The 288,358-nt window shown below is 34.9% G+C and overlaps 5 protein-coding genes and 1 non-coding gene across 14 annotated transcripts; 4 read left to right on the top strand and 2 right to left on the bottom strand.

Moving 5' to 3' along the window:
- The first annotated feature begins 17,794 nt into the window (after nt 1-17,794).
- LOC128557287 (uncharacterized) lies at nt 17,795-30,371 on the top strand. The gene is made up of 2 exons (XM_053544521.1): nt 17,795-17,873; nt 29,314-30,371. Exons 1-2 carry the CDS (start codon nt 17,795-17,797, stop codon nt 30,369-30,371), a joined length of 1,137 nt encoding a protein of 378 aa, XP_053400496.1.
- An 8,554-nt stretch (nt 30,372-38,925) lies between these two features.
- Nucleotides 38,926-57,027, top strand: LOC123558278 (uncharacterized). Its single transcript, XM_053544520.1, has 9 exons — nt 38,926-38,931; nt 39,381-39,514; nt 47,876-48,119; nt 48,593-48,709; nt 51,196-51,832; nt 52,127-52,292; nt 52,514-52,742; nt 53,679-53,856; nt 54,340-57,027. Exons 1-9 carry the CDS (start codon nt 38,926-38,928, stop codon nt 54,981-54,983), a joined length of 2,355 nt encoding a protein of 784 aa, XP_053400495.1. The 3' UTR covers nt 54,984-57,027.
- A 24,981-nt stretch (nt 57,028-82,008) lies between these two features.
- On the top strand, nt 82,009-142,272 carry LOC123556811 (cyclin-dependent kinase-like 5). 6 transcript variants are annotated; one of them, XM_053543145.1, is made up of 19 exons: nt 82,009-82,426; nt 91,749-91,825; nt 93,084-93,118; nt 97,181-97,226; nt 106,154-106,290; nt 110,659-110,779; nt 111,374-111,524; nt 112,348-112,537; nt 113,849-113,929; nt 114,912-115,081; nt 115,853-116,630; nt 118,812-118,955; nt 124,503-124,626; nt 126,618-126,743; nt 128,367-128,408; nt 133,603-133,759; nt 134,483-134,561; nt 134,998-135,246; nt 135,610-142,272. In XM_053543145.1, exons 2-19 carry the CDS (start codon nt 91,789-91,791, stop codon nt 135,910-135,912), a joined length of 2,970 nt encoding a protein of 989 aa, XP_053399120.1. In that variant the 5' UTR covers nt 82,009-82,426; nt 91,749-91,788; the 3' UTR covers nt 135,913-142,272. The 6 variants fall into 6 exon arrangements, with proteins under 6 accessions (XP_053399120.1, XP_045203733.2, XP_053399123.1 ...); XM_045347798.2 differs by having other exon boundaries at nt 82,033-82,085; XM_053543148.1 differs by lacking the exon at nt 126,618-126,743 and having other exon boundaries at nt 82,062-82,085.
- A 1,641-nt stretch (nt 142,273-143,913) lies between these two features.
- On the bottom strand, nt 143,914-219,276 carry LOC123556812 (la-related protein 1B-like). Of its 3 annotated transcripts, none has more exons than XM_045347805.2 (19): nt 218,319-219,276; nt 200,257-200,357; nt 195,572-195,800; nt 192,932-193,084; nt 183,003-183,155; nt 173,708-173,852; nt 170,339-170,483; nt 169,707-169,935; nt 168,687-168,835; nt 166,350-166,456; nt 164,930-165,185; nt 161,603-161,729; nt 160,094-160,284; nt 159,504-159,625; nt 158,557-158,711; nt 156,875-157,019; nt 154,519-154,628; nt 153,919-154,043; nt 143,914-150,856 (listed from the first exon to the last, which is right to left on the bottom strand). In XM_045347805.2, the coding sequence occupies exons 1-19, from the start codon at nt 218,794-218,796 to the stop codon at nt 150,365-150,367; spliced, it is 3,612 nt and encodes a 1,203-aa protein (XP_045203740.2). In that variant the 5' UTR covers nt 218,797-219,276; the 3' UTR covers nt 143,914-150,364. The 3 variants fall into 3 exon arrangements, with proteins under 3 accessions (XP_045203740.2, XP_053399118.1, XP_053399119.1); XM_053543143.1 differs by having other exon boundaries at nt 164,969-165,185; XM_053543144.1 differs by lacking the exon at nt 218,319-219,276 and adding an exon at nt 204,258-204,393.
- Nucleotides 157,953-158,232, bottom strand: LOC123559272 (small nucleolar RNA U85). Its single transcript, XR_006687929.2, has one exon. It is a non-coding gene; the product is annotated as a small nucleolar RNA U85 (small nucleolar RNA).
- Nucleotides 219,277-244,665: 25,389 nt separating the features above from the next.
- Nucleotides 244,666-279,376, top strand: LOC123556813 (B-box type zinc finger protein ncl-1-like). Of its 2 annotated transcripts, none has more exons than XM_045347808.2 (2): nt 244,666-244,777; nt 265,699-279,376. In XM_045347808.2, the coding sequence occupies exon 2, from the start codon at nt 265,731-265,733 to the stop codon at nt 268,077-268,079; it is 2,349 nt and encodes a 782-aa protein (XP_045203743.1). In that variant the 5' UTR covers nt 244,666-244,777; nt 265,699-265,730; the 3' UTR covers nt 268,080-279,376. The 2 variants fall into 2 exon arrangements, with proteins under 2 accessions (XP_045203743.1, XP_045203742.1); XM_045347807.2 differs by lacking the exon at nt 244,666-244,777 and adding an exon at nt 245,179-245,528.
- The last annotated feature ends 8,982 nt before the right edge of the window (nt 279,377-288,358 follow it).

The raw sequence follows: 288,358 nt of genomic DNA, 5'->3' as shown, positions 1-288,358 counted from the left end.
TAGCTTTAATATTTATTTTGTACTTGCGAATCATCAATCATTATTTACCAATAACAAATTTATTGAAAAATAGTAGACATTAACTAAAAGTTAATAACTGAAAACGGTTCAACCGTCCTCTCCGAGGAGATGTTGAACCTTAAAGATAAAACGCTACAGAAAACGTTCCTGTTACTATGTGGATTTACTTGTTTACTCGTATACGGCGGAAATCAGTTACTCAAAATCGAACATTTGAAAACGCACATCGGTGAGAATTTAAACTATTTCAACATGTACCTATTTGTACATTCACTGCTAAATTGTAAAACATGAGTTTATATTAACTAATACTTGTTCCTTGCTCTTGACGTTTAAAGAAACATGCCTGGACAAGTATTGTGTGATCACATTTTTAATATTCATTCCATACTAATTTCAGAAGAAATCAACGAGATAAAGGTAGAAGAAACATATCAGTTAACAAAATACAACAATACAGAGCTAATGCGGGCAGACTTGCTTAGAATAAAATACCCGCTGTTTCAGTCACACTTGCCTGCTGAATTTCCGCACATTCTAAATGGTACCCCGAGAATTCCTCATATCATACACCAGATAGGGGACAGCACAAAAATACCTGACAACTTTCTAGAGGGCATGAGGTCATTTGTTAAACAAAATCCAACGTGGGTATACAGGTTTTGGACCTACGACTCTGGACACAGGTTTTTGAAGAAATATCATTCTGATTTAGTAAAAGTGTATCATAACTACGGAGAAAACAATGTTAAAAAGTCTGATCTATTACGATATGCTGTGATTTATACATATGGCGGCATTTATGCTGATCTTGATGTAAAGAATTTAAGGTCACTTAATATAACAACCACTAAATACGCCTGCATTATACCAACGGAACCTTTTGAACATGCTGCTATCCTTTTTAGAGAAAACTTTATGCTGAGCAGTTCTGTATTGCTGTGTCGTCCAAAACATCCGTTTTTTGAAAAGTTACTTAAGTATTGGCAGCATGTTAACACAGGAGGACATCCTGTCGCTACTACAGGACCAGTGTATCTGACACAAATGTACATGATACATAATATTTTAACCTACCAAGACGTCTCAATATCTGTACTGAATGACAGCAGGTCTAATTCGCCATATTTCTACAAAGGAACAAGAGATGAAGAGAGTGACGAAGGAATATATATACCCAACTCTCAATACTTCGGAGATAAGGTTGACCCTGATCTGATAAATGAAAAAGGTGAGCTAAAGGATTGTGCCAAAGAGCTAGCTGTCAATGCACCGGTACTGAAACAACGTGCATGTAAAGAGTTTGAAAATCGAAAAGTGTTAAGGAAAGATAAAACGTTTACATTTACTTTACACTACTGGTTTCATTTGTGGACAAAAGGGAATCAAGCTTTGGACTTTATGCAAAGATATGATATAAGAGAGGTTATTCCTAACGCTGTTCTGTTTGCAGGTTAACTACTATATTTATATGCCATGAGAGCGGTTTCGTTCATTATCAGTTGCGCATATTTGTATTGTTCTTATATGCATTTAATTTTGTACGTAATTGTTTGAATATATTTTTTTTCAATTACGTTGAGGAGAAACGAATATATATCAACATATCAATATATATTTTTACTATATTCTAGATCCATCTGTTACCTTAACTTACTCTTGGGGAAGGGCCGTCGCTAAGTAAGTAAGTTTTATTTGGCACAAGTGTACATGACATGGCAATATAGCGATAAAACAAATGACAAATCAATGCATAATAAATATTAAATAGTGACAAACCAACAAATCATTAGACAAGTATATCATATTACTCAGCAAAGCCATGCTCACCAATACCAGGGATAACACAAAAAAGATGAAATGATTCTTCTTATTTCCATTGTTGTCCCTGTTATTGGCGGCATGACACAGAAAGTCATGTTTACCTATTATATTTACCTATTATATTTTTGAGTAATAAAGCAAGATACATAATCTGAAATACTAAATAATTTATGAAAGCTAATTGAGATCACATATATGTATCACAGTAAAGATTTATCACATAATATTTCATGAGGAATGATCAATGAATGATAAAATGATCACAAAGTTGTCAGCCAAAATAGAAAACTCACTACTTCTGACGAGAATAAAAATATTTATACTTTAAAAATGTAAGTATAGCTACATTTAAATGAAATCAGTACAGCAGCCAGAATAAAAAATATAAATGACTGAGATAAGAATTATATTTCTAAGACTTGTCTGTTTAAATCAATTAAAATATTTTAATATACTACAACTGAAAGACTATTAAAATCAATTAGGCATTAAATAGGATTTGATGGCATGCTTAAATGAATGAGAAGATTCAATACCCCTAAGATGTTGAGGGAGACCATTCCACAAAACAATCCCATTGTAAGCAAAAGACTTTCTGCCAAAGCTACCCATCCTCTCTGGCAAAGAAAACCGACCAGTATCAACAAAGGAATAATTAGAATCAAAAGAATTTGATGATGGAAGTGCAGACACTCTAGATCTGGTAAAATGGTCATGGGCTGGAAAATGGGATGTAAAATGCTCCTTAAGTTATTCCGGTGCAGTGCCTGACTTTATTCTATGGACATGACAGAGAGTTATCTGATCTACTCTCTTTGAGACAGGCAACCAATTTAGAGACTTGAATTGCTCTGACCCAACATGAGACCTACTATCCATGTTCAAAACAAATCTGATCATTTTGTTTTGAGTAGTTTGAAGCCTATTTTTCCAATACTTGGTCAAACTTGGATACCAACTAGAGCATACATAATCAAAATGACACTGTATCAGAGATATTACTAAAAGCTTCTTAGTATGAAGATCCAAGAACTGATTCTTTCTATGAAGGAATTTTAATCGGGCATTAGACTTTGTGACCACTGAACGTGCAATTTCATCACCTGAAAGATTTTGGTCTAATGTAGCACCCAGATACTTCTCTGAACTGGTTGCTTGAATGTTTGTACCATTACAAGAAACATTTAAAACATTTTGTGCCTTTAACCTAGGCTTAGACCCAAAGAGAATAGACTCTGTTTTACCAAGATAGAGTGAAAGCTTGTTATCAACAAGCCATTCACTTACATTTTCCATTTCCATAGATAAAATAGACTCAATATGAGCTATATTTTTCCCATATACAAGAATTCCAGAGTCATCAGCATACAGTAATAACTTATTTTTGACCACAGCTGACATATCATTGACATAGATTAAAAATAAAAGGGGACCAAGGATTGAACCTTGGGGAACCCCGCAGGTTACAGGGGCACGATTGGAATGGACACCTGAAACAGCAACTAACTGGTGTCTATCAGAAAGATATGATTGGAACCAGAGAACAGCATCTGAACTAAGGCCAATTGCATTCAGTTTCATTAACAAAATACTATGATTAACTGTATCGAACGCCTTCTGTAAATCCAACAGAACCATTCCAACCATGTTACCTTTATCCATTTGAAACTTGACAAAATCTGAAAGATGGATAAGACAGGTATCCGTGGAAAATCCACGTCTGAACCCCGACTGAAAACTATAAAAAAATTTTCTCAATCAAGTAACCTTCCATTTGATCATAAATGACCCTTTCAAAAATCTTGGAAAGTATACATAAAATAGACACAGGACGATAGTTACCAACATCGGTTTTATCGTTCTTCTTATAAAGAGGGATAACCCGGGCATTCTTAAGATCATCGGGAACAGAACCCCGGATAATTGAAAGATTAATAATATGAGTCAAAGGACTGGCTATAACTGAAGCACTGTCCCTTAGAAACCTACAGGGGATGCCATCTAAACCAGTAGCCTTATTAGCACTGAGTCTATTAATATACTTCAGAATCTTGTTTTCAGAAACAATTGAAAATGAAAAACTATTTGGAAAAATACTTTTAGATAAATAAAATTTATTTACAAATGATTTACCATATTTAAAACTACTTGGCAGTTTTTCAACTAATTTTGATGCAACGGTTGTATAAAACCATTGAATTTTTCAACATTTAAAAAATCAAAGCTGACTTCTCCATCAATTTTCAAACCAATGTTGCTAGAAGAACTAACACCTTTCTAAGATGGCAAACCAAGCTGTTTTAAGCATTTCCAGAGAGATTTAGAGGCTGATTTATTGCTTTCTACACTCTCTTTGAAATAATTTTTCTTTGCATTATGAATAAGAGTTTGAGTACTATTTCTGTGTTGTTTAAAACATTCATAATGTTCAGTTGTTTTATTTTTTTTGTACATATTAAAAGCTTTGTCTCTAATATTGATACTTTGTAGAATGTCATCACTGATCCACGGCTCTCTTCGCTGTTTAATGCGAACTTCCTTTACAGGGGCATGCATGTCCAAAACAGACAGACAAATGTTTTTGAAATTACACCATGCTTCACTAACATTATCACTAAGTATAACAGATGACCAGTCAGATGAAAGTAATGACTGTTGAAAATCTTCTCTATTATAGTTTTTCTGAAATCTGATTTTAACTTTGTTGTGTTTACCAATTGAAGAACGAGTAATTTTCCTGGTACAAAATATCATAGAATGGTCACTCAAAGATACATCAACAACACCACTATTTGAAATTTTGTCTTTGTCTGAAACAAGTATGAAGTCAATTGTTGTAGATGATGATTGTGAGATTCTGGTAGGATCCTTTATTAACTGCTTAAAATTGAAAAGCTCACAAAAAAATGATAAGTTGTTAAGAAGTGAACATTTAATACCACTAACATTTGTGTTAAAATCACCGAAAATTAAGGTCTCACGTGTAATAAAATCATCACAAGAATGGCACAATGTTTCCAGGATGTTATAAAAGTTAAGCTGTTTTGGTGGTCTGTAGATGACTCCACAAAGTATGGGTTTGGATTTGGGCAGAAGAAGCCTCCAGATCCGGGATGGTTAAATCATGACTGGGGTTAAACGCCTGGTCATTCCTTATGTAAGCACAAACGCCACCTCCTCGACCGTCCGGCCTGTCTCTTCTTTGAACATTTTAATTAGAAATATGAGTTTCAGAGTCTGGCACAGATGTATCCAGCAAAGTTTCAGATATGAATATAGATGCAGGATTGTATTTTCTGGCTAGAATACGAATTTCCTCCAACTTTTGTATCAAACTACGTGTATTTAGATGAATGAAATGCAAACCACGCTTTCGATGAAAGTTAATGCCAGATGTTTCACTATTGTCTCTATGGACGGGACCGGGGCATGAATGAACGTCACCACACTGTAGAAGCCACACTGGGATAGTTTTCTGATTTTTAGAAATGCGAATGTGTGAAATTCTTTTAGAAACATCAGTAAATGAATTGACAAAGTTCTGGTATAACGTATTTTGTCCATATGAAATGATCAGATCACTCGCTGTTACAAAAAAGTGGGTGGGGTACAGCTCATTCTCAGGTTTTTCAGTAAATATAAAGTCACCAGTTTTTCTTCCAATAACTATGATGAATATAATTGATCTCAGCACGTCCATATTGTTTTCTCCAATATCAAAAAGTTGTAAAATAGAGTCTAAAATCGTTTAAAAATCAATGACTAAAAAACACGACTTTAGGTATCACACCACCAAATTCAATCATGTTGGGAAAACTTGTGGCCTTACCTTTATGCTTCTGATTTCAATATATATATTACTTAACATGCTTTTCTAATTTTCATTAATTTATGTTAAAATAACGTATGTGTTTATTTGTACTATAAACATGTATCGATTCGTTTGCAATGAAATATGTTTAAACTAGGAGAAACGAATTTCGCATGAATTCCGTCTGATATGATGTCGGTCTTAATAAAGAACAAGGGCTCGTAGAAAACGAAATGCCCCCATAATGCATGCAGAAACTCCACAAGGAACAGGAATTATTTCTCACTTTGCACTTGAAGTTTGACGTACTGACCTCAAATCAATAATTATGGGTCATTTACCTCTGTATGAAATGTGATTTTAGACCGAAGCAATCTCTTGATATCTTTTTTTTTAAATCTAATGTATGAATTTATATGACCTTGGTTTTTAGCCTACTGATCTCAAAATCAGTAGGGATCATCTGCTGATCATAATCAATTTCCCTATCAAGATATGTGATCCTAGGTCCAAGCGTTCTCAAGTTACCGTCCGGAAATCGTTTAAATGTACCAGGTCACCGTGCTCTTTACCTTTGGCCTACTGATCTAAAAATAAACAGGAATTATCTGCAGGTCATAATTAATCTCCCTATTAACTTTTGGTACCCTAGGCTCAAACGTTCTCAAGTTATCGTCTGAAAACGGTTCAACTGTTCCGTGTCACTGTGACCTCCATTTAATGATCTCAAAATCACATACTGAAGAATTGGGCAAAAATCGATTCTATTATCTTTCCTTGTTTATTGAGATCAACGCAATACCTTGTTGTCTCCCTTCGACCGTCTAGCTAAATATCGATCACTATCGGATATTTTTAGCGAGTGTTGCGGATCGTTATGGTTCGGCTATCTCCGCTTATCGTATCACGGGAGGTGCCGATCATAAAAAACAAGGATTATAGATTAGAGATCTACTGTAAAAACGTAGTGGGAAGGGTGATTTATTTTACACCAATTTTAAGTACCGGTAAAACAACAACAGCAAATATAGTCATCAACTTGGTTTAATTCTGTTTTTCAATAATGTAAAATACGAAACGGAAAAAAGAAGACACTATGTTATTTATTCTTTTATTTTGCATAGTATATGAAAATATGATCAACACTATAATTTATTATCTTCTTTATATTTTACATTAAAGAAACTGAGACATAAAAACAAATATAAATACACAAAATCATGTATATTAGGCGAGCATAACATACATGTACATGAAACTACTATTATCTTAAAAAATAGAAAGCAGGAAAAAGTCAGTTATAATTTTTAAAAGTGCTTACAAACTTGACAATTTCATTTTCAGTTATTATAAATAGATGTGAAATGCGTTTTATTATTATTATTATTACATTCAATGGAGTAAAAAGTTAAGTAATTAATCAATTTATTGCGGAGTGCAAAATTTAAGTAATAAATCAATTGATTGCATTTAATCATATTTAACTTGTCAAAATTAATTTTGCTATGTAATGAACATTTGAAAAACACATGTCACACACTAATTTTTGGGCCAATATAAACAGGTCAGAACTTTAATATGCCAACTCCAATGTTTTATAGTAATAACAATCCATATGTGCAAATGAATTCAGCGTCGCCACCCGCAGTTATGAATAATGTCCCATCAACTCCGGTGAACAGTTCTCAGCAGGTAGATATTTGGACAATGATTATACAACGCCTAGATTCAATGGACAGTAAACTGTCCCAGTTAGACCAAATACAATCGAGTATTACTGCTGTAACGGTACGCATGGATAATGTAGAGCAAAAGGTCATAAAATTGGAGCAAAAAATCAATGAAATAGAACATAGCGGCCAGTTTGATAGTGATAATATGAGAGACTTAGAGAAAAAACAAAAGGATATTGACCTATCGCTATCGAAATTTCGAAAACTTGAGTCAGAACAACGCAGCCGTGAAGAGCAATTACAGCGTGAAATTATCGATTTGAAATGCCGAAGTATGCGGGACAATTTACTTTTCTATAGAATTCCAGAGGAAAAAGATGAAAAATGTGAAGAAAAAATCTTGGACTTTATAGAATCAAAGCTCAAAATTGAAAATGCTAAAACGGACATCAAAATACAAAGAGCACATAGGGTTGGTACCTATAACGCGTCTAAAGTACGTCCGATAGTAGCCAAATTCTCCGATTTCCCAGACAGAGAGAGAGTTAGAAAGGCATCGAAAAATCTAAGTGGTACACAGTATGGAGTTGGGGAGCAGTTCCCAAAGGAAATCGTCGAAACACGGCAGCGACTAATCCCAGTTATGAAGAAAGCCCGGAGTGAAGGCAAAGAGGCATATTTAAGCGTGGACAAATTGTACATAGATAAACGTCTATACAGAGGAGAAGCTTAGGACAGTTATGAGAGTGTTATAAAATGTGTGTCTTGGAATGTAGAAGGACTTACCTTAGCAAAAAGGTCATCTGACGATTTTTTAAATATTCTTAGCCAGTATGATGTAGTATGTTTAAGTGAAACTTGGACAAACAGTAAATCAATTATATCCTTAAAAGGATACAGTAATCCGTTTCATTCGTATCGCAAATTTCAGCATAGAAGAGCAAAACGCTGTAGTGGCGGAATAATAATATATTAAGAGATAATGTAAGAAAAGGAATAAATTAGTTAAAAATACTGTAGATTGCATTGTATGGTTAAAGTTTGATAAAACATTTTTTCAAATAGAAAATGATATTTATCTGGCCGTTACATATATTGCGCCTGAAAACTCCACTTCTCATGATATGTACGATATCGACATTTTCCGACAGATGGAAATTGATATAAATTATTTTCGGAATAAAGGCAAAGTTTTTGTCACTGGTGATATGAACTCTAGAGTTGGCCGTAAAAGAGATTTTGTCGATAATGATTATAATTTAGCCCGGAATACTTTTCAGATAATTGATACACCAATACCGCGTTATTCACGTGATCAGAGATCAAATCGTTTTGGGGATTATTTACTTGACCTGTGCAAATCTACCAATATTAGAATTGTTAACGGTAGATTGTATGATGATAGTACGAATGGAAATTTCACGTGCATGACCCATAACGGGGAAAGCACTGTCGACTATCTATTGACTTCATCATCTAATTTTGATGATATAGCCCATTTCAAAGTTCATAAATTCAATGAATTTTCCAATCATGCGCCTGTTTCGTTTAACTTCAAAACTCATTGTAATACAAATATGAATAAAACAAAGTCAAGGATTTTTTATAAATGGTTACCAGAACATAAAGAATCTTTTATTGCAGAAATTAGAGAAAATATTACAAATATAGAGGAGAGGCTGGCAGAGGGAATAGAAAACGGCGAGAATACCGATTACCTTACAAATATTTTAGGTGAATTTCTCAGTTCAAAAGGTCAAAAATACTTTGAGAAAAATGTTAGAAATTGCGAAGTTGTATTTTCTTCTATAGATAGAAACAGACAAAAATGGTTTAATCAAATGTGTAGAGATAAGCGCGAATTATATATAAACGCTATATATAAATACAATTTGGAGAAAAACAATATAACAAGACAGGCTGTAATGAGTGCAAAGCGAGATTATAAATACTGTTGTAGAAAAAGTAAAAATGAATACAATAGAAAGCTTGGAAGTAAGATGAATGAAATGAAACATAAGAGCCCGCGCGAATTCTGGAAAATGTTTAAATCTAACAAAAACCAACCTGCAGGTGATAACATAGATATTCAAGATTTTTTAAATCATTTTCAACAATTATCGCAAACCACTGAAATAAACAATAATAAAGATGTTGACGATTTTTTAAGTCAATATTTAAACGATAATGCTGGAGAATGTACGTTTGAAGAACTTGATATGCCAATTTCAATGGCTGAAATTTTTGCAGCGGTCAAAGGTTTAGGGTTAAATAAAGCGTGCTCACATGATAATATTCTATACGAATATTTGAAAGAGAGCATTGAGGTAACAGCACATTCTATTGAAATGTTATTCAACTATATTTGGCGAAATAAAGTCTTTCCACGTAGTTGGTCAAAGGGAATTATCATTCCGTTATATAAGAAAGGCGATCCATGCGACCCGAACAATTACAGGGGAATAACGCTTATCAGTTGTTTTGCAAAGCTTTTTACAACTATCTTAAATAATAGACTTAAAAAGTGGTCTGAGGAATTTGATATTCTAACAGATGCCCAATTTGGTTTTAGGGCAAATTTCAGCACAGTAGACGCAGTTTTTATTTTAAACGCTTTAATTCAGAAACAATTTCAAGATAAGTTAAGCCTCATGTGCTGTTTCGTGGACTACAAAAAGGCATATGATTTGATCGATAGAAATTGTCTATGGTACAAGTTATTTAAGTGCGGCGTTGATGGAAATATGTTTGCGATAATCAGATCTATGTATGACGAGGTTAAATTATGTGTTCGTCATATGAATTCACTTTCAGATTTGTTTGAATGCAACCTAGGTTTATTTCAAGGGGAGATAACCTCGCCAATACTATTTTCATTGTTTTTAAATGATATAGAAATGCAATTGCAAAATAATTTAGATGCAGGCATTACGCTTGATCAATTATCTATATATTTGTTATTATTTGCCGATGACGCTGTGTTATTCTCAGAAACGAAAGAAGGTTTACAAAAATCTTTAAATGAGTTAGAATTATATTGTAAAAAATGGAACCTTACTGTAAATGTAGATAAAACGAAAATTGTTGTTTTTAAGAAAGGAGGTAGAATAAACCAAAATTACAGATGGACATACGACGGGAAAGAAATTGAAATTGTTAACAGTTTTAACTATCTAGGTGTTGTATTTTCCAGCGGTGGCTCTTTTATTAAGGCAACTCAAATGTTAGCTGGTAAGGGATTAAAAGCAATGCACTCACTGTTTAGTGTTACAAAAGGATCTTATGTATCTGTGGATATCATGTTTAATTTATTTGATGCTTATGTTTTATCTATTTTAAATTACAACTGTGAGGTATGGGGCTTTTCTGAAGCTGAAAATATAGAAAGAATCCATAGAAAATTCTGTAAATGGCTTTAAATGTAAAGACGTCTACAAATTCTCTCTCGTTATATGCAGAATTAGGAAGATTTCCATTATATATTAATAGGTACGTTAGAATTGTTAAATATTGGTTAAAGCTTTTCTCAAGTAAAGACTGTAATTGTATTTTATCTACTGTCGTAAGATCTCAAATAGAACAATTAATCAGCAATCAAAATGTAAAAAACTGGGCAGCTAATGTACGTAACTTGTTGCAAAATGCTGGTTTTAATGATGTTTGGTTATACCCAGAATCTGTTAATATTAATTCTTTTGTTCCACTTCTTACTACCCGTCTTCGGGATATATATATTTCAGAATGGCATACTAACGTTTCTTCTTGTTCCTCGTTATTTTTATATAAACAATTAAAGCTTGATTTTCAACGTGCTTGTTATTTGAGAATTATACAAAATCCTAAAATGAGAAATGCGCTGGCGAAAATAAGGTTAAATTCACATAATTTATTTATCGAAACAGGACGCCATAGAAATATAGAAAGAAATCAAAGGAAATGCTGCTTGTGTACTTTAAACGACATCGAAGATGAATATCATTTTATTTTAATTTGTCCATTATATAGCGATTTAAGAAAGACATTATACAAAGATATTTCTATACAGCTCCCAGTATGTACAAGTTTATTGTTTTACTCAACTCGGATAAAAAGTCAGTGTTAAATAAATTAGCTACGTTTTGTACTAAAGGTTTTAAACTTAGAAATGATGTACTTAACAATTGAGCATATCTTGTGTATTCCAAGTTAAACACTCTCATACATTGCATGTACGTTTTTGTTTACCTACATGTTCCTATTATAATATTCCATATATATCTGTAAAACTGTAAATGTATATTGTAAATGTATAAATGTATATTGTGATCATCATTTATGACGATGAGCTGTAAATGCTTAAGTCGAAATAAAGTTTCTGTTCTGTTCTGTTCTGTACTAATGAAAAATGCACAGAAAAACAAACTAGCAAACATACTTAACAATGTAAAAGGTATATTTTTATGACACCAGAGCCTGTTAATTGGAAGTGTGACCTATTTGCCCCCGAGCCAGTCATTGTGTATGTGCGAATTATGACTTCTTAAGGTTTCTCAAAGGGACTGACTGACTGATTTAATAAATGTCAGATTTTTAAAATAAAAAGTGGAAAACCTAAGAACAAAACAAGCTCATCATAACAAAAGTATTTTAGGAAAGATTTGGGATAATGTGACACTAATGTAGTGTAAAGGTTATTCATAATAATTATCACGAATATTTTTACTAAATGGACAAGGGATTACAGATTTTTCATATCTTTTAGCGCGTGCTATACCTTCTTGAGATTAGCTTTAAATTCAATTTCGATTTATTGCAAAAATATAATGCCTACAGCAAGTGAAAGCATTATATGATATGGAGCAGAGAGTATATAATTATTTTCAGGAGAGACAATAAACCAAAGAGCTATAAAAATGTATTTTATACTTCTTTGACTAAACTAGTAAATCAATAAACGACAAATTTTCACAATGTTGTCACAAAACTTTTATAGTATGATATTTTCACTCTAAGGCGAACCTTCGAACCTTTCACACGTGTTTTAACCTGTATTCAGGAAAAAATCTGTTAATCAAATACAAGTAAAAACTCAATCACTGTCACATTATCATATGTATCTAACAACATTTGTACTTGAAAATAAATAAATATATATAGATTTATTGTGTATTTAAGTCTCGTTCATTAAACATGCTCTTACGCAATCACCGAGAAGATTATTATCTGTGTAATAAAAAGACCTCGTCATGTCAGCGCAATAACTCAATAAGTGCTTATATAATATATATGCACTTATTGAGTTATTGCGCTGACATGACGACCTGATCGTCCCTAATCCCCTAATAAAAAGGTGTTGATAAGCAATAAACTTGCAAAAAGCTGTTAATTGGTAATAAGCAACTATCGAAAAGTGCTTTTATATGGCTGTTTCAGAGGCTCCGAAAACATTGTATTCAAAATGTTGCATCATATAAATTCTTTATATAACTTAAACTAAGGGGTATAAGTATAATTAAACGAATCTTTAAAATTCTATAAACAGTGGCAATATAATTTTTTAAAAGATATATATATATATATATAGTTGCAACGTGCATCATGTCTTATGATTTTTTTTATTTATTAACATGATACGTCAGCATCTTTCCCTGTTTAAACAATTATTTTGCGGAAAGCTAGTAATTCCCAAAAACTATGGTTTGCCTTAATATAACTGAAATTATTCCCAAATTGTTATTATCACTTCTATAATTATCTGCAATAATAAAACGTACTTTCCAAGTTGCACACCTGGTTAATTGATCACATACCGCCCCATTTGCACAATATCTTTGTCGTTAAACCAGATTAAAGAAATAATCATTTGAAATTATAGATAATTTACATACTCAAGCTTCTTTTCTAAATGTGTATAGCAAACAGTAAAATATAGACTATTTATATACTTTAGCTTGTTTTCTAATTGTGTAAATTTAACTCATAAAATTGTTATGACTCTCTCTCTCTCTCTCTCTCTCTCTCTCTCTCTCTCTCTACCTTTCTTTCTTTTATATTGATGCATGCAGTAAGAATTATCAATTGAAAATAATACTCTGTTGTAACAATCACCTCTCTCTGTATCATCGGCAGCTAAACATCGGGCGAGTTCGTGCGTTTCCGCACGCGTCCGGAAATACCACGGACACGTGCAAATAAAGAAATAATACAAAAATCACCAATATTTAAACGTCTAGGGAAGCAAGAAGACATTAAAATAATTTCAAAATAAAACCATATATAAAAAATTTATTGTCTGTAGAATACTTCGATAGGATAATAAATATTCTCAAACTATGAATAAAGTGGCTACAGGGGAAAGATTAAGATACGTATCACAGGTTTTTGCTTATTTATTCAGTAACTATATGCCGTAATCAGAGACTGATAGTGATGTTTTTTAATCGCCAAGAGAAGCATTAATTCTTCATTTTAGATAAATATTTTTTATATCTTTGTAAAGAGAAAAGAATGACAAACACTTCAATAGGATAATAAATATTGTGTGTTCATTCTAACTAAAACAATATTTGTTCAAACTTTTTTTCCTTCTTTGTTTCTATTGGAAAATATCAACCAGATAAAAATCGATATCGCACAGCCAGGTGATTTCAAGGGGGATAATTTTACCGATAAGACGGGAAATTTTACCTAATTGTTGATCATGATAGGGATCATCTGCGGATGATTCTAGGTCTAAGCGTTCTTGAGTTATCATCCGGAAACCGTTTAACTCTTTGGTCTACATACTGACCGACAGACAGACCAACCGACCGATATCTGCAAAACAATATCCCTCTCATTCTTCGAAGGGGGAGGGGAGGCATAAATATAAAAGATAATTTAGTAGTTATTTACTGAAGACGTTATTATTAAACTAATAAAGTCAGTGTAATTTCATACACATTTAGATACTACATGTACTTATTTCATATTGGAGTCGTCCGAATTAAGGTGGTATCACGTTTTGAATTTCGGGTGAAGATAAGGAAATATTCTTATATCTTGATATTGAGGTTTGGTACCTTTATTACAGACATTAAACTAAAACAATAGAAATTCTTACGTGACTTCAGTCAGCTCAACAAAGGAATTTCAAACACAAATATCAATATGGAATATAAAGTAAGTTACAAACTATAATGTCCTACCAACAATGCATATGCAGAATGGAGAGATAAAAATAATTTTGACATCTCGTGAAAACTAAAAACAAATTTTGACAGGTGTATGATGAATCATGACCTTATCATTATTTCTACCTTCCAGTTTGATTTTCTTAAAATGGATCTCCTATATCATAGCTTACAAGTCATAAATCAAAACGTCTAAAAAGAATATATTGTTACCTTACTGTCGTTTTCTCTATCCAAATCACGTAAGAATTCCTATTGTTTCAGTCCTTTGTCACTAATTGAGCAATTCGTAGTGTTGCAAGCAGACAAAACAGATCCCTTATTTTCACATACTAGATATTGAGGATTTATTTAATGAGCACATGTATTGGAAACCCAATTTTAATACCAATTGTGTATTGCAATGAAGCTAAAATATCTCAGTCATGACATGCCCTAAATGAGGAAAATAAATGAAATATTAAGGCAATTTTCATCAATTTATTTCTCAGTTATTACCTTACATTTATGTTGATATGATTAGAAATTTATGAAAGGTGGTCTCCTCAAATTGCAACCATCAACTTCTGAAAATTGAAATCTATTTTTCATACATTATCCTACATATTTCGCAATTGGCTTGCAAAACCGTGTTTACTGTTATAAAGTATTAACATATTTTTAGATTCAAAAAACGTCATTAAACGGAAAACAAATATAACGTTTCGCTGCAGATGATAAAACAAAAGTGGAATTAGTACGTTGTTTTCGTCTTAACGTACTTCCTGTATACGGACGTAAAGATCCCAGGCTTTTTCAAAATGTTACTATAAGAAAAAGTGCTATAAGAAAAACATTTGTTTGAATTTATTAGTCCCCTACTGTTTGGAAACCAGTTTTGGGGACTATAGGAATGCGCTTTTCCATCTTTCTGTCCGTTCGCAATTTCGTGTCCGGATCATAACTCTGTCATCAATGAAGTGATTTTAATATTACTTGGCACAAATGTTTTACATGATGAGACTATGTGTCATGTGCAAAATCCCGGACTCCTAGTCACAATCGGAGGTCAAAGGTCAACCTTTTTTTTCCTGCCCGGTCAATTACTCTGTCATCCATTAAGGGATTGTTATATTACTTGGCACAAGTGTTCCCCATGATGAGACAACATGTCCTGCGCAAAACCCGGAACCCTAGCGTTGAGGTCAAGGTCACACTTGGAGATCAAAGTTCAATGGGACTTGTTTCCTGTCCGGTCTATAACTTTGTCATACAAATAAAGGATTTAAATATTGCTTGGCACACATATTTCCCTGGATGAGACAATGTGTCATACGCAAAACACGGGCCCTAAGCTGCAAGGCTAAAGTCTTGGCACAAATGTACCTCATAATAAGACGATTTGTCATGCACAACTTTCAGACCCCTAGCTCAAATGCCAACGTCACACTCGGCATTCAAATGTTAACATGGCATGAACAGGGTCTGTTTCGTGTCCGTCCATACCTCTGTCATTTATTAAGGAATTTGAATATCAATTGGCACAAATCTTCCCTATGATGAGACGACGTGGCATACGCAAATTCCGGATCCCTGGCTCAAAGGTTAACGTCTCAATTTGAGGTCAAAGGTCAACATGGATTTTTGTTCCTGTCCGGTCCATAACTCTGTCATCTATCAAGGGATTTTAATGTTACTTACATAAATGTTCCCCATGATGAGACAATGTGTCAAAATCCGGAACCCTAGCATCAAGGTCAAGGTCACACTTGGAGATCAAAGTTCAATGGGACTTTTTTCCTGTCCGGCCTATAACTTTGTCATGCAAAAAAAGGATTTAAATATTGCTTGGCACACGTATTTCCGTGGATGAGACAATGTGTCATACGCAAAGCAGTGGCCCTAAGCTGCAAGGCTAAAGTCTTGGCAAAAATGTACCTCATAATAAGACGATTTGTCATGCACATCTTTCAGACCCCTACCTCAAATGCCAACGTCACACTCGGCATTCAAATGTTAACATGTCATGAACAGGGTCTGTTTCGTGTCCGTCCATAACTCTGTCATTTATTAAGGAATTTGAATATCACTTGGCACAAATTTTCCCTATGATGGGACGACGTGTCATACGCAAATTCCGGATCCCTGGATCAAAGGTTAACGTCAAAATTTGAGGTCAAAGGTCAACAGGGGTTGTTTTTTTCCTGTCCGGTCCATAACTCTGTCATCCATCAAGGGATTTTAATGTTAATAACATAAATGTTCCCCATGATGAGACGATGTGTCATGCGCAAAATCCGGAACCCTAGCGTCAAGGTCAAGGTCACACTTCGGCATGAAAGGTCAATAGGACTTGTTTCCTGTCCGGTCTATAACTTTGTCATGCAAAACAGAACTTTAATATTACCTGGCACACATATTTCCCTGGATGAGACAATGTGTCAAACGCTAAATCCGGGCCCTTAGCTGCAATGTCAAGGCCACACTTGGAAGTCAAATGCCGAAAGGACTTTTTTTCCTGTCAAGTCTGTAACTCTACAATGCTTAAAGGGATTTTAATATTACTGGTCAGAAATGTTCACCAGTTTGACATGGACTGTCATGTGCAAGAAGCTGGTCCCTAGGTCTAAGGTCAAGGTCACACATAGGTCAGATACAAAAATGACTTTGTCCAGAACATTTCTTCTTCGTGCATGTAGGATTTTGACGTAACTTGTAATAAATGTTCACTACTAAGAGACAGATTATTATGCGCAAGAACCACGTCCCTAGGTCTAAGGTCAAGGTCACACTTAGAGATCAAATGTCAAACTCAAGAATGACTTTGTCCGGAGCATTTCTTTTTCATGCATGGATGGATTTTGAAGTAACTTGGCAAAAATGTTCACAACCTTGAGGCTCCCTTTTTAGAATTACGTCCATTTGTTGTTACTTTAAATATATTGTATTGTAACCTATTTGTTACTGGCCATAGGAAAAAATCGAAACTAGTTTTCTGTGGTACAACATGCATGTTATATCCAATTTTTATGTGTATTTTGACCTATCTCTACCTGGTAAAGAATTTCTTGTGGATTATAGTATTAATTTCCCTTTGTTGTTATTATAAATAACTTATATGATATCTTTTTTGAAAATCGGCTAAAAAATGCCATATGAAAACAACTGTAAGTTTTCATATATACAAACGTTAATCCAACTGTTTTTACAAAATTGTTTATACATCATTGACAGATATCAGTTCATCATGTTATACTGCAGTGGAGAAAATCAGTAAGAGACTTTGTATTGCATGGCAATACTGCATTCACTTATTTTACTATAATTTATCAAATATGGCATGCAAGAAAAAGATTCGATCACTGATTGAGGGAACAGATGGAAATTTCCAGCTCTTGTGTAACTGTGTAAGCGGTAAGTCGGAAGAGTCTCGTTACCGCCAATAACAGTTATCCTCGAGCTAGATATTCACATCTTTACCTACAACCAGTATAGTAGTATATTAGAATGAAAATAAACAAGCCTGATTGCTTAATATTGCATATCAGACGCTTGGTTATTTAAACATACAGGTTAATGGCTGCTTCAGTTCCTGGTTCGTATCTGAACACTGAACCGTGGTAAATAAGGCAATAAATCACACAAATGCATTGAGTATTTTCAGACAAATAATGATACTCTCATGCATGTAAACGTCAGTTTTATGACAACGTTTACAAACCTTTCTATTAAAGGTCAAAATACATGAAACAATTTTTTTTTCTGTACTTGTAAACATGCAATGTGAAAGTTTAAAAGTACTTTTACTATAGGTTATAGTAATATTCTCATATAGTAACAACAGTGTTCCTTCATACAGTTGGATTACATATACTTACTTAAATCTTGCGGTTGTTGCACTTTCGATGTGTAACGCTTTTGAAAGTCAAGACCGAAGTGCAAGCCAAGATTTCTTACCGGCATTCATAAACTTTTGGATTTGAAATCCACCAATTAAAACAGTAAAATTCAGAAATCCACAAAGATCCACCAATCAAATGATAGAAGATTTTCCGAGGCTGAAATCAGGAATTCAGCAGCCGGCATATTGAAATGCAGCACGAAAAATAAAAAAGAAAATGATCGATAAATTGCATATAACAATGGTAGTTGCTGGATGTCTGGTGTTAAACACAATAAATTACAAATAAATACAGATCATGACTTGATCCTAGGCAGAAACTTTGACTATCAAATGGAAAGCTTTTAAGAAAATATTGAAGTGGGCGGATTTCAAATATTTCCGCCAGTGAAAGTTTTGGTAAGAATGAAATCTGAGAAGACAAATTTCTGTCAAAAAGGTAAGTATTTCACAATGTTATTGTAGTTTTCATATAAACAATGTTTAGTTCTAATCAGATCACATAAGTATGGCAGGTTCATACGGTAAAGGTATCTATACTTAATAAAGATCAGTTCATGACACAGGATGTCACAATGTCACCTCAATTTCCATGTAAAGTTCCATTGTCAGTAAGCCTTTCCTCCATTATTCATTAAAAGTGCAATGTGTTAATGATGTAACAGTAACTTAGATAAATATAACAGACCCGTACAGTGCGTTTTACGATTAAATTTAGTGACACAGGTAACATGCTTTTTGATAAGCGCGATTATTGCATTTGAATCGTTTCATTTCACACTTCACAATTCACAAACATCGGGTTGGTAATAATAGGGAACTACGTGGCCAAGTGGTAGTTCGCAGACTTCGAGTATCTTGCCGCTTAATACTGAGGGTTCAAATCCCCGTTCGAAATTAAATATCTTTTCCATACAAGGTCATCTAAATCGAACATGTTTGACAGGTCTCGTTGCTTCATCAATTGAAATTCAATATATCATATGAAAATATGATTGATAGTTTAGTATTGTAACACTATTGTTAATAATCTATTGTTTATATCTAACTATCTCTTGCTTTGAATGTGTCGCTCCCGGAAAATGCCTGACAACATACATTTTTTTTTTTTTGGGTATTTTTACATTAAATTGTACATCCAATTCATAGTCGATAACTTAAGTTCCAAGTTCAAAGTATGAAGAGTGAGAAATTTTCCCAGAGAAATATAGTATGTATTATCAGTCATATCTAAACAATAGAGACGACTATGGATTAGAAAAAAACGCTATTTAGTGGGAGTGCGGAGCAAAACCACAATAATTAGCGGGCCGCGGGGCGAAATGTCGAGATTTAGTAACTGGAATGTCGGGTGTTAGGTGCGAAAACTCGACGTTTAAGCAGTGTTAATTATCATGTTTTCTGCCCGTGCACCCGCCATTTTAACCATTTAAATCTCGTGTTTTCCTTCGGCGAGGGCGAAAAGTTGAAATGGCACAAATTAGCCACATAAATAATTGTAACATTTACAAAACGAAAATGCAAAAGTCTAAATTAGAGAACGGCGGGATCAGGGTGCGACAGCCTGCTACTTAGCGAGGGCATGAGGCGAAAATCGAAATTTAAGCATTACAGTGGCGGGGGTACGGGGCGCAAATTATTAGTAACTAAAACTAAAGTATGTCGCGTATCGTATGTTGTTATATGTTATTTGGTCCTATGAGTGATACTATTGGTACTGCGATACTTGATAGTGTTGTAAATTGTGAAATTGATATTTAAAGTAACGTATCCATTGTAGTAGAATGTAAACTCAATAAAAGAGCTTCATGATATTACAGTTTTCAGAAATATGTCATATAAACATCAATGCATCGCTCGCTCGTTCAAAACAAATAAATGTTGAAGACTTTGTAAGAATGTACATATGCATCATTGCTTGCATGATGAATTTGGCCTGTTTCCAAAGAGTGATTTCTTGCAGCATCTCTTACATCAAATGTTAGAGTTTATTTCTGTCATATGTTGTACATTGATGTTATAATGTGTCGGTGTCTGTTTGTGAAAGTTCTGAAACATACGTTACCGAAATTAAATAAAGGTAGTTACTAGACTAGATGTTTTTTAAGAGGTTAACTATTTGTAGCAGTTGATAATACAACTTTTCTTTTCAAAAATTCAGTTTTTTATACTTATTAACATTTTTAAAAGACACATATAAATATTTTAGTAAGAAATCAGTACTGAAAACAATGATACCACAATATCAACAAGGGGTATCCGCTATGCTTTCCACTAAGGAAATATAATATCATTGTACAGATCAGTGTCTAACAGTATAAGTGGTATCCAAAAATCAATATAAAATGTAGTCAAAGAAACTGAGGACTATTTAAAAAAAACTGTAGCATCTGTTTATCATGTGATATGTATGACGTGCTATAAGAACAAAATGTGCAGTGTTTATTTACATCAGGATTAAATCAACCATTTTGAACACGTAATACGTATAAACCGATAATTCCAGTAAAGTGTACAATCTTACTTTCCATTAAATATCAAAACACAAATACATTGAAAATATAAAAGGCACTGTATTCAAGTCGCCACAGTGCAAAGAAACCCATACACTACCCTAGGTTGAGTATTACCTAACGTTCTGTGTAATTTCGTAATATATGTTTCATTTCCTCTTCGTTATACTCTTATTTAATGACCCAGTACTCGGTGCTTTGCAATGCCAATAAGCATGATTTATGTATTAGCCAGCCTGAATAATATACAAGAAATGAAACTGAATAGGTGACCTTTAATCTCATGTTCTGTCTTTCTCATATATGAAAGTCGAAAATATTCATACTACGCACACACTGTAACAAATCTACAGTTGATTACCAACATCTTAATTTTGTTCGAAGCAGAGGCCATGAACAGTTGGTAATCTATTCTATCTTTACAGTGATGTTGAAAGAGGCATCATTGCTTACTGTACTTTGTCGACATCCAATAATTCAGAATAGTATCATGGTTAAGTCCAAAAAAAACTATAACGATCATACTTGCATGTTCAGTAAACATGGTTTATTCAAACTGAAAGCATATAAATTGCAATCATTGGTAAAGTTAGTGTGTTTTCAATGTTGCTGGTAGCGGCAGTTATGTATGTTATATTGTAAGTACCTTTATTCAATTAAAGTCAAAATTGTTTTAGTTAGCTTAATTTGACCTTATAATAAAGGAAAATATTGGTACCCCAAACTTTTCTGAATGGAACATGAACTGGCTCGATTTATTGCGTAATTGCTTGTGATTTATATATATATTACATTTGTGTGCACGTTGTCTATACTCTAAACTGATTACAAAATATTTTTTCTCATTAAAATATATAAAATGTTCTGTATTTTATTTCGAAATATTACTTCGTTATATTAAACAGTTTAAGGTATCTAATGCCCTTCTTTTACTTAAATATTTTATCTTTACATATTTACCTAGAATGTAGTAAATAGGTCTATAATGCTTTTGTTTGAAATGTGGTAGCCGTATTTTCTGTTATGAGCATAAAATATCCAAAAATATATATCATAATAATATTAATTTCTTCTCAGATATTTAACAAAGGTTTGAATATTAATTAACATAGTAGAAAGATTTACTAAATCCATTATTTTTTATTACCCCCCCCCCCCCCCCCCCCTCTATAACTCTGGCTGCAACAGTTCATATGCAGTATTAAAAGTAGAGTTGTTCTAACAATGTAATTATGCATAACATCTATTTGGACAGTTGCATCATCTCTTTTTAACAATAGATTTAAAGCCTTGTTGAACTTTAATGTGTATGTACAGCTATATTCATAACTAAATGTCAAACGGTAACTTTTTTTGCTTTTGTTGGGCTTAACGTCGCACCGACACAATTATTGGGCATATAATGACTTGCCAGCTTTGATTGTAGGGGACGACCTTAAATACCCTCCGAGCATTGAATCATCAAGGGCGGTCACCTGGGTAGAACTATCGACCTTCCGTAAGCCAGCTGGATGATTTTCTCACATGAAGAAATCAACGCCGCGAGTGAGGCTCGAACCCACATTGAGGGGCAAATGATTCAAAGTCATCGACCTTAACCACTCGGCCACGTAGGTCCCCACAAACGGTATCAGTTACTTATTAAACAAAAATCCAGTTTTTAATTGTAGTACATTTTTTTACTTTGTTTGACTTAACTTGTATTATTTTGTACTATTTTAACTCTAATACATAGTGCTACTTATACACATAGATGTTTACATAAACCATATTTTGGTAAGTGTTCATACTTCTAAATATGAAAGATGAGTCTAGTATACCTTTAACGCATCCGTATATCTGATTAATAGTGATGGTTTTCCAAAATTAAAATTGACCAGTTGGGACAGTGAAGCAAGTCTGTGCATTATTTCATCACAGGCGGGCACATGGGTAGACCTTCCGCAAGCCAGCTGGATGGCTTCCTTACAGGAAGAATTCAACGCCCCGCACCGGGTGAGGCTCGAACCTACATCGGTGAGGGGCGAGTGATTTGAAATTCAAATATGCACAACAAGATTGAAAAGAAATATAGTTAGCAGCGTCATGGTTACTTCAATGCTTGTTGAAATATAACAAAGAAATGTCGTCTTTTTTCCTTTTTTTTCCTTGCCTTTTTAACTTAACACATACACCAAAGTATTTACACGTTATTGCAGGGGTTGTAACATATGCGTTTTTGCTTTGGCCTATTCCTACCCTCCCGCTTAGCTGAACACGGAGAGCGCTTATCTACAAATCCGGGGCCTTTAGTTCGAACCGTGGGCGGGACGTATATTCCCCGTGACAATTTGATAAAAGGCATTCTGTCTAAAATCTTTCGTCCCTCTTACTCTGATACATGTGGGGAAGTTGAGAGTTACTTGCGGAGAACAGGTTTGTACATTGGTTAGGTGAACTGCCCGTCGTTAACAGAAATACTGTTGAGAAACGGCGTTAAACCCGAACAAACAAAATAACTATTCAATAACGATTGCTACACTAACAGATATCTCATTATAATCATTTTAAAACATACCCCCTTTCGATGAATTTAGGGGGACCTCCACTGACGTCAAATTACATGTCTCTGAATGTTAGTACGAAACCTCGCTTGTTATTGTTTTTTTTTATTATTATTTGTTTGTTTGTCGTTTTATTTTGTTTTGTTTTGTTTTGTTTGTTTGTTTGTTGTTTTGTTTTGTTTTTTCGTGTAAGGAAGCCATCTACCTGGCCGGCGGAAAATCGGTATTTAGGTGCTCGACCGTGATGAAATAATTTATATATGATGAAAATATTATTTACATCTGTTATATTATTTACAGAAGGAAAAGGCTATATTACGGGAGATATACTTTGATTATCGAAGAAATGTCATTAAATGATTTTTTTCAATCTATTATGTATTTTCATCATTTAACAAGAGAGTCATGGTGACCCTATATCTTTCACCTGATAGACATGTCCTTGATTAATCAATATATACATTCGGGCCAAGTTTCGTAAAGATAGGGTCATGAATGTGGCCTCAAGAGTGTTAACAAGGTTTTCCCTTGATTTGCGTGTGAGCTAGATTTTGACCCCATATGAACCAGTTTCGAACTTGGCCTAGAAATCTCAAGATAAACATTCTTACCAAGTTTCATGAAGGCAGAATCATAAATATGCTTAGAACAGCCAAAACCAAAAATTCGACTCACTTACATTTTGAAAAATCTTAAAAATGTGAATGTTAAATAACAGTTCTTAATTTGTATTATTTAAAAGTCCAACATCTCCTGGTTGTCTCTGAAAAATTTCTACCACAGCATTGATAGCGTTTAAACAATATCGAATGTTGATACATATGCACATTTACTCATGCTACGGAGGGTAGAATTTAGTGACCATCTATATTTGTGGACACTAAGAAATTAAACAATAACGCAAATACTTATTCAAAAGAAACAATTTAATGCAACACAATTGAAAAACACGTCCGACACACTATCCAATCAATATGACATTTTCTACCGTCAATACCGAGAGAGAATTAAGGTATATGACTGACAATTTTAAGCTGTATTTCTTAAAACAAAAATTTGAATATTTACACTCCTAATAATTGTTAAATTGAGCATCGTATAGAAGAAAATTGGCAACCCTCTGTCAATTTAGAATGTCCTTAACACCACACAAAAACTTGCGGATGTGCTACGTATATCACAGTGTTGGAATGGCGATTCTAAAAACATACAACTCCGTTACGGAAGTGATAAAATTTACAACGAAATGAAAACATAAGCCTAAAAAAATATATATTGTTGTTGCTTTTTTTTCTACCATGGGAACATGGTTTTAGAACTTTATCAAATGCTTTAAAGAATTGGTTAAAACACAACACAATAAGTTGACATATTACAGTTCCGGCAGTGCGTAAGTATTAGAAACCTGTCACTTAACATAAATTAAAAACAATACATTTCATTAAAGAGACAGCCATTGAAACAGTACATTTTCAAACAATAACCTGCCAAAGACTAAACAGCAACTAAACTAAACTACCATGTGTGGCATTTATACAAAATCTGTATATACAGCAAATATTGGAGCATCTAGTAACGGAAGTGATAATGCATTACGGAAATTGTGTTACATGTATAGTTAAGCCTATAATCAAACTGCTGTGTGTAAAAGATTAATGAGCATAATATAAAATGTCAGGGCTCTTTAGATAAAGTTCAAATGATAAAGCCCTCTCATGATGCTGGCTTTCTATCCATCTACGATCTCCGTCAAAGAACATCGAACATTTCTTGATGTTTCTGTCTTTTCTAAATAATCAGCTATTTTGTATACGTCTGATTTCTTTTATTCATTTTACATCTTGGACGAATGGGACTTTGCATTTGTTACAATATTTTCAGGATTCAGGAAGAAAATTAATCAGAAATTTATCAGGAGCCATGTCTTAAATTACGCAGCCATCCAGATGTGTCTCCTCGCACACAAATTTCTGTGATTTGACAGCAACAGTTAAATTTGCATTTTTCGGTTACCTTTCTGATATTAGTGTGTTTGTCTACCATTCTCTGAACACTTCCAACTCACTAAATAATGTTAATTAACGTTTCCTTACTAACATTTTCTGTTTTTCATTCTGCCACATCGATGTTTCGGACGTTCAACATACAACTGTTTCTACTGGATAATAAATTCTGTAAAGATTCTTTGAAAGCAAAGAATGCAGTCAACTAAAATAATAGCAGATTCGGTTTGAATAAGTCCGTTCAAATCATTGTAAGTCATATGTGCCACTACATCTTCTTTGCACATGGAAGAAAAATAGTCAAATTTGTCAGAAAAGGAAATTCAGAGAAACCTAATTACAATAAAACAAGTCTAAGAATACCTTATTTCAACAACATAAATAACAAAATTTCTATGTAACCTCCGTAACATAATATCTTCTCGGAAACAATATAAAACATGTGGTCGCCGAAGTCACATTTCTTTTCAAAAAAGTTAGTAAGATATTAAATATTACATAATGACGAGAACATTACTGAAACCAGATCATATTGGGTGCAGTAACTAAACAAGGACAAGTTCAATGCAATCAGACAAACTATCTCATCTCCATAACGCTATTATAAGAAAAATCAAGCTCTATATCACTTTTCTTCAGATAAAATAGTCAGAAAAAATATATATTTCTTGATTCTGAGTCCGTTTTGATATATCTCTTTGGCCGAATGTTCATGTATGGAATTTGAATGTCGCACTGGAATTTATGAACACGTTATCGCCTCCGTAACGGACATGTTTAAAGAGGCATATTTATTTCAGCGCTATATTTTATGTATAGTTTTACGTTCAAACCCAATTGGAAAAGCAGAGAAAATCCATTCAAACACCTTAAAACATAATCTCATAAACATTATGTAGTATAATGGGTTTTTTTTGTATATAACTATGAACTTATCTCATTTACTGGAAATACTGTTCCATAAATAATTTAAAATTACACTTAAAAGCCTTTGCAGATCAGCCTCTGCTTCCTTCGAGTGATGCATGAGAAAAACTTAATTGTGCTTTCCGCATTTCAGTAGGCAGCTAGAAGAGCTAAGATGTTATGTTACGGAAGTGATACGTTACGGAAGAGATAAAATTTCAATATTTGATAACTGTTCGATACCTTGATGGCATATACTGAAAACAAGCCTTCTTACTGATGCAATCAAGGTAAATAATACAGACACAGAGGGAAAACACCATTGTTATCACGTACATTTGAAGAAGTCCCCGTTACGATGGAGAGATTTTAAATCGCGACAAAATAAAAATGAACTGGAAACAATAATATCAGAAATATTTACTTATCAGATAGTAACAAGGGTGTTATTTTAATATAGTTATATCATTTGACGACAGTTTGTGTCACTTTTGTCACATGTATACCTTTTTTCAAAATACTTTGTTAATATATTAGATATTGTTACGGTAGATGAGAACTGTTTTAGGCGACATTAATAATTATGACCGGGATGAATGCATTTTGTGTTTATGCTATTGAGAATGTCCTTCCGCAATTGTAATGAACCCTCTTTCATAATACTACATGTAGTTTTGGCGCACGGATGTACTCCAGTGCTATCAACAGAGTTATTATTTGTCTCAGTATACTTGGCGACATGGCTGAAACGAGCAGAAAGCTTTTATTTCAATCCTGCTGCACATAGAAAGTAGAAAAAAGATCGACTAAAAGTATTAAAAAAGAAAGAATATGTCCTGGCTAAAGTAAAAAACTCTTTCCAATGTAATTTATTCATCATGTGTTTGTAAAAGATGAACTAGAATGAAGGCGACAAGGAATTTTCTAAAGTGGGTCAACTTTTTGGTTTTGACTGAGAAATTATCAAGATAAACATTCTGACCAAGCTTCATGAAGATAGGCTCATAAGTGTGGCCTCAAATGTGTTAAGCTTTACATTTGATTTGACCAGGTGACCTAATGTTTGACCCCATATGACCCATTTTTTAACTTGGCATAGGAATCATTAAGATAGATATTCTGACCAAGTTTCATGAAGATAAGGTCATAAATGTGCCCCTAAGGTGTTAACAAGCTGTACCTTTGATTTGACCTGGTGGTTTCTTAGTTTTTGACCCAATATGACCCAGTTTCGAACTTGGCCTAGGGACTATTAAGATAAATATTCTGTGAAATTTTGTATAAAATCAAAGCATAAATGAAACCTCTACATGGCTGAAAGAGCCAAAATAGAAAATTTTACACTTTACTCTAGAACATATGACGCAATCTAGCCGGTTTTCGAAAGGAACCGAGATCTTAATGTGACTTAAGTGTGGTTAAAATCAAATGTAAAATGTCACTTCTTTCGTGTTCAAAAGGTTAAAATTACCACATTTTGGCTCTTTCAGGGGTCAATAATCGGCCTTAACTCCGGAACTGACCAGTTTTCGAAAGGAACCGAGATATTATGTCAATACAAGTTGTGTGCAAGTTTTATTAAAATCTATTGCAAAATGTGGTCTCTTTCGTGACCACAAGAAATTCTGAACGGACGACGGACAAAGGGCGATCACAAAAGTTCAGGTGACAGGTGAGCTAAAAACTATTAAACATTTTTGTATTTATATGATGATTCTACACGGAAATAGCTTTAATAATTTATAGTGTAGTTGCGGTTCATCAATAATTATTTTACAATAACAAATTAATTCAAAATAGTAGACATTAACGAAAAGTTTATAAATTACAAACGGTTCAACCTTCCTCTCCGTTGAAGAGATGTTGAATCTTAAAGATAAAACGCCACAGAAGACGTTCCTGTTACTATGTGGGATTACTTGTATACTCGTATTCTGCGGAAATCAATTATTCAAGATTGAACATTTGAAAACGCACATCGGTGAGAATTTTAACTATTTTTAGATGTACCTGTTTGTAAACTCACTGCTGAATTGTAAAACGTGGGTTTATTGTTCCTTCTCAAGAGAAGGAACACTTATGGTGAACATGTCACACTTGACTGAGCATGTTATGGATGCAAGGGTATCATCAAAGGAATCCGATTTCCCGTAGGGCGCCGCCATCTTGGACTCATGCATATTCATTACAAATAGCCTCTAGCCCAATATGTGTTTACGCATAATCAATCTTTATTTCAGTCTTTATAGTGCAATACAACTACTAAAATAACAGAACAACAAGACACAATAATAAAGTTTAATCATGTAACTCCTCAATTGAATATATTATAGCAAAGAATCGAGATTAATGAAATGAATATATATATGAATATGGATCATCTATAAATAGACTCCCGCCAAAAAAAAATTACGTAATGAAATTGTCCCTGGTCACGTGATTTTTTTAGCTTCTAACGTTTCGGATTTGCAGGTGCTTTCTTTTGCGTACTTTTTTTACTCTTCCTGATTTGTTTTTCGAATCGTAAATGCATGTATTAAATTTCTTTGTATTAAGTGTGCAGGTACTCGCTGGTGTAGTCGCGTGATGAAAATATCCGGAACACAGACTGCAAGACAAATGCTTCCAAATAGCAGAATATGTACTGCACTTGCTTATTTTTTAAAAAAAAAACAATTTTGGGTTATGATAAAACTGTTAATACTTAGATTAGTTCTTAATAAAGTTTGCACCAATAATGACAGCACCTATTTTTCTCATTGCATTATTAAACATTTTGTAACATTATGCTAAAACAAGTTCCCTTAAAAAGAATATTTTATATGCGCTAGAAGGAACCTTTTGGTAAGCTAAATCTTGTATTTACTAATGTTTGGTGGTTAATGTAACTGAGTGAAGATAAATCATGTATCCTGCACTAAAGACACATTTATGGACAAGTACTGTGTGTTAATTTTTAATTCAAATTTCATTCCATAATAATTTCAGAAGAAATCAACGAGATAAAGGTAGAAGATGCATATCAGTTAACAGAAGACAACACAACAGAACTGATTCGGACTGACTTGCTTAGAATAAAATACCCGCTGTTTCAGTCAAACGTACCTGCTGAATTTCCGCACATTGTAAATGGTACACCGAGAATTCCTCATATCATACACCAGATAGGTGACAGCACAAAAATATCTGACAACTTTCTAGAGGGCATGAGGTCATTTGTAAAACAAAATCCAACGTGGGTATACAGGTTTTGGACTTATGACTCTGGATACAGGTTTCTAAAGAAATATCATCCTTATTTGGTAGATATATATCACAACTTTGGAGAAAAAGATGTTAAAAAGGCTGATCTGTTACGGTATGCTGTGATTTATACATACGGTGGCATTTATGCTGATCTTGACGTAAAGAATTTACGGTCACTTAATATAACAACGACCAAATACGCCTGCATTATACCAACGGAACCTTTTGAACATGCTGGTATCATTTATAGAGAAAACTTTATACTGAGCAGTTCTGTATTGTTGTGTCGTCCAAATCACCCGTTTTTTGAAATGTTACTTAAGTATTTACAGCTTGCTAACCCTAGAGGGCATCCTGTCGCTACTACAGGACCAGTATATTTGACAAGAATATACATGAAATATAATAACTTAAGCTATCAAGACGTCTCAATGTCTGTATTGAATGACAGCAGGTCAAATTCGCCATATTTCTACAAAGGAACAATAGATGAAGAGAGCGACGAAGGAATATATATACCCAACTCTCAATACTTTGGAGATAAGGTTGAACCTGATCGGATAAATAAAAAAGGTGACCTAAAGGACTGTGCCAAAGAGCTACTTGTCAATGCACCGGTACTCAAACAACGAGCATGTAAAGAGTTTGAAAGTCGAAAAGTGTTAAGGAAAGATAAAACGTTTACATTTACTTTACACTACTGGTTTCATTTGTGGTCACAAGGGAAAGAAACTTTGGACTTTATGCAAAGATATGATATAACAGAGGTTATTCCTAACGCTGTTCTGTTTCAAGGTTAACTACTACTATTATATTTATATGTCATGAGTGTGGTTTTACTTATTTTCAATTGCACAGGTTTGTATTGTTCTTATATACCTTTACTTTTGTACGTAATGGTGTAAATATAATAATTTTTCAATGACTTTGTGGAGAAACGAATTCCCTATGAACTCTGTCTGAAATGAAATTTGAATCTATTTTTTTTTCATACATTATCCTACAGAATTCACAACTGGCTTGCAGAACTGTGTTTACTGTTATGAAATATTTGTGAAGCTTGAAATGCAAAGTGCACTGGTTGGGACTGAATAAAGATCTACTGGTTGGGACTGAATAAGGATCTTACATGAATGGCTTTCTACGCTGTCCTGAGAGTCTCGCAAAGGCAGATGTGTTGGATTATTTTACTTGCTTATTTACTGATAAGTATACTGTAAAAGTTTATGAATTCATTAAATGATGCCACTGCATGTTCACCTGAGGGAAAAAAAGGTGAACTATGACTCTATCAACCGTATCTTTCCAGCCGGAAAGTAAGAAAAATGAAAATGTGTTACATCTTAACAATCATTTGAAGGTGGTTCATCAGTCTTTAGTCAAGTAGCGTGTTTGTTTCAAACTTTAACATTTGCTAATTTACAATTACTGTGTTTATATAGCGCTTAACACAATTAAGTTACAATTTCATTGGATGTATTTTTTAAATTTAATTTCCTATCCTGGTTTCCCAGCCAATGTAGTGTTTTTATGCATAAGTGTAAATCTGATAAACATACCTTGCCCTAGGAATGACAATAATTAAACATAAGACTTCCCGTATAATATCTGTTAAAAGGATTCCATTAACAATTGTATATTTAGCTGAAATTCATTAGAAATGCATGTCTGGAAAATTATTATTGACTCCTGCGTGTCTTGCCTGTACAGATTTGGGGAAATGATTTCAGAATCGCTGAACAGTTTTTTGTGCAGTTTCTTGAAACATCCTGATATCTTCCGAATCCAAGTGTAAAACTAGAAACTGTATTGTAATAAAATGAAATACTCGGCTTTTTAAAGGAGATATTTACCACAGTTTATGAATATCCATTAATATGCATTTCTAGTGGGGAGTTAACTCTGTAAAATGGGTATTAACAAAATACACGAAAATCATTTGTCATTTAAAGTTTTCCCACGTTTTGCCCCATGGGCTTAGTAGATTTCTGTCAAATTAATTATTTTAATATTAAAATGATAGTTGCACAGGAGAGTATGAGTAATTCATGTATAACACTATTTAAAAATTATTAATGAAATGTAATATTAAAAATATATAACAAATAAAATGTGAACGTTATTTTGCAAATTAAATAATATATAATACATTCTATTCAGAACATTCAGAACTCAATCCTTAACACTTAGTTGAACTGAAACAAAAGCTGCAATAAGCAACGGTTACCGTACGGACCTTTGAGAAAAATTCATGCCGCTTAGACGTCAGACTGCCGCATGACGTCCAGTTCCTTGCAACTTGAATGAATAAAGTTCAGCATAATCGTATCAAAATGTTTCAATGAGCATATTAGAATGAAAGTAGACACGGTTTTCGCGTGGTGTATCGTATGATTTACATGGTAAATCGTTCAGACTCATGGAGGGTAATGCATGGTTCAGTTCTTGCGTATCTGAGCTCTGAACAGCGATAAACTAAACAATAAACCACACGTATAGATGCAAACGTCACTTTTATGATAAGTTTACAAACATTTCTGTTGAAATTCAAATCACATGTCAATTTACATGAAGCAGAATTTATCTCTATTATTTTGTTATTCATTTTATTTAAAACTACTTGCTGGAAACATCGCATATTCATACATACATCAATGTTCAGTCCAATGATCATTATGACCTTGACCTACTGACCCCAAAAAACATTAGGGTCATCTAATTCATAAGCCCAGTCAAGTTATCAAGCTTGAAGGTTCTGGGTCAAATTATTCTCAAGATACCATGCAGAAATAGTTTTCAATGCCCAGGTGCCTTTGACCTTGGCCTTTGATCTATTGGCCTCAAAAGCAGTCGGATCATTTACGTCAAAAGCCCAGTCATGCTACCACGTTTGTAGGTTCTATGTCAAGTGAACCTCAAGTTATTGAGTGGAAACCATTTTCAATGTTCAGGATCGTGTGACCTTGACCTTTGTCTTTCTGTTTTCCTAACTCCACCTTTTTATAAGCCTAGTCACGCTATTAAGTTTGAAAGGTCTGGGTCACTCAAGTGATTCTCAAGTTACCGCGCAGAAAGATTTTTCAATGGTCAGGTCTCGGTGACCTTGACCTTTAACTTACTGACCAAAAAAATAACAGAGGTCATCTACATTATAAGCCCAGTCCTGCTATCCAGTTTGAATGTTCTAGGTCAAGTGGTTCTTAAGTTAGTGGCCGGAAGCCATTCGTTCTACCTGCAAACGGACCGAAGCGACCGACAAGAGCAAAACGCTTCTTTGAAGGGAGCATAATTACAATGTAGTGACAAAGATAACACATGTGTTTTACATTCGCAATTATTGTACATGTATCATTTCACACTTTATAAAATTCACACAAATATAACAGACCGGATGCTAAATAAGGTTGCTGACTTGAGTCACTTTCCCTTCTTTGCAGCGAGTTCAAATCCCAGATTGAGTTGTAGAGTTCTTTCATGTGATGAAGCAATCAAACTGCCTTGCGGAAGGTCCATTCATCTATCCAGGTGCTCTCCTATGCCTGAAAATCTGTACGGAGAAGCACCTGGTATCTTTTTCTATCACAAAACCCGGGAAGTCTCCTTAAAACGTGTAATTGTGATAACTGTGTCGATGTAAAGATCAACAAAACAAGAAACAAAACCAAAAAAGAACTAAATAAAGGTTTACAAAATAAGTCAAAGCTCCTAACTAATAAGAAAGAGCAGTCTGTGTGATTTAGCACTAACATGCTTCATTACAAGTAAAAATTGATGCTTGAAGTGTGTCTGCGTGGTCAGTGTAGTAGTGTGCACTGGGGTGGCGTGTAACCGTGTAAACAAAGTTTAAATGTGAACGCTCCGGGTTGTTAGTGTCGGTGTAATTAATGAGTACTTGTGCGACCTCGATGTAATGTGTAACTGCGTGATCAATGATGCGACCTTGTATACACTCGATGAGATGCGTAACTGCGTGATCGATGATGCGTACTTGTATACACTCGATGAGGTGTGTAACTGCGTGATCAATGATGCGTACTTGTATACACTCGATGTAGTGTGTAACTGCGTGATCAATGATGCGTACTTGTATACACTCGATGAGATACGTAACTGCGTGATCCATGATGCGTACTTGTATACACTCGATGAGGTGTGTAACTGCGTGATCAATGTGTAGCTGTTGTGCACGCTTGGCAAGCTTTACAGCTGTGTGATTTGATCAATGTGTAATTGTGCACACTCGATACGGTTGATACTTTCGTGAACAATTTTTAATTGTGCACACACGATGTGGTGTGTAACTGTGTGATCAATTTGGCATTGTTCACCTATAACTGCGTGGTCAATGTGTTACTGTGTGCGCTGGAAGAGATACGTGACTGTTATCAATGTGCAGGTGACTGCGTGATCAATGTGTGCTTTTTGCACATGACAGGTTTTTTTTCAGTTAGGCTAAACATTGCTTCTTAAAGAAAGTTGAACACGAAAACGGTTATATATAAATTGTTTTCTACTTTTATTTCTCGTAAATCTATATATGTTATAATCTATACTGTTTACTGGGAGAGGTTGTCTAATGGTTAAGGTGTCTGCCGCACAACCCGGGGGTTGCTGGTTCGAGCCCCACTTAGGCCACGGGCACACCTTCAGATTTGAATAAAGCACTTTTTTTGTTGTTTTTTTTTTATCAGGAAGCTGACTTGAGAGTGGTTCTGATAAGCTTGAATTTTCATCGAATTCGTGTGAAAACTAGTATAAACTAAATTTGTGTATTGCTGATCACTTAACAATAACAATTCACACATTACTGTTTAAAATAAAAGGCATATTTTGTCAAACGTTTATTTACAATATAGCTTAAGGACATATCTTTATTTTGGTTAAGTTTATCCTTTTACATGTGTTTTTGCAATCAGTTAAACAGTTTGTGGTTTAAACATATCGATATAGCTGTCTGTATGTATGATAAGGAAAAACATGAAATACCAAATATACAATTAGTTTTTCTTTTTTTATTATTTATAACATATCGGCAAGTACATTTTGATAATGTTTTTGAATGCCAATTTGATGTCAAATGAGAAATAAAAAGAGGACACCGACATGAGACACTAATAAGTCGCCGCTAACGTTGTTCGACATCCTAGCGATTTATAGATATTTTTTATATTGTGTTTAGACAGTAAAATGCTTAAATAAACCTGCAGACTATCCTTTGGAAGTATAGAAAGAAACCAATATTGTTTTGCAGATATTTTATTTGACACCATAAGTATAAAAAGTCTTAAATGTTTATGACCTGCAGATGCATTAATAGCCGTGAGACCTTGAGGCATACACCAACGGTCACTTACCTTTTTATTTAACTGTTCGTTTTAATACATATTCAAAGGCCTTTAATGAATATCAGCATCGTTCACTATCTTACCAAGTTACGAGATAGAAAATAATACATGAAACAAACCACACGCCTCTAGGTTAATTACAAGTTTTACGTTCAGAATGGTGGTGTCATTAAGAATGTTTTTTAGTTTACGATATACAGAAAAACTCTCTACTGCGTGTATCCCGCAGGTCATATCAATGTTACATTTAATTAAATTTGCTGCTGTTGATATACACATAAAATATAAAATTACTTTTTATTATATTTTACAAACGTTACTATCCTTTTCCTATATTTGTTGTAGTCGGAGGACCATATACCTCTATTTCAAACCAATGTCATAAATATCTTTACAGCCATTTTGATGGAATAATTAATTTTGAGAAAATGTTTCGATTAGCAAAAAGCACCCATTTTATCCGTTTAATATAGAAAAAAAGTGGAAACTCTATTGTATAATGTGCTTTATGGTAAGCTGACTACTTTTAGCATTGCATTTCATGCCTTTTGTGAAAATTGTAAATGTTGATGCCCATATGGGCCAAACATAAGAAAATAAACTTGAAACTTGAAACACAGGTCGCTCAACAGGACAAAAATGAAAATGTTGCAGTTTCGGTTTGATTGAGCCTGTTCATGAACGGTAGTGGAAATGCATGCCACCGTCCACTGTTCTTACTATTGTATAGAAAGTGAAAAGAAAGAAGACACTTTATTTTCATTGTCGCCTATTTCATGCATACATTTTTTGCAGTGCCACGTGGAGTTTACATATGCTCGCAGGTAATGCTTATAAATCTGTTAAAATGGTTAGTAGATCTAAACAAAATCCCTATTGATGAGCACATTTCATATTAACACTTACCCTGCTAAATTTCTAATTTAAAAATGGACTCGTCCATCAATCCGTTTCGGCAATACCACTTAATAATTTAAAGGGGTGTTCACTGAAAATTTACTGACTGAATAGCGAACAGTGCCGACCATGATCAGCCTGCACGGAAGTAAGTGCAGGCTGATCTTGGTCTGCACTGGTCGCAAAGGCTGAGCCACCTGCCGACAGCAGGCTAAAGGTTAGATGTTTCTTATATGTCTTGTTGCGTTATAAAGATCACTAATGGCTAATGGTGATATTTTAATACAATTTAGGTTAAAAAACTTTTAAAGTTTAAATTAGAGTAGATACCGTTTTTATAAAATATTGAACGCTTTGCATCCGTTCTTTCGCGGATTCATATCGCGCAATATATCCGCTGCAGAACTCGAGCATATTTTTCTATGCAAAAATAATAACCTATAAAAACAAGAGCTGTCAGAGGACAGCAACGCTCGACTATTCAACAGCCTTGTCAACTGAATGAATACAAAAGACGAAAAAGGGGCATGATTTTGTAAAAATGGGAAAAGAGTTATGGAACTTTCACAGTGCTAATCAGCTCATGACAGTGAACAAGCAGTCGTTTCAATCCTTTCCCATTAGTGGATACTTAAATACCAGCTTACATACAAAAACTTAACCAAAAACTGCTAAGTCAGAAAAAGGGAAATAATTTTGACAAAATGCAAAGCAGAGTTATGAGACCTACACAGTTCATGTTAACACTTACCCTGCTAAATTTCTAATTTAAAAATGGACTCGTCCATCAATCCGTTTGGGCAATACCACTTAATAATTTAAAGGGGTGTTCACTGAAAATTTACTGACTGAATAGCGAACAGTGCCGACCATGATCAGCCTGCACGGAAGTAAGTGCAGGCGGATCTTGGTCTGCACTGGTCGCAAAGGCTGAGCCACCTGCCGACAGCAGGCTAAAGGTTAGATGTTTCTTATATGTCTTGTTGCGTTATAAAGATCACTAATGGCTAATGGTGATATTTTAATACAATTTAGGTTAAAAAACTTTTAAAGTTTAAATTAGAGTAGATACCGTTTTTATAAAATATTGAACGCTTTGCATCCGTTCTTTCGCGGATTCATATCGCGCAATATATCCGCTGCAGAACTCGAGCATATTTCTTATGCAAAATAATAACCTATAAAAACAAGAGCTGTCAGAGGACAGCAACGCTCGACTATTCAACAGCCTTGTCAACTGAATGAATACAAAAGACGAAAAAGGGGCATGATTTTGTAAAAAATGGGAAAAGAGTTATGGAACCTTCACAGTGCTAATCAGCTCATGACAGAGAACAAGTAGTCGTTTCAATCCTTTCCCATTAGTGGATACTTAAATACCAGCTTACATACAAAACTTAACCAAAAATGCTAAGTCAGAAAAAGGGAAATAATTTTGACAAAATGCAAAGCAGAGTTATGAGACCTGCACAGTTCATCATATCAGACAGTGACAAGTGTGTGAAGTTTAATCATGTCGTGGGTACGAGATACCACTTACATACAAAACCTTACAAGAATTTCTAAGTGAAAAAGGCATAATTTGTAAAAGAGCAAAATAGATTATGGAAACTGTGCAGTGTAGGTCATTTATGACAGTGAATAAGTGTGTGAAGTTCAATCCATTCCAAGTGGTTACTGAATACCACTTAATACAAAACCTTAACCAAGAATTTCTAAGTCGAAAAAGGGGCATAATTTTGTAAAAGAGCAAAACAGAGTTATGGAACCTGTGCAGTGTAAGTCAGTTTATGACAGTGAATAAGTGTGTGAAGTTTCAATCCATTCCCACAAGTGGTTACTGAGATACCAGCTTACATACAAAACCTTAACCAAGAATTTCTAAGTCGAAAAAGGGGCAAAATTTTGTAAAGAAGCAATATAGAGTTATAGAACCTGTGCAATGTGGGTCAGTGTATGACAGTGAATAAGTGTGTGAAATTTCAATCCATTCCCACAAGTGGTTACTGAGATACCAGCTTACATACAAAACCTTAACCAAGAATTTCTAAGTTGAAAAAGGGACATAATTTTGTAAAAAGAGCAAAATAGAGTTTTGGAGCCTGTGCAATGTAGGTCATTTTATGATAGTGAATAAGTGTGTGAAGATTCAATCCATTCCCACAAGTGGTTACTGAGATACCAGCTTACATACAAAACCTTAACCAAGTATTTCTAAGTCGAAAAAGGGGCATAATTTTGTAAAAAAGCAAAATAGAGTTATGGAACCTGTGCAGTGTAGGTCATTTTATGACAGTGAATAAGTGTGTGAAGTTTCAATCCATTCCCATAAGTGGTTACTGAGATACCAGCTTACATACACAACCTTAACCAAGAATTTCTAAGTCGAAAAAGGGGCATAATTTTGTAAAAAAGCAAAATAGAGTTATGGAACCTGTGCAATATAGGTCATTTTATGACAGTGAATAAGTGTGTGAAGTTTCAATCCATTCCCACAAGTGGTTACTGATATACCAGCTTACATACAAAACCTTAACCAAGAATTTCTAAGTCGAAAAAGGGGCATAATTTTGTAAAAAAAGCAAAATAGAGTTATGGAACCTGTGCAGTGTAGGTCATTTTATGACAGTGAATAAGTGTGTGAAGTTTCAATCCATTCCCATAAGTGGTTACTGAGATACCAGCTTACATACAAAACCTTAACCAAATCGGGACGCCGACGCGGACGCCGACGCCGACGCATGGGTGAGTCCAGTAGCTCTACTTTTCTTTGAATAGTCGAGCTAATGACAGCACATATGTCGTTAAATACCCTGTATGAAATTTAGCCGTCAATATAAAACATGTTGCTGTTCAAATTTCTATTGCATTTAAACGGAGTTTAAAAATGAGTATGTAGTAATTTGTGACATACAATCTAGAATGAGCTGGGCTGGTGACCGGAGTATTTCTGAATGTGTTCTGTACAAAGTAATCATGTTATAACATAATTAGTTCGCATTTGTGTTTTAGGATAAGACAAAGTGTACCTACTGACGCGTTTCATCGTACTGTAATTTCTTTGTATAAAGACAGTATTATGATTTTATAAACTGGATCAATTAACTTCAAAATGCAGGTAAATATTTTAGATATTTCAAGCAAAAATGTAAGAGATATGTTATTTTAAATGGTGTAATTGCACCAAAACTTGCTACTTCTATTTACCAGTCATAATATGTTATTAGGCAATCGATCCTACCGATTTTCGGGATGATCCCTCTACGGTAACATGCGATATATACCGAGTGAGATATACTATCGAATAAAAAAAATGTGTCCTTCCGGCACGTGCACAGAGCGTCTGACTTCGGATATTTTGGAAGAATACGCCTTTTCCTTGTGCATAATAATTGTCCACATAACTTGTCTGAACCGCAACGTCTTGCACATCAGTACAAATATGGGCAGTATTGTTTTTTTATTCCAAAATCTACCTTTAAATTGATACAAACGCATATTTCTTGGCAAGCTGATGGACTGTAATGATTCACGATTGAGGCAGTGCCTTATTTCATATTATTTCAGCTACTCGCAACATCACTGCTCTGTATTTTATGCGTTGCGGCAGGAGAAACAACGTCAGTGTCTGATACCAGTGATGTAACAACGACTGAACCAGTTTGCAAGGTTACACTAGGCAAACATTCGGGACCGACCAGGTAATAGTTATACATTTCTTTGACATAATCTTATGTTCATACAAATAGCGTTCTTACAGATGTATTCACCCACTGCGCATAAAAAACGTAGTAAGATGTGGGCCAGAGTAACGAACCCTCCCTAGTAGAGAATGTTCTTTACTATGATGTTTTGAAAGCCCAATATCACTAAATGTTAGAGACCACCAATTGTTTTCCCATAGACTTACATTGTAACATTATGGCGTGTACGGCCTTCCATACATCGAAACATGTATATCTAATTACAAGTTTGTCAAGAACTATCTTAGTTCTACCAAAATATGGGACGAAAAACATATGAACAGTGATACTTTATTTAAGTAATTTTCGTGTGAATGAGATGACCCCCCTGTTTACATCATTAACATGGCGGGAGAAATTCGTTTTGATAAAACTTTTTTTCAATACATATAAAATGTATAATAAAATACTATAAATGCAGTGAAAAAAATATCAATTTTGAAAAAATAATCACTTCCTGGGTGTGTTTACATGACTGACCAATCAGACCGCACCGACGTTACCTTATTCCCAGGTATACACTTACCTCATTCCCAGTAAGTTCCCTGTTCTTTTTTGAATTGGTGGTCTCTGACCTAAAGCAAATTCCTGTTTTCTGCCATTTTGACTTTGGGGCGTTACGGAATTACAGCTGTTACATTACGTTACCTGCAAAAGGTTTATAAATTTTATTCTTTTATGAGAACATATTTCATCAGTTTAAGTGGCATTTATTGTTAACATTTTATCATGATATCAGAATTGTTTGACCTGTCAGCTATATTTAAGTGTTATTTTAGCCTCTAATGCTTGTTCTAGAACATAACCTTACATTTTATGTTGCTCCCATTTTAGATTTTAAACAGTTATTGGCTTAAACTATTCATTATGAATGCAAAAAGTTAAATAATTAAATAAAAACACTCGTTGGAAACTAACAAACTGAGATATCATTCACTTCCCATGATAGTGCATCTATATATAATAATACGTTTTGTATATACGTTACCTTGAGTAATATTTAGAATATTTATTAATAACTATGTGTATTTGATTGAATCTTACTGTTTGACAACTGTATACTAGTATATCATGATCAACCTAAGTACAAAATATGTCCGACGAGGTTTCAATACGTTTACGCTAGTACACGGGTACTAAACAGTGCCTGCAATACTGACTGTGCCGACGAGGATTGAAGGCACTTCGCTTCCTGTACCGCAGATACTTCGTCAATGTTTACAAAACGAGCGAGATCGGTGAGTGATTTTTGTCATTTTTGTCATTTTGTTACTGCATGAAACATTTTTTTCAAAAAAAATCGGGGAATGTAGCTGGGTGTAGATATATCTTAACTACATACCCATGCTAAAATTTGTGGCAAATGATCAATTTCCTAGAAACGTAAGGACAAATAAGTTGGGAATGAAACGTGATTTTTTCACATCAATGACTGTTTAGACTCATTTCTTTTCGCTGACCCAAACGATGTCGTCTCTGCCGTCGTAAATTATATTTATAAATGACATGTGATCTGCTAAAACATAAAATATGTCCAGAAAATTCCGAATTTGAACGTTATGCCAATTTTGGAAAAGTGCCGCAGGCATTTCGACGATGCCGCAGCCACTTCGGGGTGCCGCAGGCACTTCGAAAAGGTTCATGAATTTGGCCCATAACTAACCAAATCTCCAATAACTCGCATTCGTACGATTATATTTTATATTCACAAATATGAAACAAATTAGCAATCGGTTTATCTTCGCGGGTAATCTTAAACTCTAGTACGCGATTGTTCCGGTCAGTTGAATCAAACTGTATTTCCCAAACATTATGCTTTTTAAAAATTGCCTTCTCTGTCCGTCCTATGCTGCTCGATATGTTTGGTTTTTTTTTTCAAAGTTTTGTTTGCAGGAAAAAAAATAGGTTTTTACGTACATGTAAAAACTATTAAAATTCTCCTGTTTGATCGTTTATGAGCTATACTTATTAAGTTCTCCATTTCTCTGATTGAAACAGTTTTACAATAATTTTTTGTAGATAAACTTAATATTTCCAGGAAACGTAAGGCTATTAAAATAACTACAGAAAATTTCAAACATCAATCTAGTTTCTGATTTTATACCGAAATAACTGTCTAGCTAGTAAATGTCAGCTGTCCACAATGGGCTCTTACACAAATGGTATCGAGATTATAATGTGAATCATCGCAATAATATTTACAAGAAGTTTTTGACTATTGAGACTCTTATTAGCGAGCTCGAAGAGAATCGAGAATCGAGCTTTACGCTAACGCAAGTATACTTCCACACTTGGTGATGGATTTGAAAAGTTTCGTCGGAAGTTCTTAAAAAGCGCACCCTAACGGACATGTGCTACAGGAAGTACTTCTTTCCGGAGCGAATACAGAACTTCATTCAATTGCTAAAAAATATTCACCACTCAACAATAATGAAAGAATGTTTTCCAGTTGTTTGAAAAAAAAATATTATTTTCATTCAAAAGATCAAGCATCGGCCAGAAAATGGAAAAAATGTCATTAATAAGCAGAAAGAAACGGGAACGCGGTAATGACGTCACCGTGACACCGGCTTCCCATAATTTTTGCAACGTATGATATTTACTGTTACAGGTATGGTGACACTAAATGTAGACTTTTTCTCCTGAATTCTTGTGAGTAGGGAATATTTTCTTTGTGACAAATAAATGATGCATAATATTTTTAGCTAAATCCGATTTCTCTGAGCTCGCTTTGAGGCTTTGCCTTATTTCATATTAGAAAACTTCGCTTTATCACGATAATTTCTTGAAATATCGCGACAGCTACCTACCTATCTCGTGGCAGAGGTTATAATGCAGTAATTCGGTCAAAAATGTGCTTCCGTGGTCGAAAGAAGTCCCTAATAAATAGATCCTATTTTTCCCCATTTTTCGCGCATTTGCGCGTAAATCGGGAGCCAAATGGGCATTATTTCACTCGTGGAATGAATTTTACATAAAATAGGACACTTTTCATGCTAATATTCGCATGTTTTCGAGTTGTTTTATGTGAAAACGAAAGTAGGGTTTTTATTCTGCGGACCGCTTTCTGAAATGCGGCAATATGAGGGTACCTGACTTCAGTTGACTTGCATTTCACTGCATACGATTCAACACCCCTTTTTCTTTTCGTTTTCTTGAAGGAAATGTATGGATATCTTGTGGAAAATAGGTCAACGATGGAGTGAAAATCAAGAAACTGCAACAAAATTGCTCTGAAGTAGCTGAATTTTATATGAATTTTTTATTGGTATATAGCCTATACCACCATAATGGATGGATATTTAAAGCGTAACAAAGGTTTGGTCCCTTTTATTTTACAACTATAAAGTCAATTTATTACAGTATCATGGGGCATTTAGTTTCTGCCCTTCTGTTTCACTGTTCTTCCATTTGTCTGTTTGTCTAGTTTCAGCCGAATTTATGTCCAAATACTTTTTGAAAGTGTCTGCGCACCTCGAAAGGGCTGCGGCATCGTCGAAATGCCTGCGGCACTTTTCCAAAATTGACATAACGTTCAAATTCGGAATTTTCTGGACACATTTTATGTTTTAGCAGATCACATGTCATTTATAAATATAATTTACGACGGCAGAGACGACATCGTTTGGGTCAGCGAAAAGAAATGAGTCTAAACAGTCATTGATGTGAAAAAATCACGTTTCATTCCCAACTTATTTGTCCTTACGTTTCTAGGAAATTGATCATTTGCCACAAATTTTAGCATGGGTATGTAGATAAGATACATCTACACCCCGCTACATTCCCCGATTTTTGAAAAAATGCTTCATGCAGTAACAAAATGACAAAAATGGCAAAAATCACTCACCGATCTCGCTCGTTTTGACGAAGTACCTGCGGTACAGGAAGCGAAGTGCCTTCAATCCTCGTCGGCACAGTCAGTACCGCAGGCACTGTTTAGTACCCGTGTAGTAGGTAACTAAATTTCAAATTTCAAAAAAAGAACACTTATATGTTTAATTTCAAAGTTTATCAAAATGGTTGGTAATCGTAGTTAATGAAACCGACTAACATGTAACATATTTTCAACAAAATGTTTCAGAGGTTTTTACTGAGCTTTCAATAATCTTTCTCAAATTAAGATAATAGATCATTCTTTTAAAACGTCCAAAGTAAATGCTTGCATTGTAACAACATTTTATTGATAAACAAACATTAGTTGATGAATGAGTACATTAGGTTGGTATTTATTCCTTACCTTTTGAATATTATTTAAAGTTTTTCATATAATATTATAATTTAAATAATGGTGTAATTTATGTCAGTGTTTAAGTATTTAAGAATTTAATTTAGTCTGTGTGGGTTTTCATGATTTTTAAGAATATATGTAGTTAAATGCTCCTTAAAATGTGCACAGTATATATTGTAAGGTAGTTGCCTTGTAGTATATAAAAAAGATTGAGATGAAGTTGTAAAATATCTGTATCATTTAGAATGGGAAAAAAACAACAAGCTATTTCTTATTTACTCTGTTTGAATATTTTGGAATGCTGCAGTTCCTTTTTTAATCATACGAAGGTAAATAATACTTGAATAAAACATTTGGCATATCCATCTACCTAAAACTGTTTTGAAGGTTGACAGTTGTTGATCTAAAGTGAATAGAAATTAGAGCTTATCCTACCTTGAGCTACGAACATCTAAATGACTGGCCTAATGTAGATTTTGAGGAAAAGGGTCATACACACTTCTCCACACTTCTGAATGACGTGTTGTTATTATTAGTCATCCATTTATTTTGCACTCTTTCACTCTTGCTAATAATAATAAAATCTTTAAAATTGTAAATGTTGCTTCCGTAACGTCTCTCGAGCAAACCGAGTCTGCTAACATTTTGCTAAGTTTAGATGTTATTTTGAACAATACCCTTATTCAGTAAAAACATTTTTGTAGCACCATGCCCTCAGTTTCAGATTTAGATGTATTATTCAATTATATTTTTTTATTTCATGTTATCAACTTAATCATCATTCATTTTTATACTTTGTTTCAAATTAAAAGTTTAAAATTGCATGATAAACATTTAAAGTGATTTCTATAGCATTAGCATCAGTTTTAGTACAAATTTTAACAACTTCATGATACTTGTAAATTTATCGTACAGTATGTTACCTGTGATTTTATATTTGAGCAGCGCCATGAGAAAACCAACATAGTGCGTTTTCGACCAGCATGGATCCAGACCAGCCTGCGCATCCGCGCAGTCTGGTCAGGATCCATGCTGTTCGCTTTCAAAGCCTATTGCAATTAGAGAAACCGTTAGCGAACAGCATGGATCCTGACCAGACTGCGCGGATGCGCAGGCTCGTCTCGATCCATGCTGGTCGCAAACGCACTACGTTGGTTTTATCAAGGCACGGCATTTATTTATTACCATCCAGTTTAAGTTCCATTTCTCTTTCTAACTTACATCTTTTTTTTCAGATATTTCGTATATTTATCAGACTAAATTATAAAGTAAAATTATCGGCCGGCGTCAAATACCTCATATATTCATTTTGCGAAAAATTCTTTTTCAGTCGTTTAGAATTTAATTTGAATGCCGCATGTTCTGCGAAAATCTGGATAACCTATCCAGTTAGAAAGCTGCAAATTTGCCATGTGACAAGTTCGTATAAATTCAATGAACCATCCTTTTTTTACTTCTAAAACCTGACAAAGGTCGGATCATAATAAAAGGGGAAAATAGTATTGAAGTAGACAACAATAAAAATATCCACCGTGTACCAGTTGGAAGATCTGTAATTTTCTTGACGAGAAAAAAAGCGACTTGTATTTTTTTTCTTTGATATTTAAAGCTTTCGACGAGTTTGACATACATATAGTAGTCGCAACTTGACCGCGATGGTTGACCTCAGGCTGATTATTCATACCGATTATTTCATTGTAGAAATCAAGGGTGCATAGGGTAGCCATGTATATTTATATGGAATTAGTTTGCATACAGTGCAGTATCAAAGACTATATACTTACATTTGATCAGTTAAAACTTTCCAATACACTAACTTATAATTACACAAATTTATATTTCCCTTTTCTCGTGCAGCTTGTGTTTTACGTACCCTCCTTTTCAATAAAGGTTGTGCCTCATTATTTATTATAATACAAAGGTTAACCATCGGGGTCAAGTTGCGTCCACTATAATTATGTTTGTTTGTTTTTGGGTTTAATGCCGTTTTTCAGCAGGACGGCGGGCAGTTAACCTAACCAGTGTTTCTGGATTCTACACCAGTTTAACACTGTTCTCCACATGGGCGAATGATATAAGACACAATGTTCCTTATCAAATTGTCACGATTGAGCTAAGCGGGCAGGCAGGAGAGATCGTGTTTGTATACAAATTCTATTTTTAGAACTGATAAGACAGTGATCGGGTGGGCAGAAGCCGACCGTCCATGTTTTTTGTAAACAGTGATGTTTTTCTAACGGTCTAAACTTTCTTAAAACACAAATTACATAAATAATTTTTTGATCAATGGAAAGGTTATAAAACAAGCAATTTATTGATTACTTTTAATTGTTATTTCGAAATAAAATGGATTAATTATGAACGCTTAACTTACACTGTTTTTCTAAAGGTTGTGATAATCACTACGCCGCTTTTAAAATTATATGTCATTTAAAACGGTTATTCATTGAAAAAAGATATTTGGATACAAAAATATGAAGATTGTTAGTATTTCAAATCTTTTTGAATTTTGAAAATCCATAAATGAGCAAAAAAGTTATTAAAAATTAAAAATTCTGATTCAATACGCAAACGGTGTTAAAATCATTTGTTTTGCCAACCACCAGATAAACAGATGTAAACGCGTGACGTCACGGCGATCTCTCCTATAGTTTGGCAAAAAGGCCGTTTAGCATAAATGCCATATATCTAAACTGATACAGTATGGCGTTTCTGGAAATTTGATCAACTGTATAACAAATTACCTTGAAAATAGATCTCGAAAAAAAAACAATTTTGCAGGACAGTCGTTTTCAAAATGTAGATCATTAATTCCGGGCGTGCGTCAAGGATTGGTATTGTGTCCGCTTTTGTTGTATATGAAAATGATATTGCTGATCATGGTGTAAGTACCGCAGACTCTTTGCTCGCTTGCTGTATCTTCTTCGGACTCCACTTGCATAGAAACTATTTTAAATTCAGATCTAAAAAAATATCTAATCGGGCGAAGCAATGGCGTGTAAAATTTGAACCCTCTAAAACAGAAGTCGTGGTTTTCTAGTTCAAAGATGTAGTCCAGCCTTCTTTACCTTTTGATAATACCCCTTTGAACTTCATAGACGATCACAAACAGCTAGGTCTTACAATAAGCTGTGATGGCTCTTGGCACACCCATATAAACAATGTCACTACTTCAGCTTCTAAAGTACTAACCTCGATGAGAATGTTAAAATTCAAAGTTAAAATACATACTCTTAACCGTATCTATATATCGTATCTAAGACCTCTGCTTGAATATGCGTCAGTTGTATGGGACAGTTGAGGACACTCTAGAAAAACTTCAACACGAAGCTGCTCGTATATATTTACTGGTTTGGCACATTCCGTCTCCGTTCAATACTGAATAATTGCTTTATGAAAGTTCTGCGAAAACCTTGTTCTTCAATAATTGATATTTCACGTATTTCACGTATATTTTAACTTAGGATTATGTCATTCTAAAGTCTTTTATTTGTCTAATAATTGAAGAAACTAGAAATGTTGAATTCTTTATGTGAAGAATCCTTAAAGATGGCTTACAGACGGTCGTTGGTCTTACCCAGGCGTCTGCCCATGCATAAAACAATGTTCGGAGAATTCAAAAATAAATATTCAAAACTAAATAACCTTTTGAATTATAACTGCACTTCTATTTTCAAGACATTATATACAGTGTTTATTTTTCGTTACTTAAAATGTCTCCCGCCGTTACATAACTGAAATACTGTTGAAAAACGGTGTTAAACCCAAAACAAACAAACAAGTAAAGTGATAAATGTCTAAATGTCCAACTGTCATAAAACAATAATAAACTCCACAGACAACGGGCTTTATGTACAATATATGTTGGGGGTGTAGTTTATTGGCGATAGGCCTATAGTATTTCATATAAGCAATGTTGCTAACGTTTCGTTTCGTATTTTAAATTTTCCCCATGAAAATCGGTTTATTTGATTGCGTTCTCTATTATATCACATTTATTAGAACTAAATGCTTCACTTGCAGTTGCCATGTGGTTGTTAGACCGGCACAATAATTCATTTATATTTAGACGTGATATGTTCCCTCCACAGGATTGCTCCTTCTATTGAGAAAAGTAATATAGCACTTCTTCTATTACTTGGCTTTGGTGGATTTTCGCTGCTTATTGCTGGCGTGTATAAATCACTGAGGAAATACATATTTCATGATGAACACAGTCTGGACACAGTTTTTGATGCCGGTGGTCGCGTGAGTCTCAGTCTAACAGCTGTCACGGTTACGTCACAGCTACTCTGGCCTGCAGATTTCTTGCAAATGTCAACCATAACAAGCAAGGTTATATTTTGGTTACGATACCAAATTTCATTCCACATATTATCTACTACCTATATCGAAAATGAAGAGTAGTATTTGTTATCACTTAAAGAGTTTTGATTTCTATAATATGTACAGTTCTAACATTTTTAAGATTTTCTTTTATATAAACAAAGAATGATTATACCGTGTAATGTCTTGTCGATTAAAACACGTTTCGCAAAATGACATACTTTTTAAGTAATGCGTCCATTTACGCCAAAAACGGATTTCAGATTAGTATCCCTTCCCGGTGTAATTCGAACTGTTAAAATGGAAATAGATTTTAGTTTTGCGTGCTTTGTTGGCAAATAAAACACGGTTTTGAGCTCAGATGCGTCGCAATCTAATCACGAAGGCCGAACGAAAATCTGTTTCAAAAATAACACATTACTCGATTATCGTAATTAAACGCTTAAAACACTTATTGTATTCTTAACATATTGTATCTGCAGTCTGGTATGGGTGGGAGTTTATGGACAGCTGTTGCCGTCGTCATGGACATATTATTATTTCCAGCACTGTCATTGTACCTGAAAACACGTGCACCTGGTGCCAAAACTTTCCCACAGGTAATTTAATATGTATTCTAGTAATTTACAGTTGTATCTATTTATAACACGTTTATTTCGCCTGAGCACGATGTACTCGGGGTGAAGTGTTGTAATGACTCGCCGTCCGTCGTGCGTCGAGCTTACATTTGCATACTTAGGCGGCTATAGGAACAATAGGTAACTGTACTTTTTCTTTGATGTTATTTATTCCGTAAGCTTTTATGTGGCTATTTTTCTTCTACGTGGCTGAAAGAACAATAGAGAGAGCTAAAGAGTAGCCATATAAATACCCATATGTAGGAACGTCTGTTTGTCCGTCGTCCGTCCGTCTACAGACACCTTCGATGATCTATATATAACAGGGTTGTTAAAATAATTTCGACATGTCGAAAAACACGGATGTTGAAGGGCAAGGTAACCTTTCCTATACGTAAACAGTGATACGAAACTGCTGGCCCGATGTCATGATTTCACAGAAATCAGTAAAGAAACATGGCCGCCAGGGAGAGTGGTGACTTTACCCTATATGTATACCATGTGAACTTCTCAGAAACGACCGGACTAATTTCGAAATAATTTCAATGTTTCTTGAGTAACCCTTTATTGCGAAGTTTTCGCGAACTTTTTCGATCTTTTCTCAAAACATGACCGCTTTTGCTAAATAATAACAAAAATAAACTCTCATTGTCATACTCTCCTTAACCACTGGTCCTCAACGCAAACCTGATTTTGAAATAATTTCGACTAGATGTTTCTTGGGCGAGCCTGTAAAAAGAGTTTAGTTATTAAGATTTGTTAATCTATATGGCCTAGTCATTTTTCTGTAAACGTTTATAGTGGGGGTGGGGGTGGGGGTCGATTAAAAGCCGCCTTGTCAGAAAAATTTCATGATTTCGAAAAAGAAATTAAACAAATGTTCATTTTTTGTCCTCCTAACTAGACTGTTCTAATTATTTTGACTGGTCAAAAACCATGGCCGCCAGAGAGCAGAGTCACTTTCCCTATATGTATATATAGTGAATTTCTTCTTGCCATAAACTACTAACTCAATTCTAAAATTATTATATAAAAATATTACTTGAGTGACCCTTTTAGTTCAAATTATTTTGATTCTAATAAAACATAGTCAAAGCTAAAATAGAAAAAATCTTCAAATATCTAAACCACTGGTTCAGTTTTTCACAAAAACGTATCTAACATAACCGCCTACCAAAACAAAAAATCCAAATAATTCCGATGTGGCAAGAGTTTTGGAGTTTAAGGGAGATCAATCAGGGCATTTTTTTTTTAAAAAAAAAACTTATGAAAGAGAAACATAAAACTTTTAAAAAGACACATGAGCAATTACAATCTTACTATAAAATACCAAGCAATTTCAATAATACTAGTAAAGTTTACACCATTTATCAGTATCAACACAAATATTATATGCTCACCAATGGGCTTATAATCCGAACAATAGGAAATGTAACCTTTCTAGAATGTTTTTATTGTTCGTGTCTAACTATCATCAGTTACTCAGATTTCTCAAGTTATGGTCATTTTTATTAAAAGAATTCAAGTATCAATACACTGACAAATCATTTGACCTTGTTCCATTTAAACAGTAATTCAGTATATTCATTAAAAAGATTGTGAAAAATTATACATTTTCTGTATATATTAATATGTTTATTGTATATAAATTTTGTTTTCAATTTGGTTACCAGGATAAAAGCATATGTATTACAGACTTATTGTGACACTATTTACATTAGACTGTGTATTTATTCTGTTTTGGGGACACATTTATATCACTATTGCTTTATGTCATAACTGATTATGAAATCGCCATTTTTGTAAATTAAATTAATTTGACGTAGTTTTCCTGTACGTATATAATGGGAAATTTTAAAGTATCTCCTTGTCAAAAAATGTTAGTCCAATTTCATTGAAACATTCCTTTGATGACTGTCTATGAGGAGAGTTCATAATAATTCCATTTGTTGTTTCACCAGAACACAATATAGAAAAATATTCAAATTCCATTTTCTTCTGAACTACTGGTCTGATTTGAAATTATTTCAGAGAAACGTTCTTTGGATGATCATCAACCACAAGTTATCTTGAGTTGTCCAAAACACTTCGCCACTAAGAGCTAGTAAAAAAAATTCTATATGGCTATATGAAAAACTTGAGAGATTCTTCTACGCTGAATCTGCAGTCCAGTTTTCAAAAATATCTAGCAGAGACTGGTTTAGGTGTGATACTCTGGTGAACGATATATGGCTTTTATGTCCCTCTTCTAACATTTCCTACTTATTAACATCATTTAACTTTGTCTGAAAAGTAACTTAAGAAAATTTCAATTAAGAAGCGCCACTGATAATACTAGAAAACAAACTCTCATTTTAAATTACATCTTTATTTTCCTAAGCTTTAAATAGTTCAAAACAATGTTTAAACTTCACCTGTACAAAATAAAAAGGCAGCAAACATCTGTTGTTTTTTTTTCTATCATACAGATTGCATATGCACGGTTTGGGAAGTTGGCACACATTATATTCTGCATTTTGGCTCTGATTACCAATATCATTGTGAGTACCAGTGTAATGTTGGCTGGAAAAACCGCCATTGAGGTTCTGAGCAAGAATTCCAACAATGAATTTATTTTTCTAATTCTTGCTGTGCTATTCGGATCCTACTGCATGATCGGAGGCCTAGGAACAACATTCTACATTTCATACTTTAACACGGCTTTAACCTTCATTTCAATTTCCATATATATGATATATACGAGTTTCTTTCCATCGCCGGAAATAGAGCATGTATCAACGATTGAGTCCATGTATAACGCTGTAGTTTGTCTTCAGGGACCCGATGGAAACTTTGAAAATTCTTATTTGACATTTAGAACCAAGAGTGGTCTCATTTATGGCGTTGTAATTATTTTCATGGCAACCTCGATAAGTTTCTGCGATCAAGCAAACTGGCAGAGTAGGATCGCAGCTAAACCATCACAGGGCGTCGTCGGATTCTTTTTTGCTGCTTACATGTGGTTTGTTGTACCTACAGCAATGTCGTTTACAGCTACGATGACCTATTTTACAATGAGTTACGAGAACGGGACTCATCTTCTCACTGAAGCTGAAATAGACAACGGTAAGAAATTATATAAAAGACATCTACAGTGCATTCATAACGTGTAGTTAGTACAATAGCATAATCATTATACTTATACGAGTATTTCACAAAATTATGACCAAGACCAAATAGAAATAGCTACAATTCAACAGGGTAAGGGTGTGTAAAAATGACATTTACATAGAAATACACATTTAGCAATTTAAAATCAAAAGTCTTGCACAAACTGCATAACAAAACATTACATTGTATATATTAGGAACATTTGCTACCTACAGTTACATAAATTCCAACATCTTGAATATATTTTAGGCTACATTAATCCATTTGTGATGAACCATCTACTTGGAGAGATGGGTGGTTATTTGTTACTTACCATGCTGATGATGGCACTGATGTCTACAGGTTCCGGTGAAGTCATGGCTGTATCATCCATTATTGTTTATGATATTTACAAAACGTACATTAATCCATTCCGGTAGGTATACAATATACAATGTATAAAACTTTGCCGTACATTCGCAAATGAAACTGAATCCTAAGCTTGTTTGCTATTAACATAGACAACATATTTACAATTGAAAGTTTCTTCCAATTTTGTATATATCTATTTTTTGTTTGTTTGTTCAATGTAAAATTTTAAATTCTAAGTATACAAAATTAATCAAGTGAAGAGCATGGACTGTTTCTTTCTTACAGTGCAAATTTAACGCCAACTTCGTGCATTTTGTGTGGCTGTGAGAAGCTAATTGATCATACATCTGATAAAAGCACAACATACTGTGAGTGTCCGTCTTCTATCGGCTGTAAGGCGTGTGAGGAGGATATACAAGCTCGCGCGCTAGAGAGTGGGAAGTTTGGAAAGCAGTACAAATGCAAAGTGCATGGAGCATACAGACACTATGAAGACGGGCTTTGGCAGTACAAGGTAAAGGTCACATAAAATAAGAGCGATCGTTGATACAAAATTATCAAATATACATATTAAGCAAAACGTGCACTACATTTTTACCACTTATCAGCTATTAATATATGTTATTATATACTTGTCTCCCTCTGTTAAGATACAACGGAACCGGAAACGCCAAACATTCTCCATATTTGACGTCTGATTTTCATATCTGGTGCGTCACCTCATTTTAATATGAGCCGTTGCGTTATTTGTTTTACATAGTATTTACGTCAGATTTATTAATTTTATTCAGTCTATGGAACAAATTTCATAATATCTATATAATATTAATATGTGTAGATATGTGTGTAATAAAACGATTATATTAGCTTTCCATCGAGTAATGTGCTCTCGTTCTTTAGCGGAATAATATTTAGCTCTAAAAATTGTGCGACATTTCCACTGCAGAACTCGTGCATATTTCTCGAGCTATACAGATCATTATTATATATCGGTTATAACAATATACACTTCAGAAAATTGTAAGTCAGTTGCTTGCATTTTTTGTTTTTGTTTTTATTGAGTTTAATGTCGCTGCCACACACATACTAGTAGGTTATAAAGAGATTTTCCAGCTTTTCATCTTGGTAGAAAGATCCCTTGTTTCTCTCTGGACACTATCTGATGCATGAGCGGTCATCGCCGACCTACTGTAAGCAAGCTGGATGGGATCCTCACGTGAAAGATCCTCGAGCGAGATTTTGAACCCACAGCGGTGAGTAGCAAGTGTTTCGAAGTCAGCGACCTTAACCACTCGTAAGCTTAAAAGTTCTCTGTATTTTGACTGTGTCATCAGTATTTCTTTCACTTTAATTTCTGCAAAGATCCTCGTTCCTCGTAAATGCTGTAACAACTTTTTACGTAGTTCATTTGTAATATTCTAAGGCAAAATTGACTGTTACTTTTTTTCAGACATGGTGTATGGTTTGGGTGGTTGTCATGATTGTTCCATACGGACTGCTCATTTCCGAAACTGGCATAAATGTAAACTGGGCAACTCTTGGAATACCTGTCATAACAAGTCCATTCCTTTGGCCCTTATTCCTGACCATAACATGGTCTAAAGCAACTTCACAAGGCGTCGTAGCTGGTAAGTTTAATTAATTTCTCGGAAATGTTCCTTGGGCTTTGCTCAACCATAAGCAATCTTGATTTGTCGAAAAACTAACTTTGCTGCTAGGAGCGGGTCTAGTTTTTTTCTATATGTGGCTATTTGAAAAACTCTTAGAAAACTTTGAAAATCTTCTCATCTGAATCTGCCGGCAAGATTTCAAAGTGATTTGGCAGAAACTGGTGAACGATAGAAGAAACATCGCGTCCGTCTTGTAACATTTCATATATATTCACATCATTTAATGTAATCTAAACATTAAGTAAAATCAATTGTGAAACCATTTATAGTACTAGAAGACAGGGTCTCATTTTGCATCTTTATTTTCCTAAGCTTTAGATAATTCAAAACAGATTATTAAAACCTCAGCTGTGCCAAAAACAGCAAACATTGGTATCTTACTGACCAAGTTTTATTTCTTTCTCTGAATTACTTTTACGCAGCTCGAAGACTTTGTTTCAGGAGGAGTTGTTGGGTTGTTTTGTTCGATAGCTGGAATGTTGATTATGGGTTCTACATACGAAGGCGGTTTAGCTGACTTTTACACAAACACAGCACAGGATTACAGCTTGCTCGTGGCAATGGTCAGCGGGTTTTTTATCAGTGGGATTATTTGTTTCTGTGTATCACTGTGTACCCATAAGATAAAATGTAAAGAGGACAGGCAAAGGGAATGGGCGAAGACTATAAATATAGATAACCCGCTTAATCCATTTAGACTTGTCTATGAAGAAGAACTGCGTGATATTGATGCTGGACCCGTAATAACTGCCGAGACAATGGACCGAATCTTTCGTAAAGCAAAGCTGGTTGCCTGTATTGGTGCAGGTGTTAGCCTTGCATTGTTTGCAGTTGTGGTACCAGCTGTTGCCCTTTCATATGAAACGCTATCTCTGGACGAGTTTAAAACCTGGATAAGAGTTTTCCAGTACTGGGTGTTCGTCGGAACAATTCTTGTTGTTTTTGTACCTCCGGTAGAAGAAGGTATCCAAATATGGAGAAAATATAAAGACAATGCCGCCAAGAATATCCTTAAACCTTACCCGGCCGGAACGAAAACCACTGACAGAATTACCTTGGAAAATATAAATGGAGAAAGGCTATGATCTGGAAATTTAACTCTCGTAGACAAAATAGCATGATAAGCATTTGAGTCGTTAGCCTAAGTGTTCTAACAACCTGATGAACTCTTTACAATTTGGTAAAACTTTTGATTTGAATTATGACTGTAACAAAACATAAAACAGTATAGAAATATGCAAAATTATATTAATTTAAGTGGAATTCTGTAATTGTAATATTGAATAGACTCCAGTGAATCCATGTACGGGGAGGGGAGAATTTTACAGTCACATGGCACTTAAACACTACTGTTGTGATAGGTAATAAAATAAGAGGATCCTTTGGAAGCATAGAACGCAACCAAGCCAGATAATAGCAGACATTTTGAGTCCGCTCATGCCAGGTAATGAAATGTGCGACACCCCTCACGACCTCTAGCGCTGGTAGAGGCGGAATTCTATTATAGTGATATTAAATAGACTCAATAATCAGAAAGAACATGTAAATATAACAATTAGAGTAGTTAAAAATTTTCCAATGATAGTAGTTATATATATGGGGGTGCGAGCCCGATTTTGACCCCCCTGACCCCTTGACCCTATTCTAAAAAATCCAATGCCGGACAATTTAAAACCAAAAAATAAACAACTTTTCATAGTACTTTATGAAAACCTATAGTAAAATATGATTAAAGATAATTTTAAACACTTCCACCAAATATTTGCCAAAATCCTGCCAAGTGGCAGCAATGTGGCAGTCGCTGCCAACTTGACAAACTTTTGGCAGAACGTTGGCAAACACAAATTCAACCAATCAAAAGCCTGTCATTTTTCTGCCAAGTGGCAGCAATGTGACAATGTCTGCCAACTTGGCAAACTTTTGGCAGATTATTTTTATTGATAAAATGTAAAGGTATTTGATTTTATTTTCAATTAATAACTACATTATTAGTCTTTAAATAATTTTAAATACATTTGATATAGATGAGTTTACAAAATAAAATATATTGTTTGAAAGAAAGAAGATTTACTGATAATATAAACCCCCATTATATTATAACAAAAAATGGGAGAAAAATGATAAGGGCTACTTGTTCATCTTGTGGAAAGATGAAATCAAAGTTTGTTAAAAGTACAGGGGGTAATTTAGATATTCACAAAGCAATGTTACCTTTATTACCTAAGAAAGGTTTAACACTTCCAGGATATAATTATTGTGGGCCAGGAAATCCCCTAGATAATGGACCCCCTGTCAATGAACTGGATGCAGTATGTATGGACCATGATTTTTGCTATGACAGCGATGTGAAAAAGGGTACATGTGATAAGCAAATACTTTCCAATTTAAATAAAACTAAATCAAAAACATTTGGAGAAAAGATTGCAAAACATTTAGTTGTGAAACCTATAATTAAAACGAAATACAAACTTGGGTTGGGACAGGAACAAAAATCAAAAAACGGGAAAATGGGGTAGAGTATACCCCCGAAATAAATTGGAGCGATGAATTAGCAGAAGAATTACACAAACCAATTAAAAGAAAATTTAGGAAACGAAGAGTGATAGTTAATGATATTGATGATACTTGGTCAGCTGATTTAGTTGACATGCAAGCTTTTTCAAAATATAATAAAGGAGTAAAGTACTTGTTAACCGTTATTGATATATTTAGTAAATATGCTTGGGTTATTCCATTAAAGAATAAAACCGGAGAATCTGTTACAGAAGCATTTGAAAAAATAATTTCTGAAGATAGAATACAGGGACAAAAGTCCCCGAAGACTGCAAGGATTCCACAAAATTTATGGGTAGATGAAGGAAAAGAATTTTATAATAAAAAGTTTGAATCATTTTTGAATAAAAATAAGATTAATATGTATCATACATTTAATGAAGGAAAGGCTGTAGTAATAGAAAGATTTAATAGAAGTTTAAAAAGAATAATGTGGAAATATTTTACAGCAAATAATACTTATACTTATTTAGATAATTTGCAGGATATGGTTGATAAATATAACAAAACAAAACATTCTAGTATAAAAATGACACCAACCGAAGCTAGTAAAAACTTAAATAAAGGTACTGTTTACTTTAATTTATATGGTGATTTAAAGATACCAAAGAGCAAAGCAAAATTTAAAATTGGTGATCGAGTTCGTTTAAGCAAACTTAAAAGACATTTTGAAAAAGGATATACACCAAACTGGACAGAGGAAATATTTATAATTTATAAAATTAATAATACAAATCCCAGAACATACACTATTAAAGATTTAAATGATGAAATAATTCAAGGTTCATTTTATGAACAAGAACTTTTACCTACTACACAAGAAGTTTTTAGAATTGAAAAAGTTATTAGACGAGACTATAAGAAAAAACAAGCTTTAGTAAAATGGAAAGGTTACAATGAAAAATTTAATAGTTGGGTACCATTTAGCGATCTTGAACAAATTTAATTTAGAAATAAAAAGTTTAATTATATAAATGAGCAATAAAAATCTAATTTCTAATAATAATGGAATAGAAACAATATATCAATTAATTACTCACTTAACTAAACTAGCTGCTGCTTACAGAAAAAGTTATAAATTTTGTGGGAGAGTAAATACTGGATTATATATTACAGCAGGTATTTTGGTTGTTCAGCTGCATTAGTACTTGTTCCAGCTATTCCTATATTTGTAGCAGTTGCTGGCGCTGTTCCATCAGTAATTACCATATTTACTAACAGACTAAAACTTGACGACAAGAAATTTATTTTAAAATCACATCATCACAAAATAAAACAACTTATAACAAAAGCACGGATTGGAAAAGTAAATAAAGAAGATCCAAATAAAGTTATTCAGGATATTTTTACAATACTATTAGAAATGCAGAAAGAAAAAAATTATTCAACACCCCTTGAAATGCACATGAAGGAATTTAAACTTAACGGATATAAAAGTAAAAAAGAAGAAGAGCTGTATTAAATTTTACGTGTGTTTTTTAAAGATTTTTTTCTATAAATATATTATATATAGATGGTTAATAGAAAGATAGATAGAATGATTATACCAAAATTATCTAGCACTTTAGGAGAAATAATGAATCCAGGCAAAAATTCATATAAAAAAGTTCTTAAAAGAAGAAATGTTATTAAATCAAAACTTAATCAAATAGTTAGCGATGAATATAAAAATCATGTCATTGATAAATTACAAAATGTTATAGATCCTTATCTTTTAAAAAATAATTTATTTGAATGGAACTGCGGTTGTCTATTAACTGAAGAAGAAAATGCTGAAAGATTATGTGATTGTCCCAGACCAAATAATATTCGAAACAATCCTAAAAAAGTTATTGCAACCGATTGTGACACTAATGAAGGAAAAACATATAAAAGCACTTATGCAGCATCCAAAGACCTTAATATTAATTCAGGGTTAATAACAATGTGCTGCAAAGGAAAAAACCAAGTTAAAAGTGGAATATCAAAAACCAGCGGAAAAAGATATAAATTTAAATATTTTAATTCATCTTAAAGATAATTTAAAACTTTATTTATTTTATTATTTTTTTTAATTATTTTTTAATCCTTTTTTCCTTAGTGATTTTTTTTTTCTAAATATAATATATAGATGGAAATCGAGAGATCTACAAAACAATATTATAAGAAATTTGAAATTAAAATTACATATAGACAAGATCCAAAAAATCAACTATATTTAACTATAAACGACTCTTATGAAATACTTAAATCTGAACTTAAAACTTTAAAAGGTATAAAAATAAACGTTGTTTTAAAAATAACTTTTGCAAAAATGGATAAAACTGATACAATATATAAATCAGCTTATTTTCAATCAAAGGCTTTAGAAATTATTAACACAAACGAATAAAAAAAACTTTACATCAAGCTTTTGATGAAAAATAAATAGAATTGGTAATTGGATTTCTGAAGGAAGTGGCTGGAGAATAGAATCAGTTGATGCTCATTATATAAATAGATATAAGTATAGTCCATTGGCTGCTTCAAGTTATTTAGAATTACCAAAACCATTACAAAATTCAATGAAAGGATTAATAAATATAAAGAATGATGATAACGAATGTTTTAGATGGTGTCATTTAGCTTACAAATTTCCTGTTGAAAAAAATCCTCAAAATATTTCAAATATAAAAAACATATAAACGATCTTGATTATACTGGAATTAAATTTCCTGTTACATTAAATCAAATACCTAAAATAGAAGTTTTAAATGAAATATCATTTAATATATTTGGATATGAAGAAAATAGTATTTATCCATTGTACATATCAAAATATCAATACGAAGAACACTGTGACATGTTGCTAATTACTAATGATAAAATAAATGATAAAAAATGATAAAATAAATGATAAAATAACTGACGATGACTGTAAGCCCTCAAGAACTGTAGTCCAACATTATGTTTGGATAAAAGACTTTAATAGATTAATGTTTCAAAAAACCAAACATAAAGAAAAAAAACATTTTTGTAAATCATGTCTACAGAATTTTTCACAAGAAAGAATATTAAATGAACATATTCCAAATTGTTTAGCTATTAATGGTACCCAAGGTGTAAAAATGCCAAAAGAGGGAAGTAAAGTACAATTTAAAAATTATCATAAAGGTTTAGCAGTACCTTTTGTAATTTATGCTGATTTTGAATCAATAACTAAAAAAGTTTTAACTGCTTTACCATCAACTGAATCTTCATTTACTGAACCATATCAAAATCATATAGATTGTGGTTACGGCTATAAAGTTGTTTGTTGTTATGACGATAAATATACTAAACCAACCCAGATTTATAGAGGTCCTAATGCAGTTTATAAGTTTATTGAAAAAATGCTTGAGGAAGAGGAATATTGTAAAGAAATATTTAAAGAACATTTTAACAAAGAACTAAGAATGTCTAAAAATGATTCAACCGAATTTAAAAAACAAAAGTTTTGTCATATCTGTGAAAAAGAATATATAGAAGGTGAAGTGCCAGTACGGGATCATTGTCATATAACAGGAAAATTCAGAGGAAGTGCTCACTCAGAATGTAATATTAATTTTAGACTAACACACAAAATTCCTGTTATTTTTCATAATTTAAGAGGTTATGACGGTCATTTTATTATGCAACAAATAGGGAAATTTAAAAAAGAAATTAATGTTATTCCTAACAATATGGAAAGATATATGGCATTTATGATTTCTGACTTGGTCTTTATTGATTCATTCCAATTTATGTCTCAATCATTGGATAACTTAGTAAAAAATATTCCAGAATTTAAATACACATCAACTGAATTTAATTGTGAAAGTGTTGAATTATTAAAAACAAAAGGTGTTTATCCATATGATTACATGGATTCATTTAAAAAATTCAAAGAAACAGAATTACCTTCTAAAGAAGAGTTTTATTCAATTTTAAATGAAACTAATATTTCTGATAATGAATACGAACATGCTAAAAATATCTGGAAAAAATTTAAAATTAAAACAATGGGAGAATATCATGATCTATATTTAAAAACTGACGTATTACTTTTAGCTGATGTATTCGAAAATTTTAGAAAACTATGTTTAGAGTACTACAAATTAGATCCTTGTCATTATTTTAGTAGTCCTGGGTTAGCTTGGGATGCAATGTTAAAAATGACTGGAATTAAGTTAGATTTAATAACTGATATTGATATGTATCTTTTTATTGAAAAGGGACTGAGAGGAGGAATAAGTTATATTTCAAACAGATACAGTAAAGCAAACAATAAATATATGAAGGATTATAATTCAAAAGAAGAAAGCAAATACATTATGTACCTTGACGCCAATAACCTTTACGGTTGGGCTATGTGTCAACCTTTACCCTCTGGAAACTTTAAATTTATATCCGAAAAACAATTTAAGAAATTAATTGCAAAAGGTAAAACAAACTTTATAGTTGAATGTGATCTTGAATATCCAAAAGAATTACATAAAACCCACAACGATTATCCTTTAGCTCCTGAAAAAATTAAAATACCAGATCAATGGCTTTCTGATTATAGTAAAAATATTAAAACAGAATTTGAAATAGGAAAAAGTAATGTAAAGAAGTTGGTTCCAACTTTAATGAAAAAATAAAATTATGTAGTTCATTATAAAAATCTTGAACTATATACACAATTAGGGTTAAAAGTAACAAAAATACATAAAATATTAACTTTTGACGAAAGTCCTTGGTTAAAAAAGTATATTGATTTTAATACTCAAAAAAGATCTAAAGCAAAAAATTCATTTGAAAAGGACTTTTTTAAGTTAATGAACAATTCTGTATTCGGTAAGACGATGGAGAATTTACGTAAGAGGGTTAATATTAAATTAACACATGATGAAAATATTTTATTAAAATACATAGCCAAACCTTCATTTGTTAGTTCAACGATGTTTAACTCTAACCTGTTTGGTATTCATAGAATAAAAGAAAGTTTGTTATTAAACAGACCTTGTTATGTTGGAATGTGCATTCTAGATTTATCAAAATATTTAATGTATGATTTTCATTATAATTATATTAAGGAAAAGTACGAGGGTAATTGTAAATTATTGTTTACTGACACTGATTCATTATGTTATGAAATAAAAACCAAAGATGCATATAAAGACTTTTATAAGGACAAAGATTTATTTGATAATAGTGATTACGATAACAACTCAAAATTTTATTTCGATAATAATAAAAAAGTAATTGGAAAATTTAAAGATGAAGCTGCTGGTGTAGTAATTGTTGAATTTGTTGGATTAAGAAGTAAAATGTATTCATATTTATTAGAAAATGAAGTTAACATTAAAAAATGTAAAGGAATTAAAAAACTTATTGTTAAGAAAACAATAGTTCATAAAAATTACAAAGATACTTTGTTTAATTCAACCCAAAGTAATCACACCTTTAAAGTTATTCGTTCTGATAAACACAATCTTTCCAGTTATGTTATAAATAAAACATCTTTATCATGTTATGACGATAAAAGATATATTCTTGATAATGGTATTGATACATTAGCTTATTCTTAAATTAATTAAAGTTTTTATTAAAGTTTTTATTAAAGTTTTTATTAAATTATAGAACCATAAATTGTTAACTGAATATTTTTAACGTTTAAAGAATTAATATAAATAACATCATTTATTTTAAATTTATTAGCATAATTAATAGAAATAGATTCATTTTTTCTGTTATTTTTTACATCGTAACTTTGAAGAATTACATTTTCTTTATTTTTTAATTGTAATTTAGCTTCTCCTTTATCTAATTTAATTGCATCAACAAGAATAATTAAAATGCAATTAAAATTAATTCTTACATTATTACCTTTTTGAACTAAACCAGGACTAGCATTTACAGTTTTCCATTGAAATAATCCACCATCAGTATCTTGAGTATAACATGTTAAAAACAATGGAGGTTTTCTTATTAATTGTCTTTCTATTTGTTTTTCTATTTTATTTACTTTTTCATTTATATTATTGAATATTCCCATTATATTAATTATTCCAGTTAAATAAATGTCCTTTTTTATTAAAATAATTTATAATAGTTTGTTCATTTACTCTTTGATTATGAATTTTTAGTATTTTATACAATAAATCATACAACGGTACTTTATCTTGTAACATTTTAATAAAAAATAAACAATAATATCCGCAAAGCATACTTGTTTTGTCTTGATATTGAACATTGTTGTATTTTACATTTGGTATATACTGAATTACTTCTTTTGGTGGAGGAAGTCCAAACGGATCAAAGTATATATTATTAAAGTAACAAACCCAATGTGTTCCAGGACCAACAGAGTCGTCCAAATTTATAATTCCACATTCAACCTTTTCTTTTAATTTTAGTAAATTATTTCTACTAAATACACCCCTAAAGTTTTTAATTTTTAATTGTTTTACCCATTGTTCAATTTCAAAGTTAGAAATAGGTTTGTTTATAAATTTTATTTTTTTTTTACTATAGGAATTCGTCTGTAAGGTCTCCGTTGTGAATCAATCTGTAATCCTTTCCCACTTAACAAAGATGTAATCAAAGGTATCCCTAGACTAGCAGCCAACATACCTAAAAACCCACCGTCTTGTTTTTGTTTTTGTGTTAATTTAATCACTCCAGATCCTACTAGTTGCTTTCTTTGATTAGGTGTAAGATATGGTGATATCATATTTCTCTTATCATTAGCTACTGAAATCATACCATTTCCAAGTATTTTACTAACACCAGTACTGGCCAGTCCAGACAAAGCGCCAATGCCTAGAGGGGCTAATATTTTTGGAGCTATTTTTGCTGCCATTGGAAGAATTGTTTTTCCTAACAAACCAGCTAAAGCTCCTAAAAATCCACCATTTTGACCTTGACTGGACATTTGTTTCTTTGAAATTGTAATTTCTAATCCCTTCTTATTTGCAACAGCTTTTTTAATTTGATTAATTTGTGTTTTTGTTAAAAGTAAAGGGAAGTTTCCACGTAATTGTTCATGTTTTAATCTAAAAGTATGTGGAATTTTGTTGTTGTAGGCTCGGGCTAAATTTTTCTTTTGTCCATCTGTAAGGTTAACTTTATATTCAATATAATTTGATGACATTATATACTTTATATTTATTTTAATTTATATTTATTTTATTTAAACAATAACAAGTTCATTTAAACAATAACAAGTTCATTTCCAATAGTATTTATTTCAACTGTTTCCTCATACAATACAATTGCGTAAACACGAATATTAGCTGCTGGTGGAATATTTAATTTAGCTGTTAATGTAATATGCTTAGGATCTTCTGTAGTTACTTCCTTTTTATATTCCAAGTTAAAATGAATAAATCCAAAATATTCATAAAAATTTGATCTATTTAAGAGACTTCCAGTAGTTTTGTTATTTTGTTTATAATAATAATTAATTACATCATCATATTTTTGACATAAAGGTGACCTTTGACTTTGAATTTGACATTGACCTTGAATATTTTTATTATGTATGGATATGATTGTCAAGCGATGTTCGATATACACACATTTAAAACAAATTTATTTACAATATTTAGACAAATAAATAACCAGTTACAACACGTATATTTGACTACTTTCCTCATACTTTGGCGGCCATCTTGGACGCCATCTTGAATTTCTGGATTATCCGACCATTTTGATTAAAATGAAATTTTGTTTCTTATTTTGCAGACCCTGACAAACATTTTGGTATATAAAAGTTACTGTTTACAGACGTAGACCAGTTGACCCCCAAAATAAGCATGATATGCTGGTTCATTTCCTACACTAGTAGTGTATTAAAGTCAGATGATATCAGTCATCAATATTGTTAATGTGACCAATTTGATTTATTCTATTCTGCTTTTGCTATTCATTATTGCTTTTCTTTTTCTATTCTAATTTGTAGCTGTTTTCTGTCTTCATTCAAAATGTGTTAGATTTTATTAATTTAATTTGAAGTATATGCTTTGTTATTCGACTCAATAAATTCCGAAAATACTGAATTATGTTGGACATATATAAAGTAAGTAAAGCATCTTTAACTATTTACTATCAATGCAAGATACTTAAGGAGCGATAAATCAATTAATACCATCACGTTCGTTCATTTTGTCAAATTCATGAAACCAGTAAGTTATATCGTTGCATTCTTGCAGTTAGAACAACACATTCCAATGCAATTATAAATACTTATCGAATGGCATGCGAATTGCAAAGAATAGTTTCATATGAACATATTGTAAACAACAGTGTTAATGCGGTAAAATATTTTTTACGGGGTGGGGGGCTGGGGAAGGGGGTGTTGTTTGTTTTGTCGGTGTTTTCTGTTTCAATTTTTTGCTTCTTTAAATTTGTTAGAGGATCAGCATACTTAAAAATTCATTCTAAAAGATACGAGTTTAAGAGTTTAAGACATGATGGTTCAAAATGATAGAATGTGTTTATGATCCTGCTCAAAGACTGATAAAATTACTTTTGGCAACAGTCTATTATCATGTGTCCATCTAATTAATTGATCACGGAAGATCTTCCGTACTTTGGCATAGAATACCATACGAAATATTTCAGTTATTTCGAGTAGACATGGCACGAACTGTAAAAATATTGATATCCACCAGTTTCCATCGACCAGTTTTGCTATACTTTAACTATAAAAGACAAAACATTCTCACTGGGTTATTTGTGTAAACTACCACTTACGATTTTGATAGCTAATTTCAGATAAGTATTGATGAGGCTTAACCATATATAAGTAGAGAAAATAACATCTAGCAAAGTAGTGAATTTTTATTTAAGAACTATTAGTCCACAAGTGATTACTATATTTTTGTTTAAAAAATGTTGTTTTTTTTTTTTGCTAGCACATGGAATATAGTACGATATATTACTCGTTCGTTGTAATCAACTGTCCATCAAATCAGGTAGCAACTATGTTATGCATAGGAAACCTGTGACAACACGGAAAATGACGTCAGAGGACCTTCAGCAATGATAGGCTAAACTTGAAAACGAAAGACATTTATTCATTTATTTATTTATTTGCTAACGGGGAGCCATTGTATAGCCCATTGTAATTATTTAAATCATTTGGGATTGAGCACGACATTACGACAGCAAAAACACAAACAGCACAGGGGTCCGTAAACGGATATTTTTGGAAACTCGTCAATTGGTTCTAAAGGTCTTTTTTGGTGTTATCTAAAAGTGGCAGTATATGTCTCAGGTGTCAGATATTTCTGTATTTGAGAGCTGCCGACCCGGACATTTCAGCCATAATTTCAAAATGACTTTCGTGCAGTGTTGATTCTACGGATGCATGAAATTGCCATCAGCCGCTTAATACGCTATTTACGTGACAGTTGTGGAAAGGAACTACGGGATTAATTCATTCTGTTGCTATATGCATTTTCCGTTCTAAACACACTGTATTGTACAGCATTTCTTTCCGACTTCTTTCAGAGTTACCTTTCCATTTTTTTTGTTCGCCGCTTGAAACGCAAATAAAGTAAAAATATCATGATGATAATTTGTTAAGTGTTTGTAGTTTAACATTGTGTCTGATTTATGACAAAATGATACTTTTATAAAAATGAGAGTTGCTATTATCGCCTGTACACTTAGACTCCTTTGTACCATGATTTGAATCTTTGCACGATGAAAAGTTTCCCTCTCAACAAAATGTTAGAAAATTACAGACAAATTTTATATCTCATTTCTTAGTGCATTTCGCCTTCAGATTTCAGGTTTAATACTGATCAGAGGTTTCAACATCCATTAATCTTCTGTTTGTGCTAATGTTTTGCGACAAGAACATATAACATTCGTACGCTTTCCCATAAATCATACCCCTGGTGTAATGTTTGACACTTAAAAGTGTAATGATCTTGATATAGGTAATGTTCTGTATCAAACTATGATGCACAGAAACGATGGAAGAAATATGTCATTAGAACGTGTAATGCAAACATCATTGGCACTGGCGATTAACCAAAATGAAAAAAAATGGTACATGTATTTGATATTGAGGAACATGGATGATACATGCAGTGTTCTTATAAGTCTCACGATATTTGAATACATGCTCGATATGGCCATGCTATGTTAAACTCGACGCTTTTAATGAAATAAATGATTGAATGATAGTGATAATATAAGGCTACTGAAATATCAGTACCATTGTCACCTGTCACCAGAATACATTATCATTTACCCAGTGTAAACATTTTAATGACGCATATGAAATTTGGACGTCAATATGTTTGTTGTTCAGTTGCAATTTAACGGAGTTGAAAAATTTGTATATCAAAGCCACAATGTCAGCTTTCTTTGCTTTATAACAGAACAAATAGGGTCAAAAAAGATTTAAAACAAATCTGGTCGTATTAGAAAACATCAGTAATCACGACTATGTGTAGACCAATATGAAGGACTATACTATTACAAATTTATATCAATACTTAAATTATGCCAGCATATCTGTTTAATTAATGTCCATGTACTTCCTGACCATGTTATTCGCATACATGTTTCTTTATTCTGTTAAACGGTCATGGAAAAATCGCGGTTTATTAGCTTACTGTACTGTACTGTTTATTGTATCGTATGATTGTATGTTCGGTGTATATTATCTGTACCAGGGCCGGTGGCCATATAGTAGAAAAAATGTTTGAGTTTGAGTTTAGTTTACATTTAGGTATGAAACACATGGTCTTTTTAAAATGTACCAAACTCTGTATGATCGGGGTGTTCATAGGGCGTCATGAAATATGCAACACCTGCGTGACACTTGTACCGGTTTACTAGTTATGATGGTGCATTTTCATATTATCCATTTACTTCAAAAAACAAAAAACAAAGAAAAATATCAAACAGGGAGTGCCACGCACCAAAAGCGCAGCCTCCTCAAAACGAACCCCCCAGCACGCAAACGCGTGCACCACACACACACTCAAAGCTTACACATCAGGACAAAACGAACAACACACACACACACACACACACACACACACACACACACACACACACTCAAAGTCAACACATAAGGACAAGACGAACAATAAGCATACACACACGCGCGCACACAAAGTCAACACACAAGGACAAAACGAACAAACAAAGGAACACAGTGGGGCACCGCCTTGGAACGGTCAGTGGCAAAAACACCACTGGGGAGCTTAAACCGGTTTATGGTGCGCACCCAACCTCACTCTTACCCCCACCATGTTCCAAAGACATGGGACAGTGTAAATAAAAGTAATCCCCTCCAGGTGAATCTCTAACACGCGTAATGGAAACAAAAAGGCATGGCGTGTAAAACACAAAAATGCTCGTGTATAAATATATAAAAAGCAAACCTTAAGAACCAAAAACGTATGTACTCAATGCCTTTTCAGAAGACAGAGCAACAAGAGAAACACCCTTAAGGGCCCGACGAAACAGGCCAGAAGACAAATATCAAAACAGTTCATCCCTGGTAGGATTTAAAAACTGCTCATCATAGAGTCCTCCCCCTCTTCCGTCAGACGCAATAAAAGAAAATTTTCATGTAATAACTGTTTTAAAGAGTGCTGTTCCTTATGTAAACTGTTACATCTTGTCTGTAAAATGCAAATATAGTTTGTATTAGTATTATGTTTGTAATAAAAGAGACAGCTTATTCATATTATAAAGGTACATGATAGTTTTCTACTGGACTGTTTCAGTATAATTATGAAGATAAGCTAATATTGCAAGCTGGTCATATATTTATCCGTTTTCTTTTAAAACACTGCGAGGCTCTTACGTTTTCCAGTAGAAATGCTGATGGTTTTAATGAAGATGTAATTAACCCCACTGTGATTATATCTCTGTATGAAAGCAAGGAAACTCTGGTGCACAAGGAATGATAATATTTAAAGATTATAGATATATGTTATCACCTGCGATCGGAAAATGTTGTGCAAACATACCCAGCACGTGCAGCACCATATTGTCTACAATAGGTTTATGGTATTGTACGTTGGTGACTGAATGCCTATACATCATGTACGTCGTAATTGTTTTTTCTTTCTTAGAAATATGTTTAATGCGAAAAATGTGAATGTATGCTTTGTTCATTCATGTTTTCCTCAGATATTTGGAAATACCTTTAAATATATTCCGATTGTATATTAAGCAAAACACATTTACTCTCTGATTTAACCATACAGCCGGTCGAGCCAGTTTTTACAGGTAAACAGGGAAATTAATTATAATTAGTAATTATAAAGTGATTTTGTACAACAAGGTTAGGGTATATACATAATTATGTTTTAGGAACTTATGAAGTGTCAGTTTTCTGAAGAATCCTATTTGAAAAATATAATTAAGAATTGATAAAATTATATATGTAAGCCTACTTGCCCAAGTGCGAAATCTACATTTTCAAATGGTTTATTTTCGTCTCGTATGTAAAACACAATAAAACATAATAAAATCTTATAAAAAGTTAATGAATAAATAAAGCTCTTGTATAATTTTATACAGGTCATTATTATTTAAAGAAGTAAAAAGATATTGTGAATTAATCCTTATCTAAACAACTAGAAAATGGCCCAACGCACAGTAAAGAAAACCCAGAATAAATGTTGTTTTATGTGGGTCGATTTCGAAGAATCGCAACACAATTTAGCTACCATAACTCATTTTGACTTCTTCAAATATATGTGCAGAAATGTTTATGATGTCATGTGATAAAGCACTTAATGAATTGCTTTCCTGTTTGTATCGAGGTGAAATATTTTCGACTGTTGACCGGAAAGCATTTCAGTAAGTTTCAGTAAGTATGAAAACGTACATGAAAAAAAAAATCAAATTACATAAGCGCAAATATTGATAATATTCTCACCAGGCTATCTGTAAATTCTATGTTTTAATATAAGTTTGAAAAATATTCAAACAAGTACTGACCATTCCATAATATGACAATGCGATCTCTAGTACCCCAGTAAGTTATTTTGTTCTAATGTTTCCGACGATATAGCTTTGAGGTTTTTCTTTCTAAGTGGAAAATGAATAGAGAGAACAACAATTCAGACAAGAATGTTTGTTAGATTTGCAACATCGAGGAATTCACTTGAAGGAGAAAAAAACAGGTAATTGGTTGATCCTCGGCGTTAAGCCAAATTGGCACACGCTGGGTCGCAGATCGCGCATTGATTTAGTGTATTGTATAGGTACATCATGTAATTATACACTGAATAGATAAGGAAAACTGTAGCTGGGATGATCAAAAATCCTATATTGTGTAGAGTACATTACAAAACGTATACCTTCTTAAAATTGAGGAAAACCCTTTTCCACACGACAGATAGGTAGATATACATGTTAATCTAACAATGAATACCTCAAAAAATATTCTAATCCGAGAATTTTAAAACTGATATAAGAAACTTAAACACTGCACGTACATCCTTTTGCATGCGAGATATCAATGTCTTCCAGGGCACGTACATCATTCTGCATGCGAGATATCAATGTCTTCCAGGGCACGTACATCATTCTGCATGCGAGATATCAATGTCTTCCAGGGCACGTACATCATTCTGCATGCGAGATATCAATGTCTTCCAGGGCACGTACATCATTCTGCATGCGAGATATCAATGTCTTCCAGGAAACATAAGCTTGTTTAGTCCATTCTCAAATACCAGATGCCTACCTAGACACTAACGTCTCTCTGACGGCTGAGAATGATTATAGCCGTTGCCCAATTAATCGTTTGAAGCAGAAAAGAACAACACAATGAAAACATACAAGGATGAGACTTTCTCCTCCTAAAAGCAAATCTTTGAAATTATTGTTTACATTTTTTTTTTCTTGTTCATGTAAATATTCACTGTCTACAGAAATTGCAACTTTGCAAAAATGTTAAACTCTACCCATGTTTATAAGAATAGCCAATGTCATAATAATTGGACTTGTCAATCTATGAATCCTGAGATGAGGATTTTATAACAATAAAATGTCTGTGTTATACAAAAGCCATTGGATTAACATGTGGAACCTTACTAGATATAAACTTTTTCATTCATAATGTATAATCTTTGTAATTCGTTTATGGAAGCTTTATCTTTCATATTGCTCCGGTGTTTAACTGGACGAAGGTCGATATTAGCTCTATCCCTCTTATTGTCCCGGTGATTGACACGAGTCGTCTAAATGTAAATAAGTACCATTTACAGAGTGATATTTGTGGTTCTAATAGAATTTGAGGTTCGGTTTGAAAAACATTTCATGTCTCCATTTTGTTTGCTTTGTAAAGTTGAATTTCTGTCCCTTTTGTGTATGTTTACCTACATTATTATTGTTATATTATCATTGTTGCATTATCATGATGTTACTGTAGTAACTTTACAGAAATAGAATACTGTCTGATTTGTAAAATGCTAGGTTAATAACAAGAACATTCTATATTGTTTTGAAAGGTGTTACATTACGACGCTAATCTTTGTCTCTCCTCATTGTTAAGCAATCATTGTCCTGATATATATATCAAGTATCCATTACTGTCGCCATATATGTATATGTATGTATTTGAAACATGGGTCATGACCTACTGGTGTTTATGGATAAAATCTTTGAAATCTTGAATATCCCTTTTGTTTTAATGTTTTAACAACATAACACATTTATTTTTTAAAATTCTATTGTTACATTAAAATAGTAATAATAATAATTCATTATTAACAAGAGCTGTCAGTATTGGTGACAAATGCCCCCAAAGCGAGCCCAAGAACACGGACACGAAACAGACAATTTCTAAGTGTGACATTGACCTTGGAGCTAAGGGTCTGGGTCTTGTGCATGACACGTCGTCTTATTATGGTTAACATTTATGACAAGTTATTTCAAAATCCCTTCATGGATGGCAGAGTTATGGACCAGAAACGAAACAGACCTTGTTTTAACATTTGACCTCTTAGTGTGGCATTGACCTTGGAGCTAGGGATCTGGGTCTTGCGCCTGACACGTCGTCTCATTATGGTGAACATTTATGCCTAGTTACTTTAAAATCCTTTTATGGATGGCAGAGTTACCGTCCGGAAGAGAATTTAAACGGAGGCACATACGCACGCAGGCACGGACTGACGGACGGACAGTGCGGTTTTGATATGCCCACCTGTGGGGGCATAAAAAGAGAAAAAGTTTTCACTAGACATTACATTTTGGTAAACCCTCACTGATCTGACGGGACTGATATCCTTGTTATAAAGAGATGCTGATTAGACGTATATAAACATATCACTAACATGATCAGTAACGGAGACGTTCCTATGCAGTTCTTGGTTTCATATTTGATTTACTAAAGAAGTTTGATTAAGTGATAAAATTATAGGTTCTATCGAACATTTTATTTTTATCGAACGAGTTCTAGATACTACATGTTAGTTTTTTCTGCTCAAACATAGAATTTTCTTCTTTCCTCGAGTCAATTCGAACATCTTATATATTTCAAACGTCAAAATGTTATTATACTAGTGCAATACAAAAAAAAATATGACATGGTTTTATTTCACTCCCACGTCAAACATGTGATATCATGAAAATATTTCTATGAAAACAATACGTTTTTGTACTGAATAGAATAGACTTTATTAAAAACTCGTTCTTTTTATTCTCAAGTAAGTAACAACGAACCTGAAACGTCAATATTTTTCATATAAATTAACGTCTGAATTTCATATCCGGTGTTGGCGTCATCTTATGACGTCATTTTATTGTGTAATGTTGCATTTTTTTTATTTACCCCAATATTTTTCAATTATCAAGATAAAGAAAAAAACTCCGATATTTATATAAAATACGTATGTAATCAAAAGATTATCTTTCCATTGAGAAATATGCTCTACATGCAAAGAAACTGATCTATAGATATAATAAACGAATGGGAACTGCTTCTTCATCGAATTATAATGTTAACAGACGTTTGATAACAGTTTACTAGATAATAATGACACAAAGCAATAGAAGAAATACATTTACTGTATTCAAGTTTTCTACAGTGCTCATAGAGTACTACATAATAATGAATTGGTTTCAATAACGACTGCCAAAGAGCTCTTGCAAGAAAGGACATAATATATAACATGTCATAGCAAACTCTATGATGGGTCTTATCGTAGGGATCCAGTTTTGCACAATGATTACCCTTTGAACTATCTATTAATGCTTTCGTAGCACAACAACGCACATTAAGGACCAGAATACAAAAGGCGGCGCCTTTAATCAGTGACAAATTGTGTGATATGTTTTAGCTCCATTCGTTGTATACACTGAGTTCCCTTTGTTATTTACCTGTGTTTATTCATAACTGACACTTTTCCAACACTATGGAAACATATTATTACCATGACGTCATTGCACGCTGAAAATGATTCGTAAGAAAATTATTTGATGGCAATAGCAGACGACAGCTTCCATTCTAATTTTTCATCGATTGGAATGCGTTCATGACTGCTAAGCAAATAGAGTATACTTGACAAAACTGGACATAAATCATGCAATGGTATGGAGATAGGTCGATATCAGATTGTCCGGTGGAAAGGGCATGTAGTTGTTTGAATCTATCAAAGTTTAGAATATTGTTGTAAACTGTGCACGTTTTCTGGTTTCTTCGTGAAACCACCAAAAACAAGAAGATGAATACCTGATGTCGTTTTGTATTAAACACGAATTCTATCATGCCAGACGATTTTTATAAGTGCATCATTTGAAACAATATTTAATAAAATAAACGTTAAGGAGTCTCTTCATTCTTTCTGCTGATTTATCAGCGTTTATTTGTTTTACATATGAAATCACTTGTCAGCACAATACGTTTTCAAGCCAAGTAGATTTCAATCGTACTTGCACATGTGCCAAGAAACAAAAATCACCCATTATATACAAAACATCTTATGTACTAAAACTGATGAAGATGTTAAAATACAAATGAACGCAACGCAAGTATTAACTTAATATCATTTTGGTATAAACAGTAATATCTGAGAACGAGTCAAAACTGCACTAAATGTTAGTCGTTAATATCAGTTCTGTTACCTGAAATCTTCTCTAAATGTTTGTTCCATTTTTACTATGTATAGAATATGTGAACTTTACATTTTTGAAATGCTTTTTTAAATTATTAAACAAATAAAACGAAACCAGTCATTGTGCAGCGGCTCATTATTACAGAGACGCATAGGGCAATAAAAATAATAGAATGACTTTACATTTGACTTTAGAGGATTGCCCTTCCAAAACAGTAGTTATATATATGGGGGTGCGAGCCCGATTTTGACCCCCCTGACCCCTTGACCCTATTCTAAAAAATCCAATGCCGGACAATTTAAAACCAAAAAATAAACAACTTTTCATAGTACTTTATGAAAACCTATAGTAAAATATGATTAAAGATAATTTTAAACACTTCCACCAAATATTTGCCAAAATCCTGCCAAGTGGCAGCAATGTGGCAGTCGCTGCCAACTTGACAAACTTTTGGCAAATATTTGGTGGAAGTGTTTAAAATTATCTTTAATCATATTTTACTATAGGTTTTCATAAAGTACTATGAAAACTTGTTTCTTTTTTGGTTTTAAATTGTCCGGCATTGGATTTTTTAGAATAGGGTCAAGGGGTCAGGGGGGTCAAAATCGGGCTCGCACCCCCATATATATAACTACTAATGATTAACGTTTCAGATGAAATTATGTTATTATAAAACTTTGTTAAAAAAGCATTAGTCCTTTTGTATTTGTACAAATAGAAAAGGAACGGGCTTAAAATGTACCGTAATGTCCCGACGCCTGTAACCGCCTTACAGATTGACAGGTAGTGGACGTATCATTAAAGACATTTTCAAAAGCCGACTAAGACTGAGCTGCTTTGATTTTTTTCTTTTGTTCTGTACTGTACGACAGAGAGAGCTGTCTACCTCTTTTCTGTACTTACGACAGGGGGAGCTATCTACATCAGTTCTGTACTGTATGACAGGGAGAGCTATCTATCTCTGTTCTGTACTGTACGACAGGGAGAGCTATCTATTTCAGTTCTGTACTGTACGACAGGGAGAGCTATCTACACATTTATACTTTGTTTAAGGTAGTTTTGCACTTTTTGATCAAACTCTTGAATGTGCGTGAAGAATTTGACTTAATTCTGAGTTTTCAAGACATCAAAATAAATATGTTATCATAATGACACCAATATAAATGTGTTGACAATACATCGCATAACATATCACACATTCTTGATATAATAATAAATCTAAAGCATATAATGAGGAATGCACAGCATATAAAGTTATATATTATATATTATACCAGATTTCTACATATGGAAATGAAGGAAGCACGTAATATAAAGGATAATATACGCAAAGTATCAAAATATGAAGCACAGAAGAAAGTTCCATTTGAAATGATAACTACTTATAGTGACTGAACTCTTGAACTTTCTTGGACGTGCTAAACAAGTCTCAAGTGCTTCTTTATCTGTATGCACTTAAACCTAATTCGCATTCACCCCTCGAAATGTCCTTTGGAATCCGCGCACCAAAACCCTAAAACTCTTATATGAGAAATTTATTTATTTTGTTGGTGACTTTCCAGCTTTGATGGTGAAGGAGGACCACAGGTGCCCCTCCATGCATTATTTCATCACGAGCGGGCACCTGGGTAGAACCTAGACCTTCCTAGCCAGCTGGATGGCTTAATCACATGAAGAATTCAACGCCCCGAGTGAGGCTCGAATCCACATGGATGAGGGGCAAGTGATTTGAAATCAGCGACCTTAATCACTCGGCCAGGGAGGCCCCTCTTATATGAGAAAATTACAGGCAAGTGTTGAATTATTTGTTAAAAGCAATTATATTGTTTTTATGTCTGTATGAAAGTAAATTTTTTGAAGAAATTGGACTAAAAAGAAAACATTACAAACAGTTATATAAAAATGTGAACACTGCTAAGAAAATATTACATTTAGTGAAATAAAGAGGAATCAACTGAAGAAAACAAAATATGTGTAGCCATAATTTCCATATGTATTGGGCACACCAAGATAGATATAAGACGAGTATAATACGAAAGAATTTACAATTTAGTAATAAACAATAGAAAGAAATGTGCTGATAATAATGGATACATTATTTTAAAACTAATTTTATGGAACTAACAAGAAGAATGAACAGCATATACAAATGCAAAGTATCGTTGATGATATTGTGGATGATGGTGGTCAGAAAGAATTAAATGAACAAATCAGGAAATAATGGAAATGAACAGGCATAACGGCACACTTCCCATTGAGGCTATCTTACCATATTGCCATATACCAGTGCCCCTTTTTTCACTACTATGCTTTTTTATAAAAAAAAAAAAAAAACACAAAGCATCTGCCAACAGTACTTTTCTCAAACACTTCGTCCAAATGTTTTTCGTGGACGAACTGTGTAGATAACGTACACACTTGTGCAGTTGAGAAAAGTGTGAGTAGAAGAGAAAACTACAGACATTTTGTGCCGATGAAAGCACACATTTTGCTGCCATCAACCCTCTTTATTTAATGAGAATCCACCAAGTGATAAGGAAAATAGAGGCAAAATGTTACCTGAAGCGAGACGTTTTGTCCGTGTGTACGGTATCTTTATGTCACTTGGGTTGGCCACCCTGGTTGTTGGACAGCTCGAAAACCCTTAGAGACTGTTTGATCTGTTGGACCGATGGGGAGTTTCTAACATTTTATAAATAAAGTTCAATAGGACCAAGAACTGTGCCCAGGGGTACACAAGGGTTACAGACACCTTCTTTGACATTTCTCCTTCCAGGACATCTACATCTACATCTTTCACCCAACCGTCGATTTCCAACTGTCACTGGGCGGCGCTGTCAGAGAAACAGTTGTTAAAGAAATGACATGTTACAAATGTTAAGAGAATAAAAGCTAAAAAGACAGTATGCTACAATTAAAATAGGACAGAAGCAATGCAATTACATATTGACCACCGCCAGCCTCTCTCTAAAGATACTGGGACTGGGGCTAGATTTGACATAGGTTGGTAGGGAGTTCCAGAGTCGGGTGGTCCTTGGGAAGTAGGAGTTAGAAAAGTACTGAGTGTGAGACATAGGGATTAAGTAATTTAGGTTTCTAGTTGGGATAAGATGAGATTGGTCGACTGCAACTGTCTGGGCCCTTATTTTGTAAAACATTACTAATGAGTTGTATGGCCTTCTGTATTGGAGTGTATTCCATTCTAAGGTGTTCAACATTTGGGTAACGCTACTGGTGTAACTGTAGTCGTACATGACGTACTTGGCAGCTGACCTTTGAACATTTTCGACTTTACTTGTGGGGTTTTGTTTAGCCATGGATGCCAGACGCTTGAACAGTATTCCTATTGTGTACGAACATAGGTGTTGTAGGCAGCAATTTTGACCTTTTTATTGTCAGTTTTGACATTTCTTTGTATGAAGCGAAGAGCGGAAGTTGCTTTGGAAGTAATATTGTCAATGTGTTTAGACCAGTTTAAATCTTTGTAGATGTTTATGCCTAGGCATATAGCTGCACCATATGTTTTAGCTCTATGTTATAAAGTTTGTAGGGGTAGACCTCAAGATTTTTCTATCTAAAGATTCTAAGGATTTCATAGTTGTCAGGGTTGAACTCCATGGACCATGTCTTCTCCCAGGTTTCTAAACTAATGAGATCTTGTTGCAAAGATATACTATCTGAAATGGAGTTGATGGTAAGGTATATTACGGTATCATCTGCAAATAATAGATAAAACGAAGAACTAACTCCAGTTATATACTTTTTACTTTAAAACTAATATGTTTCGTCCATTGGACTTCATCAGAGTAAAATAACAAAACCAAAACAGTATGACGTCATAGGAAAGTACGACGTCAAAAGACGTTACCCATTTTGGCGTAATATTCACATTTAGTATAGGATCAAAAATAGATACTTATTCCCTGCAAAAATTGCAAAACAAAAATGATATTAATACAGGCAAGGAAAACAACTAATATGCAAAAATACATTAGGAAGAATCTTTGTGAAAAAATGAAAGACTAAAATAATATTTTAGCATTCATGCCATAAGGCCAGGCTGTATTCAATGTATGAATCCAACGAGTCTCTTTTAAGAGACTAAACCAGTCATTTTTTTACCAAGTCGATTGGCATGAAAGAAAAATCACTAACAGAGTGATTTTCAGAATTGAAATGTTCTGATACATTTGTAGGAGTATCAGGAAAATGTCTAATATCAAATTTATGGCTATTCATTCTTTGTGAACATTTCTGTGTTTGTCCCACATATTGTAACTTACACTTTTTGCATGTGATAAAATAAATAACATTTTCAGACATGCAGTTAAGATTTTGTTTAACATCGTAAGTTTTTAAATTTTGAGAGCTTGTAAACTGTGCAGCTTCAGTGATATTAGCACAATGAGAACACCGTGTTCTATTGCATTTCAGAACACCACCATTTACATCCGAAGACATCAGGCTACTGTGAACCAACATATCACTAAGATTTGTATGTCGCTTGTTTGCATTTGGCCAGGTTGCGTACACTGCTTTTCTCAGATATTTCAAAAAGCCTCAGATATTTATTAAGGATCTGACCAATGTTTGTAGGGATGATTTTACACAAACAAAGAGGATAATATCATTTGTATTCTGCCTGTGATTGATCATTGCTTCTTCGGCTGACAATACTGATGCCTTAGCTAAAGCATCATCAAGGATATGACTTGGATAATTACAATTTTGGAAATACATTCGCAATTTCTCCAATTCATTTGTGATCAAATTATCATTAGAAGTGAGACGCCTGTACCGCTTAGCTTGGCTGAACGGGACTCTTTTCTTGCATGAAAGTGGGTGACAGGATCTACTGTTCTACCAATATTAACATCAAGAAATGTAGCTGTATCTCTTGAATAACTGTGGGTGAATTTTATATTGGGATGGACATCGTTTAAACTGTCAATAAATTTAAGTAGGGCCGCTTCACTGTGTTACCATATAAAGAAAATGTCATCAAGGAAGCGTAACCAAAGCGATGGCTTAACAGTAGTATTAGCTAGGAAATAGCTTTCCAGTTTACCCATAAAAGGGGAAGCATAAGTAGGAGCCATACGTGTGCCCATAGCAGTACCTAAAATTTGAACATAATGTTCATTATTGAACTGAAAATGGTTTTTGTTCAAGACTAGTTCAATAAGCTGACAAATATCATTGACTGACTGGTATGACAAGTATGAATGAGCTTTGTTCAAATAATCAAGACAAGCCTCTATCCCGTCATCATGTGGAATTTTAGTGTATAAGGATGAAACATCCATAGTAACCAAAAATGCATTAGGGGAGATATTAGGCATAGACCCTAGCTTTTTAATGAAGTCAGTAGAGTATTTAACATATGAGGGCAGGGTTTCCATGTGTGGCTTCAAGATATTATCAATGTATTCATATATGCCTTCAGTAACAAAGTTATACCCAGATACAATTGGCCGTCCTGGGTAACCAAGTATCATCTGCAAACAGTCTTGCATTACATTTGACTGAGTCTGGTAAACATTGATATATACCAAAAAATAGATAAGGTCCAAGAACAGACCCCTGGGGAACTCCAGACAGTACAGGAAAAGATAATAGGTAAGGGTAGATTTCTCGGAAGCACAGAGCACCACAAACACAGCCTCAGAGCCACGCATTTGCAAAGTAGGCCAAAAAAAAATAGTTCACTGGAAAAATAAATGACCATTAACAGCGACTTTCTGAGATCGGTTAGACAGGAAGGATTTGACCCATTTGGTGATTTGTGGGTTGCCTCCAAGGCGTTGTAGCTTATAAATTAACCTAATATGATCGACCTTATCAAACGCCTTGGAAAAGTCCATGACTACTGTCTGTGTTCTATCCTCCAGAAAATCAGAAATCCAATTGAGAGCATTACAAGATAGTCTGTAGTATTTTAATTTATACAGTAGATGTTTAAGTGGCACTTTGTCAAATTTGTCAAAATCCATTATGATAATATCCGTCTGGACGTTGTTGTCATGAGACTTACTAATGTTTTGGATGAAAGAAATGAGCTGAGTTTCACAAGATCGAAAGCCATGTTGCAGATCATATAAAATGTTGTTACTTTCCAAAAAAAAGATATAACATTGCTCTCACAAGATTGATTGTTATATAAAAGCATTTATACTTCGTGTGCCATTACATAAATTTGATAATACACTAGTGTAATAAAGCTTTGACGTTGACGTCGTTTATTTATAGGAGACATTGGTCGAATTAATTTGATCTATAATAGGTAAAGAAAGAAGAAATTTTGATGTTTCAACAGGAAAAGCTTACATGTGATAAAAAGAATATTACATTTGTGTCTTTCCACATTGAATTTAGTAAACTCGTTGAATAAAATTGATCGACAGAGCCTTGCATTTTATTATTTTATTCAACTCGTTTAATAAATTCAATATGAAAAGACATCCATGAAATTCCCAATCACTTTTATTATAAACATGTCTATCTACGATGGTGTAGTTCCTTCTGATTTTAAACAAGCTAGAGTCAAACCTTTACACAAGAAAGGTAGTACATTGGACGTAGGTAATTATAGACCTGTCAGTATCTTAAGTATTGTTTCAAAAGTTTTAGAAAGGGCTGTCTACACTCAATTAGAATCTTTTTGACAAAGCACAATATCATCTCTGATTATCAGTCAGGTTTTAGAAAGTCTTATTCTACGGTTAGTTGTTTCATTCATCTGTTCGATACTATTAAGTGAAATACCTCAAAAAATCATTATACAGGTATGATAATTTTAGACCTTCAGAAAGTTTTCGATACAGTAAATCATGATATCCTGTTTAGAAAATTAGAACTGATGGGCATTAGGTCAATTCCATGGTTTAAGTCCTATCTATCAGGTATAAGTCAGGCCTTTAGTCTAGGGAAAAACAATGTCAAATACTAATCCGGTAACCTGTGGTGTGCCTCAAGGCAGCATATTAGGGCCCCTCCTGTTCCTGTGCTATGTTAATGACATGATTACTAGCATAGATAAAGACTGCAGACTTATTTTATATGCTGATGACAGCACAATTTTGTTTAGTCATAAAAATCCAGATTTTATTTCTGTCAAACTTGGTCAAGTACTGGAAAGTTGCTCAGACTGGCTAATAGACAATAAGTTATCCCTTCACCTAGGTAAAACAGAATACATTCTCTTTGGCCCAAAGCGCAAGCTAAGTAAGCTTGGATCAGCGTCTGTAAATTGCAATGGTCATAGTATAAATAGTTCTAGTCAAGTAAATTACCTTGGTTTATTAATAGACAATTTTTTATCAGGTGACTCAGTTGTAAACAATATTATAACTAAAATCAACGGAAAACTTAAGTTCTTATATAGACAAAATAGATGTCTGGATTTTAACACAAGGAAACTTATGTTCTGCACTTTTACAATGTCATTTTGATTATTCTTCTTCGTCCTGGTATGAAGGTCTGAATAAACGTTTAAAACACAAATATAACAGGTAATGCAAAACAAAATTATTAGATTCATAAAGGGTTACTCTCCTAGGGATTCTGTTACTTGGCAAGATTATGTGCATTTAAATATGTTAAATGTAGAAAATAGAGTGAAGCAACTACGACTCAATCATATGCATAGCGTGTCCATCATACTTGAGTGATAATTTTGTTAAAAGTTCCAGATCCATTCAAAAGAATTTTATGTTACCTAGTATTAATAATAACACTAGTAAACAGACATTTTGTTATACTGGATGTAAGGAATGGAATTTTCTTCCTGAAAACATAAAAAATGTTAAAAATATTAAAACTTTCAAATGGTTAGTTAAGAAATTTCTTTTGGATAAGCAAACTTCAGAAAGTAAAAGTGATTTTGTATATTACTGATTCAATATGTGATAAGTGTATCTGTGATAAATAAGTTAAACACACATGTGATAAGTTGATAACAAAAAAAATGTATTAATTGCGATACATTTTATGTAGTATGTTATGCATACTTTCAGTAATCCGGTGTTGTACCAAAATCTGGGTATTTCTTATATTATTTTTCCTTTCTTACACTGTATCTTTTATTAGATTAGCATGGACCCCATTGGAAATAAGCTTTTAGCTTAATGTTCTTAGATCTTTAGCTTTCTCTAAAGTATAACACCTTGGCTTAGAATTTTCTGTTTTGTTAAAAGTATGCATCTTATCCTAGTCTTAAATATAGATTTGTTTTTATAACTATGTAAAGAAATTGTTTTTTATATGCTGTGATATTTATATTTATTGCCATGTGTTGTGTTTTATGCTACTGATCTTAAATGTCAATAAATAAATAAATAAATAAATAAATACCCTCTATTTAGTACATTTATTTGCTTCTTTCTTACTTTGCACCGTACAAACCGATTGTTCCCGATGAACGGTACGGGTTTAGTACGGGGATTAGGAACAAGCGCAGTTCTTCACTTGAAGATAGAAAAAGTATTTCATATTGCATTGTGGGTATGTTGGCAAGGAAATTCCCGATGGCGTCGTAAGAGATCAAATTGCATCGAAAGTTTACAAATGTTTGTGTCTGGATTTTTTTTATGCGAAAATTTTGAACTTAAGTTACATATTTGGATTTTCTTGGTGTGTAAAACCATAAATTACAGAATGTAATTTTTCAGAAGGATAAGTTGTAATTTACTGTAGACTCGGATATCGGTCATCCATACTTCATCTTGTTCAGCTGTAAACAATTACTTTCACTGCTTAACAGCTGTTTCGGAAAAATCACAGATGAAAGGATGTGTAGCACAAACTTCTAGTCGTTGTTTGAAATGAAAAACAAATACAGAATTTATTGCATTATGTAGGATAGTGAACATATTTTCACAGTACCGGGCACCAATAATTTTCAGTTTAGGTAAGTTTGTATGAACCAGAATTGATTTAGATAAAACTGCAATGATTATGAGAAAAATCCTATATGGACTGTAGGAACAGGAATATATACAAAAAAAAAGTAGCGAGATATCTAACAACCAAACCAGGGTTGTAAAATATATTCCCACCACTAGCCCTGCAGGACTAATATGTTTCCTTTTTGTTCAATTGTATTCATTTTTCTTGAATTCCCCTTCTCATCAAGACGTTTTTCTTTCTTCCATTTTTTGTCATCTCCACCATGCTGTCCCTTTCCAAATAAACTACTCAGGGGTGTGGAATTCCTATGTCCGACTCGGGACTTTTTGACTGCGGACAAGTGGGTTTTCGCATTCTGTTTGTCTGCGGACAAGCACAAATTTTCTGGTTTGAAATGAAAAAAGGAAAGAATAATTTAGTAACGCTGAACAGTACTTCAAGTTTATGGAGTTTATAAAAGAATTTGATGTACGAAATGGATGATTCACCCGCCAAGGGCCTCTCAATTTCTCCAGTTTTGGGAAAACCATACTGTGTCTAAATTTAGCAGCTCTTTCTCTGCGTCCTGATTGGTTCCCTATCATGATCTCGCGTGATTTTTGCACACAGTAACTTGTCAAATAGAAACCGGAAACGTAAACTATTATCACAATGTTTTGGACAAATTTGTTCAACGGTTACAACTTCGTCTGCCAACAAAAATTGAAGTAAATAGTCAAAGCACAAAGAGCTCACTAGTACGAGTCAGGAAGTTTCATGTTTGTTTTCTAACAGTCAGAAAGTGCCATGCTTTCTCACATGGGTTCACATGGCATGATGAGCAGTCTTTAGGTATTACTGTTGAATGTTCGACGGCCTCGCGGACAAACACAAGCTAAAGTGTCAAAAGCTTATTTTTTGAAACAGCTACAGTATTACACTTTGTTATGTTCACTTTTGTTACTACTTGTAGATTATTGTCCAAAATAAAGAATTATTTGCATGCTTAAATGTTGAAAATCCGGGCAAGTAAGTTTTGACTGTGGACAAGTAGATTTTTAAGTCTCATTTGTCCGTGGACAAGTGAAAAATATTGGGATTTCCACACCTCTGAACTACTGATGTTTGTTTGTTTGGACGTTGAAGTCGTGATTTGACAAAGTACGGGAAAATATTTAAAATAAATGGTGATAATAATAATATTAACTCGGGTAAAATATATTTTATCTTGACTGGCTTGCTAAGCCTATACATGATTTTACTGTAATAACTGCATTGATAATAATGATAATCACAGTCTAGTACGCACCTGTTAATAATTACCTTTGTGCTATTGAAGTTTAAAGCATCTTATAGCTCAAAGATTGTTGGGTTTTTTTTCGCATGGTCATTTTAGAACAATTTCTGTTGAATTTTGATAAAGTAAAAAGCAGAAACTGCCCCACCTAACTCAAAAACAGTTAGCAAAACTTTAAATTAGGCTGATAATGCCGGCTATGTTGCAAAGCTTTGTACAAAAAAAATTGTAGACCATACACAGATTATGCCCATACAGCTGGCCAAGTAAGATAAAAGTAACAAAAATCTTTACATTAGGAATACCTACCAAACCACAGGATATACTGTTATCACAAAAAACTACAGTTTATTAGTGATCTTGTTACACACTATTAGTATTATTAAAGATTTAGCAATTTCAGTTGATTAAAGTACATTTTCAACCTTTAAAACTGGAGGGATTCCAAGTTTTGGTGGGAGACACCAAGTTCTACAGGTAGGTCCCAGGTCCTTTATCACCACTGAAAAAAAGTTAGTGTCAAGGTCTAGGAAGGTTAGCATTTGATAAGGGGCAACTTCTTAATTAAACACTTTACAATAGCTAGCTAGAAGAGCAATGTTCATACTTATAATAAATATACTTTAACTATATATATAAATTGCATGTTTATATTGGTCCACTTTAATAACATATTTGTTTGAACTCTGATAAAAATATTCATTAAAAGATAGATAAGAAAGTGTGAGTGTTACAAAACAGTATGCAAACTTGCCAGTTTGCTCGTCAGCTAAACGTCTTGCATTTAAGTCTGTAGATATTTATTTTTCCACATGTAATGAAGCTTATAGTGTCTTGTACAATTATGTTTAATACAATGCAGGTGTCACAAAATGTTTTCAGAAATGTTTTAGATAAGGCATGAAAACTAGAACTTTGTTAAGGGGAAGTTATACAGATACTTGATCTGAAAGTGATAGGATTAAAATGTAGTCTGTATTTGGTTAGAACTACTTTCTTAACTAGTACCAAAGTACAATCCTTGACTTGACAAGGAAAAGGAGGTTAGCCTAAGGATAGTCATTTCTGATGGTCAGTTGGTTAGTCCCTCAGTTACTTGGTCAGTTCACTCTTTAGAAAAGGACAAATCGAGGGTTCAACGCAATAAGGGCGTAACTACATTTTTGAAAACTTTACAAGAGAAGAAAAAAACTACTTTGTTTTCTTCTGTGTTCAGTCACATACAAATTTACCAAAGTTTTCACTTAATATTAGACATGTTATATGAAACATTAAACAACATGAATGAAATTTGACAAAATAACAGTATATTTTAAAATATTTGACTTAAGCCCTTATTGCATGATTTTTCATGTAAATCTGGAGTAATTTTATATGCAAGATGGGCGTAAGTGGACTTACGCCTTTATTGCAGGAAATTTTCTGTTGAAGTTGGTAAAATTGTGTCATGCAACAAGGTAGTATGTACAAAAAAGTAAATACAACTAAAGCATACTAGCACTTCTTTACTCATTTTAAATGAAACATGTAAGAACATAATTGAAATTGAAGAATGTAACAGCCTATTTTAAAGTATCAGACTTAACAGCAAGATTTTTTTATGTAAATCCGGAGAGATTGTATTTGCAAAATGGGCAAAAGTATTCTTTTGCAGTAAAATTTCAATTAAACTTTCTGATGAATTTAATATTTTTTTCACGTAAAATGGTATTACTATACAACAGAATAGAATCATAATAAACTAATTTATGTCTGCATTTTCTTTAATTAAACTTAATATTACACATCTCATTTTTTTTCCTCCAGACCTGAATGAATATCTTTCTATTTGGCACTATAATAAAGGGAAAACAACAAAACAAAAGACTAAAATAGCAAAGCGGTATACAGGGAGTCTATCAAATATCAAATAGGACAAATGAAATCTGTCAGTCACTCTATTTCTTAAATTTAAGTCTTGCAAGCTTTATCAAAGACAAATGACATTAATTGTATATCTGACAAAATGAAAACACTACAAAATACAGGACATGACACACAGGAGATGGCCTGAGTTACCACAGCACAGTAACAGCATCTTTGCTGCATGTTATAACATGGCAATTTTCCTTGCCTATTAATTAATAAACTGAAACGGGGAGCGGTAGTCTAGTGGATAAGGTGTCAACCGCTCATTCATGGGGTCGTGGGTTTGAGCCCCACTGGGGTCACAACCATGACCTCACATATGACACCAGTATTGGATTTTCCAGAAGCAGACACAAGAGTGGTTCCAAACTGAAAACTAGATGTGTGTATAAAGGACACAGGTGCCCCCACCTCCTGTCACTGTACATAATTATTATTATTATACCAGATTTATATAGCGCCCTTTTAATGATCAATTTCACGTTCAAAGGCGCTTTTCATACTTCAAATGCAGCCACACAGGGCGCATAATTCATCCTCTACTAGTACAGACACAGAGCAATCTGACCAGAGGGACAGAGTGAGACAAAGCCCCCACGACAGAGAGATTTGAAATCAGATACAGGCTTGTCCGGCTAACTTAGCCTAGCTCGTTGCGAATAGACAGCCTGGTTCTTTAACGTGCCCAGTGTATGGCACTGATACTTGCAAGCATGCCTGGGTTCCTGACCAGTACACCTCTAGTTGGGTGGGAAACACTGAAAAGCATTTCTGAAAATTCCAGAGTAGCTCGAACCCCCGACCTCAGGATTGGAAGGCCAGTGTGCAAACCACTGAGCTATCCGTCCACCTATACATCATGGTTTCATGACTCTGGGTGAAATATCTTAGATACATGCAACACAATTATGATAAATATTTCACCACTTTAGTGTGTATTTTTCACTAAGTCAAAGACCATAACTTCTGACTAGCTGAATGAAATCCCAAACAGAACACCCAAATGTACAAGTTCACATGTTATAACAATCCCCTGATGTTTTCTGACTCTAATTCAAATACTTCTTGAGATACAGGCAACACAAACTTGTTTGCACCTATGCATTTTTTTACTTAATCAAGGCCCATAACACTAGTATGACCAAAAGAAATCCTGAATGAAACCTTAGGTGCACAAATTTACATGCTGAATAATATTCATCCTCTTTGACCCGTGGTCAAATACGTTTTAAGATAAAGTGTGACACAAACTTTTATATTCATTTTATGCATATTTTTTATTAAGTGAAGGGCCATAACTATGGTCTGGCTGAATAAAATCACAAACAAAACCCAAGGGGGCAGGCACAGAACTTCTGAATAATAATCCTGTAATGTTTCATAATCTCTAATGTCAAATACTTTCTGAGTTACTGTTATATGACACAGACTTAAAATAAAATGTTAGTCAGCTGTGAGAGATTCAAATTAAAATACTAGCTAGGTGCACAATTTCACTTAATGGAGCTTGATGACACTTTGTAAAATACCTTTTTTGAGATATGCACAACATAAATTTGGACGAAAATACAAGGGCAACTCAAAGTGCCTCCATCCAACCCTTGCTCACGAAACTTTGGATGGCTCAAAAATCACACAGTGACTGTAACAATGTTAATACCAAAAGAATCTGTATAGCTGCAGATTTAGCATGCCTATCATTTGACATATTCCATCTGAGCACAATGCAAGAACCACAAATTGGTTTATAAGTAAATATAAGAAGATAAAAACGCCCAGGAAATTTGCTGAAATGGCATAGAAAATATGCAGTATACAAAACAAGAGCACAGCCTTGCGGGTGCAGACGCTCATCTGATTTTATTGTCTCTGTATAATAGAAATATTGTCTACCCATGATTTTCTTAGTTCAAAAAGGGCCATAATTCTTGCAAAAACAATTTAAAATTACGGTACTTGCTTTGCAGGGTCAGCGAATACCTTCACCAAGAATTAAAGCAGTGGCTTTGACCTTTAAGGAGAAAAGTTGACCTAAATGCAAAATTTAACTAAAAAAAACAAACAAAAAAACTGATATTTTCCTATTCCAAAAGGGGCCATGATTCTTGCAAAAAGCAGGATGGAGTTATGTTTCTTGCTGTACATAGTCAGTTACTGATGTTGAACAAGTGTTGCAAGTTTTAAAGCATGCGGACACTGACGCAGACGTTGACACCTATCAAGCGATGACAATAACTCATCAATTTAAAAAATCAAAAAAATCAAATAAGCTAAAAAGCTTCGAAAATTACCAAACTGGCTTCATGTATTATTATGTTACTGAATAATACAGTCACACTTACATTTCAAAGAATGTAAACTATGCTGTATGTCTTAGGCTGTGGCTGTTCACTGTAAACTATAGCCTGAAGTACTGGCTTTTGATGTATGGCACCTTTTTGATTTTCATTTTATTATTAAAGTAACTAAATTTTTTAAAAAATTGCACATTTCTACCTCATTTTGAATATTTTGTTTCTTTTGGTGCCATACAACTAAAATTTTGGTACAGATTATTGAGGAGTTCTTCCTAGGCCAGACGCCTTTCATGTATTATCACATTTCATTGCTGGACTTCCCCTTTTATATGTATATGGAGTTTCACCTACAGTTTTCATGGACTATAATCCTTTTGCAATACTGTACCGAGTAAGCAGGCACAAGACAGTGTAAAAATCTTCAAGTAATTGGTACTGCAATTTATTTGTTTTCAAGAAAATAATTTTTTAACTCCCTTACATTTTTCAAGGGCAAAAAAATATTTTTAAACCATGATACATCTTAAAAAGCCTGCAAGGATATAGAACATGGACTTACTTCGACCATGGTACAACTTTACAAAATTCAAGGAAATTGAAATACCGGTATTTCCTACCATGATACATCTTTAAATATCTTTAAGAACAAGGATACACCTTTAAAAATCTTTAAGAATACAGAATATAGACTTACTTTAATCATGATACACCTTCTGAAGTCTTCAAGAATAGAGTATAGCCTTTTTATAACCTAGCCCAATTAATATTTTTAAACTGTTAATTTTGGATAAAATGTTAATATATTCATTTTATTTTATAAGTATAGAAATCTTTCTATTTGGCAATAATTATTGTGGGGGCAAGTATGACTTTCACTTTGAAAGTATTGGGCTATTAGTGTATTAAGTAGCAGTAAGATGAATGGGGGTCTATCATTTAACTGTAGCTAAATTTGATATTAACATATCCATGCACACAGGATGAATCTACCATTTCTAAGTACTGACTCTCATAAGCATAAAAAAGCTTTTCTTGACTTCAATGTCATAAAATGTGACAATACTACATTTACTTTAAGGGTCATGCATCAGGATAATGCCCTTGATACCTTATGATGTCATCATTATGACATCACAGAAATTATCTGTTTACACAAGCCTGTATTGCAGGATAGATATTAAGACTACTAGATACTTTTTTGCATGCAATAAGGCAGTAAGTCAACTTACTTCCATATTGCGCATAAAAATCAAGGCAATCTGAGATACGCCCTTATTGCAATATCAAAATAATGATATAAATAACTGAAACATCTGGTTTAAATTTTCACAGTATATAAATTAGGTCAAAATAAAGTGAAAAATCAAAAAAAGTGATTTTTGGTAAAATATGTAGATACGCCCCTATTGCGTTGAACCCTCGAAATATAATACAGGAAATTATATCCCATCCTGAAAGGTTTGCTAAAAAATATGTTTACATGTTTAAAGGCACTGACCTCCAGATATTGGCTTAGGAAATTGAAGTTAATGGTCATATTATGAACATTAGTACATGAGTTTTTGTTTCTAAACTATCTAATATTCTTAAAAAAAATTTTTTTTTAAATGCCAAATAAAGAACAAAAACATGCATGAGTCGAGAATTGAACCCAAATTGTCAGCAATAAAAAAAATTCTGCATTTTGACAAGTACACCACAGAGGAATATGTACATAACAGTCGTTAATATAAAGCTTTACAATTAAGGTAGTTAACCTCCGTTAAATACCCAGATACAAACTCTTTTCAATTTTGAATGGAAAAATTATAAGTACAGCACAGCATTATGGTGTTTCTATTTTAAGCAGAAAGTAAATAAACAAAAAGTAGGCTAGCAGTCTTGTTTAAAACACAAATTATGATTATAAGAACATTAATCAATAGCTGGCTTGTTGGCACAGGATATGAGTGGATGGAACTGTAATCATTTTGAGTGATAATTTTGACGGTTCGAATCTTACATCAGTCCAGAGATTTTATTTATTTTGCATTACATACTAAATTACGTAGGAATGTTCTTCAGCAGTTTCTTATTCATTGTTTTGTTCTCATTTTCATATAAAGTCGGCCGCAGTATCTTTAAATTAATCAATACTGAAATTAAGGCCAGGCAATACTTTTTAAAGTGAGGTATAAGATTGTCATAAAATTTATAAAACCATCCCATTGTGCTTTAAAATATCACAGGTGAGCTTCAAAAACATTACATCATTATCATATCATTTAAAGCGAAGTGTATTTAAACATAATAATTGTTACATGTAAGTATATTATAATGACATATTTCAGAAATTTTCAGTCAACCAAATTTACTAACTTGAGAGATCTTAGTTGATTTTATTGAACAATAAAAAATTATACAAATTTTCAAATTAAAAAGTATACGGGTCAGGGAATCGAACTCATGACAAAAAAGTATGAGACGGAGCGTGTTACCACTCAGCCAACAAGGAATTAGTGTTTCTTTTGGAAGCGTTATACGTATAGACTCAAACTTACGTTATTCTTTTGTTTGTTTACATTTCAAAACGCCATAATACTGTGCTATACCTATAGTAAAAACAACTGATTGTTATGTGTTTCCATAAGATATAGTCTGTCAGTATCTTTTTTCTTTTTGTTGTCGTATGATCTCTATGGTCTGGAGGTCAGTGTCTTTAATAAAATGACCTCGAACCATTTTAATTCCTGACCTTTTTTGTTTGGTTAATTAGTTATATACATTAAACCAATTTTATAAAATCTCCTAAAAATTAAAATGGTTCTTTCCTGATTTTAAAATAACTTGATTTTCTGTAGCAGTCAAGTGTCTGGCTAGAGTACAGTTACAGCTATAGGTCTGATAAATGTTCCTTTCAACCAGTTTCTTATCAAACAAAACACACACAAATTTATCTTAAAATGTTGATTCCATTTATAGTTATCTTGTACAAATAATTGAATTTGTTGATCTCAAGTTCATAAGTTAATAAAACAAAGCACCCTGTTTTATCATGTTTAATGTTGAAAATTCCAAAATCTACATGTATTACCTTGATTAATACTTGACTTACATGTATTATGTAATCTAATGGTGTAAGTTTACTGTGTTCAAGGCAGGTGTGCTTGAAGCAGACTTTGCCTCACAGGCCTCTTTTGACTATGATCTTTGCATCCAACCTGGAACTCACATCAGTCTTGTCTACCCAGTACATGCAAATAAATATTTCAAATAATACTTAAGACAATATGCATAAAATTCTGTTTTATTTTCTATGCTTAGAGTATTGAAAAAAAAGTAATTTGAACTACAATAGCAGCAGCCTCTTCTTTTTTAACCCTTAGACTGCTGGCGGCAGTAATTCTGCCTTTGCGACCAGTGCAGACCAAGATCAGCCTGCACATCCGTGCAGTCTGATCATGGTCTGCACTGTTCGCTATTCAGTCAGTAAATTTTCAGTAAACACCCCTTCGAATAATAAATGGTATTGCCCAAATTGAATGATGGACCAGTCCATTATAGAAATTTAGCAGGCTAAGGGTTAATGGTGCTTCACTGTGCTCTTCTTTCATTAAGGTAGTGGACCTACATTTCTGTATAATTATGTATTCTCTCTGTGATTTTTAGGCATTTTACAGTTGTTATAAAAAGCAATTTTCTGTTACGGTCGAGGATGGCGAAACAGCTTGCAAGAATGTGTATCCCACGGATATTGCCGATCGACATTGCAGGTCCACTATAATGCTTAAAATAATGTCTTGTTCTCTTTCGTCTTCACTCTTCAGACTAGGCCACAGGTAGTAGTATGGTCTATATTTCAGGTTTGATACAGAGTGGCCTGTGACCCCCAGGTGTGATGTGATGAACAAGTACGAAATAGTAGGGGTAGTAGGTGAAGGTAAGAATCATTTTTCAATATCTCCATCAAACCATTATCGTATTTAAAATAGACTGAAATCAGAATTAAATATTTACATTGCTTTCATTTTATGATGTCTAACTCACGTTGCCTAGAGTCATTAGATAACAAATACTTTAGTTATAAGATTTCTGTAAATTCTCAAGTGGCATTGATTGTAAGTACTTAGTGAGGTCAGTGTCACTAGTAGTAGTCTAAGCTATTAACCAGGTAACTGTAATAAAGATGTTATAGGTATCTGCATATTTTACAGGTTACCAAAATTATGCATATGCAGTTGTATGATTTTAGTTTAATGTCTTTGAATATATAATATACATTTTCCAGTTTGCCATTGCAGTTTGGCTCACTATTATCTCTTGCCAAAGGTAGATGGATGTGGTTTTTGAGCTGTTCTTCTGTTTGAAGTCTTTGCTAAGAAATATTTTACTTGAACTTGATAGAAATGCTTTAAAACTACTACAGGGAAATTAATACGGTTGTGCAAGTTTCAGTCAGATTGTTTAGGAAACACAAGATTACTTACCTAGTGTGGTATATCTTTAACCTTAATAAAATGAAAGTATTAAGACTGTTGAAACATTTTTCTTTCTATAATTAGTATTAGTATTAATGAAAAGTATGATGGTCACTTTGTGGTGTCTGGGACTTTTTATGCCAATGCTTATCTGCTAATATGTTTTCCCATGGACTGTTTTGAAAAATACAAAAGAATATACATTTCCATTAGAAACAGTAACAATGTTTGGAAGTAGACATCTTAAATAGGCAATATACTGACATGTGATACAATATTTATGAGAAGATCTGATTTCACAATGTTGCTATTGACTTTTCTCAAACAAGACATTTCCCTGATACATAGTACAATCTGATATCTGGTATACATAGTCTGGTATCATCTGGTTATTGCACTTATATAATTATATTACTACTTAAGGACAAAAACATGAAACATGTAAACTCAGCACAACAATGTATGAAAAAAATCATCATTTTTGAGTGTATGTCTTGTAATTGCAGTGAGCTGAAAGCTCAACAGGAAAACAATGAACAAAAAGGAGTTACGACAGTTTGAAGTAAAGCCATGTTTGAGTTATATATTAAATAAATCACTGTTGTTAAGACTAGAAGTATAATTATATTGATATCCTCCTCCTTCGAATATTTTTTGTATAAATTCCATTCTCATGTCCCCTTACAAGTGTTAACCTGAGTATAATGTTCTGTATTTCAGGTGCCTACGGTGTCGTATTGAAATGCAAACATAAGGTAAGTACATCTTCTGCAGTCTTTATAAAAGGTATGCACAGTTGAACTTGTAACACTGGTACCAGAGTCAGTTGATAATTATAAAGATGGTGCAGTGATCAGAGAAAGTGGTAAGATTGTGAGGTTTTTTGTGGCATTACATTTATAGAGCAGAAATTACACAGTTCCATTTAACTATGATATTTTATGCCCTTTAGACATAAAGTCAATTATACACACATAAACTTTGGTGTGGGGGTGCTCTGACTGTGTGGTTAAGGCTGCTGACTTCAAATCACTTGCCTCTAACCTCTGCAGGTTTGAAACCTCACTTAGGCTGTAGAATTCTTTCCTATTAGAAAACCATCCAGCTGGCTTATTGAAGGGCTGTTGTTCTACCAATGTTCCTGCTCTTGCCTGAAATAATGCCTGCAGGGGCAGGGCTCCAGGGGTCTTCCTGCACCATCAAAAGCTGGGAAGTCGCCATTTGACCTGTAATTGCATCTGTGTGACATTACACCCAACTGAAAAAAAGAATGATAGAAAGGATGGTTAGTAATTCTGACAAGGATAATATTTTCGTAATTGTCACAAATTCCATATATGAAATGAATAGACTTCTTCATCAGAATGACAAACCTTAGAAATTAATGCATTTGAATTTAAAAAAATAACACTCATTCTCTCCCCTTCAAACATTCTGGAAACATTGTGAAGAAATTTTGTTGCAGACATAATGTAATCAGGCGACAACCACTCAATGCAAAAAAACAAGATCTTCAGCAGCTATAGAATGACATACACTTATACAACATACAATATAAATGAAGTCCACTGGATCCATTCTGGGCAATAAATTGGGCACTTGTTCTTAACTGGTTGTGTCTGCTACCCTATCATGATGATTCTCTGTGTGTAACCAGTGATGTTCCCTGTATTTTCTTTATGCGTTGTGAATGGGTGATGGAGAATTTCATAAAAAAGAGTTTAATAATAATGCTTCATCAGAATTTTGAAAAGAATACCAATAATTGTAAACAACAAATTTCAGAAATTCACCTTTATTTTGATTTTTTTTCTAATTGTCCGTCATACCAATCTGTAATAGATTGTCTTAGCACAGAAACTATTTGTATATGAATGTAAACCAATATTGTGAATATCTGTTTCAACTGTTCAATTGAGATAAACTCTACAATCTTCCATACTGATAAATATTGGAGCTTTATAACAAAAGGTACAAGTATTCAATAAGATAAAACGATTCACCATACAGAGATGTTTGATAGGGTAAAATAAATCTTTTGATACCATATTGTACGAAATCCTTATTGAGATATTTATGGTGAAATAAGAGTAAACGTAATAAAAGAAGTAAATTAAGACAAACTCGGAGCTTTTCAGTTGAAATTAGCACACAGAAAACACTTTAGTTGGGTGCTTTTGGGATTTAGTAGCAAATGTTATCTTAACAAACTTCCTAAAACATGCTTTTGATAAAATAGTTTTTCAAAGACAAATTTAGATATATAGCTTATGAGACAAAAGGGTTTTGTAACAACATGACCTTGTCACAAGCTTTCCATTCTACTTGCATTTAACTGCGCGTTACATTTTAAATAATTTATAAGAAGAAAACAAAGCCGGTTGTAAGTGTGAAAGTTTTCTTTCATCTTGAGTGTTTTTGTATCATCTTCAGTTAAATTCGAATCATGTGTTGCAGGCATTCAGCACAGGTATTCAGCATTTTACAGTTTTTAAAATAGTAGTAGTAGTACTCTACATACTAGTCAGAAGGTGGGTTGGTCTAGACTCATTTAACCTCTGTAAATGGTTTTAACAAGCATGACGTCAATGGACAGAAAGTCATTTAAGACGACACTAAAACAAATGAAGCATAGAATTTTTTTTGAGGTTTGGTTTAGAATTTCTGCTTTCATATGGTCATATAAGTTAAAGCTTTTGTTTTTTTTCTGTAAGCAGAAATTTGTTTACTGAAGGAATCAATATACTATAATAGAATGTTTATCATTTTGTTTAAACATGCCCAGGAATGAATGCATGAACAAAGTCGGTTATGTTAACGTTGCAATCTAAACACTTTATAATGTTCTGGTTTTAATGTACAGTTACTTACTTTACGTGAATCAAATAGAAAAAAAAAAGCAGAAATGAAGCAATAATTATGTTTGTATATTACTATCGTATAAATATCTTTTTTGTTAATTATAATTTATGAAATCATGCCGCAATCATCTTGCATCAGTAAAAACTACTTTGTTATTGTTATATCTCGCTGAAACTTATATTTCTTAATTGTTTCACAAAAAAATCATTATTTATCATTTTATTAAAAAATGCAATATTTAATATTCGGTACCTTTAAAAGTTATTATTAATGAGACAGATATTTATTGTAGAATTTTGGGCCAATATAACTATTCATTGTACATGTGACTGGTATAATAGCAAAAAAGGAGCCGTGATTTTAAGGCATAACAGGTATTAGCCAACATTGAAAAATTAATCTGTTTGCATATTATTCTGGTGATTTTCATTTTCCTAATGCTGATACACATTCAATGCAAGATTAACTTTAGACGTTTATTGGTTTTAAAACTTAAATGGGTTTGCAAAAGAATTAGCACCGTTAGAGTTATTGATAGGAAGTATAAACATACGCTGTTACTACAAAGATATAAACTAAATACGGTAATAATGTTTTCATTGATGGTTCAAATACTTAAAGCATGTTTTAATGTAAACTTGGTATTTGTTTTCGTGTCTTCAAGTGTTGTCATATTATGTTAAGTGTTTTGAAGAGCAAGGTTTTTTTGTGTCGAATTTAAAAAAACCTTCAATTTTGGCAATTATAGTCACACTGTGCTGCTCCCTTTTTATTATTTGAGCAGTCTGGTTTGAAATGTCAAAGAAAAAAACAACTTGATTATTAATATATCCGTATTTGTTGAAAATGCTTCAGTCATTTTGTCTGACATTGCAAAATGATAACCATATCTCAATAATTTCAGTTTTGGGTGAATATGACGGTATCAATCCTATACTAACTTTGTTGTAAGGCATTTTCTTTCAAGGTATAGAACAGAATGATGTCCACAGTAAAATATAAGATTATACAGTGATTGACATTTAGTGAAGTTGATATACAGATTTACTGACCTGGGAAAATTGATATTGACTGAGGGCATAGCGCATGGTTGATATCACATTTCCCTGGTTGATAAATCCTCCTATCAACCAAACTTTAAAGGTAACATTTATTTAAATATAAACAAAGTGAAGGTTACATTAAAAAAGAATTGAAAGGGTTGCAAACATTTGCAATGGTTGGTAATCTTTTCTAGTTTTGTTGTATTTTATTATGTACGAAGTAATTTTTTATGCCACCACAACAATGACATCACTGCTGAAGGACAATTGTATAATTATGTTTTTGGCTTCGAACCCTCGAGTCAGTATGAAGTTATTTTAATATTTAGTTCTTTACTTTTTATGATTGAACATATTGCTCGGAATAATTGAAATAAACAGTCATTGTCAAGGAAAAAAAATAAAAACACAAAATTATACTTAAGTACCACAATGGTTATGTTTGGCTGATGTAATCAGAAAAGTGCAGTGGAGGGAAAGTTGTTAGAGAGCACATAATCAATGACATCTTGATTATTTGATCATTTACATATCTGCTACATCGGAGAAATTCAGTCACATGGGAGAAACCAGTTTTAAAAGCAACATTCATATTATTCTTATCAAATCTTACCAAGCAGGTTGGCCTACAGTGCTAGCAGTCCGGGTTCCAATCTTGGTTGAGACTATTTCCTGACAAGTGTATGGGGTTATTACCTGTACTTAATTTTGTACTGTTTCCAGCAGTATCAGCCTAGACTTGATCCTGGGGAAGTAAATATATATAACACTGCCTTAGGTTTGACTGGAAACAAGTTGTTTCATCCACACCAGGGTGGAAGTTTCATCAGCTATCCATTTTACAGTGTAAAAAGAGACTTCTACATTTCATCAGTTTTCTGATTTTCCTGTATGTTGCTTTTATGTTTTCAGGAAACTGGTGAACTTGTTGCTGTTAAGAAATTCAAAGATGGAGAAGGTGAGTTTTCATGCTTACACTGTTTCCATATTCATAGATTTTATGTTGAGTAAGCAGTTATTGTACTCTCATGGTTGAGTATTTTGGCAAACTTTGATTTATTGTTACATTTCTTTAATGTGCAATTAATCATAACATATTTCAAATAAGTTTTTATGCCCCCAAAGGGAGGCATATAGTTTTTGAACCGTCTGTCATTCTGTCAGTCTGTCCGCAATTTTCTTGTCCGGTCCATATCTTTTTCATCGATGGATGGATTTTCAAATAACTTGGCATGAATGTGTACCACAGTAAGACGACTTGTGACGCGCAAGACCCAGGTCCGTAGCTCAAAGGTCAAGGTCACACTTAGACGTTAAAGGTCATTTTTCATGATAGTGCATTCGTGTCCGGTCCATATCTTTGTCATCGATGGATGGATTTTCAAATAACTTGGCATAAATGTGTACCACAGTAAGACGACGTGTCGCGCGCAAGACCCAGGTCCGTAGCTCAAAGGTCAAGGTCACACTTAGACGTTAAAGGTCATTTTTCATGATAGTGCATTCGTGTCCGGTCCATATCTTTGTCATCGATGGATGGATTTTCAAATAACTTGGCATGAATGTGTACCACAGTAAGACGACGTGTCGCGCGCAAGATCTAGGTCCGTAGCTCAAAGGTCAAGGTCACACTTAGACGTTAAAGGTCATATTTCATGATAGTGCATTGATGGGCGTGTCCGGTCCATATCTTTGTCATTCATGCATGGATTTTAAAATTATTGTGCATGAATGTGTACCAGAGTAAGACGACGTGTCGCGCGCAAGACCCAGGTCCGTAGGTCAAAGGTCCTAAACTCTAACATTGGCCATAACTATTCATTCAAAGTGCCATCGGAGGCATGTGTCATCCTGTGGAGACAGCTCTTGTTGACATTGCTATTTAATTGAAGTTAGATTTGAAACTTTCAGTTTTGCCTCTGCAACTTCTAAACTAGGTATAAATAGAGGCAAACTATCTTTCATATAATCCTTATAGGAAAATTAGTGAAACAAGTACATCTTAATATTTAAACTGAGACACAAGAATCTTTTTAATTGTAATCTATTTAGATATATTTACAGCATAAAATTGTTTTGTTACATCACTCTGTGGCCTGTGAACATGGGTTTGACTGTATATTGATCATGAAAAACTTAGAATGTTTATTCAGAAAATTGATCAGTTTTTGCCCTGATTAAGTAATGCTATAAACTGGTGTTATGAAAGAAAATAATGTTATAGTTTGATGGTCAATAAACTATTTGATGTAATCATGTTGTAGCGTCAAACCACCCGCAAAGAACATGGCTGCACTTCCTCTTCTTAATACAGTAATTATAATGCATGAGTTGTGAACAGTTTCGAGTCCGGTTAAAGCCATAAGGAAACAAAAAAATATGATTCCCTAGTTTCAATACAGTTTTGCTATATCTTGGTATATATACATATATTGATACAGCTGGATACTGATTTCTTTTCATATATATATACATTTTAGAGGTTAGTTTCAATCAATCATTTTGACCATTGTTCCTTGTTGCCCGCCCCCTCCCCCACCACCCACCTTAAAAAAAGCCCAAAAAGCTTACATGATTTATAATGAGAAAGATATATACCTGTGAGTCAAGCTATATATATGATTGTATTGAAGTTTTATCACTTTAACCTTTTAAGTTTTCGGGGCCTCCTTGGCCCAGTGGTAAAGGTTGCTGACTTCAGATCACTTGCCCCTCATCAGTGTGGGTTTGAGCCTCACTCGGGGCATTGAATTCTTCATGTGAGGAAGCCATCCAGCTGGCTTACGTAAGGTCGGTGGTTCTACCCAGGTGCCCGCTCGTGATGAAATAATGCACGGAGGGGCACCTGGGATCTTCCTCCACTATCAAAGCTGGAAAGTCGCCATATGACCTAAAATTGTGTCGGTGCGACGCTAAACCCAACAAAATAAATAACACTAATTTTCAAAGAGGGTAAACAGGGTAATACACAGATCTACAAGACTTATTTAACAAAAAAGATGGATTTTTATTACACCACACATATTTTATTGATATTTGTCTAAAAGCTGGCACTTGTACTACTTTTTCAACATGAATTTGTTGATTAGAAAACTTGGAGAATTCCTTTCTTGTCTTTTTTAAGAATTAAATGTTCTTTTTACCTCATGCTACATAGAATATAATTATAAATAAGCAAAATGAAACCTTGAAAAAAGATCTTATTTGCCTAGCTGCACTAATTTTTATGTGACAGCTTTTAAATATAATATCTGAGGGTTTTTGTTTTTTTCAGACTATTTGCTATCAGAAATATAATTTGATATTTTCTGTTTTAAAGGAGTTGATCATATTTAGTTTATTGCTTGTTTGGATCAAGTTTTATATATATAAATTCTGCAGACTTGGACTGTAAATCAATGTGTATTGTAAGAGGACATTCTTCATTAAACATTCATAGATTAGCAGTTAATTACAGATGAAGAGTTGTGTTTGCTGAAGATTGATTTCTCTAGGGTATTCATATTTATTCAGTCAATTACAAGTGAAGGTATATTGTCCTGAAATGCTTTCATTGTAACCATAGAAGTAGTCATAATGTCTTATTTATCTAAACAAATAAAGGACTGCAACAAGAGAGGTTACTGCTGTATTTGCAATACAATGCTGTTCTCAGTTTACAGTCGGAATAAACAACATGGAAACAGCCAGAAATTAAGAAATACGGAGGCAGGACTTGAGGTGCTAACCCAGGAGTACTCACACAATATAAATTGTAAATATTTGCAGAATGGGGAAGGCATTATTGTTGTTTAAAAGTTTATTTACACTAAAACAGATATGAAGAAAATTACAATTATTATGCCCCCCGCCCCACCTCCCTTCGAAGAAAGGAGGGGTATATTGTTTTGCAGATGTTGGTTGGTCGGTATGTAGACCAATCCATTTCTGGATGATAACTCAAGAACGCTTGGGCCTAGGATCATGAAAGTTGATAGGGTTGTTGTTCATAACCAGCAGATGACCCTTATTGATTTTTAGATCAGTAGGTCAAAGGTCAAGGTCTCAGTGACCCAAAACAGTTAACGGTTTCCGGATGATAACTCAGGAATGCTTTGGCCTAGGGTCATGAAAGTTGATAGGATGGTTGGTCATGACCAGCAGATGACCCCTATAGATTTTGAGATCAGTAGGTCAAAGGTCAAGGTCACAGAGACCAGATACAGTTTAACGGTTTCAGGATAATAACTCAAGAACGCGAAAGCCTAGGGTCACGAAAGTTGATAGGGAGGTTGGTCATGACCAGCAGATGACCCCTATTGATATTGAGGTCAGTAAGTCAGAGGTCAAGGTAACAGTGACCTGAAACAGTTAAAATGTGTCCGGACGATAACTTGAGAATGCTTTGGCCTAGGATCACAAAACTTACTAGGGAGGTTTATCGTGACCTGCAGATGACCCCTTTTGATTTTGAGGTCAATAGGTCAAACATCAAGGTTGCTTTGACCAAGAACACTAGAATTTTCGTACACATTGTACAAATAATTTATGTTCCTTGTGCAATTACTGAATGCGTCAAGGGGGGCATTTCGTGATCGACAAGCTCTTGTTTCTCACAAGGTTAAAGCTGATGTTTACATAGGTTAGGCATTCACAATTTATAAACCACACAAATGTTTACAATTTCCAGTCAGCTCATTAACTCACATTGCTATGACATCACATAAAGGCGGAACTTTCCAGAGTAACCACACTTGAATGGTTGTGATTGTTTACATACATTGCATCATCATATATTATGATGCTTGCATTGCCCACGGAAAGTGAGCATTGCGATATGATGTACATTAGAGTGTTTACTGTACCAACAACTGCCGTAAGTTGACAGTTTTGGAGATACAGAAATTTTGAAAAGAATTCAACGTTAGAGATCAATTAAAACAATCTGAAGCTTATAGAAAACAAAACTGTTAAGATAAGGTATTAACCATGGTGTACTAATTTCCATACCCATGTATTTCGTACCCACACAGTGATTTAGTTCTTAAACGATTATACACCGCAGTATTTTCTGGCATAAACAAAAAAATACTGGAAGTAAAAGTCTCGTATTACAGACATCAAAGGTTTAGTCTGTACTATGACAGAAAATTTTTGTCAAACATCTTTTAAAAGTACTAGAAATTGTCCATTGGTCAGTCATATGCAAATCAATATATGATCTGGAGGTCAAGGAATCTAAGATAAACCTAGTTAGTGGGATCCTACTAAGAAATCAGGTTATGTAACGAGAGAACAGGTTTAAGCAATGGGGACCAGGATGTTGTAAACTTGGGCTGTTTATATTCAGAGTCATTAAAATGTGTCGAAAGTGGAACTTTGTTAAAACATGATACGAATTTCACATTTGTAGAGATAAGGTCATACGAAAATATTCTCACTGGCCTTCCAGGTTGTACAACAATTTACTTAGGCTTTTTATTAACATCATAAAACATATTGATTTGGTTGAGGAATGTTGACCCTTGTTTATATGAAGACTTTAAATCAATCTAACTAATGGGACTTTTATTGAATGTTTTCTATACAAGGAAAATTAAACACAGGATAATCTACCCATGTTTATTCATTTCCTATTAACTGCACCATTGATTAATTAGTTACGCAAAACCTTTGCTGTTAATGATACTGTTGGTGTGACTTCAAGTAAAATTTATGATGTTCTAGTAGAATTGCTCCTTTGAAGGTAGCTTTCAAAGTGATGGTGTTTTTATCTATTCTTGTACATGTTCTTTAAAAGTCTTTGTACTTATTTGAAGTTGTTACTGTGTCAATGGCACTACTGCTATCAAATTTACTGCCATGTTATCAGTTTTCTGAATAAATGTGTAATGTGGCTTTGATGAATTTCAAAGTTGAAACTTGAATTCATAACACTTCATTATACCTTGTCACATTATTTTGGTCTCCTTTCAATACAGAGTTAATCTCGTTACAACTTTTGAAGTTTTTCAATTTTAGGATACTTGTAAATCGGTGGACCTCAAGCTGCTACATGCTGTAAAACTGTTTAGTCGCTCAGTAATACCTGGTTAAACTGTGACAATATTTATATAAGCTTTCAGGTAGAGACCTTACCGGTTAAACGGTACTTAAATTCTCCTACTAAATATATAAACTGTGAACAACAGAATATTTGTGTAAAGCGTAAAGAATATTTCATGCTTTTATAGTAAATGAACAATCAGTTAGTTTAGTGTAACACTGAATTAATTTGAATGCAGCTGAAAATCAGTGAAATCATATCATTTTGCAGTTAATAGAAAGGAGATCCTCCTTAAAAAATAGAATTATTAAAATGGCAAGGAGGCTGAACATTGTCATCCATAAAATAGTAACAGTACGTACATTACGACCCTTGTGCATGATTTTTAAGATATTGGCACATTAATTAAATTTTGTATCCCAAAAAATCAAATGCATGGAATCCAAAACTGTAACTTAGCAAGAAGTGCAAAAATTTGCACAGCAGTTCTTTTACGAAAAGGAAAGTTAACTGTAATTAAGTTACATGCAAATTTATTAAAAATGGATAAAAAAACGGCTTCAAATTATTTTAGGCAGATCCTGGAATACATTTGAAATATTTATTAATTGATTTATTTTGTTCATGTCATAAAATCTCTTTAGATAGCTTATATTGTAAAATAACATAGATATCATTTGAGCCGCGCCATGAGAAAACCAACATAGTGGCTTTGTGACCAGCATGGATCCAGACCAGCCTGCGCAACCGCGCAGTCTGGTCAGGATCCATGCTGTTCACCAACGGTTTCTCTAATTGCAGTAGGCTTTAAAAGCGAACAGCATGGATCCTGACCAGACTGCGCGGATGCGCAGGCTGGTCTGGATCCATGCTGGTCGCAAACCCACTATGTTGGTTTTCTCATGGCACGGCTCATTTATTTACCCGAACAAGAGTTGACAATTATAACAATTATAATAGTTTTTGTAATCACAGAAAAAAAATTGTACATCTAAATTGATTGAATATTGAGATTGTAACAAGATATAATAAATGCAAGGTGGGGTAATTTACACACCAATTATTGTATTTTGACCTTATTAGGTAGTTGAAAATCAATTGCACTAAAACCTTTAAGCATTTTGTCAAACACGAAATTTCTATCATTTTATATTCTGTCAAACTTGCATCAGAATTGATTTGGATAGCCAGCAGTTATAAGTTGGAAGCATGGCTCTGTGGCAAAGTGGTTAAACTGGTTTACTTTGAATCACTCAAGCACACCAGGTTCAAACTTTTCTTAGGTGCTTTCTAATGTACCTGAAATAATGAGAATTGCCTCCATCTTCCTTTACCATAAAAAGCTATAGAAAGTTTCAGATTTTTTAATAACATTTTCTTTTCCTGGGAATAAACTAATATTTCTTTTTATGCTCCCTGAATGTCGAAGACAAGGGAGGCATATACTCCTCTTACAGTCTAGAAACTTCTACAAACTCCTCCCACAGTTTCCAACTAATTCAAATGAAACTTTGTATACATCATCAACATGAAGTGGACATACCCATGTTGTCAGTACTTTTATGTTTGAGTTATATTGTTAGCTCGACTATTCGAAGAATAGTCTAGCTATTCTACTCACCCTGGCGTCGGCGTCACACCTTGGTTAAGTTTTTGCATGCAAGTACATACAGCCATCAATTAAAGGCATATAGCTTTGAAACTTATTTTTTCTTTTTCTAGGTCAATAACCAACCTCTCTGGGACAAGTCCCATAACTCTGACATGTATTTTGAGCAAATTATGCCCCCTTTTGGACTTCGAAAATTCTGGTTAAAGTTTTACATGCAAGTTACTATCTCCAAAACTAATGCAGATATTGATTTGAAACTTCACATGTGTCTTCGGGGTTATAAAACTAGTTGATAGCAGCAAGTCCCATAACTCTGACTTTCATTTTGGCCAAATTATGCCCCCTTTTGGACTTAGAAAATTCTGGTTAAAGTTTTGCATGCAAGTACATACAGCTATTTCTAAAAGGCATATAGATTTGAAACTTATTTTTTCTTTTTCTAGATCAATTACCAACCTCACTGGGTTAAGACCCATAACTCTGACATGTATTTTTAGCAAATTATGTCCCCTTTTAGACTTAGAAAATTTTGGTTAAAGTTTTACATGCAAGTTATTATCTCCAAAACTAATGCAGATATTGATTTGAAACTTCACATGTGTCTTCGGGGTTATAAAACTAGTTGATAGCAGCAAGTCCCATAACTCTGACCTTCATTTTGGCCAAATTATGCCCCCTTTTGGACTTAGAAAATTCTGGTTAAAGTTTTGCGTGCAAGTACATACAGCTATTTCTAAAAGGCATATAGATTTGAAACTTATTTTTTCTTTTTCTAGATCAATTACCAACCTCACTGGATCAAGTTCCATAACTCTGACATGTTTTTTGAGCAAAGTATGCCCCCTTTTGGACTTAGAAAATTTTGGTTAAAGTTTTACATGCAAGTTATTATCTCCAAAACTAATGCAGATATTGATTTGAAACTTCACATGTGTCTTCGGGGTTATAAAACTAGTTGATAGCAGCAAGTCCCATAACTCTGACCTTCATTTTGGCCAAATTATGCCCCCTTTTGGACTTAGCAAATTCTGGTTAAAGTTTTGCGTGCAAGTACATACAGCTATTACTAAAAGGCATATAGATTTGAAACTTATTTTTTCTTTTTCTAGATCAATTACTAACCTCACTGGATCAAGTTCCATAACTCTGGCATGTATTTTGGGCAAATTATGCCCCCTTTTGGACTTCGAAAATTCTGGTTAAAGTTTTACATGCGAGTTTCTATCTCCAAAACTAATGCAGATATTGAATTGAAACTTCACATGTGCCTTAGGGGTTATAAAACTAGTTGATAGCAGCAAGTCCCATAACTGATATTCATTTTGGTCAAATTATTCCCCTTTTTGAACTTAAAACTCTTTTGATATTTAACCTTTTTAGGTAATATTTTCCTGCCTCTGGGACAATATTTCGAATAGTCGAGTTTGGCTGTCTTACGGACAGCTCTTGTTTTTTTTTTAGGGTAAGTCATATTACAACTACATCTGTACTCAACTTTCCATCCATTTCCAGTGAAACTAGGTATACATTATCAACAAAAAGTGGACATGTGCATATTATTTCATGTTGGATGACTATTTTTTAGTTATGTCATTTTTTTGGACTTTATTATATTATAATAAGGTCTGTAGTTTGTGTTCTCAACTCCCCATACAGGAGTTTCCCCTTTATGCCTATATATTTTATTCTATCAAGCATTTTCAGGGACATGCCACATGTTCATACAATGTTATCATTATTCTTGTTTCATCGAAGCCTTTATTATTAGTATAAATTAGTACCATATGAACTTTTTTTTTCTTTTTCCTAACAAAAATATTTAAAAATAAATACCTTTCTGTTTGGTCTTTTTATGCCACATCAGGCTAAAATACCTTGATCAAGCAACACAATCAAAAGATATACCCGATCTCTTTTAATAAATCCATAGAAACAAAACAACACTATAACTTTTGCACCCATTCTTTTTTTGGGGGGGATTATGACTCTTAAATCAAGATTGATATTCAGCATGCAAAGTTGTGCACCTAGGGTTTTGTTTGGGATTTGATTCTGTAACCCCCACCACCCACCCACCCAAAAGAAAAAAGAAAGAAAGGCAAAAAGACACTTTTTTTACTCATTTAGTTTCTTCAGTCTCATGTTTCTCGATAATTCTTTCTAGTATCTCTTGACTCACCCTTACCCTTTTACAAGGTTATATGAAAATGCCTCTAGTTGATAAATCTGTATCTGTATATAATTTCAGAAAATGATGATGTACGGAGGACAACATTACGAGAACTCAAGATGTTGCGTTCCCTCAAACAGGAGAATATTGTGGAACTTCGAGAAGCTTTCAGGAGGAAGGGAAAGCTCTATCTTGTCTTTGAATATGTTGAAAGGGTAAATTAACCATTATGTAACTTAATTGAAAAAACAAATTGAGCCGCGCCATGAGAAAATCAACATAGTGGCTTTGTGACCAGCATGGAATCTGACCAGACTGTGCGGATGCGCAGGCTGGTCAGGATCCTGATCCGCGCAGTCTGGTCAGGATCCATGCTGTTTGCTAACAGTTCCTCTAATTGCAATAGGCTTTGAAAGCGAACAGCATGGATCCTGACCTGACTGCGCAGATGCCCAGGCTGGTCTGGATCCATGCTGGTCACAAACCCACTATGTAATGGCTTTCTCATGGCACGGCTCAATTGTTTTGGCTTTAATGTTCAGTTTTCATAATTTTCTTTTGTAAAGCTTAGTTTACTTTTTATGCCCCCAACCCCCACACCTTCAAGAAATGGGGTATATTGTTTTGCTCATCGTCTGTCTGCCTGTCAGTTGTCCGTAAACCATTTGGTTTCCAATCAATAACTAGAGAATGCTTTGCCTCACAATGGTCATACTTTTTAGGATGATTGCCTGTTGTCAGTAGATGACTCTTATTGTTGTTTTTTTTATGTCAGTAAGTTAAAGATCAAGGTCACAATGACCTTGAGACTGAAATTTTCGGTTCAGTAACTAAAGAACGCTTTTGCTTACAGTCTTCAAACTTCATTGGTTGATTGCTAGTGATCAGTTAGGATAAAGGTTAAAGAAACAGTGACTTTGAGACTAAAAGCAGTTACCATTCAATAATTTTTTTTTTTTTTTTGGACTCGCCCACTTGGCTCAATAGGGAGACTGCAAATCTATGGATCATGGGGTCACGAGTTCGACACTCGTGCGAGGTGTATGTACTCCATGATGATTTGATGAAAGACATTGTGTCTGACATCATTTGTCCTCCACCTTTGATTCATGTGGGGAAGTTGACAGTTACTTTTTGAGAACAGGTTTGTACTGGTACAGAGTCCAGGAACACCGGTTAGGCTGACCACCCGCCGTTACATAACTGAAATACTGTTGAAAAATGGCGTTAAACCCAAAACGAACAAAATATTATTTTTGGGGTCATAAGATCAAGGTCAAGGGCACAGTGACCTCGGGACTGAAAACAGTTTCTGCTCAGTAACTGAAAGAACTTTGAGCTGCAGTCATCAGACTTTATCAGATGATTACCTCGGGTGTGTAGATGTCCCCTATTGTTTGGACATCATTAGGTCAAAGATAATGGTCACGGTGTCCTTGAGACTGAAAATGGTTTCCATTTGATAACTTGAGAACCCATGGGCCTACTGCCTTTACACTTCATAGGATGATTGCCTGTGGTCAGTAGATGGCCCCAAGCGTTTTTAGGTCAGAGTTCAAGGTCACTTTGACCTTTTCACTGAAAAACAGTTTCTGCTCACTAACTAAAGAGTACTGGCCTACAGTACACAAAGTTCATTTGATGATTCGCTGTGGTTAGAAGATTGCCCCTTTTGTCTTTGGGTCAGGAAATTATAGGTCAAGTTCATAGTGATTTCGGGACTGAAAATGAGACAGGCCATCATGGTGGGGGTGGGGGGTGAGGAAGGGGGAGGGCATACCTGTTTTACAAACAGCTGTTGTTTGTCTTAATACTCGTATTAAGTGAGTGGATATTTTAAAGATAGGGATATGAGATTTACATTCATAGGAGCATTATAAGATACAACAAATCTGTAGACCCCACTATGTGTAAGGATATCAGGTGATTCAAATTGGCTGCTGTAGAATCTCTGGGAGTCACTGATCAGCAATCCTTGCTTCGTCTTGTCCCTGGTACTCACTGTAACATGCTTACAGCATCAAACTGTTACCCAAACTAATGAAAAAATCTGTCAGCTTAATTGTCTGTATACTGAAATCGGAATTTAGTTCAGATCAATGAAAAAATGCTTTCAGTTATATATAATTATCGTCTAATCTAGGCCTTAACATTAAAATGCAATTTACTTGAAATATGAGCTTGTTCATAAGATACAGACCCGTATAAACAGTTTTATTACCGTTATCATGCAGTGGAGCTTGGCGTTTTACAGTTTACTATTACTTTATCAATTGATTAGTTATTGATTAGCACTTTTTTATATAGAAAGTATTTGATAGGAACTTGACATTTTTATTACCACACCCCTACATGAAGAGAAAATATTTTAATGACTAGCTTTGATACTGTGACAACATTGAGGGCAGGTGCTGTGGATGAATAGGTAGATTCAGTATCAGTTTCTGTTCCAATGATTCTCTTATTTGATTCTTACATCCAGCCTGTATTTTCACCTCAGGATAGAGAAGAACAAAATTCTGTAATATGTCTTGAATAAACGTGTTTTTGTTTACTTTCTGAAATAAATAATTCTGAATTTTAAGATTTCAACAAGACTGAATTGCAAAAGGAATGGTATAATATGCATTTATGGTAGGCTGTCTTAAATGAGTGACATTTTGTGGGAATGGTGCAGAAGGGATGTACCATCATGCTTTGATTTTTTAGCCTGACTTTTCGAAGAAAAAGTAGAGCTATTGAATTCGCCCCGGTGTCGGCGTCGCCGTTGGTTAAAGTTTTTGATAAAGTCAAATGTCTCTGTTACTACCAAAGCTATGGACTTGAAACTTAAAATACTTATTTACTATCAAAATCTACACCAGGAGAAACAATCCCCATAACTCTGATTGAATTTTAACAGAATTATGCCCCTTTTTAACTTAGAATTTTTGGTTAAAGTTTTTGATAAAGTCAGATATCTCTGTTACTATCAAAGCTATTGATTTGAAACTTAAAATACTTATTTACCATGAAAGTCTACACCTGGAGAAATAATCCCTATAATTCTGATTGAATTTTGACAGAAATATGCCCCTTTTTAACTTAGAATTTTTTGTTAAAATTTTTGATAAAGTCAAATATCTCTGTTACTATTAAAGCTTTTGACTTGAAACTCAAAATAGTTATTAACTATCAAAGTCTACACCAGGAAACACAATCTCCATAACTCTGATTTGAATTTTGACAGAATTATGCCCCTTTTTAACTTTGAATTTTTGGTTAAAGTTTTTGATAAAGTCAAATATCTCTGTTACTATCAAAGCTTTTGACTTGAAACTTAAAATACTTATTTACCATCAAAGTCTACTCCAGGAGAAACAATCTCCATAACTCGGATTGAATTTTGACAAAATTATGCCCCTTTTTAACTTATAATTTTTTGTTAAAATTTTTGATAAAGTCAGATATCTCTGTTACTATTAATGCTTTCGATTTGAAACTGAAACTGTTATTTACTATCAAAGTCTTCACCAGGAGACACAGTTTCCTTAACTCTGGTTTGAATTTTGACATATTTATGTCCCTTTTTAACTTGGATTTTTTTACTGGCAAAGCTCTAATTCAGAGTCAAGCACTGAGAAAAGCCGAGCACGCTGTCTTACGGACAGCTCTTGTTTTTTGTAGTTTTCCATTACAGTAAATGGTGATATTCTAGCTATATGTAAGTTTTTTTAAATGGAAGTAAGTGTACCTTTAAAACTTGTAACTTGTATTTTACTTTCCAAGAATTATTGAAGTAACAGGTGATTCTTTAGCGATTTTAGCTTTCTTTGAAGGTTCATAAAGAACAGTAAGAAACCATTGTAATAAATGTTTATCAAGTAGCAATCTGGACAGGTTCTATTCCTGATATAAGTCAATGACATGGAAACTTTTTCCTTTTAATTTTGCTAAAGAAAAACACTGGACCAAACAAACACTCATAATTTGTTATTTCTTACACAGATCTAATGATGATGAGCTGCAGTTCCAACTATGTTTGAAAAATCAAACATTTCATTGTTTAGCCAACTGTTTATTTTTCGAAAATAAAAGGATTAAAATTGATTATAAACAGTTGTAATTACAACAAAGCAGAACCTGTTTATTCCTAATCATTTGCTGGCTAATTGATTGCAAATTGCAACCCGCATTGTCATTTCAAGGTGTTTATTTAATACACTTGTTTACACAAGACTGCATATCAGTACCAATTTTGATCATGTCAGATTGAGAGGAAACTATTGGACCCTAAGTCAGAATTCCATAGATTTTGTCTTACAACAAAATTTTCTCTTTTTTCCACACATGATTTTTATATGCCATTTTGATAGCAAGTATGCCAGTTGGCTCAGGTGACAGCAAGGATCCCAATTTATTGAAACATAACCAACGTTGTTCAACTCCAAATTTTATACTAGACTTTGAATCATGTCTTAAAGACATGAACAACTTGGTTTCAGCTCTTATATCCAGTGTGTTGCAGTCTTGAATAATAAATCTTTAGTATTAGCTATTGTAATTTTTCAGTGTTTTCAAGTGTTTGAATGTTTTAATTTCAGAATATGTTAGAGCTGCTTGAGGAGCAGGCAAATGGTGTAGCTCCGGAGAAAGTTCGCAGCTATACATACCAGTTGTGTAAAGCTATACACTGGTGTCACAGCAATGATATCATACATAGAGGTACCTAATATACTGAGGATATTACAAGAGTGTCTATTCATATTGAATTTATTAAACAAACTGAATAAAATAATAAAATGCGAGGCTCTGCCGAGCATTTTATCAGTTTTATTTAATGAGTTTAATAAATTCAGTGTTGAAAGACAAAAAACTTGATATTCTTTTTATCACATATAAGTCTTTCCACATCCAAATTTCTTCTTTCTTTACCTATTACAGGCCAAGTAAATTCGGCCAACGTCTCCTATACTTAAAACAATGTTAACGTCAAACCTTTATAACACTAGTGCAAAACCAAATTTATGTTATGGCTTTTACCTCCCTAGATGTTAAATATGTGATAAATTATAATTTAACATTTATCCATCCATGACAAAATAAAGTCTACTGGATATGAGTCACTTTACTATAAGGAAAAAATCGTTTAAGAAAAATACATTAGATTTATATTTTCTTCTGTTTATAAGTTTCAGTTACACTCACTATATCTGTAACTATCATCAAAGTTTAGTGACAGTTTCTCACGCCTTAAGTCTGAATATCAGTATCATATGTGTTTGTTAATCAGTATAATCAGTATATACTTTTTTTCAGACATAAAACCAGAAAACTTACTGATTAGTAGTACAGACACACTGAAATTGTGTGATTTTGGTTTTGCTCGCACTATAAATGGAGGATCTACAGGGGTGTATACAGACTATGTGGCCACAAGATGGTACAGATCTCCAGAGCTTCTACTTGGGTATGCATAGATGACAAGTTTCTTAGTCTAAATTGTTTTGATTGAAATGAAAGTATTTGAGCAGTTTGTAGAATGAATAACTGTGAAATAATGTAATTTCATGGACTTAAAATATATACAAATTTTCTGTGTTATTTAGGATTTAATTTCATGGATTAACATAACCACAAGTTCTATGAAATTAAGACACTTATGAAAATTTATGATTTTACAGTTTCTGTAGTCCCTTCCACATACCTGTTAACTTTCCCATATAAATCAAAAGTTGCAGACAAACAGAGATATTGTTCCATTGACGGAATGTAATCTTAGGTTAGTTTTATCACAGAGAATTGATCCTTTATCTGTAACTAATGAATGATGCTCAGATGTCGAAACAAGTCGCAAATGAGCAAGAGGCTTCCTCCTAACACTGAAAATTCATGTAATCTTGTTGATGCATGTACTGCGGCCTACACCACCTTACTTGACTAATGTAAATGCGTAAGTATCTGTCACTATAAAAACATATGGCATAAATGATGATGATGTATCAGTCTAAAACTAGGGTTTTTTACTGGACAGACCTACTGCGCGTACAACCTTTGTAAGTAAGCAGCTATTTTCACACAAAACCTTTGGATGCAATGCTGGTAAATATCAAAGTGAGAAAAATATTAGCCCAAATGGAGATTAGTACCAAGGGCATCTTAAATATGTTTAAAAATTCTGTGCTGTGACAGGAAATGCATTGATTATTACTTTGACTGGTTTGTTGAAATTCACTACGACATCAGTTTCCTGCAAGAACAAGTTTTATATCTTTTTTATTTAACTATTTCAGAGCACCTTATGGAAAAGCTGTAGATATTTGGTCAATAGGTTGTATTCTTGGTGAACTAGCAGACGGTCAGCCATTGTTCCCAGGGGAAAGTGAGATAGATCAACTCTATGTCATACAGAAGATTGTCGGACCACTTCCTCCTGATCAGATGAATCTCTTCTATAATAATGCTAGATTCTCAGGGCTTAAAGTGAGTCTTGATTTCATTAGCATACTTTGGTGATTTTCATCAAGTATAAAGTTATGGACAAATGAAATATGAAAAATTAGAGAAGTGCTTTTTGTTGGGGGGGGGGGGGGGGGCACTTGTCAGTCCTTCCGAAATTGCGCTGTGCATATCACAAAGTACTTGACCTAGAGTCATCAAACTTCACAGGATTCACAGGATTGTTATTCAGCATGTCAAGTTGTGCACTTGAATGTTAAAGAATTGGGATCTCACAAAGCCAGACCAGAGTTATGGACCTTGACTTCATCAAAAATGTGCATAAAAAGGGCCTAAAAAATTGTGTTGTATATGTCTTAAAAAGTGTTAGACCTAGGATTATGAAACATTACAGTAATATTATTCAGTATGTGAAGTTTTGCATCAAGGGTTTTGTTTAATATTTCACAAAAGCCACTTGACTTAATTTAAAATATGCATAAAATGACATAAAAGTTTGTGTCACACATATCCTAAAACGTATTTAGCCTAGGGTCATGGAACATGATAGGAGTATTATTCAGCATGCAAAGTTGTGCATTTGGGATTTCTTTCAGTCAGACCAGAATTATGGCCCTTGATTACGTCAGAAATATGTGTAAAGGGCATACAGGTATGCTTGCATAAACCTCAAGAAGTATTTGATGTAGAGTCATAAAACAATAGGGTATTGTTTCATATCATGTGAAGTTGTGCAACTGGTGTTCTGTTTGGGAGTTCACTCAGCCAGACCAGAGTTATGGTCCTTGACTTAGTGTAAAATTCTTAATAAGTTCTTAAATGTTTGTGTTGTATTTATCTTAAAACATTTTTCACCTAGAGTCATAAAAACATGTACAGTGACACAAAGTGGGGACTAGCTTTTTGTTTTTTTTGTGTTTTTTTTTCAAAGGAAAAAGTGGTATTGAAACTGTTTTCTGTTTTCTCTTTGATGCTTTATTTTCTGAAGCAAATGTTTTCTTTATTCTTCTTGTTTCTTCTTTCTTTCTTCTGTCACATATCCTATTGCTATATATGTATAAATGTCACATATTTCTTTTTTTCTCTGTCTCTCCAGGAATTCACAGAGGTAAGTTCTCAGCCTTCTTTCTTTCTTTATTCTATATTCTATTTTCTTTTCTTTCTATCTGTTTTTTATGGGTCTCTCAAAAAAGGTTTCATTCGGATATAAACCACTTTTGTTTCCTTGTCTTGTTGAAATAATCACCTTTTGCCATAAACAGTATTTCGTTTGATATATATTGCCATGTCAGATTGTACAGAGCAATTTTAACTTCTAAAATTTTCTTTTTTCAGTTTCCCTCTGTATCGAAACCTCGCAGTATTGAGAAACGATACCACGGTATCCTTAGTAGTGTAATGATAGACTTCATGAATGTAAGTAACTAGTAATATTTATTTTGTTTCTTATTTACCAGAATATCTGTAGCTCAGCTCTCAAGCAGGAGTTTGTATAATACAAAGTAAGTAGAATTGAAACAACATGTTAAAATGATAATAAAACACAGACTTGCCAGTCTGACTGCCATCTGATGATGTAAAATGCAGCTAACAGCATGACTGTTCATATACTGTATCAAGATAAAATGGCTTGTTGTTTATTGACAAGTGTTGCAGTAAATTGCCCAGTTCAGGAAATAAATACAATGCATGGTAAAAGGCTTTTGTTTTTACATTCATTTTTACAGGGAATAATTTGCAACAAGTGTCAAATTAATTGAAGGTTTTACATTTCGTTCTTAATTATACCATCAGCTTCCCTTGTACCAGTCAGAGATTTAACTTGTTCTAGATTTGATGTCGTAAATGTTTTTATACACCACATGCTAATTCTGCCATGACAACTTCCTTGAGTTATTTTTGTTAAAATACCATAGATACTTAAAATCGTAAGAAAACATATGAGCCGTGCCATGAGAAAACCAACATAGTGGGTATGCGACCAGCATGGATCCAGACCAGCCTGCGCATCCGCGCAGTCTGGTCAGGCTCCATGCTGTTTGCTTTTAAAGCCTATTGGAATTGGAGAAACTATTAGCGAACAGCATGGATCCTGACCAGACTGCGCGGATGCGCAGGCTGGTCTGGATCCATGCTGGTCGCACACCCACTATGTTGGTTTTCTCATGGCGCGGCTCAATTATTTTCTGTGCAGGGTACACAGTTTTCTGCCATTCTTTGACCGTTGGACTTAAGAATATGTGGTTGTTATTTTTCTAGAGTTATGGCACTTTCAGGGACTTTATTTATTATTCTGTCAATTATTTTCAGGCAGCATGTGTTATTCATAATTGACATCATTCTTGTTCTTAATTGTTATTTTACAGTATAAACCTATATCTTGTCTGTTACATTGTAGCAAACTCTAAGACTGGAGCCAACAGACCGGTTTTCAATAGAGGAATGTTTAGATCATGTGGCATTCCAAACTGAACGTCTTCTGAATAGAAATCATGTACCAGTCAAACATATAGACTCTTATACCACCAGTAAGAAACGCAAAAATGACTTCAGTGATCATGTAAATAGGTAAGCTAGGAAAGACAGTTTAGTCTTTATGTTGTATGAACTATTCTTATATGAAAAACTACGCACATTTCCATAAAAACACAGAAATTTGACATCGCGTCAACCTATTATTTGGCACCATGCAGGCGCTGAGAAAGAATGCTACTACATTTGATCTACTACTTAATATAAAAGTCTTTCAGAATCGAAATGATAACAGGCAGGTGTTACACTTAATTCACACACTATCTATTATAAGGCATGTAGAATATCTCTAAGATTCTACGCACTCCTAGTTAGGTTACATCCTGTATTTTAACACTGTTAAAGCACTGTTACTTGTTGACATCATGTGGACTCACTGTATTTGATGCCATACATGCGTGATAAAATAGAGCTTCCCTATTTCATATACATGTTTAAATAAAGTACATAATTTTATTAGAATGGAAATATTATAAAGCAGAACCAAGTTTTAACATATCTCAACAATACGAATTGGTTATACACCCTCGTGAAATTATTCTGCAAGCGTATAACCTTTGATATGTTAAAACAGGGTGCTGCTATATATTACTTTTTAATTCTCAGTGTTTTTGGCATAAGAAACTACTAAGTCAATAAAATGAAAGTCTTTAGTCCCATGTTATATGATTTTAGTCATTGAATTAGTGTACATTATGCATTTATTACATGGACATGCTAGATATTTGATTGATAACTGATTCTTTCAACTTACCTTTTGCAAAGTAGACATATCTCCCCTCCATTGAGTTTTCATATATATTGCAGTGAAAATTTGAAAAATCTGACAGTTCGCTCAGGGAAACAAAAGGGATTATTACCTGACCAAAGAGAGGAACAGAATGAGGAAAAAATGGATGTATCTGAAGGAGAGAAAAACGTCATTCATCCTACGTCACAGAGTAAATACATCAAGCAAGCTAAAAATGCCTCATCAAAGGCAAATGCAGAGAAAATGGCATTAAATGCAATACGTGAGAAAATAGAACAAGAAAAAATAAGAGTGGATGCTGTAATTGAAAAACAGGAACAAGAAACGCATAGGAAAGAGCGAACTCGGACTCCGGGAAAATCTGCGACTCAACGTAGATCCCAAAAGAGTGCTTCTAATTATACTGTAGTGGAAAATTCTAATTATAGTGAAGAAGAACCTCGGCAGGGCAAATCATATATAGATGTTTCTAATAGGCACATTAATACCCAGTATAACTCTGCTTTTCCGGATTTTAGGTCACGTGATTTAGTTGAAGGAAATAAAGAAGTTAAAATGGAAGCTGAACATGATAATGAGAAATATGCCGAAAATGATGTTGAAATGGACAACACTCATAGTGAGTCTAAATACATAAAGCGGAAACATAGTTCTAAAAATGTGACTGATGATAAACAGAAGTTAAAAAGTAAATCCCCCGAGCCAATAGTTCTAACCCCTAGGGAGCCTCCCTCAAATGCACGGACAAACACGTTTACTGTGAATTTAGAGGCTCCTTATAATCAGGAACAGGATAATAGTCATAAACAGGCAGACAGTCCTGAAAGGAAAAAGGTGAGTTAACATATACACTTCTTAGCATAGTGCTTATATGAAATGCACCTTAACTTACTGACAGAGGACAATACACATAAAAATAACAGCAATAATGAGAGGAGTGAGAGGAGACCATGTTTAAACTTCAGCTTTTCTTTGTTTGTTTTACACGGTCTTAAAATGGACCAGTGGCAGAGTTGTGTTCAGAAATTGGTCTTAAAGCTCAATTTAATAATTTCTTACCCTGGTCTTGATGTTAGGTTGAGTTAGCAGAAACAGAACTGGGCAAAGACAGGACTGTAATAAATTAAATTACAGTTACTCTGCTTTTCAAATTCAGTCAGTGACATTATGATTAGCCCAGTCATAACATGTAAGTAATTGAAATATGTTTACTTTAATACCAATGTAATCATGATTACTTGACTCTGATAACTTTATAAATTTGAACTTTTGCATTAGTAAGGGAGAGAATAGATTCTTAACTATTCCAGTCAGACAGTTATTTCATAATTCTGAGGTTTGGGCTACTTAATCAGACATCAGGCCCCAAGCTCAAAGTTAAAGGTCACACAAAGAGGTCAATGATTTAGATGTTTGAGTGCACAAAATCTTATCTGGCTGATACTTTGGTGTGCATTGTCAGATTTTGGAACAAGGTTGGCAAAAAACCCGGGTTTTAAGCATATTGCCCAGCCCAGTGGGTAATACTGGGAAAACCCAGGTTTTACTGGGCAATAGTGGGCAATACTTTGCAATATAATATTTCAGTTCATACTACAATACATATTTCAACACTTAAGTTGACTTACAACCCATATGATATAGTGATAGTAGTGACACCTGCATGCCTAATGCTCTAATACTTATAAAAATCTATTGAATAGACATTATTATGATGTTTGAGCAATTATTGAGTAAGATTAGGGGATTAAAGTTAGAAGTGTGAACAACTTAAATCTGGCCATTTTGCTCATGAAAAGTTTCCAATTTAGATCACATCATATAACCATTAAACCTAAGGACTCTGTGTGGAATTGAAAATTAATGTTACTGAGGAAGATTATAAAAAGATTGCAAAATGTGAAGACTTTGGCACTACTGTGGTTAGTGCCAAAATTGAGAGACTGAAAATGTTGCAGTGTGCTGGTTTTAGATCAGCCATAGACCACTCTGTAGGATAGCCAAAAACTTCTAGATATGCTGGCATCTTCTGTCAATTGAAAGGGTGTTTTCAAAAAATTTGGAATAAGGTGGCTCAAGTAACTTCCATAATATTGGGATGTGTCACATATCAATCCAGACCCCTAGCTCAAAGATCAAGGTCACACTTAGAGGTCAAAGATTTAGATGTTTGTGTATGCACAAAATCTTGTCTGACTGATAACTTTGGTGTGCATTGTCAAATTTTGAAATAAGTTGGCACAAGTAGCCACCATAATAAGATGACATTCAGACCCGTAGCTCAAACGTCGCCACAATTAGAGGTCACAGATTTAAAGTCACTTTTCTTGTCTGCTCTGTAACTTTTATGCATTAATGGATATTCAAATTATTCAACACCTTAAAGGATAGTGCAAAGATTTAAAGTCATTTTTCTTGTCTACTGTATAACTTGTGTATGCAGGCACAGATATTAAGATAAGTTGGCACAAACATTCACCATAACAAGGCAACATGTTGCATTCAAGACTTGTACCCAAACCTTAAAGATCAAAATCATGCTTAGAGGTCAAAGAATTTAGGTCATTTTTCTTGTCTACTCTATAACTTAATTATACATGTATGAACATTCAGATAACTTAGCACAAACATACACTATATGTCCCATTTAAGACCCATACCCCTACCTTAACTGTCAGGGTCTTAAAATAAAGGAAATTATTTCATTTTGTGTGCTGTCTATAACTTTTGTATAAATGGATGGATGTTCAAGTAACTAGGCACAAAACCTTCAACATAACTAGACAATGTGTGGTAGACCTAAACCGAAAATGTCAAGGTCACCCCTTAGAAGTCAATAACTTTTTCTGCATATGTAAAGTATATAATTGAGCAAGAGGTCAGATGGAAATAAATACTTGGCATGTTGCTATATAACCTGTACTGTGTTTATGTGACCAAAAACCAGCAAAAGTAAAAATTTAAAGAATAGCTTGTCATTTTAAACAAATGTTTCACTTGTTATATATTCCTCAGTTCCTGGACAAGACGTTACAGCAAGAGTTACAGAGGATCAAGTCCAGCACCATGAGACAGAAGAAAAATCAGGAACAGCAACAACAACAAAAACAGGAAGTCGCGTTTGTAAGAACAATCACAGATAGATTATCTGATGCCAAGGTAATACATAACATGGCCTATCAATCTCTGTATTGATAGCTTGAACTTCTAATTGTGTTTCACTGTTTGCTGCACTGTCATCTTTCTTTCATCTGGCATGATGCAACAAATTACTGAGATTTTTCTTTAGTATTTAAAAGGTAGAGATATATGTATTGCAAAAACTAAAACTGTTTCTCTTTTCCTTCCTCAGTGCAATGTGTGCTTTTGATTTACCTTTTACCATAATCAGGGCTGCTTATATAGTCTTAGTAAAATATAAGTATTACTTGAATTTAATCTCCAAAATATTTTTGGAGAAAAAAGTCAGATTTCATGCTGAAAATCTCTTCCATAACTGTGTATGTAAATTATAAATTACAATGTCATGATAAAATACATGAAAAATGCAGCATTGTTGTCTGTAAAATTGAATTTGAAGGAAGTGATTAATTATTTGAAAAGATACAGGAAAGTATTGAATTGACTGGACATAAAGCTGTCTCATCTTTCTATTCCATATCCTGATTTATAGCCGACACTGTAATAGCTCATTCACAAATGAACCTATTAATAATTGATATAACTGAAAAGGCATTTCATTTGTGAACAGAAAATATGACAGAATTATTTATGAAAATCATGGCATAAAAACATTTTTTCAACTTCATAGGGACTTTCAAAAGATTTTGAAAGTGAGGAGGTCCTTTGAATTCTATCGCAAAAAGGTGTTATAGAATGTTCTAACAGCAATTTTAACATTGACTTGTGTTTCTATCCCTCTTGCCTTATAATATGTCATTTTTGTTTTTTTCATTGTTTTCATTTCTTAATTCACGTAGATTTTAGCCTCGTCATATCACAATAGAGTGTTTTTATTGCCGAAGTAAATACAACATAAAAGAACAATTACACATTTAGGATGTTTTAAATTATTTGTATAGAAACATTTTAGTAGCTATTTATTGTACTGTGAATTCTTTGCTCAAGTATTCTGTAGTTTATAATCTCTGGTCAAGTACCTGTGAAATGTCCAGTCTCTATTTCCATTATAACAATATCAATATTTAAATTTCACAGAATATCTATTATCCTACTAAGAGGAAGTCGAGAAATCCAAAAGTAGGTGACAAACACGTGTATAGTATTATACCGTTATTATCCAGGATTTTGTATCATAGCTAGAATGTATATGCATGAATAGAACGTTAGATATTACCGTTCAATGAATTAAAAGAAATTTTATCACACTTGCACATTATAGATAGCAGTAAAATAGAAAACAATCCATTCTATTCAAATATTGTTTAAACTAGCATATTGATTATTTTGCAGTTTTGAAAAGGAAATGGAGTTATTATTTAGACTACAAAAAATGCTAATTTATTACTCTATGAACTCTGAAAGTAACTGACTCAATGAGCTAGCCAATCAACTTATTTGCTAAAAGTAACTGACTCCCATGAACTAGGCAAACAACTTGTTCTCTAAAAGTAACTAGCCCTTTGAGCTAGCTAACTATTAAACTTGTACAAGTAATTAACTAGGTCAGCCAGCCAACCAACTTTTTCTCTAAAAGTAACTGACTTGGTAAGCTGGTCAGCTAACTTGTACAAGTAATTGACTCGGTGATCTATCCAGCCAGCTTGTACTCTACAAGTAATTGATCAAAGTCAGAGGACAAGTGACTGGAGATCTTTAATCAAATCAGAAAATACTTAGTTTGCATCCACAACAATATCAGATATGTAATGGTTCTTCTGCACTAATCATTAAGGACTGTTAGGAAAAGTCCTTCACAGATCTTCAGATTGAAAGATATAGCTTACTGTTAGTCTATAATACTGTTACAATTAGGCTACTTTTCAATTTTCTGTCCCATGTCATTAGATTATAGCCAGTTAGAAATGTAAAACATGTCGAAGATATATTGAAAGAACTGTTAGATATCTTATAAGACTACAGGCCTTGTAGCCAGGAGGATAGTAATAACAGAACTTTAAATTGATTGTGCAACCTTATACTTAGTTACATTGTAAAGTTTACCTATAAACAGGGCTTCAGAAATGATAAAAAATTCAGTCAGTCCGAGTCCTACTACACTTCAGTTTAGGCTACCACATCCACTGTATTTATACCTACCGGTAGTTCTATATTTGTAAAACATGATAGATTAAAAAACTAATATGCTACATGATAAAAATGATTTACGATCTTTTTATAAAACAGTCTGAAACAGTAAAAATCAGTCTAAGTAAACTGGTTTTAAAACCAGTAAACCAGCAATTTCTGAAGCCCAGGCTATAACTATATGTAAAATATACTATCATATGCATGTATATATATATATATATAGAGTGGTGGAACCTATGCTCGCGGTATTTTGTACATATATTATCTTTTTAAGAAGCAAGCAAAAAATATTATTTCGATCTGACTATACAAAAACATAAAGTTATCCTCCTTTTATCGAAACATATTGTTAATGTGCGTCATCATGTGACTTAGTCGTCTCGTGAGCTATCGACACAGCTAACGTGAAAAGGTGAAAATTCGCCCTGAAGGGAACCTATGCTGGCGGTATGATATATCTATTAAACTAAGCGCGAAAAAAAAATCAGCAGGCTAAAAATGAACAAACAAGCATATGCGAATATAATATTTAGAATATTACTCATTGATTATGTGAAAAACAAAAGAAATGAGGATAAATTTTAGTATGTGCCTCTATGTGTATATTTCCCTTACAGAAATGGAGTCACTATTAGAACGTATAATAATGTTATATAAAAACAGAATGCTCAAGTATTCATGATTCAAACAACGACAGTGATTAACTCACTAATGATTCCTACATTTCTTTTGTGTGTAGGAAAATTACTTCTCCCTACATCTCAGAAAGAGCCATTTGGACTTTGTCAAAATACTAAGATCAACATAGATCTTTTTCATGGTTCGACAGGCACTCATAGTGTAGCCAGGCGTCAAAATCATCACATCTTGCTCTTAAATGTATTTTATATCTGAATGTAATGCATGATTTCTAAAAATCTAACTTTAGTTTGGCGATTTTGACATATCTATCTGAGATTTGTGCGACGGATACAGATTGCGTAAAATGTATCGGCTGCTGTATGCGTCACGTGAGCGGCACGCGCGGCTATCACTACGTTTGTTGTAAAGGCATTTCACCACTGGTTGGCGTTGAACATAGCATGAAGAAATATTTTTATCTGTGCTTCTTTAGAGAGCGTATTTATCGAAATACCGCGAGCATAGGAATACCGCGAGCATAGGTTCCACCACTCTATATACTACATACACATTACATTGGAAGTACATAAGCTGGCAATAAAAGTTGGTCTCAACTCACCATTAATTTTACAGATATTCTAGGTTTGAAAAAAATGCTGAGGATTTTCAAATTGAACAGGATGTTTTGCTGTAAGAATTGTTTTAGCAAAATGAATTTATTTGAAGTGTGTTTATAATTTTTTAAAAACTTTTGAATAAAATTAGTTGACCGATTACAGAATATATTTGTCATTGTTCAGTCTTATTGTATTTTTAATTACAGTTTTTTAGATGGATGTACAGAGTGTATTCTATGCATGCAAGTTGTACGACATGTTTTGACAACCATAAGTTGTTAGCTCATCTGATTTTTGGAAAAAAAAATGATGAGTTATTGTCATCACTTGGTCGGTGTCGGTGTCGGCGTTGCCTGGTTAAGTTTTATGTTTAGGTCAGCTTTTCTCCTAAACTATCTAAGCTATTGCTTTGAAACTTGCAACACTTGTTCACCATCATAAGCTGACCCTGTACAGCAAGAAACAGAACTCTATCCTGCTTTTTGCAAGATTTATGGCCCTTTTTGTACTTAGAAAATATCAGATTTCTTGGTTAAGTTTTATGTTTAGGTCAACTTTTCTCCTAAACTATCAAAGCTATTGCTTTGAAACTTGCAACACTTGTTCACCATCATAAGCTTACCCTGTACATCAAGAAACATAACTCCATCCTGCTTTTTGCAAGAATTATTGCCCCTTTTGGACTTAGAAATTCAGTTTTCTTGGTTAAGTTTTATGTTTAGGTCAGCTTTTCTCCTAAACTATCAAAGCTATTGCTTTAAAACTTGCAACACTTGTTCACCATCATAAGCTGACCATGTACAGCAAGAAACACAACTCTGTCCTGCTTTTTGCAATACTTATGGCCCCTTTTGGACTTTGAAAATATCAGATTTCTTGGTTAAGTTTTATGTTTAGGTCAGCTTTTCTCCTAAACTATTCAAGCTATTGCTTTGAAACTTGCAACAGTTGTTCACCATCATAAGCTGACTATGTACATCAAGAAACATAACTCCATCCTGCTTTTTGCATGAATTATGGCCCTTTTTGGACTTAGAAAATCATGGGTAGGACAATTTTTCTATTATACAAAAACAAATCAGATGAGTGTCAGCACCCGCAAGGCGGTGCTCTTGTTTTCATGTTGTCTTGGTATATTATAATGACTGTGTATTCTTGTATTTTCTGTTTAGAAAGCCCAATTCAAGGTACTTGATTAAAATTTTATACAGCAGGCTAGCAAAAATCTGTAAACATAGTAGTCATGCAAATTTTTGTATTGCTACATGTAGCCTGCTTGAGAAAACTAAGTAGTGTCTGCTTCATCAGAGTGTTCATCAGATGTAATACCCAATACATCAAGAAAGTGGGTTTGCATAATTAGCTACAAACATTATACTTGCAAAGGACAACTAGAACTTGGTCTTGTGTTCCAGTAATATTTGGACCGTTTCCTTATATTGGATATAGAAATTAATGGTGTTCTTACATCTGTAGATAGCAAGGCTTGTAAGGTTTTGAAATAGACTTCAAGTAAGCTGGAAAGAAATGTAAGACTTAGCAGAAAATTAAGTTCAGTGAATATACAATTTATATGATTATTCCATAGTGAAAAATATCAAGTTTATAAATTCACTGGGTGAAAAATTTATATCAAATGTATAGAATTGGGTTAAACCACTGAAAACATGAAATTAAAAGATCTTTTTTTGTCAAATATCTTTTAATTAACATGGATACCAGATGATATATTTTCACTCATACACCACTTATGAAAAGATTGCATGTCAGGACATTCACTCAGAACTGTGTAAGGTATTCTCTATCAAACACTGACCAAAATTTTCATGGAATACAGAAAGGATTTAACACTTTTAAGATGTAATATATTCGATAGTATTTAGAATTCAGAATTTTAACTTACATTTTTATTAAGCTACTCATTCGCTTAGTGAACCTTTTGATATAAAATGCAGATCTGAAAGGACTCCTTTTTTTATCAAAAAATCATACAAGTGACTTGATATAAAGGGACTTGCATATATTATTGTTATTTTCACAAAAGCTGAATTTCAGTTAATTTATTCATACATAGTTGAATCTGTTTCATTGTATACCTAACTAAGAAGCAACAAAAAATAAATTCTAATTCATGTAACAAGAAAGAGCATTTAAGAATTCAATCGTTGAATTTTTGTTTATTTGGCTGTTTCTATAGTTACAGAATCAAGATGGTGTAAACAATAAGTACAACAGAGATCGTTCTGATCGTGACAGTAACAACTATGGCGGAGGATACAACATGAAGGATACACGAACACGCAACAAAAATCAGTACTACGGTAAGGCCATATTATGTTGTTTTTACGTTACATTAGACATGCTTAATTTATGTTTTTGTTGTGAAACAAATTTAAGATGACTTTCACTTTAATACTTATTATACTGCTTGCATGAAAGTAGATGAATATATAAATCTTCTCTGACATTTTTTTTTATAATTATGCACTTAATATTCTTTCTTTAAAAGAAAAACAAAAAAAACAAGCCATGATTTTGATAATGTTGCTGGATAATTTTAATGATACCTTCATAAATGAAGTTTGAGGGGTTATATAGGAGTGAGTTTTCATGGTTTCTGGACAATAACTCATGAAAGGCTAGACACATTTAAATAAATTTTGGTACACATGTGTAACATCATAAAATACAGGTCAAGTTCGACTTTGAGGTCAGTAGCTCAAAGGTCAAGGTCACAATGACCTGGAACAGTTAATGGTTTCCAGATGATAACTTGAGAATGCTTGGGCCAAGGATCATAAATTTTAGTACATAGATGTTACATCATAAAATACAGGTCAGATTTGACTTTGAGGTCACACCTATTGATTTTGAGGTTAGTAGGTTAAAGGTCAAGGTCACAGTTACCCGGAACAGTGAAACCATTTGCGGACAATATCTTGAGAACACTTGGGCCTTGGACCATGAAAGTTGATAAGAAGGTTGGTCATGACCTGCAGATGACACCTATTGATTTTGAGGTCAGTAGGTCAGAGGTCAAGGTCACAGTGACCTGGAACAGTTAAACCATTTTTAGACCATAACTTGAGAACACTTGGGCCTAGAATCACCATATTTAATAGGGAGGTTGATCATGACCAGCAGATGGCCCCTATTGATTTTGAGGTTCGACTTTGACATTGGCTTACTTCTGTGACAAGGCTTTATTGTGGGGGTATAATTTGCCACTCCTGTGACAGCTCTAGTTCATTGAAATTTTTTTTAAAAAGTTTGTTTGTTTTACTTGTTTTTGTAACATAATTTTTCAACTAGAAAACAAAAAGTATGAAATATAATTTATGCCCCCATCCCCTCCCCCTTCAAAAAATAGGGGGTATATTATTTTGCACATTGTCAGTCAGTCTGCCAGTTGATAGACCATTTCTTTTTTACCAATAACTTGAATGTTTGGTGTCACTATTGAAACTTAATAGGTCAGTAGATGACCCCTATTGCTTTGACTTTATGCTTAGTAAGTAAGATAGACTTTGGCTAACAGTAGTAAAACTTCAAAAGATGATTGCCGTGGTCAGTAGATGATCCCTATTGTTTTGGATGGCAGTTGGTCAAAGGTCAATGTCACAGGTGACCTCAAAACTGAATGTGGTTTACACTTTGGTCTACAGTAGTTAAACTTAATAGGATGATTGCCTGTGGTCTGTAGATGGGTGTCTGAAGGTCAACAGTCAAGGTTACAGTGGCGTCTAGAATGAGAACAGTTTCTGATAAAAAAGAAACAACTAAAGAACACTTTGGCCTACAGTTGTCAAACTTCATAGGCTTTTTGGTTCAGTAGGTTAAATGTCAGGGTCACATTGGCCTCAAGAATGAAAACAATTTCAGTTTAACAACTAAGAACACTTGTCCCTAATACTTTTTACCTCATGATGGGGGAGGGGGTGTATATGTATTACAAACAGCTCTTGTTTATGATAATATGAACACTTACTGAATGGCTTGCTGGTCAAACAGTAAAAACCTTTTGCCCGAGGTCAGAAGTCATTCAGTAAGTGTATATTAGACTAAGGCATTTAAATTAATTGCAGTTTTATACACATATTGAGAGTATAATTATTTTTGCACAAGCAAGGATATGTTGATTTAGTATTATGGGGAAAAAATGACAGTCAGAGATGAACAATAAAGCAATTAATTTATAAAGCTGTCTCTCTAATTTACAATATAGGCTATGACATTGTATGCATGTGTTTTCATGCATGTAGAAATGTGTGACTATGGGTAACGCTAAGATATAACCATTCTTGTTAAGCAGCAGACGGTCCGCAGATGGTGAGAGAATCGAGTTTCTACAACTCGGATGGCTCACGACGAATGTCAGTGGATGACGGCAGAAAAAGTGTTTATCGTTCCTCGTCCGTCTGTTCATTCACAAATAACAGTATATATCACGTTTTCGCCTAACTTACAGCAGTGCTTTACCCTCTTGTTTTGCTCTATGAAATGTTACAAGGAGTTTTGGTGTATTTTGTTAGTACTGTAGATATCAAACAGTCAGTTTTTACTTTCAGTAGATGGGTGCGCATTATTTAAATGCTTCAGTTTATCATGTATATTGCATGTAGATTTTCTAGACTATATAGATGTCTTTTAGTTTGTTATATTTTTGCTTTGGAAGTAATTTTTAGCAGAATATGAAATATAATCGTATACACCCTCATAAAAACCACCATGGCTATTACATTTTGTAAATCAGGGGTGTTTATTAAAGGTGGTCAATCAGATTTTGAGCAACATTTTATGACATTTTTCAGTTTTCATATATTCTGTTAGAGATTTATTTAAGGAACAAAAAGAGCCATTACCTAGAGTTGGATCCCTATTGAAAATATATATTTTGTTCCTTTTTATGAATTTTTTTATCTATCTTGGTTGGACCACCAAGATAGACAAAGGCAGGTAATAATAATTTCATAAACTAACATTTCTAATTAATTTTGGCAAAATATGTACTTGTCAATGCAAATCTTTGACAACTTTAATACAACAGTGCTTATATTCATATTATTCCTTAGGCAAAATGTGTTTATCTAATTTATACTTGTGCTAAATAGGATAGTCATAAAATCATATTTTAAAAAAACCTCCAGTGAAAGTTTGATGTGTATTAAGAACTTGGTGAACACAAATAGGTGTAAATTATCAGTTGGTTAAGTTTTGAACAAATCCATTAGGTGACCAAAATCTGGTTAACCACCTTTAAAACCCTTAAAAACATGTTGTTTTTTTCTGTATGTTTTTAGCAAATATAAATTAAATGATAAATCCATCTTATACTGAATACATTTTAAGGTTATAGCTCTTACATAGTGCTGTTCTTTTTCTTTACAATATTGGGTGGGGTATGGCATTCATTGGGGGAGGGCATTATGAAGGGAATATACAGTATGTTATTCAAGATGTTAAAGAATTAAAGCCACTTTTTCATAGAGGAAACATTTCCCTTTTAAAAAGTTTTAAGTAGCTTTTTCTTTCACAGAAATATATTTATAGTATACAGAAAAAAAAGTGTTTCAGATATTAATTAGTAAAATTTCTTATGATTACAGTATAAGGAAGGAATTATGATTAATATATTTATTTAGTTTGGAACTTTGACACGATATTAAATCTCTTTGTTTATGGAAGTGCTTCAAGTCACACTTTGGTTTCTGCAACACAGAGTTTTGATGCACATTTTGTTAGGTGGCAGTTGCAGGTTAAATTATTTAATACAGTCTGTTCTGTCCTATCAAGATATTTTCATCCCAGCTATAAACCTGGTCAATGAAAGGAAATGAGTGTATTTAAATAATGTCTACAGGCTGGAAATTAACTGATGCTATCATGTAATTGTTCATGTTATTACTTGTTATTTGATCATGACATGAACTGCATACAACTGATAGAATAGAAAATGATAAAGTAGCTGTACCAGTTACAGTTTCTGTGTTTTTGTATTGTACTACATATAATCATACATAGAGGATCATTTAGAGAATTCACTCTCTCTCTCTCTCTTCAGAGACTCGCAGGGACTCTATATCATCAGTTGAATCGGGGACAGGTAGACTGGCTTATGTCCCCTTACCCCCATCCACCTTTAGTCTCTTTGCTGTTGGTTTTAAGTGTTTCACTTGATTTCTGTCTTCACTTTTGTTCATCTGTCTTGCCATGTCTGCAGTGTTTATTATATCTATTTGGAGCATGTTCTTCATTATCATCACCATTCTTATCAACATCATTACCATAATTATCATCATCGTCAACATCTTCATCAACATCTTAACATCTTCATTATCATCGTTAAAACTAAAACATAGTTATAATCGTCAGCAAATTTATTGTGGCCAGTCTCAATAGCAGCAACAGCTACATTAACATTGTTAGCAATTTATTCATGACCATCATTATTTACTTCTTCACTTTTAACTAAAAGTCATTTTCATTACATGATCATCCATACCATAATGGTTGTGTTTCTTCACGCAGTATAGTATTAAATTAACTTCAGACGTCAGTTGTGTATCCAATACAGATTGGAAAATATTTTCACAGGTGTGGAATTAATTAAGATTTATCAGATTTTGTTGAGGATGATGAAGATAATGCTACCCTTGAGAGTATTTAGCACCAGAGAACTCCTTTATTTAAAAATCTCAGTTTTCTCCCTGTTTGAAGTGTGCTTCTGTATAGTTGCCTCTCTTCTGTTCACATCTGTCAACATTTGCCTCTCTTCTGTTCACATCTGTCAATATTTGCCTCCCTTCTTTTTTCCCTTCTGCTTACATCTGTTTGTAGTTCCCTTTCTTTTTTCACATCTGTTTACAGTTTTTCTCCTCTCTCTTAACTTTTGGCTACAATTCCCTCCTGTTCGCATTTGTCTATTTACTCTGTTCAGTTTTCCCTTCCCTTTTTTGCATCTGTCTAAAATTGGCTCCTGTCTTTGCCCATCTACATTTCCCTCCTTTCTGTTCATTATCTTTCTTCTACAAGTTTCACTTGATTTTGTTCACATCTGTTTACAGATTTTTCTCTTCTTTTCACATCTGTTTACTGTTATCTTCTTTGATATCTGCTTTAAAAACAGTTCTCTCCCAATAGCTCCCTCTATTGACCATGTATACAGTTATTTCCCTTCTGTTCACTTTGTCTACAATTCTCTCTGCTCTGTTCACTTTAGTCTACAATTCTATATCTTTAATGTTCAAATCTACAGTTCCCTTCCTTTTTGCATTTAATTGTCTACAGATGCCTTCTTTCTGTTCATATTTATCCATATTTAATTTTCCTTTTCTTTTCTGTTTACTCTGTTTACAGTTGTCTCCCTTCTGTTCTTATCTGTCTACTGTGCCCTCCCTTCTGTACAAATCTAACTCATTCCAGTTTTTCCTGCTAACATTTTGTTAGATTACAGAATGGCCTATTTATTCTGCATTTTTAGCTCACCTGAGCACAAAGTGCTCAGGGTGAGGTATTGTGATCGCTCCCCGTCCGGCGTCCGGCCGACCGTCCGTCCGTCCACACTTTCCTTTAAACAACATCTCCTCCTTAACCAACAGGCCGATTTTGATGAAACTTCACAGGGATGTTCCTTGGATGGCCCCCTTTCAAAATTGTTCAAAGAATTGAATTCCATGTAGAACACTGGTTGCCATGGCAACCGAAAGGAAAAATTTTAAAAATCTTCTTCTCAAAAACCAGAAGCCCTAGAGCTTAGATATTTGGTGTGAAGCATTGCCTAGTGGACCTCTACCAAATTTGTTCAAATCATGACCCCGGGGTCAAAATTGACCCCGCCCAAGGGGTCACTTGATTTTACATAAGAAAATCTTCAAAAATCTTCTTCTCTAAAACCAGAAGCCTTAGAGCTTAGATATTTGACATGTAGCATTGGACCTCTACTAAAATTGTTCAAATCATGACCCCGGGGTCAAAATTGACCCCGCCCCAGGGGTCACTTGATTTTACATAGGAAAATCTTCAAAAAATTTCTAAAAATAAACCAGAAGGCCTAGAGCTTAGATATTTCACATGTAGCATTGCCTAGTGGACCTCTACAAAATTTATTCAAATCATGGCCCCCGGGGTCAAAATTGACCCCGCCCCAGGGGTCACTTGATTTTACATAGGAAAATATTAAAAAAATCTTCTTCTCAAAAACCAGAAACCCTAGAACTTAGATATTTGACATGTAGCATTGCCTAGTGGACCTCTACTAAAGTTATTCAAATTATGACCCGGGGTTCAAAATTGACCCGGCCCTAGGGGTCACTTGACTTTACATATGAAAATCTTCAAAAGTTTTCTAAAAATAAACCAGAAGGCCTAGAGCTTAGATATTTCACATGTAGCATTACCTAGTGGACCTCTACAAAATTTGTTCATATCATGACCCCCTGGGTCAAAATTGACCCCGCCCCAGGGGTCACTTGATTTTACATAGGAAAATCTTCAAAAATGTTCTAAAAATAAACTAGAAGGCCTAGAGACTAGATATTTGACATGTAGCATTGCCTAGTGGACCTCTACAACATTTGTTCAAACCTTGTCCCCCAGGGTCAAAACTGACTCTGCCCTAGGGGTCACTTGATTTTACATAGCAAAATCTTTAAAAAAAATTCTAAAAATAAACCAGAAGGCCTAGATCTTAGATATTTGACATGTAGCATTGCCTAGTAGACTTTTACAAAATTTATTCAAATCATGACCCCTGGGGTCAAATTGACCCTGCCCCATGGTGTTACTTGATTGTACATAGAAAAATCTTCAAAATTTTCTAAAAATAAACCAGAAGAGCTTAGATATTTGACATGTAGCATTGCCTAGTGGACCTCAACAAAAAGTTTTCAAATCTTGTTTTTAAAGTTACTTAAAGAAAATTTCAACTATATTTTCTCATAATTCTTTTGATTGATTTCTGTTATGATCTTTTGACCTTGAAGACTTGTCTTAAGTGCAATGATAACAGGTGAGCGATATAGGGCCATCATGGCCCTCTTGTTTCTGTTTAAGATCATTAAGATGTTATTTTTAGTAATATTTAGAATATGATAGTGCTAGCCTATTGTTTAAATATTGGAGGTCCAGTCAAAATTAGCTTAAATATAATTGTATAAAATATCAAATCTATTAATTTAAAATTAGCTGAGTACATAAACAGTTATCCAATTGCATTTAGGTGGAACTTATATCTTTATAAGCTCTTCTTGATCATCTCTAAACTCACTTCTTACACAAATCAGTTTGAACAAACATGTTTCCCTCCGTACCCCTGTGTGTTGTATCAGCATGACAATAGTTGAAGTGACCAGATATATTTTAATGACATGTTACTATTGCCCATCCTTTTTCTGTGCAGTTGCATGCAGATCTTGCTGAGAAATTGTCTGGTACAGTCATATAGTGATGTCTTTATATCTGGTATAACCAACCATGTGCTGATGTCTCAAACCTGATCATACAACTCTGATTATAATCTGTCAAATATGCCTGAAAAGTGTACAGAAATTTTAGATTTTCAGCTAGTTAAGATATATATATGAGCCGTGCCATGGGAAAACCAACATAGTGGCTTTGCGACCAGCATGGATCCAGACCAGATTGCACGGACGTGCAGGCTGGTCAGGTCCATGCTGTTCGCTTTCAAAGCCTATTGCAATTAAAGAAACCGTAAGCGAACAGCATGGATCCTGACCAGCCTGCACGTCCATGCAATCTGGTAAGGATCCATGCTGTTCACTGATGGTTTCTATGATTGCAATAGGCTTTGAAAGGGAACAGCATGGATCCTGACCAGACTGCGCAGATGCGCAGGCTGGTCTGGATCCATGCTGGTCGCAAAGCCACTATGTTGGTTTTCTCATGGCGCGGCTCAACTAATGAAAGCTTTAGCCTACAGTCATCAAACTTCATAGAACTATAGTCTGTGGTCAGTAGATGACCCCTATTGTTGTTTGGGTCAAAGGTCAATGTTACTGTGACTGCTAGACTGAAAACAATTCACCTTCAATGCTTTAAGAACGTTTTGGCTGTCGGTCTTCCTGGGATGGTTGCCTGTAGTGATTACATGACCCTTGTTGCTTTTGATATAATTTGGTCAAAGGTCAAGGTCATAGCATTACAAAATTACATACTCATTTGCCTTTGACAGGCCATCTTGGGGGCGTACCAGTATGTATGTGTTTTGTACATGTCTCTTGTTATTACTGTTTACTAAATCTGGGGCCGTATTCATAAAGCATCCTAAGTATAAGTTTTGACTTAAGTTGAAGATTTTACTTAAGTTTGTGGTGATTTCAGCTTAAGTCTAAGTAAAAAACTTAAGTCTTATTCATAAAACAGCTTAAACTTAAGATACGTAAGAAATGACTATAGTCAGAAAACAAAATGCCGTCGTGAGTACGAATAAAGTGTTGTTTTTTCAGATAAAAACACTTTAAACATAATTGTGCATGTTGTATCTGTCTGAAATTGTTAATGTTGTTTCTTTTAAATGTTTTCGTCCACAATAAAAGCCAAGAATTACTTATTAAGTTGTTTTATGAATAACAAATATATTTAAGTAAAACAGATTTCTTACTTAAGTAATACTTCAGTAAATAATCAATTTCTTATACTTATACTTAAGATGCTTTATGAATACGGCCCCAGATCTCATAAAAAACAATCTGCTGTTCACAGCCAGTCAAGATCAAGTTCAGTTTTTATTGAAATTACATAGCATTCTTTACTTCGTTTTCTTCATAATTATATAGGTAAGCACAATCATCTAATTTGATAAGCAAGTGCGTTTATTTAAGTCTCATTATTAAATTAATTTTAATTGTGACAAAAATCAGTTCTTTTTCTATCATACCTTTTCTAATGAAGGCAGAGTGTCATTTTTGCCACATTGATATAGCCTTTACTTTCAGTCAGGGCTGTTTTATACTTAGATAATGGTATCTTTCTTAGTTTACAGGAAAGTACTAACCTGAAAATGGCAACAAACATTTTATAATAATAAATATTTTGATTGCTATGTTTTACATGGCCATCAATTATATCAATTTCTTAATAGCCTTGTGAAGTGTTACATTGTATTTATATGACACAGAACATTTTGTCTTTTTAAGTAATATTATGTATAAATATGTTAACAGTTTTGGGAAATTTGTACTTCATAAATTTTGTACGTACACTCTAGTTTCAGTCTGTTGTTAGTGGCTATTTTTAATGTTTCTGTTCTCAATTAAATTTACTTACATTTTTCTCTACAGACCTTGGTTTTCATCGAGAGCATGGCAACATTAGTGTGGGCGGTCCACCAGTCCAGACAAGATCTCATACCAAGTATGTGAATGTTCAGCCATACTACACTGATGGTCAGGATATGTACCATACACGACAGCAAGGATTGCGCCAAGACTCATCCTGGTATGTCCGCAATTTATATATCTGTATTGTGCTACTGTGAACGGAGAGTAACAGTTTTGTATAAAAGTGAACAAACTTTTGTCAGCATCTACGTAAGGCCATATATGATGTAATGAGAAGAGAAACAAAGACAACATTACAATTTGGCGTCTATGTAAGACATTGCTGCTAAGCCAGTATCTAAACTATGCATAATGTAGACATAGTGGTAATTTATTGAAGCAAACTACTTCCTTCAGACAATAAATATCTGCTTTTGACTCTGTAGTCTTCTTTTTCCATCAACATACCATTTTATATTGAGGTATCATAGTTGCACAGTTTGATATGTCAGTTTTGTTTGATTGCAATAGTTTTTGTAATAAGCTTTGCAAGTTTACATCTAGATTTAATGTAACTAGGGCTTTATGGTAGACATAGCAGATTTGGTGATCATACTATTCTAACAATAATAACAGTAAGAATTTACTGTTTGATCAACCTAATTCTTTACAGGATTTTTCATGAGTTGTGGCTTTTATTTTGCAAGAATCAAATATAAGTTCTACATCATTTTTAAAGGTCCCCAGGTCATACACTACATACCGGTATATTTATTCCTCAGGCATATGAAAATGTCATGTTTAAATATATTAATGCATGGATCTGCTATAAATTACTTCTTAAAACACTTTAAGTTTTATCAATTTTAAAATGAGATAAACAAGCATAAATGTTTTACAGGAGGGAAAACAGTGAGTGGCATACATCAGGGACTATGTACCAACTTGCAAAGAAGAAAAAGAAGAAGAAAATCGTGCAGGTTTGTATATTCCTTATGAGTTTCCCTTTATCTAGCATGCAGCCTTTTGGCTTACAGCAATATGTTAATATCATTTTATATGGAAATAAATTGTTGAAAATTGATATTAATTTATACAAACATCTATTTGTTTGAAAAAAAAAATAGAAACATTAAAATAAAACAAGAGAAGTATACATTTGCTAATCAGACTGAAACAGTTGTTGTTGTCGCAAATATTTGTATATATGTTAATTCATGTACACATCCATACATTCACTGCTATGGGGTTGAGATTTGAGAGAACTGCATACTTGAAACAACTTTCCTTATTGGGTTGAACTTTGTATAAATCACATTCCCTGCCGGGACTAACCATCCAGAAATGGGTTACAATGCAGATATTTAACATTTTTAGAGGAGATATCATAATATACCTGAAAACTTTATTACATAGATACTGATGGATAGAGACAATGAAAATGTTGGTAGAGCAACACCATCCCGGCATTACATTAATCCATCACGAGCTTCACGTATGGATTATGATCATGAAGAGGAGATGCCAGATGGACAGGTGTCTGCCCGGGAGCCGCTACAGAACAGGGAAACTTACATGTCAAAAGATGCTGATAACCGAGACAAGCCACAGTTCGCTAAGCAGACAATGGCACTCAGAAAAATGACTCAAACTCCTGTAGACAAGGTAAGCTTTTAGTATACTAGCTGTAGATGTTATTTAAAAGACAAGCAGCAAATTTTTATTAGTACATAGAAATTCTTACAATTACTTACCCTGTTGCGGATGTTTACAAACAAATATAATGTTGATGTAAATTACTAAGGAGATTTTTTTTGCCAGGTGAATTTTGTCATGTAATTCAAATGAATGTAACCTGCTGTAGCATCATGCCTCCACTGGTTTGAATATTACTCTGTACTATCAGGAAGCTTTCATTTAAATAATGCTAAAAATTACCAAAAAGTGAATCAGCTGCAGTTATCTCCCAGGTATGAGAACACAGTTTCAGATGAAGGTTTATAACGTATATATTTGATCTGTTTGCAGGCAGCAAGGCTACAACCAATCAGCAAGACATACGGAAGTAGAGCGGGTAGTCAGACAGGACATTATTTAAATCCTGAATCTGTGTGGCCATATCAAGGTCACAGTAAAGAGTCTGATAGTCGCTATCTTGCGTCAGTGTCTGGTACAGACATACGTTCTGGCTGGATGTCGAGACCTCAGTCAGTGTTAGGGGATGATAATGACACATATATGCCCAGTCCCAGAGAGGCTGACCTCAAGCCTATAAAAAGCGGGAGGTCACGATATGCTGACATGCGTGGATTGAGGGATCCCAATTCTTGATTGCCATAACATGACAAGGAAATGTCACTTGCTTTAAATGCAGTGCTTTCAGTTTAACAAAAATTGAAAAAGATCATGAATCTGTGATTCACCTATTTTACCTATCATATAGCAGTTGTCCAAATAAAAATATCAATTGATTTTTCAAAGACTTATTTTTTCTGTTAAATAAGAAACATGCCAATGGTTGTTTTTGAAATATTATAGAATGCACTGCAAATAATTTTATATCATTCTATGTGTTCAAATTTTTTTATAAGCTTTCATCTACAGAGTTACTTTAAGTTAATCATGTGATCAATTTAAAGTCACATGGTCTTGGTGTATTGGTCACTTGACCTAGTCTTTATCTGCCAAAGATTTCATGTAGTTCTGCGAACTACCAAAGTATATGTTTGTAAAAATAGTTGTTAAGCCTATATATATCTTGAGTGTAGTCTCTAGAATTATGTTATGTGTATTCATAGATATAATCTCCCGTGTCTTTTTGTATACAATACTCCAACGTGACAAATATTTATATTATCAGCATATATTTCGTAATGTAAATCTTCCATTTATGTTTTAGTTAATTTTGGTTTTCTCCTGTTCTTGTGGTCTGTCACAGTTATGGTGTTTTGTTTTTTTCTAAATGTAAATCCATATGCAATGACATGTTTTTTTGTCGCAGCCTGTTTCTTCCATATCCTAATCTTTTGTAAAATTATGGTTTCGTAGGTGATTGAAATTATGAAGGCCATGTGTTTATCTAACATGTAAGATATAAAGATTTGTTATTGTTGTCAAAAAGTACGTATGAAAAACATACAACCCCTGCTGATATTAGCAAAATATTTTTAAAAATTTGAAAATATTGCAAGCCTTGGACTGACAACACATTTATGACCCATACTCTACAGCTGTGATCTTTTGACATTAATTTATTATCAGCCATTCTTTGCCTATTTTAATACTAGTCTTGAAATTAAAAAAAGAACATTATTTATAGGTCAGTTACAATAAAGTAGTTTTGGTAAGAGGTTTCTGGAATAATTTGAAGTCCCAGTGCAAATATGGTGTATTATAAATCGAAACATGGACAAGTTCATTATAGAAATTTAGCAGGATATGGGTTAAGAAATGTGAGACTGGTCTTCGGGCTTATCTTATTAGCTGTGATTATTCCTGATATTACAGTCTGTAATCAGTTTTGATTTTTTTTTTTTAGATAAATGTTGTTGTGGTGGTGCCATAATAAAGCTCGAAGTGGTTAATATATCACTTCTATTTTGTAATTATTAATGATTTTACGAGATCATCCTGTGGATGTGAAGGGTGAAGTGAAGCATTTTAGGCTGCGATTTTTTACAACAAATTCTAAAAGATATTTTACAGTAAACTACAGGAGGAGATATAGTTATCTTACTGAAATTGTGAGACCTTGTCCGTACAGGAGATACTTGATGAGTGACATTGCAACTTGATTCTTCCATTACTTCTTTTTTCTACATCTTAATTCATGTACATGTGACTTGCTTTTCTTTCGTCCAACTTAATATTAGTTATTTATTTTTTTTACTTTGTTTCAATACGGGTGATAAAAAAACAGAATTACTTTATTTAGATGTCCCAGTATTTGTAGTGTGATTTGTTTAATTTAAGTTTTATTACATAATCCTGTGTTTCATGTCATTTCAAATGATATTTTTCAGTGTGACTCACACTGGAGGTACATGTGTATATAATAGATCATAATGTGTACCATACACTTCAGAAATACATAGCAGATGTACATAACTTTCTCTGAGATATGTTTTAAATGCACATACTGTATGATTAGTTAAGACTAGGTCTAGATAGCTTTTATCTTGCCAAAAATAAATAAAATGAAATTATTAGATATATCAATGTCTTTAATACTCACATAAAAGCCAGGCCACGTAAAGTATTACCACATCATTTTGCAAGTCTGTTGGATTATTTATTATTCTTAATGCAAATGGAATTAGAATGCGGCCAGCTGTGATAGTTAACATTATATATTAAATTTCTGTATATTTACAAGAACACTGTAGAAACATAGATATTGCGCTTGTCCTAGAAATATGAATCCAGTGCATATGCATGCATGTCTTTAGAAGCCTGGATAAGGTGCATGACTTTAAAAGCCTGGATATAGTGCATATCCTAGAAGCATTAACAAGAAGCATGTCCTAGAAACATGGATAAGGTACATGTCCTAGAAACATGCAGATAAAGTGCATGTCCTAGAAACATGGACACATGCATGTCCTAGAGGCATGGATAAGGTGCATGTCCTAGAAACATGGATAAGGTACATGTCCTAGAAACATGCAGATAAAGTGCATGTCCTAGAAACATGCAGATAAAGTGTATGTCCTAGAAACATGGACAGATGCATGTCCTAGAGGCATGGATAAGGTGCATGTCCTTGAAACATGGATACGGTACATGTCCTAGAAACATGGATAAGGTGCATGTCCTAGAGGTATGGATAAGATGTATCTCTTAGAGGTATGTATAAGGTGTATGTCCTAGAGGTATGGATAAGGTGCATGTCCTAGAGGCATGGACATGCCTGTCTTAGAAACATGGATAAGGAACATTTCCAAGAGGTATGGATAAGATGCATCTCTTAGAGGTATGGATAAGGTGTATGTCCTAGAAGCATGGATAAGGTACATGTCCTAGAGGCATGGACATGCATGTCTTAGAAACATGGTACATGTCCTAGACTCCTAGAGGTATGGATAAGGTGTATGTCCTAGAGTAATTTCTGACATTGGAATTCAGGACATACTTGTTCCCTTTTTTTCAGTATTTTTGAGTGTTACTAAATAGAGATATGTTTACCAAATTTTTCCAATCTTTGTCTGAAATGTACAGATATCTGCATGTTAAAAGAGAAATGTTTATTGTGTATCACTTATTTATGTTTTACTTGTATCCTGTTTATATATTTATGTTGATGTACCAAAAGTAAGTTGCTTTATTACATACATGTGAACCTATACAATAGCTGATGTGGATACATAATCATGGAAATCACTTCTGTCTCTAGTACACACATAATGAAAATACTACGAAAAGAACAAATGAATCTTTTTTTAAAAAATGAGTTAACTGTACAGACTTAGCAAGTTAAATGAAAAAATGTTTTATTCTGAAGTTCAAAATTTTCTTTTGAAATTTCAGATGAGGTTAAATGAGATTTTCCTTAATGTTTTTGATTGGATAATCTCTAAAAGAAGAAAGACATAATATGCATGTTGAAAATTCTGTATTGATTGGAAATGGCATGTTCGTGATTTTAGTTTTCACAATTTGGTATGTTGAAAAACTGTGCTTAGGTTGTGTAAATCATGATTCAGTTGTATAGATTCACATGGTTGTTATTTTCTGTTAGTATTTTTGCATAGTTACATAATATCTTTAAGAATTTGGAATGTAACAATTTAAGTTTGTTGCCAATCTGTTAGTTAGACAAACAATTTCTTGTAAACTAAAATGTGTTATTGATCTCATTATCCAAATGAGCCGTGCCATGAGAAAACCAACATAGTGGGTTTGCGACCAGCATGGATCCAGACCAGCCTGCGCATCCGCGCAGTCTGGTCAGGATCCATGCTGTTCGCTTTCAAAGCCTATTGTAAATAGAGAAACTGTTAGCGAACAGCATGGATCCTGACCAGACTGCGCGGATGCGCAGGCTGGTCTGGATCCATGCTGGTCGCAAAGCCACTATGTTGGTTTTCTCATGGCACGGCTCAAATGAATGTAATTCATTCCAACAAAAGTAAAAGCACAACATACATTAATCATAAATATTTCATTCCTGCAACTTGTATGCAAATATTTTGATATACATTTATCATTGTTCATTAAAACCGATCTAATACGCTGTTTATTTTGTGATACTTGAAACACGACATTTGTCAGGTGTGTGAATGCAGCTTGTGTTGTAATTCATGTAAATGCAAAATCTACAGCATGTATTTACGGAAATAAATTGTTGATGAATGTTGGTCAGTTACAAACTCATGAACCAACATTTCTTCAAAATTTACAAACTTTCCAAAATTGATTGCATTTAAATAAAAATCATTATCGATGCATTTGTGTCCAAAATAGACATGCTTCAAAAATCTTTTTTTGAAGCATGGTTTCACCATAAAACCAGTTAACATTCAGTTGTTTTGGAATGGTCAAATCACAGAATATCTACCAGGCAGACTGTGTTAGGAGATCCTCGTGTGACAGCAATAGTTTAATTATTTCAATCATGTCAACAACACAAAAAAATATCTCAAACTTTTTACAGTTGAATATATGCAACAAAGCATGCTGCATAAAGTATCACACAAAAAAATGAATGTTGCACTTTTACTTTTCTTGAGAGTACATTTTGTTTTCCCAGAAAGCATTGATATATTGGACCAATATTGGCAAACTGATCTATGTTTATAATATTGGTCAGACATTTAGCCAATTCCAGACATCAGCATCTAACCACTGTCTGTTAGGAAAAAACAGTTCTGTCAGTTTTGCAAAGCTGATATGGGCTGATCATGAAAACAGTATTGGTCTGATATTGGTCTAACATGAAAATGCTTACTGGGTTGTTTGTAAATCAATGATAGATATAAGTGCCAATGTGTGAAATGTGCACTGTACTTTACATTGAAATGCAAAGCTGTCAATTTGTAGCTTCTTGTTAAGATGAAACTGTTTAATGGCATTCTGAAATACAGCCAATGACAATACCTACCTCTTGGCAATGACAATAAATTGGTAGAAAATAAGGTTGCAAGTCAACATCATTAAGTTACAGTGAGTCAACATCATTACGTTACAGTGACTTCAGTCTAAAATTTTAATCAGATTGTAGTTTTTTCTGAGTAGAATATTATAGTTTTCCTAGCAAACTACAAATCAGCGTGACCAACCCACACTGGTTTAGTCCTTATTAAAAAAAGAATAATTGTCAAAAAAAAAATATCTTTAAGTACAATCTATAAAACTGTCATTTGTTTTGTTGTAGAGGAAAGATGAGTCATGAATTTGTAAAGAAAGAAACAGTTATGTGCAGTAAATGTAATGACATTGTATTTATAAAGCAGTCAGAGAAAGACATATTTTCATGTTCTCAAACAGGACAAAAACACCAGTCTGAAACAATTTAGATCACAAACAAAACTGTCTTCTGTTTAGTACAAGTCCTCATAGTTGACAGCAAAATGATACAACCAAATCTGCATACTCAGTCTTTGATATTTAATTTCAACAACAATTTGGCAAGACTTTTTAGAGTGAAAGCTACCAGGAAAAAATATTAATATAATAGGGTTATTATAACAGTAGCTCAATCTGGGATGCTGTATTCGGCTTGAGTGGATTTTTGCCAGATCTGATCTCACGAGGCGCGCAAGCACCGAGTGTGATCCAACCTTGCAAAATCCACAAGAGCCGAATACAAAATCCCAGATCTAGCTACTGTTATAATGACCCTTTTATTATATACCTTTACCTTTTTTGTTTGTTTTGTTATGAAACGAAATCTTAAATGTTTATCAATATTAAATGGAACTAGGTGAAGTTTTTATGTGCGCTATTTATAGAACTGTGTCAGGTCATGCATATTAATGAAAGTAGTCCAACAGCATACAATACAAAAGATACAATACGGAATTTAAAACATACAATACGGATTTTTTTCTGCCGGTTCATATTTAATTGTGAAATACAAGCCAATTTTTTTTTACAGAATTTATATAGGTATATAATAAAATGCATGTATTATACGTCATTTAAGTACTTGGCTTTTTAGTCAATGTGATCAGCATGATGACTAAACATGATTGATTTGGGCCGATGTCATTTTTTTCAGTGACACTACAAGTATGATGTAAATAAAAAACCTAACAATTAAATGCAGCACGTCAGTCCAAAGTTATGCTTTTTACAGACATGGCAGTTTTGTACAAAAAAAACAAAACAGTATTGATATGGGCTTCACTTCTGGTCATTCAACTTTTTGGGGTAAATGCCTAGTCCATATATTAGCATATGAACCTCATTGTCATGTATTATTTTCTAAATAAGGTATGAATGCAGACCATTGTAAAAAATAAATCTGGCATATTGTAAACAGTTCATCAAGTTTGTAAGGCACTTTTTGAAATTCTGTGTCTGTATTCTTGTGTTGTCAAAAATATTTTCACATTTAAATGTATGGATTTATGTTTATTTATAAGTACTGTATATGTATATAATCATATCTTATATAAATTGACATCACAAATTTACACACTATTGTGCCATCTTATTTAATGGCTGGAAAATAAAAAGTAATTACTATAATTTGTGTTTTTTGTTACCTTAGACAGCAGTCATGTATTTTCAAGGTGTGGTAATGGGCAAGTCGAACAGCATTCTCCCGGTCTTAACAAAATCTGTCAAATGGCAATGTGGGACCAGAAACAATTTTGGCATTTCTAAAATTATATAAGCACTCTGGATACATCCTCATTTTGTTGTTCCAACATGTTACTTTAGTATGAAGCAGAGCTTACTTTTTATACATGGAGTATTTTCTCAGTAATGTTTTCTGTCGCAAATTGGCTCTCAGAACTCTCACCTAAATTCTAGCCAAGTTTCCATGATTAATTCTGACAAGCAGTTATTTAAGATGTTGCTTGTAAAAGGGCATGTCTCCCATACTAATGCTTTTTAACAGAATGGTCAACGGACATTAATATCTGGCCGCAACACAAACAAGTGCTGAGAAATGAACAAACTGTATGCTAAACAAGTTTATTTTTTGAGGGAGGAAAAGAACAGGTAATTACAAATGTTGATTTTTGTCATGCAAGTCGAATAAAATGACTGTAAAATATATTTCTATGCTTCTTGCTTCCAAAAACTTGTACATAGCATTGTAATAACATTTTCTGGAAGACCAAAATAAAAACATACCAAAATCAAGAAGAAACTGAAGTAACAATAAACAAATACTGTATAGCGGGATATATTCACGATGCCAAATGGTCGTGTTTTTTGAAATCACACTGACTTAACTTCATAGAAAGACATTGACCGCGAATTATAAAACAGAAAGGGAGATCACTCTTACTAGACATGCAAATAATAATAAACACGCAAGTCTGCTGTTGTCATCTGAATAGAGACACGTATAGCATATAATAATATTTCAACACTTTTTTTAGTTCTGTAATGCATTGAAATAAAGTCTCACCACTGTTTTATTAATATTTAATCCCGTATCAAAACACATGGTAAATAGCTTCTTATGACGTACTCATGAAATCCTAGTGTTTATATTTATTTAATTGAGCAATTACAATGAAAACAAATCTCGCCTATTATTTGACTGATTTATAATCGTGTATCAATACACCCGACAATTTGTACTTGTATAATTTCCGTGTTTTCACATTTGATTGTGTTAGGCCCTATGTGTATTCTAGTTTATGAAAATGTCGGACATTATGGGATTATATTTGTCAGGGGAAGTAATAATGTAAGAATGAGTAACATTTGTAAGAGTGGTCTCCGTTTGGAAATGTATATATTTGCAGTAACAAAAAATCACAATGTTTAAATATTACGCTGTCAATGTTGACTGCGAATATAGCAAAAATTAACCTCCGCGAATATAACCCACTATACAGTACCATTTTGTGGCGCTTTTCGGACATCTTTTAGTTTCTTAATGACTCTTTCAGGGTGGGGAGGGGGGAGGTATTTAGAATTCATAAACAGCTGTTTTAACTTGAACCACCTACAGAGTTAATCAGGGACCAAAAAAGTGTGGAACAGTCATTTCCACATTATTTTCATAAGGACCACCAGTCAGTTCTCCAGATTTCGCATCATATTTTATATAAAATGTCACCAGCAGCTAGGGCACCTATAATTTTAGGGGGCGACAACTAGTGGTTATTTACCAGTATCGAAGCTATTCATTTCACAACAACAAGATGATTTTTTGAGAATTTAATGACCTAATCCTACACATGAAGCAAAAATCAATTAGGGGAAACAAATATGCATTATCTTTACACTGTATTCAATTATCTATCATTTTATACCTCTGACATTTAATTACAAGGCGGAACCTTCCATTACCACATGGAAATCATTTAGAAATAAAGTAGTTCTCATTTACATACAAATATGGTAACTTTATTCTATATAATATTTTAAAGACAAATATTTCTGGCTCAAGAATTCTACAACTGAGTTTACATACCAGTCTCAGAATTCAAAATTGCCATTGGTCAATTTGAAAATTGTAATTCAAAATAACCAATCAGATGCTGAGGTTTATATAACCAATCAGATGCTGAGGTTTGTGACTGGTCTGCAAACTAAGCATTATAATTATATACACTTGTCTTTGCTTAGGCAAGGAGGAATATTAGGACTTCCACTAAAAAATGCATAAAAGACCAGCAACTGGTGAAGTACATACTATTAACATCAAATTTCTTGATTACTTGAGACAAATTTGTATGTAAATCTGAGCTCTTGCAGGAACAATAAAACAATTACAATAAAATAATTACCAAAGAGGGATTAACAGATTAATAAAAGCCCAACATGGTAAAACTGACACATTATATATCAAAATTGCAAAGCAAACTGAGAAAGAACACATTGGAAATCAAATGATAACAAAGAAAGATACAATAATTCTGTTCAGACACATATTCTCATCACACAAGCACCTTATAGAAAACTACTAAACACAAAAAACAACACTGTTTATCATCAAGTGCTTAAATTAGGTTTATCTCTTTAATAAATAAAATCTGCAATTTCTCTTATTAACAGCACGAAAGACTGCATAAATATGACTGCTATAAGCAAAGCCAGTTAAGCACGATACACGGTACAAGATAATTGCACGGACAAGTTTGAACCAAGTGATACAGTATATCAGAGTTGTCAATTAAAACATTATTACAGAAATTATGCAAATATACAAAATGATATGATCTGTAATTAAAAAGCAAAAATCTTGTGAAAAAAAAATGCAGTGATGAGAAATGATCATGTTATGATGTAAATATATACAAGGTTACACCCCTCGTACCAAATGATTGCATAATGAAGACACCGAGTTTTAACAATACAGGATAAACAGAAATACTCTGTGAGGACAAGTAAAACTGAGATAATTCACACGTCGTTTTGTTGTAAGCAAGTGTTAAACAAGCGGCAAAAGTTTGAAAAAAGTTATGCTATATTATTCATATTGTAAATGTCTATTTTGAAAGTTTAAAAAAATACACTGAAATTCATTAAACAATTTACTATGTACGAGTTTGTTACATGAAGTCCCAAAATCACTATTGCAAAAAAAGCCTTGTGAAAACTGCTTTTGTGGATTTCAAGAACAGACAACTCACAAACCGGTCTGACAATAAGCTGCTGTGTTTCACTTATAAAATACGGATTAAAACAAAGTTTCAATAATCTTCGACATTTCCTTTAAGTTATCAAAATGGACTTACAGTATACGTCTAAAACAAACCTATACTAGAGTGTATTCAATAACCAACAGAAAACTGCTCAGAAAATTCACTTGTTATACTCATTATCTTCATCTATTCACATTTACCCATTAGTTGCAAAAAAGAACAGACATGAGAGATGACTGGAGAGGAATTAGAGACTAAATTCTGTAAGTAATATATCTGATACTAATTCTTAACAAGTGGTTTTTAACCAGATCACGGCACTATTTACAAATTATAACAAAATCTTTAACAACAAAACTCAACAATATCATGCATATTATACCTGTATATGTAAGTCTGTCATTCATCTATGCTGAACAGTGTTAACCCTTACCCTTCTAAATTTCTATAATGAACTTGTCCATCTTTCAATTTGGACAGTAACATTAATTGTTAAAAGGGATGCTTGCCGAAAAGATACTGACTGAATGGCAAACAGTGCAGATCTTGATCAGACTGCACAGATGTGCAGGCTAATCAGGATCTACACTGGTCGCAAAGGCAGAATCAATCGTGTCCAGCATGATAAGGGTTAATACTATCTGGGTATACAGAAATACTAAAACTGATTACAATTCTCTATAGAGTATAGCCTACAGGCGAAAACATCAAGTTCTACACTTTTACTAACTGTATAAGAGATCTTGTGAGATACACTAGGTTGTCATGTAGTAAGGGTGTAATACATAACATTATGCCAGTATAAATACCAATTTAGGTATACAATTATCTAAATAACAAATTCTTGGTTGGACGTAGACATTTACTTCCACTTTTTTCCCCGCATTTAGATGCTAATCACAAATAGCAGAACTTGAGCTAAATTTGTATCACAATACTATGTTTTTGTAACAATTTCCAATTTTCAAATAACAAGAATGTACAGTCCGAAGTACAATGGTGCTTAACATATTACACAGAATCTAGTGACAGTGGAGCTGTATACAATACAATACATGCCAATCTACTTGTAACATTAACAACAGCAAAACTTGTAATAGTCAACATGGAATATTTGCAGACCAGAGTTGCATTTTTATATTTTCATGCATTATTCTCAGATTTAATAACTAAGCAGTAACAAGAAGACTTGATACTTAGCATTTATTAGCTTATATATGAATCTACCAAAGATCACTATACAATCTGGTAAAGCTGTTGAAAGTTTTACATAAGAAAAATACAAGAGCGAAGGGTAAAAAAGTAAAAGGTAAGTCACAGCAGTTTCTTTTCAGCCTTTTTTTAGTAAGATACAAACATTTAATCTATTTTCGTATCCTCCACACATCAAATCTAAAACCTGAAGTAAAAAATAGTACAGAGGTAAAATAGGTTTGCTCTGTAAAATAGGTTTGTTGTAAAGAAAAGGTGATACAAAGGTTATAGGAACATCATCAAAAATCACGAAGGCAACTTTTTTCGTCCTCAAGCAAATCCTGTACAATATCTGAAAGCTTACTTGACTTAAAAGGATTTCGTATAGACCTTACTAACCTTCACCACTGCAGTCTCTAAGTGCAAAAATCTGCACTGCACTTTAAACTATTTTTAATTTTTCTGGTCCTTTTGGATCATGTTTATGTATGATAACATTCCACTAAAGACTGTCCTTGAGGGTGCAAGTGGTGTTCCACATTTCATTACTTCTAACAAACAGAATGGAGCAACTGGAGTTGACTTGCTAGGTTGCATTCTACCCTTGTGAAGGATCATTTTATAGATTTCATTGAACTATCTTATGAAGGAAGGAATGAATTTATGTGTGCCTGATGGATAATGTAATCTGAATTTGCAGTCATTCTGCACTTCTTTGTAACACAGTCTGTTAGGTGAAGCCCACTATTTTATATAATTAGCAAAATTGTCTGTACTGTACATAAATCTGACTGATCACAAAAACAAAAAGAGATTTGTACAAAATATACAATAGAGCACATACCACCTAAATGCCTGTAGAGGAAGAATATGCCTTAAAACAAGAATCATTTAAAGTTGCTCGTTTTACCAACTGAACTAAACCTGTCTCTGCTAACAAATTTAGCCAACTATAACAAGCTCTGGTTTCTTTCACTTTATAAAAGAATTCTGCTGATTAAACAATAAAAGACAAAATTTAATGGAAATAAAATGCTATAGAAAATGCACTTTAATAGCGACACTTAAAGGAAAAGTAAAAAATTAAATATTTAACAACTAATATACAAAACACTATGATACCATATACATGTATTATGGTAACACACTTCTCTTTTTTAAATTTTTAATTTTCTCCTTTTTTTTTTGGTTTTGTATTTTTTTTCATTTTTATTGCATTTATGACAGTTTATTTACAGTTTGTCCACCCCTTTCTCAAGGATTTCCTCAAAATAACTGAAACAAAACTGTAACATGCATGCCTATACAACAAACACTACCAGCAGCAATTAGTCGCTCAAAAAGAAACATAAATACAGTGCGCTTGATGAATTCTCTTCTCAGTTTGAATATGTTTACAACCTTCTGTATGTGTCACAATTAGAAATTATCAAGACAGCCCCACTAACTCTAAATAGTGAACACACAGGTAATTACACTCTATCTTTGCAATATGCAGGTCATATGTTAAACCCTAATTATAAATAAGCTTGTGTTATTAAAATCCATGTAAGTAGTCATTTCCATTGGCTTAAACACAGCCACATGCACACACTGTGTTACCCATAGTCAGTATCGCTGACAAATCCTCGTATTAATCTCACTAATAAGCCATAAATGTTTTTGATTTCAAAAATGATAAGAAAAAGTTTGAAGCTGTTAGTCCTACAAAAAAAGGGAAGAAATAAAATGATCTGACTACATGTATGCGACCTGTTTATACTTTGAAATAAAGCAGTCGGATTCACTACCATCATGCATTCAATTTTTCTTAAAATCTCAAATTTTAGATAATCCAAAACAATGTGTCAGCAGTAACATGCTGTTCAGAACAGGTTTTCCCAAGATGTTAAGCCTTGTGTATAGAATGCTTAAAGGCCCTCAATGATGCAAAAATAGCACATTTATCTCCAAAATTGCTTCAATTACACTTTCATATGAAGCACACTCTTTCCTGCTTAAATAATCAAGCTACTTATAATCTATGACTTTTCGCTATGTTATAACTAGTAAGCATAGCAACAGCCAGTAACATGTTTTCTATGAGCTGTACAGACTTCAATTAACAACTAAATGAAGCTAGTAAAAGTTGGTATTGTCTGGCAAAATTAACTATGGAATAAGAGGCCATGTAATTGTCTATTACAGACTCTACATAAGATCACAAATAAACAAGATATTGAGCACAAAATGCAAACTTACAAAAAATAACATTTAAATAATTTCATCACCAGGCAAGTCGAAAAAAACAGCGGTATATCATACAGAGAGAAATGCTGGTTTTGAGATCTGATTAAACCACTCCTAAAAACAGTCCTGATATCTCCTGTTCACTTCAAGTCTTACTCGTTTATGTACAATTACACAAATAGATCAAGACATGAGCCTGAAACAAGCATCAACTTAATTTACTGAGATGCCTACCAGAAATTTATTCACTTATCAGATTTATACCGGAAGATGAGATTTGAGAATTTTTTTTTCAGTTCCGTTGCCTTTTTAAGCAACTTACAACATACTCTGTACTCAGAAGTGAACTTATATTCTGTAATTACATCTGTAGAAATGAAATGACTAACTATAAGCTAAACTTGTAGCACCCTAAGAAATCAGAGCTAACTGGCTTGCAAATGTTACATTGCTTGCATTCTCATGTAAAATGCACAGATTGATAACATGTGTTCTTATAATTGTGTGTTCTTGTTGTTTTCCACACAGTAACAAGCCAGTAATCTTTACAATTTTGACAGAGACGATAGACGACAGTAGGCAATAGATAGGAACACCTATCTGACAGTCTGTAACACTATAATGCTACAAATATCTATAGCAGTCAATATATGGTTCACTATGAACTAAATAAGCAAGTGCAAGTGAAATATAAATGTTATATTCCTAGAACTCCATGAAAATCCCATGCATTATAACCGTGTCTGATTACAAAATATGTTTTATCCCACAACACAGAAAGGGTTTTGATTCGACAGATTTGACAAGGAGAATGGTTTAAATTGCTGTAAAAACTAAGGCAAATACAGCAACAAAGGGTAAAAATTCATTATAATACTTCCAATAACGTTTTCCCAGTATACATAGAGCATATAAACTTCAGTGTCTGGGATAGAAACACTGGAAAATAATGCCTTTGTATATTGATGGAAATATGCAGTTACACATCGCATACACTGATTTTTTTTTTTAATTTCCTATTATAGTATTAGTCCTTAAATACTAACCTTCGTAGAAAGTAGCTTATTACAGTTCTAAATTGTCATGTTTTGGGCAAACCATACACTGAATTCCAGTGATGATTTAATGTCATTAATATAAAACTTCAGTGGCTTAATGGGAAATCAACAATTTAACTTATTATAAGATATGCAGTAATACAAATCTTAAAGTCTTCTGTTCTTCATTCATTGCCCCTAAAAACTTACTATCTCAAAAGATCCTTACAATTTTATATCTGAAACGTGACAAAATGCCAAAAACATAATTAGTTTTATCAGTTATTTCATCAAGATAAGAAAATAAGTGTTAGTAAACAACAAACAAGAACAACAGGAGGTTAATGCTTCCATTCAGTTCGTCTCTTCTGTTTATTTTTTCAATGTCTGTTATGGCTTGTCCTATCACAGAATTTCTTTCATTTTAAACCCTCGACAAGTTTGCCATTAAAATTTATATATTCATCACCATATTTCATTAATATGTCTTTTTTTCCACTTCTTGGGGTTTTACATTCATTTTTTCTGATTTTCTCTTCAGCTAAATTACTTTTTGTCTTTCTCTGCACTACTTTTTTTCGAAGAATCAACTTTTTTTGCCTGTCCATCAGGTTTTTTGTCTGCTTTTTCTGACTGGGTACCACTCTGTGCAGGTTCTTGTGTCTTGTTTTCAGACTGGCTAGCTCCTTTTGTCTGGTGTGAAGTGCTTGAAGCTCCTTTAGGGTGTGACTGGTTTGAATATGTCCTCCTCCTTCCTGATTGGCCAGATTTATTATCACCACTTTTATTTCCAGCAGTTGAATGGCTAGTTTTAGAGTTATCTGAACTTTTACTGTGTGAACCTTGCTGTGATTGGCTAGAATTGTTTTTGCCATGAGAGGCCTGCTGCGGTTGGCTTCCACTTCTGGCATGTGATTGGTTAGACTTAGAATGGGAGGGTTTTGATTGGCCAGAACTCTGCCCTGAGCTATGACGCACTTTATGGCCAGTTGATGAAAGACTGGAGTGGTGTACTATATGTGTATCCTCTTCTACAGACTGAAATTATGAGCAAACCATTAAACATGCAGGACTTCATTTTGTGATCACAAAAACAAAATCTTCTCAACTGAAATGAATATATAACTTGACAAACATGAGATATGACCTCTAATCTGCTAAATGTAAACTAAATCCTTCAAGAGTAAACTAGAGCTGCTTTTGAGAAAGCGCATGTCTCCCACAACTGCCTAATCATCTGAATAGTAAAACAAGAGCTGTCTCCATAGGATGACACATGCCCCCGATGGCACTTTGAATGAATAGTTATGGCCGATGTTAGAGTTTAGGACCTTTGACCTACGGACCTGGGTCTTGCGCGCGACACGTCATCTTACTGTGGTACACATTCATGCCCAATAATTTTAAAATCTATGCATGAATGACAAAGATATGGACCGGACACGCCCGTCAATAATTTTAAAATCTATGCATGAATGACAAAGATATGGACCGGACACGCCCGTCAATGCACTATCATGAAATATAACCTTTAACGTCTAAGTGTGACCATGACCTTTGAGCTACGGACCTGGGTCTTGCGCATGACACGTCGTCTTACTGTGGTACACATTCATGCCAAGTTATTTGAAAATCCATCCATGGATGACAAAGATATGGACCGGACACGAATGCACTATCATGAAAAATGACCTTTTACGTCTAAGTGTGACCTTGACCTTTGAGCTACGGACCTGGGTCTTGCGCGCGACATGTCGTCTTACTGTGGTACACATTCATGCCAAGTTATTTGAAAATCCATCCATCGATGACAAAGATATGGACCGGACACGAAAATTGCGGACAGACTGACAGACGGTTCAAAAACTATATGCCTCCCTTCGTTATACATAAAAAAGTTCACTCCAGGAGTAAGTTTTGGTTCAGAAAAGTACACTTCAGTTTTGGTTCAGTAATTCAAAGGGCCACTCAGTTCAGTAAGTTTTGGTTTAGTGATTCAAAGTGGACTAGGATGAATGGTTCAGTAATTTTTGGTCAAGGGCCATAATTCCAAAGTGCCTGGGCCGATTTGGCTAGTTATCGAACTTGGCTGAGGACTTATTGGCAAACACATTCTGTTCAAGTTCGGTGAAGGAAGGATGAGAACATAACAATTTTAAGAAATTAAACATTTTGTAATAAGTTAGTTAAAAACATGACTGAGCTTTTGTAGCGGAGTTGTTACAGTTTTTGACTTTGCACCTCAGCCTGCTCTAGATGTCACATTAGGAAGCCATTCAGCCCTGTAGAAGGTTGGCAGTACTTATCAGGTGACCGCCCATGCCTGCCATAAAGCTTCCACAATATACATATAGGGAAAAGTCACCACGCTCCCTGGCAGCCATGTTTTTTGACGAATCAGAATAATTTAAACCACCTTCATAAACGGTCACCAAAAAATCATTTGCGTAAAATTATTCTGAAATTGGGCCTGCTGGTTCTGACAAGATTTTTAAAGTTTCCTATATATGTGTAGGAAAAAGTGATCACACCTCCTTGCTGCCATGTTTTTTTGACAAATCTGAATAATTTGAACACTACTGGTAGAGTTTCACACAAGGATAATTATTTTAAAATCGGGCCAGAATTCTTCTGAAAGATTTTGAAGTTTCCACTATATCCCCTTTTCTCATATTCCCAGGGTTTCTCATATTGTTTTTTTTTTTGCTTTAAAGTTTCCAAATAATATGTTTGTTATTTTCTAGACAGGTATGGTACAAAACTGAAACATTGAAAATTTCAAGTGATTTGAACGCAAATTGATGAAAATATTGGCATTTTACTAAATTCTTTTAAAAAAAATCCTTATTTTTTTACTGGTGGTGTAAGCAAAACTGCCATAAATTATTCGCTATGCAATCAATAGTTATATTTCTTTATGCATTTACTACAGAATATATCTTTCTATTGCATCTAGGTCATTTAAATGTTTTAAATTCTACAAGTTGTTTGTTTTGAAGGATCAAATCTAAATCCACAGGAATATGAGAAACTCTTGATCCTTTCTCGAGGTTGGGGTGGTATCAAATAATGTAACAAAATAATTAAATACGATAATTTCTGTTATTTCTTGTGGCTTGATCTGAGGGACGTGAATTTTCTACAAAATTACACCCAAATACTCTTTATGAAATGGTTAATCTGTTACTGGGAATAAAACAACCTCTTAGGCTCCTGAGAATGGGAAAACAGCATACATGTATACATGTAAGGAAAAATGACCATGCCCCCTAGAGACAAATCAGAATAATTTGAACAATCTTATTTGAGGATTACACAAGGACCATTTCTTTAAAATTATTTTAAAACTGGGGCAGTAGTTTCACACATTTTTGAAGTTTCCACTACATACATATAGGGAAAAGTGACCACGCAACCTGGTAGCCATGCTTTTTGACGAATTGAAATAATCTGAACAAACTTGGTAGAGGATCACTCAAGGACCATTTGCATGAAATTATTCTAAATTCAGGCCAGCATTTTCTGAAGGAAGATTTTTGAAGTTTCCACTATATACATATACGGAAAAGTGACCACACACCCTTGAGACAATCAGAATAACTTGAACAATCTTACATGAGGTTTACACAAGGACCATTTCTGTGAAATTATCTTAAAACTGGGGCAGTAGTTTCACACAAGATTTTTTAAAGTTTCCATTATATACATATAGGGAAAAGTGACCACACTCCCTGGTGGCCGCATTATTTTTACAAATCTGAAAAATTTGAACAATCTTGGTACATGGTCACACACATGCCATTTGTGTTTAATTACTTAAAAATCAGACTAGTAGTTCAAGAGATGCTGTGTGAAGATTTTTATATTTTTAGCTCTGCCGGCCCCTATGTGCAACCAAGCAGAACCATTCAACAATTCTTTAAGAAGACTTCTATTGGAAAGTCCAGACGAAGTTTCATCAACTTCCACCACACAGTTTCAGAGGAGATGTTGTTTGAAGTAAGTGAACAGACTTAGTGAGTGATCGCATTAGCTCACCCCAAGCAGTTTGTGCTCAGGTGAGCTAAAATTAAACATTTTAAAATGAGCTAGACGCTTACATCTACTCGGAAGTCTTCCAGCCTTTTGTATTTACTAAGCCACTGTTTAAGTTTAGGATCCACATCAACATGCTTTCTGGAGTACTTCAAAAATGCCCAGAATTTCTCTAAACCATATAGCTGGCCTGAAATACAATGTCATTATTTCTTATAATAATCATGTGACTATAAAATGGATTTAACTTTACTAAGTACTATAGATATTTCTTCATTAACATAACTAAAATGGATAAATGGTATCTCTAACCTCCTCCAACAGGTCCGTGAATATTTGTTCCAGTGATTGGTAGTTTGTGTTTTTTCTGAAGATTATTGGGTTTAACATATCACAGAAACATCCATAATAATGAATATTTACACACTGTAGTTTAAAAATAGCAGGATTCATTCTATTGTATGCTGAAGTGAAATAGTGTAATCTACAGTGTACATTAATATACTTGTCAGCACCAGAGGTAACATTCAGTAGCTGGAGACATCCATTTTCCAACAGTCCATGAGAGAACACTATGTGTTATAAGATAAATATTTTTTCTTGATACTGCACAACCAGTTTTACTAGGAGTTTTAGGTAACCATGTTAGACTGTAATTAACATACCAAACTCATAGTCTCGTATAACTTCTTCCTGGAAATCTTTAAATAAATCTTGTCGAAATCTCTTCTCTAATCCATAGCTAAAAAACCGAAATAGACACTCAACACCATATCTGAAAAAGACACAATTACTATATAATTCAGAAAACCTGCATTTTTCTTCATACAGTCATTTTATGTACTGCGGATTTGTTTGAAGTTTGCTAGAAATTCTTGTAACTAGACACTTTTAACAAAACATTAATGTTTTATTATAAAACATAACATTATTATCACATAGCAAACTAGAGCTATCACTAAAGGTGATGAATGTACCCCCCGCATGCACTGACACAGTACATTGCAATTTGAAGCACACAAGACTGCATAATTATGTGGACTGTATGTATATAGACTGTATGTATACAGTATAGTAACAAAAAACAAAGTCCCATAACTATGCAGAATATTTATCTAAAAGAATGTAACATGCACCATGCACAACTAGGGTTGGTACTGATCACTTGTGTGAAGTTTCATTAAATTGTGTGCAAGGGTTTGGTAGATTAGGCATGCACAAGATTGCATATGCAGACTGTATGTACATAGTATGTTAACAAGAAACAAAGTCCATAACTGTGCAATTTTTGTCGCTGAAAGAACATAACATGCCCCATGCACAACTACTGTTGTTCCTGATCACTTGTGTGAAGTTTCATTAAATTGTGTCAAGGGGATGAGGAGAGATGGTGCGCACAAGATTGTGTCTATGTATATAGTATAGTAACAAAAATAAAGTCCCATAACTCTGCAAATTTTTTTTCTAAAAGAACCTAACATGCCCCATGCACAACTACTGTTGGTACTGATCAGTTATGTGAGTTTCATTAAATTGTGTCAAGGCGATGAGGAGAGATGGTGCACACAAGATTGTGTCTATGTATATAGTATAGTAACAAAAAAACAAAGTCCCATAACTCTGCAAATTTTTTTTCTAAAAGAACCTAACATGCCCCATGCACAACTACTGTTGGTACTGATCACTTGTGTGAAGTTTCATTAAATTCTGTCAAGGAGATAAGGAGAGATTGTGCGCACAAGATTGAGTCTATGGACAGACGAACAGACAGACGGACAGACAGACAGACAACCTGAAACCAGTATACCCCCCCTTACAACTTTGTTGTCGGGGGGTACAATAATCAAGCAGGTAAGCAATCTATGGAAAATATGAATCTGTTTACAATAAACTGCCTGTGACAAAAGGCAAGTCTTCCTCCATAACAACTTGTGTTTATACTACTATTCCTACCTTACTGCATGTGACACACAGCTGGCCCAACTGTACCTCTACTTGCTTCAAGAAAAGTCTAGATACTACTACATTACTATCAGTGGCACCTGGCAAATATTGCTATATAACAATATACATCATGACCAGTCTACCTACTCTGCTACCAATAAAATTACACCCATGTCAAAACCACATTTCTACCAGTGACTCAAAGCATGTCTTGCAACCTTACAACTTGCTTCAAGAGGTTGAAGCAGTTCTTTCTACTTTACAATCTGTGACAAAGACAGGTTTTACTACATTACTACCAGCGACACAAGGCAGATTTTGCTACATTTCTACCTGTGAGCCAAGGCAGGTCTTGCTTCATTGCTACCTGTGACTAACTACCTGTGAGCCAAGGCAACGCTTGCTGCATTACTACCTGTGATGCCTGGAAAGTCTTGCAATGTTACTACCTGTGACAAGCTCCTTGTGACAAACAGCAGGTGTTGCTACAGTACTACCTGTGACCAGCTACCTGTGACAAAAGGCAGGTCCTGCTACATTACTACCTGTAACTAGCTACCTGTGACAAAAGGCAGGTCTTGCTACATTACTACCTGTAACTAGCTACCTGTGACAAAAGGCAGGTCCTGCTACATTACTACCTGTAACTAGCTACCTGTGACAAAAGGCAGGTCCTGCTACATTACTACCTGTGACTAGCTACCTGTGACAAAAGGCAGGTCTTGCTACATTACTACCTGTGACTAGCTACCTGTGACAAAAGGCAGGTCTTGCTACATTACTACCTGTGACTAGCTACCTGTGACAAAAGGCAGGTCTTGCTACATTACTACCTGTGACTAGCTACCTGTGACAAAAGGCAGGTCTTGCTACATTACTACCTGTGACTAGCTACCTGTGACAAAAGGCAGGTCTTGCTACATTACTACCTGTGACTAGCTACCTGTGACAAAAGGCAGGTCTTGCTACATTACTACCTGTGACTAGCTACCTGTGACCAAAGACAGGTCTTGCTACATTACTACCTGTGACTAGCTGCTTGTGACCCAATGCAAGTATGTTTAATAATTTACCAACCTGTGTCCTTCTGTAGAGTCTTCTACTGCTAATGTTTTAAATTCAGTGTACATCTTCTTGTTAAAATGCTGTCGCAGAAAGAATGACCAAAATCTGAACAATGTGTTCATCTCTTGAGATAAACCAACTCCAACCTTTTTCCGTTCTGCAACAGAAATTACATATGTTATCTCCAGATAATAAACTGTTTTTGTTAGGTTTAGGGACACAATTTATGTCATATGGAGACTACCAGCTTTTGATGGTGAAGGAAGATCACAGGTACCCCTCCAGGCATTATTTAAACAAAGGCAAGTACCTGGGCCAAAGCAGAGACGCTTCACAAGACAGCTTTATGGCTTCTGCACATGAAGAAGTTTGTTTTGAGTTTACCACTGTTTTTCAATACAGTACTTCAGCTATGAAATGGCAGGCAGTTAACGTAATCAGTGTTCCTGGATTTTGTACCAATTTGAACCTGTTCTCCAAAAGTAGCTGCCAACTTCTCCACACAGAAGAAAGATTTCAGGCACAATGTCTTTTTATCAAATCATAACTGAAAACATACACCTAACCTAAAAATCTCACAACACTGAAATCTGTAGATCCGCAATCTTCCGAAGTAGCTCAGCAGGCGGGCCATGAAGAATTCTACAGCCAAACAGGTTTCAAATCCACATCTTAGAGAGGCAAGTGATTCAAAGCCTAAAGTAATAGGCCCCTAAATAGTAAACTGATTACTTCAAAAACACATATGTTTATACTGCAATAGTTGTTTTGTTTTTGTTGGGTGAAACATCGCACCAACACAATTATGGGTCATATGGCAACTTTTGAGCTTTGATGGTGGAGGAAGAAGACCCCAGGTGCCCCTTCGTGCATTATTTAATCACGGGCAGGCACCTGAGTAGAACCACCAACCTTCCGTAAGCCAGCTGGATGGCTTCCTCATATGAAGAATTCAATGCCCTAAGTGAGGCTTGAACCCACATCGGTGTGGGGCAAGTGATTCGAAGTCAGTGACCTGAACCACTTGGCCACAGAGGCCTTTACGAAACAGTTGTTTCACATCATTTTGCCAAACAATTTGCGAGATATCTGTCATCAGATTACTAAATATGACATCACAGACACTAGTTTACCCCTTAAAAATCCAACCCAAGCCCATGAGAAAGTCTCTGTTCGACACAGCACCCATCCATCTCTGGAAGTCAGACCTAAAGCACCCCAGCGATACCCAACCCAAACAATGGGGCGTGCCAGTAATATATGTCCGGCCTTACGATGACCACACAGTTTCAGTATAGCCACCAAGATTTCAGACAATGAAATACTCTGGTTTATATTGTGTCTATGCCAACCTAGATTCATCATATGACAGAATTCTTCACTAAATTGTTAAGAACACCTAATGGAATTGTATTGAACAGGAACTGTACATACATAATTACTTTAAAACAAAGTTATGAAACACATGTATGTTACCAAGAACTTAATAATATATATTCAATTTTCTTCCAGGAGAGGAAGAAACACTACACATGAAAGACAAACAACCTTTAACAATGTCACAAATGAAGGATAAATTTCCAATAAATGGAATATTAAGCTTATACAATCAGCCTTTTGTCTGGTCAAGTATCTTTTAACACTCAACATTACATATTTGCAAAAATTGTGATTAGTATCCAGCAATAAATTACCTTTCATGCATTTAGCATGGTATTTGTGATAGACATGCCACACAAAACCGTTCTCACTGAGAAGCTCGTGTGACGGGTGCTGGAAGTTCGGGAATGCATGTGGAGTGCTGCTATAACTGCCATATGATCCATAGCTTGAAGCCATTTCACATTCACTGTAATAGTAAATAAAACAAGATAGCTTTTATCATCTGTGCTTTTCTTTTGTCTGGGTTTTGAGTCACACCAACACAATTTAGGTCATATGGCGACTTTTCAAGCTTTCGATGGTGGAGAAAAACCCCAGGTGCCCCTCCAGGCATTATTTCTTCACAGGCAGTCACCTCTGTAGATCTCCCACCCATAAATAAGCTCATGAAGAACTTTACACCCCAAGCAAGGTTTTTTACACAAATAAGTGCTGGGCAATTGATTCAAAGTCAACGACCTCTATCACTCAGCCACAAAGACCACTTATATCATCTATATTTCAAGGACCTATCACATTCATTGCTCTTTTAATACTAAAGCATATTCCAACCATGCTGACAGCTCACTGCTTTTGTGTCTTATAAACTATCTAGAACATACCTGATAATATAATAATTCCAAGCTGGAACAGTAAGCCTCCATCTGTCTTAGTTAATTTTAGCATTTTTGTTCTAAAGAATTAGTACATATTGAAGGTAGATAGAAGTTTTAGACATAAATTCTTTCGCTAATGGACTGTTTTTCTAAGTATTACAGTAAAACACTGATTGCTCAAGCTGAAGGGAATGAGAAAAGGACCAAGATATCCCAGGTTTCAGTGATCCATACATAATATATACCATACGGGAAATTCCCAGAGACTACATGAATTGCTAAAGACAGCCCAGATGCTGAAGCCAGGGATGCTCAAATGTTTCACTGTAGTATGTTATTTTCTGTATTTCTGTATGTTCAAAGTGAAACAAAACAAACAATACCTGTAAGACGAAGAGTTATTCCTGGATCGTGGAGGACGATGTTCTTTATAGTCCATCACCCAGCCTACATGACCCTCTACCGGAGGGTTGTTACTGTGTTTTGTTTTGCGCTTTCTTGGTGTCTGTAAATATATCACCATTCCAAAAGTTTATTAACATTAAACCGACTTCATTCACCCTATTTAACTAGCCTTTACAGCACCTCAGGACATGAATGTCATTAAGCATTTAACTGTACAATTTAACTGCTATAACTGCTTTATCTTTGTAACAAGCATTCAAATACAGCAGGTGTCTTATTTTAAAACTTAGAAAACAATACTGATGCCCACCATATGGTAACACTGAAAATGCTACACTAGAATCATATTCAGTAAAGCCAGGAATGATGAAACCACTCATATTCGCAATTCAACAACTTCACTTGATTTCTGATGATGAGAACATTCCTGTCCTCATTTAAGATCAGCCCTGAGCCATTTCAGCTATAGTTGAGTAAAGTTAGAGGATACACACAAAGTTTTTAACAAAACCTCAAACTCCGATCAAGGGTGTCACAAAATACTTGGTTAAAAGGTAAGTTTATGTACCTGTGGGTCAGGCGGTTTTGTTGAGTCTTTAGTGACTGGATAAAATCGGACTTTTTCTGAGTCATTGCGCTGTCGAGGTGTACGAGGGCCGTGATCCCTCCTACCTGGAGTGTTAGGTACGTATGTTGGCAGTGATTTTGCAACCACATCTTCTGCTTGTGTGGTTCTCGGACTTGGAACTTTCACAGTTTCTGAAAAAGGAGTTGTCACCTTTATTTCAAATAGTCATTTTTGGTTCCCCTAAATAATGTACTTTTACATAGCAAATAATACTAATAATTGTAATAAAACAAAAGCTGTTCACGTGGATGCTTCTTAAGTATTAAAACATTAGAAAACTGTCTAGGTTCTACATTACATGTTATTTACTTCACTAAAACTTCGATATTTGCTCAGTTTTTAGTACATGCAAAAACATCAAACGAGAAAATGCTTAAACTTAATTTTCGTAAATCATGAAAATAAGCCCTCACATCCCTAATCATTGCTGGTCAAGTGATCTATACCTGTTAGTCCACAGGCCCAGGGTTCCAATCCCAGTCTAGGTACTGGGATGCTGTAGAGTGTCTTTCACTCAGAAGATCCCAAACTGGTTCAATCCAAGAAAAAGAGCTTTACATTGAGCATGTTTAAGAAGCAAAAGATCTATTTACAAAGAGCTAGGGTATCACAACTGAATTCCTAATATATGAATCTGTCTCCAACTTACCTGCACTTGACACTTACCTGATGCTTAACATCAGTGGGTGGGGGATGGACAATAACCTGATTGTGTAACAAAAGTGGGTGGCAGAAAAGCACCAAACTGATGGTGTAACAACAGTTGCTCAAGTGGCACTCAACTGAAGATGCAGAGGCACAATGAAGTGATGGTTTAGCATAGTGGGCAGATGAGGAACGTTAACTTGAAGGGGAAACCTGATCCAGTAACAACAAAAGGTTAAGGGGCATTAAACTGATGGGGTAACAATAGAGGGTAGATGGACATTAAACTGATAGGGTAAAAGAAGACAAAAGAGGACTGAGAGGTCTCAACCTGATCAGTTAACATCAAAGGGTTAAGGGGCATTAAACTGATGGGGTAACAAAAGAGGGTTGAGGGGCATCAACCTGATTAGGTAACAACAGAGGGTTGAAGGGCATCAACTTGGCCAGAGGGTTGAAGGGCACCAACTTGAGTAACAGCAGAGGGTTGAGGGACATTAAACTGATGAGCAAACAAAAGGGGGCTGTGCAGCATCAACCTGATTGGGTAACAACAGAGGGTTGAGGGGCATCAACCTGATCCGGGAACAACAGAGGGTTGAGGGGCATCAACCTGATCCGGGAACAACAGAGGGTTGAGGGGCATCAATCTGATGGAGTAACAAGAAAGGGTTGAGGGGTATTAAACTGATGGGGTAACAATAGAGGGTTGATGGGCATTAAACTGATAGGGTAACAACAGTAGGTGGGGACAGTTTACTCACCAGATGGTGTAACAACAGTATGTGGGGACAGTATACTCACCAGATGGTGTAACAACAGTAGGTGGAGGAGGGGGCACTTCCTGGTTCTCCACCTTGTCCTGCGGTACTATCTGCTCAAATGTCTCTTTTGATATCACATTCACAGTCTTAAATGTCTCGAAATCTTGCTGTAAAGTAACAATGATAGCATATTCATACTCTAGATTGCTCTGTATGTTTTAGTTTCAAGTAAAAATATACGTTCATTAAATTAAGACAACAAAAAATGAGACAAGTCTCAGCAATACAACAAGACAACTCTGAAACATATGCCAACATACCATTTTTGTTTCTTTACCTGATATTTTCAAACAATCCATTGAATACCAAAAACAAGATAAATGTACTGTTATATAGGTGCAGAGTAATTTAATGTACAAACTGCTTACCAAGTATTTCTACATGAAACCACATACAGAATATGTAAAAGCAATATTTAAACTTTTTATTAAACCATAGAAGTATGTTCATAAATACACAGACAAAAATGGCTAGCAATTACTGTCCCTTAAAATACATTTGAGCCGTGCCATGAGAAAACCAACATAGTGGGTTTGCGACCAGCATGGATCCAGACCAGCCTGCGCATCCCCTGTCTGGTCAGGCTCCATGCTGTTCGCTTTAAAAGCCTATTGGAATTGGAGAAACTGTTAGCGAACAGCATGGAGCCTGACCAGACTGTGCGGATGCGCAGGCTGGTCTGGATCCATGCTGGTCGCAAACCCACTATGTTGGTTTTCCCATGGCACGGCTCATTTCTTTATGTTCACATAAGAGTTCACATATAAAACTGCATTCCAGAATTTTCTAAGATAGATTCTTTTTTATCCAAGTTAAATTAAATATTTCATCACTGAGTTTATGTTTGTATTTAAAGTGTTTATGTGAAATACTGCTTTGCTTGATTTCGAAGTTGTTTTTTTTATAAATAAAATAGCATTTAATACTGATCTCTCGTGATTGTAGAAGGAATGGGGCATAAAAAAGTAAGGAAAAATAACTACCTGAAAGCAACTTCTATCCTGCTTTAACATGAACATTAAAATTGGTGCACACTGTCTTACACAATCATACAAACAAGCAATTGACTTTGTTAGAAAAAATGCTTTACTACAAGTTAACTTCTACTAGCCAGTCTTATATTAATTTACTATATCCCCTGTTCTGGCTACGGTGCCAAAGCTCCTTTGTATGTGCTTGACGTAAGGCAATATGCAACAGAAGTGTTATGGTTCTTGACATTCTTACTCACCTATCAATGACAAGTTTCTAAGATTAAGTACTTAAGAAAAGTTAACCTAAACAAAAAATAACCAGCAAATACCTAATTTCCATGTACATTCAAAATGTACAAAAACAGCCATAACTCTGACAATATATTTTGTGAGAGTTATGGTTCTTGGCCTACTTACTCATTTAATGATGATAAACAAGCGTGCAAAGTTTTAAAGCTATAGCTCTGAAGAATTTTTCAGAAAAAGCAGACTGAAAGAAAAATCTTTACCAATGCCAGTGATCAAGAGTAGAAATACCTTGTACATGTTTTCAAAATTTGGAAGAGCTAACAATCAAACAAACACCCCTCCATGATGACCTTTAACTGGCTAGGTAATATTCAGTCTCAAGCTATGACCAAGGCACTTGACGTACTGGCACCACAGTCCTCTAATGTCCTCATTCAATTTGGACAATACCATTTATTATTTGAAGTGGTGTCCGTGCAGGCTGATCTTGGTCTGCACTGGTCGCAAAAGCAGAATCAATTGCCACCAGCAGGCTAAAGGTTAAAGCCATTACGCACATAAGCACATGCACTGTCATTACTGATCAGACACCATTTTTAGACAAAAAGTCACTGTGACCATTACCTCTGGTGCATGGACCAACAAAAAAATAGGCCCAGTTGTTCGAAACTTTAACCAGCTGTTTAAAAACACCTCTGGTTAAATTTTGATTCAAAATTTTAGTCTCGATAGTACACTACTATGATGTTTTGATTTAACTGTAAACACATTTTAGTGTTCATATTCCTTAACGTATATATTTGGTTTCCCCAAGTCTTCTACAATGTCAAAATAAAACCTTAAAAGTCGACTGACTGTCAGCTTAATCAACTGTTAAAATTTCAAACAAATGGGTCCACTGGTGTCACCTAATGACCACAGGATATCATCCTATAAAGCTAGTCATCCAAAGACCCAAGCACTCCCCAGTTACTGATCAGAAATTCTTTCCAGCCCTTGTCCACTGCAACCCTGATATCTAATGTACTCCTCAAAACAACAGAGTGACCTGCTGACCAGAGGAAATCATCTTATGAAGTTTGGTGACCACATGCCCAACTGTTTTCCATTTATTGATCAAACACCATCTTCATTGCTCTACTGGTTCACAAAACAATAGTGACCATGTATACAGGCTAGTGTTCTGTTATTGACCAGAAACTGTTTTCAGTCTTGATCACTGTGACCATGAACTTTGACAAAATCAATGGGTGCCATCTGCTTACCCTATAAAGTTTGACAGCTGTAGACAAAAGCAGTCTCTAGTTACTGGTAAGAAACAAGATGGACAGAAAGATAGACTACCAGTTGACATAAACAAAACAATCTACAATGCAATATATTCTTTCTTCTCCCAATGAAGGCACAAAAAGATTCACAGTGCACAAAATTTTCTTTACTACCATTATTCCATTTCAGGACAATGTCCAACATGACATTACCAAAATAACTCTTTATATCCAGAAACAACTACAAAATAAAAGCTTTAACTTTAAAAGATTTAACTCCATTTACAGCAATATGAAACACAAGTATATAGCTTATCTCTGAATGGTCTCAGAAATGTGCAATGTTTTCTCTTTCCTGAATCAATACTGACAGAAAAACAGCTGGATAACAAGTAGGTGTAACAACATGTATCAGTTTTACTCACTTGGTATTACTGCTGATCTTTTAATATTAATTTAAACGATCACTAGCATTTTGCTGTCGGGTAGCACGCATATTTACCTGGACATCTTACCTCACACCTGTAACAACTTCCTAATCATTTATTTGAAGAAAGTTTCAATTTTTCTTAACTACATGCAGTTAATTCAGCTGGGTGAACAAAATGGCATACCAAAACAACTACTAAAGTATAAATCATATTAACAATACAGACAGCATAATTATCACGATACATTATCAATAAAAAAAAAAAAGCCGGTGTTGGTACATTACAAAAGCACTAGAGAATTAGACTTTGGTTACACACTAGGTTTACACAATCACTAAAGCTGGTAATCCTCCACCTCTAAGGAGACTAGACATACTTAACACACCTGCGAAATCTTTCCTGCAATGGTAGACTGGATACCCACCATCAAATCACTATCATCCCACAGATCTTGCTCATAGTAATACAGTCCATCATTTATAAGCTTTGTCATCTCCGCGGTGATTTTAGATCTTGGTGTGTGATCTCCCGTCCTGTCTCCACCAGGATGTTTACGCATCGCAGGCGGTGTCTGTGTTACTATTAATATCTTGTTGATCTCGCTGTCTGGAATCTCGTAATCGTCTTCTTCATCGTCAGACCTGAAAAAAGTATGTAATTTTCATTTACTTGTTAACTATGTCATTTTTGCCATGAATGCTACTGGCATTGTAAATCAATCACGAATATTTATGAGTCTTGAAAATTATTACAGACTGCCCACCACTTAATAGAAGTACTTATCAACTGGGGCTTTTTTTTTTTACTGTTTTTTGTCCTTTGAGAAACTTTTTGCCCTGCTAATTCAGTTCAATGTCTTTAATTCAGACCAAATTGAATCCCCCATTTGTTGCCAATCTTTCATAATTCCTTTGACTGTACAGTCGACATCGTACTTGCGACCACCTCTATTAAGCGATTTTTGTATTAAACGACCGGTCAAAATCCCTCCCAAAGGTTTTCAGTACATAAATTCATTCCATTAAACGACTTTTGTATTAAACGACTAGCGACCACATTAATGTAGTCCCGACAGGTAAAATATTCGACAAAAGTATCTATTAAGCGACCGGGTACCAAATTTCTACATAGCATTTCTTCATCTGTGTAATTAGCGAGTACGTTTTGCACGTAACTAAATGCAATTAACCTTTGTATCAGTCGAACTGACAAACAATCTAGCCATAATTTTCACGGTTTGTGGACTTGGAAAAATGTTCACGATGTTAAAACAGATTTTTAAACCAAACATATATGTTTATAATAAAAACAGTTACATTAACAGTTGAAAATAACTTTTCTTTATATCTGACTGAAATTCATTAAGAGACCATTCCATTAAGAGACCACTTCTTAGCAGTCCCTTGGGTGGTCTCTTAATACAATGTCGACTGTATTTAAAATTCTAAATAAACCCAAGGTGTACAACTTCACATGCTGAATAACATGTCTCTACCTCAAGTACTTTTTGAGATATGTGTACACAACATTTCAGACCCTTAATGCATATTTTTGACTAAGTTAACAGCATTAATTCTGGTCTTAATGAGTGAAATCCCAATTAAAACACCAGATACACAATCCTATAATGTTTCATCACTAGGTTGAATATGCAAAACACAAATTCTGACAGATGTGCAGACCAACAGACATACAAAGTCAAATCTAAAGTTCTACTGCCTCCAAAATTTAGACAAGCTAAGGATACAGATACCCTCCTAAAAATAGCAATCTGCTCACAACAATGTACAAACTGATAAACTCACCATTCAGTGAAGTTATTTCTACGTCCTACACCCTCCAGCTGCTCTATTTCCTCATCAAACATAAAGTCTAGTTCTTCCTGCTCATCTCCTGTCTGACTTTTGTTCTCCTGCACAATCAAACAATACATGTAAAACTCATTCTTTGAGGGTCATCATTAAAATCAGTCAATTTTCCTTTTGTTTATTCTGTACTAAGAACAATGGAATAAGTAACAGAATACAGAGGCATAAAAGTATTTCAAAAAGAGAAATATTCACAACATTTTTCTACAGGGTCAAATTATTCACGATTAACATAATTACATAATTCTGTTTTACTTCATGACTGTAATTTCAGGATTCTGTGAGCACCTTGGTGCAAGGCCATCAAAACAGGGCTTCTTTACATGAAGAATTCATCCTAGTGAGACTTGGAGCCAGTGGTGAGGGGTAGGGGTGACTATTGAGGCCAATTTTGACTATTGCAATACTATTGATATTGCTTAAAAACTATTGCGATACTATTCTATTGCAGGTTACTATTGCGATACTATTGCAATAGTTATCGGCCATCATATTTTATACAGTAAAGCTACCAACTGGCATTGTTACACAGTGTAAGAGACGACACTGTTTATAATTGCTGTTAACACACATTGAGATGTTTGTATAAATGAAATGAACAGAAATAATTCTAACATTAAATATTTCTTGACTTCCTTAGCTTTGGAACAATAAGTACCGTATTTTGGTGTGTATAGGTCGCGGTAATGTACAGTCCGCATCTAATTTTTGCTCTGGAAATGGTCGGAAAATTTAACTTCTAGCGTATTAGTCGCAGTTAAATTTCGGATTTTTTCCCCAGCAATATTTAATATTTACCGGCAAAAAAGTTATGGCGGCGGCCATATTGATGCCGCGGACTGAATTATTATCAGAACCTGATTGGTGGAAATCGGACTGTGTTATTTTCGTTCCCAACCGTTTCGTACCAACAGTAGTATCGGTAACAGACTACATCAAAGAAAAGCGGCTTTTTGACACTAATTGGCAGCAGACGTCTGTTATCATGCAAGTTTAAGTGTGAATTGTTTGCACAGCAATTATAACACCTTTCCGTGTCATGTAATTAACCGCGTTCTTTTGATTCTGAGTAAAAAGATTAACAAAATATCTGTTTTTGGATTTTTTTCTTTTATTTAAAAATCAAAAGTAAAAAATAATCATTCAAGCTTTTTAATACACTAAGAATTAGTATAAACAATGTTTGGAATGGAGGACGGATCTATCCGGATTTTATCCAACCCGGAGTACATGTCAATGGCGTCCAGTAAAACGAAAGTAGAAACAAACGTAATTCAGACTGCAAAAACATCTTTGAATTAAAGTCATTCGTAATTTTAATAGTCTGTATGGGTTATTTACGATATATTTTATTGAAAGTAACCGCTATTGGTTGAAAAGCCGCCGATATTGATATTTTTTATCCATTTTGTTCGTTCGTAACAGATGCACGTAATTTTGCGAGAGCTACAGTCAGAAAATTGGCCCGAAAAAAAAAAACTGCTGGCAATGTTCTGTCGTATAGGTCGCAGGAACTTTTTCAGGCAGCAAAATGGGTAGAAAAAGTGCGACCTATACACACTAAAATACGGTAAAACAATAAACCTATGCAAGGTATACTCAAACGAATCGGCCATTTTGTTGCGAGTGTCAACATGTTTAATAACCCAAAGCATCGAAAAAGACGAAAATTAACGGATCGGTTTAAGGTGTACCAGCACTAAATGAAGGGCCCTACCGAACAGTTTGCTGTATAATACAAGTATCCTTCTTTCTCCATGTCCATAGTACATTTTCTCATCTAAGATTAACAGGTTATTTAAATATATATAATCAAAGTTTCTAAGAAACTAAATTTATTAATTATCTCCAGACTTCTCAGTCCTTTATGGTAGTTAAATTCCGTGATGGTAATTATTGTAATGGAGACGTAAACATTTTCCGAGGCGCAAATGAAAGCTGGCTCTGTTTCTTGGTTTATAAATTATAAATTATTTCTGTATTTACTAAAATTTCAAAACTATCGAAACTATCGATTGTTGAAGGAACTATCGGCGATTGTTATTGGATCGTGACTTTTCTATCGATGCATGCTATCGGGACACTTAGTATCGCAATGCATCGATAGTTCGATGTATCGTTACACCCCTAGTGAGGGGAACATTCTTTAAGTCTGTGATTGCATAGCCAAACAGAACAAGCAAACTCATAAAGCAGATACATTCTGTATTACCTGTTCTTGAAAAAATAATTCAACAGTCAACCGTATCATAGAAATCACCTGAAAAAACATACCTTTTTCTTCTTTTTCTCTTTCTTTTCTTTGGCTCGCTTTTTAACCTCTGTCCACTCACCCTGCAGTTCAGGTGCACTTGAAGAGAGGACCGGAGCATAGAAATCTTCGAGGCTGTCTCCAGTCTTACCCTCATCATGCTGCTCATTATCTACAGAAACAAAAACACTCCACTATAAACATATACCTTCAGTTCCTGTATATATTCACATTCTACAATCTACTTACTACACAAGAAACAAGCAAATGTCTTCTTTTCAGGTAATGTAACTAGAGCTGCTTTTGAGAAAAGCGCATGTCTCCCACAACTGCCTAATCATCTGAATAGTAGTATATGAGTCATTTATGCACCAAGACCTGAGCGATTTTCGGTAGTTCAAGGGCCGTAATTCTGAAGTGATTTGGATAGTTATCAAACTTGGCCGAGGACTTATTGGCAAACACATTTTGTTCAAGTCTGGTGAAGATCGGATGAGAAATGTTTGACTTAAGAGCGCGGACAAGATTTGTGTCAGACGGACAGACACACAGACAGACAGGAGTAAATTAATATGTCTCCCACCACAGTGGTGTCGGAGACATAATCAAAGTAGTTCTGCATGTTTGATAAACTGGAAGTGATTGTGTAACATCATTTATCCGGAAAACGTAGAATAAAAGCCTGGATTCGGAGTACAGAAATGAAAATCATTTTATGAATTAATGGCAACCCATGAGTAAATTTATTACAATGGAAATGTTGATATTAAAACATGTGACACGTCAAATAATTCAAAATAATAACAGAGATAACACGAAAGTATATCAAAACTTTTAACAATACTCTCAACTAGAACACAAAGGTGAGCAGGATAGCTCTCCATATGCTTTGTATTGTCCAAGCTAAAAACCCCTTGGCTGATAGCAATTATGGAGCCTGCATGAAAATGTGGACGGACAGATGGGTGTTAAAGCGTAATCCTACTGTCCCCTAAACCAGTCTTGGGACTGGTAGGGCACTAATAACTGACCAAACTGCATACCATGATGGGGTTGTAATGTATACATCTTTCCAGGAACAAATTCTGGAACATCTGCATGTAATTTTCCCGGAACAAACTCTGGTACATCAGCATGCAAGGTTGACGAAGCACCAGGCGATGCTGGATTCACTGGTACAGCATCTTCTAAAGGCCATTTATCTGGATCATTCTTCCCTCGTACCCGTGTTCTATCTTCTGATAGCTCCAAGTTCTCACTTTCAGCACATGCCTGAAGCAGAAAACAAGCATGTTGCAGGGACTTCATAATACTACCTCTACGTGATCACTAACAATAACACAGATACAAGTCAATCGATCTGCATTTCATTATGGGTTCCTGACAAAAAATAATTTTCCCAAAATGATGAAACAGTATGGAAACCTCTCTGTATTCAGTGATCATCTAACGGCAGACTGGATACAATTCCAACCAATTTTACTGCCTACTGTGCGACACTTAATACAGTCATAACTATTAACCTGCATTATCTCAAAGAATATGACCAATTAGAAGGTTGAAATTTTCTTAAGCAAGTAAGACATCTGACAATCAAAGTGCAAAATATAAGAGGCAAGATAAAAACTCTTTTACAGTAATGTTTTGCTGTGTTATGTTCCATGTGAGAACTTACTTTAATAATCAAAGCAACATTCTGTGTAAGAGCCTGTACTCTGTGGAAACTTGCTACAAGACTTATTGGAATCCAGCCACCTTTTTGCATCTTACGTCGAAGGAAAAAGTCTCGCTGAAGATTCTCTGTGCTGAAGTAATACTCACTGAAAACATAGGTCACTTCAAAAATTAATTGAGCTTATTAAAGTCTTTTTTAAAAGAAAATCTATGTTAAATATTTTAAAACAATATTCAGCTAGACTGTTTTTCATGAAAAACAAATGTCTCCTACCACTTGACAAGCAGGCATTGCAAATGGCCATAACTCCAGTGAAAATCAATAAACCAATGACATTCACTAACAGGTTTGGAACTGATCATCCACATTTAGCCAAATGGTATATGGCAAGTAGAGTAAACACTGTAAAATACTATCAATCAAGTGCCATAACTACTGAAAATCACTGAACGGAACATGCCAATGTTACTTCTCGAAGTAGTAATATCTAATGATATACAATTCTATTTTTAGATGTGCAGTATGCTGCATTCTTGTTTTGTACCCCAAGCATTGTCTTTATAAATACTGGTTCAATATATGTATCAATATTGTCATCACATGCATATTGCATGCCCTGATGTGAAAAAATAAACTTGAATGATGTAATGCATAACTAGGCCTGGCACAGCGGAAATCTGTCCAATGGTTCAACAGAAGTCGCCAAAATAAAGGGCCATAACTCCTCTGAAAATGGCTGAACCGGAATATGCTCTAGAAATGCAAAACTGAACTTGGCAATGATCACTTTTGTAAAGTTCGATGTAATTCCTCCTGGTAGTGTTGGAACAGCTGCACAGGCAAGGTAAAATATAACAAATCGAGGGCCTAACTCCAATGAAAATCACTGAACCAACTAGAGCTATCACTAAAGGTGATGAATGTATCCCCCGCATGCACTGACACAGTACATTGCAATCTGACGCACACAAGATTGCATAATTATGTGGACTGTATGTATATAGACTATGTATACAGTACATTAACAAAAACAAAGTCCCATAACTATTCAGAATATTTATCTAAAAGAACATAACATGCACCATGCACAACTAGGGTTGGTACTGATCACTTGTGAAGTTTTATTAAATTGTGTGCAAGGGTTCGGAAGATAAGGCGCCCACAAGATTGCATATCCAGACTGTATGTACATAGTATGTTAACAAGAAATAAAGTCCCATAACTCTGTAATTTTTGTTGTTGAAAGAACCTAACATGCCCCATGCACAACTACTGTTGTTACTGATCACTTGTGTGAAGTTTCATTAAATTGTGTCAAGGGGATGAGGAGAAATGGTGCGCACAAGATTGTGTCTATGTATATAGTATGGTAACAAAAAACAAAGTCGCGTAACTCTGCAATTTTTTTTTCTGAAAGAACCTAACATGCCCCATGCACAACTACTATTGATACTAACAAGAGCTGTCCGTAAGACAGCCAAGCTCGACTATTCGAAATATTGTCCCAGAAGCAGGAAAATATTACCCAAAAAGGTTAAATATCAAAAGAGTTTTAAGTTCAAAAGGGGGAATAATTTGACCAAAATGCATATCAGTTATGGGACTTGCTGCTATCAACTAGTTTTATAACCCCGAAGGCACATGTGAAGTTTCAATTCAATATCTGCATTAGTTTTGGAGATAGAAACTTGCATGTAAAACTTTAACCAGAATTTTCAAAGTCCAAAAGGGGGCATAATTTGCCCAAAATACATGCCAGAGTTATGGGCCTTGACCCAGTGAGGTTGGTAATTGATCTAGAAAAAGAAAAAATAAGTTTCAAAACTATATGCCTTTTAGAAATAGCTGTATGTACTTGCATGCAAAACTTTAACCAAAATTTTCTAAGTCTAAAAGGGGGCATAATTTGCTCAAAATACATGTCAGAGTTATGGGACTTGACCCAGAGAGGTTGGTAATTGACCTAGAAAAAGAAAAAATAAGTTTCAAAGCTATATGCCTTTAATTGATGGCTGTATGTACTTGCATGCAAAAACTTAACCAAGGTGTGACGCCTACGCCGACGCCAGGGTGAGTAGAATAGCTAGACTATTCTTCGAATAGTCGAGCTAAAAATAATCTTTTTTTCAAATTGAAGTTTGGTCATATTATGAACATTAGAATATGAGTTTTTGTTTCTAAAATATTTTAAAAATTCCAAATCAAGAAAAAAAGATGCATCGGGAATCGAACCCCGGACAGCCGCGGCAAAATAGACATTTTCCCGTCATCGTAACCAATAGAGCTATCGCGGAATTAGTGAATTACGACTCCAAAATATAGATACTTATAATCGAGACAGTTTACCTGGAGTACAGCGTTACAAACGCTTTTTGATTTTCATAGAAGAAAGTAGTAAAATTAGCAAATTATCATGTGTTTCCGTAACATATAGTTTGTCAGTAATTAAGTTTTAAAGCCTTCTTAAGAAATATAGCATTTATATCCAGATATCTAAAAAAATAAATGTTTTTGTTGTCAAACGATTATTTCAAGTTTCATGAAATTCTACCAGCTTGTTACTGAGAAATGGCTGCAGACGTGGATTTTTCATTAAATCAAGGACAATAACTCTAAGGGAAATTGACCAATCCAAAAAAAAACTTGACAGGCATCATCGCAGTATGTTGGTTCATGTTTATTTCAAGTTTTATGAAATTCTACCTGCTAGTTACTGAGAAATGGCTGTGGATGGACAAAAAAGTGCATTTTTGACTATTTCAGGAGCCATAACTCTGGAAATAAAGGGCGGACCAAGATAAAAACTTGACAGGCATCATCGCAGTATGTTGGTTCATGTTTATTTCAATTTTTATGAAATTCTACCTGCTAGTTACTGAGAAATGGCTGTGGATGGACAAAAATGTGCTTTTTTGACTATTTCAGGGGCCATAACTCTTGAAATAAGGGGCGGACCCTGATAAAAACTTGACGGGCATCATCGCAGTATGTTGGTTCATGTTTATTTCAAGTTTAATGAAATTCTTCCTGTTAGTTACTGAGAAATGGCTGTGGACTGATGTGACAAACGGACAATGCCATTTCAATGCCCCCCTCCCGATTTCATAGCGGGGGGGATAACAACAGTTATCATGTTTAAACTTTGATGTGGAAAGTATATCAACAGTTCAAATCTACTTGTCTTTACCAAAATTTAGTGAGACACCGTTCTATTAAGAGAACATTTTTTTGCCAGTCCCTTGTAAATGTCGTCTTCAAAAAATGTCCACTTATATGTATATTAGGTACTCATCATGATCATGCAACTGTTTTTGTTCAACATTTTTCTAATAGTAAGACAATATCTAGTTCAGCTCAACAAATACTTACATTTGTTTTTTCACATAATCTTTGACTGTGGCATCATCCAGGTAGGGTACATTGAAGAAGACTGCTCCTCCAATACCTCCCAACATTGGACCACCAAGCAACGATGGATCGCTGAAGTCTGGGGCTGCATAGTGCATGTTTGGACCTATAACATAGTTAATGTGTCTGTTGTAAAGGCATGTCAAGAAGGAATCAATGTACTCTCATAATTTACTAATATTTTCAGCTTTAAGCTGTCTGCAATAAAGCAAAAAGAACCTTTCATAAACATTTTCAAAATTTCAGCATACTTGCTGCTATTTACAGGTATCATATCCAAGCAAACTTGTTGTATCTACAGGTAACATACACCAGTATGTCTGTGGTATTTTCAGGTAACATATTCCAGCATGTCTGCTGTATCTAAAAGTAACATATATCTACCATACTTGCTGTTTCTATAGGTAACATACTCCAACATGTCTGTTGTATCTCAGAGTATCAGGATTTCATAGAAACCAAATTCTACACACTGTACTAAATTCCCTAGAATTTTATGAGGTCTCTCTATATACCTGTTTATCATAGACAGCAGAAATAATCCGAAGAAGCTCCCAGTTATTTAAATGAACTGCACAAGGACATTTAAGAAATATCAGGCACTGCATGTTTAAATAGACAAAAATAAATAGAACAAGAGCTGTCTCATAACAACACACTCAAATATTTGAAAGCTAATCAGAGAAATGGATTTTCTATCTAAGAATAGGTATATTATCCGATTCATGCACTACGGAGTTACGGGACTTGATGCTGTGACCTTGCAACATCTGTGTGAAGTTTCAACCAAGTATCTGCATTAATTTAGGAATAGTAAGATCCATGCAAAACTTTAACCTCCATTTTCCAAGTACAAAGCTCCGCCTAAAGGCATAAACCATACATTCTTTCCAAAACAAAATAAGAAATGGCAGTTAAAATCAACATTAAAACAACAATTAATTTTGCAGTGTGGGGGAATGGGGGAGGGAGTGCAGAATGTGGCTGAGTGATACTAAGACACAAATAGCAAGAAACTTAACCGAAAGTATAAAAGGGATCAATGTGACCTTGACCTGTGCACCACTGACCCCAAAATCAATAGGGATCTTCCAAAAGTAGTACTTAAGTCATTATGTAAGGTTTGCAAGCCACAGCTATTATACTTTCAGACTTAGAGCCCCAGAAACAAACAAAGTTACCAGAAATAAAGTCAAGTCCCTGTGACCTTGACCTCGAGTCACTGACCCCAAAACAGACAGGGATCTTCCCTAGTGATACTTAGTCAATGTAAACACTGAAAGCTGTTGCTAGTATACTTAATGATTTACAGTCTGGAAACCATTCTTAGTCTCCAGGACAAAGCGACGTTTGATGTACTGACCCAAAACAATACAGGTCCTTCTTATGTGGTGCTTAGTCATCCTGTAAAGTTTGAAAGCTATTGATGATATACTTAGTAATTTAGAGCCCAGAAACAAAAACAGTACAAAGAATACAGTAAAGTCCCTGTGACCTTGACCTTTCAGCCTCTGAACCCAAAATCAATAGGGATCTTCCTCTAGTGGTATTTAGTCACTGTATCAAGTCTGAAAGCTGTAGCTGTTCCACTTTATAACTAGGAGTCCAGAAACCATTTTCAGTCTCAAGATTACTGTGACCTTGACCTTTGACCTATTCAACCCAAAAACAATAGGGATCTTCCTCCAATAGTGCTTAGTCATCCGGTGAAGTTTGAAAGCTGTAGCTATTATACTTTCTAACGAAGGACATTGCCATTCCGTAGTATGTCAGTTTTTATCAAAACTGGAATATAAAACGGGGCATAACTTTGCCAAAATACAACTCAAAGAGTTATGGGACATGCATCTTTCACCATGTTTTTTTTTCCACCTCGATCACTTGTGTCAAGTTTCAATTCAATATCTACAATGACTTTGAAGAGAGCAACATGTATGCAAAATTCTAAGTCCAAGAAGGGAAATAATTTTGTTAAAACTCATGTTAGAGTTTTGGGAAGTTTTGGGATTTGATGCTGTAATCTTGTGTTATTACTAGGGATGGGAACGAATATTCGAATATGAAAAGCAAATTCCAATATTAGTAAATTATTGTATAGTTTTTTTTTTTTTTTTTTTTTTTGGTTTTTTTTTTTCAAAATAAGTATCGTTGATTTTGGGCAATATAAGCATGCTAATTCTGCAGAATAAAACCGTTTGTTCTGTCATGTTTATTTATCGCGTGTCCAATTAACAAGAAAATAGCAATGCATAATTGGCAGGGGCCACCTTTATGGATTAACAGTTTGCAACAGGCGTAAATGTGTCAGATGCGTGTCAAAAATTGTCAAATTAACAAGAAAATGGCAATGCATAATTAGCAGGGTCATCATTACGGATTAACCGTATCTGATGCCTTTTTATTCTTTGTTCATTTTTATTGGCGCCCGTTTTATGTAACAAATTTTACAATTTTTTTTTTTTTCGAAAACAATACCAAACTTGTAGATATTGTCTATCTTTCTACAATATTTTGTACAACATTTCAGACCGTCCACAGAATCGGTTTTCATCCGAAATAAATTTCGAAGTAGTTTATAATAGAGTAAAGATATAACACATGACTGATGCATAAGATCATGTTGAAGGAGGTTTAAGTCTGCCTTCGTTAAGTTTATCGGCTTTTAACAGGCCGATAGAAAACTTTCAAAATGGCGGCGGTAGTACAACAGCGCGACATGTGCTTAAATTAGACATTCTCGCATACCAGAGGTCTACCGTGGTTCCCCGGATGAACTTCTGGCACATTTCGCCTATATTTGTGGTTTGGTTACATTACAGGTAAAACGTTTCAGCCAATCAGCGTTGTTTCGCGACAAAATGTAGCGAACCAATCAAAATCGTCCGTGAAAAGCGTGACCGCGTCCTTTCATATCGATGCCAACTTACGAGGAATATTATTATTTCTTCAGGTGAATTTCTTAACATCGAATAACAGAAATAAATCTTTATTAATCGCAATCATGGAATATCGCCTTTATCCATCGTTAGCAACTACCTTGCTTATATATTGTTTGAAATTTCAATTCGGCGTGCCAAATAGTGGCGAACATTGATTGGCTGAAACTTCTCCCGTTAGTAATTACGAGTGCGCATGCTCACCAAATAAACGACAGAAATAAATCAGAGGTTCGTCTCAGGATTTTGACGAACATCTGATGGATGAGAATGAAATCAGACAACCTGCTATTTTTAGATAAAGTTGCAACGGTCTAGATTATAATCGATTTGAATTTTTTTTTGTATCATTTTGAAGCTAAACACTGAATTAATTAAGTATGTTCATGATTATACTGACAGAATTGTAAAATAAAACGCTAGGACCGGGTTACCGAAGCAAACATATTTTTAGGCCTTATTACGTACGATGATTCACGATTTTAAACAAGTATATGGCAATCACTTAGTAAAAATTCAAAGCTTCCATTAAAACAAACTGAATATTCGAATATATTCGAATATGGCAAACCGAATAATCGAATACTGATTTCAGTATTCGTTCCCATCCCTAGTTATTACCAGAAAGATGAGTGTGAAAATTTAACATAGTATCTGCAATGGTTAAAACATGGTATTATACTGATTGAAAAAGATAAACCAAAAAAAGTCAAAAAGGGGCATAACTCTTGAAAAACTGCAGGCAGAATTACACATCTTGCCACAAAAAGATTCAAATAGTTGAGCTAAAAAGGAAGATAGATGGACAGACAACTAAATTTACAGACAAATACAAGGAAATCAAGACAGAAAAATGCATAGGAAAAATTTTCTCCATAAACATTTACGCATAATCATCTCATAAGATTAAGAAGGAAACTTCCTTTTTGTCATTCAAGGTTAATGAATAATGCAGGTCACTAATTATTCTCAAGTGTCTAATTTTCGCTCAATTTCATGAACTTAATTCAGTGCAACTTCAAAACACTTGTGAAAGTACAATTCTAAGTGGCTGTAATGTGCAAGCTATATCCTAAAGAACATGCATTTGTCTCAACTTCTTACTAATTTGTTTTAGCTCGACTGTGATGAAAGCTTCAAGCTTGCATACATACTGTCATCAATATTTCAGTTATTTCACACACATATAACATACATTAATAAAGAAAAGAGGTCAAAGGAGCCCTAAGTCGCTTACCTGACCTGGACTATTTGACCTTAAATAAGTATAGGGCACTCTGAATCATGAATGGTAATATCTGTGTTTAGCATATAAAAACATCTGAAAGGTAAAGCACCCTCATTTGAACAAATTCGGGAGAGGATGTTAAAATGATTGTACATACCAAGTTTAATACCCTTTTGAAAAACAAGAAATATCGGTAAAACTAATGGATGCTCCCCAAAATCTGCATATGAAAAGAACAAAAGTGGAAATCACTGACTGGGCACCTCCTCTTGAGAGTGAAGCATCATATGAATTTTTGCTGAATTCAAGGCAGTGGTTGCTGAGAGATACTCCCGACTTAGTTTACTAATGTTCAATAATCAAAGGGCAATCAATCAGTGAAAAATCATCCAGCCTAAACACGAAGATAATGTGCGCATTGCCTCTTGATAGTAAAGCTTCCTATGAAGTATGGCTAAATTCCAAACAATGGTTGCTGAGAAATACTCCGGACAAGAATTGTACTATAATATACTACTGTTGAATAATCAAAGGGCAATAACTCGGTATAAAATCATCAGACCGGAACACAAAGACAATATGCGCATCTCCTCTTGATGATGAACTTTCCTATGAAGTATGGCTAAATTCCAAGATATGGTTGCTCAGAAATAATCTGGACAAGAATTGTACTATAGTATACTATTATTGAATAATCAAAGGGCAATAACTGGGTGAAAAATCATCCGACCAGAACATGAAGATAATATATGCATCTCCTCTTGATAGTGAAGCTTCCTATGCTTCAGGGAACATAAAAATTGACAGAGTGCATTACAATGATGCTACAGACCAAGCTTCATGAAGATCCATCAAGCCATTCATGAGAAGATGTTTAAATGTTTACCTCTACCAGCCCCTAAAAGTTTGATGAAGATCCATCATGCGGTTCAAGTGAAAAAGCTGTTTAAAGCTTTATCTATTTTTAGCTCTAGTGGCCCCTAAAAGGAAGGAAGTGCCCCCCCATATAAACAAATTTGAGACAGGACCTTACAATGATTCAACAGATCAAGCTGAAGAAGATCCATCTACAGGTTCACGAGGAGAAGTCATTTAAAGGTATATTTATTTTTAGCTCTAGCAGCCCCTAAAAGGGAGGACCTAACAATGATGCTACAGACCAAGTTTGATGAAGTTCCATCACGTGGTTCATAAAAAAGTCTTTTCCTATTTTTAGCTCTAGCAGCCCATAAAAGGGGCCAAGTGCCCAAATTTGAACAAACTTGAGAGAGGACCTTACAAGGACGCAACAGACCAAATTTCGTGTAATTCTGACCTGCAGTTTCAGAGATATTTAAGTAAAAATGTTGACAATGGACAGAGGATGACAGATGCCTGACCATCAACCTTTACTAATAGCTCACCCTGAACCCTTGGTTCAGATGAGCTAAATATATGTAATTTTGTTTTTCTTTCTTACTGATTTGACACACATTTGGGGTTCGGCAGTACACAACCAACAGTAACAACAACTTGTAATCAAGTTTTAAACAACTCGTGACAGAATGATGATTTTCTTTGCCTACAGATTTCTATTAAGACTATTATAATTAAACATATAGATCTTCGCATTTTCAGTACACATTTCAGTTAACTTATCAATTTATTGTTTTCATGAAGTTTGTCAACACACAAAACACTCCTTGTCCCACAAGCACTTAATGAAGGTTACTAGTTTTTACAAATCTGTTATAAAAAAAAATTGCATTGTTGAAATACATGATTAAACCCAGATAACAATGGACTATTGTTAAAACTTTGGAATAGATTACTGTTGCAATGACTGTTTTTGCTCATTTTATTAATCAAACATTCCTATTTTATATGACTTGTGGAAAATAGTTCCTGAACAAGTGCATTTGGTCATTAAAATTTGCACGTCTGTCACTAGGAACTGTCAAGATTACAAGAAATATAGTACTCAAAAACTGTCAGTAATATACAGCAGTTTTCATGTTTTTAGTAATAAACATGGAGATCAATTTTTGTGCATGCATCACAATATGAAATCAAGTACATGAAAACATGACATTCATTGAGCTGGTTTATCGTAGGAAGAATCCGGTCAGACAGCTGGTATTTTACATGAATTCGCAACTATATAAATCAATGTGATACCTCATTATACTTATATCAATAAATCCTATTTTCTGCCTTTTACTTCTTTTTTGATTAAAAAAAGCAATCAACTATATACATGAAAATACTAGAAAAGGTAAATACAAGATAGTATATATGTCACATCTGGGTCCAATATATTGAGACATTTGGGACTCAAATGATTGATTTGAACTTGAAATTGTCCAATGGTAAGGCTACATCCTGAGACAGGAAGCCAATCCCTTATAACCTTGGAATCAGGTCTACATAGTTCAACTGGTGGCTCCTTTTTAGCTTTGGTTGTATCTGACTTGTTTCATTACACTTCTAGCATTCATAATGCAGTGTTTATTCTAGGACGTGCCATTGCAATAATCATGCTAGATTTTTCAAGATCCCGCACATTCCTGGGTCGTATGTGCGACAGGGCGCGAGCATCCTAGACTGTAGGCATGAATTCACAAAGCTTAAAGCTACATAAACAGCAAAAAACAGAAAAGCACAAAAGCAATATTTTACTGACAAGAATGCTTTCCCTTTGGTCACATGACTAGATATTGTTTATTGTTCTAATTAATGAGCCCCCATGATCTCCACCGATAATACGCGATGAAAATTCTAATGCAAATAATCAGAATGTCAAAACAAGAGGACCATGATGGTCCTGAATTGCTCACCTATCCCCACATGACCTAGTGTTGAACTGAGTACGACGTCGTTATTTCTATTATTTGACATAGTGACCTAGTTTTAAAGCACATGTGACATAGATATCATCAAGATAAAAAATTCTGACCAATCTTCATGAAGATCCATTGAAAAATATTACCTCTAGAGAGGTCACAAGGTTTTTCTATTATTTGACCTAATGACCTAGTTTTTGAAGGCACGTGACCTACTTCTGAATCTGACCTAGATATCATCAAGGTGAACATTCTCACCAATTTTCATGAAGATCTCATGAAAAATATGGCCTCTAGAGAGGTCACAAGGTTTTTCTATTATTTGACCTACTGACCTAGTTTTTGATCGCACGTGACCCAGTTTCAAACTTGACCTAGATATCATCAAGTGGAACATTCTGATCAATTTTCATGAAGATCCATTGAGAAACATGGCCTCTAGAGACATCACAAGGTTTTTCTATTTTTAGACCTACTGACCTAGTTTTTGAACGCACGTAAACCAGTTTCAAACCTGACCTAGATATCATCTAGGTGAACATTCTCACCATTTTTCATGAAGAACCATTGAGAAATATGGCCTCTAGAGAGGTCACAAGGTTTTTCTATTTTTAGACCTACTGACCTTGTTTTTGACCGCACGTGACCCAGTTTCGAACTTGACGTAGATATCCTCAAGGTGAACATTCTGACCAATTTTCATGAAGATCCATTGAGAAATATGGCCTCTAAAGAGATCACAAGGTTTTTCTATTTTTAGACCTACTGACCTAGTTTTTGACCCCACATGACCCAGTTTCAAACTTGACCTAGATATCATCAAGAGGAACATTCTGACCAATTTTCATGAAGATCCATTGAGAAATATGGCCTCTAGAGAGATCACAAGGTTTTTCTATTTTTAGACCTACTGACCTAGTTTTTGAAGGCACGTAACCCAGTTTCAAACCTGACCTAGATATCATCTAGGTGAACATTCTCACCATTTTTCATGAAGATCCATTGAGAAATATGGCCTCTAGAGAGGTCACAAGGTTTTTCTATTTTTAGACCTACTGACCTAGTTTCTGACCGCACGTGACCCAGTTTCGAACTTGACGTAGATATCCTCAAGGTGAACATTCTGACCAATTTTCATGAAATCCATTGAGAAATATGGCCTCTAAAGAGATCACAAGGTTTTTCTATTTTTAGACCTACTGACCTAGTTTTTGACCCCACATGACCAAGTTTCGAACTTGACCTAGATATCATCAAGGTGAAAATTCTGACCAATTTTCATGAAGATCCATTGAGAAATATGGCCTCTACAGAGGTCACAAGGTTTTTCTATTTTTAGACCTACTGACCTAGTTTTTGACTCCACATGACCCAGTTTCAAACTTGACCTAGATATCATCAAGGTGAACATTCTGACCAATTTTCATGAAGATCGATTGAGAAATATGGCCTCTAGAGAGGTCACAAGGTTTTTCTATTTTTAGACCTACTGACCTAGTTTTTGACCCCACGTGACCCAGTTTCGAACTTGACCTAGATATCATCAAGGTGAACATTCTGACCAATTTTCATGAAGATCTCATGAAAAATATGGCCTCTAGAGAGGTCACAAGGTTTTTCTATTTTTAGACCTACTGACCTAGTTTTTGACCGCACGTGACCCAGTTTCAAACTAGGCCTAGATATCATCAAGATGAACATTCTGACCAACTTTCATAAAGATCCCATGAAAAATGTGACCTCTAGAGTGGTCACAAGCTAAAGTTTACGCACGCACAAACGCACGCACGCACGGACAGACGACGGACGCCACGCGATCACAAAAGCTCACCTTGTCACTTTGTGACAGGTGAGCTAAAAAAAGGGAATCACAGATTTTTTCCAAACTTCCCATTCAGAGTAATCAAAACTTCAGTTTGAGTGTACTCCTGTGAGAGTTTGATGCAAGTGAAGCATACTAAGATGCAATGAAGAAACCTCTCTAAAATAACAAATTTATCAATAGTGAAACAAGCTGTTACCTGTAATAAAACATCACTGAACAAAGCCATGCTTGTTTTGCTTGTGTATATGACCTCCCACACTTCTCTGCAAGGAACCCCGCTTGTTTTTGAAAAATCCCCCCTATTTTTCAGACAAAGGGGAGATTCCCTATCCCCCTTCCCCAGTTTTTCGATTTCTGGAATAAACACTGCATACGTAGAAATTTAATCAATGCTCATGCAAGCATCTACTTAGGTTTAATCATTTAACTCCAGAATAGCACCCACCTGTTAAACTTTCAGCATCCATTCTGTTGCCTCTTCCTCGACCCCCACCACGCCCTCTGCCCCTCATCACACCACCTCCTCTTCCTCCACGTCTAACATGACCTCTGGGACTCGGTAGTCGCATATCTTTTCTCCAGTTATCAGATTCAGAACCTGTTGGTTCAAGTACACAAAAGTAGATTATTTACATTAAGATATATTGGCAAAAGCATTGAAACTCTTCTAGTGTCAAGGTAAGTATCAAACTCTTCTAGTGTCAAGGTATCAAACCCTTCTAGTGTCAAGGTAAGTATCCAACCCTTCTAGTGTCAAGGTAAATATCAAACTCTTCTAGTGTCAAGATAAGTATCAAACTCTTCTAGTGTCAAGGTAAGTATCAAACTCTTCTAGTGTCAAGGTAAGTATCAAACTCTTCTAGTGCCAAGGTAAGTATCAAACCCTTCTACCGTATTTTAGTGTGTATAGGTCGCACTTTTTCTACCCATTTTGCTGCCTGAAAAAGTTCCTGCGACCTATATGTCAGAACATTGCCAGCAGTTTTTTTTTTCGGGCCAATTTTCTGACCGTAGCTCTCGCAAAATTACGTGCATCTGTTACGAACGAACAAAATGGATAAAAAATATCAATATCGGCGGCTTTTAACTAATAGCGGTTACTTTCAATAAAATATATCGTAAATAACCCATACAGACTATTAAAATTACGAATGACTTTAATTCAAAGATGTTTTGCAGTCTGAATTACGTTTGTTTCTACTTTCGTTTTACTGGACGCCATTAACATGTACTCCGGGTTGGATAAAATCCGGACAGATCCGTCCTCCATTCCAAACATTGTTTATACTAATTCTTAGTGTATTAAAAAGCTTGAATGATTATTTTTTACTTTTGATTTTTAAATAAAAGAAAAAAAATCCAAAAAGAGATATTTTGTTAATCTTTTTACTCAGAATCAAAAGAACGCGGTTAATTACATGACACGGAAAGGTGTTATAATTGCTGTGCAAACAATTCACACTTAAACTTGCATGATAACTGACGTCTGCTGCCAATTAGTGTCAAAAAGCCGCTTTTCTTTGATGTAGTCTGTTACCGATACTACTGTTGGTACGAAACGGTTGGGAACGAAAATAACACAGTCCGATTTCCACCAATCAGGTTCTGATAATAATTCAGTCCGCGGCATCAATATGGCCGCCGCCATAACTTTTTTGCCGGTAAATATTAAATATTGCTGGGGAAAAAATCTGAAATTTAACTGCGACTAATACGCTAGAAATTAAATTTTCCGACCATTTCCAGAGCAAAAATTAGATGCGGACTCTACATTACCGCGACCTATACACACCAAAATACGGTAGTGTCAAGGTAAGTATCCAACCCTTCTAGTGCCAAGGTAAGTATCAAACTCTTCTAGTGTCAAGGTAAGTATCAAACTCTTCTAGTGTCAAGGTAAGTATCAAACTCTTCTAGTGCCAAGGTAAGTATCAAACTCTTCTAGTGCCAAGTTAAGTATCAAACTCTTCTAGTGCCAAGGTAAGTATCAAACTCTTCTAGTGTCAAGGTAAGTATCAAACTCTTCTAGTGCTAAGTTAAGTATCAAACTCTTCTAGTGTCAAGGTAAGTATCAAACTCTTCTAGTGTCAAGGTAAGTATCAAACTCTTCTAGTGCCAAGGTAAGTATCAAACTCTTCTAGTGCTAAGTTAAGTATCAAACTCTTCTAGTGCCAAGGTAAGTATCAAACTCTTCTAGTGTCAAGGTAAGTATCAAACTCTTCTAGTGTCAAGGTAAGTATCAAACTCTTCTAGTGTCAAGGTAAGTATCAAACACAGAGACTTCAAGGCACAATGACCTATTTAAAAGACACTGCGACCATTGCATACAGAATACAGTTTGTATTTAAATGGACAGACCGGGCAACCTACAAAAACACACACAAAAATCTATACTAAGAGCGACTCCAGCTGCTTTTTTGCTTGCAATCGATTTATTTTTATACAAAAATGAGTACTAAATTGAAACTAAAGCATTTTAAATAAAATATTATATTGAATTGCCTACAGAATATTAACTAGTCAACTTAAGACAGCTTTATCATAGGAGACCACATTTATATCCTGGTCTAATTCATATTGTAACTACATGTCACCAACTATTACTTGTTCAAGTAGATTTTTGCTTGTCCATTTGTCACTGTTGTATCCTGATATATGCATGGCGTGTAATTGTACAAAAAATACTTTACAAGAACAATTTTATTGTCTCTACATTATAATTCAATGTCATTGTTCAATGGCCTTGTGTTTATTACCACTAGTGTTTCTGAGAACAACACGATAACTTGCCAACAATGTATCAACTGTGCAGAATTAATGATTAATGATTTATAGACATGGTAACTGTAGGAACCCTCTATTAGAAGTATCAAATATTTTTGTAGATTTTCAAAAAAAGAGTTTCATTAAAGCTGAATTTTAAAGAAGATTCCTTATGTTAATCTAAACAGTTCTGTATCTATCTTTTCTAGCCGTAAATATGCTTAAAATTCAGAAGCTTGATAACTTATTTTTATGAAGCAGAACATATTTTCCACTTTGTTATGAAGACAAGTTTTGAGATTCCAAAATATAAATCCATTGACTATTCATGAAAAATTGCAGAGCTGATTAATTTGTATCATTCCTCTTTAATTTTTATTTTTCAATTTATAATAACCTTCAAACAAGAGATCACAGAGTGATCTTGGCGCCCATCACTGAGCCATTTTTGAATGTTCCAAATTTCAAGACTAGATCAAGGTCAAAATCAAGGTCAAAGTTAATTTCGGTACACAAAACTGTGCATGTGGTCCAAATTTGAAGCTGCAGCTTGAGAAATGTGAAAGTAGGTCACTAGATCAATTTCAAGGTCAAAGTTCATTTCTGTATACAAAACTATGCCTGTGCTTCAAAACTGAAGGCTGCAGCTTGAGAAATGTGAAAGTAGGTACTTGGTAAAAATCAAGGTCAAATTTCAATTCAGAACACAGAACTATGCATGTGGTCCAAATTTGAAGCCTGTAGCTTGTCAAATGTGAAAGTAGGTCACTAGGTCAATCTCAAGGTCAAAGTTCATTTCGGTACACAAAACTATGCATGTGGTCCAAATTTTAAGGCTGTAGCTTAAGAATTGTGAAAGTAGGTCACTAGGTCAAAATCAAGGTCAAATTTCATTTCGGAACACAAAACTGTACATGTGGTCCAAATTTGAAGCCTGTACCTTCAAAAATGTGAAAATAGGTCACTCAGTCAATGTCAGGGTCAAAGTTTATTTCTGTACACAAACCTATGCAGGTGGTCCAAATTTGAAGGCTGTAGCTACAGAAATGTGACAGTAGGTCACCAGGTCAATCTCAAGGTCAAAGTTCATTTTGGTACACAAAACTATGCATGTGGTCCTTTCATTTGAAGGCTGTAGCTTGAGAAATGTGAAAGTAGGTCACTAGGTCAAAATCAAGATCAAATTTTATTTCGTAACACAAAACTATGCATGTGGCCCAAATTAAATATGAAAGTAGGTCACTAGGTCAATGTCAAGGTCAAAGTTTATTTTGGTACACAAACCTATGCATGTGGTCCAAATTTGAAGGCTGTAGCTACAGAAATGTGAAAGTAGGTCACTAGGTCAAGATCGAGGTCAACTCATGTCAAGGTTCATCCAGCCACTCAAAACTATACATAAAGGTCAAAATTTGAATGTTGTAGGTAATGACAAGATTTTTAAAGTTTTTCCCTATATAAGTCTATATAAACCATGTGACCCCCAGCGCGGTGCCATATTTGATCCTAGGAAAATAATTAGGATAACCTTGGTAGAGGACCGCTAGATGATGCTTCATACCAAATATCAAAGTCCTAGGCCCTGTGGTTTTGGCCAAGAAGATTTTCAAAATTTTTCCCTAAATAAATCTATGTAAATCATAAAAATAAACAAAGGGCCATAACTCACTCAAAAATTGTTGAACCAGTCTGATTTTCATAGGAACACAACTAGGGTATCAATACATCATTCTGACAAAGTCTGGTCAAAATCCCCCCCAGTAGTTTCTGAGGAGATGCGATAACAAGAAATTGAAGGACAGACGGAAGGACGACAGACCACAGACGCAGAGTGATTTGAACAGCCCACCATCTGATGATGGTGGGCTAAAAAAAGGTTTTCGTTTTAAAAATGTTTAAATCTGCAAAAAGTCTGTTTGCTTAATCAACTGAAACTGAGAAAGGAAACAGCGAACTGCCTGCAGGAATTATCTCCCTTAACTATATTAGTATATTACCAGTAATCACTATCAATACAAATATCCTGCAATGAGGATAATCACAAGGCCATTTGAACTTGACAAATGAAATCAAAGCGTTTTTGTAATTTAGGCTGATTTCCTATTTAATCATTATTTCCAACAGTAGCAGTATTTTTTCTGAAAAAAGATACTCAATTTTAAAATTATTTCGGCAATATTCTTCTGTAATCAAAAAGAAGAAAACACTGAATAACAAGAGCACCGCCTTGCGGGTGCTGACGCTCATCTGATTTTTTTTGTGTAATAGAAATATTGTCCTACCCATGATTTTCTAAGTCTAACAAGAGATCACAGAGTGATCTTGGCGCCCACCAAGGGCCATTTTTGAGTGTTCCAAATTTCAAGACTTACTGACTAGCGCAAGGTCAAATTTCATTTCCGTACACAACACTGTGCATGTGGTCCAAATTCGAAAGCTGTAGCTCGAGAAATGTGAAAGTAGGTCACTAGATCAATCTTAAGGTCGAAGTTTAATTTGGTACACAAAACTATGCAAGTGGTCCGAATTTGAAGGCTTAGCTTGAGAAATGTGTAAGTAGGTCACTAGGTCAAAATCAAGGGTCAAATTTCACTTCAGAACACAAATCTATGCATGTGGTCCAAATCTGAAGCCTGTACCTTCAAAAATGTGAAAGTAGGTCACTAGGTCAATGTCAAGGTCAAAATTTGTTTCGGTACACAATTATCCTATGCAAGTGGTCTAAATTTGAGGCCTGTAGCTACAGAAATGTGAAAGTAGGTCACTATGTCAATCTTAAGGTCAAAGTTCATTTGGTACACAAAACTATGCATGTGGTCCAAATTTGAAGGCTGTAGATTGAGAAATGTGAAAGTAGGTCACTAGGTCAAAATCAAGGTCAAGTTTAATTTCAGAATACAGAACTATGCATGTGGTCCAAATTTAAAGCTTGTACCTTCAAAAATGTGAAAGTAGGTCACTAGGTCAATGTAAAGGTCAAAGTTTGTTTCGGTACATAAAACCAGGCATGTGGTCCAAATTTGAAGGCTGTAGCTTGAGAAATGAGAAAGTAGGTCACTGGGTCAAAATCAAGGTCAAATTTAATTTCGGAACACAAAACTATGCATGTGGTCCAAATTTGAAGACTGTACCTTCAAAAATGTGAAAGTAGGTCACTAGGTCAAAATCAATGTCAAATTTCATTTTGAAACACGTAACTATGCATATGGTCCAAATTTGATACTTGTACCTTCAAAAATGTGAAAGTAGGTCACTAGGTCAAAATCAAGGTCAAAGTTTTTTCAAGTGCACAAATCTATGCATGTGGTCCAAATTTGAAGGCTGTAGCTACAGAAATGTGAAAGTAGGTCACTAGGTCAAAATCAAGGTCAACTCATGTCAAGGTTCATCTTGCCACTCAAAAATATACATGTGGTCCAAATTTGAATGTTGTAGTTATTGACAAGAAGATTTTAAAAGCTTTTCCCTATATAAGTCTATATGAACCATGTGACCCACGGGGCGGGGCCATATTTGACCCTAGCGGGATAATTTGAACAAACTTGGAAGAGAACCACCAGATGATGCTACATTACAAGTATCAAAGCCCTAGGCTTTGTGGTTTGGACAAGAAGATTTTCAAAGTTTTTCCCTATATAAGTCTATGTAAACCATATGACCCCCAGGGTGGGGCCATATTTGACCCTAGGGGTATAATTTGAACGATCTTAGTTGAAGACCACTAGATGATGTCACATACAAAATATCAAAGCCCTAGGCCCTGTGGTTTTGGGCAAGAGGTTTTTCAAAGTTTTTCCCTATATAAGTCTATATAAACCATGTGACCCCCAGGGCGGGGCCATATTTGACCCCAGAGAAATAATTTGAATCATCTTGGTAGAGGACCACTAGATAATGCTTCATACCAAATATCAAAGCCCTAGGCTCTGTGGTTTTGGACAAGAAGGTTTTCAAAGTTTTTCCCTATATAAATCTATGTAAATTATACAAATAAACAAAGGGCCATAACTCACTCATAAATTGTTGAACCAGTCTGATTTTCAGGGGGACACAACTAGGGTACCAATACATCATTCTGACAAAGTTTGGTCAAAATTCCCCCAGTAGTTTCTGAGGAGATGCGATAACAAGAAATTGTTAACGGACGGACGGACGGACGGACTGACGGACGGACGGAATGACGGACGGACGGACCACGGACGCAGAGTGATTTTAATAGCCCACCATCTGATGATGGTGGGCTAAAAAGGGCCATCATTCTTGCAAAAAGCAGGATACAGTTATGTTTCTTGATGTACAGTGTCCACTTATAATGGTGAAAAACTGTTGCAAGTTTTAAAGCAATAGCTTTGATAGTTTATGAGAAAAGTTGACTTAAACATAAAACTCAACCAAGAAATTGATTTTCTAAGTCCAAAAGGGGCAATAATTATTGCAAAAGCAGGATGGAGTTACGCTGCTTGCTGTACATGGTCAGCTTATGATGGTGAACAAGTGTTGCAAGTTTCAAAGCAATAGCTTTGATAGTTTAAGAGAAAAAGTTGACCTAAACATAAAACTTAACCAAGAAATCTGATATTTTCTAAGTCCAAAAGGGGCCATAAATCTTGCAAAAAGCAGGACAGAGTTATGTTTCTTGCTGTACAGGGTCAACTTATGATGGTGAACAAGTGTTGCAAGTTTTAAAGCAATAGCTTTGATAGTTTAGGATAAAAGCTGACCTAAACATAGAACTTAACCAAGAAAACTGATTTTCTAAGTCCAAAAGGGGCAATAAATCTTGCAAAAAGCAAGATGGAGTTATGTTTCTTGATGTACAGGGTCTGCTTATGATGGTGAACAAATATTCCAAGTTTCAAAGCAATAGCTTTGATAGTTTGGGAGAAAAGTTGACCTAAACATAAAACTTAACCAAGAAATCTGATATTTTCTAAGTACAAAAGGGGCCATAATTCTTGCAAAAAGCAAGATGGAGTTATGTTTCTTGATATACAGGGTCAGCTTATGATGGTGAACAAGTATTCCAAGTTTCAAAGCAATAGCTTTGATAGTTTAGGAGAAAAGCTGACCTAAACATAAAACTTAACCAGGCAACGCCGACGCCGACAACCGCTCAAGTGATGACAATAACTCATCATTTTTTTTCAAAAAATCAGATGAGCTAAAAAGTATGCCCACAGGCAGAATGTCGAGCCTGCCAGGTGTCAAGTGTGACCTTGGCCTTAGACCTAGGGACCTGGTTCTTGCGCAAGACACTTCGTCTCATAACGGTGAACATTCATGCCAAGTTACATCAAAATCCCACCATGCATGAAGAAGAAATGCTCCGGACAAACTTCAATTTGACCTTTGACCTCCAACTGTGACCTTGACCTTTGAGATAGGAACATGGGGTTTGCGCATGACATGCCTTCTCATTGAGGTAAACATTCATGCCAAATATAAACAAGATTGGTCCATGCATGTCAAAGTTATGGTCCGGACAAAATCAGACGCACAGACGGACGGACGCACACACATACACCGAACTGCCAAAAGTGAAGACTAAGTCTAGCTCACCGCAAGCGGGTTCAGAAATACAAGAGATCACACAGTGATCTTGGCGCCCACCAATGTGCCATTTTTGAGTGTTCCAAATTTCAAGACTTACTGACTACCTCAAGGTCAAATTTCATTTCCGTACACAACACTGTGCATGTGGTCCAAATTCGAAAGCTGTAGCTTAAGAAATGTGAAAGTAGGTCACTAGGTCAATGTCAAGGTCAAAGTTTGTTTCGGTACACAATCCTATGCATGTGGTCTAAATTTGAAGCCTGTAGCTTCAGAAATGTGAAAGTAGGTCACTAGGTCAATCTTAAGGTCAAAGTTCATTTTGGTACACAAAACTATGCAAGTGGTCCAAATTCGAAGGCTGTAGCTTGAGAAATGTAAAAGTAGGTCACTAGGTCAAAATCAAGGTCAAATTCTATTTCGGAATACAAAACTATGCATGTGGTCCAAATTTGAAGCCTGTACCTTAAAAATGTGAAAGTAGGTCACTAGGTCAATGTAAAGGTCAAAGTTCATTTCGGTACAAAAAACTATGCAAGTGGTCCAAATTTGAAGGCTGTAGCTTGAAAAATGTAAAAGTAGGTCACTAGGTCAAAATCATGGTCAAATTCTATTTCGGAATACAAAACTATGCATGTGGTCCAAATTTGAAGCCTGTACCTTAAAAATGTGAAAGTAGGTCCCTAGGTCAATGTGAAGGTCAAAGTTGTTTTCGGTACACAAAACTATGCATGTGGTCCAAATTTGAAGGCTGTAGCTTGAGAAATGTGAAAGTAGGTCACTAGGTCAAAATCAATGTCAAATTTCATTTTGAAACACGGAACTATGCATATGGTCCAAATTTGACGCCTGTACCTTCAAAAATGTTAAAGTAGGTCACTAGGTCAAAATCAAGGTCAAAGTTTTTTCCAGTGCACAAAACTATGCATGTGGTCCAAATTTGAAGGCTGTAGCTACAGAAATGTGAAAGTAGGTCACTAGGTCAAAATCAAGGTCAACTCATGTCAAGGTTCATCTTGCCACTCAAAAATATACATGTGGTCCAAATTTGAAGGCTGTAGCTACAGAAATGTGAAAGTAGGTCACTAGGTCAAAATCAAGGTCAACTCATGTCAAGGTTCATCTTGCCACTCCAAAATATACATGTGGTCTAAATTTGAATGTTGTAGTTATTGACAAGAACATTTTAAAAGCTTTTCCCTATTTAAGTCTATATGAACCATGTGACCCCCGGGACAGGGCCATTTTTTACCCTAGGGCGATAATTTGAACAAACTTGGTAGAGAACCACTAGATGATGCTACATTACAAGTATCAAAGCCTTAGGCTTTGTGGTTTGGACAAGAAGATTTTCAAAGTTTTTCCTTATGTAAGTCTATGTAAACCATATGACCCCCAGGGCGGGGCCATATTTGACCCTAGGAGTATAATATGAACAATCTTAGTTGAAGACCACTAGATGATGTCACATACAAAATATCAAAGCCCTAGGCCCTGTGGTTTTGGACAAGGGGTTATTCAAAATTTTTCCCTATATAAGTCATTATAAACTATGTGACCCCCAGGGCGGGGCCATATTTGACCCCAGAGAAATAATTTGAATCATCTTGGTAGAGGACCACTAGATGATGCTTCAAACCAAATATCAAAGCCCTAGGCTCTGTGGTTTTGGAAAAGAAGGTTTTCAAAGTTTTTCCCTATATAAATCTATGTAAAATATAGAAATAAACAAAGGGCCATAACTCACTCAAAAATTGTTAAACCAGTCTGATTTTCAGGGGGACACAACTAGGGTACCAATACATCATTCTGACAAAGTTTGGTCAAAATCCCCCCAGTAGTTTCTGAGGAGATGCGATAACGAGAAATTATTAACGGACGGACGGACGGAATGACGGACGGACGGACCACGGACGCAGAGTGATTTTAATAGCCCACCATCTGATGATGGTGGGCTAAAAATATCTACAAGAACGTTTGTGGTGACCGGTACAACTACAGTAAAGGAAGATAACTGCAAACTATGTTGCTATTTTGTCAATGAAAAATCAGTCAGCTTACCAAATCTGTCTCTATTTCTCTCTGGTCTATTTCTGTCAATATTTTTATCCACCATGGCAGAATTAGGACGTGGAGCACGTCCAGCACTCCGACTCCTTCGGTTTCTTCCAGATTTGTGGTCTATATTCATAGGAACCCATTTTTGTTTCAAGCCTGAAAAAAAAAAATATGGAACTTTTCTTATCTTCCATGTACTCTCACAATCAGACGTGTGGCAAGCTGCTTCAGGACCTGCAGAATTACAGGATTTGCCTCTACCAAGATGCAGAACAAAATGCCAGCAGGAGTGACTGGATTTATTTAATAACTCAACCTATTTCAAACAAAACTTCGCTAAAAACAGAAACACCTTGTTTGTCATGTTGTCATGTAGGCAGTAAGACAGATGTGAATCTAATTACATTAATTTTCCAATACAGTAACCAATGATAAATATTTCCTCAGCTTTTCACATATAGAACTTTAACTGTTTGTGTGCAATTGTATATGCCCTGTATTAAATATGCAACTGCAACATCTGGATGAAGAGAAAAATATTCAAACATTACTTAAGTCTCCACATCTCATAGCAAAACAAAACAAAACTGTCATTTCAGCAATTTCACTTCACAATATACATAGCATGTGTCTTTTTTCCAAGGTTAACATGCCAGGTTTACATCTTGTTCCTGAGGTGGTTTAGGGACATTAGCTTTGAGAAATCCTTTCTCCAGTAGTATTGCTAACTTAACCCATCGAGCTAAAAGCAGCTTTTGCTTAAAGTAAAAAATGTGTAACTACCCACTTAAACAGTGTCCAGGGCCCTCACTCTACTTTGGGGGAAGGGGTCCGCAGCCCTCAGGCGGGGGAATTTTCCCGTCGTTTTAGCCAAAAGGGGGAATTTTCATTGCCTTCAAAGAATAACATACTATGTAAGAACTATAACATGTATAACTCTCATTATAAACTAAAGTTGTTTCTTTTTCTCAACATACTACTGGTAACTGCAATTATATCATGTCAAGATCAGCTTTTCAGGGGTCAAGCTATACTGTTATTAATGAAACTTCCACAAACTTTACCTACAACAAGTACATTTATCATTACAGATTTTTTTAATCAATTTATATTTTAGTTGTCTAAAAGTGGGTGGGGTTTGGTGCCTTTGCATTTTATTATCAAAAAATGCTTCAAAATAAGGGCTGCTTTTGCAATAGTGATCATATTTTTCTTAAATGCAGACTTTCAAATGGCTTTTTATTTAGACTGTACTAGAAAAATCTTGTAAGAAATGATGAAAATGTCCGAAAATCACAGTCGCGAAAACGGGTGACAAATATGGAAAACGAAAGTAAACATTTAAAATTCTTGATGAAATACCCGTTTTAAATTTTTTTTTTTTTTTTTTTACCATACCTGTTCAATACTTACAATTTCTGCTTATTAAAGCATTTAATTTATTTTGGACCAAACAAAGCCTCGGCAATGATAATAAATTTTCTATAGACCGTAACGGTTGACCGGCTCTCGTTATCGTATCAAGCAAACAAAATAAACAAAATAATGATTTTAATTATCCAATTTGTGCAAAGACGATAATCTAAAGCTGCATTGTTTATCAATTATTTTTTATACATTGATCAGTAACACCTTTGATAATGACAGGGATTATTGTACTGAAATAAACCGCGAGATGACCACGTGTCAATCGGCGCGTGGCGTGATTGACATCTGTTGGCAGCTAATTAACATATGACGCTCCGCCTACTGCCATACTTCCGCGAATGACGGCGAACAATATTGAAATTGACTGGGATTTTGATTGACAAGGGGCAGAACTTTCGAACACGAGACGCATCAAACAAAATTTCCGCGAGTCAACCCGACGCACGAAGCATATATTGTGCGGGTCAAATACAAGTTTTTCTCGATTTTCGCGGATCAAAAACCCGGGACCTCGGGTCAACCGAATGCCCAGTAAGGGGGATTTTTTTTCTCAGGAGGGGGAAAAAAGGATACTATTTTGGCGGGGGAAGCAGCCGATATTCGGCGGTAAAAACGGCCGATCGAGGGCCCTGGTGTCATTACCAGCAATACTAAAGAAACAATATGTCCTTTGTAAACTGTATACAACTGCATATTTAATGCAAGATGACAATGCTTTAAACTGAGAAGACTACAATCATATATACATGTATATACAGCCTCACTGTGGGAACATTTATATGGTACGTTACCCAACGATTCTCCATCAAGTAAAATATGAAGCAAACACGCAGTACTGGCTATCTGATTTTCCACATCACCATGCGACCTTGACATTGAACCAAAATGGCTGAAAATAGTGTTCTGCACCTTGTTTTGATATGCTGGTCATTTGTATCAATATCTTACTGAACCCACTAAGATTAAATGTAGATCCAGTGCAAGTTTTGCAGGTCATAAAACATAGTCAAATAAATACACAGAAGTTGATAAGTTTCCATGGGTTTTTGTGGCATAGTTGTTAATGCTGCCAAATATACTTCTGCTGGTTCAAGCCTCACTTGGAACATAAAGAACATAAAGCCTACTAACCACCTGGCATGCAAAACATCATTGATTCTACCACTTGGTCAACACCTACAATAGCAAAATATCAAGTAATCTGTGTAAGTTTACCTTTTCTTTTTGGTGTTCTCTGTCCTTCATCATTTGAGGAGGCATTCTCTTTATTTTCTTTGGAGGAGTCATCTCCCCCAGAGTCACTATTGGACTGGTTATTGTTTGTGGTAATTGCTGGACTGGGTTCTGGTTTCATTTGAGGTTTTTTGTTGTTGACTGATGGAGATGTGACTTCTGTAACTTCACAGAGAGCTGGCCAGTTCTCGTCACTCAATGCTGCAGTATCCTGAAATATGAAGCATGGAAATCTTAAAGACCCACCACAACCTAGTAAGCTACATTTCCTCCCACATGAACTTTGTAAATGTAATTCTGATAATACTGGTATAATTCAGCTATACTACAAGATGACAGGTGGGCAATTTAGGCCCTCCCTTCACATCTTCATCTGCAAATTTATTCATTCTATTTTATATAGTTTTAAAACGTATGTGTGTATGTCCGGGTTAACGTCAGTGGTTCAGTTTTGGAACATAGATAAGTAACTATATTACACTGTAGAAACAAGGTGTAGTCTAAACTCAACCTTAGAAACAAAGTGTGGTCCTAAACTCAACTTTAGAAACAAAGTGTGGTCCAAACTAAACCTATAACATCAAACTACTGTGCATACTGCTACAAAAATTCAATAAAATGTTTCGATATTAAACATATTGTCTTGGTCTTACATATCAGGGGTTCCATTTGACCCGGGAACCCGGGTCCGGACCCGGGAGATTTTCAAAAGACGCTCAAAGGACCCGGCAGAATACTTGCCTGTGCGTCCTTCGGGACCCGGGGGCATTTTCCTTTGATAATCCTTTCTCTTATCATTAATTTCCTTCAGTAAAACTATTTCCACGATAGACACGTGTATTCAAAATAAACACTCGCGGTCATGCTCTCCTGCCTTTGATCTCTGCTAAATCCCGCCCTTTCTCCTGTAGACATGCCTCGCTGATTTTTTATCAGCAAGTTACATCACGGCGAGTGCACATAGGTAACAAGAAATCAATGAAGTGTTGAAGTTAATTGATAAAGCGAATCCTGTGTACTGTCAAAAAAGGCGCCAATTATTAAATTATCGTAAGCAGCTGATTACCGAGCACGTGAAAAGTGCCCTGCAAGATTTTTTCATGCCCACTTTAAATTAGACCATTGTTAAGTGATCATCTCGTAATTTCAACAAGAAACTTCTCAAATTTTGATGAATTTCGAAAGCAAAAATAAGTTTAGAATGTCCGTCCACGGGTCTAATTACACCCGATGTCAAGATCAAGCATATTTCCAAAATTCCTAAAAAAAAAAATCGACTTTCAATGCAGTTTTTTATGATAAGTAGCATCATTATTTGAGGAACTATCGCTGATTTAGCTTAGTTTGCCAAATAAACTGAGCAAAAACTACTTTCCGATGACATTCTGAAAGTGTAACAGTATTCGGATAGTACATTTTGGATACATTTTTCTAGAGTGTTATAGCACTGTTCTGTTATTAAAAATGAAATGAAATATTGAAGAAAAACCTAATTAAAATAACATGAATTTTGATAAATATTAGTTTACAATATGAGACTATATGACCTGAGACTGACATTTTTATTATGCTGTAACATGATCTTGGGGTTATTGTATTCTTATGGTAAAGATCTACGTATTACTGAATAAAAAAATATAGTAAATTATATTGACGTGTATTGACATGGCGGGACAGGACTCCTGTATTTTGGAAAAGGACCCTTCAAAATTTGGGCCCAAGGGTCCTGGGACTCTTGGGTTTTCGGGTCTAGTGGAACCCCTGCATATGTCACTGTCAATTTACCTAGATTATAAGACACTAAGATACTTATATTTCTCAATTTTTTCATTACCATCTGACAAGGAAATACAAAAATACAGTAACTGTTATTCTGTGGAGTGTCTTTAAGTGCATTCAAACAACATGAATATTTTAGCTTCAGTTCAAACATACTGGTACTGTTGATAAACCCGAACAGAAAATGACGTTTTTTACATGTAACTTTTTTATTTTTACAAATTGTAATCAATGGTCGGTATCAAAATAAAGCTTAACATTTGCTGAAAACTTTACATAATTCAAATTTATATTTAGTGAGCAAACTCACACGAAGTGAGGCCCTGAAAGGGGTTTGTAAAATGGGGACTATATGAACGTTGACTGATGATAAATTCGACCACTTTGTCATTTACAAAATTTTCTTCGTATTATTATATTGAAACTTTCTCAAAAAGTTGCAACAGTCATTCCTGATCAAGTAATGAAAAGTGACCCAATGTCAGGCCTTCATGTTTCGGCAGTGAGCATGCGCAAAAAAAACACCCTCTTCCCCAGTAATTTTGGATGAATATTTTTTTATACAAATAAATGTAAGTCATTTATTTATACAGAATATTTACCAATTTTGTTTTTGTTTACACCAGTTGGTGTATTAAGAGGAAACTATTAGATGGTGTGTTCAATTTTATAAATAACCGATTACAATCGAATATTTCCAAGGTGGTCGACTTTATCATCTGTCCGGGTTTATCATGAGTACCAGTAACTCATTCCAATGAAATGTATATTTTAGATGTAATTCATACCAGCAACACAGACATTTTAGGCGTATCTTATGCTGACAACAATTACATGGATATTTCTGGTTGTACAGTATTTACACTAAAGTTAGCACTGACACAATTATAGGCGACTTTCCAGCTTTGATGGTGGAGAAAAATCCCAGGTGCCCATCCGTGCAGTATTTCATAACAAGCGGGCACCTGGGTAGAACCACCGACCTTCCGTAAGCCAGCTGGATGGCTTCCTCACTTGAAGAATTCAACGCCCCAAGAGAGGCTCTAACCCACGTCAATGTGGGGCAAGTGATTTGAAGTCTGCGACCTAAACATCTCGGCCACGGAGGCCCCTCAGCAACATCCATGAATATTGCAGGTGTAATTCATATATACTGATCCAACGGTTATATCAGGTGTAACTCATATAGATAAAATTAGTTTCCTACAAATGAACTTGATATTCCAGGTATAATTCATACCAAAATTCATACAAAAACATGTTGCACATAAATTTAATAACTATTAACAGAGCTTGCGGATTTATGAATTGATCATATTCATACAGGTTGTTTTAATAAACAATACCATCTTTTTATTATGACTCTGTAACATTATCTCTCTGTCAAATAGTCTCATCAATTAGAAAGAAACAAGAGCTTTCAAACAGCAATACTACAGGGTTCGAATTTAAGCTCGCATACTCGCGAAATGCGAGTGCAAATTTCAAACTGCGAGGTGAGATTTCAGCCACCAGCAATTTTTTGCGAGTGAAAATTTTTGGCTGAATAATGTGCATTTCTAACGGTCGTCTCGATCTTACACTGTTCTTTCTTTAACAACTCGCGGTCATTGCAGCGCATTGTTATTTGCAGAACGAATTTCGGAGCACTCTTTCATCTTCCGTCGTAAACGGAAGTTTACACTCGATACATGTCCCGTGCGCATGTCTTTTCAACTGCTGACAAGTACCTGCGCCAATTTTGATGACGTTTACCGCATCCGGTGGGTTTTTTGGTAATCTATAATAAGTTACTATTTATATAGCGCAAATACGATTGGCTGGACTTGTCACGTGGATGTTTGTGTTAATGTTCTAATAAAGTGACAAGTCGCAGAAAATGCAAGTTGTTTTTTCATTTAGCAAGTTAAATAAAATACCACTTGCGAAAAAATGCAAGTAGAAAATCTGGCTAAATTCGAACCCTGTACTACATTTGAATGTTGCTAAAAAAACAAATACATACACATGGTGCCATCACTCATCTGCAAGTGCTGGTCAGTATGAAAGGAAAGTGTTATAGCTCAGAATTTTTAAGTACAAAAAGGGCCATAATTCTGACAAAATGCAGGTTAGAGTTATGGTTCTTGGCCTACATAGTCAACTAATGATGATTAACAAGTGTACAAAGTTTCAAAGCTGTCGCTTTTCTAGTTTTTGAGAAAAGGTGGACTTAAACAAAAATTTTAACGAACGCTGATGACAATACCTCATAGACTTTTTTTCAAAAATTAGACAAGCTAAAAAATCAGACAAATTTCACAATTATTTATATGTGTTTATAACCAGTTTATACAGTTTAAAACACATAGTCATTTTATGTTGATCATTCCGGTCTGATTAATGATCAAACCAAAGTGCTAAGGGCTAAAGAATTGCCTTCTCTGCACTTTTTTAAATGATCTCATTTCCATAAACTTTTTTGTTCTCAGCCACTTCGCTTTCTTCACATGAATTTTTTGTTCAGTTTTTTGTACGACGTTATTACCACAGGCCCAATTAAATGGTATCCTTATGGGTGTGGCATTTATATAGACATAAACCAAACCTGCTCTGAAATGACTGGTAAAATTTAGACTCCAATTAGCGAGTTTCATTCACAGATACTTGGGGTTTGGACCAGCTATGACACTGCCCTAGTCTAAAATCTGGCCAATATAACAAAGACCATCGAACAACATCGTAACAGCTCAAATAACATTTTACTCAAAATCAATCCAATCTTTTTAAAATCATAGAAATACCCACTGATGGTCTTTGTTGCATTTGGCCAAATTTTAGACCAGGGCAGGGTTGTAGCTGGTCCAAACCCCAAGTATCTGTGGTTTCACTACTCTATTAAGTATTACCTTGGTTTGTTTGCTGACAGCATTTGTGATAGTGTCTTTAGTCTCCACTGGAGTGCTTGTTGTTGTTTCTGCCACCTTGGCAACCTTCTGCACTGGCACAGCTGTAAATATACAATATAAAGGCACCTGTAAATTTTATTTCTGTTTGCATGAACTAAACTACAAACTTACGCTCATTAAATTCTACGTCCTGCACGAGGAACACCCGTAAATATATTCATAACTCCATCAAATTAGGCCCCTTTCCAACAAGCAACAAGCAAACTGCTAAATTAATTTCAACCAGTGGGGGCCTTAAGCAGTCTGGACCCCACAATTATAGAGGCCTCTACTTGGCAACTTTCGGCTACTATTTCATCAGTTCAATAATTAATGAAACCCCTGATCAGGTAGAATATATATATCACTTTAATTTTTTCCCTTACATTCTGAGCCCTGATTTTTCTTGGAAAAAGAATTTTATGTAAATGTTCTCTAAGTAGAGCCAATGTCTTGCACATACTTAGCTCATCATTTTATGTCATTTTCAATTCTGTTCATTCTGCTGTTTTTATGCTGAAAACAAGTTAAATATCTGTTTCAAGATGCTAAATTTTGAAAAAAAAGATCAAATTGCCCAACCACTAAATCCTGTCCAATATTACCTGCATTATGACTGGCCTACAACACATATACATTTTTATAGTATAAGGTAAGACTATGAGCCTCATAACCATTTTTTGCAAATTTTAGTTGAATATACATGACTGGATGATCCTTTGAGACCACCACCCTCGGTACCTAAGGTAAGCATTTTAGCACCGGCTGTCTCTATGGAAAATCTTTAACCATATATTCATTATTTAATTTTACACAAGAAAAACATATTTACAGGAATTCTAACAAATGTATTAACCAGTTGTATATTTTGCCAATAAAAACCATCTATTCATTTCATTAAAAACAAGAGCTGTAAGAGGACAGCAATGCTCGACTATTCAACAGCCTTGTCAATTGAATGAATATCATTAAAGTTGAAAAAGGGGCATAATTTTGTAAAATTGCAAAACAGGGTTATGGAGCCTGTAAAAATGCATATCAGCTCATGACAATGGACAATTGTGTGAAGTTTCAATCCATTCCCATTAGTGGGTACTGAGATACCAGCTTACATACAAAAACTTAACCAAAAATTTCTAAGTCGAAAAAGGGGCATAATTTTGCAAAAAAGCAAAATAGAGTTATGGAACCTGTGCAATGTAAGTCAGTTTATCACAGTGAATAAGTGTGTGAAGTTTCAATCGATTCCCATTAGTGGTTACTGAGATACCAGCTTACATACAAAAACTTAACTAAATCGGGACGGGGACGCCGACGCATAGGTGAGTCCAATAGCTCTATCTATTCTTTGAATAGTCAAGCAGGCCAGAAATACGAAACTATCCCGTGTCATTTAAGTCAATATGAGAGAGAAAAAATTATAAGGCATGATAACATGTGTACTATTTTTGGCATAAATACATGTATCAGGGTCAAGGAAGTCATGATTAGCATTATTTATCTATCTTGTCCTGTTCATACTGAGATACACAGGTAATGTCAAAGTAAACTGCAATAAAATTAACTTTATGTTACAGTCACCTACTATTTGCATTAGACAGATATTAAACAGTCAAATGTCAACACCGGGCATAACATTGCCACTGTAAATATTTAACACAAAATTAAAATACTCACACATCGATACAAATTTGTTACAACTTAAGTATGAACGAAAAACTAGCCATTCTGTACTGTTAATACAGTAATCAAGTTACAAAGCAAATAGAGGCCATCTTCATTCATTTCATGTATTCAGGATAGCTGACAGAAGAACCTCTTAATTCAATTAAATCATTAAAGAAACAATGTCAGAAAATACAAATTTCAAATAGATGTAAAACTTTGTTTTCTGTCATATGGTATATTTTCTGTATTTTATTCAGCACCAGAGGAATGGCAGCTGGGCCCGTCTGCGGGGAAATTGTGCCATAAAAGCTAAATTAGGAGAAAAATTGCATCATAATACAACGACTTTTGTCATTTATAAATACACTCCAGAAGAAAATGACTTGGAAGCTTGTTGTCTTATCTCAGTTTTCGTTAGAAAATGTAATTTTATTCTTTTTTCAAATTCTCAATTTTTTCTCAAAAATTGGGGAAAAAATACTTTATGGAGAGGGGAAAGCAGCTGAATTTCCCCCCTGAAACAACCCAAAAACACTCATTATGCTGCATTACACTGTGTATGTCTGAGCAAATACTGTGTACAACCAATAACTACAAAAAGGGCCATAATTTTGACAAAATGCAAACCAGATTTATGGTTCTTGGCCTATATAGTCATCTAATGATGATAAACAAGTGTGCAAAGTTTCAAAGCTGTATCTCTTATAGCTTTTGAGAAAAGGCAGACCTAAACAAAAATTTTAACGTAGAAACTCGAATTTTCTAAGTACAAAAAGGGCCATAATTCTGACAAAATGCATATCAGAGTTATGGTTCTTGGCCTACTAAGACACCTAATGATGATAAATAAGTGTGCAAAGTTTTAAAGCTGCAGCTCTTACTGTTTTTGAGAAAAGGTGGACCTATACAAAACATTTAACAAACGCTGACGTCGACAATCAAGTGATGACAATACCTTGTAGGTTTTTTTTTTTTTTTATTAGACAAGCTAAAAATTAATTTATTTTCATGAGGGTTTGACTTTGCAAGTTTTCATATTGATATTTGAGAGTACTGTTTTGCTTAAGCAGTTTTTGACCAATTCAGGACCAAGTTTTTGACCATTTAAGGACTGTCGATTTTGCCTATCAAACATGTTCAATACTGTCTCCTCAACATTTTTTTGACAATGCCACAGTGGTCAGTATTTTTTGATTTTCTAAGCATTTCCTGTTGGTCTAATAAAACACAACTACCCGAAAAGCAATCTCTACCTTGATCAACTATCTTGTGATATCTTTCTAAACATCTTCAAACTGCAATATACTTATAACTTCCTAAAGCAAACTTTACATGATACAAGTATAATTGAGCCGTGCCATGAGAAAACCAACATAGTGGGTTTGCGACCAGCATGGATCCAGACCAGCCTGCGCATCCGCGCAGTCTGGTCAGGATCCATGCTGTTCACTTTCAAAGTCTATTGGAAGTAGAGAAACTGTTAGCGAACAGCATGGATCCTGACCAGACTGCGCGGATGCGCAGGCTGGTCTGGATCCATGCTGGTCGCAAACCTACTATGTTGGTTTTCTCATGGCACGGCTCATATGACGTTCTTATTCAAAAACCTCAGCCTAGATAAATGAACAATTTTACAGGTTAGTCAACACCTTGAGCTATAGTTCATCACACTTTTAAATTAATGTGTACAGTGAAAACATGGTTAATTAATTACCAATTGTTTTGAGAACTTATACTGTACTTCGTTTACTGCCAACATGTCCAACTTTAACCCTTACCCTGCTAAATTTCTACAATGAACTTGTCCATCTTTCAATTTGGACAGTACCATTAACTGTTAAAAGGGGTGTTTACCAAAAAGATACTCACTGAATGGCGAACAGTGCAGACCATGATCAGACTGCACGAATGTGCAGGCTCTTGGTCTGCACTGGTCGCAAAGGCAGAAACACTTGCTGCTATTTAACTAAAAAAGAACAATCAATCAGCTGTTAAACATGCTGTATGTATCTATCTAACAACATTAAAAACTTTTGTTAATGACCTATGTGACAGAACTTACTAGTTTCTACCAGACAAGAAAGATGGCACTATACACAAAATAACAATGTTAACCAGATCCTATGTGGTATATTTAACCTTGATTCATACACCTTTTATCATCAAAGTTAAACTGTTCCAATTTAACTCCATATGTTATTTGCTTATTTTAAGATAGCACAACATACAATGAATTAAACTTTGCAAATCGTGTATGTCATGTCAAGGAAACAACAGTATATAAAGTCAAGTACCTGTCTCTGTAAATGCAGAAAATCAGCAACTTTTAGCATAAACACTGACACATGCGACCATCGTTAAATCCTCCATATGGTAAAAGTCTATTAAACCTAATAAAAACCCTCAGGCTAAAAAAAACACATGAGTACAAGGGAATTAACTTAGCGCAAAGTTCCACTTAAAATCTACATAGAGTTGTCTATCTTTATATCTGATCATTAATACATTGTGCTGCCTTCAAGTGTATAAGACCAAATATATTTTGTATCTAGATAATAATGACATAATCCCATTTTCTATCTAATTTTTACAAGTTTGTTTTTCTTTCTTTCAATAAAACTTCCACGTTTACAGAATTTTGTAAACGTTTACATGATCTTCAAAACACAAATCAATAACGTTTAAACGACCTTCAATTATTGCATTCAGTCAGGACTCCAGATGGTATTTTCCCTTCCATAAATGCATTATTTTCTCAAATTACAAAGGAAAAATAAAAAAAATTCAAGGTAATGTTAGGTAAAATTTACACCAAGTTTAGGCTGTTTTTCGACATTTCCACGCTAGTATAGTTCCATCCTGGTAACAGAATTTATTTCTTATTAGATTCACATAAGAATAGGGACAAAGCAGTCTGAAAGACAGCTAAATCCTCTGCCAATGTTATGGATAGTGAATAGGTAAACCTTTGACCTTGAGCTGTGACCCTGACCTTGAACTGACTCATGAAAATCCTTCAAGGGGTTTAGGAGATACAGAGCTCAAACCTTTGACCTTGACCTTGAGTTGACATAGCTGAATCATGAGTTCTTGATGAGGTGATCATTTGTACCAAGTTTAATGAAAATCCTTCAAGGGGTTTAGGAGATACAGAGTGGACAAAAAACAGCGCCGCCAAGCGGGGCAATATACACCCTAAAGGTTACATCAGAGGATGGGAGCAAAATTTAAAGAACTTGACTGTTGAAGCCCAAAGGACAGGAACAACAAAAAGAAGAAATTCCAAAAAATTCTAAGTCCACGAAAAAAATTCTTACCAGGTAAAGTTATGTCAAAATACATCTAAAAATTGGATGTACCATCCATGTTGTACCACAGAAAAGTGGTCTCGGTTTTTCCCCACGGCCCATAATAAAAAAGTTTCAAAATAAGGTACGTATAGTAACAAAAAAGGGAAGTAATACAAAAACAATTTATTGTAAGAGAACAAAAAAGGGATCTGCCAAATAAAAACAAGAGCACTGCAATGAAGAGCAATATACACAAAGCAATGTCATATATGACCTTTGACCCCTAAGTGTGACCTTGAACTTGAAGCGAGTCATCCAAAACATGCATTCTGCACATAGCCTCAGTGTGATGAACATTTGTGCCAAGTTTCTTTGAAATCCTTCCAGCAGTTCAAGAGTTACAGAGCGGACACAGCAAAGTCATATATGACCTTTCACTCCTAGTGTGACTTTGACCTTGAAGCTAGTCATCCGAAACAAGCGCTCTGCACGTCGTCTCAGTGTGGTGAACATTTGTGCCAAGTTTCTTTGAAATCCTTCAAGGGGTTCAAGAGTTACAGAGCGGACACGAAACACACTCATATGACCTTTGACCCATAAGTGTGACCTTGACCTTGAAGCTAGTCATCCGAAACAAGCGCTCTGCACGTCGTCTCCATGTGGTGAACATTTGTGTCAAGTTTCTTTGAAATCCTTCCAGGGGTTCAAGAATTAAAGAGTGGACACGAAATTGCTAACAGACGGACGGACACCGGCGTCATAACATAATACGTCCCTTCGGGCGTATAAAAATAAAGAAACTGTTGAAAAAGAACGGACAATGGACACAGGGTGATCACAATATAGCTCTGATGATGCTACTGACCAAGATTGATGAAGATCCATTACGCAGTTTATGAGAAGAACTTGTTTAAACGTATTTCTATTTCTAACTCTAGCAGCTCCATAAAGGTGACAAGTGTCCCCAATTGAATAAAGTTGGCTAAGGACCTTATAAAAATGCTACAAATCAAGTTTTATGAAGATTCATCACGTGCTTCATAAGAATAAGTCATTTAAAGGCATTTCTGTTTTTAGCTTTAGCAGTCCCTAAAAGGAGCCAAGCACCCCCATTTGAACACATTTGGGAGAGGACCTTATAATAATGCTATTGATAAAGTTTCACACGTGAGTGCATAAGAAGGTATTTAAAGTTATTACTTTTTTTGCTCTAGTGGCCCTTTGAAGGGGACAATCATAAATTTGAACAAAAGTGGGAGGACCTTCTAATAATGTTACAGATAAAGTTTGATGTAAATCAAACCAGCATTGAAGGAATAAAAAAGACATAATTATGTTTGCCATGTTTTCAAAATACTTCAAGACATTTGCCATTTTGTTTACTGAACAAGAACAGGAATCGAATGCATCAGAACAGTCTTCCAACAGGTAATGTGAGAGGTATCAGTTTGCATTTGTGAAAGTTTTTTTGATCTACTGCATAAGCGATTTTTTTCCTTCTTTGTAAAGTACCAGTAAGCGGACCTTTTCCCAATAGAAAAAAGCGACCATTTTCCCAATTTTCATCCAAAAAATTCCCAAAATAACCAAGACAAACTGTTTATATCGTAAAAATTTTATCGGCAACTCGGGCTAGTTCGGCACACATATCAATGACTTTGCATGAAAATCGCAACAGCTGTTTAGCCGGTTACGGACATCTAAAAAAAAATCAATATTTAATAGGTACGGTACCGTACCTGCTTTTAGACCCTGCTGAAAGCGCTCTTCAAAGGGAGATGCAAATAACGTAAACACAAGATAGCTGACAAAAACTGTCCGATTTTCGGCAATATTTATGTGCTATCAAACTGGAAAATAATGTAGGACGCTCTACCTTTGTGTATATAAAGCCAACTAATATGCACCCCTTTGTGAAAATAAACAAGAGTTGTCTGTAAGACAGCGCGCCTGACATTTCTCAGTGCTTGACTCTGAATTAGAACTTTGACAGTAAAATAATTCCAAGTTAAAAAGGGACATAACTCTGTCAAAATTCAAATCAGAGTAATGGGGATCATTTCTCCTGATGCAGACTTTGATAGTAAATAACTATTTAAGTTTCAAGTCAAAAGCTTTAATAGTAACTGAGTTATTTGACTTTATCAAAAATTTTAACAAAACATTCTAAGTAAAAAAGGGTCATAATTCTGTCAAAATTCAAATCATAGTAATGGGGATTGTTTCTCCTGGTGAAGACTTTGATGGTAAATAAGTATTTTAAGTTTCAAGTCAATAGCTTTGATAGTAACAGAGACATTTGACTTTATTAAACACTTTAACGAAACATTCTAAGTGAAAAAGGGTCATAATTCTGTCAAAATTCAAATCAGAGTTATGGGGATTATTTCTCCTGGTGTAGACTTTGATAGTAAATAAGTACTTCAAGTTTCAAGTCAATAGCTTTGATAGTAACAGAGATATTTGACTTTATCAAAAACTTTATCCAAATATTCTAAGTTAAACAAGAGATCACAGAGTGATCTTGGCGCCCACCAATGTGCCATTTTTGAGTGTTCCAGATTTCAAGACTTATTGACTAGTTCAAGGTCAAATTTCATTTCCGTACACAACACTGTGCATGTGGTCTAAATTCGAAAGCTGTAGCTTGAGAAATGTGAAAGTAGGTCACTAGATCAATTTCAAGGACAAAGTTCTTTGTACACAAAACTATGCATGTGCATCAAGTTTGAAGACTGTAGTTTGAGAAATTTGAAAGTAGGTCACTAAGTCAATCTTAAGGTCAAAGTTTATTTTGGTACACAAAACTATGCAAGTGTTCCAAATTTGAAGGCTGTAGCTTGGGAAATGTGAAAGTAGGTCACTAGGTCAAAATCTAGGTCAAATTTCACTTCAGAACACAAATCTATGCATGTGGTCTAAATTTGAAGCCTGTAGCTGCAGCAATGTGAAAGTAGGTCACTAGGTCAATGTCAAGGTCAAAGTTTGTTTCGGTACACAATCCTATGCATGTGGTCTAAATTTGAAGCCTGTAGCTGCAGAAATGTGAAAGTAGGTCACTAGGTCAATCTTAAGGTCAAAGTTCATTTTGGTACACGAAACTAGGCAAGCGGTCCAAATTTGAAGGTTGTAGCTTGAGAAATGTGAAAGTAGGTCACTTGGTCAAAATGAAGGTCAAATTTTATTTCGGAATACAGAACTATGCATGTGGTCCAAATTTGAAGCCTGTACCTTCAAAAATGTGAAAGTAGGTCACTAGGTCAATGTAATGGTCAAAGTTTGATTCGGTACATAAAACCATGTACGTGGTCCAAATTTGAAGGCTGTAGCTTGAGAAATGTGAAAGTAGGTCACTGGGTCAAAATCAAGGTCAAATTTCATTTCGGAATACGAAACTATGCATGTTGTCCAAATTTGAAGCCTGTACCTTCAAAAATGTGAAAGTAGGTCACTAGGTCAATGTCAAGGTCAAAGTTTATTTCAGTGCACAAAACTATGCACGTGGTCCAAATTTGAAGGTTGTAGCTACAGAAATGTGAAAGTAGGTCACTAGGTCAAAATCAAGGTCAACTCATGTCAAGGTTCATCTTGCCACTCAAAACCATACATGTGGTCCAAATCTGAATGTTGTAGGTTATTGACAAGAAGTTTTTAAAAAAAATTTCCCTATATAAGTCTATATGAACCATGTGACCCCCAGGGCGGGGCCATATTTGACCCTAGGTGGATAATTTTAACAAATTTGGTAGAGAACCACTAGATGATGCTACATTACAAATATCAAAGCCCTAGGCTTTGTGGTTTGGACAAGAAGATTTTCAAAGTTTTTCCCCATATAAGTCTATGTAAACCATGTGACCCCTGGGGCGGGGCCATATTTGACCCTAGGGGGATAATTTGAACAATCTTAGTAGAAGACCACTAGATGATCGTCACATACAAAATATCAAAGCCCTAGGCCCTGTGGTTTTGGACAAGAGGTTTTTCAAAGTTTTTCCCTATATAAGTCTATATAAACCATGTGACCCCCGGGGCGGGGCCATATTAGACCCCAGGGAAATAATTTGAATCATATTGGTAGAGGACCACTAGATGATGCTTCATACCAAATATCAAAGCCCTAGGCTCTGTGGTTTTGGGCAAGAAGATTTTCAAAGTTTTTCCCAATATAAATCTATGTAAATTATAGAAATAAACAAAGGGCCATAACTTACTAAAAAATTGTTGAACCAGTCTGATTTTCAGGGGGACACAACTAGGGTACCAATACATCATTCTGACAAAGTTTGGTCAAAATCCCCCTAGTAGTTTCTGAGGAGATGCGATAACGAGAAATTGTTAACGGAAGGACGGACGGACGGACGGACGGAAGGACGCCGGACCACGGACGCAGAGTGATTTGAATAGCCCACCATCTGATGATGGTGGGCTAAAAAGGGCATAATTCTGTCAAAATTCAATCAGAGCTATGGGGATTGTTTCTCCTGGTGTAGACTTTGGTAGTAAATAAGTTTTTCAAGTTTCAAGTCAATAGCTTTGATAGTAACAGAGATATTTGACTTTATCAAAAACTTCAACCAACGCCGAAGCCGACACCGGGGCGAGTGCAATAGCTCTACTTTTTCTTCGAAAAGTTGAGCTAAAAATGCGTGTGTAATATATTCAAATGCACCACAATGGAAATCTGCTTTCTCTGCAGGCACTAGGCTAGCGTCACTCGTGCTACTCTGTAGAGTTGGTCAGAGCCCCGTTACAGAGGCTCAGACAGCCGACATAATGAACACTTTTAAGCACATGAAAACCCAGGACTTTGCATTATGAATTAAATAATGTTTATGGCATGTTATATACATAGAATAAAAGGAAGAAGTGTTTTTAATGAAGTTATTAACTTACCAAAAATTCCCAATTTTAATTAAAACCCCGCTATTTTTTCCCAATCTGAGTAAAAAATGTCATTATTTTTCCCAATTCAACTGGTACCGGACCTTTTCCCAAATGACTGTGTTCTGACTAACTCTTAATCACTCATTTGGAAGAATTTATGGAACAGTTTGACTTTGATTCCCTCACAATTCTGACCACCCAACTGAGCACGCACATACAGTTTCAATAATTCAATAAGCGTTCCTCAATCTGGACGGTGCGTGATGCATTCTTGAACAGTAAGTGTTTATGTCATTAGCATAATTTTTTAATCACATTAGGAAAAAACAGTAGCCTGGTCAGGCTTGTAAAAAGTTGTATCTGCGGAAAAATGGTAGCCCGAGCTCAAATTCGGTAGCCACGGGCTATCGGACTTCCACTAATTTCAAACACTGTATAGCTTGACCCCTGAAAAACTGATCTTGACTCTTGAAAATCTGATTTTGACCCTTGAAAATTTAGGCTGAAGAGTCAATGACTCTCGAGTTGCAAAACCTACCGCACACCCTGTCTGCTCATCCGATAGTTGTCACTGATCCCTACCAACTAATGAGAGTATTGTGTATTGTCATCGAATTCTCTCCTTAATGTTAACACAAATGGATTGGTATGAAGGGATTATGAAAATAGACTAGGGGGTATAGCTTATCTAAAGAATACATTGGTCTAAATCATATCTCCCAGTACTGCCCAGGAATTCCCTGTATTTCCTGCCGTCCTGGGAAATACGAGTATATCCCGCTTTAATGCCAACCCTGTAAACTCATCGGCATCTACCTATATGCCAAGTTTTAAAATCAATGCCTAAAGTTATGCTCTGGACACAAATTATGATGGATGGACAGGCAGACAGATGCATGTGCTATCACATAAAACATTCATTTTTTTTCAAAACTGGGCTTATAAAAAGAGAGAAAACAAGAGCTGTCTCCATAGGATGACACATGCCCCCGATGGCACTTTAAATGAATAGTTATGGCCAATGTTCGAGTTTAGGACCTTTGACCTACGGAGCTGGGTCTTGCGCGCGACACGTCGTCTTACTGTGTCACACATTTATGCGTAGTTATTTTAAAATCCATGCATGAATGACAAAGATATGGACCGGAGACGCCCATCAATGCACTATCATGAAAAAAGACCTTTAACATCTAAGTGTGACCTTGACCTTTGAGCTACAGACCTGGGTCTTGCGCATGACACGTCGTCTTACTGTGGTACACATTCATGCCAAGTTATTTGAAAATCCATCCATCGATGACAAAGATATGGACCGGACACGCCCATCAATGCACTATCCCTTAATGTCTAAGTGTGACCTTGACCTTTGAGATACGGACCTGGGTCTTGCGCGCGACACGTCGTCTTACTGTGGTACACATTCATGCCAAGTTATTTGAAAATCCATCCATCGATGACAAAGATATGGACCGGACGCGCCCATCAATGCACTATCCCTTAATGTCTAAGTGTGACCTTGACCTTTGAGCTACGGACCTGGGTCTTGCGCGCGACACATCGTCTTACTGTGGTACACATTCATGCCAAGTTATTTGAAAATCCATCCATGGATGACAAAGATATGGACCGGACACGCCCATCAATGCAATAACCTTTAATGTCTAAGTGTGACCTTGACCTTTGAGCTACGGACCTGGGTCTTGCGCGCGACACATCGTCTTCCTGTGGTACACATTCATGCCAAGTTATTTGAAAATCCATCCATCGATGACAAAGATATGGACCAGACACGAAAAATGCGGACAGACCGACAGACTGACAGACCGACAGACTGACAGACCGACAGACAGACGGTTCAAAAACTATATGCCTCCCTTCGGGGGCATAAAAATTAGGTTTCAGGAAATTGAAAGCTTTGAAACTTGATTACTGACACACTATACGTTTTTTTTTTGCTTATATGAGCGGTACCGATGAACGGTACCATTCCCAATGCCAAAAAGAGTCCATTTTCCCCAATTGTCATTAAATAAATAAATTCCCATTTCCAAAAATTAAAACTGAAAGTAAATCGGCTGTGAAATGCGCCGCATTGTGTTTTTTACAACTGCTTAAATTTATAGGCACCGTAAATATAAATACTAGAGTTTTTTTTTATTCTATAGCAGCAGCCGAATATCGGCCTCGTCCCCCAGCCGAGGATTTCCCCCACAGCCAAGGATTTCCCCTACTGCAGTCCGAAATTCCAGTACGTCCGAAATTCCCCCCCCCCCCCCCCCCCCCCCCCCCCCGAAATCGTAAACAAAGCAAGGGAGATTACTCCGTTAGTTCATATTGACGCTTTACGATACTGTTTTACAACATCATCAGTTCCGATACCAAGCGTAAAAAAAACTAAATTATCAGAGTCATTTTCGGAGGTAAACGGGGATTGTTAAAAAAACAACTTCTTTTTTTCATCGGCAAAAGACGTAAGTATATGTCTCATATTACGACACATTTTGTAAGTGTGTAGTCATGTAGTTGCTAAAAGTTGCAGGAATATGTAATAAAAACATAGTTTAAAGTGTTTATTATGCATAATTGTAAATTCCCCCCCAAGTGAAAAAAATCCCCCAAAATTGCTTGTCGCGCGCTATTTTCTTCCCCCAATGACAGGCTGGGGCCCCTTCCCCCAGTCGTTTAAAAAACCCTGCAGGGGTTTTTTTTATTCTATAGCAGAGGCCGAATATCGGCCTCGTCCCCCAGCCGAGGATTTCCCCCATAGCCAAGGATTTCCCCTACCGCAGTCGAAATTCCCCTACGTCCGAAATTCCCCCCTCCAAAATCGTAAACAAAGCAATGGAGATTACTCACAGCGATTTTCCCGACCGAATATCGGACCCGTTCACAATTGCAGACGGTCTTTCACAATTTTCAATGGGTGTGAAAACCTTTAGAAATAGTAGAAAAATGTTAGAAAACCGTTCAGTGGACCCGAGGTTCCGGTTTTGACCAGCGAAAATCGATAAAAACTCGTATCTGACCTGCACATAATATGCCGTGGGCGTCTGCTTGTCTCGCGGTAATACTCTTTGATGCGTAACGAGTTCGAAAGCTCTGTCCCTTGTCAATCAAAATCCCAGTGAACTTCATACTGTTTGTCGACACCAGCGTAAGTATGACAGTAGGTGGAGCGTCGTATGTTAATTAGCTACTGACAGATGTCAATCACGCCACGCGCGGACTGACACGTGGTTATCATCCGTATGTAATATAGATGATTGATAAACAATGCAGCGTCAGATTATCGTGTTTGTACCTCTTGTTAATTAGCGGTAACAGCTTATGCTGTATTGTGTAATATGTGTTGTTAATTTAAAGTAATTATTTTATGTGCGGATTCGATTAAATAAGCCGGTCGGCCGTTACGCAAGTTTATTATCTTTGCCGAGGTATTTTGCTAGAGCAAAATTAAATATAAATGTTTTAAGTAATCAGATGTTATAAGTATGGAATAGTTCTGGTGAAAAGATGAAATTTTATCAAGAATTTTTAATGTTTGCTTTCGTTTTTTTTTTCATATTTGTCACACGTTTTCGCGATCGTGATTTTCGGACTTTTTTTATCCTCTCTTACAAGATTTTCTAGTACAATTGAAATAAAACGCCAACAAAAGTATGCATTTAATAATAATATGATGACTCTTGCAAAAGCAACTCTTATTTTAAAGCATTTTTTTTGTGAATAAAAGCATGTGATCTTTAAATATTCAATGATTTGAGCATTTCAACTCTCCCCACCCACCTTGTTACAATGATAAGTGAACATTAGTGCAAGTCCATCTAAGTGACAGTGTGTATAGTTGCTAAAAGTTGCAAGAATATGTAATAAAAACATAGTTTAAAGTGTTTATTATGCATAATTGTAAATTCCCCCCTGAGTGAAAAAATTCCCCAAAACTGCTTGTCGCGCGCTATTTTCTTCCCCCAATGACAGGCTGGGGCCTCTTCCCCCAGTCGTAAAAAAAACCCCTGCCCTGAATACTCTCCCTCTGTGTTCCAACTCGGATGTTTCGTAACTACCGTTGTAAAAGAATGCGGGATTGGGGACGAAACAGAATATTAGTACGCAATTGGAGGTACAATTGTTACTTGTATGAATTCCCGTTTTACTGATAAAATGTCGCACAACAGCAAATCAACGGTGTCGATCGAAAATCCCGAATAACGAAAATGCCTATTTTTTCTTTGCCGAATAATATTCAGCATTTTCCTGCGCACATTCTCTCCAAATCTGGGGTCAACTAGCCTATAGGAAAGGGGTGAAACATGAAGAAATAAAATACCGAATAATGAGAAAAATAGAAAATGCCGATCGATTTCGCTGATTGAAAAAAAAGCCAAATAGTGAATTTCAACAAGTTTTTAAGTTACAAGTGTCTTTTCAATACTTTTCAATAATTAAGCATGTAGCTCATCCAAATATCAATTAGCATTGCAAGTATGGATGTTCTGTGCTGTTTACTTTTTTCAGAAATTGATCTGAAAAATTCATTATTCGGTATTTTATTTTTGATTTAGAAAAGGCGGGAAAAACACTAAAAATTAGTTTTTTGCCTCTCCTGAAAATCACCTTTTTATGTTTCAGGATTTTCGATCGACACCGTCGAAATACTACCATAAAAAGATTAAGGCAGCAGGAAAAGAAGAAAAGAATCTCTGAAATGCCTACAAAACAACAGAATGTTTAAGAAGAGGGTGCATCGCCAAGCAAAAAAGAGGAATAGAGGTCTGTCACTGTTGGGCCTGGCGAACTGCCATTACTGGCGAGTTAATCTACATGTTCATCCTCACACGAGATGTTATTGAAACAACAGAGAAATTGCTGTATAATGTGACATCTGAACGACTGTATTAATGATTAAACAGAGTTCAGAGCCTTTTCAGTTGTTATGTTGAATTAATTACTATAAAATGTGCTTCATAGAAATTTGACCAAAAACGACGTGATTTTTCCCAATGCACGGGTACCAGTACCATTCCAAAAATACTGGAAAAAAAAACCTGCTATATGTTATGGAAACACGTGAGAATTAGTTGATTGACTAACTTTTACATTGAAAAGCATTTGTATCAATTTACTCACGGTGTCTTAATTATAAATATATTATCTATATTTAACGAAAGTTAAATTCATATTCCTCCTGGGTATATTGGTAAATACAGCAAAAACGTTTTTGGACAAAGCAGCTCGGGTTCGATTCCCGACTTTTTTTTCTCTTTAAGATAGTGCTCTATTCTATTGTTCATAATATGACCATACTTTAATTTTGCATTGTTTTTGGTCCTTCGTATGCATGAAATTGCTCTTACATGCACTCTCAGGGATATAAATTAACACTCGCCCAGTCATGGGCGACCAGATTTAAAGCTGGTCGAGTTTATTTTCCAAGATAGTCGCCCAGCTGGCGAATGGCTTTGGATTCTTCTAATGTCAACATTCTTGGGTTTTCCGAAACTGTCTTATTAATATGCACGACGTCACTTAAATCAACCAATTAAAATTACTGATATATACTACGACCATTCGGCAAATGTGGATTATTTACTCTGTCACTAACAATGGCTGCGCCCATAGAAATACAGCACTTGAAAGTAGAGGTTTATTGAAGGCTGTTAAAGAGCTTGGAACAGCCTGTTGCGGCGACAATAGGAAATATTATCAGGATTATGAAATGTCCTAAAGACTAAAGAGGACTTTTAATGAAAAATGGGCTGTTAACAGACCATGCACCCTCTATCAAAAACTCAAAATGCCCATAAACAACCCATATCCTCTAGTGCTGCAAAAATCATTCAAACTTTAAATTAAATGCGTCTGTGTTTGAGAGGCCATGTCCTATGTTTAGAACATGTCATGCACTGGTTGATTACAACTTTCCTCTTTCAGTGTGAGTTTGATGAGTGTTCTGTATTTAAGAAATTGATGTATTTTGGTAGGAAGCAAATTACAAGACCTATTATTAAGTGTGTAGATCTAAACCGCTTTTATTATATTTTTCCACTAATAATAGCTGGGCCCCTAACTTTTAGGCTGGGCCCCTAGAAATTTGCCTGTAAGGAGCCCAGATGCTAATAGGGTAGACCCGAGTGTTAATTTATATCCCTGCACTCTCATAAAACATTGTCTATTAAGGGAATGGCAGTGGCTACGATTACGGTACCATAATCCTAGCCTCCGATTCTAGGATTACGGAAGTTCCGTATTCCTAGACAACCCTATGAGGATAAGCTAGGATTACGGAAGTATTTAAGAGGCATCAAATGTCTGTTATGACATGCATAACTCTTATTGTAAACTTACTTATTTCACATAAAATAGCGGGTTTTTCATGCCTGCCCTATTATCTCGTGTTATCGATCAGCCATTTTACTAAATTTTTTTTTTTTGAAAATTGGCAGACAAATGAAAAATTATATTCTTAATAATAGCTCAAAAGGATTATAAAAAAGTTTTTATACTCAGTGTGCGACATTAACGATAGCCCGATCGCCAATGGCTACGAAAATTCGGCTCGGGCGACAGGAAATCGGCAGACCGTAGCCCGTCGGGCTACGAAAAATTCTGAGGAATAAATTTACCAAAAAGATCAATGCAAACGTGGGAGCAAAATAGTTGCTTTGAAGCTTCAAACTTCGCTCAAATCCAATCTCAAAGCGAATGCAAGTCGCCTGATTTTTTTTCTTTTGATGCGCACCCGCTAATCATTTGACAATTTGCACCATGTCATAATGGTTATGTGCGTTGAATACACATACACACTCGCCGATAGCATAATTTAAGCTCCGCCTACTTCAGGTACTTGTGAGATTTTCGCGAGAAGTGTGAAAGCAAATCAAATTATCGGTTTCACCAGAGGCAATTGTAATAGGCCAATCAGCGCCGCGGTTACGTCTTTGACACTTAGCATTTAATTGTCAACACGTGCAAGTCGTTTTCTAAAGAATTGTCAATTACATATGCGATTAATTGGAATTATAGACACAATTATTTGGTATCCATGGTAAAAGAAGGACATGTAACGTATTAACTACGTAAAACTAACGTTGATGGATGAATTGATTTGAATACCGGTATGTATTTCTGGGTTTGACACAGTTTACTTTCAGTTTTATTCGAATGAGAAACTGTTCACACAAGTGGTGACTCGGTATAAATGTGTAAGGTAAAATGATGTAACTAAGAAAATGAGTGGTCATTGAATCAATTCACAGCGTCGAGGTAGAAATATAAAAATTAATGGAGTCTTCCAACTTCTCCCCAAAGTCTCCCCACTTCTCCTTAAATCAGTTTGAGGAATAATTGACTTCTCCCAAAAAAAATAATGGGCCTAGCGAGACCCCTGGTCAGTCTACTGCCAAGCTATTTCTTGTCTACCATGTCTACAAAGCTGTTTAGATCTCTTTTCATGACTCTGTGTCTTTGACTTTCTGCACAATTTTGTGAACACTGTTTCAGATTTTGAAATCAATTCTAAAAAAACTCATTCAAATTTCTGAAATATATCAATATTCACCAACCTACAGCAGTATAATGAAAGAAATTAAATATTACTTGAATGAAAGTCTTGTTTATTCTTGAGCGAAAAATTAGTGGGGCTACGAAAAATTCTGTCGGGCTACAAAAAATTGGAAGTCCGTAGCCCCATTGGCTACGGTGTTAAAAAGTTAATGTCGCACACTGTATACTTTAAATGATTTGTTTTTGCCTGTCACTTAAATTTAGATTTCCGCGCATATAGAATAGGGCGAAATCAACACCTGAATACGTTTTTGTTTAAGTGAAATAAGTAAGTTTACCACATCATGTAGCCTATGCATGTCTTAACATATATTTGATGCCTCTTAAATACTTCCGTAATCCTAGCCTATCCTCATAGGGTTGTCTAGGAATACGGAACTTCCGTAATCCTAGAATCGGAGGCTAGGATTACAGTACCGTAATCATAGCCACTGCCTAAGGGAATATGCCCTAGTCCCCTCAGCAGGAAGAGCATGCACAAATATTTGGGTCTTGCTATGCACTTGATGCAGCTAAGCTATAATATAATACAAGTGAACTGCAGGTAAGATTTGCGTGGATAGCATATCTAGTGCAGACATTTAATAAACATGTGATAAATGAATGCTTACACACCTGCTTCAGAGCTCTGGCTCTGACTTGGGACAACTGGAGAAGACTTAGCTACACCCCATGGGTTTGTCTTTGGCAATGGCGCTTCAACATAGTTCACATTATCAAACTTCTTAACTATTTCTTCTTTTTTCTCTTCTTTTTCAGTTTTCTTCTCTTTCTTTTCTGTCTCTTTCTTATCAAAGTCTTTTTTCTCATTTTTTCTAGTACTTTTGTCATCTTTACGTTCATCTTTTTTGTCTTTTCTATTCCTTACTTCCTGAAACTCATCATCTTCAGTCTTTTCTTGAGATGCTTTAACTTCACCTGATTCTTCATTTCCTGTCTTTTGTTGAATTGAATTTGCCGATAATTGTTTCTCAAGCGTTCTTTTTGCCCACACATTTTCAATCGGTGGTTGTTCACTTACATTTGAATCAGAACCTTTGGACTGAAACTTTTCAGTTTCGTCCTGTGATACCGATGTCATAGCTGTAGACATATTGCTACACTATATGAATGTTTACTTTCAAACAGAATCAACACTTGTGTCCAAGTGAAAATGAAACAGACTGCTGTACAATATACAAACCAACCTTTATTTTTGCCTTCATCAGATACCTTCTAACAAAGGCAGTTGCTTAAATAGTTAATACATCGTTACACACAACTTCAGTAAACGGTTAAACAAACAAATTGAAGTACAGAGAGCAAATTCCCTGGAATATGTCGCACTTGCGCAATTTTCTTGGACTTCAGCCACGTTGTCCAACCGTTTGTCTTATTTTCACAGTCATTTTTCAAAGTGTCAGCTTCTGTAGATTGTAAGAATAGTCTGGACAAATGGCAATTTTATTTGCGATACTTAATTAGAGGTCAAAAGCTAGTGGAAAAGGAGGAAATAGGCACAACTTTTTATCAACAATTGTTTTGAGCACATGTCGCCATTACTGTGAAAGTTAGACACTGCGCATGTGCAGCCCAATCGGAACTTACAATTTTGGTTCCCTGCTTTGAAGGACTTGCAGCGATTACTTCCCCTATAGGCATAAAGACACTAAAAGGAAATATAGGTCATATACCGCTAAATAATATTCCCTATATCTTTAGGTTATAACACACTAAATAGTTGTTGTACTTTATGGTTACATTCTATAACAACCTTCAGTTGTTATTTATATCTATGTGTGTTTTTATTATACAATAAGACCTGAAATTCTATATTATAAACTTTTAACGCCTCAAGAAAGCTAGATCCTAATATTGAAAGAACTGATAGGCATTCCGATAGACATATGACAGAACTGATAGACATTCCGATAGACAATTGATAGAACTGAAAGACTTAGTCAATCTTCTTGAAATCAAGTTCCATTTGAAAAACAGTTTAGTTCAATAGTCACATTATCATTATGTAACAATTTAGTCACTTTTAGTTTGATGTTAGACTGATATATGCATGATTTCTTCAGATTTTCTCAAGAATATTTTGAGATTTAACGCGGAATCTTTCACTTCCGGTTGTCTGTAATGCTAAGTTTTCCAGCAATCTTTACAGTATTCTACAGTGAGTCTGAAGTAATCATTATTTCAAGTTTTTAAGTAAGGTTTTACCATCATTCTGTCAATTTAACTTTTACTGTAGCATATGCTATAGGCTGTTTTCAGATCGATTCTGCTCAAAAGTTGAGTGAGCGCCATATTTTGAAATGTCTTTCGCTCACTTCATTCGTGAAAGACATATGTCTTTCGCCCTCTATCTGATAAAATAAGCAGTTCTACCAACCTTAATTTGCATGGATAAATTCCTTTTATTCCAAAGCATCCATTTGTTTAATGATAGATAACTTTCAACTGGTTACATTTATGTATTTCATCACTAAAGATATTTCAACTGCGAGATGTCTTTCAAGATGGCGGCATTCTGATAGATTTGCCAGAGATGCTGGCTGTAACGGCTCATTTCATTGGTCGACATTTTTAGACCGCGTTTTTTCATTGGTGTTAGACTTTTCTTGCCAGACTTTTTCTCTATAAATATAAGTGTGTCACTGGAAAAACCTTAACCTTCACGCCTACGTAAAAAGTATATATTGAAACTAGACTACTCTTTGTAAACTGCTACGCGACTAGTAAAACTTAGTCGTGACTTATTGTATGCCTGATAACTTAATACACCTATTTTAATGAGATGTACAGTTAATTATCATGGTTCAAAAGTAGCTTAAGTGGTAATGAACATCTGATTATAGATATTTTGAGCTGTTTACATCAAAATTACCAATTTGTGATGTATTGCTAAAGACTACTGAATCAGTTATTAAGTTAGTAAAAACTTCCAGCAATCTATATTGCTCATTACAACCATGAACTTAAAACTGTGTTGACTTTAATTTCTTCCGCCTGCCATTACTGACTTAGCACCTACGGGTGTTACAATTCTACCAATTCAATTCCTTATTTATTTCATAATATGAAATTAGGCACTGCCTATCTGACGGGAAAACCTAGTGATAGTGATACGGATTTTTTCTTTTTTTTTCTGCATTAAATTGTTCTTTCTGATATTTTCTGTTTGCCTTTCAGTTTTGACAGTAAGCCTGATGGTTTTGCTATTGTTATAAAAATAAGAAGGGGAAATGTTTTAAAAAGTTTTGTTTAAATGAACATATAGATCTAATCATTTCTTCAAATGTATCAAGACTAGACGGACAATGGAAAATATTGTTCATGAGTTAAAGATAATAGTGATATTTGGATGCACAGAATCTAGTCCCAAAATGCACCATTAGTTGTACTGATGATAAAATAGAGAAAAGTGGAAACTTCACATGTCGCTCAACACGACAAAAACGAAACTGTTGCATAAACCCGGACAGATAACGGGGTATTTTTGACCTGTCACTTTTTTATTTCTGCAAATTGTTATCATTTATTGATATCAAAATAATGCTTTTGCTGAAAAATTTACATAATTCAAATTTATATCTAGTAAGCAAATTTTAACTCACACGAAGTGAGCGCCGGAAAGGGGTATGTAAAATGGGGGCTGTACGAACATTGATAAATTCGAACACTTTGTCATTTACAAAATTTTCCTCATAGTATTATATATGGTGCAACAGTCATTCAAAAGTGACCCAATATCAGGCCTTTATGTGTTGTCAGTGAGCATGCGTAAAACACACTCTTCCTCAGTAGTTTTGGATAAATATTTTATTATATACAGATAAATGCAAGTTATTTATTTATACATAATATTACCAATTTTGTTTCTGTTTACAACGATCATGCCTTTGCTATCAATTTGTTTCTCTAATACAAATTTCTGAATCCGGAAATGCACATATTCTTTTCAGTTCATTTGTTACAAACAAATAGTTTCTAAAAACGACAAAACAATCCAAAAAATAAAACACAACAATTTACACATTATACCTGCGTAACATCACATTCAATATCATCTTGTTCTGATATTCTTTGTAGTATAGATAACGGAGCTTACATAATCCTGCTTTCTTAAACACGGACTATTTTAATTCTTTTAAATGCCATTATTATCAAATGACACTCTTTTAGCACAAATTGTGTTCCACTAATACAGCTATGGTAAAACTCGTGTATGTGAGAATGACAAACAACCATTTACTTGTGAAATTCTTATTTCAAATTCATTGTAAAAAGTTCTTGACCAGAATTTTATATATAACACAAACACTCTTGGTCGAAATTCAATTTAATTTACCTAACTGCTAACAGTCTGGGACCTTTTTTTTTTTTGAATATGATTAAGGTTAATTTCTTAGCTTGATAGTGATCGTAGTGAGCCTCTCAAGTTTATAGCCAACATTTTTTTCCAAGTGTAATTTTACTAAAACTCTAGTCAATGAATTGACTTTTAGAAAGTAGTTGCAATGTATGTGAAAGATTGTGGAAGGGAGGGGAGATATAAGCAATATCGATATATGCTTTTCCATGCCTTTGAATATTTTGTTCAAAATTTACAGACAGAACATTGGTTAACTATACTTATTATTGATTTGTGTTCCAGTAATTGAAAAAAGTGTGATAAATATAAAGAAAAAAAATTAAATTGGGCCTAAGCTAAAAAAAATAAAAAAAATTCAAGCACCTTATGAGATTCGAACTCGGACCTCGCGCATGGAAAATATATACGCTAATCACTAGACCACAGTGACTTGTGACATAAATGTGAGATAAAATTATGTATATAAATAAATTTTGTTAGGACAGCGTGTCTATATTCATTTTACATTGACATTTTTGAAATTATTGGCTTTTCTACATTCAAAGAAATAAATAAACAATGGTTTTGTTATTCAAACAGTGCAGTAATGTAGCTTACATCATAATTCATTATTGGAAACAAAAAGCGGGCCGCTTGAATCATCCATAAACTCGTTTCATGAAGAAACCCAAATAACACCGATTTCTATTGATACCGCAAATTTTCAACTGGATAGAATAATCTGTTTTAATAATGCGGCGCCCGATCGTTCATAAGAAATTTTATTTTATCAAATGTCGTCCTGAAAATTATTTATTGCGCAAGCACGGCAGCAGGTCAGGTAGAATTATGGGAGAACAACAACAACAAAACCGGTGAAGGTATAGAACATATTCCCAAGTTGAACGGTATATAGGTTTACTTTGACATATATACACGTACACATTATCTATAGACGGAAAAACCTTCGGTTTTCCCGTATTAATAACAAAACATTCAGACCTCATTTTCAGCACTTTAGAGCATTTCAATGATATGAAAACCATATATGGTCATTTAGTAAAACATATCTTCTTATCAAAAATAGAAAAATATTGACATGTTATGTTGTATATAAGAGAAATAATCTGTTCTGAGAAACATCACCCTCTAAAAATGCCCCCATGAAAACAGCCGTTTAGCAGTTACGCGTAGGTAGACATTTCTGCAAAGAATAAATCTTATTCCAAGAAATTTACAATGAAAATGATCTAGATCTATTCTCAATACTATAAGCAATAAACATAAGCCAAAAATTTAACTGTCACCTCCTCATGTCACTCGTTATACCAGATTTCATCCATAGCATGGAACTACATTTTGGACTACTTCACATGTAACACTGAGTAGTCACTTCTGGTTTGGTGTAATCCGTCCTTATCCTATATAAAATTGACCTATATCCAATGACCGCAGCACACATCAGGACCCATTTTAAATTTCTGTAACTTACATTTTCTTGAAGAATATTGTCAGTGCTAAGTAAAAATCAAAAGAAAAGTGGGGGTCATGTTTGATGCAAGAAAAATAATTTCAGTCAAACACACAAACTGCAAAATCAGCGAAAAAATGAGACCCCAAATTATACTGGTGGTGTATGATCTACGTTTCCATGAAAAATTTTGTCATGTTGTTATTTCATTATGAAAATGCTACCTACATGTCAAGCATAGATGTGTCATGTGATTTTAGCAAAAAAAAATTGCAAAGAAAATAAGGAAAATAGCTCTACAGAGCAAAAAAACTGAGGACTATTTATATCCGCCATTATGCGACTTCCATTTTTTTTTTGCCATTTTTCTATTTAGTGTCTGTATGCCTTTAAGGTAGCAGGGTACACTTGGATTCGAACATTGCTTACATGTAGCGAGTCGTAATATTGCACTTCCCTATTGTGCAGAATCAGAGTGGCCACTTTATTTATTGTGTGCATGTTTTGTGCTTTTAAATTAATCACAAAATCATGATTCTCATACAAGAATACAGAAAGCTATCAAAACGGAAGCATTACAAATAACAAGCCAAAATCATCAATTTTGCGCTTTTTTGGACAGCCTACAATGATCCCGTTGCAGGAACAACGTCCAATTATTGGCATTTCTCAGTTTAATAGGCCCTACTGCACTACAGGATATTAATGGAATGTCGGCCTAGCCATCTCGTTTTTTTTTCACAAAATAGCAAACATGTACCCGAGTGACAATCAACAAACATGGAACTCTTCAATGATTTGAATTTCCCGCGCCGAAGATGACCCATCGATTCATACTAAGCTAGCAGCAGTTAGTTTTACAATTGACATCAAAATTTTACATGTATCAGTTGTTCAAATTTTTTAAAGAATTAACAATCATTATCACTCAGTGTAATTTACAGACATCCAAAATCACAAAGTTCTAATTATTACAAATATTGACGGGGGCCAAAATTCGAAATATACCCTGCTACCATATAAAACTTACATTTTTTAAAGCATAGCTAGACCCATTTTAGAGAACAAATCCTTACAGTATCTCATTTTAAAGAGTTATGATAAAACTGATATAAAATTCAGAGAAAAGTAAGGGTCATATATCCTATAAGAGAGATTTCTCTTGTCACATTTGCTTACTGTAAAATCACATCAAAATCACACTGCTGTTGCCTGGAAGCACTACTCATACTAAAATTGAGTTTCACTTCACCAAATACAACCTCCTCTCCCACTTTTTCTACCAAAATGTCAAAAATACATCCACAATGAAATTTAAACAGAAACCAGCTTTAATTTAAACCTCTGTGGCCATGTAAAGTGAAAAAATAGTGTTCAAAAACCTGTCCGCCATTACTATAGTTAGGCCTATGAACAGGGTATTGCTGATAAGGTTACAACACACTAAATAGCTGTTCTTCTTTATTCTATATAAAATTAACATATTTCCAATGGCTGCAGCATACATCAATACCCATTTTAAATGTCTGTAACTTACATTTTCTTGAAGAATATTGTCAGTGCTGAATAACAATCAAAAGAAAATTTGGGGTCATATTTGATGCAAGAAAAATATTTTTAGTCAAACACAAACTGCAAAATCAGCTAAAAATGAGACCACAAATTGTAGTGGTAATGTATGATCTACGTATCCATGACAAATTCTGTCATGTTATCATTTCATTATGAAAATGCTACCTACATGTCAAGCATACATCTGTCATATGATTTAAGTAAAACAATTGCAAAGAGAATAAGAAAAATAGCTCTACAGAGCAAAACAAATACTGAGGACTATTTGAATCCATCATTAGGCGATTATACCATATTTTCGCGCCATTTTCAGATTTAGTGTCTGTATGCCAAATTTCCAAGTATATCTATCTATCTATCTGCGTTTACCGCTTAACTTCCCTTTCGGGTACTATTAGTAGATGCGCTGTCAGTGCAAGGGAAATATTTTTACAAAAGTTTGGACAATGAGATGTCAAAGTGAGAAATTGAGACTGAAATGTTCAGTTAAAGTGTTAGATACACAGACAAGAGTAGTAAAATCAGGTTGAAAACCTAATTGCATGTGTGTTGGCATACTGCCTGCTTGAAAGATACAAGCGTAAGCAGGATAACTATTTCAGATGGGAGGTTGTTTCATAAGATCAGAGTACCAGAGCCACCTGTGGAGTTTCCACTTTTTCTATTGAAAAAAAAGCGGAACATTTGTAATAATTGGAAACTGTATGGATTTGTCTATAGGCCAGGGTGTGTGTGTGTGTGTGTGTGTGTGTGTGTGTGTGTGTGTGTGTGTGTGTGTGTGTGTGTGACGAGTCGGTCTCCTTGGTCTCTCAAAATATGCTGGGACAGGAATTGCTACTAGTGAATGGACAATTGGAAATTGAAAAATGACTGTCTAAATAAGACAAATGGTTGAACAACGTGGCTGAAGTACAAATTCTTCCGGATGTATGTTAATGGTCAATCTAAACAGAAAAGTGATATTAGCGACCTACTAGACCGAAATGGCCAACTCGATACAGAGGATGATGATACAGTCGAGTTACTGAACACATTTTTTGCATCTGTTTTCACAAATAAAAATGCAGGTAACCTCCCAACATTTGATGAAAAATTGAGTAGTGAATTTCACCCTGACAACCTTGAAATTCCAACGGATAAAGTTTTGAAACACTTATAAGCTTCGAACACTTTCAAATCTACTAGTCCTGATGAATGCCATCCTCTAATTTTGAAAGAATGTACAGATCAGATCTAACTACCACTAAGTGCCTTGTTTATTATGCTCCCCGAAGGGTGATGGCGGGAGGGTAGGGGGGTGGGGGGGGGGGGGTCATATAGTAGCCACCTTGTCCGTCTGTCCGTCCGTCACACTTCTTCTCCACAGCATAACTCAAAAAGTATTGAAGGCACTAAGTTGAACTTCAACAATGATAGAGCTCATTGAGAGGAAGTGCAGTGATAAGGAACCATAACTCTAGATGGCCACATTTTCTAATTATCTCCCTTTTTTTAAAAAAGGTTGTCTGGAGTCTAAGTCTAAAACTATGAAAGGGATTGACTTGATACTTTACGTATTGATAGAGGTCAGTGAGAGAAAGTGGAGTGTCAAAGAACCATAAATCTAACTTTCCCGTTTTTGAATTATTTCCCCTTATGTGAAAAAAGATTGTCCAGAGAATAATTTGAAAATTGTAAGAAGGAATGACTTAATACTTCACACAAATATAGAGGTCATTGATAGGAATTGCAGTAACTAGGACCTATAACTCTAGCTGACCCAATTTTTGAATTATCTCCCTTTATGTAAAAAAGCTTGTTCTGAGCCTAAGTTCAAAACTATGGAAGGGATTGACTTGATACCAAACAAATAGATAGAGGTCAGTCAGAGGATGTGCAAAATCAATGAACCATAACTCAAGCTGACCCCATTTTTGAATTATCTCCCCTTATGTGAAAAAAGCTTGTCCAGAGCATAACTTGAAAACTATATGAGGGATTAACTTAATACTTTACATATTGATAGAAATCAGTAAGAGGGAGTGCATTGTCAAAGAACAATAACTCTGTCTTATCCTGTTTTTGAATTATCTCCCTTTAGGTATGAAACTTTTTCCGGTGTATTACTTGAAAAGTATATAAATAATTGAATCAATACTTCACACATTTATAGAGGTCATGAGAGGAAGTGCAATAACTAAGAACCATAACTCTAGCTGGCCTCATTTTTAATAACCTCCCTTTGTGTTAAAAACTTTGTCCAGAGCATCTCTCCTTAACTATAAGAGATACATTCTTAAAACTTTAAATTCTTATAGAACACATTGATGGGGAGTGATGACCCTGTTTTTGAATTACCCCCCTTTTTGGGTATTTGCTTCGGGGTTACCGATTGCCTTGTTAAATCTGTTGTTGAAGGTGTACTGCCAGAGTTATAGAAAGTTGCAAATGTAACTTGTATTTCCAAAAGGGGGAAGAAAAACAGTCCTAGTAACTACAGACCTAATTCTCTTAGTGTGCAAGATTCTTGAATGAATAATCAGAGAAGCCCGACTTAAACATTTTACTGAACCCATTCTTATCTCAGACAATCAATTCGGATTCAGGAACCACAAAATACAGTGTTACGTAAAACTCATCACAGATTTGGGTGATTGGACACTAGCTTTAGACTCAAGCAAAGAAATAGATAAGGGACTGTGCTCAAACATTTGATACAGTACCGCATAAGCGCCTTCTTCTGGAACTCAAATCATATGGTATCACAGGAAATATTCACAAATGGCTCCAAGTCGACAAACTCTTCTGTGTGAGACATGACATCTGGAATCCCACAGGGCTCAATACTAGGCCCCGTCTTATTTATCGTCTTTATTAATGACTTACCCGAGCTGGTGATTAGCATTTGCTGTCTCTTTGCTGACGACACAAAGATTTATTGTTTAATTTACACACTTGCTAATCAAGACATACTACAAATAGTGTGTTTTCTTAGAGCAAAATTTTGAGTCCAATGCGATTGGAAAAAAATATTAATGGCGGTATCTGTCATTGTGTTCAGTAATGTCTGAAGCCATGTCGCTAGTCCGCGACTAGACCGATTTATGACATCATCAAAATGGTGGCCATCTTTTTAAATTCAAATCACCATCTTCAAGTGATTGATCGGAGTTATTTGAAATGAGTTTTTATGTAGTTTACATCGTACGCATACATAATTCTCTCGCATTATGTTATTTTGAATAAAAAGAATGACTTTTATACGATTTTAAAGATACATTATGCCAAAATTTCATATTTGAATATATGAACAATTTCCGCATATTATCTATGTAATAATGAAATAAATATGTTTGTGAATATAAACGGTAGTGCTAAAAAGCTGGAAGTTTGTTAGGAACAAACGGCTGTTACTATATAGATATTAAATTTTGATTGCAGCACACACAGTTACTAGTAGTTTATATATTTAACCAAGTTTAAGATGTTTGGTGAGGATTTTCTAGATTTAAATCAATATCTAATGATGAAATACTTATGTAAATGATGAGCATAGCGCATCTTTAAAGGAACGTGGAATAAAATGAATATTTGATAAATAGAGGATATTACACAAATGTGTTTCCATATCTAATCTATTAAACGAGCTGAATAAAATAAGGAACAGCGAGGCTCTGCCGAGCATTTTATCAATTCTGTTCAACATGTTTAATAAATTCTATGTGGAAAGACACCAATGTTATATTCTTTTTATCACATGTAAGCTTTTCCTACTGAAACATCAAACTTTATTCTTTCTTTACCTGTCATAGACCAAATCAATTTGACCAAAGTCTCCTATACTTAAAATGACGTCAACGTCATAGCTTTATGACATTCGTGTAGTACCAAAATCATGTATTGACTTTATTTCACTCCCTAGAGATCAAAACATGTGATAAACTGCTATATAATAATTCTATATGTGGAACATTTAACCAATCTTTCTGATTAAATGACCTCTTGTCTTTAGGGTGAACTCTTTGTCTTTCTATTTAACACTTTTGACACAGCTATAGAAAAAGCAGAATGACAAGTATAACTGTATCTATTTTCACTTTCGATTTGCAACGTAACATACGTATTGACACTTAGCAATTACTTTCTACCTTTGTTGCTGTTGTTTTTGACCCATTTACATGATTTACATTGAAGTGTCACGAAACCCTTAAACTGTTTCGTAAAATATAAATAGCACCCTCCAGTGAAAATTGACATGAAGTGAAGCAGTGATAGCTTACTCGTTTCAGAAATATTTTAGCCTCTGTCTGAAACACATCAATAAATTTTGCTTCTAACATCTCTGGATAATATTCTATACCTGTAAAGATGTATAAAAATGTCTGATCACACCGACACTAAACCCCATTAGCAAACTTTGCACGACATGGAAACTATGTATGATATGTTAAACGTACGGTGGTGAGATGTGTCCTTGCGCTTGTACATGCAGTAAATATGGTAATCGTGATTTCTCTGACATAAACAGACTTTGAATCTTGGTAAAGAGATTGTGATAGAGCCTCGACAAGTAAGGACACAACTGGTTGTGCTAAATTCAGGTACGAAAAGGTTACTGTTGCTAAAGCAATAGAGTCAAATGTGACTGAAAATAAACAAACGCCTTTAGAACTATTTATTCTTTTAGGCCAGTACTCTGTGGATCCATCTGCGGAAAAAATACATAAGGTAATCGAAAAGTCTTACAATCTTAATATTTCAAATACGTCTGAATTCAGCAACAAACACAAAATATGCAAATACAAATGATATCGATATGATAAAACATGTTATTAACTACATGACAAATACAAAATAATCATACAAACTTCAGATATTAAGTTTTTGTCGATGAAACGAATATATAGCAATAAGAAAATTCTTCTAAAAATGTTATAAAGTGTTGTTTGCAATTCCTTGCTGGCCCATTTATGAAATTATCCCAGAACTTTCAAGAAGTTGAATCAGAATAACAAACAATGGCAAATGTTTCATCACCCAGTCGTGGTAACCATCATGAAAAGTGTCTATCCTTCTTGTAAATTGCTTGCGCAGGCTGGGCTAAAATAGACGACAGATCCTAAAATTACGGTTACAAACCACGGACTCTACAAAAAGTTTATTGTTTGAAGACCCCAGTATTGTTCAATACAGTATTGAGACCCTATGAAAACTATTAATCCTATTTTTCGAAAATAAAACGTATATACCGGGAATGAAACATTAGAGCTAAAGAAAGATAGGGGGTTTTTTGCAGGAAGGCTAATTAATGATTATTACATTTAATTAATGTGGATGTTTAAAACTATTTTTATGACATATCTTTTGATTGGTGAAACTAATACAGCCATTTTTGCATGGCGATATTTAATAGCGTCTCTTTCCTGATATAGAGCTTGCTTTCCATGGTGTATTATTATTTACTGGAACTAATCTTTTTTTGAGAAAAAGGCTTTACAAGATTTTGTTCTTCTTTTAGTTGTTACTTTTCCTGTTCTACTTAAATATTTGTATAATTTCGAAATTTCAGTTGATTTCCTACAAAACCAAAATTATTTCATTCACAACTATTTTGCTAAAGAACACTGTTAATTAGGTGTCAAATAATTATTTATTTTGTCATTAGAACCATTGTAGCTTTTGAAATTTTAAATGGGTTTGTAATACATGAGCACATCTGACGTCTTAAAACTACTGCTGAAGGCGATTTAAGTACCAACCGATTAACAAATAAAGAAAAAATGTTTATCATAAGATTGCAACAATTTCTTAAGACAATGCTATCCTCGCTCACTTGGGGTGCAAATGCATACAGGGTGAAGACACATAAATCGAAGTAGTGTGGTAGCAATCAACCCAGATTGCATGTATGTTAGTCGTTGGTCAAGGTCACCACAAGGCTCAGGTCACGGAAGAAGCAAAGATGACTTTTGAAGGACATGCCTTATTCTTGCAAGCACACTGTCTTGGTCAAAATGCCCAATGCCAATTCACTAATCGGGTGTTGAAAACATGAAATATTACCGTAGGAGAGTAAATGGAGAACATTTGCTATCTGGGGTACGTAACTAAGGTAAAGACTGTCGATGGTATATTACACAGGATGTGTATATGAGCCGCACCATGAGAAATCCAACATAGTGCGTTTGCGACCAGCATGGATCCAGACCAGCCTGCGCATCCGCGCAATCTGGTCAGGATCCATGCTGTTCGCTTTCAAAGCCTATTGCAATTAGAGAAACCGTTAGCGAACAGCATGGACGAGACTGCGCGGATGCGCAGGCTGGTCTTGATCCATGCTGGTCGCAAAGCCACTATGTTGATTTTCTCATGGCGCGGCTCATATATACATAAAATATGATGGAACATCTTCATAGGGAGATTGATAGTTCATACAAAGAGCAAATTACAAATACGAAATTCCGCTTACTACTGTCAATCATTATGTCATATAGTGGATATTAAATTTTGTTTGTTTCAGATTGAAATATCTTTCACGAGTGAACACAAGATGCAATATTTTCACGAGTGAAACTGTAAGATATGATATTCATGAGTGAAAGATATTTTGACCTTAACATGTAAAACAATCTGACTAAAGTACTTGATCTTCTAAACGAAGATCTGAGAACGACCCATTCACATTCGTCTTCTGTATATTTTGGATTTCCATTATTGCTATTTTTATGTTATCCAATCAGGCGACTTGTTCGATTGTCAAAGAGTAAGAAAAATATGCAGTTATTCCAGGACTCGAACCTGGGACCCCTCGCTTACAAAGCAAGTGGCCTACCGACTGAGCTAACCGGCTATCTGATACATTACGACATAAGAATTGTAAATATCAAAAGTCAATGCTAGAGGTAGATTTGCAAGATGTTGTAAGCTAGGCTCTGATTGGCTAGTGAAAGGGCCGTCAGAACGAGGCAATGAATAGGTCGTTTTCAGATCCTATGCGTAGCGTAATAGGAGATGTACTTTAGTCAGATTGCATGTAAAACAAACAAATTTTCTTTTTTATTTGATGATTTCACTAAATTTCCCCATTTTATAGTTTATTACATGTGAAAAATATATTTTTCACTGCAAAAATACGAGATATATTTACTCTGATATTTCAATAATGCACTGAAATACATGAAAAAAAAAATACGTTTGTTCCCATTTTGACCTAACTATGACCAAGTTAAAACTTAAAGGCAAATCTCCTTCTAGTTGTTTAATTAACAAATAATCAAGGCCTTCGCGTTGTTTATCGTCTAATTTACCACGGTTCAGAGTTCAGATGCGTAGGAATTGAACCACGAGGGCGTTAGCCCGAGTGGTTAAATACTGAAGCATCTGAACGATGAACCGTGGTAAATTAGACGATAAATCACAAGAAGGTCTTGATTGTTTTCATTCTGACATGCACGTTAATATATTTCAATAAATATTATGCTGGAATTCATTTACGCGAGGAGTTATGTATCGGACGTCAGGCGGCTACATGACGTCAAAATTGACGTCATAATGCTCTCTTACCAGTCCGTGCGTCAACCGTTGTTTATCGCAGGATATATTGCGTTTGATTTTCTTCTTTGTTTAACTGGAAATCAATTCGAGCCATGTTAGAATGTTAAGTTTTTATTTAACCCTATCAACATTTTCATATAAAAATGTTGCAGTCTTGTCCAAAGGGTCTGATGTATGAATAATTGCAGGAATATTGCAATATTTCACCTGTTGTATACCTACGATATTGAAAAAAAGAAGGAATTGCCTGACATAGATTCCCGGGAAACAAACTGCAAAATAAGGCACAGAAAGGAAAAAGAATAATTGTTACAAGTGTACAAAATGACAATGGATTCAGTACCGTGTAAAAAGGTGAACACAGTAACGAAAGACTTTTGGTCATGACCTTAATCTAAATGTATCTTTGTTGGAATTGAATTTCTGTACGTAGGTCTAGGATAGAAGCCATACAAGTCGAAGTCGTAGTGCCAATGGAGGTCACCCCGTCCCACTTTGAGAGTGGGGTGGGGGAGGCAATTCATGCTTTGGTCCCCGACATTTTGCTGATGGCAATTCTTTCTATCCGATTTAAAGGCAAATAATCTATTACGACGCTGTGCTAACTATTTATTGTTGCCTGCATTATGGTTCTCCATAGGTAGCAGTTCACATGCACTATAACTGAAATGTATGTATGTAGTCTCAGTCTGTGTACTTCTAATTAAATAAAACATCAAAGTAAGAACAACCTGAAGCTAGAGCTGATTACAAACTGTGCTACTGCACCTTTTACCGTTCCAACCCGAGGTCATGGTTTTGAATTGGAGCAAGTGATTTAACAATTTTAATTAAATGTTCACATTCTTCTTTTATGTAGAGGTGGCAGAGTTGCTCCTTTTAACAACTCTTCATAACTGCTAACATATAGTCCTCATATACAAATCTCAAAAGTATTTTATTTTCTGAGTATTTTTCTTGGAGCAAAAATGCCAAGATAATCGCCAGAAACTGATGTTAGATTAAATGGAGGTGCGGAAAATCGTTAGTCTGTTCAGCTTGTAAAAGTTAGGGTCTAGACTTTCAATAGGGATTTTTCTAGAGCGGAATAGCAGGGCGCAGCGCCCTGCCCTTTTTTAGCGCCGCCCTTCTGCCCGAAATTGCCGCCCTTTTGTCTTTCATCAGCGCCCTTTTGCCTTTTTAGCACCGCCCCTTTGACCATTCCACAGAAATTATTTATAAACAAACCGCCCGTCGATCATCTGTCAAAATATCCGCCCAAAATAATTGCTTATCGATACGCAGTTATGAAACGCGCCGACTACACAGGTGCTGTGTATTTGCCCGAGGCGTGTATGCAGTAACAGTAAGTAAAGATGATTAAAAGACGACGACCGACCGAATCGTAACAAACAACAATTAGAGAGGTCTGCAATTAAAGCAAACTGCAAAACATAGTAAAAAGGGAGAAAAAAACACATATTTTAAAACAAAGTCTGCCGTTTATTAAATGCCGATAATTTATATACCGACAAAGGTTTTGAAAAAAAACAAAACTTTTCTCAAATCCAACTGTAAAAGGTTTATTATATTTACTGTATTTGTTTGTTTCTTTCCCGTATAAAATGTGCGTTTTCTTGCAATTTTCCATTCAACCTGAATATCATATTAAGTATTGTCAGAATGCCGTCTGTTAAACGCAAGCTTGCCGATCTTGAAAAAGAACGTGCAAAAATTAGGAAAACAAATCACAGCATTGCATCATTTGTTGTTATGAAAGAAAGGTAATGATGGATTAAAATATCATTTTCAGTGTTCGATGTTTGTGAACAAGTGAAATAATTTTAAAGGATTCTTTTAATTAATAGTTATGTGTTTGACTGGACTATTCTCCGAGTGGTAAGTACTCACTTTAATGTACACAAGCTTACGAATAATGTTGTTAAAAAAGAATAAAGTATGCCTTTCGTTGACAAAACTTGATTAACATTGTATGTATGATGCGAAAAAAATATTTGACCTTAGTTTTATCGTTATTTTGTTTCTTTGTTTACGGATTTCTCAATTACCAAAAGAATGCATTATAAGAACAGAATTAACGTATACGGAAAGAACCCATGTGTGCGAGATATATGCATATTAAGAAGGAAATGTTTCTTCATTACAAAAAAATGTTTAAGATAACGTGTACATGTATGAAAATCTTCCTAACATACGTAAGTCCAAAACTATTGAGAGAAATCAAATAGATTCTTTGCACGTGTCCGATGGTTTCTTAAGCGTCCGCGCTTTTTCCCGCGCCATGTACGCGTGGGCAGAAAACATTTAATTGAAATGATTTGAACGTAGTAAAACCTGTTGAACTAAAGTTTTTTATGGTAATAAATATTTCTTTGAAAGAAAAATATGTTTTTGTTTGATTAGCGATCAGTAAAACGGAAATCTGATAGAAATGATGATGGGGGAGTTACACAATTGCAAATTCCGGATCCGGTCGTAACTTAAAATGTGCAGAAGTTTTTTTCATGAAACCTTCTATACAGACGGAAGGCAATATGAAGACTTTGCACATCATTCAAATTTTACTTTATGTATAGTCAGTCCGTCCGCCCGTCAGTTACAAAAGATATACAATACAAAACTGTCAATTTCTCCATTTTGGCAGTATCTTTCATATTACAAGAAATGTATTTATGTATTTCTCACACATTTATAAACATATGTTGTTAATAAAATGTCGAAAGTTTAACCAAATCGATTGATGCGATGATATAATTTTATTCATTTTACGACGGCAACCAAATTTAAATCAAAGTACTGAAAGTACAGAAAGGCTGGCTACCATAAAAAACACAACTAAATGAAAAACTGGGTAGGAAAGGTGTGTGTATGGATAATATATTTGACTTGACTTCATAGATAATTTTAATACCAAAGCACTTGACATACTTATTTTTCTTTTAGTGAAAGCAATCCACTAGTTCAGACAATTTCCACAGCACAACCAGTAGAAAGTGAACCAAACACTCAGTCAGAACAATCAAAAACCCCAGTCAGAAGAAAATCTCAAGCTAAACACAAAATTGGGTTTGATGAAAAGTGGAAGGACACTAGACCATGGTTATATGTGAAAACTGAACAAACAGAAAATGGTAGTGCTGTAGTGATGTTTGAGCATTGTTTTACAAATATTCTGGATAAGAGAGAGATTTATCATGAAAACGGTTGTCAAAGCTCAAGATTTATACTTTCGTTACTGTCATTCACTCCTGTAACTTACGTTCACCTTGAAAATAATTTCAGTTTGAAGAACGCTCATCATTGTTAATCATTGTTTCTTGACGTATGAAAGACCGAGAATTAAAAAAAGGCAAAGAAAGCAAAAAAAAATAATAATAAATAATAATAATAATAATAATAAAAATAATAATAAAATACACACACAAGCAAATGTCCAAACTTTTATGAGAAATGCAACATCGATAATTGGTTTTCCAAAAGTTTTCTTATTTTCATCAAACCTTCGTGACATAATTTTATATGCGTGTAATATTACAAGCCGAATAAAGGCATGATAATTATAATAGGCATGGTAACTACAAAGCAGAGTTTCTTTATGGCAAGCGATTTACTACTGCTTCTTCAGCACGGAAAACTTAAAGCCCTAACAAAACCTTTTTTTACGGTATATTTGTTGACAAACAGCAAACGATGACGACTTAACATGAATATGTAATAAATAAGTCATGAAGAATGACTTTGATTTATAACAGAACCATGATGTCATACAAAAATTGAATGTTATTGCATTTTTAAATTAATTTTCAGACAAGGGTAGTATCGCAAGAAGTGAAAGGTTAGAAATGCTGATTAAAACATGTTATAATTTGTAATAGTAGCGCAGGCAATTAATACCTTCTAACCTACACACTTTTTCCGCCATTATTCTCCGCAGCGTTAAGCATACTTTTGAATAGACATTATTACCTAAGCCTCAAAAACACTATTTTGAAAACTTATATGGGCAAGCTCCAGTTGCGCAACCTGAGACGTGTTAAAGGAGTTCATCACAATATTTTGTGCGCAGCTCAATCGCGCAGCAACTGATATCCACTGTAAAGTTCAGAATTCGCCGCCGAAAGTGCATAATTGTCGGATATGAGGACACTCGCGCAAAATACATCGTATGTACTGACAATATAGGTCGTGCATCCATATTTTACCTTTAAAAGTGATGGTGTTTTATTGGAGGAGTAGTTGTAGGAAGTGCTCGAATCGAATACATTGTGGACAGCCAATTTGAAAGTAAACTATTTCGTCCAGTAATGATGCAGCCGACTCCAAGTCAAATAAAATTCCAGAAAATCTTAAAGTAGATATATCTCCTTCAAGTTCAAATGTGACTTCCTAAAAATGTTGTTACACTTTTTGTGCCCCATCCCGAATTTCACCTAGTAAGACCAGAGTTATGGCCCCTGATAGTCAAATTGTACATAAAGGGTATAAACATTTGTGTCGCATGTACCTCAAAATTATATGCGCCAAGAGTCATGAAACCACACAAGAATTAAATTCAGAATGCGAAATTGTGCACCAGTGCTTTTATTTGAGGTTTCACTCAATAAAAACAGATTTATGCCCCTTGACGTGGTCAAATATATACGTAAATGGGATGTGAAATCTTGTGTAGCACGTATCTCAAAAAGTATTTGATCTAGAGGCTTGCAACCTTAAAGGAGCATTATTCCGCATGTGAGTAAGAATATTGGTTAAGGAACTGGTAATAACATTGTGCAATTTGTTTTGAAAGAAAAAAAAATGTTCATAATTTTTAGGTGGGTGGGGTAATGAAAAAATACTTTTGTGGGTGGAGTGAATATTTTTTAATTTTTCTTGAAAACAAGCACGGGTTGATATTAATTTTTTGGTTTAGATTTTATTGTCTTAGTTCTAGCTTACATAATATAAAATTTGGAAAAAAATCTGTCCGCTAGATTTTTCATATCATTAAGAAAACCTTTGTGTTTTTCTCAGTTTCAGATACTTTCGACATCTGTCAAGAGTAATTTTTCTGAGTTATTATATCTATATGTTGACATTTTATGCATAGTTATAGTGGTGTTATTAATTCGGATGCATAAAAAGTAACATCAGAATGAAACTTCGGATAGATAATTGTTTGCAGTAGTTTTATTATAACATGTATGTACTGTTTCTTCAGACAAAAATACCGATTTGGTGTTCTTAATAAACTTTGAATATTAAAAAAAGAAGCACGGGTACCTATTAGTTTTATTTTTTATTTTAACTTGTCATACATCAATCTATAAATATGCAAGGTTACAAAAAATTCTGTCCGCTAGAAATAATTGTGAAAAACACCTTTAAAACATCTTTCACTTCGAAAAGCATACCGCTATTGTGATTTGACATAGCAAGGCATGTAGCAGTTATCACTGCACCCGGTACATTTTAACCTATTCAAGCCATGTCTTTTCCGTTTTAGTAAGGAAAACACGATTTTAAGTAAAATCATGTATAAAGTGGTGATTAATTTCCTATTTTTTTTCTTTTGGAAAGGAAAAAAAACCAGCAAGACCAAAATATTTATGTACAGCTTCAGATATTCCCGAACGATATTTTAATCAATTGACTTGTAGCATTTCCTCACTTGATCTTTCGCTGATCCTGCAGGTACAATTTTTCAATAAAAATCTTTGTTTATATATAGGTCGGACTACGAAGCCTGATTTATTTATATTTTTTCTTAAAAAATTGGATAATTTTAAGAAAAATCAATTACCGACTGTAAATTCATTGAATTTATAAATTGTTCACCGGATTCCCGCACTTCAGGGAACCTCTGCTCGAATTGCTCGATAAGGCAGCCGCGGTGTTACATACTCATCATTTCAAAGCATTTGCTCTTACAGTATTCATGAAAAGTGGAAACAACAAATAACCCAGAAATTCCAATTTTCAAAGTACAAGTAGGGCCACAATTCTGACAAAATGCAAGTTAAAGTTATTGTTCCTAAACAACTTACTCATCTAATGATGACAAACAAGTTTGTAATGTTTCAAAGCTATTGCTTCTACAGTATTCAAGTAACGTGGACCTAAACAGAACAAACTTTCGGTTAGATCAGCATTTTTTTCTACGTCTCCAGATAGTAGCATCAATTTTAATAAGATAAAATGAAACTGAACGTTATAAATAAGAGACATGTTAACACTTACTAAACCAGTCGTTGGACAGTGGCTAACACTGAAGGCTAACACTGAAAGAATTGAAGGTCATTATCGTGATAACTAATGCAAATTGTAGATTCATAAGACTAGTCATGATGAATAAAAAATATTGTTCGTAATATACAAAAAATATTGTTTTATTCAGTGGGAGTTTTCAGAAATTATTTTTGTGTCAAAAGATGAATACGAATAAGGGGGTTTATGCCTTTAGAGCATCAGTAAGTTCATTTCTAGCATAAAAAGTGCAGTTTTGCAACTTTTTGTTAAAAATTTGAAAAAAAAAATCTCCAAAGCCATAAAAACATTTAGGGTCGGGCCAAAAATTTAGGGTAGGTCTGGATGCCGGAAACGAACATATTTTTACGCTTAAGCAGTGACAATATCTCGTAGATCAAACGAGTTAAAAAAGGAAAGGGTATGTAAACTATAAAAAAAAAACAGCTCTTTTTTCGGCTAGACCTCATCAAGAAATGTAACCCCCCCCCCCACCCCCACCCTCTTGAACATCTATATATGCCCTTTCTCTCCGGTTTCAAAGAAAAAATCACGAACATAGACGAATCCACTTTGTTTTCTGCAGTCGATGCCGACGACTAACAATAAATTAATAGGTGCATTTTTCGTCACTGTTCTGGGCTCTTCTGTATATGAATCATATTTTGATAATTTCTAACTGAGTAATTGAGGTCATGCATATCAAAATCAGTAAAAACTGTAAGTTGCTGCATTTTAAAATGATGATTTTTTCAAGAGACCAACTCTAGTAAATCAAATCCAACTCAAACAAACCCAACTCTAGTAAATCAGGTCAACATCATACCGGGCATCAGTGATCATAATGTAGTAGAAACAAAAGTCAATAATCCGCAAGGATATGTAACAGAAGGCCCGCAAAATTTCCATTGTAAAAAAAAGCAAACTGCAGGATATAAAACAGTCATAATTGATACCCTTTATGACAATGAAGGTAAATACTCCGCTCTAAACACAGTGATTATGGAAAATTTCTCAATTACCTAAACAACCTTACAGAAAATGGATTCATCGAAACAGTCAACTATAAAATCACCTTACAATGGGTTCAATCCAAGACATTATAAGAAACTATATCAGAAGGAGGAACAGAGCTTTTAAAAAGGTTAAGAGAACTAGCTCATCTTCTGATCGAAAGAAATTTCTAGACTTAAAGCATCTAGTGCGGAAAAAGGTCAAAGAGGCTTATAGCCAGTATCTTGAGCACATCTTAAACTTGAACAACACTGATGCCTCACTCCCAAATAAACCAAATACTAAGAAACTGTACTCGCTCATTAAACACTCGAGACAGGACTCTTCCTCTATCCCTCCCCTTAAGTATGAAAATAAACTCCATCTGGATGATCAAGCTAAGGCAACAGTACTGAACAAACAGTTTCAGTCTGTTTTTTAGCCCCAGATCACCACTAAACCTCGCCTCTCTCAGCAAAATGAAACTAACTCCAGATGGTATTTCAGTCCCTGCTATGCCAGATATTAGGATAGGCACAAATGGATTTGAGAAACTTCTCAGCAACCTGAACCCCCATAAGGCCAGTGGTCCTGACAAAATCAACTCTCTGTAGAACTATCCCCCATCCTTGAGGTCATATTCCAGAAATCCCTGGAGGAAGATTCACTTCCATCCCAGTGGAAATCCGCATATGTTGCCCCCATTTTTTAAAAAAGGTGATTGGTCAAATCCAGTAAATTATAGGCCAATTTCATTAACATGTGTCCTATGCAAAGTTCTCGAACACATTGTTTCCACATCTATTGTTAAGCACTTCACCAACCATGGTATTCTGTATGACCTACAGCATGGACTTAGGGGAAAAAGGTCATGCGTTACTCTGTTAGTTATGTTAGTAAATAATCTGGTCACTTCAATCTACAATAAGAAACAAGTAGATCTTATACTACTAGATTTTAGTAAGGCTTTCGACAAGGTTAGCCATGAGATAGTCCTAAAATGCACAAATATGGAGTCAGTGGTAACACACTAAGATGGGTCAAAGACTTCTTACATAATAGGATCCAATCAGTAGTCCTAAATGGCACTACCTCAGATGCCATCCCAGTATCATCAGGTGTCCCACAGGGGTCTGTACTTGGTCCCCTGCTCTTCCTAGCTTACATAAATGACCTCCCACAAAACGTCAGTTCCAAAGTCCGTCTGTTTGCAGATGACACGGCAATATATCTAACTTTGTCATCTGTAGACCAATCTGTCACTCTCCAAAATGACCTAAAACTTCTAGAAAAGTAGGAGTTGGAGTGGGATATGGAGTTCAACCCCTCTAAGTGTCAAGTGATCCACGCCACTAGAAGGAAACATCCTATCTCTACCCAGTATTACCTACATGGAGTCCAACTTGAATCGGTCAGCTCAGCTAAATACCTAGGCGTGGACATCTCAAATGACCTATCATGGGACAATCACATAAACAGGTCAACCAAGAAAGCTAACCAAACCCTAGGGTTCTTACGGAGAAACATTAAGGTCAAATCGCAACCCATTAAGACCATTGCTTACCAGACTATAGTCAGACCCCAGCTCGAATATGCCTCCGAGATATGGTCGCCCCACACCCAAACTCAAATTGACCGAATTTAAAGCGTCCAAAGGAGAGCCGCCCGTTGGATCAAGACCGACTACGGCCGTACTTCCAGTGTAACAGATATGCTACACTCCCTAAACCTTCGTCGACTGGATTTAAGGCGTATATATTCTAGGTTATCACTCTTCTATAAGATTCATCATGATCTGGTTGCTATTGCAATCGTAGATTACCTGACCCCAATGACCCGTTGTGTCCGCTATGGCCATTCCCTAAGTTATAGGTTAATAACTGCAACCACTGACTATTACAAATTTTCTTATTTTCCGAGAACAGTGTACCACTGGAACCAACTTCCTCCCAGTGTCGCCCACCTCCCTACCCTAGAGCAGTTCAGTGCTGCAGTTTGCAGCCTTGAACATGTCTCGCCCTAGTTATCCTGCAAACTCAAGTTAAACCTTTTATATCACCAAAGTTATTTATTAGTGAAATTGTTGAGTGAACACCGTTTGTTAATCCTAATCCTGTCCATGTTCAGTGCAAAGGAAAAGTAACCTATCTATGTTAAATTGTTATGCATGATAATACAGTTATTTATCTGACAGTCCTAAAATTGATTTCTTTGATTTTCTCATATTTCTAGACATTTTTCCCATACTTTGACGCATATGTATGGGTAGTAGAGATTGTTCTCTTTCCAACAGTAGCATTTTCAACATATTTTACCTTGTGAAATTCTGTAGGTTTTGTCTTTTTCAAAAACAATCGTCTGTTTGTTGACAAATTTCACCACAGAAAACATCACACTTTCCCAAGGACATTAACTTATTTGATCTTTACGTACTTTTCGATTCAGATTGCTAATCAGTGTGGCAATTATGCATGCTTTTTCCCTGCCCAGAGGTAAATCAAAGCCTTGAAATGTCTGATGGTTGCGGGTTTTTGGTAGATCAGGAAGGTCTAGTACGTATTTCCAGGGTAGATTTATTTCTGTTTAAATGCCAGTCTATGAATATACATGAATGAGAAATAAATACAAATTCAATGTGCCTCATATCTAAGATGAACTCTGCCTGGCCCAGCTTGTGATGTAACCATGGGCCGGAATACCTTATCATTGATGGATCTTATATAATCTAAATGATCAGTGCGAGTGGATACAGGTTGAATAAGAACTGCTTGTTCATTGATAATTCATCCGCATTGTTCATGAATGGGACTATTTTGTGTAGCACATGAACATCATTTGGATGTGATTCGGAATCAAATAAAGATGCTATGATAGTCAGAAAAACACTTTAACTTTGGTAGCGGGATAAACCCGCAACCCAAAATGCATAGTTTGCATGAGGTTCTAGGTCAATAGCCACCTAAGCCAAAGAGCTATAAAAATATTTTATACTTCTTTGCCTAAGCCTACAATAAAGTCTTAACGGAGTTGTCTCCATTTTTTCCAAATATTTTACCCGGGATCATTTTTTTCAGCTCAAATAACTCTTTTTCAGAAAATGATATTTTAATTATTTTTTCAGTCTACATACTTTGATGCAGTTAACTACACATATGTCCAAAATAGATTGTTCCTACTTGAAGTTTGTATTTTTAGTTACACTGCCTACGAATGTAGTCTGTTACACTGATCTGTCTTACCAAGGGCGTAGGAGCTGGGGCGGCAAGGGCGGCGCCCGCCGCCCCAATATTTCAAGGAGCGGCGAAATGCCGAACTCGTAATTTTTTTGAAAAGGCTAGAAAATATAATTGAGAATAAATACGGCGGTCTTCCCTTGCCAATTATCAATTTATCATGAAGTGCATCGGCGACTGATGTGTTATATTTGCTAGATCACCTTGGTGACAAGGTATTGTACAAAATCCAAGTTCGCTGTATTTTCACGCCCCGCAGAGTCGGATTATAGGCGACACATCAATTAAAGAAAGTTAATTGTGTTTAACTGCTTACTGCTTAACAGATTATAGACACTCGAATTTATGCTGTGTCTCAGATTCTGCCAACAAAGGTAAGTATCTTCAGTAAAACAGAAAAGCAAATCGACATCTTTAGATGTCTTTTCACAAAATATATAAAATTAAATATTTTTGACACTTAAACATATTGTTTGAAATATCAAAGAAAATATAGTAACATACCAATAAATGATTAGTGCTTCTTTCAGAAAGAAAACAGTGAATTGCGTTTCACCTTTAGAAATGCCACAGGCGTGGATCCGTACTTATCAAAGGTACACCCAACTATTTCGGCAAAGGAATAATATTCTCTCAAAATTTAGACCCAGAAACGCACCAGAGGCCACCATTTCAAACGTTTGTTTTAAAATTTTCCAGGGGGGGGGGGGCGGAGGGGGGAGAGAGAGAGCCCCCTGACCCCCTCCCATCAAGCGGGAAGTAACTCCTTCATTGCATACAAATTTAGACTTAAAAATGCACCAGAGTTCACTATTTCATACCTGAAATTAAAAAAAATTACAGGGGGAGAGTCCCCTGACCCCCCTAAAATGAGGGGAGTACCCAGTAAATGCCCCTGAGGCCACCATTTCATCCTTGTATTTCAAAACTTTCCAGGGCAAGACCTCCCTGCTGACCCCCTTACATGAGCAGAAATCCTCCCCCCACACCCCGCTCCCTTACCTATCCGCTCTCGGCGCAATGCGCCTCGGCAGTCACGTCTTGGTTCTAGACTCTGACTGGTGCCTCCCCCATCCTTGCCCAGTCAAATATTTCTGGAACCGGATCCCTGTAAGTCAGGCTCTTGTGCTCGATCCCCTACTTAGACACTATTGGTTCTACTCTGGCAAGACATTGTCCGTATCAAACATTGTACCGCCATTACAGTGTTTAAACACAGTAAACTGTACATTTTATAGGGATGAAAACTAGAGAAAAAAAACCCGAGTATGTTCAACAGCTACTGATCAGTCCAAGAAGTCACCAGATTACACCACTTTACTCTAGCTAATAGTATATGCAAAATATTTTCGGCCCACTGGGACCCCGTTGAAGGGATGGTGCTACCACCTCCGAAACCCACCCCCTCCGCCGCTGCAAAGCTCAAATCGTCCCTACGCCCCTGCTTACGCGTGGAAGAGTCTACCTACAATGTTGATGTCCCTTCGCATATATTCAAAATTAATCAAGTGTATCCCAAGTTGATCCCAATTAAATTTTGGCGCGGTTATTTACATATACTGCAAGGTGCCCGTTATAGGTGGCGCTTTGAATCTAATTAATGCAATTAGGTATTCATGCTCAAAACGAGGCAAACTGTTCTTTGTCATGGCGGGACGCTAGCACATGTCTTCCATAGGAAAATTACTCACTCATATTTGCTATATTTGTAAGTATTGACACTTGCTGTTCATTTGTCTGCTTAAATTATTATATCAAGCTTCATATTTGCGTGTAAGAAAGGACGATCGTTGACTGTTAAAAGGGTATCTGTAAAATTTTGGCGGTGCACGTTCTTTCATATTCAAATATCGGTGACTGGCGATGTTTTTGTTGAAAACTTGACGATAATTTCTGTTTATTACTCATATTTACATGTTACATTTGTATGTGCTTATCTGCTTTATATGCTGGAGACAGTTATTTGCATGTACTGGTGATAGTTTTTATGCAAGACTTGTAGATGCATCGCAGTTTTGATTTACGTGGTCTAATTGTCAAAATTTGCAGACATGATCAAGCACGGGCAAATTGTCGACGCTGTTTCTGATTGGTTTAAAATATGTTGATGTCATTTTTCGAGGTCCCTTTGTTTACAGAGAAGAAAGGATTTTTATGTTAGGCAGTTTGATAATTTAGAAAAGATTGTCATTTAAATGGAATAAAACTTTTACATTTTACATTCTGTTGTAGATCTAAGTAGGAGTGTGTTATTTTACAAATCTATGTTAGTTTGATGATTCACACATCTGAGTGTTTCATTCTGACTCACAGAGTACCCAGTTCCATAAGTGTTTGTTGAGACAAAGGACATCATTCACCTGCGGATATTATAATAGTGTTTTACAGGATGGCATATTGTATATAAGACAACATATTAAAAGGAGTGTTTTTTGAGATGAAACATAGTAATTGTCAAGGTTAGTCAAAATAATTCAATGGTCAGAATGTTTAATATTTGTGCTGGGCAGTGATCTAGTCAAAATAATAGGACGTAACAGGACAGCGTGATAACTTTTGACTGTCTCAGTCCTGTCACGTCCAAACTTATTCTGCATATTTCTGTTAGGAAATCCCCAATAGAAATCCGTTGGGAACATTTTCTGGTACATGTTCAGAGTATTTTTATGATTACATCTCAGATAATGAATTTATGTTGACAATAAAGGCAGTGGCTAGGTAGCCGGTTCCGGCTACCTAGACCTTTAGTCTGCGTAGCCGGTTCCGGCTACCTAGACTAAAGGTCTAGGTAGCCGGCTCTATATATACATATCATATATGAACATGTAAGTAAAGGTAGCCGGCTTTAATAAACTGTATCTATAAAGGATTATAAGGATCATTAAATTAGTTAAATAAAATACATTTCTTCTGATTTATTATTAATTGTTTGTGGTTTATCTGTTTATTTTGCCGTATTTACGCACTCATATCAGCGAACATTTTGTTATGTTAGAATGTACTCGATACATATTCGAGATACAGCGATTCATTCCTAAAAGAAAACAAAACAGTTTTAAAAAGGCAAAACAAAGAGCATCATATATATTAAATGATGCGACTACTGAACATAACGACATTGGATCATTTCGTGTGCCTTTTTTAAGTGATCATTACTTTCGCACTTCTATGTGCGTCTTTAATTAATTATCTAATTACTTACTAATTTCTTCTCCGATTTGTCTACAATTCAATGATCTTTATTGGTTCTAATTGTTTGTTTGAACATATGAGCTCTTTATTCTAAGGTAGCGTGATAAATGTGAAATGTAAAATTACATAATTACATGTATATATCAAAAGACATAATTCTAAAGGATCGCCGACAATTGAAATCATCTATCAAAACTGGTGTATTTTTTTACATTTATAACAAACTACAAAAATTCATTTAAAATTTTACTTTTAATTATAAACATGCCATTTAAACACGCCGATGACGATAACGACACTTTGATCATTTGTTGATAACATAACAAAATATCGGCTGATATGATACGAGTGCATAAATACGGCGAAATAAACAGGTAAATCACAAATAGTAAATAATAAGTCACAAAAAATGTAATTGATTTAACTAATATAATGATCCTTTATAACAAAATTTATTAAAGCCGGCTACCCTGACTTACGTGTTAATATATGATATGTATATATATAGAGCCGGCTACCTAGACCTTTAGTCTAGGTAGCCGGAACCGGCTACGTAGACCTTTGGTCTAGGTAGCCGGAACCGGCTACCTAGCCACTGCCGACAATAAAGCATAAACTTACCTTGCTGACATTTTATTAATGTATATTTTGTGTTTTGTTTCTGCAATTTAATGTTATCGGCAGTCTGGTGTGTACTGAAACCAGTGTCAGGGTAGATATCTCCTCACACCTTTCACTTCATATTTTCAAAGATTTAAGTCTCTTATTTCAAATTACATCATTCTACATCTTTCACCCAACCGTCGACTTTCGACTCACTGGGCGGCGCTGTCAGAGAAAAATTGATAAAGAAATGATATGTTAAAATGTTAAAAGAATAAAAGCGAAAAAATACAGTATGCTACAGTTAAAATAGGACAGAGGCAATAGAATTACATACTGAACACAGCCAGTCTCTCTCTAAAGATACTGAGACTGGGGCTAGATTTTACGTAAGTTGGTAGGGAGTTCCAGAGTCGGATTGTCCTTGGGAAGTAGGAGTTAGAAAAGTACTGAGTGTGAGACATGGGGATTAAGTAATTTAGATTTCTAATTGGAATAAGATGAGATTGGTCGACTGCAACTGTCTGGGTCCTTATTTTATAAAACATTACTAATGAACGATGTAACCTTCTATATTGGAGTGTATTCCATTCTAAAGTTTTTAACATTTGTGTAACACTACTGGTGTAACTGTAGTCGTACATGACATGCCTAGCAGCTGACCTTTGGACATTTTCGACTTTGCTAGTAAGGGTTTTTTGCCAAGGATGCCAGACGCTTGAACAGTACTCAAGTTGAGGGCGGACATAGGTGTTATAGGCAGCAATTTTTACCTTTTTATTGTCAGTTTTGACATTTCATTGTATGAAGCGAAGAGTGGAAGTTGCTTTGGAAGTGATATTGTCAATGTGTTTGGACCAGTTTAGATCTTTGGAAATGGTTATGCCAAGGTATTTAGCTGCCTCACAAGTTTTTAACTCTATATTGTGAAGTTTGTAGGGGTAGACCACAGGATTTTTCTTTCTAAAGATTCTAAGGACTTCACACTTGTCCGGGTTGAACTCCACCAGGGCCCTCTCTACATTTTGGGGGATTGGGGCCGGGGCCCTTGGAGGGGGGAATTTCGCGTCGTTTTCAAGGGAGGGGGGGAATTCATTCTGGAGATATGACATCTGATCATAACCCCTTAAATTAAGGTCAATTGAGTATTACAGATATCAGACTAATGTGAATATATAAGAAGTATTGTACAGAACATAATCTGTTGAAAACAGGCAACTTTTATTTTCTTTTATTAAATCAGTTAGGTGACATCCAATCGAGGTTCACATGTCGTCATTAACGGAAGCACTAGGGGTTAACCGTGGCAAGTTGGCACGGGGTTTAGACATTTTGGATGGAGTGTGTTTTGACTGGGATTCATTAAGGCAGTCCTTGAATGAATTCCACGCTACTTCAGGGTCTGAATGGTTTTGGGTGAGAAAGCTAGCACCAAAAGCCTTCATATCAGATTTTAGCCCTTCCCAATTAGACTTCATGTAGAGTTTAATTATGTGTTATATTCAACTCATCTGAAGTTTCTGCATGAATATTCATGTCTAATTTATGAGAGCAAGTAAGTCTGACCAGTATATTATGACTTTTTTGGAGTTTTTAATGTCTTCGTTTTCCTAACAGTAAAATGCAGATACGGGTAAGGCTTAAAGGGATGACAACTAAAAAATACCAGATCATAAAATAAGTCATCCCGATGAGCTAAATGTGTAAGACTAGGCAATGATCAAACTGGACCAAAATAATGGAGGATAAATCACAGTACACAGTAGGGCTGGGTACCGCCTTGAAAAAAATACCGCGGTATACCACGGTTTTTTCCTAATTACCGCGGTATATACCACGGTATACCACCATATTTATCGTAAGACTTACAGCTATGGTAGTGGTCATTAAAATATTGAAAAACTCTCAGAAATACTTAATTTATTATGAGCAACGAAGACTAGTTACTTGACTAGAATTAAAAAAAAATACACTGGAATATTAACTTGACTAATGACAAGATTAATGACCCTTAGTATTTTTTATCAGTGTGTATTTCTCGGAAGACGCCATATTGTCTCTAGGGAAGCACTGGGTCACATGTAGAGTGTATATCAAAATCCCCTCCACTGAAAAATGACTGGGTGTTACAAAATCCCCTTCATACTTTTGCAGTGGGTATCATAAACCCCTCTGTGATTTTCATTACAGATATATAGATATCAGTGCTCCAAATTATATTACATTTGCTAAAGACATTATATTTACGTGCTTTAAGCCTTTATGCAATAGACTTTTAAATTGTATATAGTTGTATTTGAACTTGATGAAATAAGTAAATATCACAGAGGGGATTATGATACCCCCTGCAAAAGTATGAAGGGGATTTTGTAACACCCTGTCATTTTTCAGTGTAGGGGATTTTGATCAAGGGGATTTTGATTGTCTCCCTCACATGTATATAGGTCGCGCTTGTTTGAAGTTCGATTCGTGCACCCGTTTGATAAACCAGTAACGTTTACAAATAGTATGAAGGCTTCATCAAATCGTTTTCAAACAGAAAATAATAAATTTCGACTCAACATTTTCCATACTATTTATTTCTTTTTTAATACATGCAAATACATACCAGGATATTTTAAACTACTAGGATCATCATTTAAACAAGAAGTTGGGACTCGCCGAATTTACCAGACTCAAAGTAAAAACAAGTGCGCCCATGACGTCATCCGTCCATACGGAATAATCTGGAAGTTTTCGAAGGTTTTGATTGGGGATCACGCGGTCGATCATACATATTCATTGCACCATTGGGTGGTTATTTTTGGAAACTAATAATAGTAGCATGGGAATTCCAGAGATATAAATCGGAAAATCATGCATGGTGTCAATTGCTGTTACGAAAGGCTACATAGACAATGTAAATTAAAAATAAACAGAAGTAGGGATAATGTTGATTAAATACCGGTATTCCCCGATGGTACTGCGGTATCGTACCACGGGAAGATGGTACCACGGTTACCGGTATACCGGTAGTACCGCGCACCTCAAGTACACAGTGACGGTCATGGAAAGTTATTGGTTTTATCGCTTGCGCATATTGCTGTGTAGACATGGTAAACATTAATTGTGTATAGTACATACGTAGGTTTAAAGTACCAGAAAATTTGTAATTTTGGAAATTATTTGGTAATTTTTACATAAATCAATGGGGAATTAAATCCTCATTTGATATATGTAAGTTTATCTCATATTAGAAACAAAATCTGCATTTAAACCCAAATCGGCAACATGGACAATTTCATTGGAAATTTCCTCCACTATTTTGGTCTTTAGAGTGTTTGACATGGTATGATATTGCCCATAAGAAAAATAACTCGGTATTTCCTAGGATCGTGTCACATTAGTTGAACTATTGTCAAGGTATGAACTTTCTAACAGGATTCAAATTTAGACAAGCATACAAGCTAAATGCTAGTGGAATTTGAGAATAGCTAGTGGGCTTGCAATGTACAAGCTTATTTCAGCTAGTCGATAATATACCAAGCAAATGTCTTCAAAGCTTGAATAAAGTTTGTTCTGCGGGTATACATTTTTCTGCATGAAAGGAATGTTATCATTTATGTTTATAAATGATATTTCATTGTTCAACAAAACTCTAATATAATGCATGATTGCAGCTTGCATCAAGTTGACATGGAAGGATTTGACTTTAGCTTTTAAGTGGATAAAAATGGCACTAGCTATTTTAAGCTAATAGAATCTTTTTTTTTGTGACTGGCTACTTACAGAGATTAATCAGTAGGTTTTGGCCAGTAAAACATTAATAAAGTACTTAAATATTATTGTTTAACATTAGCCGGTATCTTTTCATTTTAGCTAGTGAACAAAAAGGGCACTAGCTACTTTAAGCTTGTTGAAAATGTTGCTAAATTTGACCCCTGACTGGCCAGATCCTGTTATGGGTTCCAGAGTGATGGCCCCTGAAAGGGCCAGAGTTAGCTATTTTGACCTTGTCTGCACAATAGCAGCTTTATTTATGATTTGAATTTAATCAAACTTGCACAAAACTTGTGTCACCATAAGATCTCGGTTCCTTTCTTGAACTGGCCAGATCCCTTAATGGGTTCCAGAGTTATGGCCCCTGAAAGGGCCAAAATTAGCTATTTTGACCATGTCTGCACAATAGCAGCTTTATTTATGATTTGATTTTAACCAAACTTGCACACAACTTGTATCACAAGATCTCGATTGCTTTTTATACATTCTAAGGGACGTATTATATTATCGCCTCGGTGTCCTATAATGAGTTTCAGAGTTATGGCCCCTTAAAGGGCCAGAATTAGCTATTTTGACCTTGTCTGCACAATAGCAGCTTCATTTATGACTTGATTTTAACCAAACTTGCACACAACTTGTATCACCACAAGATCTTGGTTCCTTTCTTGAACTGGTCAGATTCCATTATGGGTTCCAGAGTTATGGCCCCAGAAAGGGCCAGAATTAGCTATTTTGACCTTGTCTGCACAATAGCAGCTTCATTTATGATTTGAATTTTATCAAACTTGCACAAAACTTGTGTCACCATAAGATCTTGGTTCCTTTCTTGAACTGGCCAGATCCCTTAATGGGTTCCAGAGTTATGGCCAGGGGTTCCACTAGACCCGAAAACCCAAGAGTCCCAGGACCCTTGGGCCCAAATTTTGAAGGGTCCTTTTCCAAAATACAGGAGTCCTGTCCCAACACGTCAATATAATTTACTATAACATTTCATGTTATTTTAATTAGGTTTATCTTCATTTTTTTTTTTTAATAACAGAACAGTGCTATAACACTCTAGAAAAATGTATCCAAAATGTACTATCCGAATACTGTTACACTTTCAGAATGTCATCGGAAAGTAGTTTTTGCTCAGTTTATTTGGCAAACTAAGCTAAATCAGCGATAGTTCCTCAAATAATGATGCTACTTATCATAAAAAACTGCATTGAAAGTCAGGTTTTTTTTAGGAATTTTGGAAATATGCATTTGACATCGGGTGTAATTAGACCCGTGAACGGACATTCTAAACTTATTTTTGCTTTCGAAATTCATCAAAATTTGTGAAGTTTCTTGTTGAATTTACGATATGATCACTAAACAATGATCTAATTTAAAGCTGGCATGAAAAAATCTTGCAGGGCACTTTTCACATGCTCGGTAATTAGCTGCTTACGATAATTTAATAATTGGTGCCTTTTTTGACAGTACACAGGATTCGCTTTATCAATTAATTTCAACACTTCATTGATTTCTTGTTACCTATGTGCACTCGCCGTGACGTAACTTGCTGATAAAAAATCAGCGAGGCATGTCTACAGGAGAAAGGGCGGGATTTAGCAGAGATCAAAGGCAGGAGAGCATGACCGCGAGTGTTTATTTTGAATACACGTGTCTATCGTGGAAATAGTTTTACTGAAGGAAATTAATGATAAGAGAAAGGATTATCAAAGGAAAATGCCCCCGGGTCCCGAAGGACGCACAGGCAAGTATTCTGCCGGGTCCTTTGAGCGTCTTTTGAAAATCTCCCGGGTCCGGACCCGGGGTCCCGGGTCAAATGGAACCCCTGTATGGCCCCTGAAAGGGCCAAAATTAGCTATTTTGACCATGTCTGCACAATAGCAGCTTTATTTATGATTTGATTTTAACCAAACTTGCACACAACTTGTATCACAACAAGATCTCGATTGCTTTTTATACGTTCTAAGGGACGTGTTATATTATCGCCTCGGTGTCCATCTGTCTGTCTGTTGGTTAGCAATTTCCCTTCCACTTGAAGGATTTCAGGGATCGAATTTTACTTTTCTTCCCAGTGCCATTTTTTTCCACTAGCAAAATGATGGGTTCCACTAGAAATTATTTAAAAGCTGTTTAAGTGCTGAATTTATTAAGTTGTTTGGTTTCATATAAAAGTTCAAGGTCCGACATGCTGGGGACTTTCTGGTTTTGAAAGTACGATACAAACCAAAGTACTCAATGATTCTTTGGACTTTTGGCTGGACGTTGAAGTTTTAAGTTTTTCTCAAGTCACTGCCCCTAGTGTTGCTAGCATTTTCGGTCTCCGCGAGCCTTTTTGCACCAAGAAACATGTTATTTTTCTCTCCATTTCGGCAGAAGTTTGCAAATTACAGACCAAAATGAAAACAAATATTGCATAGACGCTTACTTAGATATATCCGATAATTACTTTTGTATAAAGCAACAAGCGTCTCTTAAGAGAAAAGGACAGTTTGAGCGAATTCCCCAATTTTTGAATGTGATCGCGAAAATATTCGAGTGCCATGATTTTCTACTCGCATTTTTTTTTATTCTGACTCAAATTGCGCAAGTAAGCGACCGCAAAACTTGATGCAAGGGATTTCAAAGAAACCTGACACAAATGTTCACCTCATCGAAATGATGTGCGGAGCGCATGTTTCGGATGGCTGACTTCAAGGTCAAGGTCACACTTAGGGGTCAAAGGTCATATGACTGTTTTGTGCATATATTGCTCTGCATTTGCTTTGCATTGCAGTGCTCTTGTTTTTATTTGGCAGATCCTTTCGTTCACTTGCAATAATTTTTTTTTAATTACTTCCCTTTTATGTTAGGCCAAAAAAAAAATATGTATGTTTCCTGTGACATGCCAGAAAAAAATAGGGTAGGTAGGTCGATTTTTTCTTTTTTTTTTTTTTTTTTTTTTAGAATACACATCTTTACAGTAGTGGAATTCTCTTGTCTTTGCTTTTGCCTATTGTCTTATCAATACATATAATTATGTCTTTACTAGATGGTAGATGCTATACACTTTAAATACACTGCTTTTTATATACCCTTTGGCTTTTAGTCAAATTTTTAAGTACATGCCGTCAGAATATTTCAACAAATGCACCTTTGGGTTTCCATTGGTTCAAGCCTAGCTTAAACTCATGATTTTTTATGTCAAGGCAGGGGTGTAATTTTTTTCCACACCATCTGCCCTGTATGACTTCTAACCACTAAAATCTGCTTGCCCTTAGTGAACAGTCACTTGCCATTATAATTGACATGTTTAATATTGTCACTTTTATGAAAGGAGTATTATACAATTAGTAAATTTCAAATGTAACACTCAGTAGACAAATACTATTCTCTTGTACCCTACATTTCCTTTTTAAGGTGGCATATTTGTTCTTCTTAAACTTCCTTTTTACAGCAGACATTCTTATTTTTCTTTCCTGTATTTGTGTCAGCAGCACCAGCCAGTTGCTCTCCAAAATAACTGCAGCGATAGCAATAATAATTAAAGTCTATCCCTCCCGTATTTTCCTAAACTATTAGGACAGCATAAAATATTTAGTTATTTTCATTTTCTCAAGACTTATTTCCCGAAAATAATTATTTTGAAAAGTGTCCCCAAAATATTGACATAATTATCATCATCCACACACCCTTTGTGAAAGCGAAAAAAAAAAACAATTATCGGAAATTATTCAGTTTATAAGCTAAGTAATTGGCCTTGTTTTCATCATTAATTAACACCTTCCAAAGACCTAACAGAAGTGTGTCGGTATCACGGCATCTGAAGAGCAGATCAAAGCGGTATAGTTGCCCGAGATTGTCATGGTATTACGTCATGTTTTCGCGCCATGTGAAACATCACTGTTTGATGGTACCGCCTCGCTTCTTTAAATTGTTGAGAAGAAATCAATATAAGTTTCTTCTTTATTTTTTAAAAGCGAATGTACAACATCACGAATGACCTCTGTGACCTGTTTGCCCTCAAAGAATTTACATTATTGTTACATTATTGTTAGAGAAGAATATCTTACAAAGTGTCGTGTCAAAAATAATACTTGTACGAAAAGATTCATTTAAAACTTAATTAAAAACCGCAACATCATACTGCGTTATTCTAAAGCCACATTTCTATTTACATTCACGAGGTCACATAACCATTTCTGCCGCGCTAACAGAAATCTGTTTGCGAAAAATCGTTTTACTCCATGTATTTAAATTGCTGCCGCTTTTTCATTATTTAAGATTTTTTAATTCTGTTTTTTATACTTTCTGTTCAAAAGTCTGAATTTTATGACCATATTATGTATCATTTATTTACTTTAAGAAAGAAATAAGTAATTAAGATCGCGCTGTTTGAAATGTTACAAGTGATTACATGAAAATTCGGCCGTTTTTATAGAATTTTGCCTACATTTTTGTCAGTGTCTTATCAAAATTATTATAGAATTTAAACTGTATTACTTCTTAAGCGGTGTTGAAAATTTGAAGCGATTATATTAAAAAATGAATGCACTACGCGCGTTTTTTGTGTTCGTGTTAGTTAAACAAAAGTAACGGCGAGATTAGATATTACGATAGGTCGCACGTGCTCGTGGAATGGAAAATTACCGGCATGACGTTTTGATATCCTTATGATTCGCAGGTTAATTCCAGTCAATCCAGGTATTTTTTCGTGATATAATTTCTGAATTTGGTAAAGTTACGACGTAAAAACCAATCGCCCGATCGGTCGAGTATACAGAGAAGTCCACTCGTCCAAAGAGCTATAAAAATAAATATTCTTTGACTCGTCCTATCCAGAATTTAACTCGTCAATGTACGATGGAGGTGAATATAGAAATGTCAGATACTTCACAAGAAACTGCCTGTCGGCGGGTGGACTTGTTCAAAAAGCCCGGTGAATGTACATCGATCCGATGTTCCTAAATGAGAGCATATAATTTTTTTCGTACCTGCAAATTTTCGTCCGAAAAAAAGTTTAGGGTCGGGGGCTAAAATTAGGGTCGGTCGGGTCACCGGAAACATACATATTTTTTTTTTACACCTTACTATAAATAGCTTATTTAGTAACTTTTTTATTATTGGCCGTATGGAAAAACCGAGACCAATTTTCTGTGGTACAACATGGACTTGTGGAGAACAGGTTTGTACTGGTACAGAATCCAGGAACACTGGTTAGGTTAACTGCCTGCCGTTACATGACTGAAATACTGTTGAAAAATGGCGTTAAACCCAAAACAAACAAACTCTTGTCCGCTCTCTAAGTCAAACATTTTTCATCTGATCTATAGCGTAAAGTTTGAAAATCTCCTGAAACCACAAAAGTCATGCCATTTCAAAATGATTTAACGTAGTTGTTTCTTGGGTGGCTTTCAAAGCTACTTTCCAGTGACCATACAACAATTAAATTTCGTTTTAGAAAAAGAACTTTTTATTTGTATTGAATAAAACATTTTGTTTTTAATAATGAAGCATTGAAAACTGTTAAAATCGGCATTCTTTCAAAGATTTCAAATGGAAATACCATCTGTATTTCACAACACTTTAGCAATTTTTAGCCCACCATCATCAGATGGTGGGCTATTAAAATCACTCTGCGTCCGTGGTCCGTCCGTCCGTCATTCCGTCCGTCCGTCCGTCCGTCCGTTAACAATTTCTCGTTATCGCATCTCCTCAGAAACTACTGGGGGGATTTTGACCAAACTTTGTCAGAATGATGTATTGGTACCCTAGTTGTGTCCCCCGGAAAATCAGACTGGTTCAACAATTTATGAGTGAGTTATGGCCCTTTGTTTATTTCTATAATTTACATAGATTTATATAGGGAAAAACTTTGAAAACCTTCTTGTCCAAAACCACAGAGCCTAGGGCTTTGATATTTGGTATGAAGCATTATCTAGTGGTCCTCTACCAAGATGATTCAAATTATTTCTCTGGGGTCAAATATGGCCCCGCCCTGGGGGTCACATGGTTTATATAGACTTATATAGGGAAAAACTTTGAAAAACCTCTTGTCCAAAACCACAGGGCCTAGGGCTTTGATATTTTGTATGTGACATCATCTAGTGGTCTTCAACTAAGATCGTTCAAATTATACCCCTAGGGTCAAATATGGCCCCACCCTGGGGGTCATATGGTTTACATAGACTTATATAGGGAAAAACTTTGAAAATCTTCTTGTCCAAACCACAAAGCCTAGGGCTTTGATACTTGTAATGTAGCATCATCTAGTGGTTCTCTACCAAGTTTGTTCAAATTATCCCCCTAGGGTCAAATATGGCCCCGCCCCGTGGGTCACATGGTTCATTTAGACTTATATAGGGAAAAGCTTTTAAAATCTTCTTGTCAATAACTACAACATTCAAATTTGGACCACATGTATATTTTTGAGTGGCAAGATGAACCTTGACATGAGTTGACCTTGATTTTGACCTAGTGACCTACTTTCACATTTCTGTAGCTACAACCTTCAAATTTGGACCACATGCATAGTTTTGTGCGCTTGAAAAAACTTTGACCTTGATTTTGACCTAGTGACCTACTTTCACATTTTTGAAGGTACAGGTATCAAATTTGGACCATATGCATAGTTCCGTGTTTCAAAATGAAATTTGACATTGATTTTGACCTAGTGACCTACTTTCACATTTTTGAAGGTACAGTCTTCAGATTTGGACCACATGCATAGTTTTGTGTTCCGAAATTAAATTTGACCTTGATTTTGACCCAGTGACCTACTTTCTCATTTCTCAAGCTACAGCCTTCAAATTTGGACCACATGCATGGTTTTATGTACCGAAACAAACTTTGACCTTTACATTGACCTAGTGACCTACTTTCACATTTTTGAAGGTACAAGCTTCAAATTTGGACCACATGCATAGTTCTGTATTCTGAAATAAAACTTGACCTTGATTTTGACCTAGTGACCTACTTTCACATTTCTCAAGCTTCAGCCTTCAAATTTGGACCACATGCATATTTTTGTGTACGGAAATGAACTTTGACCTTAAGATTGACCTAGTGACCTACTTTCACATTTCTGTAGCTACAGGCCTCAAATTTAGACCACTTGCATAGGATTGTGTACCGAAACAAACTTTGACCTTGACATTGATCTAGTGACCTACTTTCACATTTTTGAAGGTACAGGCTTCAGATTTGGACCACATGCATAGATTTGTGTTCTGAAGTGAAATTTGACCCTTGATTTTGACCTAGTGACCTACTTACACATTTCTCAAGCTAAGCCTTCAGATTCGGACCACTTGCATAGTTTTGTGTACCGAATTAAACTTTGACCTTAAGATTGATCTAGTGACCTACTTTCACATTTCTCGAGCTACAGCTTTCGAGTTTGGACCACATGCACAGTGTTGTGTACGGAAATGAAATTTGACCTTGAGCTAGTCAGTAAGTCTTGAAATTTGGAACACTCAAAAATGGCACTTGGTGGGCGCCAAGATCACTCTGTGATCTCTTGTAAAAATAGAACTATTAACCTCGGAGCATGCACATACATCTTAACAGTGCGCCAGCTAGGATTAAAAAAGGGCAGGGTGCTGGCACTGAAAAGGGCACTTCTGGGGTGGTGGTCGGTCCGGGACCGTGCTCCCCCGGGGAAAAAATATAACTGGTCCATGCATACAGTGCATTTTAACATACTTTAGGCATGGAATTTGGCATAATTTAGGCATGTTTTTTGGCACACTTTAGGTATGGTCTTTTAATAGGCTATGTCTGTCATCTCTAATGCACCTATTTATTAACTAAAAATTCTGCTGTTTGTATTTTACTTGGCATTGATTTTCAACTTGTAACATTTCTTTGTAATTGCATACTGAATAACAATATCTATGTGTTTAGGTTTATTTTACTTGTTACAATTTCAGTACACATCTTCTCCATGTAGGCTACTTGATATTTATAAATTTATACCTGTAACATATTATATACAGAAAATAAAGTTTAAACTTCCACTTAAATAAATGAAATCGGGCAAAGTTTTTAACTTAAACAGTCTAAAAGCAAGTTTAGCACTTGTAATAGACATAACCCGGGTATCCAAAATTTTATATCTGGATATGGTTACACTTTTTTCTAAAAGTCGTCGAATGTCCAGTTTAAACAATATTTTTGAAAAAATATTATGATGCAAAGGACAGTTTAACAGCATTTCACAGTATCTGACATTAAAGTGTACCCTGTCATTACATCTTAGTAAAATAATTTCAAAGAAATCTTCATGAAAAATCGTCAGTTTCACATAGCAGACGACAACTTACTTTCGATTTCAAAAACTTGTAAAACGATAAAATCAAAATATTTTCCTATTTAAATTTGATTGTGATCGATTTTTATTAATTACATATAAATGTCTGTTGTCTGGACTTAAGTTTCAGTTGTGTATAAAGGGGTATTTACGACTATATTACCGAAAACGAAAGTACACTTTGACAGGTGGCGCGAAATGATAACGATTTCAGACTGGTTTGCAAACTGTTTTAACACTAAGGTTCAATGAATGTAATGCTAGTGGAGCAGTCTAAAATATCATGGTCTGCCTCGGGCACGATTACAGCAGGTAATTGTTTAATTGTTTGCTAATTATGTCTATGCCCCCCCCCCCCCCCCCCCCCCCCCGGCGTGTATCACTCGATAAAAAGGGGGCAATAAAGCAGTGTATTATAATCACTGAGGCAAAAAAGGGAAGTTTGGCTAAAAAAAAAGAAATGAATGGTTGTAAAACGGGCAGGGTGCCTGGCGGGGCAACAGGGCGGAACGAATTTCTGAACGGGCGATGTGCCCTGCTGTAAATAGCTAGCTGGAGCACTGATCTATTTTTGGTTGTAAACCCAGTCAATGTCTTGCCGTAAGAAACTGAGACAGAAGCGATTTACAAAATTAACACTAAGTAAACCAAAATAAACAATTTACGGTAAAGTTGTCTTCCCATCCTTGGAACTACTGCTTGCATTTGCCATTGTTAATTGTTTTCTTCCAGGATTTTTTTTTTTGACGTGTGGGAAAACCGACGAAACTAGACTTCGGTACTCCATGAAAAATCAGCGATTACAAAGTAACAGAATGGAATTTAAATGTAAATATAGCTCTTTGCAGTCTGAAATCATAAATAAAAGATATATATACATTGTATCTGCTTGCTATCCAAAGAAAGACAACTTTAATCAAACTGTTCAAGCAAATATGGCTGCATGTTCCTTGTGTTGTTTACCAGGATAGGCTGTGCCATTGTCAGGGCTTTTCATCAGGAAATTGGGAAGAGGCCTTGGCCTTTCAAATTGGGAATTTCATACGCGATAATTGCTCATTTTGGGAAAAGAGCATTTTATTGAAACAGGGTCTTTTTTCCTTCTGCAAAAGAGGTATGTAACAGAGGACACAATTTGGTGGTTTTCCTAATCATAAATGAGCTCATTGCTTCCTATTTGTGAAATATAATTGCAAAAAAAAAAAAAATTGGGAAGAATTTTCCTCTGCCACAGCTGGGAAAAATTGACCTTATTTTCAATTGGAAAGTGGCCGATTATCGGCCTCTGTTATGTAAGGATGAAAAGCCCTGATTGTAGTGAGTGATATAGAGGCATATATGAGTGCTTTATTTTTGAAATCTGTTCTAATAAAGTGCAATTAGTAAACATAACTAGCTGGCCCTTCTGCAGGAGGTAGTGTGATAAATTGGCTTGACATACCATATCTAGGGCTTGCAAATTATGAATTCATCTAGTCCAAGTTTAAATTAATTGAAAAGCATCAAATGATTTTTTGGACCTTTCTTAGAATAAAGCATAATGTCTCAGGGCATTGTTAATCTGATGTTACAGCATATTATAAGAAGTGAGTCATCAACAGTAAACAATGTGTTAATCTTAGCTCAAATTATCGTTGAAACTAAAGTGATAAACAATCTGGCATTGTTGTAGGTATTATATTGATCTAAGGTAGTCTTTTTAATGAGATAATGTTGGTGATTATGAAGTCAAATGGGTATAACGAGTTAAATGCTCTCAGCCGCATTGCACAAACTGTATCTTGTTTCAGGGTCTTTTTTGTGTAAAACCGTTGATTTTGAGATTAGATCAGTGATTTCAAGATTTTACTTCTTGATAAAGCTTAAAACAGAGCAAGTCTGAACCAACAAAGTCTCTTGAGGTCATTTTAAACAGACAAATACATGCTACTGGTACATATATAATAGATTATTTCAGCACACATGAAGAAACTAAGATTGAAAGTGCTTTCTAAAATTTGGATTTCCAATTTGAATTATTTCATTAGTAGAAAAAGCTGTTTGCAAGATGCATGACATTCGTTAATTTTTAACTTGTTTGAAATCTGCCCCTTTCATCCAGCATGAGACTGCAATTTTCTTGTTTGTGAGAACTAATTGATTTCATCTGTTAATTATATGCTTTGCTCTTTGACAAAAATTGAACAAAAAAGACTTGTTTCAGGGCTTTTTCTCAAATTGTGAAGAGGTGCTTGTCTTTTTTGTTTTGTGAAAAATGGACATGATTCTTTTAAAATGAAAGTTTTAGCATCGTTTTCCCTGATATTGTGAAAAAACACTACATTGAATTTGTGAAAAACAATATTTTGAGTTACTCTGCATAGAAGTTTTCTATGCTTTAGGATCTTGAACAAGATTTTATGTTTTTGAATTTGGGAGAGTGTTTTTCTTTGAAATCTCATTATTTTTGAACAGCACTATATTTGAACAGCACTAGCGAAAACATGAACTTGACTAGTGATAATTCACATTGAAAGCAAGATGGACTATTTGGCACATATGATCTCATTTTCACGTATTGATAGACAAGAGAAAAGTAAAATTCAACAATTTGTTATGTCGATCATGTATGCCTTTAGTCACAAGTAGTTCTGATGCCAGCTTGTGCTGCCATTTTGTATTGGTACATTATTTATATCTGCTTTATGATACCAGCAATCTGGAATGGAAATAAAAAACATTTTTTTTCCGGTTGTGAAGTATTGGTTTTGAACGGTTCATTAACCGTTTTATAATTTTGAGGTAGGCACATGTCGGCGTCGTTACTATTTTTTCAACAAAGTCTATCATTTCTTCAATTATGCAATGCAAGTGTTTTGAGAAATTGCAGAGTTCTTAGTCTTTAATTATTGATACAAAATTGTCTGAAACATAAAGTTTGTGGAAGTGCTACTTGACATCCGTATACCAATTAGTATGCCATTTGCATTGCTTTGTTTGGTTAAAAAAGCATGTGTATAGAGACTATTAGCATAAATTGTCACTTTCAGTGTAGACAAAGCAATGTTTTGGATACAGAAACAGAATAATTGTGGTTAGAAAGAATGACTATATCTCTACATTAATCATTTACAGGATGTACATGTAAAACTGTATCAATCTCTCGCCTATCTCCAGACTTGTTGTTTAATTCTTTAGGCAGCTGTGTTCATGGTTCAGTGACAGAGGCCTCCAGATGTCGACTACAAAATGTTTCCAAGTCTTACCAGAAAAAAACTCATTTTATTCTTAGCTTTTAATGTAGTGCTGCTAGAAAGGGGAAATTTTTCTCCCATCAAACCCGTTTGTTTATTGAATCTTTTTGTAAACAAATGTGAAAAGGGAACATTATGCATTGGAAGTAAGATCAATCATTTGCTGCATATAGACATTGTCAATTCCTTCTAGAAATTGCCTTTTAACAACAGATACTGTACATTGTCGTACATAAACTGAATACATTTGAAGGAGGTGCAAGTTAAGGTCAATTTTTATTTAAATCAAAAAACAGTTCATTAAGGGTAAAACCTGTTTTGCCAGACTTACAGTTATACAGATTTCTTCTACCCATTGACCTAAATTGTTTACCTTTGAGAAAGAAGTCAATCCTCAATAGTTGTAAACTATGTCACACCTTGTACACACTATTTTACTTTGTATATTAATTGAATAGCGTAGGTGTAGCATCTCAATTTCTCATTGGTTCAGAATTTCATGCGACAGTTCTCTTTAGATTCTAAAATGGATTAATATTATCTATATCATGTCCAAAAAAGGAATGTCTTGGATCTTGGAAAAAGTTTATATTGAAGGTGGTTAGACTACTGAAGTTATACAGCCCAAAGCCGTTTTAATGCATTTATGAGAAAAATGGAGAATTCCTCCAGTATTACAATATTAAAGATGATTTTAACTTTGTTTACTCTACCAGTGTCTGACTAGTCATCATTTCTGTCTGATTTGCTTGGTTTGCATGCACATAATGTCAACATACATAAGCCATGATGCACTGCCTGTATACTTCAGGGATATTTTGTGTCAAGATTGCATGTGTTTACAATTATTTCTTCAGAATAGAACTTTTCTTTCAATGAACACCAGCTGGCTTTATCATTGGTTTTGTACACATGCATTTCAATTCTAGAATGTTTCGTTGCACAAAATTGTCTTGCAGATAACTGTCTGCTTATTCAGCATGTTGATGCTGTAGGTGTCAAGGTCATTGTCTAATTGTGTTGAGTGTTTCATTTAGACATAGGTCTGCTTTTTAGACCAGAACATCTTTTGACAGCTTTTCTATCTCTGAATTTTAAAGCTATATTAATAAAAGGGTAATGATTTATACTGACATCATTTCAGTAAATGCATTAGTCAAGACAGTGAATTGGAATGGACAGCTACTGTATCAAAAACCTTTGAGCAAAAAAAATGTAGAATTGATTAGGGGACAGTTGCTGAGATAAACTGCCCAGAAACATTTCAAATTGATTATATTAAATCCATGTTGACAGAAGTAAGAACAGTAGAAGTTAAAATCATTCATTGTCATTCTTAAAAGCTCTTTGTTCTGCTATTTCTACACTGTAAAATCTAAAAATAAGAATGACTAAGATGTTATTGTCGGCTGTCTGAAAATCAATTTAATATTGCTAACAAAGAAGCTGTGCCATGAATAAATGAAAACAAAGATGAAGAAACAAGCTTGCCATCTGTTCTTTATTTGATTTTATGAAGCCGTCCTTCATTTTGGTTTTTGACCTGGGATATAGCCTACATTCTGTCTTTGTCCTAATATCTACAGAATGTGGCGGTAAAAATTAACTTGTCATTTTTTATAGCTTGAAAATTTAAACTAAAACTACTGTAGCAAGCCTTGAAAAAAAAAAAAGAGTACTTAAGTGCCCTAGAACCTGCAACTGTTTTGTTTAAGGCCTGTCAGTCTGTTTAAATAATGAATTTGTATTGTAGAGCACTGACCTCGGCTAAGGTTTAATGTACAAATGGTCAGGAGAGTTAACAGACCCTGACTTGAGAGCTTTTTCATTCCTGGTCACTGAACTTTTCTACACACTTTTATTTGTAAACATTAGTGTGTGCCCATTGTTTTAATTCAGAAATAGAAAAGTTTTTCATTTTTTTCTTGCTCTACCTATTAATGGTTTGGTGATCCATCACATTAACATTTCTGTCTTCGGCTGTTGTGCCTAGATTGACCTTTAATGGCGGTTAAATCAAAATTTTAGTGTTTGAAACACTTACTCAAAGTTTAGGTGCATCCCTATTGACATTTTCTTGAAACTGGTTTTCATCAAAAAAAAGGAACATGACTGCTACCACCCCCTCCCCACACCCACCACACACACACACTATGGTCACACAAAAGTCTTTAAAGATACTCCATATATATTAAACAAAAGATTTTTTATGCTAAAAAATAAGCGACAGCTGCTCGAACTGTGTTATTTGTGATGTATGGCAGAATTTTTTAAATGACAGTTTTAAAGGCAAGGATGAGTATTATGGGATGTTATGTTAAATTGGTCATTTCTATCCTCCGTTTTTCTTGCTCTTTCTTTATGTTGATTCATGTTTATTTTTATTCTGACCTCGCACATAAAGCCCACATTACAAAAACTGAGGGAAAAATTATTGCAAATTTATGAATTTTTATGTTATTAAAAGTATCGGTACATGGCTTATTTAATTAAGGAGCAGCTGTAATGGATAAGTATATTGTAGTCGGACAAATTCAACCATTTTGTAATGGTTATATTACTTGTTTGCTTTTTAGATTAGCTTCCAATGAATAGGAGTTCGACTGTGTTTGATTATTTGTATGCCCTGTAGTATCCCACATTTTAGCTACAGGTCATTCACATAATTTAAGATATAGGTTTTTTGACATTTCAGTCTGTTATACAGGCCTTTATTTAATATTAAATATGTTCGTCCATTCCTACAGGCAACATAAAGTTTGTTCAACTGGTCTTATGACATACTTCTCCTTCCTTGATAAATAAAAGAAAGGTGAAGAAACTGTTGATGGTGAGGATTTTCTATATTTAAAGGAGGGACAATCTTTGATAAAGATCATTGTTATATTTCATCTGTCAGATCAAGTTAAATAGTTTTACATTGTTGAAGGGATGGAATTTGAGCTTAGTGTTGTCAAACTGATGGATATTCATGAGATTAACTTAAATAAGATAGATTCACTAGAAATTAATGATTATTGGGATATGTTCTGGAGTTTGGATATAGAAAACTTATTCCAAGGTTTGCAGTTTTGTGTTCTTGACTTTACAATATATATTTCCCAGATGAGTTTGTCATAACTATTTAGCTGGTTTAAAAGACGCATAAAGTTTCATTACTGTTGACATCAGAGAATATAATTTTTATGATCACTTGCATGGGATAGATTTATTGTATGATACAATGTTGTGAATATGACAATAAAACTCATAGGAATCTTGACAGTCAGTGAACAGGATATTTCTACATGTTAATTACGACATGATACACTTTTGTTACTGCTGCTAAAAGGCATTAGGAAAATGCAACAATCATTTTGAGGTTTTACATCTGGCAAGATTTAGGTCACTGAATGATTATAGTTTAGATTATACCACTCCTAATACAGGTCAAGTACTTGACATGAGAAAAATTGTTAAATGTTTACAATACTTTTTTAATGATTTATAAAAAAAGGTACTTGAATAATTTGTGATTCATCTGCTTTAAAGTTGATTTATATATATTTTCAGAATCTGCTGACAGTGATACCCTTGATACAGTGATGGCCTCCCCAACACCTTCGCAGAGTGACACAGTCACTACCGCTTCAAATTCGGACTCTGAAATGGAGTCAGCTGGAAATCCAAACCTACGGTGCTTCTTGTGCCATGAGACCTTCTCCATTCCGAAAGTGCTAAGCTGCTTTCATACGTTTTGTCAACCTTGCCTGGAGAAGACTCAAGAACTTCCAGACAAAATAGCTTGTCCGGAGTGTCATCAGGATACATTTCTTGGTGCGAACGGCTTAAGTGGACTGTTGCCTGACTACGCTGTGAGCAATCTGTTAGAAAAAACAGCTCTCGACACTAGTGCCTTACACTGTACTGGCTGCAAGAGCAAAGACACGAATGCAGTGGCAAGGTGCTTTGACTGTGCTAACTTTCTATGTGCTAATTGTGTTATGGCACATCAGTTTATGCATTGTTTCGAAGGACATAGGGTTAGCAGCCTTACAGATCTGAAAAATAACAAGGAGAATGGCAAGCTTGAGAAGCCTTTGTACTGTCCACGTCACAAAGCAGAGGAATTGAAAATCTTCTGCAAGACGTGTTCGATTCCCATATGCAAGGAATGCACAGTGTTTGATCACGGCCGAGGTCACGACTGCCAGTTCCTCTCGGACACCGGAGACAAACAGATTGCGCAGATGCACCTGATGGAACAAGATGCAAAAATGAAAATCACAGAACTTAAAACCACTTCTAAAAGCATTGACCACATCGCCAGTAGGTTGCAGGTTCAATATCACAAGGCACAAAATGACATTAACGATACATACAATTTCTATCGCGCCATGTTAGAAGAGAGGAAACAAGAATCACTGAAGGAGCTGGACCAAGCATTTAACAGCAAACAGCTGTTGATTAACAATCTTGGTGCTAAAATTCAGGAACACATTGACAAAATGTACCTGGGAACAGAATTTGTGGACAAGATTACAAAGTTTGCAACCATGCCTGAAGCTCTAATGTTCAAAAACCTGGTTGAACAGCGATTTCAGAATCTGTTCAACTTTTCTCCTGATACTGACAATGAAAGTTATCATGATATCGAGTTCATATCCAACTTCCAGGCAATCCAGACTGGTGTTAGAAACACGTTTGGCTATGTTCGAGAGGGACCCAGCGATATTTCACATATCATTGCAAAACCTCAACCTATTGCTCGGCCTAATGGTTTAGTCTCATCCATGACTCCGCCTCCTGTGTCACTCAGCAACACACAGATGAATGGCCAGCTCAACGGTCACCTATTCGACCCTACCAGTATTGAAACCATCCCAACCAGTAACTTTGGAACCACAAATCAGTTTGAATCCACCAACAACCTGCTGTTCCCTACGACTGATACATTCACAACAAACAGTGATTCCAACCTGTATGAGAAATGGTCGAGCGGCGGTTTAGACATCTTCCAGAATGGTATTGATGTGTTCTCCACCAGCAGTTACCCGTTAATGGACATCACAAGCAAACTGATCTCAACCAATCTCTACCCACCAAAGTCCCAGATCAAACGTCAGAAGATGATCTATCACTGCAAGTTTGGAGAATTCGGCGTCATGGAAGGTCAGTTTACTGAGCCAAGTGGCGTTGCTGTTAATGCTCAGAACGACATTGTAGTAGCTGACACAAATAACCATCGTATCCAAATCTTCGACAAAGAGGGGCGTTTTAAGTTCCAGTTTGGTGAGTGTGGGAAACGTGATGGACAGTTGCTCTATCCAAATCGTGTTGCTGCTGTAAAAACCTCTGGTGATATCATTGTCACTGAGAGGAGTCCGACACACCAAATACAGGTGTACAATCAGTATGGACAGTTTGTCCGAAAGTTTGGGGCCAATATTCTTCAACATCCCAGAGGTGTTGCCATAGACAACAAGGGAAGAATTATCATAGTTGAATGTAAAGTGATGCGTGTGATTATTTTTGATCAGTATGGTAACACCTTGCACAAGTTTGGTTGCTCAAAGCATCTCGAGTTTCCGAATGGTGTGGTGGTGAATGATAAGGAGGAGATATTCATAAGTGACAATCGTGCTCATTGTGTCAAAGTGTTCAATTACCAGGGTCAGTACCTGCGGCAAATAGGCGGTGAAGGGATCACAAATTATCCAATTGGAGTAGGCATCAACAGTCAAGGTGAAATTCTTGTCGCGGACAACCACAACAACTTCAATCTAACAATCTTCACACAAGATGGCCAGCTGATCAATGCATTGGAGAGTAAAGTGAAGCACGCTCAGTGTTTTGACGTAGCGTTGATGGATGATGGCTCAGTAGTTCTTGCAAGCAAAGACTACAGACTGTACATCTACAGATATGCACAAATTCCTAGTCTTGGGATATAAGGGATTTTCTTGTTTGCCAAAAATGGCGGTAAAATCTGTATGAAGTTTGTGTGATTCAAGCCTGTCTGGTTAGCCAGCTGGTGAGGGGAAAAGCTTAGTAGGTGTGTCTTGAAAAGAAGCTTAATAATGTTCACGAGTATTACGTAATACAAAAATTACAAATGTGCTAGCTAATGATGTTAATTTTGTATGGCAATTTTTTTGTAACTTTTTAATTGATATTTTTGTTACGGGAGAGGCATTTTGGCAATAGTCTCTTGTTACTAGGGTTTTGTCCATGTACGGCCATGTGCCTGTTGCTAGTCATGGTGTAAAAACTGCAAATCAAGCATTGTATTGCATCTGTAGTCATGGCAACACAATAATGTCTGAGAAAGTGTTAAGAGCATTTTATGGACATCTTTGAGCTGCTATGACAACCAGATAAATAGATTCCGATGGTCAGTATTTAGCTGAATGCATTATGCATTTTATAAAATGTTCTGTATTTTTTGTACAGAGTCAGGCTGTCATAATTGAAAAAGTCCACCATTACTATTTAATGTTCTTATTTATGAACAAAATGTTGACTTATTTTATGATTATTTTTGTCATTATTGTGATAGATCTTGTTCGTTGTTGTGCTAAAGCACAGCTTATTATTATTATTATTTAATTGCCACTCTAGCTTTCCTTATTTTGTTTTTGTTATGTAATGTTATATATAATTTAATTTAGTTGTGCACAGTGTTAGAATTCTCAACTGGTTATGGCCCTTGTTTTTTCTCTCTAGTTAATTAATACAATCAGTATACATAGACAAATTCACCATTTTTTTGCAGTTGTTGTTTTTATTTTAGTCTTGTTTTTGTTGTTTTTTTCTTCAGATTTAATCATAATTATGTAGTATATTGCGTTTATAGTAAAATTGGACCATGAGACTTAATTTTAAAGCTACCTCAGCTTGCGGCATATGAGATGAATCCAAAACAGTTTGTCATCTAGCAAGTATTATCAAAATTTTAATTTCTGTTAGATTTAGAAATGATCCAAAGTTAATTTTAAAGGAGTCTGCATGGTCCTGTAAGGTGACTAGGACTGTGTAGTTTTATTGGATTAGTAGCAACATTTGGGTGCATTTTTTCATTTTTTGGCGTACAATTCTGTCGATACTTCTAGTTAAGTTTCATTCCTGCATCAATTTGAAGACCCAATGTTGCTGAGGTGTTATGTAAAATACTGACAACATCTCCCTATTTTCCAGTTGCTTTAGTATTTATATTTCATAGTCATAATAGAAGAGATTAATATTTAATGTTGTTTTGCCATATGAATCAGGACTTTGTTATGTTACCTTTGTTTAAGATACTCTATTTATAATCATACCCAATATTTACTGCAGAAAATTGTAACCTAATAAACACAGGGTAGTCTGTTTTATCAAAGTTATCTTTCCCTTATTACTATTTATAGATTGTTTTTCTTTGTTCTTAAAATAGAAGTGTCACTTGGTGCAGAGGTCACAAAAGTTCATGTCTCTTCATGTTTTTCTTTGTGTCTGATTCATATAGAGATATGGATACAATGAATTTAGTAATCCAAAACTAAAATGTGCCATACACAATATTGTGATGTTGATCTTGTTATCATGTTGATTTATATAGAAATCCCCGATCATCCTAAACTCATTATTCATTTATTTTAATGCTAGATAATTTCAGTGATAGGATTGTTAATTAATAAAGACCGTGAAGTACATTATCTTACATAAACCAAAAGCGTGCCTGTACAAATGTAGACAAATCATACTTAAATTATTGAAAAGAAACTTCGGTCAGTTTTAAACTGGCTATCTCGGCTATGATCGACATAATTTAAAGGTGCGGTAATTAGAAGTACACAAAAATTTGAAGTATGTGTAAGGTAAAGAAACATTATAAGTAAGATTTAATGACAGTTTTATACATTGAACAGAGGAATGCAAAAAATGGCTGGACCTGATTGATGGCTGAGTGTTTATTTCACATTCAGTTTGTATTGATAACCATCGTGTGATTGAATCATCCTCCCATCAGTCATTCTGTCACTCATCCTTGTTACTTTTTATAAATAAATCAGGGAAATATCATAATTTGCAGTGTGGTGCTACAAGAGAGAAATTTGTCCATTTTCACCAGTATGTTTGTGTATATGTTCTGTAAAGAAGGATGATTAAACAATAATATAGAGGTTCATGAATTCTCAGAAAATGGGTTTCTTAGTCTCTCTATTCAAGAATCCAGTGTTACTTCGAAAAGTTTTGATCCCATGTGTTATCAGTAGCTTTGTGATTGTTTTAGGGGTGTGAAAAAATGAAATGAAAATGGTAAATGCTACAGTAGTATGCTGCAGTTTTTTGAGGGAGTGGAAAAATGAAATGAAAATGGTAAATGCTAGAGTAGTGTGCTGCAACTGCCAGTTTTGAGTGTTCTTTTGTGACCTTGACCTTGTGTTCATGTGACCTCTGTTGCCAAGTTACCGTGACGTTTTTATTATAAATCAAGAAATTTTCCTAATCTTTCTCAATTTACATTGTCAATTTGGATACTCGAATAGATTTGAAATAGCAAAATAAGCATTAAATCAACAACTTTGTAAATTTTTCTCTGCCATCTTCTACTCTTTCCATTTCTCTTTTCTGCAGAAAGTTGTTGTCAAACATTTTGCTCATAGAAACATAAAAAGGAGTGCAATTTCTGAGCAAAGATTTTTTTAATTTTATTTGTTTTGTTTGTTGTATTTCCAATCTAAGCCTTGCCTAATTGTTTACATGACAATGTCTTGATTGTTTTCTATATGTCACTTTTTTTATAGTTGAACAAGAAATCATTGGAATTTTTATATGCCATATTTGTTAGTAGCAAACTATTTTTTGAGAAACTGTTTTTCTTTGATAAGTCAGATAGAAGTAGCAAAACTGGGGTTGAGGGTTTCTGTACACCGATCATCTAGAATAGTGTTTGTTTTGTTTATTTTTTTATTGCAAGGGGGAAATCAAACTTTTGTGAATGCATTTAATATATTCTGTTGCCATTTTTTGCTCCATGGCTTCTTAGAGGGGTTCATAGCATGTTGAACCTCATAAGACAGTCGAAACACTTTGTCAAGCTGAGAATTATTGCAGAAACTGTATATTGAAAGTTGGCTTGTATTGTTCTCATTAAAGAGTACGTCTGATAGTGAAGAAGAAAAAAACACCAGGAATTTGCACACAATTCAAATGTGTAACATGTACTACGACAGATGTTATTACACAGTGAAAATCAATATTTTTTATAAGAACAGAATTGCACCGATGGTACAAAATGCAACATCTGGCCTGTTGAGACAAAGAAATAGTATTCTGTGGAGGCAGTTAATATTAAAGTTTGATTTTTTTTGTTGAAATGAAAATTAATGTAGTCTTCAAATGTAAACAGTTGCAGTAATTGTCAGTTGACAGATGTCAGTTATCTTGCTCACTTCTGTTGTTGTTCATTGCTATCATTCTCATCAATGTTGTTGGTTTTTTTGAACTGAGATATATATAATGACCATATATGAATATTTTTGTACATTTCACGAGTAGGGATGTAGATTGTGCAAAATTTTTGGATAGTTATTTGATATATTGTATTCATATGTGGTTTAAAACTTGTAGATTATATAACCTATATTTTGCTGTAGTATATATGCATTTTTATTTATATTATTTCAGAAACTGAAATTAATACAAATCTCCTTTTTTAAATCAAATTTTTACCAATAAATGGTGTTAAAAATTGTTCTTGGTTTGCATGTGGGTTATGTGCTTTGTCTGATGCAAGGGAGGTAACTCAGACTAAGCATTATTATGTTTGTGTTCAAAACTTACAAGGTTGTGTCCCCTATTGTGAAGGAGTACAATAAGGCTTACAGCTGGCTATGTGTTCCGATTTGTTAAATATTATGATAATACAAAGAAAAAAAAAGAATAAAAATATAACCTGTTGAATTATTATTTCCAATATATGCATAATTGTTGAGAGTACATTCTTCACCAAGGAAACGTATATAAACTAATGACAGCCTTGTTGTAGTCTGGTGTACATGTTGCCTACTGTGTCTTCCTGAATAATATCATTGTTGTGTTTGTAATTGTATAGATATTTGTAATAATTGCTATCCCACACTGACACACAAAGCTTGCTGATCGTATATTTCTCTGATTTCATTTGACCAGGTTAAATACTGACCTTGTAAATTAAGGTGTTTTCAGTAAAACTTCAAACTATTGGAAACAATTTAGGATAGTTACTTGTATTCATTTCATGTAAATTATTTGGGAAAACTGCTTGATATTTTTTTTGTTGTGGTTAGTACTAATGTAGCACTGAATCTTTCTTCCATTGTTGAAATTTTAAAAAATGTTACATGTTTGAGGAATATGAATACTCAATCAAAATCATTAGTCTCATTTTTCCATAGCAACCATTTCTTTACCTTAGTAACTGCAAACAATCATGGTCGGGTGCTTTTTTGGCTTTTTTATGGCCAACTGTTCAAGTTTAGTTTTGCAAAGTCAAAGTAGGGTTATTTTTTACTGTTATACATCTGCATTTTTTATATAAAACAAAAAAAAAAGATATCTGCCATTAAAATTTCAACCACTTGACCAGATTTGCATATTTGCATTAAAATGCTTGTTAAATGCTTTATATGTTTTTTTTTTTTGTTTTTTTTTTTTTTACATTACAAACGTAAGTAATTGCCTTGAAAACATATGGTAAAAATTAAAATATGCAAGTGTGGATTTTTGGGTGTATATGTTCTGAAGTAAGTGGTGTAATCTGTTGTCTTACTTTAGTCAGAGACAGTGCTATTAGTTGTTTATGGTATAAGAGTTTAGTAAAATGTTTTTTTTTTGGAGAGGTTGTTTTATTCTCTAACAGAAATGCATTAATACATGTTATTTGATAGTATTAGAATTTTTTTTCAATAATAATTCAGTCTTTGAATCTGTTAAAATGATTCGCTGAAATTTTGCCTACCTGTGGACCAAATAAACATGTAAGTTGTATTGCTCAATGTTGAACTTTCTAGTATGATTGTATTTTGACAAGAGAAAAACTTATTTGAAAAATTTTGCCGTCGGTTTCCCAGCCAGGCATTACAATGTATCAGAAGTGTACATGAGAAATACTTGGCCTGGAAGTACATGTTTTAAACAATGACACTTACTGTGCAGTGTAGTGAAGTTATTGGTAAAATGTTTTTGCACTGGCACGTCTGTAAAGATTGTCTCAGACTCACAGAAGAGAATTTTCGTAAAATGACGAAATGCTCCTTTAGTCCACACACATCAGTGAGATGATTGGCTGGGAATGACATTGTATGTTGTTTATCCTGGTCATAGTCCTGCATGGTTACAAAAAAACCCCTAAGAGTCAGTACCTAACACAAGTAGTTGAGAGTCCCATGTGTTGACTTTTTTTGTAGTCGAAACTGATTCTTGCAGTCGTAAGAAAAAAGTCTATGAAAAGAAAAAGTGTTTTTGTCTGGAAACTTGTTGATGATTTAAACATTGGTGCATAATGTTGATCTATATAATTCTTGTTGAGATGTTATAATTGGCTGTTCTTTTCAAAGCTGTATATTTTTTTAGGGGTTACAGATAGTTTTGCTTGAAGGAATAATTTGATAACTATGTTACAGTGAAACTCAAATGATGATTTGATGCTTGCAGTAGATTGCAAGTAGTAGATAGAAAGATATGGTGATGTGTCTGTCGAGTACATTGTTGTAGTTTCTTCCATCAAAAGACCAAATATATATGATATTCCCTTCAAAGCATTGTAAATAAATGTGTATTCAGTAAATCTTCAGTATTAACATTAATATCTCTAGAGGCAATTTATGTTCACTGGAACTGAACTTCAGCACCCAAAACTGATCAGTTTTATACCAACAATTTAATATTTTCGTCTTCTCCTTTTCCAATGGATAAGTGTTGTAGCCGAAGTCCTGACAATTAGGAAGGAAACATAATACATGGTGGAAAAGTTTGTGCATAATGAAGATTTAAAGTGCTTACCAGCAAAATTGAATAGTTGTCTAAGATTGAAATATTACACAATGTGAATGTGAGCAAAATTTATGCCAAAAAAAAAAAACAATTTGAAGGCTACAGCAAATATTTTTGAAAGTATTTGATGAGGATATGCAGCTTTGAATAGAAAAAGCATTGTTAAAATGTCCCAGATTAGTGTCTGGGGAGAGGGCATGTGTTAACAAGTTGAAAGTTATTGAAACGAAAGTTTTGTTTATAGTTATGTTTGGTTATTATATACTTGTACTCTATATGGTATATGTGGTAGTTGTTATTGTACAAATGGTCACGCCATGGCAGTTGGGAAATCGTGAATGTATTAAATTGTCTTAATGGATAAAAAAGTGCCTGAAATGAACTATAGTTTGTTGGCTTACTGAATTCTGCATAATAGTTTAGTAGAATTTCCCAGGATGAAATCTTAATGCAAATAATTATGATCATCGTCGTCAGATGCTTTTTACAATATTGAATGATTGAGGCATGTATCGTGACGTACTTGAAAGTTCTAGATACATTGTCAGCCTTATGTTAAAGTAACAATCAAAAACATGGCCTGACTGTTAAAAAATGCTTTTAGTGTTGTGTTGATTTATTTCGGGGGCCTTCGAATAATATACAGATATTTTGCCAAAAGAATGGAGTTTGATTTTTTATATGATTTATTTATATATATTTATCATGTAGTTATTGGTTATAAAGATTCCTGTCGTCCATGCGTGTCGAAGGAGACCACTGGTACTGTTTTCATACTCATTCAAACCGTGTTAAATGTTTTGCCATATATTATATGTTGTTCTTGAGCTGCTTCATTCCAAGGTGTTGAACTATTTTCTGTGTTCTTATTATTATTTTTTTTTGCAACTAATAAAAAGACAACAAATGTTTGCTCGCATTTTGGGGAAAATTATTGCAGTCTTACTGTTTTGTGTGTGGATATTATTTTTTTTGTTGTTTATAGAATTTTATACAGTTATTGGTGTTGTGCATGGTTAATATAGCTTAGTTAGTCCGTAAAAATGAGTTAGATTTGTTATTCTGTTTAAATTTTTAGTTATTTCTTGCCCTGTTGTACTATTTTAAAGACTTACACACTGACTAAACTTAGATATAAAGTTCATTATAGACTTTTCTTGAAACACTAATCCGACTCCATCTTTGACCAACTCAAACTATGATGATTTTAAAGAAAAATGGATAGCAAATTGAGACAGGAAAAACTTGAGATATGATTTATGGAGCATTGACATACGTCCAGCTTTAACAGATAGCACAAGAATTGAATCTTTGTAGTTATACATAAACTTTTACATATGTCCATCCCATACTGAAGTCATGGCACATTTCCGGCTTGCCATTATCTCTGAAGGTAGGAGAAAGTTCAGTTACATGTCTGAACGATTTTTCATAGAAAATTAGAGTATGGTTTGTAAACTTAAGGCAGTTAACCTTTCTGTAAAAATCTCTGACAGAAGTAACAATTCCTTAATGTCTAGGTCAAAAGAATAGATAAATGATGAGCATATGAGTCCAAAAAGAAAGTTGTTGGAACTGGTTCACACTGTAATGGAGCAATATGGATTGAATCCTTAATTTACATCTGTTTTATTGTTGATTAAGAGTTTCAAAAAAAGTACAAAAAGATTAAAAAATAATCAGTGTTAACTAAAGTTTATATTTTACTATGTTGAAATTGACTGTTTGTGTTTTTATTATTATACTTTATTAGTCTTGAATGGTTTTTGCTTTTTGACTCCAGTTAATTGGAGTGTGTTTTTGTAGACTTTGTAGATATGTTAGATATTTAGTTCTATTTTAGATTATTTATTTTGTCCTATTTGTTGTCTTGATGCCATCAAATATTTTGTTCTTGCTTAAGATATGCTGACTATTGAGAACATGATATATAAATCAGCTGTGAAGGTTTTCAGAAAAGCATCTCGTACTGATTGAACTCTTTGGCATTATACCTCTTCAGGGATCCTCATATTCATTATTTAACACGCTGAGTGAATGATACTCTATTTATTTAACTGACTAGATGCTACTTCTATATGAAAGAGACTTCTGTAACTTTTGAGCAACATGGTATATTTGATAACTTCAGTTAAGGAAATTCAATTAGATCTACAAAAAATTTACCTAATTTTGTACTGTGTTACTAACATTTCATTTGAATATGCATAAAAAGATCAGACTGCATAGAAGTTAGACTAGATTGTCAGTCCTATCACTCTTTGTTACATACTTTAAGCTGTAATCAGTGGTTTGTTTTGAAGTAACAGACTTTAACCAATGGCCTGCTGGCAGCAAGTGATTTTGCCTTTGCGACCAGTGCAGACCAAGATCAGCCTGCACATCTGTTTAGGCTGATCATTGTCTGCACTGTTCGCTATTCAGTCAGTAAATATTCAGTGAACACCCCTTTAAATAATAATTGATGCTGCCCAAATTGAATGATGGACCAGTCCATTTTAGAAATGTAGCAGGGTAAGGGTTAATTAAAAATTGATAGAATACACCTTGATTTCTTCCTATTTGCAAAGAAATGAATTAGACAGAAAACTGAAATACTTTAATATTACCTGTTTGAAGTCCTGGTTAATTATCCTATTAAATCTAGTGCTATATATTTGTTTTTCTTTTGTTAATCTCAGCCATAAGATTTCTTGTTATAAGTTGTTGATTTCGCAAGTTAATTCCACGTTTCACTGTTCTGTTACAGCAGAAGTCTGCTATAAGTTTCAATTTTGTTTTGTTGTTTTTACGTCTCGCAAAAAATTTACTGCCAGAAATGATTCCATGATAATAGTACCGAATGTATTTGTATCGTAAATATAGACTATAGAATATAATGATATAGGAAAATTTGCTTCTTCTGTTTGTTTGTGTTCTGACACTTCTAAATGAATAAAATATGAATTTCACAATCGATTCCCATTTATTTCATACCCAGTATATATTTTGTTAAGTTTGAGAATATATCTTTTACTGATTCTGTCTTGATTGGATCTATCACTCTCAGTCAAATATTGTGAAGGTTTTTCTATTAATTCATACAGTATACTTCAAGAGATAATATCATAACCTTTAACTTAAAATAAAATAACATTATTTTACCAAGCAACTCCACTTTTAATGTGATTTACATATCACAGAATATAGGAATGTTTTGCTGGAGCTATATATGCCTGAATCAGTGCTCAGTTACACACGCCTCTTGCAGCACATTCCATGCTAGATTTTAGATTTAAGTTTGCATTCCCATAGTGAAACATCAGGAGACATACTGTTGGTGCTTTCTGAAATGACAATCTTGTTGCTATAAGCATACTTTTCTATCAGATCATTAACTGTAAATAACATTAAGGTCAAAGGTTATTGCATAGAGTTTGTAGACCAATCTTAAAAAGATGAAGCATTGGTTATTTCTGAGTAAAAACAAAACCGACCAATCGAAGCAGTCTTTCCTAGACTAGACTCCAAACTCAGTGTTATAACCTCGGAACCAGTCTTGCAAATGCAATAGTTCACTAAATCAGTAGATATCACTATTGTTAAAGAATGGAATCGGATGTTTTCTTTTTCCTTGTCATTTCAAAAGGTATGGAAATATGTCTCCTGATCTTACAGGGAATTTTTTATGTTAACATCAGTTATAGATGAGTACTGTTGATAAAGTCCGAGAATAGTCACATAGCATAGATACTGTTTGTTGTTGAAGTTTTTAAGATGCAAAATTGTTCCATATCATGTTAAAATATAAAGCCGAAATCCTTTGTTTTTATAGACTGTTATTTTCCTTGATAGAATCATATTCCAGACTGCTGGTTGATTCAGATCTGTTAAGGTGGCATTGTGTTGATTTTCATAGCAGAACTGACAACTCTTGAAAGTAAATTGAATAGTAATGCTTTGTTGAAATAACTATTGGAAATAATTATATAGAATTTTATAGATCAGTCCTCTTGTTTCTATTGGATAATGCAGTAGAATGATGAAATGGATATTACAGAGAACAGGGCTGAAGGCATTGATTTTGTTTTGTACTCTGTGCCATAAGGTTCAAAAACCAACGAAAAGACAACCTTGTTCCATTGTCTACAAAGTCAGGTCTTAAAATGAATTGAAGTCAGTTAACCCTTTAATAGGTCAGGAACACTTTAAGAACTCCAACATTATTTTTACCAAAAGCAAAGTAAAAGCTGTTGTATGGCATTGCTTGAAGGTTATTCACAACTCGAAACTTTAGACAAATTTCTGTTTTCTGCAGGCTAAGTTCCTTTAATGAACAAGCAGTCATCCAATTGACTTTCAGGTTGATTATTTTACTAAGTCTATGATATTGCATATACTGCCTTATTAAAAACGAAAATTTACAATATATATTATATATATATATATATCACTTAATATATATAGTGATTAGTTCAGTGTGTTTTTGTGTTGTTATTATTTATTAGAATTTTTAGGCTTACAGAGATCAAACTATAAAACTGATGCAATAATTGTAATTTTTCTATACAACAGTAAATTATAGCTGTTGAAATTTTTATGAACGAAATGGTAGATAATGATTCTAAGATCTCAGTGTGGTGAATGATAGGATTGTGTTGGGGTCTTGAATGCTTCTATTTCTCTCACTAATATTTTGAAAACAACAACAACAAAAAGAATGGGGAAAATCTGTCTAAGATTAATGTACATCTGATTTGGTCACCTTAAATATAATTTTTTGTGTTGTTTTGAAGATACTTGAAAACATAGAATTTTCTCAATTTATTTTATAAATACAAAACAGGTTTGCATAAGTTATTGTTAGATGAACATCATACATTGTATTCTGTTGAAGAGGGCCCATCATATTAACGTGCTTGTCCCCATGTTCATTGTTTGACCTCATTTTCCATTATGAATGGTTTTGCCAGACTCGTGACAGGCTACTGTATGGAAGTATTCAGTGAACATGTTAAACAGCAGGTGTTAGTTCTCTTCACACACTCTACCATATTTTTGAACATCATAGATGTACTAGTAGTAGTTTTACACACTGTTGAATGTAACAATGATTTTTATTTACTTATCAAAGGTTCATGCATAAAAACATGTTTCATCAACCATCAGGCGTTATTATTGTCATCAGTTTTCATCAGTTTTGTTATACGAGTGTACATGATTGGTATTAATAAAGTATTTTGTTTGCTTCAATAAATTCTAGTTATTCTTGTTTTATCACCTATCTTGGATGCCAAAGAAGGTTACACAGCAAATTGAGGAGTATGGAGAGCTGTCCTACTTGACCCAGCGTCGGCATCTTTCTGCTTCTGCGCCTTTGTTAGAGTTTTGATGAACTGTTTCTTTCTCTCTGTAATTACTTGATGGATTTGTTTCAAACAAAATGGTTATTCCTCATCATCATCCACATCATTTGACACAAGTGCAGTAACTCTGGCACCCATTTTTATGCCCCTCTTCGAAGGAGGGGTATATTGTTTTGCAGATGTCGGTCGGTCTGTATGTAGATCAATCCGTTTCCGGATGATAACTCGAGAGCGCTTGGGTCTAGTTCATGAAAGTTGATAGGGAGGTTGGTCATGACCAGCAGATGACCCCTATGGATTTTGAGGTCAGTTGGTCAAAGTTCAAGGTCACAGTGACCCGGAACAGTTAAATGGTTTCCGGATGATAACTAAAGATTGCGTGAAAGTTGATAGGGAGGTTAGTCATGACCAGCAGAAGACCCTTATTGATTTTGAGGCCAATAGGTCAAAGGTCAATGTCACATTGAACCAGAACAGTAGAATTTTTGTTTACAGTAAGCAAATAATTTCTGTTCCTTGTGCAATTACTGAATGCATCAAGGGGGGCATTTCGTGTTCAACGAGCTCTTGTTCATGAGTTAATTTTGATGCATTTTACTATATCTCTGTTGTTACAGAAAGGATTTGATTCAGATTTGAAAGAGTTGTTCCACGTGCATCATATAACACAAGGGCCCATAACTCTTGCACCAATATTTTCTGGATGTGACCGCTTGATGTCCGTTGTGCGTAGTCCGTCAACAATTTCTAAAAAAAATCTTGAAAACCACTGGGCAGAATTACACCAAACTTCACAGGAATGATCTTTGGGTGGCCCCCTTTCAAAATTATACAAAGAATTTAATTCCATGCAGAACTCTGGTTGCCATGGCAACCAAAAGGAAAAACTTTAAAAATCTCAAAAACCAGAAGATCTAGAGCTTAGATATTTGGTGTGAAGCATTGCCTAGTGGACCTCTACCAAGTTTGTTCAAATCATGACCCCGGGGTCAAAATTGACCCCGCCCCAGGGGTCACTTGATTTTACATAGGAAAATCTTAAAAAATCTTCTCAAAAACCAGAAGCCCTAGAGCTTAGATATTTGACATGTAGCATTACCTAGTGGACCTCTACTAAAGTTGTTCAAATCATGACCCCGGGGTCACTCTAACTTAATGCTAAATGATTTGATTCAAACTTACAATAAGTATTCCACATTGTAACACACATCATAGGACACAAGGGCCATAACTCTTGCACCAATATTTCATGAATAATTTTGTCCCCTTTCTACTTAGAATTACAGTTTTATTTTGATGTTTTTTCACCATATCTCTGTTGTTACTAAATGTATTTGATTAAAACTTAAAAGTGTTTGTTCCACATTGTCACCCCCACCATATGACACAAGGTCCATAATGCTGGCACCAATATGGTATGAGTTCGGTCAAGGTCATACTTAGGAATCAAAGATTTAAGGTCATTTTTCCTGTCCGCATTATACCGTTTATGCATGCATGGATATGACGAAGGACGACGGACGAAGGGTGATCACAAAAGCTCACCTTGTCACTATGTGACAGGTGAGCTAAAAATAACTTTGGTGAAATAAAAAGGTTAAAACTTGAGTAAGCAGGATAACTAGGGCGAGACATGTTCAAGGCTGCAAACTGCGGCACTGAACTGCTCTAGGGTAGGGAGGTGGGCGACACTGGGGGGAAGTTAGTTCCAATGGTACACAGTTCTCGGAAAATAAGAAAACTTGTAATAGTCAGTGGTTGCAGTAATTAACCTATAACTTAGGGAATGGCCATAGCGGACACATCGGGTCACTGGGGTAACGTAATCTACGATTGGGATAGCAACCAGATCATGATGAATCTTATAGAAGAGTGATAACCTAGAATCTATACGCCTTAAATCCAGTCGACGAAGGTGTAATGAGATCATGTTTCATGAACTCTCAAAGAACCCAGTAAAATTCCATTACATGTGCATGCCTACAAGATCTTGACCATTTCCCGCCAGCATCAGTCTTCTGAATAAATGTTGAACAGTACACTTGTATTTGTTTCTTTCAACCACATCTGTGGATCAGGGACTCACACATACTATTCCATATGAATATAAAATGATAGAACCCTATTAGAGAATATTACATGGTATCAGAAGTGTTTTATTGGATTATTGTGACAGTATGGAATATTAATAAAAAATTGGATTACATAGTTTATAAACAATGGAAGGAATACCAACGCCAACTATTGACTGGAACTCATCTAATCTTGTTAATGAATGGGAAAAATTTGAAGAGCATGTGAAGCTAATTTTTCAAGGACCCCTGAGTGAAAAAACTGAAGAACAAAAGGTAAATTATCTGCTTCTATGGGTCGGTGCACGCGGAAGAGAAATCAAACAGACATGGGTTATCAGCAACGCTGAAGCCAAAAAACTGAACACGTTTTACAAAAGGTTCAAAAGTTACGTGCAACCGAAGCTGAACCCGATTTTTGCCAGGTATAAGTTTTTCAATGAAGTCCAGGGATCGGACTCATTCGACGCATTTCTAACCCGTCTACGAATAAGTGCAAGAGAGTGCCAATTCCACAACAACGATGAAATGATTCGGGACAGAATCGTTTTTGGCACGAACAGCGCCAAGGCAAGAGAGAAATTGATAAACGAAGGAGAGAAATTAACATTAGACAAAACTATTTCAATTATGCAAAACCTTGAATATTGCCAGGAACAACTGAAGGCAATTAACGCAAACAACATCGACGCAGTGAAGAAAAGACCCTCAAAACCAGACACGCAACCGTCACAACGCAGACGACAACAACAACCAAGGCGAAAACCACCGACGACGGCGAACTCCAAGTGTAGCTACTGCGGATACAATAAACACCAAAGACATGAACAATGTCCAGCTCGAAACGCTACTTGTAATAAATGTGGATTTAAAGATCATTTCGCACGCGTATGTAGAAACAAGTCAGTGCATGAATTGGATTTAAACGGATTAAATATGAGTGATAATAGTGATCAGGATACCTTCTTTGTTGACATGGTAAATACTTGTACATCTTCGAAAAATTTGTCTCCTCCAGAGCAAGCCTTTGTAGTTTTGTCCGTAGGCCCCTCCCAGACCCCACTGAAATTTAAAATAGACACAGGTAGCTCAGCTGATGTAATCCCAGTCAGCCATTTGAAAAACTTAAAATCAGTTACCCCTTAGAACCCCCTGATAATGGTTTAACCTCGTATACAGGTAACTCATTGCCAATTCGTGGCATGATTAGGTTAAATCTAGGTCACAACGGAGTCAGCTGTTTATCAGCTGTTTACATTGTAGAGAGCAACTCTGTTCCCCTGCTGAGTTTAAACACATGTCTTACACTAGGTCTGGTCAAGTTAACGTACTCTATCGATACTTGTGAACCCTTAGACAAGAGCAAAATGATGACTCTATATGGCGACCTATTTAAAGGGGTGGGGACCATGCCCGGGGAAGCTAGTTTGCATATTAGACCGGACGCCACACCGGTTATCAACCCCCCTAGAAGAGTTCCTGAAGCCCTGAGAGAGAAATTAAAGCAAGAGCTAAATCGCATGGAAAAAGAGGGAATCGTAGAAAAGGTCACCGTCCCAACAGATTTGTGAACTCCCTGGTAATAGTTGAGAAAAAATCAGGACAGTTGAGGGTATGTATTGACAGTAAGAATCTTAATGACGCAATAAAACGTCCACATTACCCCATGAGAACGATTGACGATGTGACGTCACGACTTACCGGCGCAAAGTATTTCAGTATACTTGATGTTACACATGCCTACTGGTCCGTAAAGCTCGACGAGAAATCGTCTTTTCTCACGACATTTAGTACAGTGTTCGGGCGATACCGATGGCTGAGACTGCCCTACGGTATATCTGCATCAAGTGACATATTCATGCAGAAAATCGACGAAGTATTTGAAGGACTTGACGGACTGACGGCAATTGTAGATGACATACTTGTGTATGGTAGATCAAGAGAGGAACATGACTTGAACTTAAAGAACGCTCTTGAGAGAGCAAGGTCAAAAGGTGTTAAGTTCAATCCTGACAAGTGCGTGATAGGGGTTACAGAAGTACCGTTCTTTGGTCACTTGATCACGTCAACCGGATTAAAGCCTGACCCCTCAAAAATCGAGGCTATTGCAAACCTCGAAGTCCCGAAGACACGACGAGAATTAGAAAATATTCTTGGTATGGCAAATTACATGCAGAAATTTGCACCAAACTTGGCAGAGGTAACTAGCCCAATGAGAGCATTGTTAAAAAAAGATGTTGAGTTTTTATGGGACGTACCGCAGACTCAGTCATTTGACAAAATGAAAGACATCATTACGCACAGTCCTGTTCTGGCGTATTTTGACCCTAAACAGCCGGTGATACTCGAATGTGACAGTTCCTTATATGGGTGTGGCGCCGCCCTCTTCCAAAATGGCCGCCCTGTAGCATTTGCAAGTAAAACCCTGACGGAAACCGAGTCCCGATACGCCAATATCGAAAGAGAGATGAACGCGATTGTATTTTCATGCTCTCGATTTCACCAGTATATTTATGGTAGAAAGGTCACCGTTCATAGCGACAACAAACCTCTATGTGCGATAATGCAAAAACATCTATGTGCATGTCCGCCAAGACTACAAAGAATGAGACTGGCACTAAGCAAATACGACTTAGACGTGCAATTTGTACCGGGTAAAGAAATTCCCACTAGCGACCTTCTGTCTAGACAGCCTCTGAAGCTGACATTTGAAAACAATGACCTTGACATTCATGTTCACACAGTTCTTAAAGGTCTGCACATCTCTGACCGCCGTCTAGAGTCGTTAAGGCTCGACACAAAAAACGATGTTAACATGCAGCTCCTAAAACAAACAATAATTGACGGTTGGCCAATTTCCCGCGCAGACTGTAAAGCTGAAATAGTGGAATTTTTTAATCACAGGGACGAACTTTCCGTTGCAGACGACCTAATATTCAGAGGTCAGACGATAGTTATTCCCGCCACTGCTAGGAAACATCTGATAGAGGCAGTTCACCAAGGTCACTTTGGGGTGGAAAAAACCACTCTAAGAGCAAGAGAACTCATGTTCTGGCCAGGCATGGCCAAACAAATTTCTGACTATGTTTCTCAGTGTTCTGTGTGTCAGAAACACAGATACTCAAATGCGAAAGAACCCCTTGAACAACATGAAATTCCAGACAGACCATGGCAAAACATTGCCGCTGACTTGTTCACTCTTGATGACAAAGACTATTTAATAACGACGGATTATTACTCCCGCTTTTTTGAAATAGATCTTTTAACCAATAAGCAAAGTTTGACGGTCATCAGAAAACTCAAAGTACATATGGCTAGATACGGGATTTGCCAGAAATTGGTTACAGACAATGGTCCAGAATGGTCATCAAAATTATTTGCAGATTTTGCAAATGATTGGGGTTTTACGCATGTCACATCCAGCCCCCTCCATCCGATCTCAAACGGCTTAATTGAGAAAACCGTCTCAATTGCGAAGCGCTTACTTCGTAAGGCTAAAGAAAGCAACAGAGATCCATATTTAGCTATTCTCGAATACAGGAATACACCCCTTGAATGTGGTTTCTCCCCAAATCAGCTCCTAATGGGTAGAAGAACAAAATCTATTCTACCCATAACCAACGCACAGCTCCAGCCTAGAACCATCGAACCAAAACTGATCAAAACAAAAATGCAGAAAATCAAAGAAAAGCAAAAGTCAAATTATGACAAGACAGCTAGAAAGCTGCCTCCCCTACGGTTAAATGAATACGTCAGAATTCAGATAAACAAAATGTGGGAACCAGCCAAGGTCATAGAGACACACAATGATAGGTCGTACACAGTCCAGACCGAATCAGGTGGTATCTACCGCCGAAACAGAGTTATGATAAACAAAACCAAGGAAATATTTCCAGAAATACGGGATACCACGCCTAAACTTTTAGCGGAATATTCCCAGAATTCTCCCGTTTCGCGCCCCAATGCCAGGAATGACCACACATTGACCCCGCATTTACCTGATATGCCCTGCTCTAACCCTCCTTGTCCTAAAACACGCTCTGGTTATGGTAGACAAGTGATTAAGAACAGACGTTATTACAACGAGAACTTTACAAACAATTAAGTGTTAGCATTCTATCAATGAAACACTCGTGGGAAAGGGCATGTTCTAATCTCTGGCCTGGCCTGGCCCGGCCTGGCCTGGCCTGGCCTGGCCCGATGAGCCCAATTTCCGACTGAGCCGGGCCAGGCCAGGCCAGGCCAGGCCATAGATTTCAATTTCGTGAAAGTGATTTCTATAGCATCTTTATAATCTGACTTTTGGAATAAGTTTGGATATTTCAGACATTATATAAATACATTTTAAACTCCCACTCTGTAAAATTATACACCTGGGAATAAGCCTGTAGCTAACATAACTATTATGTCTAATTTAAAGGTGATGCCTGATTAATTGTTATGACTATTATCAGGGGATCTCCACCTCAATTGACCCTTGACTGGTGGTTTGGTTTTCCCCAAATTGAATAACCTAACTAATTTTATTATTTTGTCTATTGAGGATTATTTAGTATTGTCCGAAATTATTGAACTAGCACTCAAGAATATATTTTGTATGCTTCCGTAAAAAAAAATTGTGCCCAAACATAAATAAAAATATAAATATTGAAAACCAAATAAAATATAAACATTTCTTTACTGCCAGGTCGTACATGCAGATAAAGTTGTGCTGACAAAACGTTCAGCTACCAATCTCGGGACTGTAAGTTCGAAACACCTGTTTGACCATTTTCATTATCATTTTTTTTAAATTTCCTCTGTAAACTTAGAATGCAGGAAAATTATCACTTATCGTGATTTATTGTTCATTTATTGAAAGAAATACACAAGTATTTGACATTCTTCTACATAGTAGATTATTACCATAAAATGTTGTAAGAATAAAACCAGTATCAATAAAATGACATTATATTGATTTAATGAAAACAATCTGAATTGAAATCGAACCCACGGTAATATGTATGAAAGTCGGAGAACTTATCACTACGCCACTGTGCCATTGGTAAACTTTGCATGTTATTTTGGTCAATTTAGATATTTTCAGGTTACAAATATGATGTAAAATAAAGAGTGACACCTGTCAATACTTACAGACAACAACTTTCAATTTCTAAAATAATGCTACCTCCGTTCTAGAACCTGGAATAGTATGATGCGGGGAAGCGATATATAAATTTTGTAGTTTAGGTTATACACATACTGAATTTTTGTAAGATTGTTTTTATATTGATCTAAGTATGTGGAAAAAAAATCATACAAAGTCTTGTGAAACAGGCTCAAGAGCATCTTTTAGCATGAAATATATCACTTAGAAATAACATAAACACAATGCACCATTATTTTTTTGTGCAAGAAAAATATCAATAATCTAAAATGCCAACTCCCTGACAATGAGTTAGAGGTCCCACAATTAATGAATATTATTTTCATTACTCTTCCATAAATTGGACATCAGCTTAACTAATCCAAACACATTTAAAGTTCAACTGAACAGTTACAAGGTCAGCTAAGGATAGTAGGGACACAACCTGTAATTACAATTCCCAAAGAGATGTGTTCTCAGTGCATGTAAATATTCAGTTATACTGCAGCAGGTAAACTTATCAATGAAATTAGCCATTAGTTTTAAAACTAAGTGTTAAAGTTGACTTTAAATAATTTGATTACAGAAAAAATGGGTAGTTATCATTTAGTTACACCATTTTCTTCAGTGCAAATCTGTATTTCAAATAAGATGAATGACGGCTAATTAATGATTCTCCGGAGGACTGGTTGACATGCAGCAAGTAAACAATGCGGGTTAATACTGCCTGCTATTGTAATTGTATATTTAGATTTTATGCCATTCATTTCTCTATGTATAATAAAATCTGGCCTGGCCTGGCCTGGCCTGGCCCGGCCCAGTCGAAAATAGAGCTCATCGGGCCAGGCCAGGCCAGGCCAGGCCGGGCCAGGCCAGGCCAGAGATTAGAACATGCCGTGGGAAAGATGTCTAGACATGTTATAAATAAAATCTGATCAAAACGGACACTGGAGAACATTGATTTAGATGGTTAAACATGATATAATAGAAGCTGATTAACTGACACCGGAGAACATTTGATTAATTTATAAATGAGCAACACTTCCGAAATAATAAATGCATAGAGAGAACATTTGAATTAGCCATGAGCAACAGTTTTCAATAATAAACGCATTTATATATTTATATCTTTATTTCTGTAACATGTTTATGTTAATAATATTGTTAGATCTTAATTAATGAATATTACTTGATTTAGAAATTAAGATTCTAAATATCTCTAAGAGAGGGAAATGTAATGAGATCATGTTTCATGAACTCTCAAAGAACCCAGTAAAATTCCATTACATGTGCATGCCTACAAGATCTTGACCATTTCCCGCCAGCATCAGTCTTCTGAATAAATGTTGAACAGTACACTTGTATTTGTTTCTTTCAACCACATCTGTGGATCAGGGACTCACACATACTATTCCATATGAATATAAAATGATAGAACCCTATTAGAGAATATTACAGAAGGTTTAGGGAGTGTAGCATATCTGTAACACTAAAAGTACGGCCGTAGTCAGTCTTGATCCAACGGGTGTCCTTTGGACACTTTCAATTTGGTCTATCTGGGTTTGGGTGTGGGGCGACCATACCTCGGAGGCATATTCAAGCTGGGGTCTGACTAGAGTCTGGTAAGCAATGGTCTTAATGGGTTGGGATTTGACCTTAATGTTTCTTCGAAATAA

The sequence above is a fragment of the Mercenaria mercenaria genome, chromosome 5, assembly GCF_021730395.1.
Source record: "Mercenaria mercenaria strain notata chromosome 5, MADL_Memer_1, whole genome shotgun sequence".
Taxonomy (NCBI): Eukaryota; Metazoa; Mollusca; class Bivalvia; order Venerida; family Veneridae; genus Mercenaria; species Mercenaria mercenaria.
The sequence above is the reverse complement of the archived record's forward strand: the minus strand, read 5'-3'. Positions and strand labels throughout refer to the sequence as shown.

Bases quoted from the DNA above. Each gene is read 5' to 3' on its own strand.
- LOC128557287 (XM_053544521.1), top strand. From the start codon at position 17,795: ATGGCATGCAAGAAAAAGATTCGATCACTGATTGAGGGAACAGATGGA. The intron at 17,874-29,313 runs GTAAGTCGGAAG...TAATAATTTCAG, and splicing joins CTTGTGTAACTGTGTAAGCG to AAGAAATCAACGAGATAAAG.
- LOC123558278 (XM_053544520.1), top strand. The intron at 48,120-48,592 runs GTTATATTTTGG...TTGTATCTGCAG, and splicing joins TGTCAACCATAACAAGCAAG to TCTGGTATGGGTGGGAGTTT. The intron at 52,743-53,678 runs GTAAAGGTCACA...ACTTTTTTTCAG, and splicing joins ACGGGCTTTGGCAGTACAAG to ACATGGTGTATGGTTTGGGT.
- LOC123556811 (XM_045347798.2), top strand. The intron at 112,538-113,848 runs GTGAGTCTTGAT...TTCTTTTTTCAG, and splicing joins CTAGATTCTCAGGGCTTAAA to TTTCCCTCTGTATCGAAACC. The intron at 115,082-115,852 runs GTAAGCTAGGAA...TATATATTGCAG, and splicing joins TTCAGTGATCATGTAAATAG to TGAAAATTTGAAAAATCTGA.
- LOC123556812 (XM_045347805.2), bottom strand. From the start codon at position 218,796: ATGTCTACAGCTATGACATCGGTATCACAGGACGAAACTGAAAAGTTT. The intron at 168,836-169,706 runs GTATGCAGTTTG...TTGTTTCTGTAG, and splicing joins TACATTACAACCCCATCATG to ATAATGAGCAGCATGATGAG. The intron at 165,186-166,349 runs GTGAGTTTATCA...TACTTTTTTCAG, and splicing joins AGAAATAACTTCACTGAATG to GTCTGACGATGAAGAAGACG.
- LOC123556813 (XM_045347807.2), top strand. From the start codon at position 245,507: ATGAAACATAGTAATTGTCAAG. The intron at 245,529-265,698 runs GTTAGTCAAAAT...ATATATTTTCAG, and splicing joins GAAACATAGTAATTGTCAAG to AATCTGCTGACAGTGATACC.